At 45.2% G+C, this 288,358-nt stretch overlaps 3 protein-coding genes, 3 long non-coding RNA genes and 2 other non-coding genes across 29 annotated transcripts; 3 read left to right on the top strand and 5 right to left on the bottom strand.

Moving 5' to 3' along the window:
- Positions 1-72,420: 72,420 nt before the first annotated feature.
- Positions 72,421-115,499, bottom strand: KATNAL1 (katanin catalytic subunit A1 like 1). Of its 5 annotated transcripts, XM_075742070.1 has the most exons (12): positions 115,389-115,481; positions 107,922-108,146; positions 105,462-105,637; positions 96,564-96,724; positions 94,434-94,602; positions 87,615-87,739; positions 87,002-87,107; positions 82,103-82,261; positions 81,109-81,235; positions 80,030-80,164; positions 77,577-77,703; positions 72,421-76,066 (listed from the first exon to the last, which is right to left on the bottom strand). In XM_075742070.1, the coding sequence occupies exons 3-12, from the start codon at positions 105,621-105,623 to the stop codon at positions 75,868-75,870; spliced, it is 1,470 nt and encodes a 489-aa protein (XP_075598185.1). In that variant the 5' UTR covers positions 105,624-105,637; positions 107,922-108,146; positions 115,389-115,481; the 3' UTR covers positions 72,421-75,867. The 5 variants fall into 5 exon arrangements, 4 of the variants coding, with proteins under 4 accessions (XP_075598185.1, XP_075598184.1, XP_075598186.1 ...); XR_012833374.1 differs by lacking the exon at positions 107,922-108,146 and having other exon boundaries at positions 77,577-77,731; positions 115,389-115,499; XM_075742069.1 differs by lacking the exon at positions 107,922-108,146 and having other exon boundaries at positions 115,389-115,499.
- On the top strand, positions 115,263-192,054 carry LOC142599912 (uncharacterized). Of its 4 annotated transcripts, none has more exons than XR_012833376.1 (4): positions 115,263-115,402; positions 146,481-146,548; positions 175,766-176,678; positions 186,584-192,054. It is a non-coding gene; the product is annotated as an uncharacterized LOC142599912 (long non-coding RNA). The 4 variants fall into 4 exon arrangements; XR_012833378.1 differs by lacking the exon at positions 186,584-192,054 and adding an exon at positions 176,710-177,174 and having other exon boundaries at positions 175,766-175,930; XR_012833377.1 differs by lacking the exon at positions 186,584-192,054 and adding an exon at positions 176,944-177,174.
- A 9,972-nt stretch (positions 192,055-202,026) lies between these two features.
- HMGB1 (high mobility group box 1) lies at positions 202,027-210,826 on the bottom strand. 2 transcript variants are annotated; one of them, XM_075742066.1, is made up of 5 exons: positions 210,647-210,826; positions 207,603-207,765; positions 207,170-207,315; positions 206,002-206,176; positions 202,027-203,986 (listed from the first exon to the last, which is right to left on the bottom strand). In XM_075742066.1, exons 2-5 carry the CDS (start codon positions 207,750-207,752, stop codon positions 203,810-203,812), a joined length of 648 nt encoding a protein of 215 aa, XP_075598181.1. In that variant the 5' UTR covers positions 207,753-207,765; positions 210,647-210,826; the 3' UTR covers positions 202,027-203,809. The 2 variants fall into 2 exon arrangements, with proteins under 2 accessions (XP_075598181.1, XP_075598180.1); XM_075742065.1 differs by lacking the exon at positions 210,647-210,826 and adding an exon at positions 208,498-208,591.
- Positions 210,827-220,569: 9,743 nt separating this feature from the next.
- LOC142599910 (uncharacterized) lies at positions 220,570-263,702 on the bottom strand. Of its 10 annotated transcripts, XR_012833366.1 has the most exons (8): positions 263,319-263,520; positions 254,128-254,194; positions 251,655-251,829; positions 249,876-249,984; positions 249,698-249,771; positions 249,306-249,432; positions 239,834-240,001; positions 220,571-224,655 (listed from the first exon to the last, which is right to left on the bottom strand). It is a non-coding gene; the product is annotated as an uncharacterized LOC142599910 (long non-coding RNA). The 10 variants fall into 10 exon arrangements; XR_012833369.1 differs by having other exon boundaries at positions 220,570-224,655; positions 249,876-249,999; positions 254,128-263,520; XR_012833370.1 differs by lacking the exons at positions 254,128-254,194; positions 263,319-263,520 and adding an exon at positions 263,590-263,702.
- Positions 234,706-241,501, top strand: LOC142599911 (uncharacterized). Its single transcript, XR_012833373.1, has 2 exons — positions 234,706-235,134; positions 240,980-241,501. It is a non-coding gene; the product is annotated as an uncharacterized LOC142599911 (long non-coding RNA).
- USPL1 (ubiquitin specific peptidase like 1) lies at positions 263,665-282,519 on the top strand. Of its 5 annotated transcripts, none has more exons than XM_075742060.1 (10): positions 263,665-263,804; positions 263,965-264,036; positions 269,433-269,528; positions 270,147-270,275; positions 271,418-272,075; positions 274,288-274,374; positions 274,800-274,929; positions 276,182-276,307; positions 276,930-277,090; positions 278,246-282,519. In XM_075742060.1, the coding sequence occupies exons 3-10, from the start codon at positions 269,526-269,528 to the stop codon at positions 280,147-280,149; spliced, it is 3,198 nt and encodes a 1,065-aa protein (XP_075598175.1). In that variant the 5' UTR covers positions 263,665-263,804; positions 263,965-264,036; positions 269,433-269,525; the 3' UTR covers positions 280,150-282,519. The 5 variants fall into 5 exon arrangements, with proteins under 5 accessions (XP_075598175.1, XP_075598173.1, XP_075598176.1 ...); XM_075742058.1 differs by having other exon boundaries at positions 269,433-269,599; XM_075742061.1 differs by lacking the exon at positions 269,433-269,528 and having other exon boundaries at positions 263,666-263,804.
- Positions 282,520-284,888: 2,369 nt separating this feature from the next.
- TRNAV-AAC (transfer RNA valine (anticodon AAC)) lies at positions 284,889-284,961 on the bottom strand. Its single transcript has one exon. It is a non-coding gene; the product is annotated as a tRNA-Val (tRNA).
- Positions 284,962-285,194: 233 nt separating this feature from the next.
- On the bottom strand, positions 285,195-285,268 carry TRNAN-GUU (transfer RNA asparagine (anticodon GUU)). The gene has a single exon. It is a non-coding gene; the product is annotated as a tRNA-Asn (tRNA).
- Between the last annotated feature and the right edge of the window lie 3,090 nt (positions 285,269-288,358).

The raw sequence follows: 288,358 nt of genomic DNA, 5'->3' as shown, positions 1-288,358 counted from the left end.
AAGCTGTGTTGGCATCAGGAAAAAGCCCAGTGCCTGAGCCACTTGCTAGAAAGTGAGCATACAGCACTACAGGTGATGCTGGGGGTTCCATTTGCCAAGATGTAAGTGCCTGCAAAACCATTCCTCTCTCTGGAGACAGCAACAGAAGGTCCATTCCTGTTCCTACTCTCCTTCAGGGATGCTTTATAAAACAGAGAAGGCAGCAGTAGTCAGCATAAGTATTACCAGTCCCACTCACTGCAGCTTTTAAAGCACCGTGAAAATCATCTGACCCTGCTGGTGGATGCAACAAAAGTCACGGATTTGATGGAGAGTGAAGAACGAAAAAGTAGCAGTACCCAGACACAGATCCCTGCAAGCACAACGCTTGCTAGAGACGTGACCACAAGTAGCTGCTCTCCTCTCTGGTTACTTCCAGAGCACATGAAGTTCTCTTGTGTGAAAACGCCACCGGTTTGTTTGATTCGTTGACAGCCAGCTCAAAGCACGGTTATCTGTATCTGGATGGACTTACTGGGGTGCCAGGCTTCACACCTGCAGCCAGGAGCCCAGACATCCTCATCTTTCCCCTGGTTCCTCCCAGTACATCAGTGACAGGGAGGGGAGAAACAACTACTTTCAGAAGAAGAATTGGGCTAAACCCAAAGGTGAATGCTGGTTTAATGTGGGCAGTATTTCACACAGAGTCAGGAAGAAAATGATCCTAAAGGCCTACAAAATTCCTGGGGCAGTAATCTCAGCTGCTGGAAGCACCTACGTGTTTTGGCATGACTCCCTACCTTTGTCAAAGCTGGACCTCACCAAGGAAAACAAATTACTTTTTACTCCAGGAGCATCCTGCCCCAACACCAACATCTTCACAGAGTCCTCACTTGACTTTTATCTTTGCGTGTGGTACAGCTTGTGCACAGAGGCAAAGGATACAGCCATGAGGCAGAAAAACATCCACGTGCTGAGGTGCTGCATCAGGACACACAATGTGGGATGGCTCCGTCGCCTGTGCAAAGGAGGGTCCAGGCTGTCCCGGCTGCCAGAGCCGGGCAGAGTAGCCAGAGCAAGGGGGTGGAGGGTGTTCAGGCTGAAGTGAGGATAAATGTAAGCTCCAGCCATGGCACAGGCAAGGAACTCTGGTCTCCTCGCTCAAAGTCATTCCCCCTCCTTCATCACCGCTGGCTCCTGCTGTGTCACCACGTGGCTTATTTACAACGCTGAGGAAGGGAAGCTGGCAGAGGTGAATTCCTTACGCTTCTGGAACCTTTCTAGTCTGAACAAAAGACTTATTACTTCTGACATTGGATTCCTGTGTCTGATGAACCCCTGTCTTCTCTAACTTGAATAAGTAGCTTAATTCATAGCAGAGCTGATTTCAGTCGGTGGTGTTGAACTGTTGTCATCACAGCATCCTTCAACACAGGATTGGAAGGTGACCAGGAAAAACTGAAATTAATAGTGCTTTCATATGGCCTTCCTAGAAGAGCGTGAACAAAAAAAGCCATAACTGCTGAGGAAATATTGCAATGTCTGTAGGGAAAGGATTCATGCTGCCATTTGCTCTCTGGTTCATTATATTTGCTTTCTACCACCACCACCCCTTTACAGTAAGATAGTAACTTTTCAGAAACCTCTTCTCCATTGATGTTTCACCTCTATTTCATTGGCTTAGACAATTTGCAGTGACTTGGATAACATTTAGTCAAAGAAAACATCCTGAATAAGATCAAGCATTCTTTTCTTTGACACAACTCTTAAAAGCAAACCAACAAAAATATATATTAAATATATGGTTAGTATCATCATATGTTCTTCATTTTGTTGGGCTTCTAAATGACAGGGATTGTAAAAAGAGACATTATATAAATCCTGTGTGAACATATGTCATTTCTTCTTTGCTTCCGAGATTGCAGGCTTAGACTATGCAATCCCGTTAATGAAATGAGCCTTGTCATTTGAGGACTAGCGCTTAATGACAGTTGTCAGTCATCACTAGGTACCACACTAAAGGGACATCTTGATACGTCTGTGACAGACAGATTAGATATTGTCTGGAGACAGTTACGCAGCAGCTGTAAGAAAGCTCTAGCTGAGAGGAAATAAGGATTAAAAAAAGAGTGAGGAAATCAGATGCAGCTTTTCCAGCCCCTGTTCTCCAGAGCGGATGATCCTTCTGCTCAGGTATGAGCCGTGTGTGTCTGAAGCTAATGGCTGAATGGGAGATGGCTGCTGCCGTGATTTAACTTTAGTCACCCAGAATTGCAGCTTTGTTGAGCTCAGACCTGGGCAGATGGAAACCCTCTCTTCTCCCCAAACAGTTTGCAATAGGTTTTCCTTCCCATTCTTCATACTCTTTTACACAGAGGGCAAGTGTAATCAGCACAGCTATGCCAGAGGCAGAAAGACTGAAATCATTTGGGACTTGTGACTTCCAGCAGCAGCAGCAGGAGGTGGTGGAGGGATGCGGCTGCCCCATCCTTGTGCCCCGGCAGGGACCCGTTCAGTGACAGCAGAAGTCAGGGGCTGGTGCAGGATCCTGCTCCCAGCGCCAGGCTCCTGCTGCCGGAGAGCCTGAAGGCAGCCCTGCGGCTCCGGACGCAGGTGTGCCTGCGGGGAATGCCTCCCAAATAGATCTTTGCCTCACTCGTCCTTGTGGATTGGCCATGTGGAAACAAAGAGATGCAGGGGTCAGCTCAGGAGTCTGCGCTCATGCTGCTCTCACGAAGACGTGCTCTATATCCGTGCATGACCAGAGACTGAGCCTGTCAACCAGAGAAAAGGCTTTTCATGCATTTCTAGTAATAGCCACAAGGTCATTCAACATGGGTACGGGCAGCAGGGGATGGGATTTGGAGCCTGTGCTGCAAAAGTCCTTCATCTTTTTTCAGCCACAGGTCAAATGAGACTGCAGAGAGAGAAAGACAAATGAGACACCAGCCCCAGGAGACCTGATGCAGGAGGCCAGCGGAGGCTTGCCGAGACACCGGGTCGTAGCACACCTAACGCTGCTCACAGAAGTTGGGCAGTGAAACTGCAGTGCTATGGAGCCTGTAAAACTGCTTCCTGCTGCCTCACTGGGACGGTGGTGATGATGAATGACACTGGCTCCACTCCACAGGATGCCCGGCCTCAGGAATGCTGCCTGCTCCCTGCTCCCGGATACTGCTGATACCTCCCAGCAAACAGCACTTCCCAGGAGGCTGCAACCAGCGTCTCCCGCAGCGAGCTGCTGCTCCCCGGGGACTAGCACTCTGCTTACATCAGCTTTCTTCTCCTGTGAAGTCACGATACTCCAGGACGATTTATAAGGTGCAACACACCTTCAGTCTTGACCTTCGTGTCCAGAAAAACAGATAGGAACAGACACACTCCAGAACATTTAAAATCATGTAAAAAGAAAGTAAATAAGTGACCTAGAATTGGGGAGGAAGCAAGAGAAAATGCAGGGTTTGAAGTTAATTAGCCCTTGAACTGTCAGGCCCAATTACTTCCAGCAGGCTCTGACATTTTGAAGATTAATTAGAGAGCTAGCTGTCACATCTCACAAAGGACCACCATTACGCCAGAGAAGATCTACCTGCTCTCTGCACACAATGTCTTGAAATTTTGCAGTGTGAAATTATATCCAGAAGCTAATTGGGGACCTTTGGTAAAAGCTTTCTGACTATTATATTCATTTTGAGGAATGCACTCTATTTATATGCTGAAATACAACTGGCTGCTTTGAAGGAAAGGCTTAATTCATTGGATGATGGTTTTAAATACTTGAAGCTTCTGTGCAAAAGGCCTTTATATTCCTCTGTTCCTTTTGCAACACCCTTGTAGCATCCAGTATGGATTAAACTCTAGTGCTGTACCCAGTCTGTATCTCAGCATGTGTTCACTCCCAAACAGATCCATGCATATTACTATGTATCTGTCCCTGAAATCAGCCTCCCAAACTGTTTCTGAGCAGCAAAAACACAGCTTCCCAAATTTGAGTCAGCAGTGTGTCCCTGCAGCCGCAAAAGCAAGCCCTTTCTTGGGCTGGACCAGGAAGGTCATAGCCAGCAGACCCAGGGAATGGAATATTTGTACTCTTCTCCATAGTTCATGGTCCAGGTCCAGTCTTGGTGTCCCCAGTTCTAGAGACACGTTGGAAAATGGGACAGGGTGCAGCAGAGGGTTACCATGGTGCTTAGTGAGTTGGAAAATTCAATCTAAGGCCTTGCTTTCAAGGAAAAGTCATACCAGGTAATCTCCAGAAGCTCCTTCCAACCTGACCTTTTCCAGGATGATAAGATTTTTAACCCTTTGTTCTTCCTCAGGACAGACCAGCTCCCTGCAGAGCTAGAGGAAGAGGAGATGCACAGTTTTCTGCTCCTTAGTGCAGATCTCTCTGCAGCAGCGAACCAGAACCGTACCTGTGAGTCTGTCCATATCATACCATTAAAAACATTGTTCTAAGCACCTTAGCAGATAAAATGTCCTCCCTGCCTTGGAACAACCAAAGCGTAAAGTGCCAATGTAGTGAATCATGGGAAGGGTCTTTCAGAAAAAGTGGAACAAAAACAAAAGAAAGGAAAAGGAAATGAAATGCTATTTTAGACACAAAATGGTTTCTGGCTTACAGCCATCCAGATATTTTTAACATGTCCATCAATACAGTCTCTGTGCAGAGCAACTGACTGATCTGTGACTCTGTATTCATGCTTCCATCTCTCCCGCAATGACCAGAGGGTATGTTTGAAAGAATAATTTGGTTGGAGCTAGTTTTATTTTCCTTGATCATCTGGGGTTACTTATTATGTGAAAGCTCAGCTGTGGAGAGGTGGGACCTCTTGGGAGGTGGTTACTTCTATGGTCCTTTTGATGTCCATTGGGAGGGGGTCTCCATGGCCACGGCAGAGCTGTGCGCAGCAGCGAATCTCCTGCACAAGCACCCTCAGCCCCAGCACAGCGAGCTCCAGGGCTGCCAGTGAATGTGCTGCCCAACCCTTGCCACCAAGATGGGAGTCAACAACAAGCTATCTGATCTCATCCAGCTGAGGTACATGCCTACAAGCCAGTGTAGCTGCTCTCCTACAATATAACCACCTATTCCCACATTCATGCAGTGCCTGGAGCAGGGCTGGCCAAACCTTTGCGATCCCGCAAGGTACATACCAAAGGCTTCATGCAGCTAAGAGCCACCAGAGATGTCTGGAAAGCTCTGCATGTGAGTGGGCACACAAGCGTGCTGGGGATGCCCGAGCAGAGGTGTCAGGAGCTCCCCCAGCTCCCTTGGGTCAGGCTGGCCCTCCCTGATCTGACATCTAGCTGGAAACAAGGTCTCTGATACTGTACTGTAGGAATTGGTCCTTTCTGTGACTATCTTAACATACAAAGGGATAAGACAGCAGAAGGGATAGTTCTTCCCAATTCAAAGGCAGCGTCCTGAGAAGGTTAAGGCTAGGAGTCATCCTAGCCATCTTCAGCCATCTCAACATTAGGCAGCTAAGCCAAGGCAATAACCTCTCTTTAAAATGTTCTTTTTAGTAGGTTCTTCCAGAGAGCACTTCATCCCATTCCAAAATAGGTGGGATGATTCACCCTCCATTAGCAGTAAGAAGAACCTACACAACCACCTCGGTGAAGTCTGCGGTGTTTGTGGGGCCCTGCCCCAGAGCTCAGGGGATGACCCTGACTCAAGGTTTGCCATCACTGAGAGTTGGACCTGGACTTGGAAAAGCCTAGAAACAGGAGTGATGGATACTCCCTTCTCGCTCTCCTCTTCAAATGACCTGTTCAAGGTCACACAGAGTTGGCAGCCAGACTAGGAAATTATGTCCCCCAACCACAAGCCTGTTTTTTGTTTTTTTAATCTCATGCTTTTCTAACCATTTCCAAACCTACCAGGAACAGATCAGCAAAAAAAATAATAAATGCCTGAGATTCCAGATACCTTCTAATCTTCTGTACCATCAATGCCATAGTCATAAATACCTGCTGGAGCCAACCCAAGGCTGGTTTTCCATTTCATCTTTCAAGAGTTTTTTTTAAGTGGGGAGGAAAACTAGATCCTCTACAGACAACAGTTAATCATTAATGGTATGTGCAAAACATAACATACTTGACCCTTTGACATGGTGGAAGAAGCATGTAAGTTGATATATTGGCTTATGCTTCTCCTGGATGAATCTGCCTCGCTGTGGGAAGGGAGGAATTGAAATCTTTATCACCTGAGCTTAGTAAGGATGCTGCATTTGAAAGAGAGTAATTGGGTACTTTAAGGCTGCTAGCTTGTAGCCACTTCAGTAATTCTGCCTAATAAATGCTAAGTCATTGATGCTTTGTTCTTGATGTCCAACATCTAATGAGGAAGTGCTTAGTCTGCCTTATTTTGCTGACTCACTGACTTTGCTTTTGGAGCCACGGCCCATCTTCCCTGGGCAGTGCTTTGCTCAGGCAGGGCTTGTGCGGCGCAGGGTGAAATGTAGGAGCTGGCAGGCGAGCAGGCTGTGATCAGCATCCAGCACAGTCCTCTGTCACCTTACAGCCACTCGGAGATGCTACTCAAGAGGTGTGTTGCTTGGTCTCCTTGTGGCCTGGCCCAAAGCACCTCATCTCCTCGGGTTAGGAGGATGTAAGGATGCTTGGCATATTGCACACCCAGCCCTTTATTTTTCCAGGAATAAATGGGGCAGCATTCCTTCATTAGGTTTTGCACGAACAAACCTTTCAGAGAAAGTCACATTTGATAAATTGATTTTATAAGTTTACCATCATGCGCTTTGCAGCTCTGGGCTCACCTGCATTTGAATAAAACCCAAAAACAGAAGGGAAAAAAAAAAAAAAAGGAAAAAAAAAAGGAAAAAGGAGAAAGGGAAGTGGTGTTTGATTTCGCAGGGCGGGGCGGTGCGGGTGGCGATGCCACCTGCTGGCGGCAGAAAGCCGGTCCCCTCCCTGCCTGCCCCCCGCGCCCGGCTCAGCATCTGCCTCCGCTCACTGTCACAGCCTTGGCTTTCACCGTCACGATTTTTGACACCTGAGTGAGCAGATGTAGCACTGGGTGGGTGTCCCGGTGCCGGGCTGAGCGAACGGGGTGCGTGGGTGGGAGCCGAAGCGCAGCCGGCTGCGTCGCGTGTCATCCCGATGGGAATGACTAACCCCTTGGGGAGCAGAGGTCTGTACATTTGCTGTCACAAAGCGTGAGAGCATATACTGTGTGGCTGGGTTTGGGGAGGAGGGGGGGGAAATGCTTGGCAGGAGGAGGCTTGCTCTGCTCAGACATCTCCACGGGCACTGTGGGGACCTGTCTCCAATTTCTCCCTCTGCCACCAGGTCGGTGTGCCCTTAACACGTGGCTTTACATCGCTAGCAGCTGAGTTCCCCACCAGTAATGCGGGAGCACATGAGGAATGACATGGAGAGAAACTCAGAAACAAGCCCAGAAGCAGGACTGGAAATCGTGATGCTCCTACCCCGCTGGGTCTGCTGCCCTCTCAGCAGCGTAGTCAGGCTCCTCTTCTCCATCCTGCCTCTGGCTGTCTTAGCAGACAGGAGCAACTTCAACAGCCACACAGTACCTTCCAGGCTCACTTATACCTTACAGGACATGTCTAAGTGGACGGGGAATGTGTTTGTGATGCCCCCAGGAGTTGTAAACCCTCTTATTCCCATGCAGCTGCACCAGTCGTGCTGGGAAGGGACGGTGGGAAGCGCAGCTGTGCCAGAGCTCCTCCTGTCACACAGGCGTGATGGGCACATCTCCTCCTCCAGACCCCCAAACAGCACAGGAACCACACAACATACCCTCTGTCCACTAGATCATTTTGGCCAGGGGCAGTCAGTGCCACATAGCATCTGCATCTACCTGTGCATGACTTTCCCAAATTCACACATGGAGTCAGGATCAGAGCTGGGACTGAACTGCTTCATCTTGCCCTTAGAGGGCTTGGCTGCATCTCTCTCCCAAATGCTTTGGTCAGACGAAGTTGCTAAAAACAGGGGGGAGAGGTGGAAGAGGTGGGCATGGGGAAGCCAATACAGAATTCCAGAGTTAGGGAAGGTTTGACCCTATGCAGTTTGCAACACACCTTAGCACCTACAGTCTTCCCAAAGACACTGCGATGCACTGTGAGCTGTAGCTCACGGGTGAGGCACACTCTGGCACAGTAAACATGTTGCAGCTTATTATTCAGAGCAAACAGCTCTGAAAGAAATATTAGATACTAGAATCACAGAATCACAGAATTACAGAATCACAGAATGGTAGAGGTTGGAAGGGACCTCTGGAGATCATCTAGTCCAACTCCCCTGCTAAAGCAAGTTTACCTAGAGCAGGTTGCCTCCAGGTGGGTTTTGAATATATTTTTGATGGTAAAGTGCACACAGAAAATCTCCTGTAACCAAACTGCTGTCCCTCTGGCAAGACTGGGACTCTTGAGAGGGTTATAGAGGGGAGCCCATGCTGGAAAAATTCTGGCTCATTCTTCCAGCCTTTTTGGAAGTGATCTTCACCTTGAAGGAGTGCCTTGGGCTGAACCCCGCAGAGCTGAATGGGAGGGAGGGAGAGGGGTGGCAGAGCCAGGCTGCCATGAGGAGGAGACAGCCCCGCGCAGCCGGTGGCTGCAGTGCCACCGTGCTCTCCCACTGGGTTGCAAATCACCTGCGTGGCAAAGTGGGGGTCTGGAGCATGAGGCAGCCCCATAGGACCGCAGCACAGGACAGAGGGCAAATGCCCACTGAGTGACTCCCACGTGCTGTGCAGGGTGCCTGAACGCTCACAGCAGGCTAGTGGGTGCCGCTGCCCACCACCCTTCTACTTTTCACAAGGATGCTGGGAGAGCTGAGCATCCTGAGCTCCTGGAGCCCTGGAAGCTGAGCTCCTGGCTCTGCCCTTACCAGCACCCTCCCAGGACCAGGATGGCACAGGGGAAAGGGAAGAGGAAAGAATTGCTTTGTGCCTGGGCAGAGACTGGCTGATCTCAAGAGGAAGCATAAAAAATAGTTTCTGGTTTAAAATATCCTCGAACTATTTCTTACTGCCCTTTCTCATGGGTATGGCTTTGATTAATGACAACAGACTCCTGCCTGGCAGCTGGAATAGCTGCTCAAAACAGCAAGAGGGAATGTGTCCAGCAGAGACAGCTTCCTCCACGGCAGCCAGGCAATGGCTGGGGCACTCACTGAAGACAACTGCTTCAGCTTCCTGCGAAACGTCGGCATCTCGGCTGCGACTTCTGCAAAGAGCTGTGGGGGGTGGCTGGAGGATGGTGACAGCCAGATTGCCCCAGCATGGTATATGCAGCATTGGAACTAGGAGGGCAGGTCACTGACTCTGGAGACCACTATCAACATAGCTGGCTGTTAATTCTGATGGAAAGATACCCTGCATAAAGTCACAAGATAGATGATAGAAAATGTGGGTGAGTGGGGGGGGGCATAAACCGTTTAATCACTTGCATAACTCAGCTGAGGAAGCTGCAAAGAAGAACTTGCCATTCTTGGCCATTTGCCCCGGGGCTGTGTGCAGCTGGGGAAAGAAGAAGTGAAAGGAAGAACCTCCTGCTTGGGTTCTGGAGGAAAGCATGGCATTGCTAGAAGAAGTCAAAGATTAAGTCTGCAGTAACCAGGCCAAAAAGGTACACAGTATGTAAAAGCCCTAAAGCAGCCCCCCCTAACTGTACACACACCAGGAACATGCAGTGCCAAGGGGATCTGAGCTCATTATCCAAGTTCTCCTCTAGCCTGTGCTCTGACCCTGGGCAAGTCAGGTCTTCACTTCAGTGCTCTGTGTTGGTCTGCTCAGATTTCAAAACCTCCAGGCTATCCGTGCATTTGACATGGTGCCTAGGACTGTGTAGTTCCACTAATAATAAACTGATGGTGAGGTCTTTTGCAATGTCCATCAGCCCCTACTGAGGAAGGCAAGCCCCTTATAACCTCACTCTCCTTGAAATGTTTTGTGTTGTACAGCTCTTTCTGTCAAGTAACTCATCATCGTGACGTCAGAGACCTGGAAAATCTGACTCTGGACTCAGGAGCTCCAGAAACATAATCCCTCAAATCCTGATGACCTACTTCATTGTGTATTGGAGGCCAGACCATGTTTCTTTGCTAGAGAAAAGTTAGCTGTTGAAAAAAAAAGTCAGATCTCAGTTAGTATTTCATTCCCGCTAATTTAATTCCTTAGTGTTTTATCAGTTACTCTCTCCTTTGTCATCCTCCCTTTAGTTTGTCTAAATTAATGTCTGAAAGGACTCTTACTCCCTTTTGATTAACGTTAGTTCCATCCGCTTATTATCTGCCCTCATCTCTCTGTATATAATCACTCTGGATGCAAACAATGACTTTTCCATCACTTTTTTTGACATGTGTTCAATCCTCATTCAGGACCCTAACTGTGATTGAAGAAATGATCCTGCCTCCATCACTCTTGGGCTCTACAATACTTATTTGAGTGTACACGGACAAAAAGGTGCATCGGACACTTTGTGCACGGGTGAAGCACCTCTAGCAGTGCCCTGTAAAAGGTGCTACCCAGCCCAACCCGGATCCTGGTCCGGGCTTACAACGCACTGTGCGTGGAGGAGACACTGGCTGTCCCAGGACCTGGAGGCTCCTTCCACCTCAGCAGAACCTGGTGGGCTCCAGGGGACAAACTCCTGTGGCTCTGGAGAGCTCTTTCCCAGCAGAGCCCTGCCTATGTCCCTGCAGATGCTGTCATGCTCCCTCCAGGATAGAGCAGCCCTCAGAGGCCCAAGAAAACCCCAGCACTGCCATATCGTCAGAAAAAACCCCCAAATCCCATCATGCAAACCAAGTGGAGGATGTGGAAAACCCTGTTGTGGCCAACCTCCCTGGGACTCTTTTCTTTCTAACCCAGCAATCACTCCATGGACGTCAGTGAGGCTATCCCCACTCTGAGCAACTCCTCATGAGGGAAAATAAATGTTTAGATTCCTCCAGAGAGAAAAATTATCAGTGGAGATGGATATAGCTGAATTGATGTGGACAGACCGTTCTTGCTGCTGCTAACCAGGGAATAAATGGGGTCACTGCAGTCTCCTCTGACAGCTGTATCTGGGGCACCAGAAATCCTAGGGCCAGGATTTGACTGCAGGCTACCAGACCTGTTCATACCAGCTGTCAGGATAAAACCAGATTTAAACTGAAGAAAGTTAGAGGAAGGATTTTGTGGGTGGACAGGAGGCTTCTCTCCCCAGGAGGCTGTTGGCTGGGAGGTGGCCACCAGCACCAGCCAGGGGCTGCCCCAGGGCATGGGGTGGTCTCTGGGGGTGACCCTTACTGCATCACCCACTGCCATTTCTCTGCTTGCTCCCTTGGCACCTTCAGGGGCTGCACTGGGGTTTGCCAGATGCAATGCCTCTCATCGCTGCTTCTTCTGGGCTTTGCCCCCACTTGCTTCTCCTCATTAATGAGACCAGCGTGGTTTCCAGTGTCACAAACTGGCCAGCCCTGGCCATTATTTTCACCCATGAGACTAATTTCTGTCTTGGAGTAGAGATGTGACCAGGGCGCAATTCCCAGGCCTAATCCTTCTGGGTTTTTTCCCCTCTGTGATAAGGAGATCAGTTGATTTTATTGTCTAATGGATGTTGCAGGCATCATCAGTGTCCAGGATCTGGCTTCAGCCAGCAGCTTATCTCGGGGTTCTCTGTGGGCTGCCAACCCCAGGACAATGGCTGGTTGTTCGGTGCCCTAAGCAGACGTTGCTCTGCTCCACAATTCCCTCACTGGAGGAAGCACTGTGGTAACATGCCAGCCCCTGCCTGGCAGTGACCGCCACATACCGGCAGCTCCAGGCTGAAGCTCACCGAAGGGTTCCCAACCTCCACAACTGCCCTGACGAGCTCAGGGACTTCACAAGACGTCATACCCTGATGGTGAGAGATCTTCCCTCTGCAGCCTGAGTGGTTGTGGAGACAGGTTATAATTTTTTTTTTTTTTCTGATGCCAGTGTTTACCTTAAATAGCTTTTCTTCCTCTCTCAGGCATTTGCAGAGGGCAGTGACGGCTCCTCTTGGCTTTTCTGTGGGTACTACAAACTTCAAGTTTCTCCTTACAACAGTCTACACTTCCTTGGTCAACTGGTTCGCCCAGTACTGGTTCTTTGTGGGGCACTTTGCTTTTGTAACTAACAACAGTGTTTGTGTAGTACTAGAGCACTGCCTGGATCTGCGCAGGCACACAGAGAGACGCTGTACAGTATCGCCTTCCTTGCTTGGTTTCCTCATGGGCAGGGACTTCTAATCCTGTAATTTGATCATTATTATTGGCAAATGGCCCCCTGTGCAGTCTTTCAGGTGAGCTGCTGGCAACTAGAGCCACTAACCCTAAAATATTTATCTTTTCAGGACAAGCAAATAGATCCTTCCTCATTTTCAAAGTCTTTCCCTACACTTCTCCTAAAAATAGGTGAAAATGGATTTTGTTGGCCTGATTTGTCTCCTCTTGGAAATGCACCCAGCAAATTGTTCTACATCTTCTCCAGGATAAGCTCTGTTAAGTTATTCCAAGTATTTATTTTGGTATAAATACAGGTATGTTTATCTCCAGGTCTGGTGCCCTTTTCTCCCTCTAACTTAGTTCAATCTGCCTTGTACATTGTGATCATTTGGAGAAAGTGTTGAGGCACAACTTAGGTTTCTGGCAAGTTTCTTAAATCGCTGCATCTCTGATGTCCCACAAGGAACCAGATAAGCCTTGGACTGAAGGAGGAGGTCTCCAGCACTTCCAACCCAGCCTGCTGGGAAGAAGCTACAGGAACAACAAAAGCAGTTGTTAACTTTAGCACTGGGTATGGTGCATCTAATGGAAACCTACTTCAACAACCTCATCTACTGAGAAGGACACAAAATAACCCCCCTTTTGTACTACAGGGATTTTTTTTGTTGTTATTATTACTAGAAAAAAACATGATTGCAGGTGAGAAGTGTCTCAGGCTGAGAGGAAGAGCATTGGATGGAGACGGAAAAACCTGATTGTTTGAGAGAATTATCCCAGAATAGGCTCATGAGAAGAGAGGAAAGGGAGATTAGAAAGAATCAGTGGCTGTGTTTTCTTTTCTTCTTTTTTTCTTTTTCTTTTTTTTCTTTCTTTTTTTTAACAGATAAGATCGGTGTCTCAGCCCCAGTAGCTAAACTCAGAGGGAATTGTGCAACACCCTCTCCATACCTTTCATGGTGGGAGCTCTTGAAAGGTTTTCCCTTAGTGCCAAGCGAGTGCAGGACCATCAGCGATCACTGGGCCCATGGCAGGGGGTCTTCTGGGTGTGAAGGTGGAGCAGTCAGAAACCCTTCCCAGGATGCGCTCAGCAGGCCAAAGAAAGCAGCTCTGCTGTCATCTTTGCAGACCAACATGTTTGTGGGGCTGTGGATCTGATGTTTGGGGACTCAGACTCAGTAAGGTAAGGAGACAGCTTCTTACATTCAGCCAAAGTATCTGTTTCAGGACATTGTGGAGGAATGTGGTTTTGGAGTAATAGTTGAGAACTGGGTTTGGTGTAATTCTTCTGGAATAGCAGCATCTATAAATTTTCATATTTGGGCAAGCCTTGTACTACTGTAAATCCATATTACCCGAATGAGCAGAAGAGAGTAAAACTAGATTTCCACTATAGATTTAATCAGGATGAGGGCCTGGCCTGATGATGATTGTCTTTGTTCAACTCAACACACCTTAAGGGCACCAGATTTGGTCTGCAAAGGCCGGGCCCTTGACCCCTCTCAAATTGAGCGTCTGAAAATAGAGCAGCCTCAGCTGGGATTCACCTCATGCGGTGTAATACCTCCAAATGGCAGGAGTCTCCTTCATAAGCCATCCCATGTCTGTCCACAGTCACTGCAGAAAAATGGGCATTTGCTCATCAACTGGGCGCTGATCCTGGCTGCACAAGAAACCGAGATGTTTGGCTGAGGCTGAAGTCATCTTTCAATGGTAAAGCTAAAGGAAGCCAACACCAGAAAGTCACACTTGAAAATTGTGACTGTGGATTTTAACCCAGATGCCATTGCTGTGACCACCAGAGGCTCTATGGGAAGCGTACGGACTATCACACAATGGATATGAAACCTAAGAAAGAAAGAAATGGGATGAAAAACTGAACATAACCGACCTTTTCTTAGTTAAGTAGTCACCCCGATTACTCCAGCGCGGGGCTGTTGGCCTGCCAGTATTTTAATCAGAGGGTCCCATGAGCACGTTGCACTTAATGTATATTGAACACCCCAGCCAGGAATGCAGGCAGCGTAGACAGGAACACTCGAAGATGAAGTGCCTCTTAATGTGTTTTCCTGTTTAAACAAAACCATGTACTCGCTAAACACAGCTAAGGAAAGAGGCAACAGACCTTGGCAAGCAAGCCTATCTGCAGCGCACTCTTGGCGCATGTTTACTCAGTGGGTTTGAAAAGTGCACCAAGTGTATTGACATTATAATGCCGTGTTCGTCGTGTGTCGTGCAAAGCAAGAGGGAAGGCTGGCGATCTAATCGCTGATCCCAGAGTTACTCTAACCCAGGATGTAGCTATTTCTTTGCAAATAGCTGGCACTCGGAGGAACTGGATTAATTTCCAGGCAAATTTAGAATGAAATTAAGTTCTGCCACCAATCAAAGATCCAATCACAAAGCAAACCGAGGCAAAAGTGCTTGGGGGGGGGGGAGTCAAGGACCTTGCATGACAGCTTGCAAACCCTGCCTGGTTGCAGAGAGACATCACTACCCAGGAGAGACACTATCGTTGATACGCAGCTCCCAAAACAGCATCTGGCTGCCAGTGGAGACGCAGAGGTCTGCCTGAGGGAGGACACACACCCTACTCCCTCCCTTCCTGCATGGAGGCAAAACCTTATCCCCAGGCTTAAGAGTCCCCTCCAGCACATTCATGTCATCCTGCTTTTGGGACAAATCTAGATAAAGGCAGGATTGCCAACTGCCAACATCAAGCCATTTCCTTTCCATGGTGAAGTTGACAAAAAAACCTGCTATTTGAAAAAAATCATATACATGGCACCCTCTTTATTTTGATTTTGGTTACAGTGCATGATCTCACTCCTGAAACCGTGAAGCCAAAAGTTGGAGTGAAACTGAGATGCTCAGCTGGCCTCTGGGCAAGGGATCTGTGTGGAGGCACAGCAAAACTCAGAGCTGGCCCAGGCTCACTGAGAGGTACAGGGACCTTCTGAGCTCCAACACGCTGTTACATCCTGCTTTTCTAGTGAATCAATGCAAAACCCCAAATTTCTTTAGACGCAGGTGGTCTGGGAGTCCTCCCCAGCCCTGCATTCCTCCACGGTGGTATGCGTGCCCTCCCCACACTGCCCTGACACCCAGGAAGAAGCCTGGGGCAAGATCCCTGGAGAGGGGAGGGTAGTGGCTTTGCTCTTCAAAGGCAGAGAAAATGGGCAGTAGCTGGAGATGGAGCCAGCAAGGCCGTAAGGGAAAGCACGCACCCTGAGGATGGCACTGCGGTGCCCGAGCTCCTGCAGCATGGCTGTGTGGCCGCTCTGTGCCTCCTCCATGCTAAGGGGCAATGAAGACGCTTCACCACCCCTGGACACTGCTTCGGGCCTCCTGCTGGCCAGCCCCACATGCTCGCCTGGTTGCTCCCAAAATCTTCATCCTGCTTGTAAACACTGAGGCTTTCAAACCACAGCAGTTAAATATCTTTCACAAGCTTTTTGGAGCCTGATCTTCAGGACTTGGGGTTTCAAGGTTTCTTCCCCCACCTCTAGGAGAGAAAGAAGAGGCTGGAATGAAAAGTTGCAATGCTGCTAAAGCTGCACGACTGCAGCATCTCGGTCTTTAACAAAAGCTCCAGACACTGGAATTCAAGATTAAATAATTCAGATTGACAGCACTGTATTAAAAGCACTAAATATGTTTTCACTCTCATTATTCTATTACTCTCTGTGTGACCGTAGTTGTGATAACAAATCCTGCGCTTAGATAAGGAACCAGACTTTGAAGCTGGGACTTGAATTAGGTTTTGGTGTTTTTACCTTTGGAAGGAACTCCGCCTGTTTGGTTTGTCTCTTCCCACATTAAAAAGAAATATTCTTAAACCAGGAAAGCTCCGCTTTTCTCTCAGTTCTCTTTCAATTCCAGCTCGTTTTGGCTCAGTGCCTCTTTATGCTGTCCAAAGCATCACCCGTAATTCAAAGAACAGAAAAAGAGAAATCCATTCAATTAAAAAATGACATCAAATAAAAAGCACTTTGGAGGGCAGATGTCAGAGCTGGGCAGCGTTCTTACCCTCTGGCTCTTAGGAATTTGTTAACCTTAAGGATTATTAACAGAAAATTCATTTCCTGTTCTTACATAGATTTCATCTGCAATTTGTTGAGGGATGGTTTTTTTTTTTCCTGTTCTGAAAATGTTTTCTCTTGTCTGTGTATGCTGAGAAATTCCCATTGTGTCTCCCAAGAAAAAGTAATATCTCTATTAAAAGATAAGCCATGGTGCTTATGGAGTCCCCACCACGCACCAGGGGGGAGGGACCCCTTCTGTAGATGCTGCTCTCCATCCAGCACAAGGACTCCCTGGCTGCTCTGGAGCACATAATTTTTGCTGAACCTGGTAAAATGTCTATTTGAGGGATCAGTATGCATATGGGCATTTCTCCAAAGCTGCCTCCTTCAGCATCGAGCAAATTAAATTCAGTGTCAGCCCCAGGTCTGCTTCCCTCAGGGCCCTTTGAAAACCCCAGCTTTTATGTCATGCCTCAGACTTGCAGCGATTTTCTGTGAAACTTAACAAGCTTAATTTGGTTGGTTTTCTTTCTTTTTCTCCCAGATTTAATTCTTCTCCGAGCACACAGTCTTCATGATATCCCAAAAGAGTCTATTTTGAGCAAAAATGCAGCAATATAATATGTATACACACAACCCCCTTAAGTTGTTCTTCCATAAGGTCTCCTAAAAATTGTGCACATTTAGCAAAGGCAAGTAGGGAAAGTTTCGTCATGAGTTGGCTTGGTAGAGATTTCAGTGGGATTTGAGCAGGGACTGGTGGATAATAAAAGTTTAGGTGTGGGGAGATGGTTTTGGTGGCATTAGGGTAACCACTGATAGATGGGGGAAGAGGAACCTGCACATCCCTAGCCAAAAAGGTGAGCATCATACAGTGAGCAAAGCCGGGGGCGGGGGGCGCGGGGGGGGGGGCTTATAAATGTCTAAAAGGTGGATATCTAGAGGAAAAGATTAGACTCTTTGCAATGGTGCCCAGTGACAGGACAAGGGGCAACAGGCACAAACTGGAACACAGGGAGTTCCATCTCAACATGGGGAAAAACAACTTCACTCTGAGGGTGACCGAGCACTGGGACAGGCTGCCCAGAGAGGTTGTGGAGTCTCCTTCTCTGGAGATATTCAAACCCCACCTGGACGTGATCCTGTGCAACCTGCTCTGGGTGATCCTGCTCTAGCAGGGGGGTTGGACTAGATGATCTCCAGAGGTCTCTTCCAACCCCTACCACTCTGTGGTTCTGTGAATCTGTGAAAAGGACATAAACCCTGGGCACCGACATGGCCACTGCAGCAGAGGTGGGAGCGGGCAGGGGCTCAGGAATGAGCATCACCTCACACCAAGCTTGTGGCTCGATTTGTAATGTGGTGCACGAGAAGTTTATGAATATAATTCCAGGGAGGATCTGTCTGAAGTGTCATCGCAGGCAATTTCCCTAATTAGGGGAAGTTCATTTAAACATGGAGATGTGCCAGAGCTAATCTCTGCATCCGGTTACCACTCTGCCTGGGAAATGCTGGTGTCTCTGGGCTTGAACGCTGATGCAAACTGAGCAGCCATCTGCCATGGGCCCACACCAGCCAGAGGGTCGGAGAGGAGGGGAGAATGTGAAAGGAGCAGGGTAACACTTTCCCCTCCTTTGGCTCTGAGCACACTGATATGGAAACATCCACCATCTTCCCCAGAAAAATGAAAATATAAGGGGGGGCTGAGCTGTTTTCCTGGCTCTAAACCACCATGGAAATGAGGGAAATGCAGGGCTGCAGCATCCCTGCAGTCTCTCATGCTGGAGGAGGATGTGGGAGAATTGAACCAGTCTCCCATGTGCTGGGCAATGAGGAGGAGGGCTGGGGACAAAGGGAGAGGTGGGTGGCCTCACCACCAATGGCTTCTTCCAGCTGAAACATCTGATCTCTGATGAAAATACTGAATCAATTCAGGATGCTGAGAAAAATGCTGGTTAGTAGTGGAAGCAAAGAGCTCAGGTGAGAGGCTGGTGAAGAAGAACCTTTAATTTCAGATGGCTGAAAGGTCTCCCGGAGAAAACTCAAGATGCAGTACAGAGGAAGTACAATTACAGAGACAGGGACTGCAGATGAAGGTGCAAAATACCACCAGCTCTCAGATATTGCAGCCACAGAACTCTCTCCTCATGCAGATCAATAAAAAAGACACAGAGAAAAAGAAAAGAAGAGAGGAAAAAGCCCACATTCCCTGGTGAATACTTCCTGAGGCATCAGCTCTTGGCTGCGTTATCCAATACCAGCACTCTCTGAACTTGCTCCCCTTCCATTCGCTTCCAATCAGTAGCTATTGACCCAAGCTTCATTTTCTGTTATTTCGTGTTACTTTTATTGCAATAGCGTGAGGCAGCAGGATTGCCACTGTGCTGTGCACTGAGAGGCAGCCTGTGAGCAGAGGACATTAGGGACCATGGTGGTGAAGAGGCTGAGTGTCCCTATTTCACAGACACTGACCGTGACTCGTATGCAGACAAAAAGTCTGGGAAAGGGCAAGAAGCTGACACTGGGCTTCCCCATGATGACCCTTTTGCATTTTTGCTCCCCCAGCCAGGGCAAACCTTTATTTTCTCTCTTCTCCCATGTTAGCATTGCTCCTAGTAGGAGTCTTTAAATCCTTTAAAGCTTTTAAAAGCCTTTGCACTTCAACTTTGGATTTGAGATCTATATAAGTATGTATATATAAAAATATGTGTGGGTGTAGGCACATACCTTAAGAAACTCCTAAACTAAAAGGCCTGTCAAGACTATGTGCTGAGTAAGCATTTCCCTCCATCACCCCCACCCTGGTCCTCCTCCCCGGGGGGCTGATCCTGCACCCAGCATGGTGACGCACAGTGCCTTGCGCAGGCTGCAGGCTCCCTGGGCTCAGCCCAGGACCGATGGCACATTTCCACTGTGCATGCCTTGCAGCTAGGGCAGGGTCTCCACCAGGTTGTTCCAGGGATGCTAGTGTCTTCTTGGGGCTTGAAGGAAAAAATAGCAACTACAGGGTTAGAAGACTGCATGGGCAAAGCGAGTCCCAGCTCAGGTCCCAGGAGGCCATGAGGGACCTCTGTGTGGCCTGGAGCAGTCAGTTGCAGCAGGAAGCTGTAACATCCACCACCTCACCGATCCACCAGCTCTGGGACTCTTCAACACCTCACCCCCAGGCATTGTGCGTCCTGCCCTGCTGCAGCTAGTCTAAGGGAAACCCTCACTCCAAAAGCGCCAGCTGGATACTGTGGGCACAGACACCCTCTGTGGCTTCACCAAGAGGAAATCATGCCTGACTAATCTAGTGGCCTTCTATGATGAACTGACTGCATCAGTGGTCAAGGGAAGAGCTACAGATGTCATCTACCTGGACTTCTGTAAGGCCTTTGATATGGTCCCCCACAATATTCTTCCTGTTAAATTGGAGAGATATGGGTTTGATGGATGGACTGTTAGATGGGTAAGGAATTGGCTGGATGGCTGTGTCCAACAAGTTATAGTCAATGGTTGAATATCCAAATAGAAACCAATAATTAGTGGTGTCCCTTGAGGGTCCATACTGGACCCAATACTATTTAATATCTTCATCAATGACATAGACCGTGGGATTGAGTGCACCCTCAGCAAATTTGCAGATAACACCAAGCTGAGTGGCACAGATGATAAGCTGGAGGGAAGGGATGCCATCCAGAGGGACCTCGAGAAGCTTGAGGAGTGGGCCCATGTGAACATCATGAAGTTCAACAAAGCAAGTGCGAGGTCCTGCACATGGGTTGGGGCACCCCCCAGTATCAATACAGGCTGGGGGATGAAGGGATTGAGAGCAGCCCTGCAAAGAAGGACTTGGGGGTACTGGTGGAAAAAAACTTGACATGAACTGCCAATGTGCACTTGCAGCCCAGAAAGCCAACCATGTCCTGGGCTGCATCAAAAGAGGTGTGACCAGCAGGTCGAGGGAGGTGATCCTGCCCCTCTACTCCGCTCCCCTGAGACCCCACCTGGAGTACTGCATCCAGCTCTGGGGGCCCCAGTACGGGACAGACACTGAGCTGTTGGAGCGAGTCCAGAGGAGGCCACGAAGCTGATCAGAGGGCTGGAGCACCTCTCCTATGAGGACAGGCTGAGAGAGTTGGGGTTGTTCAGCCTGGAGAAGAGAAGGCTCCGGGGAGACCTTATTGTGGCCTTTCAATATAGAAAGGAGGCTTATAAGAAAGACAGAGAGAGACTTTTTACCAGGGACAGGATGAGGGATAATGGTTTTAAACTGAAAGAGGGTAGGTTTAGAGTGGACATAAAAAAGAAATTCTGTACAATGAGAGTAGTGAGACACTGGGACAGGTTGCCCAGAGAAGCTGTGGATGTGCACACCCGGTAAGAGCAAGGGCTCTGGCACAAAGACCTGGAGGGGCTCTCCTGTGCCATGGAGAGCCGTCCCCACAGCACTGAGCAGCCTGAGCCATGCCGCACACCCAGGGCTGCTCTGGCCCCTACAGCTTCGGTAAGTGGCTCCCGATTTTAGCTTTATTAGGGGGATTTTGCTAATTCTATGGACTGTCAAGACTGATGTTTCTCTGACCATTTGTCAGAAGCGCCACAGCAAAAATAGTACCATTAAAAATGGATCACACATGTGACTTGAAACTTAAAGCCATTATGTGGGCTGCCTCTAAAATTTATACCTTAATATTGTGAAACGGGTTTATAAAGGAGCTCCATTTCAGATTCCCATTTTCATCTCTTCATGCAGCCAGTGCTGAATGGTTACAAGTGCTTTTCTGACAGGCTCTTTGTTTACACCCTCTCTCACTCATGCCTAAAAATCACCAAGCGAGTTTTCCAATAACTCATTAGTCACCTAAGAATACAATTCACACTGAAATTCATTATTTTCAGTTTAAGGAAGATCTGTGGCACATGGTAATTAAAGCTTGATTAAAAATCCTTTATTTCCCAAGAAACATTTCATCCCCCTAATAATATTTATTAACAATCTTTAACCATCACCCAAATAATGCTTTTTATCAGCTGGGCATGCTCAGCATACTCAGAGTCAGGTCACGCACGCGTACAAAATGAGTGGCAGCGGGCCATAGTCTATACACTCACAACTTCCCAAAGGCTCTGCCTGCACACCCAGCAAAAATCAGAGGTTTTTATTCCCAAAGACATGCTCACCCATACGTGTCATGCTTCCAGGGCCTCCGCAGAGGGACGACTGTCCGTCAGCTCCCTTGGTGAGCAGGCAGCGAGAGACCTTCATGCTGCACCGGTGCCCATCTCCTGCCCTGGGCTGTACTCACCTTGAAAGCCCTGTGACTCCTTCAGCGCCTGCATTTAACAATTCTTACATTTGACTGTTTCTAAATTATTAACGTGCCTAGCACCCCGTGCTGTGGCTTTGTCTGAAGCCTCTTCCTTTGATCTCCATTGCCTTTGAAACTCTGGATGCACAGGCAAGCCATGCTGCTTTTCTTGCAAACCACCATTCTGTGGGAACATATTTCGCTCGCTGAAACTGGTGCAAAAGGTCCTATAAACCCTCTGAAACTCAGGCCACAAACTGGCGCGTTGTTTTAATGTTTGGGGTTTTTTTAAGAGCCTGGCCAGCTGCCTATGCCTCACAAGGTGTGGAGCACCTCCTGAAGTCACCAGCAGCAGATGAGAGCATCAGCACATCCTCAGAGGCCCACAGGATCTCACGGGATTAGATCCATCTGTGCTGCTGTAGGTTTATACCGTTCAAGTGCGACGCAAGAGCTCAAGCATCATCACTGCAAACATTTTGGTGTATTGCAAAAATGACCATACTGTGCCAGATCAGCAGCTGGGTTGCCCAGAAAGCTGTCTGGGAAGCAATGTCTCCTACTGGAGGAGTGTCAGAAAAATGATGTCCCAGAGCAAGCTAACCCACGGTGCGTACTTGAACCCTCCAACCCAAAGCCCTTTAGAGATACTATGAGGCTGGAGTCTGAAGCCAGGCTTTGGCATGCAGGATGGACTGATCATTGCTCCCCACCTTGACCTTAAGTTCTGGAACCTGTCAAAGAACAAAACAGAGAAGCAGGAAAGCATCAGCAATGAGTCTTAGCAAATCAAGTGGATCAGCTGATTACCTGTTGATGAGCAATTTAATTTGAGCTCAATTATACGCTCTGGAAGTCTGGCTGTCAGGGAGGTAATTACCCAAATTTCCACCCTCTGATGGGGCCCAGCACACTGGGCATACGTGATGTGGGTACAAGCTCTGGTGCCCACGAGCATCCCACCAGCTGGCAGACATCAGGCTGGCTGGGGCAGCGGGCTGCTGAAATAAAGGTCCTGACCGCTGCGCAGGGAGGAAGACAGCCCTGGCTGCAGAGTACGAAGAGGAGCCATGCTGCTCATCGTCTTACGCCACGGCACTTTTGAAACACCAGTTAGTAGGGGCTATCTTAAGAATGCTTTTAATTCAGAAAAAAACCCTAGTTTTCAGCCATGGGCTGACTTTGACGATGTAGTTTGATTGGAGGGGAAGCCAGGAGATGGCCAGAGAATCACCGCCCCCTGACATTAACATGAGCTGGCTGGGCCCTCAAGCTATCGCAATTATATTTACTGGAAACTTGATCTTTCATGTCCGGTTTATATTTAGGCCTGGTTGTGCAAGGCTTTCCCATGCTGCTGGGCATGTACTTATTTCCTCTGATATTAATGGCAGCACTCACATGAGGAAGGACTCGCTAAGGTGAGCAGAGGGTCACTTCTGGGCTTGTGTGAGAAAAAGCAAAGTTTTCAGAAAGGTGAAGGGCTTCCTCGTCTTGGATGTTTCGGCTGCAGCTCACATTGCAACAACCGCCAGGTTTGGTCAGGGTTCCATGAGTGCTTAAAGCATGATTGCTTAAAAATCAGTAGCACTGGGGCATGTACCATGAGCCAAGCCGTTGGTATTTCTGAAGGTGAATGAGGCCTTATATTGCTTTTATCCAGGATCTACAGAAGGAAATCAAATTTATATACTTAAAGATCACATCATAGCATGCTGTAAAGTGCAAACAATATTTGTTGTGAAATACCCAGCAGACCTTTGTGGATGCAAAGATGGATCATTTAATTAAGAAAGAATATTTCTGCTGTTACAGGATCACGTATTTGGGGGTGGAGAGATGGCGCATAGCAAACCTGGGGTCTGATCTCATTTCCACCCTGTGTTACCAGCAGCAGTATAAGGTCCCAGCTGAGCAGAAGCCTTTTCCAGCTTATGTCCATCACCCGTTCTGGAGCAGGTCTGTTTCCTGACCATTACCCTTGTGTGTCAGCACACACGTGGCTACTTGCAGCATCAACATCTGAAAACATCACTTGACAGCCAAGATTTCCCAGTCCAGCTCCTCAGAAAAGCAGGTCTAGCTGTGCAGTTTCCTTTACTTAATGCAAAAAGAAAGAAAGGGTGGGAAAAAGACAATTATCAGTCAGATTTATGTCTCCTAGATTTCTATGGCAACCGTACGCAGTTCAATGACACCGGTATATCCAAGCACCCTCTTAACAGCATCCACCTCAAACCAGCAGCCTGCAAACAGTGCTGGAAATCTGCCCGGCCACCCCAAGAGCGAGGCACGGGAATTAGAGGGCCAGCACAAAACCTCCCCGGGGCATTTTGATGCCTTTACTGGAGGGCAGTCAGGCATGAGTCACCATGCGCAGCACACAGCACATGACGGCAAGGCAGCCACATCCCCCCATTAGGTGAACGAGCACGTGTTGTCAGAAGGCTTTTGAGTGACTTAGCGAGCAGTGCCAGGGAGCATGCACCAGCTTTGGGGTGATGTGACAGATCCAGCGAGGAAGGGTGGTGATACGAGGTGCAGGCTTTGCCGTACTCATGCTTTCACATAAACAAGCGGGTATCAAAATGTGCCCGACGTTCCCTGCCACCATTTTGGTCCAAGCTGTGATGGGAGTGGAGGGTGCATGGGAGATCAGCCATCAGCAAGAAGCCATGCCAGCAGGCGTGGGTTTGTTGTAGCTTGAGGAAGAAGCAAAGGACAAAAAAGGTTTGTGTTTGTGAACTGGCTGGTCGGGATATCCACCAACTGCTTGTCAATACTGTGGCCCCCAAGCCAGCACAAGCCATGGCTACGCTAGCCCAGCCAGGTTTCTGGCATTGTCAGTGAAGGTAATGGCTATGGAGTAGTTGGAGGAAAGAGGTGGGAGTGCTTCGAAAGTACTCTCCTTGGAGCTTTTAGCTCCCAAAATGAGGGGTTAAGCATGGGGGAAGCTCTCCAAGAGATTACTGTTCCCAGCAGCACCATGTCATCCTTGGCAAGGGGTGACCCTCATCTTCTCCCACAGCTGTCCCTCTCAGGATGCTGGGGGTCCCTGGACAGACTCCGCTGCGTGCCAGGAACTTGTCTATGTGGCAGCCCTGCCACCACCAACTGGCCACAGTGTCACACATGGGCTGAAAGCCCATGTTTTGGGCACAGATTAAAACTAAGAGACAGCACAAGGAAGAGAGATGTTTTTGCAGGGAGGAGCCGTTGGGAAGACTGATGCAACCCAAGACTGTGTGCAACAAGTTCTGGTAGGCAGTGATGGGAATGCAAGAGCCCAGGAGTCAGGTGGAGGTTTCCTGCATGTGCTGAGACGTTTGGGGATTTGGAGAGCCTGCAGAAAGGGAGGCTGACCCTGCTTTCTTCAGGATGGTAATGCTTGGAGGGGCAGGAGGGGAAGGGAAGGCATGTGAGCTTCACCACCTTCCAGGCTGGCTGCTCTGGTGCTCCAAGCAAAAGCAACCTGATGGCTGGACTAGGTTTTTTTTCCACTTAAGCCTTAGGAGGTCCTTGACTTGGATCCGTCAAGGATGGATGAGGCTTTGGGCAACGTGGTCTAGTGCAGCCCGCAGCAGGGGGGGGTGGAACTAGATGGTCTTTAAGGTCCCTTCCAACCCAAACCATTCTATGATTCTATGATTCTATGATTCTATGATTCTATGATTCTATGATTCTATGATGGGAACTAAATTTCTTTAATACCTTCAATTAATATTTGTCCATACCTTTCACTGAGGCTGAATCTCTTTACTAGATTATGCCCCCTTCCTTCTTTCTCATTTCTCAAGTCATCCTCTTAGTCTTATTCTAAGCAAATACAGATTTTAGGCTTCTTGAGAAGTCAAATATTTAAGGAACTCTATCAGTGATGGCATTTTCCTTCCAAATTCTGTGACTAACACATCATTGCTTGCTTAGAGTTCTGCCAAGTGGAGGGTGAGGGCTGGCCACCCGTGGGGCCACATCAGCAAGAGTGTACCCAGCACGTCAAGGGAAATGGTAATTCCCCTCTACATGGTACTCATGAGGCTGCATCTGGGGTGCTGTGTCCAGTCTTGCACTCCCCAGTATGAGAGAGGACATGGAGATACTGGGACGAGAGGGTCTGGCGGGGGGGGTGGTGGTCCTAATGCTGACTACGGAGGTACCTAGTGCTGTCATCCATTGCCTACGGGGGATTATAGGGAAGACAGAGGCAGGCTCTTCCCAGAGATACACACTGAAATGACCAGGGCAATGGTCACAAGTTACAACAAGGGACATTCTGGTTCAATATAAGGACAGTATTTCACCATGAGGGTGGTCAACTCCAGCACAGGTTGCCCAGAGAGGAGGTGGGATCTCCATCCCTGGAGAAACTCAGAACCAAAGGCCTGAGGACCCGGTCTGGCTTTGGAGCTGGCCCTGCCTTGGGTTCCTTTCGAATTAAATTATTTTGTGACTTTGCAATTCTATTATTCACATAAAAAAATATGAGAAAAGTAAAAAGAAGAGTAAATGCGTTGTTTCTGTTTAAATTCTGATGGCAATAAAAAATAAAGCAGCAGTCTTGAGCACAGCTCTGAAGTGATTCAGTCTGATGAGTCTGCTGCTGGTTGTGCCTGAGAATAACGCAAACTGCAAAATAAAGCTAAACATTGTTTATTCTAAACCTAACACAAGATTTCCCCCTTTTTTTTTTTTCCTTATGAGTTTTCAAATTCACACAGAACGCTTCTGCCCCCCCAGCCACACATGCATCAAAGCTTCTGCCCCCGCTAGCCGCACACACATCAAATACAGGTTTTGCTTTGCTGCGTGAAAGTGGAGAGCTGGAGCTAGCTGGTTTAAGGTTGATAATGCTCACTCATTATGGCAGAGTGGCCATTTTATTTGCTTCTGCCCTAGAACTGAAATAAAGCCTTCTTTTGATTTTCACACTTGATCTTGGGTATTCCCAAGAACCATCACCTTATCGCTACAAACGCACGTGCAGATAAAAGGCCCAGCACCCACCCTTCGTGAGGTCTTTTTGCCAAGCGAGCCGAGGGCGCTGCCCCCTGCAAAGAAGCAGTTTTATTCCCTCTGCTTTGCTAGAAACTCCCCTGGTGCTTTTGCGTGCCCCAGGTCCTTGGGCTGCCTTCACAGGGTGGAAACACAGCAGCCTTTATACTCCTTTTCTTTCTTGAAATCTCTCAGGGATGTGATTCAGATTCAAGTCTCCCTCTCTCCCAAAAGGTTATTGACACCTAATTTCTCTAGGGGGTAGTGTTTCTGGCTGCTCTCTTCTCTGGAAGCCCAAGGGTTTCTTGAGAAGAGCGTATACCATTTCGCAGGGATAAGATGCTCTCCCCCAGGGAGGAAATAGTAATCTGTGGCTCCGTCATCATTAAATACAGCAAAATCACCCATTTGGTGACACGGGCACATATACGGGTGTGTTTCTGTCAAACTAGCCGAGGAGGTGGCACAGGGTTGCACCCGCTGCAGGGGGACAGTCAGTCCCTGGTGTGACACAGAGTTAATGCATGACCTTTCAAAAAATATGTTCTCACCAGCAGAGCATGTTTATTCTAGATAAGCTTTTTGTGTCAGGGGGCTATGGCATTTCTGGTGTGTTGGAAGAAGTCCCAGAGCTCCACTCAGCCTCCTGCTGAGCACCAACCCAGGGAGTCCTTTCTGACCCACCGATCGGTGTTTCTCCTAACACCATGTGCCCCGGCAGCCACACCAAAGATGTAGGCATAGGCATGGCGTGAATGCCTGCAGCTCCTTACTGCCCTGTGAATGAGGCAGGCCTGGGAGTAATCAGCTGTTTAAGGTGGTGAGGAACCTGGGGTGACTGAACCCCAGCACCACCTCCCAAGACATCCCACAATGCGGATCTCTACAAATACTGCAGACAGCAAGGTGGCATGGTGAGCTCGGCTGCCCTGTGCCATGGGCACTTCACACAAACCTCTGGGATGGTGATCACAGCCAAACTGCCCAGAGAGCACCTGAGGTAGCAGCTGAAGCCATGGACACTCAGATACACTCCTCATGGCTTCTACAGCTCTGGCAAAAACCCGAACAGCTCTCATGGTGGTTCCCCTTGGCTGGTCTCTACTACCAGGTGCTTTCCCTTGCTTCTCCAAAGCAGTGCTCAGCTCCTGCAAACTCCAGTGCGATTTTGGGCAAGAAACCTCCTAAAGGGTAGCAGAGAAAGATAAAAGGGAGCCTGGAAGTCTCTTCTGTGTGAAACCAGAGAGCCAAAACAGTGGGTTTAAGGACCGGAGTGTAAAAGGGGGTAACTCACAGCTGCCAGGATGGATCTCCCGTGGGTTGTCTGAAACTAATCCTTTAGGTATGGCACTTCGTCACAGGAAAGGAGTCACTCTCTCGCATGCGACTGTCAATGGTGACGAGAGATTAGGAAGGAAGAGAGCTATCACGGTGACAAACCAGGTTCATATGATGTACTGCGGCACAGATCCAGATAAGGCAAAAATAGCATTGTGATTGTCTGGACAGGTCAGAGGATGATCATGAATTCGGAGGGGTAGTTTTCAGGGCAATTATAGAGGTATCTCTGCAACACTCATGCCCTGTTTCTGTGCCATACAGGTGGTGCCAGGTCTCAGGTCGCAAAGCATCCCCCTGGAGCTCAGGGACAAGGGCTGGCACAGGGCATTAGAAGGAGCATCACAGTGGGCCACAAGCCACTGTCCCATGCCAGGCAAGGCGCTCTGCAAGGGGTGCTGGAGCACCAGGGACCTGCCAAGGGGACACCTGCCCAAAGAACGGGTCGGACAACAGTGCGTGTCAAAACGGTTGCGGCAAGTCAGGCAGAGCGGGCGGCCCATGAGTCATGGTGGGGCAGGGAGCAAAGGCTTTCTGCTCCTCACCCAACAGTCCCGGCTGGGCACGGGTGGGTGGGAGGCATGCAGGGTGCTGCCGCCTCCAGCTCCAAGGCTCTGGCAGTTCCTTCATGCCAGCGCCATGTTGCAAAGGGGTCATCTCATCAGAGGGGATCCCTGGTCCTGGGCTCTTGGACGAGTGGGGGTTTGCCTCCAGCCTCTGTGCTGAGGGGTATGTGCTGTGAAAAGGAGACCATTCCTGCACGGTCCCTTTATTTCTCTTTTACTATTTTTACCCCTGTCAAATAGAGAACAAAGCCAGCACCAAGGGAACGCAACCCACATCTCTCCAAAGTGATGCACCGGGGAGAAACCCGAGAGGGATCCACACATCGCATGGGATAGACATAGAGAGACACAGACCCAACCCCAGGAGGTTTCTCTACAGGCAGCTGGCAGCCCCTGGGACAGGGTGACCATGTCTGGTGGTCCTGCTCCCACCAGCCACAGCCTGGGCCGCTGGCACAGTCCCTGGCGAGGCTGCTGGGACAGGTCCAGGAGAGCTGGTTTCACAAGGCACAGGAGGTGCCTTTGCTCCAGGCTCAGCCCTGCCATCATCAGGGCTTCACCCAAATCCTCTGGGATGCCGCGTCCTTTATAATCAAGAGGCCGGGGCAAGCCCTCGGCCCTGGGTCTCACCTACGTGTTACAGGAGGGTTATTGAGCCCAGATGGCCGGCAGCTCTCCAAAATCCTATTGCACGGAAAAGCCACTCTTAGCCCATCTGCTTGGGATGTTTGAGCATTGCCTCAGCATCTTAGGAGACTTTATTGATCATTAGGCAGGTAATGAGGAGTGAATCTGCCCACCCTTCCCCCACACCCTGCTCCTGCCTTGCACACAATATGCTCAGGGAACCAATATTATATTTCCATTTTTTACCTGCTCATCTCGGACACATACACCGAGTGATTATGGCAAACAGGAAAACAGCAATAAGAAGTACATAGCAAGCCTGCCATCTACTATTTTTAACTGCAGAGTTGTCTTTTAAGCTGGGTATTACAGGGTTTACCTACCAGCTTATTTTAAAAGGTAAAGAGAGTGGAAGTGTCGAAATGACTCATCTTGTCGTCCGTCAGAAAGCTGCGCTGCCACTCCTCCCTCCTCGGCTCCAGCTGCTGGCTCTGCATCCCTTGGGGCTCGATGCTGCTAAGGCTCCCTCTGCCAGGGCCATTTGAGCTCAGCAAAATACCAGCATGGAAGGAAAAATCCTAAGTGCCACTGGAGAAGGAACGCACACGAGAGGGTGTGTTTGTGTGCACGCAGGCACACGTGTGCAACAATCAGGGACTTGTTTCTGCAGCAAAGCAGGCAACGACCTGAGCATCCAACTCTGGTCCAGAGACCAGGTTCCTGAGCACACAGCTTTCACAGAATTAGTCTCTCCCCACTCAGCAAAGGGCAGAGATTGGGAAGAAGGCAAACCCCTATTTTCAGGGCCACACCTGCCCTTGTCCCCCTGAAGCAATGCCGGGGCAAGGGGCTTGTCAGGGCTCACACAGGAGCCAGCAGTAAGAGCAATTCAGATTTACAGAGTCCAGCATTGAGCTTTGTGCTAGAAGGGGTTTAAACTGAAATCTTCCTTCACCAGCTCTCATACAGACATCAAAGGGCAGGATACCGTGCAGGCTTTTTTGGATCAAAGATGCTTTAGAAGAGAAAGAAGCATCTATTTCTGACCCCTTCCTTCCCCACTCCGAGATGAAGGATCACACCAAGCTTGCTGGCAGCAGGGCTGGGAAGACTGCTTGCCCCGGAGGGAGTTTTTACCACATGACATGTGTCTGCGGGCTTGGGAGGAACAAGTGATAGCATCAGCTGAGATAAGAGGAGAGAAGCCGCTATCCTGGCAGCCTGAAGGTCAGGAGAAGAGGCGGCTGAGCAAACCCCAGCTCCAAGACCCCAAAGCACCACAACCGACACGCTATGCATTACTTTGGAATGAAGACGCACATGCTGCTCCCAGTGCTGAATTGCTTTCAACATGCTTCCTGGAGCAGCGCTGGGGTGGCTCTGGTCCTCCACAGCAGCGGGGCTGTGCCGGGGCTTCTCCATGTGCATCTGTGGGTCAAACGCACGCTACAAATCCCTCACGGAGACCAGCACGGCCCAGCTACCGCAGCATGCAGAATGGCCTCCTCTAATAAATAAACCCACACAGCCTACCGCAGGAAGAGTCGCTTTATCTCTGCCTCGTCCCAAACCAGCAGGAGTAAATTATGAGCCAGGGAAGCCGGGTTTTAGCAGCCTGAAAAGGCTCTGCACTCAGATAAGCAGTCTGGGAGCAGTGTTAGGAGCTGCTGCTGCGCAGCTGAGAGGGTTGCAGAAAGGAAGGTGTATATTTAGGCCCACGCCGAGTACTTCCACCTGAAAGATTTATTGGTCTGCCTGGCAGCTGTGCCCGCAGAGAGAAATGAGACACTATCACCGGAGAGATGACTTCCTACCTTAAGCATAAACTGCGCCCAGCTTATCCTTTCTGGGTTGTTCCAGATTTGCCTGAGGAACCTGTCAGAGAAAAAAAAAAAGAAAACAAAAAAAACCCAAAACATTTTGCTGTCAAATGCACCTGCTGAGGCAATTTTTTCCCACCTGATTTGGCTGCACAGTCTGGGATGCAAAACCAGGTGGGATGAGCTCTCTGCCCATGCCATCAGTGGCCGCTGCTGCCGAGTCCCCCTGGCCTGGTGCCCCCTGCACCGGCAGATGCACCCAGCACCCCAGCACCCAGCACCCCAGCACCCCAGCACCCCGGCACCGCACTCTGCATTTCCAGCCTGCTTTCCTGCAGGTGTGCACCCACATGAGCATCTGTTCCTGCCTTTCTGCTCCTCTCCAGAGTAATTTTTGATCTTACTGACCAATTTCAGCCAAATGTGGCAGCGGGGCAAAGGCAACCCAGCTAAGCAGGTTTGTACAATTTTGGTAAAAACAGGCCTCCAGGTAAGGGAGGATGCCCTCTGCACTGGGGAAAGCTGGATGAAAAGCTGGTGTTTGTGGGACATCAAGAAACCCAGGTAAGCGTGATCCCCAGCGGAGGCATAATGTGATAGAGGAGGCTCTGTGATGGCCCATTCATGGAAAAGCCCTGGTTTTCCCCCATAAATGTGCTGAGAACAGCAAATCCCCATGTGTGCCATACTCCCAGCCTCTTTCAAGGCCAAGAATTAAGCCAGCTTTGCAGCAAAGCCATGAGGACGCCGGGAAGCTATCAGCCCAGCCCATGATCTAATAAACCAGTAACACCACAAGAAGTGCTGGGGCTGGGCTGGGGCAGTCTGGCTCCCCTCGCAGTAGCATGGCATCCCCCCGGCTTCGTGCTAACTCCGGACCACTGTAGCCCACATGCAGCCATATGCCTGAACTGCAGCAGCAGATGGAGCGTCTGCCACCGCACTGGCCGGCTTGTCGAGGGCTGGGGGGCACTGGTCCAAACAGGAGCGGTTTTATTTTCCGGTCTGGAGAGGTTTTTCTCCATTTGGAAGAGGACTATCAGCCTTTTCTGACCTTCTTCCAAGGGACAGATGTTTTTGCTCTATCGCTCATTCATTGCTAAGGCTTCAGGCAATAGCTACCGCTATTTCTTTTAGGTTTTGGATTCAGTTGCACGGCAGCGGTCCCTGGCTGAGTTAGCCTGTTTAATTAGTTATTAAAATGGAAGCACTTTTTTTTCATCACATCTCCTACCATTCTGGAACAGGTCCACTAATAGTAGACACAACTCAGACAAGCATCTATTACTCTGCTTTGAATAGACTAAATAGGTTTGGCAAGTCAACCTTTCTCCTTTGGATTTGCCAGGCATCTGACTCCCGCTCACATTCACTTTCGGGAGGGTACGGCTGCCAAAGGCAGAGCAGCTGGGCCAGGCGTAGTCCGTCACCCCGATGGCAGCATTCCCACCCGGCATTACAAGCGGATATAGGGCTGCTCCATTTCTTTGGGGTGATGGTTGGCTCTGGAAGCCTGATTGAGTGCCGGAGGTGTCTCGTGACAGGATTTCCTGTTTACATTGCCCTACGCCTTGTTATTAGCATCACACCTCTGCTAAACGTGCATCCTTGCACTGCAGCTTTGCAGGAGTGCGGCAGGAAGGGTTGGTTTGGGTAGATGAGTCAGGAAAGTGCTGGAGGTGACGGCTCCAGGCTGGATGGGGAAAGAGGAGGAACCGTGTGGGTGCAGCCACAACATGTTGTGCGGGGACAGCCCCCAGCATGCCTCCTCTCCCCCAGTAAAACCACCATTTGCTTTCCAGAAATGTCCCAGGTGGAGGCAAGAGCCCATCATGCATTAATGCAGGGTTTGTTTTGGCACAGGGTGCCTGGGAGTGAGCGTCAGCCAAGCTGGACAGGGGAGACCACATGTGAGCTCCAGCTTTGCTGTCAGCTCTATCAGCTTGCTCTGCTTGCTAAGAATAATTTTGACTCTTGCTATCTTAACAGGGCGATGCCAAGGGCAGGACAGATACTGATGGGTCCCAGGTTGCTTTCCTCGGCTGCTTTTTGTCCTTTCATGCATTTTACCCCTCCAGCCTGCTCCTCTCCCCAGGAGAAAGGTGCTGCAGGCTCTGCCCCATGTGCACAGCCTCAGTGAGGCTGGGTCACCCTGGTCCCACTGTCCACTGTGTCACACACCAAACTAAACAGTGACTTATGAGTCAGCTTGGCACCAAGGAACCAGCTCCAGGTGTCTGAGAGAAACAAATCAGCATTTCAGTGGGAGATGCAAGTGTTATAGATGCTCCAAGGCAGCATGAGGGAAGCCAAAACAGACAGCAGGGTGAATATTTTGGTTTCTTGACTTTGTGGCAGGCTGGTAATTAGCCTTGCCTTTGCATTGGACTAGTGAGATGTCCCTGCATGAAGTAACCCACATCTCAGGATGCGCGGGGCAGCGCATTGCCCAGGTGTGGCTTTCAGCTCCCCTCCTTTAGAGGAAGGGTGATGATTTCTGAGTCCTCAGCATCTATCTAACACTGTTCCCTTCCCTGGCAAGAGGTGTTTCCTGGGCCTGGGCTTTTCTCCTGCCAGACAAAAAGTGGAAGGACAAGGGTATGTGCCACCTCCAACTACCCAGTGTTCCCACCACTGACACACGTGGTGGGTGGTAGCTGCAACAGGGGATGTTAGGATTAGCTTTTCCAAGGCCCTTGGGAAAAGCTGAAGGTTTGCTGCTAAAAAAGGGAAAACTATCAAAAGAGAGATTTTCTTGTCAGACATGAGTGTTTGCTACCGCAGAGCAAATACGAAATGCCTCGGGGCTACACCGAGCACTCATGATAGCCTGGTTTTAAGCATTTGCATGTGCGGCCCAGGGGAGGGCTGATCACACCAGCTCTGCCTCTGCGCGTGGCCTGCCACACCTCCCTGGAAGCCACATTTGCCACTTATGTGATCTGAAGTAAGTGTCCCCGCTAAATGGCTTAACTAGTGCCTCCATGAGAGGGGCAGAAGGCAGGGCACATCACCCCACCATTGCCACAACCATCACCCGTTGGAGGTGGCACCATTTCACCAAGTGATGGAGCTGTGGACTGAGTTAAAGGGATGGCGGGGCTCACTACCTGCAGAAATTAAAATTCTGGGGCTGTCATGCACCCCCCAAAGCTGCAAAGGCAGCTTGGGAAAAGGGGGCATCCAGACCCTTGCTCCTCAAAATGCTCACAGCCATGGTGCCAGTGGGTGTGCACCTCCGTGGGTGCTGGGATGACGCCCCTGCCCGGCATGGAGCCAGGACATGGCTGAGGCAGGCAGCTGGTCCTGGGAGGTTGGAAGTTTTACTGGGCCCAGCACCAGCCCACACCAATGGCAGCACCAGGGCCACATCCCTGGGCTGAGCACTGCCTCTGGCCTAGCTGGGGTTGGAGGTGTCTAACCCTGACAGGTTTGGGCTGCGCCAACCCTGGGTACTGCTCTTGGCCCCTCAGGCCATGCTGGCAAAAGCAAGCCCCAACCCAAGCTCTGGGGCTGGAGCTGCTGTCGTGGGTGGGCAGGACGTGCAGGGGACACCCTAATGAGTGTTGGGGTGGTCGGGGTGAGGCAGGCTGGGAATCTCCAGCCCCAGCCCTGAACAAGGTGCCGTTACATCCCAGATTTACTACAGCATGTGGGGCAGGTGGTTTCTCAGCTGCCTTGGCAGCATGCAGCCATGGGGTCTGAGCCCTGCAACAGGTTGCACACCCTGGTGTATGGCATGTGCCCAGGCAGGGCAAGTCACAAAAGCTGAAACAGCAGGAAAATTCCTCATCCATCATCAGCTTCCAGCTTGGCAAAGCTTCTGCTCCTCCCCATTACCTGTGAGCTGGGCTGGAGTCCTGCCAGAGGTGGCTGCAGGCAGCTCCACAGACAGACAGACAGCTGCTGTGCTGCCGAGTCAACCCCAAGATGCTCCCCACCAGGCAGCCCTGCAGCCCTGCATAACACCCATTTTGTTTGCACTGCACAGTGCACAGTGCCCTGCAAAAAAAAATAAAAGAAGAAGAAAAAAAAAGATGCCCATGCTTTACCATTTACTCTTTGGTTATCAGAAATGGGGCATTCAGGGTAACAAGTGGGGTCCCTGGGCAGCTCAGCGCTGCACAGGGAGCCGCAGGCTAAGCATACCCCCCTGTTTCCAGGCCAGAGCAAGCCCAGGGAGGATGCGATACACTGAGCACCCACTGCAGGAGCCTTTCTGGCTCCCTTGGGAAAGGACTAACCGGCTGTGTCAGTGGGAAGAGAGCCAGCAGAGACCCGTGCTTGGCTGTCTCTGGAGCTGGGCCCCAGCATGGGTCCTGGCCAACCTCACGTGGTGGGACGGCAGCAGCAGGGCGAGCAGAGGCAGTGACAGCTGCTCTCTGCTTCAGGGGCTCTGTGTCACTCTGCCTCTGGGCTAGCCACCGCACTGGTTTTTTGCCACTGCATCTCCTTCAACCGAAGCCCTGGCAGGACGAAGTGGGCTCCATTGGCATTTTTCACCACTAAGGAAGAGGAGCCATGTCCACTGCAAGTGGTGGACCACCAAGTCACCATGCTCCAGGCACGGCAGTGCACCTGTGTAGCCACCAAGGCTTTCCACCACAGCAGCAAAACCTATTTTTAAGCTTTTAATTTCAAGAAGGAAGGTGCGCATGGGGAGGATGCCAAGTCTCCTTGTGACACCCTTGCCATGGCTTTTACCGCAAGGCAAAGGGCTGCCATGGCAGGGAACCACTGCCTCACTCCTCCTCACACCTCTGTCCTCACTTCCCTCTCCAGGGAAGGGTTTTCTGCAGCCAGGAGGAGGGTTGGGCTGCTCCTGCTTTGGGGAGTGGGTTTCAGGGGTGCTTGATGTGGGGATCGCTTATGGCTGCTCCCCAGAGAGTGGTGGCAGCAGCGGCAGCAGCGAACATCAGCTGCTTCCTCTTTCAGCCATTGCTCAGATCCGGGGCAGGAAAATCCCCCGAAATTTCATTTCTCATTTTGATCCTCATTTTTGTTATATTTAAAAGTTTAAGATGTGCCTACTCAGAGCAACAACAACAAAAAATCAACTCATCAGGCGAACCGAACCCAGGCCAGGGCTGGGGGATGCACAGGTACAGGGTACCCCCCCTTTCCCCATGGCTGTGGGTGTGCAGCCAGCTGGGCCACTTTGCACACTCATTGCACACTTGTGTACCCAAGGCAGGGCTGGCAGTGACCTAGGATCACCTCCCAGTGTTACCGCTCCAGTGTCTCTCTGCCATGCAGCCTCATAGACTAGCCAAAGCAGAGATCATAGGAGATAAATATATAAAACATTACAGTTGCCAACGTGTCCAGCACAGGACATTCAGAGCACCCACAAGCTGCTCATAACACCTGAATGCAACTTTTGTACATCTTGGGCTACGTGAGATGGATTCCCACAGCTCCTGCTCCCCACTTAGGTGCATTGGCATCCCTTAAACCCTGGGGCTGGAGGTCAGTCAGCCCAATACCTCTGTCATCCTAACGTGGACAATTACTGTCGTAGCTGGGCTCAGTCCAGCCCCAGTGATGTCTCAATGTTTGCAAATAAAGAATGGCTGCCAATTTATTCATTCATCCAAAAGTTGAACTTATGGAGAGGGTCCCCAGTCCACTGCTGGACAGCAGGTCAGCGTGGTGCAGGGTCACTCGGGGGGACACGCTGGCACCGGACAAGGCAAGGACACCCACCCGTCACTGCCTGCACCATACAGAGCTCCATCAGTGAGTTTATCCTCAATATTTTGCATCAGGGTGGTCACAGCATTTGACTCATCATGAGGATCCCTCACATTGGATTAAGGTATTGTTGCACTGAAGCTTTGAACATCAATATGTTAGAGGACAGAAGATCTTGCGGGAGGTGTTTATCCCTTAGTTAAGCACTGAAGAGGTTGCTAAGGGTGCTGCTTACTGTCAGGTCAGGGGATGACTGCACTCAGCCTCCCTCCCTGAAGGACATCAATGTTACCAAAAAGGTGTTGCAGGAATATCCAAAACTGCTCCCTGGGTAAGCTGAGAATCAATAATGCTTGAAGAAGGAAAGGAGAGGGGATTTTCTCCTAAGAAAAAGTGGGTCTGTTTCTAGGGGCAGCGTGAAGCTCCAAGCAGCCTTTCATCCATGACTGCAGAACCAGGTCCGCAGGAGAGGTTGGGTGGACCACCAGAAGATGGTCAGCTAGAGCAGCCAGAGTGACAGGGGCTCCATGGGTCTGATCCAAGGGTAGGCAGATATCAACATGATTTTCTTTAAATTCTCCTCACCTGTCCCCACTACAAAATAATTCATATTTATCCTATATCTATTTATACCCACACAGTGCCTGTCTCCACCCAGGCTCATACCAGGGTCCCCATCCAGGCATTCACTAACAGGGTGGCCTAAGGTTCTGGTAGACAAGGTCTGCTGTCTTTCAGCAGGAGTTTACCCATTAGCTTTCAAAAACTACATCCCAATGACCCGTTTGTGGCTTTTATACCACTACAAGAAAGTGCAGAAGGACTCCTGTCACCAGGCTGGAAGATGTCATTACACAGTGGGTAATTCTCCTGCTAAATTGATGGTTTACTGAGGTGTACCATGAAATCACCACCATGGAAGAGCTGGATATAGGAAAGATGCCGCAGTGTTTCTCCTTGCTTTGGGAGGACTGATGAAGGCCAGCATTGTTGCTCAAATGGTGAGGGTCACCTGCAGTCTTTCCCCCATCTCAGCCATGCTTTTGAAGAACATTTTTAAGAGTTGGGTCTCTATAAGTGGGGCTTTTTTGCAGTTTTTGCAGTTTAAGACCTGAGAGAAAGCTGGATTTAGATGGTGCTGTGCAAAAAGAAAATGAAAAGTAATCAAAAAACTCAGAAAAACTGATAAGTCAGCATTTTAAACCACGAGTTTCATCCTTCAGAACATGTTACTACCAGCATGGTATATGATATAACAAATAGCTGGTCTAAGGTACACAAATGCAATATATTATTGCTCTTGCTTACCTGTACTTCAGCATCATCCAAGTAAAGTTGCCTGTGCAGCTTTCACTTAACCTGTGCATTTGGAAAATTAATTACATGGTCACATACTGGAGATCAGCTGGGACCCTTGCTCCCACCCATGACAGCAAAGATGATGCTCCAGGAACATGACTGGGCTGTGCAGAGGAAAGGCTCCTGCCTGCAGGATCCCTGCCTGCATGATGCATTTGGGAAGGAAAGAATGGGACTGAAAGGGGAAGAGGGACAGTGACTTGCTAAAGTTACCAGTTAAAGGAGCTGGTGGACCTGCCAAAGAATGGGGCTCTGCCCTTGCTGAGGTTGTGATGTTTCTAAGTGATGCCACCAGCCCATCAACCCAAAGGTGACCTCACCTCCCCATCTCCCAGACACCCAGTGAGCAGGGAGAGGGATGTGTGATTTTGAGGAGGGCTAGGCATGCACAGCTGCACCGAAACGTGCTCCGCACACTGAAAATATCCTGTCCTGAGCATCGCAGATGGGATGGGCAGACTGACCCCAGCTGCCCTGCTGCAAAATCAGGAGGGGAGGCTTGCCTGCGCCTGCAAGGGGACAGAGCAGAGAGCATTAGTGGCTGCAGATTGGTGCCACGATGACAGCATCACAGAAGCACCTGTGAGGAAATTATTCATTATAAAGCCTGTGCAGGGATTACCTGGGTGTGCACAACCAAACTACACATTGGAGGTGAATGGTAAAGGCAGAAAGGGGGTAAGGAAAGGAAGCGAAGGTCCCAGACACAGACCCATGGCTGGTGCAGGAGAGGACGCTGGGTTGGAGCTGGGACCTGGGGTGACCATCACCACTGGCCATGCTCAGTAAGGCCACACTGGGAAGTTCGCTTCTCCTCTCCTGCCACCTCCCTCCTCCCAAAAACCCTCACCCCAGCCCTACAAACAAACTGGTGTGTCACAGTGCAATTACAGATGTCAACTCATGTCAGCCTGAGGTGGGTGGGAATTAAGGCTTCACTGACATCTAGCATTTTTCTCATTTTTGACAGTCTGACTAATTTCAGACTAATTTGGTGTCTTCTTGTGTTCTGTTGTTTGGGTTTGGTTTTTATCATTATTACTATAATTACATTTATGCATGTTTCTGTTTGATTAAACATCAAATAGTAAATACTCACATGCAGTAGTCACAGCAAGAAGAAATCCAGGGATTTGCTCTCCTGTCTCTAACTGGCCCCAGAGCAAACAGCACCCGACTCAGGACCTTCGCCTTAGAGGAATGCATGAAATCTGGAAATGAGAATCACCTCTGGGCAAAGCCAGAAAAAACAGTTTGTTCCCTGGCTCCGCTGTCCTTTAGGTCCCTACAGCAATCAGGCATCTTCCTCTGTTTAGTCACCTGCTGTTTGTTGCTTAACAGTTGTGTGAACATGTGAGGCATGGATATTGTCTGGAACATTTATTTATGCAACCTCTTACGCATTTTAGGATGCTTAAAATTACCTTCAGATGCAGTAAGGTATGTGAGCACCACCATCAGCAATGTTCACTAAGGCACCTGCAGCATCACTTGACCATGGCCAAGATTTCTCTTTTTGGGCAAATTACAATTCTTCATCCTGGCTAATGGATCCAGGCAGCAGCACCTTGATTCAGGAAGTTATTTGTACTTGTCAGCTGTGCTGCAACAAGTCACTGTGATCACGTTCGCCAGATCAGTTTAAATGGAAGTATTTTCAGGTGCAAGCAGGCAAGCCAAGGGCACACATGTAGATCAGTGCCACTGGCTTTAAGCTGGTGGCAATGGCATGGGTTTTGGTGGTGGTGCCCACATCTGGGTTATCAAGCGGCAGCAGGGAGAGGAGGAGGAAGGGTGAAAATGCTGAAGCCCCCTCCACGCTGCAAACAGGCCATGCGAAAGCCCCTGGTCCCGGGGAGCGCACCCACCCACACCTGCAGTCGCCTCCATGCCGGCGGGCAATGTGAGCTGAGCTGGGGTGCAGGGGTAACAAGGGAGGGCACGAAGGAAGGAAGTAATTAAAGACAGAGGAGGCGTCTCATCATGATTGCTGCGGAAGTCTTTCTGGGAGATGGTGCACGCCCATAAGCTGGCCCACAAGCCTGGGCAGCCGGGGCCCTGAGCACTGCTTCAGTTTTTGGTTGGTTCACATTTCTTCAAACCACTGGGATGGCAGAACCAGACCTGAAGACCTCAGCTCACCTCTTTAAGCACCTGCAAGTGGGGTTTCCCACATGGGGCACCCCAGACCTGGGCAGGGGATGGCTGTCACCATCAGGAGGCACCGCAAAAGAAGGAGGGTTTGGGGGGACCCGGCTGCTCAAGAAAGGACGGAGCAGTTCTGAGGTCTGGCCAATGAGGGCAACCTGGCTTTGCCAGGCAGGGACAGCTCTGGCTTGGCACAATTTCAGCTCTTCCAGAACCACTCCCTGGAGGAGAGATGTCTTGCTCAGCTCCGTGACCAGAGACGTGACTCCCCTGCTCCCCCAGAGCAGAGGCTTTGCAAGGGGAGGGTCTCCAGACCCGGGACCCACGGGAGCTCTTTTGGTCAGTTAAAGGGGGCTGCAGTACACCCTCATCCTGGGGCAGGTGTCTCCCCCAGTCATTATCCCAGCACATCCCGTGGCTGTTTTGTCTCCCAGGACCGACAGGCATTTCCTCGGGGTTTGACCCAGCCAAGCACTTAACACACATGCTAGATCTGAAGGATATCAACAGGCTTACTCAGACCCTGAAGTGCTTGGATCAGGGCCTGTTTGCACACGACAAGCACAGCCTTCTTCCCTGGCTGTCACAGGAAGGCCACCATTTTGCATCACTTATTATTTGAACATCAATTTGCAGCATAGCAGGAAGAGCCAAAGAAGGGCATCTCATGTCAGCTGCTCCGAGGAGGAATTTGAACCAAACGTGCCCGTTTTGGACAGATGTGATGGCTCAGGAGCAATGTGAAGCTGCTTTGCTCTGTGTTGCTGTGCATGGCCACCACTTGCAGGGCTCGAGAGGACCACTCGTGACCATCCATGCACACGCGCAGGCAGCAAATATAGGAACTTGCCTACGAGAAAATATGCAGAGACATTAAACCCAGGAGCTTTTCATCACCCTGGTCAGACCAGTCGCAGCCTGACTAACAGGACGCCAAGCCTGTATTTACTGCAATTTATATAAATCAAGAGAGATCCCATGAAAGACAACCAACCAACCTAATTGCTCCAGGGACAAATTCCTTCTGACACGTACATCTGATAACATCAATTACCTCCTAAACAGACTGATTCAAATAGTGTGGGTGTTTTTGGAGGTGATAAATGTTGTGGGAGGAGGCTGGGGCTGAGGCTGAAAACATACTGGCAAAGGCATGGACCTGTAAAGGGCAACATCCATCACAGACCGTACAATCACTGGCAACAGAGACCCCAGGACAGCCTGTTTACATCTCCCCACACACCACAGGCCAAAAAACAGCTTCCAGCATCTTATAACAAATTTCAGATCTCTAATAAAAAACAAATTCAAAGCTAGACTGTGCTCAAGCACACCGCCATGTCAAAACCTCCTGCAATAGCAGGGAATGTGTTGAATAAAAAATGCTTAACACTGCGTGGAGCCCTCTCCTCAACAGCCCTCTTCAGCAAATCCATCCTGCTCTCCAGCCAGGTGCTCAGTGCTCCGGTGACAGCAGGCTTCCTTCGGTCAGCAGGTCAGCAGGATGCCACACAGTGCCAGTGGAGAAGTGGATGACACTACACCCATTACTATTCATTGCTGTTTACAGAGCAAACCTCCCCGCTGCCATGCCGCCAGACCAGCCCTCCCCGCTGCCATGCCGCCAGACCAGCCTTTCTGCATCCCCATGTGCCCCCCACCAGTGGTGGCTACCTGGGGGGAGCTCTGCAAACTGCAGGAGAAGCTGGTCCACGTGAGCTTAGCCAACTGGAGTGGCACGTCTTAGCACCCTATGGTCTCAGGAGACTTTGTGCCCCTGCTGCTCAAGCTCATATTGCTGGTGTTGCTTAGCAAGACTTTCGTGGCCATGCAACACAGGCACCTCTCCATCTGACTGCAGCCACTTCAACCTCCTCCCTGCACCAGGGAGAGTGTCCCCGTCCCCATCCCCGCAGGCATGGGGTGGCTTGTGCCTCTCAGAGCTGGCCCAGGCTTGGGGCCCCATACTGTGCCCCCATGGCCATTAGGTATAATTGTTGTTTTTCTGTGGTTTTCCAGTTCAAAGGGTCTGAAATAATAAGACGTCTGCGTCATAGCCTGCCAGAGTGGTGCTTTCTCATAGCAATGGGTGCCAAGAGTGTGTTTTGCGTGCCTTGGGGTGCAGGAAAAGGGCTTTGGGGGACATCCAAGGGCCAAAGAGCTGCAGGAATACAGCACTGGAGGACCATCAGGCTTGACATGGCATAGCTAAGTGCAGGCTGTTTGGAGCAGGCTCAGGAGGCAAATTTCCTGTCAGCTGCTTGAAACTGGGGCCACCGGAATGTTAGCCCTCATTTAGGGTTTCTTTTTAGGGCTCAGAGCAACTGCCAGTCTCTGTGGACCTTTGCAGCAGCTGTCCCACCCCAGTGAGCATCTCACTCCTGGGAGGAAAAAGGAGGTGTGAAAGGGGAGGAGGAGCAGCCAGGCAGGAGTTCAGATAAGTTAATTGCAAAGTAAGAAAGAATGAGGCAGGACGAAAGTGAAAAGTAAATAAAGTCACTGGAAAGCAGTAACTGTGGGAGTCTTAAAGGAATCTCATAAATCTTGGAAAGGCAGAGGACAGAGTTGCTCTTATAGCAGAAAGGAAGCCCAAGAGCTACAAAAGCTCTTCCGTGTCTGTGAGAAGTTGATGCCAAAGTGAATATGTCACCGCCCCTACTCCTACACTTGGAAATGCTGCAGAAAACTGCCTCACCATGAGGAAAATAGCTGTAACTGAGGATGGACGATGAGCTGGGAAGGACCTATGGTCTCCAGTTTTTGCTGGGAGCTGAAGATCCTACAGACAGCTGCAGGTGAAACACGGGAACAGAGGGAGAGGCATACAGAGCTAATTGGTCCTGATTCGAAAGAACTAAAAATAAATCCTGGGGGAAGACCTCGGCAAGCGGCACGTCTCCAGGGGACGCTGACTCAGGCAGAAGCAGCATGATGCAGATGAACAGGGAGGCAAGACCGTCCTGAGCAGAAATGTCATTACAGCTACTTAGCTATTCCTGCTAACCTGCCTCCTATTTACTGCCCCAAGGGCTTAAGCAAAGAACATTAAGAATGAAATTAAGAAAGTAGAAATGTAGGCTGAATGTCTGAAAAAATCTCACTGGTACAGCAGGATGAGCTGAGCGTGTCTGCAGAGATCGTTGCCAGCACCATTAGCTGGCTGAGATGGAACAGGAGCAGGCACAGTTCTGCAGCAGCGGCTCCTCCAACCCCAACCGAAATGCCCTGGGGATGCTTCCCTCCCTGCCCGGCACCTCCTGGTCCCCAGGGGATGGGGGAGCAGGAACGCATGGCCCCCATGGAGCATCCTGTGGGAAGGGGTGCTCCCGCCAGCTGGGTTACCCCCCAGGATGAGTCAGTTCACCGCTTGCTGCTCACCCTTGCTAGGGGTGGGGAGCAGCCCGCACATCTTGGGTCTCAGCATGGGGTTTCCATGGGAAGGGGGGAACACCTCTCTGCCCTGCACCTCACTGCCTGGTAGAGGATATGTGATGGCTTGCAAGTCCCTGAGCAAAGGGGTGAGCCTGGAGCACTTTTACTTACTGCTGTAGCCCTTCAGCTGCTGCCACAGCCCCCCAAAGCATTGAGGCTCACGGAGGAGCGGCCGTGTTGCAGCAGTGAAACTTGAGCATGTGCTTGCCCAGACAGCAGTTTACCATCTCTCACCAAAATCCGCTTCTGGACCTCTTCAAAAACAAACAAACTAATTAGAAAATGAAAAAACACTGGGGACCAAGCCCTGCTAATGGACAGCAAAGCCTTCCTCACTTTCCTGTCTCCACTGCCATCCTCTCTGGCAGTGATACCTGCACCGAGTGCAAGAAACCCTCGGCGCTGGCGCCCAGGCTGGCGGTGCAATTAGAAGCTGTCATGTGCTATCTGTCCTGTAATTTGCTACATTGGCACAGGCATGTGTTGGTAATTATGCACGTAGTGGGATCCACAGCATTACACATAGCCACTAGCACGAGCAAAGAGCCAAAAGAGCGAAGCTTTGCAAGAGCGCAGCTGAGTGAGAAATTTGGCACGCGTAGAAAACTTCACGCAATGCGTATCGGTGCCTCCCTACAGAGGGCTGGTGGAAAATGACTACAAATATCCACTTTTATAAACAACAGTTGGATAACAAATGCATAAATAATAGCATCTTTGTTCAGTTTTCCATCACTTGTGCTATTGCAGTGTTGCAGTTCAGGCAGAAATGGTGTCATAGAATTACGGTTATCTCTTGGATGGGAAGTACAGCTAGGACGAGGACTCTTTTCCGAAATCCATGCTAACAGAGCAGCAGCTGCTGCCAGGTTTAGGTGGATATACAGTTCCATGCAGTGTTAATTTCTGGATAACTCTAGGCCAGAGAAGGCTGAGTCTCTGTGAGGTCTGAAGAGGGGAGCAAACCTCCAGCTCTCATGCAGACAGTCCTGCGTTCAAGCTTTTAAGCAGATGCTTAGCTTCAGTCATGGGCTCAGGTTCCAGCAACATCAAAAACACAGGACCTGTGCTTCACGATCACAGCAAGACCCCGTGCAGGCTGCCACCAGCCCCAGAAGCTATCAGGAGCTGATGGAGGTTCACCAGGCAGAAGATGGCAGTAATTCTTCTCAAAGAAGAGAGACCTCTTTTCAGCAGTGAAGGATGTTGATACATGTTTCTTCTGACCCAAGGCCCAGGTCTCCCCTGCCAGGAGTCTCCTGTAGCTGCTCCCTCTAACACACAACAAGGGAAACTGGTTGCAAAGTGCCAGGGCCATGGAGATCCTGGTTCTGCTGCATCTCACAAAATTGCCAGACCAGGACACCCTGGCCTCAAAGCCCAGGAGCTGGAGGGGGGATATTATCCTCTTCCAGGCTCTGTGCTCATTTGTGGTCTGATCTTGAGCAAAACAATTATCCCATCTATGTCTTTTTGCCATTGTAGACCTAGAATAATACTCAAATTTTCCAGAAAAAAGGACCATCCCTTAGCAGCATCCTGCTAACGCAATGTAGTACATTGATTTACAATATTTGAGAACCTCATTTTTATCTCGTGCTTGAATTGTTAAAATAATTAATTACTTCTGGGAATTTTTAATTAAAACATGGCTGTATTGCTAGTTATGTTTAAAACACTTAACATTGAACCACTCCATCTACAATTTCCTGGAAGTAGCAACCATTGCCACCTTTAATATTCCAATCTCAAATTGTCCTGGAAGTGTTATTTTTATTTGTACACTTCAGTGGCCACTGGTAATTCTGCAGCTTAAATCAACATAATGCTTTTTCCATTCCCCGAAATGACACCAAGGTATTTGTGAGAATTGCAGCTGTCCAACCAAATTATCATCAATCACATTAAATTAGAAAGCGTGAGGGAGATGGCTCAGTTTCATATCATCATTTTTGTTCCAAGTTGAACAAGAGAAATAAAGTTGCTATTCTTCCCCATTAGCACCCCTAGACTGCACCCCCAGTTTGCTCCATTCCTGCTGCTAATGCTCTGCAGGTGCCTCCAGGTGTGGGGACTTTCCTTTGAGGAAACCCGCACAGAGATGCCACTGCATGCCATATTGGACTTCAGATCTCTATGGGATGCTGTGGTATCTCATTCCAGCCTCTCTCTGACATTTGTATGGAAAGAGGCTTTACAGAAAACATAGGATAACACTGCATCCTTGTGTCAGGTGAAGCTAAGTAGCGATGCAACTTCAAAACTCAGCTTATAGTCGCAGCTGTCCACTCTGTTCCCCATCTGTGTTCACGCTTTGGTATGGATGGATAGAGTGTCTCTCTCAGCATCTTTGAGAAATACCTTGAGGACACCTAGCCATCTTCAGGAAGACAGGAAGAAACAGATGGAGCTGAGACTTTGTCCTAATACCTCTTGGTCATAGGGAATAAACAAACCCAGGTTCTGGAGACTCACCACTGCCACCCAAGCAATGTGTGTGAGCTGTCAGGACCAGCTCTGCCAATCCAGCCAGCTGTTTTGAATGTGGACCAGAGGAGTCAACAGCACTGTCATCTGTGTGGTGACACCAGGGCTGGATGCTCTGCTGACCACATGCCCATAGTTGATGTTGTTCTGCTGCACTGAGCCTCCAGACCTCAAAATGCTAACAGCAATGCAGGGTAGGTGTAAGGGAATTCATCCCTTCTGCTTTCTCTGGTGTTCACCTACTATGCAACGCTGCCTGCTGAATGCACCAGCATGGCACCACCAGTTCTCCTCTGTGACAAAAGAGATTTGCTTAAAAAAAATAGTATTTAAATGTGCTTTTAAAATTCTATTTAAGGGACTTTGGACTTATATCCAACTAATACAGCTCTCTGTCAAAGCTCCTCTGCCAGGAGCAGAAATGGCTGGGGATGGCATAGGGACATCAGAAAACCCAGAAGCATAAGTAGCACCCAGGGACACTGAAGCATCTGAGAATCAGCACCAAGCACCTCGTCCCTCTCACCCTCTCTGTGCAACACAGGTGCCCCAGTGCTTACAGCTCCAATTTCACTTTCTTGTTCATTGTACAATGGATGACTGAGCCTGGGGAAATTGCCAGCCAGCAGAAATACCATTTCTGAACCCTTCCACCAGCAGATGTGGCATCGCAGGGAAGCCTGGCTCATTCTCAAAGAGCCCTGTTTGCTGCAGAGAAGCATATCCAGGCTGGCCCTTTATTTTCTAAGTAATAACCAAGCGGGCAGTTGTACAGAAGGGAGACAGTAGAGGGCAGCTCCACCCTGCTTAATGCAGGAAATATTGTTTGCAAGTAGTGGCTGTTTACACGCCACATGCAAAGATGAGGCAGATAGTTTTGCACACTGGGACCGTGAAAGGAACAGGGAAGATGGTGACAGACACTGTCTTCTGCCCTCAGTCCCCATCCCCAGTGCCTCTGTGCAGTGCAGAGCCCACTTGCCCTCTCTGCAGGGTAACCTGTGATCTAAGTGACAAAAATGTTGGGGTCCATCGTGTCTTCTGGGGCTGCTGGAGATTCAGCATGGTCCAGTTGCCCAGCAAGGGCTTTATTTGGCCCTTGGGATGACCCTGTTGAAGCTACTCCCTTTCTGCAGGGAAGGATGGGGTGGGCAGATGTCACTCCCTGTGCCCATGTGGGGTCTCAGACCCAAGGGTGGGTGACAGGGCAGCAGGGATGCCGGCGTTGTCCTAGCCCTGTTGGGCACGGTTTGAACTCTTCCTGGAAAAAGTCCATGCAGCCCATGCTAAAAATCAGGGAAACACCTTTCACCTTCCCTCATGTAGTGGGTCCAGTCCCCCGGGCAGGGGCGGCTGCCCCGTCCCTACCCCATCCCCCTGCCCAAACCCCATCCCCCTGCCCAAACACTCACTGTCACGTTACAGTGAACATTCGAGCTGGGGCAGGATTGCCTCGTGCATCACAGACCCACAAGAAAGGGCATGACCTTGTTAGAGATGTATTTTCTGCAAATCATTCTTCAGCAAATAGATCAGAGGAGCCCTGGCTCTGCAGAAACATCAGTGAAGAGGGTCAGTGGCAGAAATTTTAGCCGAGAAATTATTTATAGCCTTTCTTTCCCAATACCCAGGACCCAGACAATTTGTTAGGTGATCAGCAAACACATGTGGCAAACAAACTTGGACTGGAAGCTCCTGTTGGCTTCAGCAGTAATTTTGTTATCTTCCCAAAGGCAAAGGCAGGCACGTACTGCCGGGGTCCATCTTATGCCGCAGGTGTTTTGTTTCTCCTCTCTCCTGAGGCCCATTTTGGAATTTAAATCCTGGCTTTTGCCACGCTTTATCTGCATGTGCAATACTTCTCGGGAGGGTTTGACTCTAGAAGCAATCAGATAGCAAACAGCAACCACAACCATCATGTTTCTATCTGCAACATACAGTCTGACTCCTCCAGCGCTGGCGAAGGCTGGCAGAGACAGCCCACACTTCCACTCTGAAAAGTCAGCAGGGAAGAGGTCCCTTGAAGGATGAATGAACTGAGAAAAACAATTAACTATGGCAATTAATTTGGCAACGTCCGTCTCTATTTTGTACCTCCAAGACAGAAAACACCTGCAGCTCATTGCATTGGTCCTCCACTGTGTTTGTAAGAAAACATGAGGGAAGGAGACGCTGCTCGTCCCAGAGGTGTCATGCACACCAGTGGGACCAGAGGCACGTCACACACGTGGTCCTGGTTCGAGCTGTGGAAGAGCAGCGTGGCCACGAGCAAGCCCAGGTGCAGCACAGCACGAGGAGTTTGCTCAGCTGCAACACTGTTGGGTCACCTGCGGTGACACAGGCACTTGGCAGATGCAACATGGCTTTTCCTAACAGACACCGGCACGATGTTTAAAATCCAGGACATGTATTTCTGCAGCAATACACGTCCGATGATATTTGGGAAATACTGAGAACTGAGTACCTTCATTTAGCTGTGGCAGGAGATCTCTGCAGACCTCCAGTGCATGATGTCACCCAGCCTGCCAGTGGGGATATCCGGCCTTCTGCACCCTGCTCCTGTCTGCCCGGCACTGACAGCTCACATAAAGACGTGGAGGCTTCTGCTTCAGAGGTAGTAAGCATCAGGATGCATCCATTAGCACAGGGTAATGATGGGCTTCTACCTGGTTCACAGCAAGGCTGGACAAGGGTGCTGTGGCAGCACAGCTGTGGGCAGCCCTCTGTGGTGACGGTGAAGCTAAAGATGGGCCATGCCAGGCCAGTGTCCCCCCGGACAACCCAGTCTCCAGTAAACTCAAGGCAGCATATCTCAGAGTCACAGAGGGGTTGAGATGGGAAGGGACCTTTGGAGGTCGTCTGGTCCAACCCCCTCACTCAAGCAGGGCCACCTACAGCCAGTTGCCCAGGACCATGCCCAGTGAGTATCTGGCTTGTGAATATCTCCAAGCATGGAGACTCTACCACCTCTCAGGACAATCTATGCCAGTGCTCGGTCACCCTCATAGTGCAAAAGTGTTTCCTATGTTCAGATGAAGCCTCCTGTTTCTGTTTGTGCCCATCACCTCCTGTTCTGGGACAAGGATCTCTGGGGATGGTAGCACAGGCTGGCTTCTGCTGAGCAGTGCTGTCGGGATGTGTCACACGTGGTATCTCACACACTGTAGTTACTCAGAAAGTAAAACAGAAAGGGAAGCAGGAGCCCTCCTTGGCAGATGGGCCCACTGAAGATGCCCTTTCCCTTTGGCTGGTGAGAAGACATGCCCCATCCCTAAGGGGCTGCTGTGCTTGTCTCCATTTCCCAGTCGCAGCCCCAAGTCCATTAACAGAGGTTTGTGCAGCTCGGGTTTAGCCAAGGGCACACACTCAACCCAGGCCACCCCCCTGTTGGTGTGCCTGAGCCCGGGGGTCTGCTCATGGATGCTGTCAGGCAGGTGCTGCCCAAATGGTGTGACCGCCGTGGGGCAGCTGGGGGAACCAGATATCCCAAATGTCAGCGTGTTTTTGGAGAAGGACCAAAAACCATCACCAGGCACTTAGCAAACAAGCCCTGGGGGGGATGCGGAGGTCAGCTGAAATGTTGTAATGCCACACCTGAGGTTGGTGGAGCTCTGGAAACTCTTTGAGGCTCCTTATGCATCCTCGAACCCAAACCAAAGTCCCCACTGATGCTCCCCTGGCCACCACACACCCACCGACTGCCTCGCCCGAGTGCCCGCCCGCTGCAGCCGTCTGATACACATTTTTATTTCGCTATCCTTGAGCTTTTCTGTTCATGCAGTTGCCATAAGGCCCCAAGTTGGAGACCTTTGCAGTTTTAGATGGACTCTAACTCCTGAAGAACCAAGCTGCTTCTACACGGACGTCACAGCCCACAGTATGAGCAAAGAGAGAATCTCCATGAGTCATTAAGCTCCTCTCCCCTGAGAAGCAGCTCGCTCTTTGGTTACACACCAGAGGTGCGTGCATCTCCAACAGAAGGTGGGAAAAGGAAGTTTTTAGCTCTCAAGTGTAAAATGAATGTTCAATAAATAGAATTGTTTTTCAGCCACGAAAAAGCAGTGTTCGAGTCACCAGCACCCCGGGGCTATTTACTTGGCTATGCAACCGGTGGCACGTGGAACACAGCAGCTCCCAAGCTTTGTTATGCACGCTGCGGGTTTTTGCTTGAGCACTTCTGCTGCCTGTTTTGCTTTTAAATAAGCATGAGGCGCAGGCCGATGCTGTGGGGATGCCTCCAGTGGGGCAGCCCGAGCTCAGCCTGTCCCAGGCACTCAGAGAAGGAAGATCTTCCAGGGATGTAGAGCAGAGTGATGGGTAAAGTTTGTTGGCACCGTCACTTGCCCCTTGCAGTCTCCCTCTTCTCCCTTTTTTTTTTTCCCACAAATTAATTAATGTGCTTGAAGCCTCAGCCCCTGCCAGTGCCCATCCCCTGTGGCCCTCCAAACCAGCGTGCTGCAGGGGAGGCAGCAGTCAGAAGTGCTTTCCAAGAAAAAAATGGCATGTGGAATGGAGGTCCCAGGCCAGTACGTGCGATGTCTTTGGCTTCAGGCACCATTCGTTTGATGGCGTGGGCTGACTTGGCTGCCTTCACGGTTACTGGCAGGCTGATGTGCTTCATGGGACGATGGGTGGTTTGCTCAGATGGCCGGTTCCCCATCACGTAATGATGACAGTCTGCTGGGGTCTGATTCTGCCCAGTTTAAGGCAAAGCAGAGCTTCTTATCTAGTGTACGGCCAGAGCTCTGCTCCTTCTAGCAGCCCCTCTCAGCATCTGTGGTGCCAGGGTAAATCCAGCAACCAGCTCTCCCCTTTGGACCTTTTCTGCAAATACACATTAGCATTCATCATGGTTTTCACAGAAACAAGTAAAAATGCACCTACGCTGGACAGAAATTTGGAATATTCCTTCATATATCCTGTCAGCTGGATACTCGTTAGCCACATCCCCGTTAGCATCCTGAGCATGGTAGGCAGCATTCCCCAGGGCTAGATCTCAGTGGCCCTCCATGGCTCATCCATGCTGACCATGATTCTTCCAAACCCTTCCCGGAGATGCTCTGGGAGTTAGCATGGGACAAGGACCTTTCCCAGTAGGTAGCTTGAGTGCAGCCACCCTGTTTTGGGGGATGGAGAGCTCAGTCACACAGGCGTGGGCCACCCCAACCTAGCTGCCACAGAGCCGGAGAACAGCCCAGGACACCTTCCACTCACTGATGCAGATACCACCACCATGTCCTATATCCTGAAAACCCCCAAACCAAACATGTATGAGGTCCAGCATGTCATATTGCACTTTCATCTGTGTCAGGGCTGTGGTTCTCCATCTGGACCATTCCTCAGGTGGCAGCCATAACACAGAGAGCATCTGATGAGCAGCCAGCCTCCAGTTTTGGCTCTGTGCCCCAGCAATTCCCCTTGGTGGGTTGATGCCAGCTCCCTGCCCAGAGAAGCAGCGATGTGTGTTTGGGTGGCATTTGCCCACAAGTCACCTCCCATCCCCTTCTGGGGAGTTCTCCACTTCTTTCAGGTCCCTGGAGGGTCTCTGACCCAAGACAGCGGGGCGTCCACAACCTTTCCCATGCAATCATGCCAGTGCAGGAGCTTCGGGGGGGGGGGTGTCTTTGCAGGTACAACTTGGACTTGATTATTTTGCATGCAATTGTGGTGTGTTTATGTAGTTGTTTGGTACGCACTGCTCTCCACTGCTCAGCATGGCCAACGGGTCACACCTTCTTCTTCCTCCCCTCTGCTCCATGCCGTGATAGCCTGTCTAGTTTGAAACTTCGTCAGCTTAATTTAAGAGGTTATTTTGCGAGGAAGACCAACCCATGCCAAAGCTAACACAGGAAAAGAACTGTCATCTGTTTCCCTTTATGAAGTGCTATTGCTATGCTGTAAACACGCCCCACCCCCCTAATGTTTGATCCAAGGCAAAGACACCATCCAGCAACGGTAACACCACTTACGGTTACACTCCTAGCCCAGTCCAGCCAGAAGACAGGGTCTCCCAAGGGTCTAATGGTTGGGAGACACTGTCTTGGGAGACACTGTCTGTGTTTGTGAGTAATTTATTATTAAAAAAGCAAACTTTCTGAAGGAGACCATTTTGCAGTGCCAGCATCAGTAAACTGCACGCACATCCAGTATCTTCACAGAAAACCACATGAAGTAATCACTGCTGAAGAAATCATTCCAGAGTGGCTGTCTGAATAGGTAGAGTAAAAACTATTTTACTCTACCTGTTCAGGTAGTCTAAAACTTATTTATTCAGAATTAAATCCTTTAGCTTCAGAAGACAGTCCGTGTAGGAGTTGCTCAGGAGCAGGTTATTCTGTTACAGGTATGCCCAGCCCTCTGTGGACGACTGCCAACAAGTTCAACATAAGATTAAAACATCCATTAAAAGATGGAGGAAGGAAAAAATAAAACAAAAAACCCCATAAAAAATAAAACAAAAAATAAAATAAAACCTAAAATTAATAAATAAAAAAAAATCCAAACCCAGAAACTCCTGGAGCAGGTCCAGGAGCTGTAATACTGAACCAGGGTATCACAGCTGAGCCCACCAGCACCCGCTGCAGCAGGGATGCTGCCCAAATTGGTGTGACAACCCGGGGAGGGAAGGGGGCGAGGATGACAGCTACATGCTGAGGCGCTTGTGGGGTTTGCTGCTTCTGACCACTTGCTTGCAACGAGGCAAGGTGAGACCCGCAAGGGGGAAGGGTGACGCACGCAATAAATAATGACTCTGTCGAAGGTGCCCTGCGTATGCGAATAACTCTCACCTGCCTGGGCTGTCCCACGCAAAACAGCCCCGCTCTGGTTTACAGCCTGGTTTACCTTTGGCAAAGAGACAGGACTTGTACGCAGTGATGCCGCTGCGTTGGCAGGAGGCACCCAGCCGAGCAAGTGGGGCAACTTCTTCGTTGCTTCATCAGGATCTGGATGCATCCGCCTCTGGATCTGGCCCATTCCCTCCTGGCTAGGCTCACTCAGGGCTGGGTGGGCGAACCCAGCTGGGGCAAACAGGAGAAGTAAAAGGGGTAAACAGGGATGCCCAGAGCTCTGCCCGTACCCAGCACAGCCTCGGCCTCCGGACTGCTCTGCAGGCTGTCATCAGTGCGCTGAGCTGCTGCAGTGCTCAGGGATGCTGCCCACCAGAGGGATCGTGCATCCCACTGACATCAGCGGGGCACGGCGGGAAGGTTTGTTCGCGGAGGCTTTGCTGCAGGCACCGGAGGGAGCATCATCCCTGGTTATGAGAAAGATGTGTTGGGAGGGCAGGGATTGGCTCTGACCAGCCTGTGCCACGGGGTTGCAAAACATCATTGGGAAGATGTCAGGGCTCGTAGAAAATGTCTGGCTTTTTGAGCTTCACAATTAAATGCTGACCTCCTCATCTAATTTACTACAACATTAAACATATAAAACAACAACTTATTGTTTTATAATCTCTCCCAGGGGAAGTTAAGCTGTTGCAGCATCCTGCAAGAGCTGCAGTGAATGCTGGAGGTTACTCCAGCACTGTGATCTCACTGTGAGAGCTCTTCCAGCCAAAAATACAGCACCATCCACAAACAGCAGGTTTGTGCCAGCACCATGGCAGCTGCATCTTTGGCCTTCTCCGATCCGAACTCGGTGTGACAGGCACCCACTCACACCGTGCCAGCGGGCAGCCTCCCCACAACTTGCAGCCCCTGCTGAGCCCCAGGACCCCCAGCAGCAGGCTAAGGCAACCGCCGGTGCCGCACAGCATTGACCCTAAGTGCCTTGAGACTTTCTTCCATCTTCTCCTGCCACTGCCCCACCACCATGTCCTTCCCAGCACAGGCTGCAGGCACACCATTCCCTGCCAGTGCTGCTACAGTATTCCCAGCGTGGTGACACGATGACCAGGTTGCTCATCCCATAACACAGGAGTGGTCGGGCACTGACCAGGCTTGGGTGTCTCCATGGCCCCGAGTCACCCCTGCTGATTCTTGCTCCTGAAGCATCCGGCTTGGAAGGCTGGAACAAGGGAGTGTGATCACCCCTACCTCACTGGTAGGCAACAGTAGCACAATTTTCTAGGGAAGTCTGTGGTTGACACATTTCCTGGGTCTGAACGATTTTCCTGTTCACTCCTTTTTTTGTTTGGAGTCTGTTTTTCAGACTACTTAGAGGCCACCAGAAATAGGTATCAACTTGTGCGTGTGTGACATGCCATGAGGATGTGCCACCACCGAGCTCAACACCCAGCGGTGAACTGGCCTTTCTCGGCACTCCCCACCGACCCACCAGCACGGAGTGGGGCGATGTGACTGTGCAAACCAAGCACTGACCACAGGAGCACCTTGCCTCTGGGTTTGGTAGCAGCAGCCACAGCTACCTGCGTCCTCCCTTTGCACCCTGTAGGTGCACTGAGATAGGAAAAGGCGAGCAGAGAAAAAGATGAGAAAAGAGAACGTGCTGGAACAGCCATTGCCCAAACAGTATTTTTTGATGCCACGTTCTTCTGTGTGGCCCTGATTTTAGGGTGAAGAAGCAGGTGAGGAGAGGATTTCAGCCTGGCATGGCCAGCAGTGAATGCAAGACGTCGGATGGGGTCTGCAAGCAAGGTCCCTCCTCTGTCACAGGTGTGTGACCATCACTGCCAGACACCTGCAGCTCTGCTCCGCAGCTGCCAACTGCAGCAGCCTAAGCTGCCGGATTGCAGGAGCTCCTGCCAGGAAGCTGCAGATACCACCACGACAGCAAGGAACCATCACCATGCCCAGTAAGGCTTGCTCAGGAAGTTGTCGGTGGCTCTGTGTCCACGCACAGGATCTCCTTGCTGATAAAACCCAAATGCCTGTGACTTGCCATATGGGTGGTGGTTTCAATAGCCAAGAGGGATGCTCCTCACTCATGCTCCATGCCCTTGAAGCTAGCAAGGTGAACAACAGCAGAGTTTGGCTGGAAAAGTTTTGATGCTAGAAATTTCACTGGGTTTCTCTAAAGTGAAAGAAATGTCATATTTGCCAGGACGGTTGACAATGAGGGCATTGAAGTGTTGTCGTTCCTTCTGGACTGGGAGACTTCACTTCTCCTCCTTTCCCCTGACTCCTCGACTCCTCCAGCTTTTCACTGGACAGTTGGATCATGATACCACCACAACAGCAGCTTTGCACCACAGCCGTGAGAGCATGGCATGAGGGATGCACAAGTTCACACATTTTCAGGACACATTCAACAACCTCCAAGATGTGAATCCCTAAACAAGAGTCACCTCGGGGTATTAGCTGGGGTGCCCTATGCAGCTGTTTGATGGGAGAAGGAAATGCTTTGGACACATGCCTCATTTGACACTTGCTTGTGATTGGCTTGTGCTGCATGGTAAAACTCCAGCGTTGCCATGGTTTTCTAGGTTTCAAGAGGTGTTTTTACTCCATACTGTTAGTTTTTCACAATCTGCTTGTCTTTACTCTTTACATAGGTTGATTAAAGCTAGTTAAACTGAGGGACATATTTGTAAAAATGCTCTAAAACTATTATATGTGATACCCAGAGTGGTGGATGGTCTCCGTGAGAAGTCAGAAGCAGTAAAAAGCACCTGAATGGCTTCAACGGGGCTCTGTCTTAATGTCACATCGGGTTATTCTGCACAATGGTTGTATCTTCAAGAACTAAACTGCAGCATGGCTGCTCTCCCTGCCCGCAGAGCAAGGAGCCTGCCAGAGCCTGTTCCTGTTGTCTGCATCTCTCCGAATTTATAAAACTTGCTCTAGTCCTTGGCCAGTCTCAGAGCTCTGCAAAGCCTTTGTAGGTCTCAGAGCTTTAAAAGCAACAGCAGACAGGCTTTCATTGTATTGGGCACTTTTTGTTAGTAGGCAAAAATCATTAAAAAGCAAAATTAATATGCAGATGTTTATTTTTTCCTGAAAGCATTAGCAGCAGGGGGTTGAGCTGAATGACAGAGGACATTTCTCACTGCAAAAGCCCTCCCTCACTGTGGTCTTCTCACAGGTGTTGGGAACGGTGGGGCTGGCTGGAGCGAGGGGGACCAAGGGCCCTCAGTTCCCACAGGCTCCTTGTGAGATGAGACTCCAGCAACAACCGCAGCTGCCTGGGGAATGCAGCTTCACACTGATGTGGCTATCAGAAAGAAGTGGAATACTGGGTGGAAAATGCTGTTCAGGAGCAACGTACCCATGAGGCCTGCAGCTCTACTGGTCCTGCAGCTTGCTGGGTCACAACAAACCTCAGAGTCACCCTGCTGGGTTTCTTCCACGTCCATAGTGAACTCCTCTTGTCCAACAATCTCTTCTTGGCCTCTCTGTTACCTTGCTTCTCATCCCAGAGAAATGCCTCAACTTCTCAGCAGCCTCCCCTTTGCCCAGCAGCTTTCACAAGAGTTTTGGGAGTTTCCTCTTCCTCTAGCTATTGGGTGATACTTAACACAAATATCTTCATAGGTCAAGTCACTTCAGATGCTGAGCTGTTGGAGATGAGAGAAGTAATAAGTTGTTGTTAAGTCTGTTCAGTTTCTGTGGTAGCAAGAAGAGAGGTTTTCCATCAGGCTCCACTTTTGAGACACTGCCTCCAGAGCAGTTCCCAGGCTCTGGCAATCAATGGTCCACATGTGGCCTGTGGCTGCAGGACCTGCCCTGACAGAGCTGGTTGGCAGTTCGCTGTCTGGAGCATCATATATGCACTTCTCCAGTCTTGCATCTCCGTTAGGAGATGGGCAGGGAGCAGAAGCCCTAGGGGTGAAGTGCTGTTGAGTAGCAATTCAGGGGGAGCATGGGGGGTGTGCTGGTTTTGGCTGGGATGGAGTTAGTTTTTTTCATAATAGCTGGTATGGGGCTGTGTTTTGGATTTGTGCTGAAAACAGTGTTGATACCACAGGGATGTTTTTGTTACTGCTGAGCAGTGCTTACACAGAGCCAAGGCCTTTTCTGCTTCTCACACCACCCCACCAGCCAGCAGGCTGGGGGTGCACAAGGAGTTGGGAGGGGACATAGACAGGACAGCTGACCCCAACTGACCAAAGGGATATTCCGTACCATATGACATCATGCTCAGCATATAAAGCTGGGGGAAGCAGGAGGAAGTGGGGGACGTTCGGAGTGATGGCATTTGTCTTCCCACGTAACCGTTACACGTGACAGAGCCCTGCTTTCCTGGAGATGGCTGAACGCCTGCCTGCCCATGGGAAGTGGGGAATGAATTCCTTGTCTTGCTTTGCTTGTGCATGTGGCTTTTGGTTTACCTATTAAACTGTTTTTATCTCAATCCACCAGTTTTCTCACTTTTACTCCCATCCCACCAGGGGGAGAGAGCGAGCAGCTGCGTGGGGCTTAGCTGCTGGCTGGGGTGAAACCACAACGGGGAAATCTTGATGAAGACAGCCTTGTAGCTGAACTAAATGATCTAATATCTGTTCTCCTTCAAGCAGTCTCACGGGTAGAGAACACTGGCTCCATCCCTATGACCTAAAACCAAAAGACTGCCTTTTTACGAAGATGTGAGAAAGTGAACAAGAGATGAAATGCTGTCATTTTTCATGACATTATGCAGAGCTGACAGTGCATAATCACAAATTTAAAAACCAGGAAGAGCTTTGCAATGGTGGAACAATTTCTGTATGTAACATTTCATTTCATGTACCCTGTGAACAAGCTCAAATTTGCTTTTCCATCAATGCCATTTTACAACAAATTAAAATGCATAGGGTGCCAGGGTCACCAGCATTGCTGCTTTGCTAGGAGTACTGAGGGAGAGAGAGCCTTCCCTGGAAACAGCCTACTCCTGCACGGCGGTTTGTCCATACACTTGTAGTTATCCTCCAAAATGTCATTTTGAGATTTCCACAGATACAAAACATATCTGTCAGGTTTGTGCTGACAGAGCACATCTTTTTTAGATGTAGCCCAATATTCTTGGCTTTATTCTCAGTCTTATTGCACTGATAGGTCAGACTAGGTGTTTTCTTGACCAAAACACAGGTTGTCTTTCAGCCTTAGGCAGCGATACTCTTCTCTCTTTGAATAGTAGGGAAAACCTTTCTGAAGTCTCACAAGACTGTCTCTGGAGTATGTAATGTGATAGCTGTGCTTGGAGAGGGAGAAGGAGCCTCTGCTCGCACAGGAGGTAGGGTCAGCAAACAAAATGATGAATACAATTTTGGAGACATGTGAGGGCATTGGAGAGGCGTCTGGAACTGAGGAATGGAAGAAGGAATGGGGAGAGAATGAGGAACATGGATGCCTTCAGTAGCCCGGCCAGTGCAAATCAAACTAACTGAGGTGTTGCTTTTCCACCAAAGGCAACTACTTTTTCAGTAGGGAGCACAACTCTTCAGCTCCCCAGTATGAAAAAAAAGGATTCTGAAAGAGTCAAAGTTCAGGATAGTGGCACATTGCATCAGGAATGGGACATTCCTCCCTAGCTTTGGCCATCTAAAACACTGATTCCTGATCCCATGAAGGCAAGACATTGGCTCAGTGCTGAGCTTCGCACCCACAGGGACTTGGTCCCCTCACAGCATTGTGGAGCCATGTGGCTTCTTAAGATACACCTGTAATCAAACACCGAAATGGGTTGTTTCCAATGGCCAAGTCTAAGCTGGTTGCCCCTCTAAGCTCCTGATTAGAGTCCCACTCTGTAGCCAATAAAGACAGCCGGTAAACCCCAAATACCATCAACACTACCAACTCGCCAACCTTAGACACACATGTTAGGATGAGCTGAATCCTGCCAGGGGAGTACACCACCTTCCACTGACAACAGGGAGAGCCCAGTCAGCCAGATGACTCCCACCTCGTACACCCCAATCTTGCCTAATGATGCTCTCTAGTCTTTTCTTCATCACTGCCAGTGACCTCAGAATTAATAAGGATCACAGGCCAGGAGGTCACAAAGATGGAGTGTCGGTGTCCAAGTCTGACTACATGGCTTTGGTGCAGATGCTGCCTCTACAAGAGCTCCCAGCAGTGCTTGTAGAGCATCCGGGGTGTGTCTGGACAAAGAGCCATCAACAGCACAGCCCCCCATCCAGCTCCTTTGTGCATTGACCTTCACCAAGGTGAAATACTGCCTGCTTGGCTGAGATCGCACTGCTTTCTTTCATAAAAGTGGTGCTGCAGGAGAATGGGATTTTATCCTATACCAAGAAGCCATCTTCATAGCCTGGATTTCAAGCGATCATAGCTGTTGTCACCTTGCTGCCATTGCCCTTGCACAGGTTACTTCAAATGTGTCAGAGAATGACAGAATGACTGCGATTGGAAGTGACCTCAGGAGGTCATCAGGTCCCAGCCCAGCTCTAAGAAGGTCCAGTTACAGCAAGCTGATCAGGGCCATGATGAATTTGAACACCTCCAAGGACAGACACTACCACCTCTTTGGGCAACCTGTGCCAGTGTTTGACCACTCTCATGGCCAACCTGATGCCTTATATCTAAACAGAGTTTCCTGCACTGCCTCTCATCCTTTCACCATGCACCTCCCAGAAAGATCTGGCTTCATATTCCCTATTACCTCCCATAGAGTAGTTGTAGGTAAAAATTAGATCTCTCTGTTGCCGCCTTCTCCTATGACTGAATAAGCTCAGCTCTCCCACCATCTCCTGGTACTTCATGTGCTCCAGCCATCTTCATGACCCTCCACCAGGCTCTCTCCAGTTCATCAGTTCCCCAACACTTCTCTCTCTATACCAGTGCCCGTCTCCCTGGCTTTCATTCCTCCCCCAAGGGAAGGACACCCTTCCACACGGGTCCAGCGAGAAGCACATGCAGCAAGCACAGGACGGAGAGTGCCCTTGGCGTCCAGGTTCCCAGACGCCGAAGCACCAGGTGTCAAAACCCAGCGTTGCACCAGCAGGTTAACAGGGAGGAAGGAGACACCTTGTCACCCTTGTTGTGATAGTAGAAGCAGTGCAACAAGGTTTGCAACAGCACAAACTGCCACCTAGACAAGAAAACTTAGGATGGGATCTGAGCATCTTAGCAGCTCCCAAAACTGTTAAGCCTATTTTACAGACATAGAAATGAGGAAGAAGGAGACTAAGGAATTACCTCACAGAAAGACTTCAAAGACCAGGAGACTTGACCGCTGGGCACAGGGCACGCTGCCCCTGAGCTGCCTTGGGGAATGCCTCAGAGATTTTAGAGCAGTCAGGGTCAGATCACTGTCTCTAATGTAGGAAGATGAGGCTTGTGCTGAGCACGTGTACTGAAAATGTATCTGCAAATGACACAGTGACTCTGCATTCAGCAAGTGTCACCAGGTACAGGAATTAGGGAATTCAGGAAAAACCCTCCTGCCTCTGAAAGATTTTACATGCAGAAGACAGAGACCACAAAGGGCTGGAGGTGCCTTCATGTACGTGGAGCCCTGATGGCACAGGACAGTTCACAGGGCTGACCTAACAGCACCCAGCTGTGGGATGTCCCGGGATAGATCAGAGGTTGCCTCACGCCTCCACAGAGCCTGGTGGCATGATTTAGCAAGGGTCTCCCAAGCGCAGCTGTGCAATACAGGAATAACCCTCCCCGGCTGCCCCGGTGCACAGCCTGCCCACCACAGAGGAGCCATCGCAGCAGCGTGGGCTTGCAATAGGCTCTGAAGTGGAAGAAACTGTTTTCTCAGCATTTTATTTCAACTAATGTGTTCAGGCTAGTATCACACTGTGCTATTAATGCTGCCCCGGTTTGTAATTCTGCTTTCATGTTGGCTCCATTTTTCCTCTTTTTAATGCCACTATCTAGCCTTCTGGTTCTTAAATGTGAGACCTATTTTTCTGTCTGCTGTAGCAGAAAGAGCTAATTTGGTCCTTCTGTGTATAAGCAACAGCACTGTGAGGTGGAATAGAAGGCGATTTTTATCTCTGTGTATGTCCTTGGTCAGATTGACACTAGAATACTGCATGCTGCTGAGGTGCCATATTTTAAAGAGGACATCAAAAAATTGGAGTGGGTGAAGGAAAGAGCCATAAAAAGTGGTTTGAGAGCTGAAGAAAACCACTTACAGGGAGAGACTTCTAGAGGTCAGCTTCTGTAACTTGTCAGAAAGAAAACCGAGAAGTGATTTGATGATGTGTATAAGAACATGTGTGGAGAGAAAATACGGGATGCTAAGGGGGAACTAAAAATTTAGTCTGAGAAAGGCACACAGATAGATAGAAGGTGATGGGCACCAGGCCACACGCTGAGCTGAATTAGAAATCAGGCATACTTTTTAACCTTAAGGATATTAACCCTCAGAAGAAAATTGCAGAGTGAGTGATGGATACTGCATTTCTTGAGGTGTTTGAGACACGTTTGGGTGCTAATTTTGCGTGTCAGAACAGAGGCAGGGATTCCTGGGGGATGGAAATTGAGGTGAATTTGCCCAAATACAACCTGGGAGGTGATAGAATCCATCTTCATAGTAATAAAATGAGGTATGAGGATGGATGCTGGGAGGCTGCTCCCATATGAAACACCTTCAGGACCGTGGAGTCAGGGGGTAAATGCTGGTGCCCTGGCCAGATTCGGTATCTACTCAGCAATGCTCTGGCCGGCATGGTCGTACCCAGAGATGCTCATCCTGCCTGGTGAGAAAAATGTCATCAAGCTCCTGAAACTGAACTTTTCCCACAGCCTCTGCCGGTGGGTGCCAGCAGCAGCTCTATAAAACAGCTCCTAAACTCATGTCCTCAGCGTGCAGGAGAAAGGTTTAAAGGTTGTAAAGCCCAAATCGTGGCAGAAGTCATCAAGACCAGGTCTGGAAGATCACTTAGTCTGCTCCTCTGCTCACAAGTAGAATGGCTCCTCCAGTGCCACTCATGGGGGACAGTTTGTAGTTCAGACACACCTTGCTGGGATGGGGTCTCCACAACATGTCCAGTTTTTCCTGTGGGGATGTTTGTATTCTTTCCCTTGATGTTTAACACATATATCCCATACATTAATTTGAGCCTGTTTCCCTCTGCCTTACCCACAGTGGACACTGCAAAGGGTATATTGTCTCCCTCTTTAGAAATTTTTAGCATACTTTCCTTTTTAGATTTTTAAATATTTTTAAATTTGATTTTGAAAAAAATTTTTTTTTTTTAAACTATCAAGTTAAACTCCCTTAAAGTTTTCTTCTTTAAAATGTAGCAACCCTCATTCTGAGCATCTTCCTCCACAGATCATGTTTCTTCTGCACCTCTTCTGCTTCTTACTGCCTTTCTGTGGAGGCCCTCAGATCCGCTGTGTTCTCCTAACCGCAGTGCCAGGACTGGGGACAGATGTCCAGGGGACGAGGACAAGAGGCCCTTTCTTCCCCCAGGACAGCAGGCCGCGGGTCCCTCACGCCTGGCTGGTGATGCCCTGAGACACCCAGACTCTTTCCAGCACTGCTGCTGCTGCTCCATCCTGCACATGTACACTTAATAAATATATCCCAAATTATGCAACTCCTCATTAGTAAACATGGACCTTTTAAATTGCTCCTACATATCTGCATCAGAAAAATAACATGTCAGAAACCCGCAAAGAGAAACTTCCAATTAAGCTCACTTTGTAAATCATCTACAGTTTCTAAACAAGCCTGGCGCATACGCATTCCTCTTGGTTTTCCTCCTGGTGGGTATTTGCAGTCAGCACTTTGCACACAAACTTTTGCAGTTGCTTTAAAGCCGCTCAGAGCGAGCGCCACATGCCCTGAACCCAGCCCCGAGGCCAGGAACTGCATCCAGCCCCCAGCTATAGCTGCTAGATGCACAAACTGAAAGCTGCTGGGCATGTAAAGCAACTATTAAGCTGCTTCTAGCCCTTAAAACTTCCTCAAGTGCTTATGAATCTCAAAAGCAGTTTGAACCCTTTCTTTCCCCAATGATTTCTTGCTCTCTTAAGGACATATTTCTGCAGATGGCTGCATTTGGGAGGTTTCTGTTGGCTCCAGGAGTCAAATGGTCTTCAAGAATTCAGAGCTCAGCAGGACTCTGAATCCCTTCCAGCTGAGCTCTTGTGCTCTGCAGCCTCTGTGTGGCTTAAGAAATCTCAATTTTTTCCAATCCGGTGCAAGCATCATATCCCAAGGAGCCCTAAATCAAAGGGGTTTTAAGGTCCGCATACATGGTGTAGAAAACCCCGTTCGAGGGATTTGTGCTGGCTGAGCAAGTGAGTTCTGCACACTCAATAGCTGCATATTCCTCTCTGTACAGGAAAATTACACGGAAAACTCTGAGGCTTAAATAAAAAACAAGGCTTAAGTGTAAATTCATAATGAGTCCTGAGAGACTGGAGAAGATATTGAAACATTTGTTTCATAGTGTGCTAAACTCATTCTCAAGGAAAAAATGGATTTGTCTCAAGGTAAAACTGAATGTGAAGAGCAGAGCTTCCCAGAGACACAAGTGGTCCAGCTTTGTAGCAACAGCAGCTGAAAAAGCCTGATGGGAGCAGAAATCCTTCAGGAAGCTGAACCAGGAGATATGTTGCCATCTCTCTTCGGGACCAAATGGAAACGGTGCCAGCCCTGTCTTCGCAAAGAGCAGGCAAAGCCCTGCCCAGCTGCATGTGTCCCACAGTGCCCCAGCCAGCTCTGGGAGCCTTGGCCATGCAACGAGCCATCCCATGGCAGTGGTCTGGACACCTTCCTTCAAACAAAGGCCATGTTGGGTCTCAGCCTTTTGGAGGACACCATTCATAGGTCTGCTAATGAGCACTGGGGACAGCAATGAGCCATTGGTACAGCCTGGCCATGTCCGTACTAGATCTCCACCGGCACCTGCACCTCTTCTTTTGCCCACTTTAGCTTGTCTGGCTGGCATCCCGGGTTTCTCATTCAGGCTGGGGTGCTCATTCCTTGCATGTCTGTCCAGCACCTCGCATAACCAGGCTACTCATCTGCCACAGGTCTCTGAGGAGATGCTCCGTGCACAGGAAGATCAATTTTCTTAGCACATCTCAGTAATGGGACCCTCTGTTCCCCCTCCTTGAGAAGAGCGAGGTTGGTGGGTCTGTGCATTCTCCTACTGCAGGGCAGAGGGGTGGGAGCAGGCAGCCTGGCAAGAAGCATGTAGCCAATAGGAGAGTCTGACAGATTTTTTGATCCCAAGCAAGTGACATTTTTTCATGTCTCATGCCTCCAACTGCCCGTTATCTGGCAGCAGCAGTGCTTCCTTTGTGTTCCCCTTTCTCCATACAAGGAGCAGGCAAAGCCCCCGTGCCACACAGCAGCTGACAGACCCTTGGTCTCCTCGTCCGCGGACAGGGCTTGAGTGACACAGCAAAGGCACTCCTCAACTGGAGCTCCCACTGCAGCCCCTCACCATGTGCAGCTAATTCCTCCCTCGGTTTCAGCCTGCCCTTGTATCCTGTGCGTTTAGCGGAGGGATCGCTCTTGTGGGCAACAGCCCCTGGTGTTCCAGGTTTCATGGTGAGCTAGAAGAGAGGGCCTGGGAAAACACAAATAATGAGCCTTAAGAAAAGAACCGGTCCATAGACCATGCGGCATTATTTCATTCCCAGCAGCTCACTCAGCAGCTCAGATGTTTCTGCTGGTGGCCAGCTTGAATTTCCATCCTGGACTTGCTGAACAGAGCCAAAAGGCTGAAAGTCTTCATACATGCTTTACAGGTATTCACTGGGCAGGACCAGAGGATGACTGGCACACAGGAGGTAAGGGAAGATACCACATCTCCTTTGGAGATGGGTTTGCACTGCCAGAAGAAGACAGATGGGAGTGGGCAGCCTGGCCGTAAATATTTAGGCCAGGAGAACAGACCATCGCTGGCCACAAAATGTTTCCATTACACTGCTGAATCAGCCTCAAATCTCTTGTAAAGACCAAAATCTAGTGTGCTGCAAGGAGGGACAAGGGATCAACCAGTTCTTAGCAATAGCGGGGGGGATTCCTGGGGTGAATTACCCTACCCCTGCTGCAGAGCACAACCATCTATCCAAGCAGGAGAATGTGAGGGGGTCTGAGTCCTTCTGTAACCCAAATCTAGGCTTTGGTTTTACCACATGTTAGCAAAACTCACCAGCTAGGAGAAACCACAGTTTAACCACCAAAACCATATGAACTGTTGTCTCAGAGCGCAGACCACAGTCAGAGGACACTCACCATCTCCCTTTTGGTGCATTTGGTGTAAGTAATGGTATTTCCAATCACCTTCTCCAGGAGCACCCTCAGCCCTGTACAGGGTAGATTTGGCTGGAAATGACCTTGACCATACCCTGGAGGATGGGGAGACCTGGCCATTTTCATGCACCTCCTCTCCTGAATCTTCATCCCCTTTGCCAGGGTGAATGGAGAAGACATGAACCTGCATGATTTTTATGTTGTTTGGAGCACAAGTGCAGCCTGCCTATATCCTGCCAAAACTGCACAGCTTGAGAGGAAGGAGACAAAAGTTACATATCAAAGAGGGAAAAAAGACTTCCCAGCTCCACAGGTAACCAGAAGAAGCCATGCAGGACAGATTTATAAAATAAAGCACAGAGCAAAGAAACACCTCTTTCCAACACCCTCTTGTCCTCCTTTCCTGAGGCTCAGATTTGTTATTAAGTTTTGTTAAGGAAGGAGCAGACATGGGCAGTGTCCATCTCTTACCAGCTTTCCTAGCCTGGTGGTTGCACTGCAGGGTATTGTCAGAAAGCCACTTGCTGACCCTGGCTGGACCATGCCCATGTTAGACGTTCAGGAATCACTCAGAGGCACAGTGGAAGCCAGGCTGTATCTCACCATTCCCACTGCCCAGCAAATCTGCACAGCAGATCCACTGGGAACTGTTGGGCCGGAGTGGTCTGAGGGAAAGCTGACTCTGTTTTCAGCATCTGAAGGATGCTGTGGTCTGAAGGAAAGATGTTGCAGAAATTATGAGAGGAAGCATCTGTACAACATTCTGAGCTCTGGATGTTCAGCCTTCTGTAGGCCCCTGGTAACTCCCACATTTCTCATGCCTTTCTCTCTCCTGCTGAAGCAAGAATCCCTTCTGCTGTGTCCTGGCAGATCCTGCCTAATTAGTACCAGCTATCTACAGCTCCCCTGGAAAAATGTCTTTGTCCTGTCCCATCTCCCCCTGCTCATGGTGTTTGCCAGGAGGGGCCAGGATGAAGGTGCACGGCCTCAACATTTCCATCCTACCAACTCAGTCTCATTACTTTGGGTGTGCTGCTCCAACTTGGCCAGGCTGGGCTAGCTTTCGTTCACGAAAAACTAAACCCAGGAGCCTTCGAGGGAGCGAGGAGGGGTTTTAAGGAGAACTGCATTGAAACCGAGCTTGGGATTGACTTAGATACCAGGGTGGTCAAGGGTGCATGTGCTCTGTGTCTGCACTGAGGGACCATGGGACATCTGAAGGTAGGTAACCACCAGGCTGCAATGCTGGTGGGACAGTGAGGGCAAGGGGCACTGAGGAGATACAGACCAACACAGACACCTTCTTCCCACCCAAAATTCATCATCTAAACTGCTTCTCCTTGACTCCCTGCATAATAAATGGCATTCTGGAGGTGCTGATCCTGGAGAAGGCATCTCAGATGTGTCAGGAAACTCTCATCCTAAGCTTGTCCATTTCTCTCCACCCACTCTACAGGGAATCTGGATGAGCAACTCAGACACAAATATCTGTGGTTGGGTAAGAAGAGCTCCAAACTCGGCCCCCTAAAGCAGCCATGGATCCTAACTTGGGCAGTTGCATCATCATCCCAGAACTAGCTTCAGCAGCAGGAACTCCTAACACCGATCTCTTCCTCATCCTGTCCCACAGTCCTTCCCTGATCATATTCAACACCATCTCAAGCAAGTGTGACTCCCCTTTGGGAAGCTGTGAGGCTGAGTGGTGGGCTCTGTCAGGTGCATTTAGACACAAGCTTGTTCTGTCTTTTACCAAATCTGGCCAGGCATTTTTTTCTTAAGTGTGACAGAGTTTTTTTTCTTTTTAAAACTGCTCTGCACCATTAGAGGAAAACAGTGGCCAGGCAGCCTGCAGGTAACTCGCAGCAGAGAGCTGAAACAAGGTATAAAACACCTTTAGCTGGAAGAAGTCTTTGAGAAGCAGAGTTGCTGGGTCTCTAATGGGAGACAACATCTTCATGTTCCCGGGGTCCCCAAACCCTGTGCAGCAAAGCTATGGATGTCTACATCCAGCCGCTGTGGGCTGCCAGCACACCGACACACAGTCCCAGCAGAGTAACATGCCCAAAAAACCACAAAACAGTCTCCATCACTGAGGAGTGGAAGCGCAATAGCTTTATTCCCACCTTGGCTTTAACGACCACCACCAGATCTGAAGGGAATCTGCTAAACAGACTCAATCTAAGTGAGTTAATTTTTCGCAAAATAGGGCTCTGATGCCAAATGCTTAACAGCTCCCTTTGGGAGGCTGCAGTTTGGTTTTGCTTCTGGACAGCTTGAGAGGAAAGAGCATGCCCTGGAGAACCATGTACCAGCAGGGTCCTGCACAGAGAGACTGGGTACTCATGGCAGTGGGGACCCGAGTGCAAGCGCTGGGATAACCCAGGCCTGGCTGGGCTCTGCGCATACACAGGAGAAAGGCAGAGACAGGGAGACTGGCAGAAGGTAGGTGTGATCCATCCTGGCACGCCACACTCGCACTCATCCCTGGTTACCGGTGGCCGTGCTTCCCCTGGAGCTTGTTAGCTGGTCCCAAATCTCTTCTTCCCCTTTGTCTGGGCAGCATCCAAACATCCCCAGAAATGCTGTGGTCTCAAACCGTGTGGCTGCACCCCCTGTGAACAGAATACCCAAATCTTTTCTTTTGCCATTGCCTTGAGAGCTCCTGCATCTTCCCCCCCTTCCCTATGCATCCCACTGCCTGACATTGCCTCAGTTTTCTAATGAGCCCTAGTTGCTGTGCAACAACAATATACCTAAGCCTTCTGCCCTTCTGTAGGTTATACAACCAAATACTCGGTTTATTTGCTCGATTACAGTAACATATCATGATGGCAAATTCTTTTTGTCCTTGTCGTACTGGGTAACTTGCTTTGTGCGGCTTATGGACCCATCACGTACACCTCTGGTGATCTGTGTTTAAAAAAAAAACAAACAGGCTCCGGTGGAAAGAAAGGTTGCTGAAGAGGATCCATCCTATAAAAGAGACCAAAGGACTTTGTACAGTCTAACAAAGCACAAGGTGTTACTATATAGGACGTTTCTATACATTCAGGGATGTAGGATAAATATCAGGGAGTAAGAACTACTTGTTAGAAGATGACATTAGCACAAGATCAGATGGATACAAATCAAGTGTGAACTTAATTAGATTGGAAACTAGATTGGAGAAAGTTTCCAAATCACCTGTGAGAACACAAAACACCTGGATATGCCACAGAGCTGGAAAAGGCCTCCTGGATCACTGGCTGCGGCGGGCTCTACTCCATCTTAAAACTGACTAGTTTTTCATTTGTTCCTTTGTTTGAAAATAAGTTTCCTGCTCTTCTCCTATCCACATCTGTACTGCGTGCCTGGGGGTGTGCTTTTCCCTCTCCTCACCATTGACTTTCCTTGCCCGGACCAGGTGGGCACACAGGGACGCAGACCAACATGCCGTCCTACCCCGCCGCTGCCTGACCTCCTCCTCAAGCATCTCCCCAGCTGAAGCTGTTTGCTCTCACATGCTTTGCTTGGGGTTGTGTCTTGCAAAAGCACAGCTGCCTTGGCAGTTGAAGGAGGTGAGTGTGGATGGGGCACCAAGCATTGGCAGGTTCCCAGCTTAAATAAATCTAAATTCCCAGGATCTAGAAGGGCCAGCTGCCTGTCCCGGTCCCCCCAGGCTGAGGCATGCGGATCCATCACGCAGGGGAGGAGCGCGTGAGTCACAACTCTCAGCTCCTCGGAGAGGGGGAAGGAGCCCGGTCCCCCAGCACCGTGGTAGAAATGTCTAATTAGATACAACAGAGGGATAGATATGCATACTCAGGGACCTTTCTACACAAGCATAAATTAAGGAAAGCCAAATATTTATTTTAGATGCCTCTGCCATATGCTGATGAAATGCTAATGTGCAGAGAAAAAAACCACACTGTAAATAAATTCTCCAGAAGCACCTCACATTCACTGAGCTTCATCCATCTGAGCAAACTAACATGAAGAAAATCAAATCAACGGTACCCATTATAGAGTCCCTTCCATGAGAAATTCAGCAAGCTTAGGATGACATGGGCCAGTGCTTTTCAAACTATCATCTGCAGCCCCCAGGAGCACCACAGGCTGTTTGTGAAGGGCATGCAAAAGGTATTTAAGAAAAACAAACTTGCTGTGTTTAATTCACAATACAGGGACCTTTGGCCTCAGTAGAAAAAAATGCTAGAGGGGTGCGTATCAAAAGCAACTGAAAAACACTATTGTATGCTTTAGGATCAGGAACTGGGAGTCAGAGGGACAGTTTTGTCTCCTCCACTTGTCTCCTCCAAGGACCCCAGGACCTTGGGTGAGTAACTTCACTTCCACCTCTCTCCTCATGCTTCTACCACCTCAAGTCCCCATAAGCATTTGGAGCACCTCTTCTTGTGCACCCCAACCGTACCCAGCGCAGCAAAGCCCCAGGATCCTACAGAAACATGTCACTATTAGCATCCCCTTATTCATCTAGCCCTCCAAAACCACTCCGGCCCTAGCACATTTCAAAGTTTGAAGACATTTCAAGATGGGAAGCAAGCTATTAGGAAGTGAAATTTGATTACTTAAAACACAGTTTTTGTAGTGGCTGTAACAAAGCGGCCTTGGAGATTGGTATGTTTTTAAGCAGCAAGGCTGGGCGACAAAACCTGTCAGCAGTGGTTCCTTTGTTCACCGAGCAACTTCCACCCTCTTACATACATTCTCCTCACTGGCAAAGATGCAAAGACCATTGTTATTATCAACATGCATATTGCAGTGTTGTCAGCAGCTCCTTAAGGTTACTCCCTTTTTCCTCTCGGTTATATTTATAAACCCTGTGCAGAGTTGCTATGGTTTCTGTTAACGCCAGTCCAATTGGTATTCAGTGCAGTTCCTCTCACCTTCACCATTTGGGTGACCTTTACTTCACAAGGAAGATCTCATGCCATCAGCCCGTTCAATTAGATGTCACACAACACGCTGTGCAAGAACACCAACCGCTAAGCAAAAGAGGGCTCTGTGGAACCAATTCATCTGCAAAGGCTGTCTGAGAGATGGATAAACAATGGTAATTATTTCAAAACAAATTGGAAACAGAAAGCGCAACCCAGCAGTGTGACTGTTAGACAAAAAGCCACAAAAAGAAGAAATTTCAGCTCTCAGTGTCTTGGGTACTCCGGTATCTTCCCCTAGGCAAGTATTTTTCTACCTTTCTTGCTCTCCAAAGTCAAGTTCAAAAAGCTCTTACTTCCAAGACAGTTTCTTTTACATCAGTTGAACAGCTTATGCAAGGGACTGCTCACGAATGCGAGCAACACAGTTGTAATCTGGTAGTAACAATTTCTCTTTGCCTAAACATTATATTTAAATGACTTTGCACAAAGCTACACTGTTTACTGCGCAGCCAGACAGCCAAGCAGGATGCATGGTGCTTTCCTCCAAAAGCAAGCATGCTGGAAACAGGCTCAGCAGCCTCATGTAACAACCAGATCACGGGATCCCCAAAACCCTAACCCAGACACTGAACAAAAACCCTATGGCTTCCCCCTAACTCCAAGAAAAAATGTTCCTACTACAACAAAGAAGTCACAAAAACACAAAAGCCAGAAAATAGAGCTTGGACACAATATGACCCTCGCTCTGCCTGTGCAGTAGGAACGGGAACATCCCCACACTTTGCCTCTTCGTAACAAAGCCAGAACTTTCCTTGTGGCGCTTCCTTGGCTGTTAAGTGTTCTTGCATCGGGCAACCAGGTTAGCCACGACACCTCATCCCATACACTTTTAATGCTAGTTGGGGCCTTCTAAAGAAGAGGAAAATTGCCTGGAACCTCCCAAGACACCCAGGTGCAGACATGCATAGGAGCATGGCACTTTAGCTGATCAGAAGACAGCTCTGTGTTGCACAAAATGAGCTCCTTTATTCCAGGTACTGAACAACTGTGTATGCGGTAAGCGGGTCAGAAGAACGGGTCACAACTGATGAACAAAACCAGGCTGGCTTAGAAAGCAGAGGGTCAGATGACCCTGTGTTGTGGGAAGCGGGAACACTGCGTGCTGCTGCAGCTCCCTTAGCTGAGGTTTGAGTGGAAGTCGGGCTCTGAAACACAGGTGACTGAGGCTCCCGCAGCCATGGCCAAGCTTTCGCACAGCACTCTCCTGAACACTTAACGTGAACCACATTCTCTGAGTTGAAGCACCTCTCTGCCTTTGCTGTCACCAACATAGGTGGCTTTATGCAGTCAGCTTTATTCCATCAGAGGGCTACTGAGACTACTCATGCCCAGCTTGGCTGCCATCTGCACCTCCAGCGTTGTTTGGTGGGCAGCTCTCACAGAGCGGGCCCCGGCTGCTGCCACGGTGCTGACACCCACTTTACACCAGCGTGTCGCTCTGCACTCCCCGGCTCCCTGCTTGCTCCCCGGTAGCGCTTTCACCTGCATGTTCATCACGTTCTTGTCTGCCACTACAGGTCAGAAACAATTCTCAGTCCACAAACTGATTCAGGGTGGTTTATTCCAAAACCAGACCAAACAAATTTCACTATTTCCTCTGCTGCTTCCACCTCCTCGTGCCTGGACTGCACAGCTGTCTTTGCACACTTGATGGAGGACTTCTTCACAGCACACAAGCTCTTTCATCTTTACCATGATCAGAACAAGTCAGTGCACCTTTGCTATTTTGCAGTCTCTTTTAAACTGGGGTGAGCTGAACTTTCTATGCAAAGATTTGACCTCTCCTGAAATCCCTTGATCAGCAATTTCCCTTGCTCGTTCTTTCATGTTTGAGGCATTATGAAACACTGGAAACTACGCATATTTTCATAAGGAAGTTAGTGAGAAAATTCAAATAATCAACTCAGTCCCAAGAGACTTGGAGCCTCTTTCCAAGTTTGAAAGCTCTTTCCTAACAGAAGTTTTGCTCTTGAAAGTCTTCTGGTTAGCAGGCAGCTGACGATATAGCTTCTCTGGAGCCTGATTATACTTTCAGCCCAGAGGCAAGTAATAAAAAAGCCTGCCCGTCTCTGTGAGATCCAAATCAGGTGCTAACACTGAACATCTGCTGAGGCCTCTGCTCTCCTCTCCCCCATCCTCCTCCCATGCGCTGGGTGTTGGAGCGTTCCCCATTTTATAGCTCGTGGCAAGGAAAGGCCAATTTAAGAGGCAAAGCATTGCTGACAGCCTTATCCAAAAAAACCACACTCTGCTTTAACTGCTCTCCATCCAAGACTTTGGTGAGTCCACCACCACCGTGACATGCTGAAAAGATCTGCATTGTATGGCAGCCTTTGGAACAGTTACCAGCAAAGCACTCACAGCCCAACCTGAGCGAGACAAACAGACTCTACATGTACGTTTATTACCTCATACAACCAGACTGCTTATTGTACAAAAAACAACAGTGCCACCCAAGAGGGCCTTCACAGATGTTTAGAAAGAGACACGTAAACACAGCTTTAAAACATGTTTTTTATGTAATTTAGGTACAAACTACTGAAGCACCACGCATTGTGTGCATATATATACACATACACACGTGTGCGTGTATCTCCATACACATACACAGACTGAACAAACTGTCGCAGCAGGCTGTGATACACTCGTACATTGCTCTCTGAGGAATCCATTATCCCTACACAAGGGTTTCCACCAGTGGGACATGAACTGGACTTACGCTGAGCCGTAAGCTCATCCTTAGGGCCTTGAGTTGCTGCCACTGTTGGCCTGACCTTTCTTCCCTGGTTGCTCCTTGCTGCACTCGCTGCTGGCTCCCCTCTGGAGTTAATAACCTGATCTCCAAGCCCACCTAGGTGACTGCACCAGTGTGACTTGGCAAAGACACAAGGGTCAGCACTCAGGGTCATACCCCCATCCTAAAAGTCTCAGGAGGGAAGGGATGGTCTCAGTCTTCCCTGATCTAGCAGGGCTCAAGTCACGCGTGTAGTGCTTGGGCACAAACATTGTACATACAAACATCTACAGCCTGGAAACTTTCACTTTTCTGTTCTGCAGCAGTAAAGGATAAATGGACCTGTACAGGAAAACACACATGGAGTAGAAATCACGACCTTTAAAGAAAAAGACTGCAGCACCTGAATACTTCCTACTAGAGGGAATGCCCAGTACAGGGAATTTTGCTTAACATCCAGGAGGGAAGTTTAATGCCTTAAGGTAGATGGTTCATCAAAGAGCTAAGGAACAACATTTTTGCTAAATGCTGTGCTTTCATCAGCAGGAAGGGCACTGCTGCTTGCAATATGAAACCAAGAAAACTGGTACTTAGACCTTTGTAAGCAGCAACTGCTGAATCCCAGCACTGTTCCTGGGCAGCTGAACAGGGTAAGTTATCGGCATTCACATCTAGTCCCTTCTAGATCTTGCTTGTGTAGACTAAGCTCCTCGGGCAGCAATTGCCTCTCCAGTGAGAGACCGTGAAGTGTTAATCTGGCATTGGCCACAAAAGATTTACATAGCTTTACTGATTTCTACTGCAGTAAAACAAACCAAAAAGAAAAGAGTAACGGCTGCAGCCTACAGCTTTCATAAGGAAGAAATGGCAGACTGCAGCAATGTTTTCAAAGCTTTCTCTGTAAAGGTCCAGTTATTCCCTGGGAGGAACAGACTAGCCCTGATAGGAATTTATCCAAAAATTATTGTCAATATGGCTTCTGCTTGCTCCTCTTACAGTGCAGAGAGAACTGTTACTTTTAGTCTTATAGCTGCAGGTATCGTGAATCCCAAGGGCTCTACTGTGCAGTTAGTGCAAACCGGTCAGGAAAGCAGCATTTATTCTCCCTGTAGGTGAAGAGGGTAAAAGCTGGTTTTCTTTCTGCACTAACCTCCCTGAGCAGGAGTGTAACAGGGCCCAACACCAGGCAGCAGAGATGCTCTGTCCCTGAAAAGATGTGAACAGCAGCTGTGTCTCGATCAGTCTGGGGATGCCAGAAGATATTTTTCTGGAGTGTCACATGGAAACACGCTTCTAAAGTCCTGACTGAGTTTCATGTCAAGCGCAAGATCGACAGAATCTCCATGGTGTTTCTCCACACAAATTGGGGCAGCCCTTTAAAATGATGGGATCAATCTGAGACATGGTCTTCACATACAAAGAAAGAAAAAGCAATACTGACAGACAAAGCAGCAATGGTAAAACAGCTTCAAAATTTGCTCCCGCAATCAGACAGATGCTGCAGAGCTGTCATGCACATATCCTGACAGTCCTTGCTATTGAACAGTAAACACTGAGCAGCATTTGCCTTAGTGGTTCACATGTCATAGCCCAAAAGACCAGCGTGCTGAATTACTGACGTTATTGGGAACTTCCAAGAATTAGCAAAAAGGAGCAAATAAGGATACACTCCCATTCAAGAGCAGGTGTTACTGTTTCTTACTCCAGTTTGCCACATCTGGCTATGCCACTAGGAGTCTCAGCAGAGAGCCGAAGGGCAGGATACCTACCAAAACATGCAGTAACTCACATCCACCAAGACACTTCAGGCCAAGCTTACAAAATCACCAAAGATCTGAGAGCTTGCATATTCTTCTGTAAATTTGACCTCTCTTCCTCATTCCTCCCACAGGAAACCTTTGCTTGTCAGACTCACGGCCCGAGTCTGTGAAAAGCTCATATAGTCAGCATGACAGTTATACTCTAGAGAAAGGATTTCTCATGCTAGAGTTTAAAACCCAACCCTTCTCATTCCTGTGCTTGTACATGGGAGGGGAAGAAACAGATAAGAACATAAATGAGATCATACAGATTATTTTCCCCTCAATCAATAACATTCATACATTTTTAAGAAATTTTCATTTAAAAAAATTAAGCATGAACAGTTCTACAACATAAACAGGTGCAAATCCCATTGCCTAGTAAAGAAAGGAAAGAGTCCATGTCTAATCAAAAGAAGTCCACAGCCATGTGTTTTAAGGACAGCCTTGTTTTTTACAGACAGCCTTGATATTAGTGTCTTTACTGTGTTAAACTCTCGGTATTTAAATAATATCTAGACAGCATAGACAAAGTATAGGATGATACATATGCATGAAAGTGCAAGATACAACTTAAGTCAAAGTGCCTACTGGTCAAACTTCAAAGTGTCTACTGGTCAAACTGGTACAAACTATGTTCAGAAATCAAGCATAAACCGGACTGAGAGCACTCAAGGCCCTTTTCCTCTCATTTCCATCAGAAGTCGTCACAGGTAACATCAATCCAGTCTGAAGTGACATCAGTTCCAGATGGGCGTACATGAGAGGAGAGTCAAGCCCATGTCTTGATGGAAAACTGATCCTCATTTTCTCTGTGTCATGCAAATTAATCCACAGGCTTTGCTCTGAATATTTGAGCAGAGAGACAGAGAACAGTAACTTCGATGCCACACTCAAGGGAGGCAGAGTCAGCAGCTCAACAAAAATTTAGCACTTAAGAGCAGGGGGTATAGCAAGCCCTTAGCTCCTCTGGAGTCACCATCCCCCAGCTGATTTATTGATTCCAGCCATGACAGATGACTATGAGGAGGTTAAGTAACACTGCTCTTCATTGGAAAAATAAAAAGATTATCCTCACAAGTATAATTTTTCCCTTCCTGTTTGTCTTATTTTACTATTTCAGAGATAAAATATCTTTTACAATATCAGCTCATTATTGTATTCATTCCCTTTAAAGGCAAATGGAGTTTAAAAGATCTTGTAACCAGAAGGGGGTGGGATGGGGGCAGAGGCAGACCTTTTATTAAACCTTTTAAAAGATTTCTAACTCATTTTGCAAGTGAAAACAACAAAAGCCATAAAACTCTAGCAAAGGAGAGCTGTCACTGAGATTAAGCAGATCCAAACTCCGCCATCCATTTTTCATACTTCTCCAGGTCTGCAGCAGAAACAGATTTGGAGATTTTCTTCAGAGCCAGCTCAAAGTCCCCCTTGGTAACCGGCATCTGAAGCTCCTCTTTAGAAAGTGCACGAATCTCTTCTGGAGTTAAGCCGTTAATACGTCGTCTCATTGCCATTAAAGAGGCATCCCTGGAAATACAGGACAATGTATGGGAGCTAATTGCTAGCAGCATGTGCTGTAAAGTCTATGAATTTTGATTGTATTCTCTTGCTAGAAATCACTGGCAGAAACACTTAAAAGAGCATTCATTTACCATAGAAGATGCGGTTCACATCTTTCTTAGCTTCCATGTTCCCAGATCACTACATTAATTCAATGCAAAGAATGCACTGGCACCAAAACCCATTTAAGCATATGGTAAATGTGCAGAGATAATTAAAACTATAAAACTGAAAACCTTTTACAATGATTCATAGAGATGAAATTTTACAACTTCAGTGCAGGAAAGGGCAGGGTGGGAGAGAAACTGCACTCAAAAACTTTTTTTTTTTTTTGAAGTAGTCTGGATTTTGCACCCCCATACTCCTAGATTTCAACCTTCTCCCCAGTGTGCAGCCCAAAAGGACAGTCACCAAGTGTTCGGAGTGCAGCCCAGCTCTGTTGTCTGCTCACACACAGCACGTGAATCTGCAAAGGGCAGAGCAGGAGGCATCAGACACTAGCGTCACCTGGCCCTGCACAGCTGAGGCCATCGGTGCCCGTGGCTCCTCATGCTCTACCTGCTCCGTGATTCCTCCCCAGCTTGGATGCTGCCAGTGTGGCCCACTGGCACAGAGAACACTGCTCATTTCTCACACCACGGCCCACATGCAGTCTGAAATTATATTTTCTCTTTCCCCAGGTTTTTCCCAGCAAGGGATAACACAGGCCTCAGGGAAAACAGGTAATTTAACTATTGCACTGCTTGACACACACCAAGTTTTCAAAACCATGGAGTCATTTCACAATTTCAGCAAAGCAGCAGGGGAAGAAAAAAAAATCCCAAGCCATGTTCTTACAGGATCAGTTTCTCTTGGCAGGGATCCTAACGTTATAAGGGACATAGACTTCCTTCCGGTAAGTTTTTTCAAATACCTATCCCCCAACAGAAGACTCAGTTGTCAAAAAATGAAACAAATTGTGAGAACAGGATGGACATAAATTCAATACTAATGCTATAAACTATCTGTATCACCCTTGCACCTAGAAGATTCAGGTAGAAATCAAGACCTTGCTGCACTGGGGGTTGTCCAAGCATACAGCATGTAGAATCCCCAAAGAAGTATCCTGTGAAAGTTTCCTTTGCATCACAAAATTCCAGCTCTTAAACTCATGTGATTTAAAAAAAAAATATTAAAAATCCAGACCTGTTTTGCACTACAATAACAAATGCAGACAAATGCAGCCAACGGTAACATGAGATTTACTCAGAGAATTTTTTTCTCTTCAGATCTAAGAAAACCATATGTCACAGAAAGACTGCATGGTCTTTAGACCACTCTGCATGACAGTAACACATGGTTCCAGTAAGTACATTTGGGTCTCAAACACAGTCACTGTTAGCATGGCTTCAGCTATCATGGGTATTGCCTTTTATCACATAATGCAAATGATGACTTTCCATGCAGTTTTATTTGCAAATGAAGGGGAATGAGATACCTGCAAACATTAGTGATGTCAGCACCAGAATAGCCTTCAATCTTCTCAGCAATTTCTTCAAGGCTGATATCAGGATCCAGTTCTACTTCCCGAAGATTAATCTTAAGTAGTTCTGCTCTGCCTTTTGCTACAACATAAAAATACTTGTTTGAAGACTTGCAAGAGTAACATTAAAAAAAAGACATAAACATGACGTAAATCCTTTTGTTTGTACTTTTCACTGAAAAATCTAATATAAGAAAAGGAAAGAGACAGAACAAACCACAGTAAAGTATGCAATCAAATACAGTAAAGTATATGGTTAAAAGCAGTATATTAAAACAGCATGCTCTAGAGACATGTTCCAAAGTCATACGTCATTAAAAGTATCTGTTATGTCTCAGGTGACAAAGCATTTGGTCACACACTGCCCAAGGGCACAAAAGCACAATCCTACAAATATCTGCTTCTTCTCACATCCCTTTGGATTCACTCACTGTTCAAGTGTTTGATTGGGTATTATTCACACAGTTTCATCAGAACCACAATGAGGATTCTATTAACAGAGCGTCAGACACCACAAACCCCTTAACAATAGGCTGAACTTTAAGCATATGTTTAAGCACTTTAATCAGTTGGGACCCAAGAAAGCTGCTGAAGCCTGATAGAAAACAGATACATTAATACAGTAAACGTATTAATATATTTACAATACAAATGTCCTGGTATCCCACTTTCAGACCTAGATGCAGTGTGCACACAGTGATAACTAGCTGTGTAAATGAGCACGAACACTTACGCAGCCAATTAACCATTTTTCTTGTAGAGGGTGTGTGCATATGTGCATTTGGATACATATGTTAAGCAGCCTAGGCTTATAACAGGGAATTCACATTTGACAGCTTAGGCCTCAGTGTTACTCTGCACAAGGGTGGTAAAGAAGAGGACGAATGCTTTCCTGGCTTTTCCTGTAGCAGAAAAATATACCAGCTCAGCATCTTTATTTCCACAGTGACCAATTTTTATGACCTAGAAAAGAGGACAACCACAACAGAAGAAGTAGCAGTAGGAAAGGCTAAAAGTCTTAAGGAAATGTCCACACTTATGTTTTATTTCTTGATGTCCCTAATTAAAAAAAAGGGGGGAGGGGAAATATAAAAGAAATTAGAAAGCTTGTCTAAAGCTGCTGGTTTTGAGTGCTTTGCAGAACTGTCAAGAATATAGAGTTATCGATCACACGCAACTGGCACTGGCTATAGAATGGGGATTTATTATTTACAGAGCACAATGTACATATGGCATGCCTGCCAAGAGCATCCTGTATCCTTCTAATCTTTGCTATGGGGATAAGCAAGTCCTTGCAGTATTTCGAAAATAAAACATGGTAGAATATATACTTGCATCAAATTCCACAATATACAGGTGTGTATGTGACATATCACATCACTTTTTCAGTTAAAATGCCTGACCACATCAAATCACACAGCACAGTTATAAATGCATCATGTAGACTTGCCCAGAACAGCTCAACATTCTTATTTACAGAATAGATGCAATGGAACATAAGATTGGAAATAAAACTGGAGCACGTCTCGCATGTTGTCCAGGGTGTAATACACTGTGTCAAAAAACAATCTGGTTTAATTAGAAACAAGAGCAAGAGCTGATAGGATTTTAAACTAATTGGTCATAAAGACAGGCATCCTGTTAGGAGCTGTTACTGCCTGTAAGCTGCAAAGACAAGCTGTAGAACTATTAAGTGTCCTTATACCTGCTAAACTCAATCACAACTGCTGTCACCATGAACACGCATCTTGTTATCTTGAGTGCTCATGCAGGGAGATGAGGCATCCACTGTTCCAAGAAGAAACGAAGCTATGCAAACTTCAAGTGATAGGAATCTCAAAATTAATAGGACAGGTGAATGACAGCTAGGAAAGACAATACAAGCAGAGACGTCTTAGGGCAGGAAAGCAATGAGCCTGCTGCATTCTGAGTGACTTGAAGCACAGTCATAAAGGCAAGCAAGCAGTGATTTACAATGAACTAAGCCTGTAAGTGAAAATTCATGGATCCACTTCTTTGCATTTGTCTGCAAGGGCATGGAGTACATTTGCAATATTTCTGAACATGTCCAAAGACTGCCTTTGATGATCACTCAAGGATTGACTGTTAAACATTTAAAATAATTCCAGGCTCATTAAAACTAGCTCTCTTTCAAAATGTAAGAGCCCATCAATGTGCTTGCAATGAATGCCACAACTCTTTGTTTTTAAGCCCCCAAGCAAGTAGTATTTTTTTTTCTTTCTCTCACTCTCTTTAAAAACAAAGCTACCCAGTCAAATGATTAACCCCTGAATTTCACTGCTCATCACAAAAACATCAAGCTTCCTCCCAAATCCAACAGTCCTGCAGCAGTCTTAAGCTTGTCTTGCAAAGGCCATTTTAAAGGAAAATGCTTGTAGCAAACATACCTGTGGGCAAAGGTATATAAATCCTCTTCTCCAGTCTCCGTCGGAGAGCTTCATCGATATCCCAGGGAAAATTTGTAGCTGCTAATACCATAACCATCTTGGAAGGGTCATCATTTTCCAGAGCACCACCTACCCCTGCAGGCACACCAGTTTAGAGAGACTTCACTCCACAGGTCTTATTGATTGAGATGCTTGCTAAGAAACACTGCACAAACACTGCAAAAGCCTGGACAAAGCTAAGCAACAGTTTGATGTAGTCCCACTGCTGCCTCCCAAACTTCCCATAACTTAGGTGTGACAAGATCATCGCTGTCACAGAAAGGGGAACAGTTCATTCTTTTGCTGAGTCAGGGGAGGGCTCTCTTTGTGCTAATAACACAGTCATATGTGAGTGTAGCCTTGCTAGTCCCACTAAAAGTGCTATCTCTGTCAAATCTGACCACAGAAGAAACAGGAATCACTCCTTGGCCTCCCAAATGAGAACTGCAAAGAAATTATCAATATGAGGCAAAAAGTTGCCTACTCTGAGTTTACCACAATGAACCTGTGCATTTGAGGACATTATAGTTAAACAATACAGAGGTGGTTATCAGACCACTACGCCATACAATACTCCTCAGATTGTCATCCTCATTATGTGCACCTGCACAGAACAGGTACTAAACCTGACTAAAAGGGGAATATTAGCTGCCACCACAGAATACAGCAAAATCAGACCTCACAATGGAGTTCCCAAGCTGGAGACTCTAGCAAAAGGGAGAAATTTGTTTAAATTGCATCAGAATTAAAGACTTTTATTAAACTGCACAAATCTCCATTATCCGCTTCTCCTTGAGTCTGTGTCTCTTAAATATGAGTTTTCAATTTACCACCAAAATGGCTATTTTAGAAAAAAATAAAGCACAACCCCCTTTTCAGTCATCTGCCTTTGAACACTCCACAAATAAACTACTCTCAAATTCTGCCTTATTTTTCCCCCATCCATAAAGCCAAATTTTCCATATTGCTCAAGTTCTTACATTCCCAGCTGTAAAGAAACAGCACCCCCAGCCCCAAACTCAGATCTAAACACTTGTTACCGTCCATTTGCACAAGCAGCTCTGACTTGACTCTGCGACTCGCCTCATGTTCATCGGACGTGCCTCTGCGGCTGCAGATGGAATCTATCTCATCAATGAAGATCGTGGTTGGAGCATAAAACCTCGCCTTTATTCAAACGAAAACATCACTATTAAGGCTGCAGCAGCAAACACAGGCCCTCATCAGACCATGACCCAGTCCCACTAGAAATACTATGTACATATCTTCCCTGCCTGTCACAAGAAAATAATTCAAAATAATTCAAGATGTTGTTTTACAAACTGTTTTGGCATACGGTTAAGTTTAAATTGTACTCCTCAAGTCAGGGGTCTTTCAGTGTTGGTTGGTTTTCCTCAGCAACTAGTCTTGCAAAGGGCAAAAAGGAATACAACCAAAATACAGGTAGTTCTTCATATCCACGTTTTTCTGCGGTGAGGGGAAAGCCCAGGGGAGAGAAGGGAGTCTCAACAGAGACAGGTTTTAACTGAGAGTACGGTAGAAGTGCAGCAAGGATCCCAAGGAGGTGAATGACCCTTCTGCATAGGTCCACATGGGCACGTCCTTCAAATACCCCGCACGATGGACTGCACCCAAAACTTCACTGAGAGGCTTGTGTCCATCATTCAGAACAGAAACAGAACTAAAACATGTATTGCTTCTAGAATAACAGTTCCCAATTCCTTCCAATTTCAAATCTACTTCCTATGGGCTTATCCCATAACCAAGTAAGAACTGAATTTCTGTCAAGCTCATGACTCTGCATCTAGTCTGGAAAATGCTATCCTAAACACAGGTGATGAACCATTTCCTTCTTAATCCTCAGCGACATAGCAGCAAAGGATGGAAACACAGAGACTGTGCTTTTCTATCTGTTTAAGGGGTATCAGTGCAATGAACTCCGTGCTTCCAACATGCTCCTAGAGGGGCAGGAAACCAGGTGAGATGTCCCTTCTCACCTTAGTGATCCCTAGATCACATCATTTGAGGACATACCATTTCAAACAAGAGACGGACCAGCTTCTCAGACTCGCCCCTGTATTTAGACGTCAGGGTAGAGGAAGACACATTGAAGAATGTTGTGCCACATTCTGTAGCAACAGCTTTCGCTAGCATTGTTTTGCCAGTGCCAGGAGGACCAACCATCAGCACACCCTGAAAGGTGAAAACAAAGGTAATGAATAACAAATAAAGAAACTTTGCAATTGGTACTCTACACTACATTGGCATATGATCCAAGATCTGCATTTTAATTGCTTAATAACGTAATTGCCATCAGTGGAAAACAAAAGACAACAATCCCGCTTTTGAGAACAGCATGGAAGTGCTCTGGGATTTATTCTTCTTACCACTCCACTGGAGTATGAATCACAAAAGCCAGTAACTGTTGCTGCACCTATCATTTGGGAAGTGGACAAGAGATTTACAGCCTTGCCTGAATTAGACAGAGCCTGGGCTTGAACTTAGGCCTTTCCCAACTCATGAGGGCCTGCACATGCAGGTGAAGAGGGTGAATTCTGCATTTTGTAACAAAGGCCCCTTCATGAAGAAAGCTTCACAGAAACCAAAATACTTTTGCAGAAAGTTGTGTCCACTCAGTAGAGCATTTTTCTATAGAAAAACATTTTGCCTAAAAATCCTGATGATGCGAATATATGAATGTGGTTGGTTTTTACATTTAAGTATGAATGACAGCACTCACTGAAAACAAGCGTTTGTCATACTGTTTAATCTTTCCAGCTCAGTACTTCTGCGGCCATACTACTGTATCTTACCAATTCCTGGATGAAACACCATCCTTGCCTGTTGGATGGCAGAAGAGCACTGCTATTTCTGTTTCACAGATAAGCAATCATGGCTCGTGTGGACTACTGCTCAGTCCCACAAAAGCCTAATATGAACCTCAGTGATTATTCAAAAAGCTTTAAACTAAAATTGTTAAGTCCCAGGTTGGCATCCGCATCACCAAACTGTCTTTCTATCTGTGGTCTATCCAAAAGACAGAGTAAGGAGCACACATCTCTGAAGCTCTGCACATTTATCCATCATTATTCAAGCAGGTTTTTAGCTAGACACACAGTGCTCTCAGGACCCATGTTAACATTGTAGCACCGAGACTGGTTAATCACTCTTGATAATATTTCTAAATACAGTTATCTTTATGGATAGTCTTTCCAACCCTTTCAGCAGCAGTGCTGGAGAGGGACAACACACTGTTCCATCCCTGTACAGCACTAGAATAAGGCACTGTGACTTTGAGCATTGCACTATGAAAATGTAGTGCTCAAGGAGCTTGGGGTTTTTTTGCTATTCAACCACAAGACCTTATTACATTTGTTAACAAGAGTTTCCTAAAGTAAAGTTGTACTGTGTTGCAAGGGTAATCAAATTAGCTAGAATCAGAATTGCACATCATAATGTGCTTTGCAATTAATAACTTACATAAAATGCCACAGCAATAAAATATCTGTTAAATGCAAGCCACATCGTAAATGAGATTTCATCTGTTCCTCACAAAAATTTACTTCAAAAAGCACAAAGAATGACATGGAAGAGATCTATAAAAACAAATCAACCGGGAACACAATTATTCAAAAATGTACTATTCAAAAGCAATAGCCTCTCTGTACTCCATTTTCCATTAACTCTTAATACCTTTATTGCTATTTAACACTTAGCTAATGCAAGCTCAACATACATTCACTGGTAAATTAAGTCAGAAGCATTCACACTACATCCATACAACTAACAGTCCAATGTCACTCCTCAGGCTGCTTGAGGTTTCCTAAGCTCCAGAGCAGCAAGCATAAAAAGTAAATGGACTCTTTTTCTCCCCATGAACATTCAGACATACAGTGTGGTTTGACTTGCTGCACAATTATATTGATATTATAATATTGCATGTACAACCCTGGAGTAACTGGGTAAAATTACTCAGCCTGTGATATGCAGGTCAGAGATGACTTAATTGTTCTCTCCGAGTTTCAAATGCATTTAATATTTTAAAACAAGCTTCACCTCAATTCAAATCAGACTTGACTCCTGTGTTTGACAAACTGTGTTTACTGCTGGACCTGGTGATAAAAGGGACTAATGTCTTTTTCTGGATATTGCTTTGGTCCTCCATTATTATGGAAGGTCAGATTCTGGCTTCAGCTACACATGCCACTCACTGCCAAAATCAAAGCCCATCGCTTTGCACCTCCTGTGTAACTATTACAGTGAGCGTTACCTAGCACATGATACTGGTGGCATTATAAATTTGCATAACATGGATGCAAAGCAGCCACACCAGGTATAAAGCCAGGGAAAACCCAAGGTCTCTGGGGATAAAGACAACAAAAATATCAGTTAAAAAAAAAAAGAAAAGAAAAAAAAAAGAACTTGAGTTCTCAGCAAAACAAGATGCACACAGTTTCAAACAGAAACACATAGGATCAAGTTGCTCTTTCTCTCTGCAAACTAGGAGGCTGCCACTTACTCACTAGTTAAAATCCTTGACAAACACAAAGACTTCTTTATTCTTCCTCTAAGGCTCTGTTAAGCCAAAGTATTCCAATAAGAAGCTGAAATGCACCGCAGGGAGTAAGTGTTTTGATGAAATCACTGCAGGGTTACTTCTTGTTGTTGTAACAATCACTAGCAGAGCAGTGGGAAGCACAGCGAGCAAACGGACTTTCTTGGCACAAAACAGTTCGGAGAAAAAGAAAGAGCAAGCCCATGGACACTCAGAAACCCAGGGCTGCAACTACACAGCACCTGTGTTGAATCAGGGAAGACAGCTGGCTCCTTCATACAAGGCACCATCCTCTGAATGCAGGCACAAACTGTGAGGGCTGTCTTGGGAATTGTTCTCAGGAGAGTCTGAACATCCAAAAACAGATTTGGCTGCCTTTTCCCTGAATTATTGTCCTGAATGCCTAGGCTCAACAAATGCCTGCTGCTACACTGATTACTGCAAGAAATAGTCTTCCCTTCAAAACTTCTCATCCTTGTAGCACAGTCAGAGGTCAACAGTAGGGAAAATACATGCTGTTCTGTGTGAAAAATAAATTCAGCAGAGTTACAGCTTCACAAGTCACCAGGGAAAAGGCTAACAATGCAGACTCTTCATGGACTCGTCAGAAATCAATTTGCATTTCAGACTGAAGAGAGGAAATAATCTTAGAATTCTTTTCCATGTCTACAAGCACCTAGTTTTCAGAGGCGACACTGCTCAGTAGGAAAAGATAATCTCAAAGAGATGGAGACTGTAACTCTTTAAAAGATCGGCCTGTTGTTTCTTTATTCACTGCCACAATACTTGGAGACAGGGCCAGTGGCACTCTTCACGTTGTCTGCGGTCTGCTGAGATACCTGTCCTAAGGACAGATGGCCACTGCATCCTCTGGGCATGTTAATAGGCAAAAAACCCCAACATAGCAACTCTACTCCCTTAGAAGTTTTTGAGACTGGATAGATGGGGCCCTGTAGTCTATAATAAGGGTACGGGTCAACTTCCTCTATGCCAAGAGGAAAAAAAGAGAGATTCAGCCATCCAAAAGACCCTAAAATCTCCCCCTGCGATTGTAACCCACAGTATCTAGGCTCTGTCCAAGCTGATAGCTCGGTTGGCCTTAAGGTTAACCTCAAGCCCACTGGTACTGACACTCTAAACCCCAAAGGTCACATTAACCTGGGGCTAGGTTTGGGCTGCCCCCCTGCAAGTCACTAAAACCTCCATGAACAGCCCTCAAGCAGCAATCTCTCAGCTCCTGCCATCAGCTCCCACTCTTTCCGACTTCCCCTCTATTGTCTGTAGACACGAACCCCAAAGAATGACAAGTCTTCCACTTATCAGTTCCCGAAGGGCTTTGTTTCTTAAATAAGCAGAATAACAAGGATCTAGGACCGGCTCAGGGAGGAGGACAGCTTTTAGGGTCAGACCTAAGCATAAGCCAAGCAGGATAAAAAAGGGCAAGTGTTAGTAACACAAGATCTGACATATGCTGCTGAACCAGCATACTGAACCACAGAAACTACTCACATACACGGTATTCCCTACACATGCCATTGCCTTGCAGGCTCAGAATAACAATTTGCAACAGTCTCTTTTCCCCAGTAACCTTCTCAGTAACCAGAAAGCTCTTGTGCTGTGACTAGTTATTCCCAAAATAAGTGTCAATCTATCCCACAACAAAAGCAAGATAATTTTATTTTCTGTTTACAGAAATGTTCAGCAACCTCCTCCCTCCTCTTCCTTTTAAGCTCTAAGCTAGGTCCAGATTGGGCTCACCTCTGGTCCATCAGACAGGCCAGCTCAGTCCTATATCCTTCCTGCTGTCCCACTTGAAGCTCATTCTCCCACTTTGAATTTCTCCCATTCCAGCAGTAACTATGTCCAGCTGCAAGTATCACTGCAAAGCTACATCATCACTCAGATTAGCCCCCTCTCCTTGCTCCCTTGCACCACCCAGCCTGCAGTTTGCAGTCTGAGTGAGATATAGCCGGCACGTGTGAATAAAACCGTCAGAGGACTGCTCTCCTGCGTGAAGTGTTGAAGAGTGGGCACCATAAACCCAAGCAGAGCTATCTACTAAGCATTTCTACTTCTGCCAATATACCCTATATGCTTCCTCACATGTACAGGCTGACATATAGAAAGTATTATAACATCAAAAAGCTATGACTGAGTAAATACAAAAGAATTATTATTTACCATAAAGCCCGTACACACTTCCAGCTGTTTCTTTCAGTGTGTTTTACATGAATCATTATGAGATGATTTCATGAACAAATTCCTGATCTTTCCCATTTGCCTTTTTAGCCTTCTGCCGCAGGCATCCAGACACATTACAGCAGCAGACATACATAACTACAGCTTGCCATTTACTAAAATACCAAATAAATTCCCACCTTCCAAGGTCTTCTGATCCCTTTGAAAAAATCAGGCATCCACATTGGAAGAACAACAGCTTCTCTTAATAATTTCTTGGCTTCTTCCAAATCCGCTATGTCATCCCTGTGCAAGATGAATAAACTTGTATAAAATTCCTGTACAACAATATTTCTTCTATTTTTATACAAAAAAAACAGAAAAGCTTTTTCTCTTAGTACCATCTCTTTTAGCATGGCAGCATATGCCTCATGAGAGCACTCCTACAATCCTGTGACCTAAAACTGAATCCACTTTTGGAAGGCAGGGAAAAAATTATTTTCAATTCAAGTTACCCAGAGCTGCTTAATTAAAAATTGTTTTGAACAATGTGAACACCAAAGCGGTATCTTTAAAGTTCTCTGGAGTGTACTTTCATTTCAGCAGTACCTGTAATGGATGTACTGCACATAATACCAGTTCGCAACAAAAGCTTAACTGTAATCAAATTAATAAACTGTTAAAACCAAAAGACCTTGTTTTGCTTATCTGTAGAAGATTATGATGGCTCCCTGTTTTAAGAGTTAGAAGAAGGATAATTTCTCTCCTTCTCCATACTAGCAAAACCCACTTGAATTGAGAAAATGCTCATACCAATGAATGCTTGGATTCCTTGACACAATGTCCCTTTCAAGAGCTTCCACCAAGTCTTTGTCGTAACCTGCTCCATCAAATTTTGCAATTTCCCCATCACCAACTTCCTGGGGTATTTTCTTTCCCTAGAAGTGAAAGTCATACAGGCTCATAAGAATATTATTCTTTCAACAGATCCTTTACTAGCAATATATAGCAATATTGTCTGGTTTACCTCTGTAGAGGCCACAAGAAGGTATCAAGCTTTAACACAGCTATTTCAACACCATCATGGCCAGCAAAACCAACATGTTCATAGCCTACACTCCACAAAGAGTCCCACAAACACCTGTGGTTGCTTCCACCACAACAGCACCATGCTTCCTTCGTAGCTGCAGCTCATAGTGATAAAACCCCATCAGGGCTCATCACATATCAAAGTGGATGGGTGGGTTGGTTGGTTTTAAAGCAGCAAACCAGACTCTCTTAACAGTGCTAAACCACTCTTTAGGCAAGTGACACACTTCTTGGTCAGCCAAAGGCACAAATGCAGAAACAGCTTCACAAAGCAGGCTGCGTCAAGACTTAATGCTACATTTGCTCCTGGCTGAAGACCAGAGCATCCAAAGTGTATTTTGAAGATGCTACACCTGCCACACTACCTGCCAGAGCTAAACAACTGGCACCCCATCATCACTGAAAAGGAACACAAAAGCTGTTACACCCATTGGCTTTGATGGAGAAAAAACAAGCCGATTCTCCCCCCTTGTGTAATTAAAGCCTTCCTGCCCAGCAATTCCTCCTTTCCTCAACTGCAAACTATCTATTTCCCTCCTCTCATTCACAGGCCAGCTCCATAAACAGTTAAAGTGCTTTTAAAAGGTCGTATTTATTCAAGGGCTGCACCAAAAGCCCTAAAGAAGCTCCCAAGTCAGCCAGGCTTCTTTGAACTACAATAATTTCTGCAGCATGCCAATGCTAATTCAATGATCAAGCCACACACTGCCTCTCCCCCAAATGGCTCTGAGTTTCTGGTTAATACTTCCACAGTGCCGTTAAGCTTATGGGGGTGAAGTAACATTTTCCCTTTGAAGCATCAGGGCTCACACTCCTCCTCTCCCGCTTCAGAAGGAAACCGCTTCCCCTTCCAGCTCCACAGCAGTATTCGGCGGTGCCTGAAAAGCAGCTGCACTGTTTTAATGAAGGAGGCTGAGTAGTGAGCTACTTTAGGACTCTTAACTCAGCTTCTAAACACTATCAGCAGCAAGTTAAAGAATCCCAGCTGGCTGGACAAAAGCAGCCTAGGCAAAGGCGGGCTGAGAAGCAGCTGGAGACACACAAATAACCTCACCGTGGAAAAAGAAAAAGGTAGTGACTGTACCCCTCCCAGTTGCCATTTGCCCATGAGGCCTGTGAGAGAGCAGTTTATCTTCCCACTATTTTTACTTCTTGCTTCCAAATGAACTCTGTGTTTAGTACTCCCAGATCTGTTTTTTTGCAGTGGAAATTGAGCTGAAAGTTGTGTTTAGACAAAAAGCTGGTGTCAAAAATGTAATGGCCTGGCGTAAAAAGGAAACGGAAAGAAAAGTCCTGTAGAGTTTGGAAGATTTCAGGAGAGAGAAAATGCAATCCAAATGTAACCATAAAAAAGAAAGAAGGAAAAAAAAAAAACAACAATGAAATGAAAGGTCTGTCTTTGTTACACACTTCTCTCCTATCCCTCTGCAATGGACTGGTTTTCCTAGTGGAAGAATTTTTCTGCACATCTCAAAACAAACTGGGTGTTTTGTTTTTCTGGGTGAAAGAGAATTAAGGCAGGCTTTAAGCAGCAGGAGAAGGCAGGGCGGATGGCCGCAGCACTGTGGAGGAGGCTGAAGCAGCAGCTCAACCCCCGTTCCGAGCCCGGCTGGCAGATCTGCGCACTGCTTGTTTGCTGTGCCAGAAAGGCGGTGAACACGCAAATCAGGCAATGCAGGCGACACCGGGCCCGGGTGTGACGCAGCTCAGAGAAGCAGAAAAAAATAGCAATGAAAGGGGAAAGGCAGGCCCGGCGGTAAGGAGGGCGCCGGCAGCTCCGGCGCAGCCGCGGGGCGGCAGCACGGCAGCACGGCAGGACGGCCCCCCGGCCCCCGCCCCTCGCCCCTCCGCCGCCGGGGGGCGGTGCATCCCCGCGCCCCGCCGCCTCCCTGCCGGCTGCATCCGGGGCCGAGCCCCAAACCCGCAGTGACCTGCTCCTGGGCTGTGCGTCGGTGGAGAGCTATCAGACCTGCACTAACCCACTGGAACAAAAACCTTTTTTCCAACACGAATGTATTTCTACTCTTGAACTAAGTTCGTCATTAGTTTCAGCAGTTCTCACTGATGTGTCCACCGCCCTGATGTACTCGCAGCATGCGTGGGCTCTGCCTTCTTTACTAAGGGAAGTCTCCTCATGGAACACAAGCAGAATGCAATTACCTGTTCACTTTGGCACACCCTCCCCCCCTTTTTTTTCCCCTCCCTGCTCTTAAGACATATTTCTTGAGCATGGTTGTTGAAATGCACACAAAATACCTCAGCTGCTGTCTCACCAAGGCCTCCTATAATGGCATGGATATCTCTTCCCTCTGCTGGTAATACCTCAACAAACTGGGCCTAGGATTTAATTAGGTGGCAGCTATATCATGCTGCCACCTTACACTCAAACTCAATCAGATCAGTCACATAGGATTGATCTGCAATGACCAGAGCTGGGTCCTGAAGACACCTTGTTTTCCTGCAGGCTCTTCCCACCACACACAAATACCAAGCAACAACTGCCGGATGCACGCGCCACTCCTTGCTGCCAAAGCCAAAGGTGGCAACTGGCTGCGCCTCAGTCCAGCAGCCAGCGCTTCCCATCGCCGCCAGGAAACGGTGATGTGCTAAATGAAAGTTCAGCGTGATCCCATTTCTGCTGATACGTCCAAATCTGTCTTCTCCACTGCTGAGCGCCCAGCTTCTAGCAGAAATTCTTGTAGTCTCCAAGAACACAGCCTGCTGCTCTGCACCACTGAACATTATTCCATTTCCGTGACCCCAGCACAGAGTCATCCAATTCCTCCTGTACAACAGCCTCATTCGCCTCTTCTGGTGATGAGGCTTCCCAACTCGGTGTCATCAGCAAATTCAATTAGCAAATGCCTCTTTTTTGTGCCAGGGTCATTAATGTAAATATAAAACAAAAGTTAGACTCTACTTTTGAGGAAATCCATAAATGATTTGTTAGTTGACTGATACTTTTTCTTTCAGTAGCACTTGTTTACATTCCCCTTGCTGCCTAATTCCCCGCCACCTTACAATTCTTCTACACCACACACTCACTAGATTGCCACTGCCCATGTGGCATCCAGGTAGATGAATTTCTTTCTCTAAGAGTTTAACTAGAACTCTAAAGAAAAGTGCTGGCAAAGGTAACAACACCTTTGCTTAAGAAACCATATTTCACTTTATTCCACTTTCCTGATAGTCCCAAGTCTTTCACTTTTCATCCATTCTAAATTTGTTGTAAAACTTCGCATACTGTTCAGGTAACATTAACAACTCCAACTGTCTGGATCACTTTTCCTTTCCCCTTCTACATGCAGGTATGCCAACACAACTCACCATTCACATGAGACAACAGCAGACCCAATAAATTTGACTGGAAATCTCTGCTCCCAACCCTGCAATTTCACCTACCGGTTCTTTCAGCATTCTCGGATAGAGATTATGCAGCCTTCCAGTCCCAATGAATGGAGGTCTATACCTCCACCTAAATACAACTACCTCACCTCACATCCATATTCCTGTAATCTACCTTGCCTTGTTTCTGATGATGCACATCAGAATAATCAAGCAAAAAAATTTAATTTTTTTAAGTCATATCTTCATCAGTTTTAACATTCTAACACTGATATGGCAGCACAGCCCTTGGCCATTTCATATCCTTCACAGTATCTACTGTCCTTGTCCGCTGGCAATCTAAAATAACCTAAAGAGTACTCCTAAAAAAAGTGTTCTAGTGTTTAGATATGGTATTATGCAATTTCTAAAGGGCAGACAGGTAGCATTCGTGCTGCCTCTTTAAGCTGAACTACTGAACAGAAGCTAAAATTCTTGGCAATGATCCAGCAGAAGGTACCTTGAGAACAAGCCTAATAATTTCCAGTGGAACTAAGGAAGAAGCACTTGAAAGCAGTATTTTAGAAAAAGGAACACGTAAATATAAGGGTTTAGTGAATAAACACCATCCGGTGGGTTGCAGTTCAAAATTATCTCTTATAGCACTACAAAAGGTCATTTTACAGGCACAGTCTGGTTAAAACTCCTTATCCCAAGATGGTTACCGTCAGAATGAAAAGATTATATGGTCTGGGGAGGAGAAACAATGAAAGAAGGCATCATGTGTCAAGTCAGACAAACATTTCTAAAACATACATACTATAGCTATATTTATCTTGAAAAATATTACCAATAAATAAGCATATTGCATTGGGATATTATAGCCAGGACAATGTACAACCTATTTACACTGCAACCAACATCTTCAGAAATGGATATGGCATCCAAGTTCATTACATGTTCTAATTAGTCCTAGCTAACCACCCAAACCCAAGAACTATGGAGCTGAAACATTATGAGGAAAGAAGTATCTGGTTACCTAGTTTGAAGCTTCAGTTTTGCCCTGTAATGTTTAACTGAACATGAAGAATTACTGAATCTGTTTAATCCAACATACTAGGCTACAGAGGTAAGCTCCTTGTAGCTTCAGTTCAGAAACTGAAGAACATAAACACTTGCAAACTAAGAAAGGATAAAACTGACAGGGAAGTTGAACCTATTTTCATGCCTGTAGATAAAATATAGAAAGTTGCATTAACTTCTCTCACTTCCCACACCTACTTCCTTCTTCCATTCAAAATCTTCTTCAAAAGAAAATCATAGATCCCATACAAAAATCGTCATACAACACGTGAGAATTTGTAATCTGGTGTGATTTTTGAATATATACCTCAGATAAAGGAAGTAAAATAACTACCAAGTAACTAGATGAAGGCGAAAACAAGAGCACATGTGATGGCATTTTTTGAAGAGTAGACATATTTTCCTTCTGCCACCTAGTGACCAATTTTTCAGATGAGTGGTGTTTAAAATGTACCATATTAAATGGAACACCTTCATGACTCTTCCTCCACCTGACAGCAGTAGTGTTGCTAATTGCATTATTCCCAGAGACAAGTATTGTACAAGTCATGTTGTTGTGGGCTCCTTATAGTAAAGCCCTATAATGCTCATCACCAGAAAGCTTTGAGAGCAGAGTTCACCCTCATTAGAGCTAAGACTTTGCAGGCTGCCTTACACAAGCACATCTGTTGAACCTGTCACACGTGACGACTCCCATTCCCCGTACAGCTGGCAGAACTGTAAATAATTTCATAGATCTTCACAAGCTTTTTATAGCTTGCAGGATGCACACTTGTTATGCTAAATCTTAGTGATCCAGGGTAGAGAGAGTTCTAAAATGATTAAACTTGATCTGTGCAGTCACTCAGTGGCACTGCTGAAAATGTGCCTGGCTCTACCTATTGATGGTAATAAGGGCTGGGATTACTTAATAATTTTCCTGTGCATCAGAAAAGCAAGTCATGATGGAAAAAGCGTATCTGAGTTCTTTCTGTGCTGTGAGGAGGCAACCTGTAATAGAAAGGCCACAAAGGGACTAACCAAATTCATTTGGAAGAAAACTGCCCTAAGTATTTTCTTATTTATCTACCAAGATCTGTACAATACTGTGGGACCCCATAGGAAGGGGCTTCTTGTATCTCTGTCTTTCAGGAAAGTGAAGCCACTTCAGTACACTCTCAACTTGTATCATTTATACCACAGATTCTGTGGGTTCCTGGCACTGACTCCGCAGTTAAATTTAAGAATGCAAGTGTCTCAGAAACAGCAATTTGCACACAGACATTTTTTTTCAGCCACAAAACAGTCCTGCCTTTGACATCACTACTTGATAGTGATAGTGAGTCACTGTTTCTCCTTTCCTTTCACGTCAGCGCTGCTTCTTTTTCATGGGTCTTCAGAAAAAAAGAATCTCCAATTTATTCTAATTTATTTCATTGTTTTTAAAACAAAGCCTTTCCAAGAAGCATCTTCCTAACCACTATAATAAATACAAAAGCCTTTTCATAAACTAAGGAAAATTAAAGTTGCTAGGAGTTTGCTTTTACTATGTCTCTCTCACATAATTTTTAAATATATAACTTAAAATAATTTGGCATACATTTACCTAGAATCAATGCATTTACAAAACTGTCCTGGTCTTCTAGCCACACCTAAATTTTACTATGGTACTGGTTCCACAGTACTGTGGAACTCCATTCCTAAGTATTAAAGTCTAGAGAAGGGCACTGGTCTCACTTTTGCACTTTTTACATGGAATTTTTTGCAAAATATCTGAATTGGATTCCTTAAAAAAAAAAAAGGGGTGGGGGAGAAGGAGGAGAAGGGACTTTATGCCTGATTGACACTGACAGATTATAGTCAAGCCCATGGTCTAACTGAGATAAGAAGAAACCCCTAGCAACAGGCCACCATGCTTCCTCCCTGTCAAAAAGTCTTCTCAAATCAAGATAGAGCAGATAGTAGTACAGAACTTTACTGAATATCCCCATGATACATGCTTTGCCCATGAGGCAAGAGGAAAGCACCAAGTTTTCTTGCACAGGATTATTGTGACTTTTTTTATTATCTGTGTTAAATAACTAAAACTAAGAACGCTTCCCTTTGCCAACTGCTGCATCATAACTCCTCCCCACCACATTCTTTCCCACTTCTTACCTTGTCATCTCTTCCTCTAGCTCTGGATTCCCTTTCACGGCTGCCTGCAGACTTCTCGCCCTTGGATACCGTGTGTGCTCTGCCCGCAGGCCCGCGGGGCTGCAGCCCTGGTGATTCTTTCCTCAAAGGTTTTACTTCTCGGTTGGGACGTTTTATCTGAGGTGGAGCCCTAACAACAAGCAACCACAACAAAAGCATGCTAAAAACAGCAAAAAAAGATTAAGAAGAAAGAATTCTAATAATTCATTAATTCCCTTAGTGCATTATTGCTGACAAGTCCCTGAGTCTTATCTGCTTATATCTGCAAATCCAGCAACATTATTTGTGGCTCTGTCTGACATCCAAAGTAAGAAAAAAAAATACAAAAGGAAGAAAGTTTCAACAGTGGAAAAAAAGAAAAGTAACAATAGTATTAGATCAGTACTCCTAACCAATCTTAAAACAAACCAACACGCATATAACAAAAGAGGAAACAATTTAGTAAAAGTCTTCAAATTGTAGTTTCCTCTGACTCCAAGCCAGATTATATTAGGCTACATTCATATGCACAAGTTCTACACAATCAGATGACATTCCTGGTTAAAAAAAACACCACCAAAAAAACCCACCTGGCTAATAGCTTTGACAGGCCCCAAAACAAAGGCAGGAGAATTTTAAAACAATCCTCCTACCTCTGACTTCATTCCCCTGCATGAAAATGTCAAAACATAAATATTGCTTAGAAAGCAAAAGCAAACAGAGCCAAAGTGCAACCACCTATACTTATGTGCATCACCCACGATGTTACGGAGAACTCAGCAGTGGCACGATGAGAAAGAATTTGGTTTTAAGGTGAGGTGTCACAGTAATTTTGCTCTAGGGATTGGGCTTGAAATATAGAACAAAAAGCAACGGCCAGGAATGTCACCCAACTTTAATTAGTATCCCCTATTAAATCTGCTGCTGATTCTTGTTTTGAGTAACTCAAAATTTGCGAACTCAAAAAAACAGTTTCCTGAAATATGCCTTAAAAAAAGAGTACATACTTAAATGCACTGCTGGATATAACTGTTACATTTTGCTTTGTATACATTTTCATCAAACTTAGCACAGAGGAGTGGCTACTTTTCCTTATTTATTTGCACAAGATTTAAATTTCAGCTTAAAAAACCAGATTAACTACTGGGCCTTTACCTCTAAGAAAGATGCAAGAATAAATACATCTTGCACTTCACATAACATTACCACAAAAATTCTGATAATCAATTCTACCACTCACAAAAGTAATTGGAGTTAATATTATTTTACACTCACATTCTTAAGGGTTTTTGAAAAGTGAAGATCCGTTTGCTTGATAATCATAAAGCACATAAATTTACAAATAAACTTGGCATTTCTTTCTGTTAACCAAGATCTCTTTTTACTTTGTTCCTTTGCTTATGTGAGTGTACACACATTAAAATTCCTTGCTATTAGAATGTTAGAAAAATGCTGTCATGATAAATGTTATTCTTGTTTTTAAATTGGATTTATTGTTTCCAACAACTTGTGTCAAGCTCTACTAGAGTGAAAATAGGGATTTCAGAAAATGCACCAGCATCTATTTTGAGAAAACTATTAGCTAACAAAAGTTACCTTAAAGGTGGTTACAGAAAAGAAACACCATGTACAACAAAACATGTTTAGCAATAAAAGAAACCAATGGATTAAACACTGGTCATATTATCTGTACCCAGGGAGCGATTTCTAACCACCATGTTCTTCAAGATCCTTCAGTTCCAGCTCCTTACTGACCCCTCACCCACCAATAAATTCAACTGCTTAAGTAAGCTGAAATGGAAAAGTTTTCACCCTGCACATGAAAAAGGCAACTGTCACCAAAAGCCCACCTACGTCTCCAGCAGACTCCAGTTCCAGTGACTTAGCTAGTCACTCCTACCAGAATAATGAGTGACTTTCTTTAGAACTTCAGTAATAAATCCAACTGCCGTTTAATTACTTTTTTCCCCAATGAATTATATTTATTCTTTATTACAAATGACTGAGGGGTTAATGAAATTTGATTTTCACATTACAAATGCATTCAAAAAAGAGCATAAAATTATGGCGACCCAGCTTTATTCCACCTACTCTGCTTGAGCCTCTTCTTACCTGTGTTCAGCTGGAACAGGAGGGGGCCAAACAGCAGGATCTCTAAAAGGCTCATCTTGACAGGATACAGGGATATCTGCAGGTCTGTCCATTTTAAAACTCTCTAAAGTGTTGACAATGCTCTTAACTTGTTCATATTCTTCAACTAATTCTTGCCGGACCTTGAGAAATACATATGTTATTTAAAAATTGTTACAATTCAAACTTTTTTTTAAAAAAAACAAACATAGAAAGTACCTTCAAAACATACGCTGCCTTCAAAAGCACAGACTCCCAAGCCTTTCCATTCACAAACCCCAGACCTGTCAGGCTGACAATAGATCTTTAACAACAGCATAAACAATTGAATCTCTGTTGAGTTCATCTTCCTGCTTGTCAACGTCATGACCAGATATGATTGCTAACGCAGGGATCGCTCTTCCATAACATGTGCTGATGCTTAGATTTATGTGTGCATGTTGACATGTATGCACACGCACACACTTTTATACTAGTAAGGGTGCTGTTGGCAGATCTTTAGCATATTTGCTACTATTCTGGCATAAAAGAACTTCTTTGATTAGAGTCTCCAAGGTCCTAATTATAAAACTGGCTAAATCATTAAAAAATAATATTACAAAATTAACTTTGTGAGGGGCACAACATCACCATACAGTCAAAGCACAAGGCAATTCTTTGGTGGATTGCAAAGATTAGAACAGAAAATGGGAACTTTAACACCCCATAGCATAAGTTCAAATGATAAGTAAAGTAAGTAAAATAAAAATGAGATGAAATCATGTCTCAGAAAGAAATCAGGTTGCAGAATTATGCAGCTGAATTTTATACCTGATGTTTCTATTGCCACTAGTCAGGGAATTAGAACTACAGCAATAATTTCAAGATTATTTACTTGATATTTGTTCATTTCAATTTTCTTTCATGAAGCCTAAAAAAAATAAAATCTGTGTAGAAATTTGCTAAGTTTTACGTGATATGGCTTGTTAGAAGCTCAAGTTTTGTATGCTAAGGTCACTGGTTCTTAGTACACACCAGCAGCCAAAAACTATTGTACATTCTTGCTCAGAAGCATAAGCTTTCAGTGCATTAGCTTAAGATGTGCTAGGATTCGCGTGAGTGCACTTGTGCTGCGTCTTAACAGTCTTCCACCTATCACTCAATGATGCTTTCCATCCTGTGGGATCAACCTCTACACTTACTTTAGCTTTTACCTGCTCAAGGGTCGTAACCCCCAGATGTCACCTCTTCACTGAAGTGTCGGTGCACAGCTAGAACTAATTCATGCATTGCTGTGCCTGCCTGGAAATCAGTATTGGCACTCTACAGCTAGGATTACCTTAGCCCACTGCGAATCTTACCTGGTACAGGCTCAGCTGGAGCCACAGAGACATCCTGAACCTTTCCATCCACTGGAAAGGCACATAGGCTCTAAAAGCTCTTGTGAAGAATATTCACAGTGAGGATATTTGCAGGCTGCCACCAGGCACGCTACTGAGTGAGGCTACAATCAGCATACACTGTAAAGCTGATGAATCAAAAGCCAGGATCTGAAGTCAGCTTGCAAGAAAGCCAAGGAAAGATACCAGGCACCCAGCTGTGCTCATGTCATGCATCCACGTGAAAAAGAATTGGGAAAAATACTGCCTGGGAATGCTGCAACCAGGCTTCACTTCGTGGCAAACAGAGGAAGGCAACTGAGGACAGTATCAGCAGATGTCAACGATGTTCCCTGAACTCCAGACTCTCTTTGCTGTGCAGATCCTGAGTAATATACAGGATCAGGAGAATGGAGGTCTGCAAATCCAGCCTGTCTGCTGAGGTTGTTAACAGCAGCAAATCAAGGAACAAGTACTAAACAGCATCACATCTTATGACTGTTCTTCCTAATGGTGCTTATTGGTGAAAAGATGTGGCCACTAGCCTGAGATCTTCCCATCTCCCCATGTGCTTCAAAAGGAACCGTGTTGGGCACATGCAGGGTGCTGTGTCTTGTCAGCACACTTGTAGAAGCATGCCTCTTCCAGCCTGACTTTCACCTGCTCATCCCATTTCTCTCTCAGACTCTTATTTCCCCTCTCAGAATGGCATCTTCACCCACCCCACTCTACATATTCAGAACAGCAGCAGCTACCCCCCCACTTTTGGTGGAGCAGCTTCAAGACAGAAAGCACTATCTGACATAACTGTTTGGTGGGTAAGGTGTCTCTAAGAAAGAATTACTAAATTGACAACACTCAGTAACAAACCCACAACAGATCTTTCTGGAAGCTACACTTCTCCTAAAATACTACCAGGTATATCCCACAGCAAGGTATCATTCTGCTCTGTAATATTTTCCAGGAATTCTCCCACTACAAGGAGAAATTAGGAGATTTCAAGCAGCACAAAGAAATTCTTCTCTGGTTTAAAACGCTGCTTAAGACTGTTGCCAGCAAGATACCAGTAAGGACAGAGGCAAAGTGAAGGATAAATCCCCAAGGCCCTGCATGGTTCTTGCAACACTGCATTTACTTCACCAGGAGCTCTACATGTATCTTCACAAAAGGAGCCTTAGGTCCAGGAAGAACTTGATCAGTGCAAAGCAGCCTTCTTGCTCATTCCAGATGGGGTAGCTCTATCTTTCCAAAGACACAGGGCATCCAGCTCAGGCAGGATTGCTCCTGCCCTGCTTTGCTCTCTTTGCTTTCTCATCACACAATCAGCAGACGCATCTCCCAGTGCAAGAACTTCCAGCTGAGTTACAAATGTGATTGATTACTCACTTGGTTCCTTCAAACTGTCTAACACGCATCCCTCCTGTCCAAAAATAAATCTAGCCAAACAGCTGCTGTGAGGTACAAAGGAATGATACAGCATAAATCCTCGAGGGCACTGCTCCTTGAGAGACAGCCACTTCCTACTCCAGTGCTCCAGGAATACAGATAGGATTCCTCCTATCAGCCTTCCAAAATATAAAGAAAAGTTAGTGGAGAACAACTTGCTAGCACTGAGGGCTGGAGTGCTGTCATTCAGCTCCCTGGACCAGCAAGGAGGATGGTATCTGAAAATTGAAAGAAAGTGAGCCTTTGATGCCTTGGAAGCTGAAAACAGACTAACAGCTGCTGGCCAACTCTCACCCAGACCTGAGCAAACCAAACTCCAAAATGCACACCCTTACTGCTTAGTCAGTACCTGACAAACCAACCAACAAAACCCCTTCAATGTACTCGAACAACAGGACAAAGGAAAACCAGCTGATAAATTCCTAGAGGCCTTACACTAACCAAGTTAGATGAAACAGATACAGAGTTTCTTGCAGCTGAGAAACAAATAACCCAGATGGGAGCCAAGAAGGGCTGTGCCATAATTATGGAGGTGACTGAACAGCACTGAGTGATCAGTGCTACTCTGAAGCAACCTCAGAAGGCTGCCAACAGGAAAATCACTGGTCTGGACTCACCCAGTTTCTTTGCCCCCCTGACCCCCCTCCCCTGGTCACACCCTTCCCTTAGGTGCCAGAGCCCTCAGGGGGCTCCAGCTCAGGTTGTAGAGAACCTGAAGAAAGCTTTTAGGTTATTCATGTTTAAGTCATTTTAGGAGGTAGCAGCTCACCACTGCCAAATAGATCTCCCGTCTCCTCACTTTTTCTCCCCAACCACACTCTACTGCTGCTCTTCTGGATTCACTTCTCGCATCTTGATACAGTAACCCAGCTTGGTAAAATGGCAGAAAATTAACCTAGCAGGGTAAAAAGAAAATTAAGGACACTTTTGCTGGGTTAGCAAGCTGCACTGGCTCGCTACCCTGTGATCAGGTGAATCCTAGGACTAAGAATGGCAGGGTGCAGAGGAGGGAGAGAAGCTGGTGCAGCCGGAGGGAAGACTGAGTAGGGAAGAGCCTGGCCTCCCTGGGCATGGCAGGATGTTAACTGGGTTCAGCTACCACGTGAAACTGCTTGCTCCTCAGAGCCACACTCTGGTACACCACTCACCCCTACCAGCCACATCACCTCCTCTGCAGAAGCAGCATCGTGGGCATTGGGTGATGTTGGGAAGCCTGATAAAAAGCTTTTCAGCCCAGGGGGTGGCCCCACAGCTTTGTTTTGACATTCCAGCCCTAAGGATTTACAGTAACCAAGCAGAAAACACATCCTAACATATGGGTATAAAACACGGTGACCATGAGTTGAGTTTGTTCTTTCTTAGTGGTAGTTCCAAAAAAACATTTCAGGGAATTCCTCTGTATTTCACAATCTGGCAACTGTTGTACCTTTGGCATCATCAGATTTTATTTGCTATATTACAGCTTGTACTTCTACACAACTTCCCACAGCAATAAGCATGGGTATTTGTACCTTTATAAATACAAATAAAATGTGGGGTTTTTTTAATTATATCATGCTGGAACAAAACCAATGAAGTTTCTGTAAAGTGTTTTCCAAACCTGAAATTACTGCCTGCAATTAGTGTCAGTTATCCAACAAGCTCCATTTTAAAAAAGTGAAAATAACAATTCCCTAAACCATACCCAAAACAGATGCCCTGTAATCCAGTCTGATCCCATACAGTCAAAGTATAGTTCCCGCAGTCACAGTTCGTCATGAGTTACCTGCAGAATATTCCTTAATTACTCATGAAGTAACCTACAAAGTGCTAATAAAACAGGCATGAAGCAAAAACAACATAAGCACAGTTTGACTGAAATGTGTTTAAAATAATAATAAAAAAAAAAATCATCCTTTATTCTTTAAGCATGAAGACCGTGCACCTAATCACCTACTCCAGTGACTGTGGTTGGTAAGGGTGCCTTGCTGGCTGCTCCAAGTGCTCTGAGAATTGTTGAAGTTCTGCCTCAGCTCTGGCTGAGGCTCCTGTGCTCTTAGATATTGTGCAACACAGAGCACACGGTTATAACATGCAGCAGGTTTTGCTCGACAGCCGCTGGCCTTGTTGTAAGCCAATACTATCTCCTGGGGGCACGCTCTGCTGTCATTCTGCAGCTGCTGAACTGTCACTGAAGCAGCTCTTTCCTACAAGCCAGCTGTCTAATAAAAAGACTGCAACAGCCAAGAAACTCTCTCGGAATAAGCTGGGGGAATGTCAACACAAGTAAAGTTCACAGTAGTGGTCATGAGAGTAAACCTATCTTTTATTGTTGTTAAGTAGAAAAAGAGATGGGTTGCTTCTGATTTTGAATCTTTCCAGTCACAGCCTGTGTTTACATGGATGAACATGCCTACATGTCAGTGAAACCTCAGAGCACAACAGAGAAGTAACTTTTTCTTTTTCAAATGAGCTCGGAGGCCAAGGAGTGAGGATAGCAATGGAGCTACACTCGGCCACCCAAGAGCAAGCTGGGAACTCCCCGGATGCAAAACAAATAAGGGTCTCAAGAACAGGTCACCCTTGATATCCCCAAGCCAAGCTAGTTATCAATCAATGACAATGAATTTTCCGAAGGGTTGGAGGAATTCTTATGTTGTCATACCGCTGCTTTGGTGTACCCTCTGGGATGCACCTTTTGCCCTTTTGAAGTTCTGCAGGTTGTGCCAGAGTAGTAACACAATCCCTCTCCCCGTGTCAGCGCTGATTTTGAGGTCCCATAAGCAGTATTGCATCAAGTGGAACTGAGCCAGTCAGTTGTTCCCAGAGGAGCAGACGATACATGTTCACATTCCTTCTCCTCCTAACTATCCTCTCAGCACCAAGCACAAGGAACCCTTGAAATCAGGGTGCCCATTGTAAAGCTGAAGCTGTCTGACCGTGCCACAGGAAATACAAACCACCAAATACTTGCACAGAGTATCGTTCTGTCTAGACTAACCTGTAGAAATTTGAAAACAATGACACCTAAGCAAAGAGAGGTAGATCAAGAGTGCTTGGGAGTCTGACCCAAAATCCCAGTACTTCTGGTTCACCTCTGCACTACATTGCTCAATAAACCACTGGAAAAATCCCATGTAGTACACAAGGCAACAAACCAGATCCACCTAGCATGAGATACCTATTCACGATGGAGCACTCGCTGTAGAGAAGTGACCAGATAGGGAGAACAACAGTTCATGTAACAGGTATGAATTGGTCAGCTGCAGAGCCATGGCTGTAACTATTCTTTAAGATGTTACCCATGTGAACGTTCCTATTTTAGGAGGGAACTTGAATGCAAACACCTGAAACTGAGTTCACTGCCTCAGAAGTACCAGCAGGACCCTGCTGTGCGCTGTGCACAAATGTACAGAAGGGAAGGGCATGCTGCATACTGCCAGATCCCCTCAGCACCAGTGTCCCAGGAATCCTTCAAGAGGTTCAAGACTGTGAACGTGCATGCAGACAGTATGTCTCAGGGATTAACTGATTTAAGTAACAATCTTCACCTTCGAGCACTTATCTACATGGACATTCACACCATGGACCACTCCCAACAGTAAAAGTTCTACCTACCCAGTGTCTGCTAGAGATTGCTAAACTCCACCTTCAAAAGGTACCAATGGTATTATCCTCCTGAGGTTCCTCAGAGGATGAAGAAACAGAAGAACCTAAAGAACAGTCTAGTTCCGTAACTCCAGAGGAGACAGAATTTCAGGTAAAAGTCAATTGAATTCATCCTCTTAACCATGATCTAAGGGTTGCCTTGCTTCTGGTACCACTTGCAAGTAGCATACAGGGATGGGAATCTTTTGCTTCTGCATATTTCTGGTACCAAGTGGGTTAGACCTGAATTTTGCTAAACTTACGTCGTGTGTATGACATAACTCTTTCCTGAGAATGACCTAAAAAGAATATCTAAATGTTATTTTAATATTGTGAATGAGTGTTTCTTGTGATCCAACTTGTGGTTTAACTTTTTTCAGCACAGGCTGTCTGCAGATAGCTACTGAATGTGACTGACAGTTTGGATGTCGCTACTGTGGGAGCTGGAAAGCTGTGCTAACATCTAGATCATCAGAATCCCTCTTTGTCTGTCTCAAGGAGTGAGAAGGCACAACAATTATTTATCAAGAGTGGTTAAGAAAGCAGGTCTACCTCTACAGGTCTCACCAAACCATTCAGGTTCAGGGATGGAAAAGCTAGTCGTTCCAGGGCTGCATCGTTTGCTCTCAGGGCTATATCATTTTGTTCCCAGTGCTATGGGTAGTCCCATAAATGAAGGAGAAGGCAAACAGCCTGGGGACGGAGCACTTTTTTTAATCACGCTTTTTACTTTTTGGTGTTTGTACGTGAGCCCAGAGCGGCACCAGTAATGGCAAAGCGATATTCTGACAAAGCTCATCTGCCACCACTGTGTTGGGAAGTTTCAGAATTAACATGAGCGCACAGCATGACAGACGCTACTCCACTTGCTGCTGATCTTTCTGGGGACAGTTTTCTACAGCATTTATAGGACACTGTCAGGGGCCATTCTGTTTTTCCCTAAAAGGGATAATTTCTGAAAGGTGCCAACTTCAGATCCTCTGCTAAGGAGCCAGCTGCCTTCCCCAGGGAATAATCCTTGAAACTGTGTTAATGGTCCTTTTTCACTTGAGGCTTGTCTCCAAAGTACAGCACAGATTCCATGGTGCACAGGTTTCTCTGAAGCAGTTCAAACAACACACAACACCATAAGACTTGAAGTAACCTTCACAAGATAAGAGCTGTTAAAAGTTTAATGGACGAATCGATGTCATTGGAGGAAACACTAAATACTAGAAGTGAAGGCAATGCAGAGATGCAGCTGCAGAACAAGGAAAGCCTCATGCTCTGCCTTCATGTCAGCTGCAAGTCCAGCAGGAACTAAGGACATGCATGGGGCATGAACACCTTGTATCAGCATGCTCTGGGGTGTATTCCAGCTCTGAGCTTGAATATAAATACTTGAACATGAATATCTCCTATACAATATTCAGCTTATTACATCACCAGGAAGGCTAGGCACGCTTGTACACGCACATGCTTTGCAGACGAGCTCTTTATAAGCAGACAGACTTTTACAGTTCTATGATAAACACCTATGAATAGTACTGTCATTTCAAAATGATTGCCAACAGGGTTGTAGCTATCAGTACACAAAACACTCTATGTTAGTATCAGATGTTTCAAGCACAAAACCATAACCAAAGCACCTGCTGCAATAAAAAGGAAAAACTGGCTTCTATTTTAAGTGACATCATTTAAGCATGTGATATTTAGAAAAACTCTTCTTGAAATCATCTCTTCAGCTACTTACTGAAAAAAAAATGTATCTTTTATAGGAGCTATATTCTTCTTTCAAAAAATACTTATGCAACATGAATTCTTTATTCTGAAGTACACCTTTATATGTTTATCCTCCAATTATTTTATTTTTGATGGAACACATTTTGTACAATGAAAAATGGAACCACAAAACTTAAGGAAGACTTAAATACTGAAAGTGCTAAATGAGGTTTCTTACATTACTTTCTTGGCTTCATCAGTTCTCTGCTTAGCAAGGTGATGCATGTGTGCAAGAACCAGGCTAAAAGTATTACTTGGAGTTTTAGAAACCTGACCCAAGTTTGAACATGGTAGCATTACAGTTAACTGCTACTCAGACAACCATTCTAGCAATGCTAACTCATCCACTCACATCTTAGTTTACTAGGCATTAGATGGTCAAAAGATAAAACAGCAAAACAAAGACCTCAGCAAACCAGTTTTTCCAAAGTATGCAATCACATACAGACCAGTGATTAACCAGACATCCTAAGTGAAAACAACAAAAAATTGATTCAATTAGAAGACAAGAATTCCTTTTAAATATGCCACAAAAATTATTTCCCAATAAATATCAGCAAAATACCGTGAAATAAATGTTGTGAATTTAGCTACAATATACATCCTCTACATCTTAAAAGGTTTGGGAAGTATAGTATGTTTTTCAAATATCAAGTAAGAGAATAAAGGCAACCTTATTTCACCCTACCTGTTGCCATTTGCCCTTAATTGCTGGATCTCTGATTGACTGGCAATGTCTCTGGATTTGTTGGATGACACCCTGGTAATATACCATAGAAGAGTCATAATTCCCAAGAAGTGCATATTCTCTTCCTTTTTTAGCGTTATCGCAAATCTCTGCTAAATTCATCTTCACTCAGAAATCTAAAAGAGAACATAATCATCAGAAAAATTAATTTTACATACTGTAGAATAATTCAGACTGTGACACTCCAGTTTTGTTTTTTTCCCCTCATAGCTGATTGTGTCTTTCCACCTCCATCTCCCTCTTCTCTTTTTCAACCATTTAGCTCTGGAGTATCTCTTTACTAGCCTAAGGTTTGAGGCCATGAATCATAATTCTTTTACAGTGATAAAAAACACAACTTCTTTGCTGCCTTTGGCCCCAATCCTGTTAAATTAATGCAAGAAAATTAAATGCCCTGCCCACACTGAACCTAACAAGCCAAACCTTAATTCGAAGATCACCACAATATATTAGCAGCCATCAACCCATGAATCACAAATCACACGAGGCATTAAATTGCTTTTTATTCTGTTGTATTACATACGTGCCTAAATGTGCCAACCAGCATCAGGGAAGCCTGCACTTAGCACTTGCAAGAGCCCTCATCCTAATGAGATTACGATATGGTTGAATGACAGCTCTACTATAGACAAAGTTGAGAGCCTCATTCTGTTTAAATATTCTTTCAAAGTACTCCAACATCCACATGCTGACTTGGATTTTTTCATTAAATTTCACACGTCACTTTGGGATTTATGGCAGAGTTAGCAATCCAAATTTAAGATTTCTTAAAACAGTGATTCCCAAAGTACAACCTTCCCCTAGTCCCCAAAACAATTTAAGATTTACAGATTTTACTTTTTATACAAGTAGTAAATTGCAGCATGACTTTAAGGCAAACCTATAATCCAATTTTCCCCAGTAACCATTCAAGAAACCAATATTAAACCACACATTCAAAAGTAACCTATGTTGTACACCTAAGTTTGTACTTAAGGTTCAAGATCAAAGCAGTGCCTGCCCCTTTATCTGAATTCCACACGACCCAAAGTCAAGGTCCTTACTACTCAAAAAGAGCATCAGTTTCTTTTCCTTGTCCTCTGACTCAGGACGGGTGGGGTCCCTGACATTCACCCAGATATAAAACTCTGGAAATCAAAACTAAAAAAAATCACAATTCATAGCTACGCAATGCAGAGAGTTGCACTGACCAAGGGGGAGAAGGCCAGCTTGGGAGCATCGTCCACTAGCTGCATCAAGGGCTTGGCAAGACCAAGGTGGTGGACAAGAAACTGGAAAGGATGGGGAGTACAGCCAGACGGGAAGAACACAGGGCGCAGGGTCCGGTGCAGCACACAGTTCAGGCTGCACAGCTGAAGACAGGCTGTGCTGCGGGGGTGCGTGCAGTAGGAGCAGGTGGTAGCAGAGAGAAGCCAGAACAGGGAGAAATAACCTTTTACAGCCTAGCGGGTTATAAAAACGTTAGTAGTTTTTATAGAACAGACAAGACAAGATCAAGATGGCGTTAAGAAGGATGTATCTTACGCCTTTTTATTCCCTCATGCTCAGCAAAATTCAAACCTCTGACAGTAAGTTAAACATATAACCGCATGACCTTGATTCTGTCCTCCCTGAATGCTGCCTATAGCTAACACGCTCTGCCTCTCGGCGGTGCCAAACTGATGGTCCTTACCGCTGTCTGCAGGTGCACACCAGGTCTGCTCCACCACCTCTTCACTCTTGCTCCCTGTTACTAAGCCACAGAAACCCACTACCCTCACTTAAACCCACAGGCCACACAACTTCCACATGGCTGAAGAGTTTGACGGCCTGAACACGCTGCTACCCCACAACTGGCACTCCAACGAGCGCAGCAAGATGCATTGAGGCTTACCTGTCCTAACACTGTGCCACACATTTCAGCTTGCGGATCATTCCCACGGGCTGTTATAACCTTCTGGGCGGGAGCAGAACTAAGATGGAAAGGACAACAACCCTAATTTTGTTTTCTTTCAATGCTGAGGAAGGGCAGGATACCTCAGTGGAGAGCTTTAGCTCTGTGGCAATTAAGACCATTTAAAATACAGAGGATTATAACTGATAAGAAAAAGCAATGTCACTTGCATTGCACTGGAAATGGATAAAAAGATAGTAACAGAATATAGGTTACAACCCATTCAGATCTGATGAGTCAACTTATAAATGAAGAAACCACCACCTGGGGCAGAACCTGTTACCCCATCTTCAAACATATCCAGGTTAGGATCTGCTACACAACCAGCTTGTCCCTGTAAGAAAAAGTCCTCAAATCTCTGGAGGATTTCTCTGCATGTAGAAAAAAGAGAGTAACTAAAACATTTCTAAGGAATTGCTGTATTCAATTTGTAGAAATACAGAATAATAAACGGAACACATACTTACTTTAGCAGTCTCTGGTATCTGTTTAGTACAGCTAGTTTCCACCCTGCAGGCATGCGGTTAAGTCCCTTTTGCCTTAAGAGGGCTGATGCTCACGTGCCCCACTCACTCACGGGAGGAGACAATGTCCTGTCTCGGGTGGAAGCTGGGCCCACCCACGGGCAGGAGGCAAGGCACGGCAGCCATGCAGACACGTGCTCACCTCACAAGAGTGGTTAGCGCAGGGAGCTGGGAAGTGGAAGGCAGACATATTTATCTGGTTTTAAAACTGCAGGGGGAAACCAAACGAGAGCCTCCCATTTTGTCCAAGAGTTTGGGGGCTTCTGGTCTCGTGCTGGTGACACTCAAGCTTAAGCACGAGCTGGATGCCCAGTGCGTCATGCTGGAGAGCTTCTAAACATCAACAAGCAATGAAACCTGGAGCATACAAGGAAGTTGGTGGATGTACATGTACGTACCTAATGAGTGGCTGTTGTCTCCAGAGCTAGGCTGACAAAAGCCTCTGGATCTTTCTCTTGGATTCAAGCACTTCAATTTTTACTTATCACCTACCCTAGGCACCAAAGCAGATAATATATCTTGAGAAGGTGAATAGAACATCACCCATATACCTGAGACATGTTTGAAACAGCAACTGTAGACCTCAGTCCTAAATCAATGCTCCACCTGACCCCCAAGGCAGTTCTTTGAGGTCCTATTGCAAAAAGACTGGCTATTTTAAACTAATGGCTAAAAATGGTTTAAACAAATTACAAACCTTTCATGCACATCAGCAATGGTAACATTAGTGCAGAACAGCCAAAGCAAGTCAAAACAAATATGTCCAAAATTAAGGAAAATTTATTTTTAAGACGGAATTCCTTCCTGGATTGTTTTCTAGACAATCCCACTCTTCAGTGCCAGAGGTGGGGAGGAAGAGGTAGCCAGAACTAGATGAGGGCTTTTTCATGGTATGTACTTATCTTTTATTATCTGTTCTACATTATATTATAGAGTTCATACAACATTGTAAACATCCAAGAAATCAGAAATACAGAAGTCATAAATAGTGCTTTTGTTGTTTGTTCTTTGTTGTTTGGGGTTTTGTTTAAAAAATTGTTTTTCCTACCATATCACAGCTACATCTTTTAATACATAGCCAGGGACAACTGTTGTCAGTACATTTAGAACAACTTACACATTACTTGTGACACTAGCTTTTCATCCTGTCATTGCACTGTTCTTTCCTGCACTAGACCATAACAGCACCACAGCACATCAAGATATCCTTGGAGATTCCTTAGTTCACGGATCATTGACAAGAAGAGACATTACAGACATTCATGTCAGTATAGCTGCCACACATGGGGTCTTAAGCCCACTTGTTAAAAACCCTGCAGCAGCGAGGCTAAAAGGTCACAGGGGATATTAATCTCTATTCTTTGGAGCATAAGCTGAGCTGATCCCTATCTGGGGTCAGAAAAGAATTTTTCTCCCAGAACTAAAGCAACGCACAATTGAGCAAGAGCCAAAAGACAGTCTCTATGTCAACATTAAAGCATTATACATACACAAACATCTCCAAAGGTAGATACAGTCACCGTGTGAACAGTGGGCAAAGGGGGACAGCTCGTTTAGCACACTACTCCAAACTTGCGTGCAACATCAATGGGAATGCAGGACGACTGATCCCCTTCAGCCCATCTCCCACTTAACCTCACTCCGGTGCCACCAGAGGCAATAAACGCCCTCCAATCTAGACGGGGTCTGTAGCAGGGTTTTTCCTATTGCTTGACATTGAACATTCAACTCTGCAAATGCCAAAATAACAAGCATCTTTGCTATCTTTACATGTCTCTTTTATGCCTACGTGTTTTGACACAATCAGTTACACAACTGCACCCCGTTTTTTTCCACAGGCACTTGACTCTTGCACAGGATGGATGACACTCATTAAATAAGCAGTTATTAATTTTTGGTTTACTCTCATTGTCTCATCAAGCCTTATTTACTGCCTATTAATTGGACTTTTCTCCAAATCAGTTGTTAATTCCTCACAGATAGGGCTATAATATACCTGTTTTTTTCTGGACATGTGTCTTTCTCTGACCAGAATTTTACGCAGCCAGACCAAAACTTTTCCAGAACTCTCTGAGATTGCTGGACATATGGTATCACGTCAAAGCAGCTGTGCAGTATTGCTGACTGGACAGCTGAACATCTGGAAAGGCCTGGACATACACAGATGAAGACTGGTTACTAATTCTATTTCTTATTTTCTGCAAATCAGCCATGCAGTATGATGTCAGGCATCTCAAAATGCAATGTAAAAGACCCGACTAACGTCACAAGACAGACAGCCACATTGTTAGGCACCATCTTCTGAATTCCAGTGCCAGCATACGACTACACATTTTCCACTTCTACAAAATAGGGCCAGGACACTGCTGCTGCACAACCCCAGAACAGGTCTGCCACACAGAGCAAAGCAAGGAAGAGAATTCCAGTGTTAAGAGGTTTTGATTTTTTGATTTATCCATTTTCATGTGCACTCATTTCTATTACCAGTGTCTAAGCAATGAGCTGAAGTTGTTCCTTTCTCAAATTCTTCTCACTGCTTGGAAGCTTTTCCTTACAATTAATCTAAACCTGCCCTTCTTAGTTTAAGGCCATATTGTTTTTGTAAGCCAGCTTTGACCAGTTTTGACCAGCTTCCTCTCCCTCAATTATGTTTTCACTTAAAATAGTACAACGATCCTATTTTCCATTTACCCTTCAAAGTTAAAACTTGTTAAAATAGAGACATAATATGACAGCAGTACCTTACCTGGAAAAGCATAAACTGTAACACGAACTGGAACATTCTCAGAGGAAGAAAATAGCATTTTTTTTCCTGCATGGCATGGAATTCCTACTAGAAGCCTACAGAAGTCTATTTCTGACTGAAATACAGACTGTATTTCTTCTTCATGTATTTTATTTGATTTTCAAGAATAAGTTATTCAAAGATGCAATTATTTAAAAAACTATTAAAAAAATAAATCTTGCCTGCTTTATTAGAAAGATTATCCCTTTTATTTTGGACTTGGGTGCAGAACAACAGGTCTTCATTTCTAATAATTAACTGTCTCTGTTCAGAAGCAATCACTGATGCTGCAGACAATTATCAGGCATTAGGTTCGCATGACAAAAACAACATTTTAACTGATCATCGTCAGATAAAATACAAACAAACAAAAGGCTTGCCAAGTTCCACAGCCAAATCTATCTTTCCCTGTTAACTTGGCTTTGTTTAAACTTGCAGCTGTGGTCCCATGGACTGGTGTGGAAGCTAACGATCATTACCTCACAGGATCACTACTCCTGTTAAATATATATGTATATATAAATAAGGATGTGGCTTAGTTCCAGCAGATCTGGATTTAAACTACGTTTAAATGCCTTCTTGAATCAAAGATGACAAGTGTGCTATGCCAGTACTCTATTGTTTTTCCCTTTTGCTGTGTGCATCAGCAGCAACAAGAACTGCTACAATCAGGTGGGAGCAGCAGCAGCAGCAGCGCTGGGGGTTGCAGCGTGTAACGCCATCAGAGCGTTCACTCCCCGTTCGACATGTCACTTCAAAGCAGCACACACACCAGAAAAAGCGCATAAACACACCGTGGTCACACACCTTGGTCCAGGAAACCCGGCACCAAGGGATCTTTCAATTGTTAACCGCCATAAACTGGGTTTTGGCTTCTCTGCACTGAAACTCTGTTTTGAAATAGCAGACAGAGAGTTAAATGGGAAATGTGTATGGAAGTGGGAAGGAGAAGAAGCATGCACGTAGGCCTCAAACAATTTTTGTGTGGAATCTTCTGAGAGCTAACTTGAAGCAGAGTTGAATGTTATTTTAAATGCAAGTGAAAAAAAACAAACCAACCCAACTTTAAATGAAGTAAAGACATTCACCACAAATTAACAGTGAACACAAACATGCAAGAAACCACTAAACAGTTTGTCAGTGTTTTAATTACAGATAACAAGCTATTGCACTGAACAATAGCACCCTGGAGAATGAAATGACCGTTTGCAAAGCCTTTGAACTAGTTTTCTGAAGAACTAGAAAAAGGAGAATCAGAGATTGTTGTGCTGTTCCTAAAATAATTCCTAAAATTCCTACAAAAATGCATCCTCATGTACCAGCTTCAGGCATATCCATACGGTCACATCACCATTATTCAGGGTAACAAGGTGTTCATCAGCTCTGCTGGGTAACAGAAATGAAAACAGCTAACACTATGGGCACTCTAGGGAACGTAGGTCCGTACACATGCAGTTTAGGCAGTGAGAGGCTTGCTAGTTTCTTCTCTGTCTTAGCCCAGGCTGGCTCCGCACATCTCTCTTCTCTCCAGCATGGTCTCCAGGGCTGCTGGCATTAGTACCACACCAAACCCAAGCCAGTGTTCAGGTGGCACCAGCCCTGAGGTGACCGATCCATCCTCTGACAGGATGCAGGGCTCAGGTATGAGCCAGCAATGTGCCCTCGTGGCCAAGGTGGCCAATGGTATAACGGGGTACATTAAAAAGAGCGTGGCCAGCAGGTCGAAGGAGGTTATCCTTTTCTTCTACTCTGCCCTGGTGAGGTCATGTACTGTGTCCAGTTCTGGGCTCCCCAGTTCAAGAAAGACGGGGAACTACTGGAGAGAGTCCAGCGGAAGGCTACGAGGATGATGAGGGGACTGGAGCATCTCTTGTATGAACAAAGGCTGAGAGAGCTGGGTCTGTTTAGCCTGGAGAAGAGAAGACTGAGAGGGGATCTCATCAACGCTTATAAATATCTAAAGGGTGGGTGTCAAGAGGATAGGGCCAGAGTCTTTTCAGTGGTTCCCAGCAACAGGACAAGGGGCAACGGGCACAAACTGGAACACAGGGAGTTCCATCTCAACATGAGGAAAAACTTCTTCACTCTGAGGGTGACCGAGCACTGGGACAGGCTGCCCAGAGAGGTTGTGGAGTCTCCTTCTCTGGAGATATTCAAACCCTGCTGGGATGCCATCCTGTGCAACCTGCTCTGGGTGATCCTGCTCTAGCAGGGGGGTTGAACTAGATGATTTCCAGAAGTCCCTTCTAACCCCTACTGTTCTGTGGTTCTGTGATACCTGAAGGTATCACAGGGTCTGTGAGAGCTCAACAAAGTGGAACTCGGCCAAAATCAATAATCCGTCTAGTCCTTTGTGGATGTGCTTCTCTGCACATCACGTGTGTAGCACTTCTGGTAGAGCAAACGTGCCACCAAAGACTCCCAAGATGGGTCTGTGCAGAGCCAGCCTGGGTTCAAAGCATTTATTAGGTCAGGCTCTGTGCCAAGAAAGGCAGTTAAACTGCTTCTGCACCTGGCCTTGGACCCAGCACATCCCTGTTCCCACAGCGGTGCAGCTCACGAGCCCTGCCAGACCATAGTCAGCTCCACAAAGACTCAGTTCTGGTGCTGCTACATTCCTAGCGTGGCCAATCTGCAACCCAGATCACTTTCCATGAATAATTGCAGGTTTAATGGACTCACACATGTGTTTATAACCCTGACTCATAAGGTCAGAATTTAGGCCTGGATATTTTTCCATCTTTTGAATTCCCCTCTGAGTTTCAAAGAATTGGCTTTTTAGGACTATGACTGTATATATTTTTTAGTTAGAATTTTGCCTTTTTTAAATTGTTCCAATGAATAGTATATATTTGTTAAAATTTATATGCATATTTCTGTTAGTGCTACAGACACCAAGTTTTCACATTTCTCAGCTCATCCCCAGAAGAATCAGCTTTTTTTTTTTCTTGCAACTATTTACACAGCAAACCAGATAAAGTCCTATTGTTGTTTCCTTGTCTTCCATTTACTTTTCTAACTATCTTGAGATTGTGATTAGCTCAGGGTAGGATCCATTCCTCTTCATTACCTGCTGAAAAGCCCAAGTCTCTGAGAGCAAAGCACCCTGGAAGCGTGCTGCAGCAACGATGCTCACTTCTGCAGTCTGGTAAGTACCAGAGAGCTGCAAGAAGCCTAAGCCTGCCTAGGATGTATCTGACATGGGGGTGTGGGGAAGGAAAGAAATCGCCCCAAACCCTTCAACTGCAATAAAAATCAAACATCCATTGGAAAGAAACCAATCTCTGTGACATTTGAAACTGTGTTAGGAATAGATGTTCAATATTTATATTCAAGGGAGTACTAATGCACTGATGCTTTTAAGATACAGATTTTCAGGAAGAAAAAAACACCTCCCTCTAATACACCAATCATAAATAGATGTATTTTAAAAGGAACAGGAACTGTAATTTTATTCCCCCTATGCCTGTTGGAGAATACAAGATAAAGCGTAACACTACAACTGTCATCGGAGGAAACAGAGAGAGAAAAAGAGACAAATGTCAATACTGACATCATGCCAGAAATGTGGGCACAATAGAAATGAAGCAAAATTATTTTAAAAAATAACAGTGTCTGTTCATATAAAGATCACCTAGTGAAACAAGCTCAACAGAGCCTAAGTGTGGTAGGACACATGAAACTGCAAACCATGAAGCAAATTGGTTGGAGAGACTTTCCACGGGCTCTAGCTCATGGCTGTCTTTGACCCTTGTGTCCTCCGTATCCATTTACCCAGGGTCCAATCTACTATGCCTTCTGCATAGCCCCCCCTTGCATCCATCTACCTATGTTTCCATGTGCCCCTCTCCTTGCGCTCATTCTTTCCTCAGCCTCCAGCAGAGTCCTCCACTTGCATCCACACACCACCTAATACACCCTCCTCCCAACGCACCCCCTAACTGCATCCACCCACCCTCCCAAACACCCCCACCCCCGCATTCACTCATCCTGCAACACGCCTCCCCTCCTGCAGCCATCTACCCACCAGCACCCCCATCCCGCAGCCGGCCTGCCGCATCCCCCTCCTTGGGTGGCACACCCTGCCCTCGCCCCGCATCCCGCCCCTCCTCCAGCACACTCCTCCTCCTGCACCCACCCCCCCGACATATTGCTCCCCTTCCACACTGCCCTCCCTCCAGCCCCCTCCCGCCCCCGACAGCGGTAAAGGGGCACCCTTGGCCCCCGTCCACAGCGCTCCGGCCCCATCATCCCCTCAGAGGCGGCTCCGGAGAAACGAGTCGCCTCAACGCCCCCGTTCAGGGCTCCCCTGCGGGGGCAAAGCCACAGCACGCATCTCCCCCCCCCCCCCCCGGCGCGCTGGGGTTTGTAGTTCCCACCCGCCACCTCTCCCCTCAGCGCCCAACGCCTGCCGGGGGGGCGCGGACTACACTTCCCAGCAGGCTCCGCGGGGGGCTGCCCTCCGCCAGCCGCTCCCGCTGCTACCCCCGCCACCGCCTCCCCCAGCGCGGCGGGACGGGCAGCGGCGCTACGGCGGGAGGGCGGCCGTTGGGCCGAGGTCCGAGCCGCCGCCCGCCCCGGGCAGTGCCGTGAGGGGCCGCCCCGTAGCCGGGCCCTGCCGTTACCTGGGAGAGCCGGGGTGCGTGTCCGCGAACGGGAGCGGCGCGGGGAGGGGGGCGCAGCCCTTCTGCTCTGTCAGACCGGGGAGGGGGGAGAGGCACGGGGTGGGGGTGAGGGGTGGGGGGGGACGGGGACGGGCGGGGGAGGGGGTGCGCGCGCGCGGCGGCGGCGGCGACGGGTGGTTGCCATGGCGGCGGCTGGGCGCGGGGAGGGGACGGCGCGGCATCCCGCTACCCCGCCCCCGCCGGGAGGCCGCCGGGCCCCCGGGCGGTGCCGGGCCCGCTCCGGAACGAACGAGCGGGCGGGTCAGGCTGCGGCCTCTCTGGAACGTCCTCGGCCTTGCCTTGGCGGGGGGAAAGGGTGGGGTTTTCCCGGCGAGCTTAACACAAAGGAAAACCCCGCTACATCGCCGGGAATGGCTGCGGGCGCGGCCTGCCCCCGCCGCCAAGCCGCGTTTTGGCGATCTGTGGAAGAGCTCTGTATTAAACGTCCCGGCTGGAGGCAGGCAGAGAGCCTCTCCCTTTCTGCCCGCTACGGCAGGAGCAGGAGCTGAAGTGGCTCGGTCCCTGGCGAGGGAGGAGGGTGTCAGTGCAAGAGCAAAACGCCACGGCGTCCAGGCTGGCTGCGTTTCATCTGGGTTTAGGGTTCGGTGGGTGGACACGCTTACTCAGAATACAAACCTCATCTGCTTCCACTTCAGCTGAGGGAGTGGCTAGGAAAGGCAAGACGTCCATTTGTCCTGTACGCAGAAGGGGACTCGACGCTGTCTTTGTTAGCAGGTTTCATTGCTTTTATAGAACAGTAAAGGAACAGATTTGGGGATTTGCCTGTTCCTTGGACCATAGTGATACCTGGTGATCACGGGCAGCCTCACAGGACGGCACCGCCCAGTTTGTATCATCTGCTGAGTGAAGGTTACCTAGCAGTTCCAATCGTGCATCTCAGTTAATACAAGCAGCCTGGTCCCCGCAAGGGGTGCAGTGCGGTTATAAACCTCTCTAAGGATGTAGTTTCACAGTTAATGCAAGCCAGCCTATGTCTGTGTTGCCACCAAAAGGGGCAGTCCTGCCTTCCTCTCTGATCGCGGCTATGGTTTCCTGTTTGTTATTTACATGGCAATAGCGCTTATGTTGCCATCTGGCAAGGCAAGGCAAGCCTGGGATCTGATCTGGCAGAAAGCCAGTTATGCCTCTCCAAAAAATTACCAGACTTCAGCTGGATCAAGTTCCTGAACCAGCTGACCCTGCAAAGCTGCCGCAAGCACAAGGAAGGCAGAGGAGACGTGGAGGCAGGAGCCCCTGTTGACGTTGTGTTTTTGTGTGCAGCTGCACCACTGCAGTGACTCCTTACTGCTGGAACTGCCTTGTCACAGCTCTGAGAGTGTCCTGATGATGATGATCGTGTGATCGCTCCCAATAATGACACATGATTTCTCTGGAAAATGTCAGTTGTAGTTACCTTAAGGTAGCAGCACGAGGTTGTATCTCACAATAAGGTTCTCAGAAATGTTAGCTGACACAAGTGAAAGAGTGGGGATTGAAACTAAAAGCTCAGTATGCCTCTTAAACAATACAGCATGTGTGAATGTGTCACTCGTATATCTACAGATCTTGCTTCTCTCAAAATCATGTGGAGATTCTTAGGCCTTTGTGAGTATTTTAGAACTGGGGCCAAAATCGTGATGAATTCATAACAGCTGCATCTCTGGCTTCCCCTTTTTCCAGATTTCTTCAAACTTGCCTGCCCACGGCATCAGTTCCTGCTGGTTTTTCACATACCCAAAAGCATAGATGCTGTGCAGACCTTACAGAGCTCAATGCTTTTTGGGGAGAGCAGATCATAAGCAGCTTGCTCCCAGCACCGCCATAATATCCCTTCTCACAATACACTCTTATCACATTAGGCAACACATTAACTGCATTGTCTGAGGATCATATCCCTCAGCTAGGAAATTGTGGCACAGAGAAGGTTGGTTATTTAGTTAGAATCTCTTATCTGTTTGGTTTGGGATTTTTTTTCCCCATCCATTTTTTAGTTATGCTTGAGTCAAGTGGGGCTGCTTCCTAGTAGCAGAGGGTATCTGTACTACCACTGACCTCCCTTTGAAAAGTAGTTGCTCAATACCGTAGCAATACCAGTGTCACCCTAGTTGGACCCTTCAGAGGGAAAGTTTGGTAAGCATTGGTCTACGCAGTTTGCCAAGATCTGCTAAAAGTGACTGCGTCGGCAGAAAGAGAACCACATCACCAGTTTCCTAGCCCTGCACACTAGGTATATGTAAGGATCATAGGATAATTCAGGTTGCAAGGGACTTCAGGAGGTCATGTAGACCAGCTGGACAATCACAAGTTCATAAACTTGTTAATAAGGCAAAAGAATGATAGCTGTGAGTGTGAAATTTCATAGCCTTTCCCATTGCTGCAGTCAGACAAACCAGCAGATCTGGCTGGAGTGATGCAAAGAATACTGCTTCCCTGACCATCTATTCTGCCTCCTTAGTGAAGGTTCCTGCCTCCACAACAGTCCCTGGATTGGAAAATGCTAATGCTTCTAATCTATTTTAATACAAAATATGACATTAAAGTCATCTCCATTAGCAGTTTAAGCTAATTTGCTGGACCTTGTATTGCAGCAGCTGGGACTAGTGCATGTGTTTCATTCCACCAACTCTGCTGTGAGGCAGTAATCTTAGGCAAAGAGAAGGTATGAAATCGCTGGGAGGGGGTGTGACACTTTAAGCCACTGCAACTTCTTCTACTATGAGTATATTCTCACAGCTTACATCTTTTTATTTTTGATAGAGGCTGTAAACCTAGCAGTTCTGGATAAGGCGTGATGCTGGTGGGTGTCGGTGGCTGTGGTTAGAAGGACTCCAGCTGTGTTGGTGGAGGAGAGCATCACTCACAGCCAGACCCCAGATACTTATCATGCTCCTTTCCAGCAATCTGCAAATCTGCCAGCAGCGTTGATTGTGTGCCCTCTGTCTCTGATTTATTCTAGTCAGTTCAATCAGAAGTTGATATAAATTAATGTAACTCTTTTGCTGTGAATGTTTGATTTGGTTCAAAAGCATCTCTTCAGCTACAGTAATTGCAGGCACTGTCGGACGAGTTTAAAGCTATCCACTCTTAGGGCCTGTGTCAGATTAACAAAACTGGATTCTGAATTGATTTGGTTATCGTTAACAAAAATTCCACAGACTGTGTCTAACTCAGATGGCTGGCACAGGCTTTTAGCACAAAGTAGCAGAGAGCTTCATTTGTAACCTCCTCCCACACACAAAGTTCTGCAGGAGAAGGTTGAAAACATACAAGACATCTGAATTATGAACTGCCCTTTGGTTTTGTCTTCCCTTCCCCTTGCAATTATATTTAACTAGACCAGAGGAATTATTGTGCCTTCATAATAATCTTTAATGCTCACATGCAAACATAACTCTTTACCAAAGGTCTTACAGGCTACGTTCATTAATGCTGTAATAATGGAAGATGAAAAACAATAGGGGAGCAATAGGGAAAAGAAGGTGCATGTTACATATTCATGGACATTAACCTTCCAAGGAAAGTTATGCACAACTCAGTAAGGGCATCAGCAGACACACACTGTTATTTTTCATACACACAGAGTAATTGTTCTTCTGCATAGATATTTTTATGGTATGATATTTATCAGTGTGACACATCCACCAATTTCTGTCCTAGGAAAGAACCTCACAGTCTGAACCTTGACAAATTGTGATGGAGTCGCAACACAGAAGGATTTAGTCAACATCTTGCACATGAGGTACATCTCAAAATGCTGTGAATTGTTATTAGAGAACAGTTCAAGGAAAAGCAGTTGATTTTCAAGTGAGATTTAAGTTAAGCCAGAAAGTGGCAGTAGGAATGGACACAGGTGTTTGTATTGATCTGGCCAAATGTAGACATCTGTCTTGTAGACCTTTGCTTCTGAGTTACCTTTCCTCTACGTTTTTTTCATGCTAGAGAGAGATAGGTACTTCAGAGATACAATTCCCACTTTGACCAAGGTGGACTGTGCCCTGAATGTGTTTAATTTTTTCCAGTGCTTATAGCAGACTTGCTGATCAGCATAAATATAAGCATTTGCACTGTAGATGCCTAAAGATAGATGAGAGGAGTCCCACCTAATGTGTTTGTTGTGTTGTTAGAGTCACAGAGAGAGAAAGCTGTCATGGCAGTTAAGACTAGGTTGATTAAAATGATGAAGAACATGCCAGTGCCAGATTAATGGAGAATACAAGTAGAAGAGAAGACAGATCTTTGAGATGGGTTGAAGCAAGCCCACGGTAGGTTGAGAACAAAACAGTTCTTCTTTGAGTCTGGACAGAAATTAGTAGAAAGAACAGCAACTAGGATATTGTGTATCTTTTCTGTTTATACTTAACATGCAGAAGCATTTTGCATATGTTGGTGCATTATTCTTTGAGAAGAAAGTAGCTTACAGTAGTCAAAACAGAAAGGAAGACTTGGACAGAAAGCTCAAAGCAGAGTCAGGCCCAGGGATCTATGTGTCATCTACTGTTAAGTGAAAACCAGAACAGGGAAAGAAAAGTTTATTCACATCATCTTGGTCCTGTGGCAGACCACTAGACAGTATCAAGTGCAAAGTTCCCTTAATCTGTTTGCTGGGGTTGACAACTGAGAGGAAATATCCCATGAAGCACACAATTAAGCAAAAAAAAAACATTTGGTGTGAATTTAAGGCTGGTTTGTAATTTTGAACCTCATTGGCCAACTTCAGCTACATTTGCAAAAAGGTGGTGGTCTTAAGTGTAACTGAGTGCCTTTTAGTTTCATAGTAAGTAACATGGTAGAAAAGATGGACTCAGCTGGTGCCCCTGCTGAGCACAAGGTAGGCAGAACATAGCTGTTGAAGATTTCACCTGGTGACAGACTGCCCAGTCTGCCTATGTAAAATGACCAACAGCTCCACACTTGCCACTACTTGCAGCACGCACTTCTGTGCACAGTTGCAATACCATGTATGACCTATATGCAGGTGTTTCACTGAAGTGATGAGGGCTAAGTGGAAATGGATACAAAACCATAGGATAATGGGCTTTCATAGTTTGAACCAAACGGTTACATCAGTTGAGCCTGTTAACTCAGGCACAGCCGTTAATTTTAAGTCATGCTGATATATATTATTCTCCTCCTGCAGATAGTTTTCTGACTTAGAAGTGGCAGTTTCAAATAAGGGAGCTGTTGGGCAGCTTTTTGCACACACTTGTTCAGATGCCCAAACCACTAGAATAATCAAAGCACAGTCTAATACATATTAATGGCTTGCCCAGCATTTTTGATTTCTTAGGCATTTTAGTTCCAGTTCTGCAGTGAGAGTTATTAGAAGATTAATTAAGTTATCCATGAGCCAGCAATGTACCCTTGTAGCCAAGAAGGCCAGTGGTATCCTGGGGTACATTAAGAAGAGCATGGCCAGCAGGTCAAGGGAGGTTATCCTCCTCCTCTACTCTTCCCTGGTGAGGCCACATCTGGAGTTCTGCGTCCAGTTCTGGGCTCCTCAGTCCAAGAAAGACAGGGAACTACTGGAGAGAGTCCAGCGGAAGGCTACGAGGATGATGAGGGGACTGGAGCATCTCTTGTATGAACAAAGGCTGAGAGAGCTGGGTCTGTTTAGCCTGGAGAAGAGAAGACTGAGAGGGGATCTCATCAACACTTATAAATATCTAAAGGGTGGGTGTCAAGAGGATAGGGCCAGAGTCTTTTCAGTGGTTCCCAGCAACAAGACAAGGGGCAACGGGCACAAACTGGAACACAGGGAGTTCCATCTCAATATTAGGAAAAACGTCTTCACTCTGAGGGTGACCAAGCACTGGGACAGGCTGCCCAGAGAGGTTGTGGAGTCTCCTTCTCTGGAGATATTCAAACCCTGCCTGGATGCTATGCTGTGCAACCTGTTCTGAGTGATCCTGCTTTAGCAGGGGATTGGACTAGATGATCTCCAGAGGTCCCTTCCAACCCCTCCCATTCTGATTCTGTGAATTGGCTTTGGCAATCTAGTCCTGTAAACATATTATTCCTGGGCAGAAGATAGCTACATTTAAAGAGCTTTCTTGAACGTGTCGGTGATCCTTTCCAGGACTGTCTGAAATAGTCCTTTGAATAGTGCTGTGATCAATGGCAATGAAGGTGGTTATGTTGGAGAAAGATACACTGAAAATTGGTGTTCTGATGTGCACCTAAGTATCAAGATTCTGCAGGGCAGGAGGTAAGCACACCAGAGGCCATTAGACTGTGTTGGAAGAACAACTTCTATCGTTTGTTGATAACTTCTTAAATCCCCATCACTGAATGTTTAAAAAGTTCTGAGTAGGTAGAAGCAATGTTGTAAATGGCAAGATGTAATTACAGATGAAAGTTTAGCCAAAGCAAGAAAGCTAAATATATGCTGGTGTTCATTGTGAAGAATCTCTTTTCCCTTTCTGGTCCCCTAATGCGATTACTATAGGGAACATGCAGTGGTTTCCATGTGAACAACTTAATCTGGTTCATATTTTGAGAGTAAAATCGGGAATCTTTTTTTAACTTCAAGACTTGGACTGTATTTGGACAATGTGCATTTTGTTAATGTTGTTCATTTATCTAATAAATGAGAAACATGATTGTGTCAGTAGACGATTAGTGGCACAAAGAACAGTATCTCATAAAAGAACAGACATTGGTATCACAGCTTTGGTTAAACGTATTTTAAATTATTATAACATCCCATTCACATTCTCGGGGGGAATATTCACTGCCTACATTTAAACATCTAACTTAGATGCCTAAATTAGGAGGCTTGTCTCCCTAGATGCCTTGCATAGTTGAAGGAGTGAGAGAGGCTCCTCCAGAGAGCAATTCAGACTGTTAGTTAGGCTTTTGCTCTGAATTATCATCTGGAGGAGCCTCTTCAACTTTGAATGCTGTTCTGTGCTATTCTTTGCATCTTTGCCTTGGCAACAAAACTGCCTTAACTCCCCCCCTCAACACTTGTTCTTGTCCTCTGCTTTTACGTATCACTCTGTCGCTTGTGCTAGTACAGCTGCTGATGTGGTGGCATTGTCAACTAGGTTGGTGAAATCATCTGGGTTAAAAGGAACCCTGTGAAAGAAGATGTAACTTTTAACCTAGGTCATGTTTCTGATCTTGTTTATCACAAAGACCTTGTAAACAGTTAAACCTGCATATCTGAGGAAGTGATGAGCTTTAGCAAGAGACAGAAATGAGTTGTTGAACTCAGAAACCTATTTGCCAAGTGTTCCACCAAGAAAAAGATATATTTATCTTTGGGATGTAAGTTAAGGAGACCGAGTCTTGTGTCTGAGCATTGTTCTGTTCAAGTACATGATTTTTATACCATTACAGTTTCACAAATATCATGGAAGCTTATTGTCGTTTGCATCACTGTAAGAAAGAGATAATCTAGCCTTATATCGCTGTTATCCATGTAAAAATAGTCATAATTTAAACAAAATAATTTATAGGATTTACAAATGTACCATGAAAAGGTATGCTAAACTTTATAAATAAGCTTAAAAGCATGCTGTTGCCACTAACATAGAGCAACTACAATCAAGTTTGAGCAGCTTAAGAAGAGCTGCTAATGTTTCAACAGACGCACTGGATGCAATTTACCTAACTTTAATGGTTTACAATGCAGACATCTGCACATAAGCCAGCTGCCTTAGAGTCTTTTCAAATTCAATGGAAAATCTGGCCTTTTAGATGATGCTTCCTATGACCTGTATGAGATACTCAGATATGAAATATCTCCATTTTGCCAGCTAAATTCCACCCACAGGCTGCGCGGCTGCTCCTTGTACATAGAGCACTGCCAACTACAAGAAGCTAGGTTCAATTGCTTTGTGTACTAACCTCTAAAACCACCCAGGCTCAGCTGAAAACATGTGACTAAAACTTCATTTTCTGTGTCTTAAAAGTCATTTCAGTTCAGAGAGATTTGGTGCCACTAGTGACCACCACTAGAACACCTTCCCAGTCTCTGGCAGTTAAGGTATTGTGTGTTGTTACAGAATTAACCATCCTGTTTTAAAACAGTATTCTTTTAAAACAAGCATGTATTAGGAATGCTGGCCACAAACCCAATGAGGTGAGAGAACTGTTAATATTTTTTAATAGTTATTAAATTCTGCATGGCATCTTGTGCTGCTTTTTAAAGTTCAGTAGTCATCAGGTAGGCTTCTTAATAACCTGTGAAGAGATTGTTTAATGATGTTTATCTGTGACCTTCCATAGCTCGACCTGGCTAATTGCTTCTTTTAACTCAAGTACTCACCTCTTTCTGGTCCTTCTCCATGAAAGTAAGAATGAAAACATTCCTAAAGAATCAAGTAAGGAAGAAGCTAAAATCGACAAGAAAGCATAGCTGAAGCTGAACTTCTATATGCTAAGCTGGAGCTAAACCTATAGATGATCTTCTTGTGTGCATTTCCTCATTCAAATAATTTTTCATATCATCTTAAAAGAAAAAAAGAGGTGAGAGGGGAAGTATTATGTTTAATTTTCATGCTTGATGCATGAAATGTAATGAAGTTACAAAATGAGCCTGTCATGTTTTAACTCTAGTAGGCAGCTCAGCCCCACACAGCTGTGTGCTCACTCCTCGCCCAGTGGGATGGGGCAGAAAAATTGGAATGGCAAAAGTGAGATAACTCATGGGTTGAAATAAAGACAGTTTAATAGGTAAAGCAAAGGCCATGCAAGCAAAGCAAAACAAGGAATTCATCCACCACTTCCCATGGGCAGGCAGGTGTTCAGCCATCTCCAGGAAAGCAGGGCTCCGTCACGTGTAACGGTTACTTGGGAAGACAAATGCCATCACTCCAAACGTCCCCCACTTCCTCCTGCTTCCCCCAGCTTTATATGCTGAGCATGATGTCATTTGGTATGGAATATCGCTTTGGTCAGTTGGGGTCAGCTGTCCTGGCTGTGTCCCCTCCCAACTCCATGTGCACCCCCAGCCTGCTGGCTGGTGGGGTGGTGTGAGAAGCAGAAAAGGCCTTGGCTCTGTGTCAGCACTGCTCAGCAGTAACAAAAACATCCCTGTGTTATCAGCACTGTTTTCAGCACAAATCCAAAACGTAGCCCCGTACCAGCTACTACAAAGAAAATTAACTCTACCCCAGTCAAAACCATTGCAGAGCCTTAACTCTTCACATCCTTTTACACTGGAGAAATACATGTATGAGGAGGGTACTTGTGCATAAGAAGATAGAAGATTGGGGTTTCCATAATTGCAGGTTACAAAAGAAGAACAAAGGTTATTAAAAAAAAATTGTTCCAAAAGCACAGTAGAATAATATTCTACAGTTTTCTCAAGATGGGGAAGGTGATCGTGTGCTGTTTCTCATGGTCACCTTTGCCATTTGTATTCTGGTTTTCTGTTTTGCTGAGATACCAAAATAGTCCCCCTCTTACTAAGATAGTCCTTGGGACCTTTCTACATTACAAATCAGCCTCCAGCACCGCTGTTCAGTGTAGTGCTGGCTGATATGGGTGGACTCCCCGTGCTGTTGTTTGCAGGTGGCTCCCATGAGTGTATCCACACAAGAGAGGGAGCACTTTTCCATCCCAAGGCTCAGTGTTGCGTGCTGGCTCACACCCAGGCTGCTTAGGGCTACTATGGACTGCTCTGTGCATGCCATGTAGCCTTATACCCTGGATCTCATATGTGCACCTTGTGGTGAGCCCCCTCTGCACTTGCAAGAGTGCAGAGCCTGGGGAATAGTGTTGAAAGACTTAACATGGGTCTGAGGGAGCCAAGCATAATGTTCTTTGCCATTTGGGGGGAATCCCACGAGTGAACTACCCAAGATCCACCTTGAATGCATGGGATGTATCTAAACGGGTCCTCAAGAGAGAGCTAACAACCAGAGGGGCAACTGGGTGTTCAGGCTTGTTCCCTTGACCTTAGTGTAGGACATAGTGTAGACATGTCTTAAGACAGGTTTTAGTCCTGTGGTAGAATGAGTACAATATAAACACATAGGTTCATACAGATTATTTGAGTACTTAACGTTAATTGTATACAGACTCTGAAAACAGAAGTGGTTAATACCATATATCAGAAGCACCTCAGTGTTTCATACATGCTGCTGAAATAAAGCCGCTTACATTCCTAGTTAGTAGCTCTACCTGCAACTCAGCGGAGCTTTGGCTGGCTCTTAAATCTAAAAATAAAATTCTCCTTCCTGAGATACCATACACTTCAGCAATATTCTCAGTAGGAATGGCATGCAAAAATGGAGTAGATTATATTAATTGTTGTGTAGAAGCTTTCCTTCCATTGCACAGGAAACCTTCATTACATTCTCCATTGCACCATGTAGCATCTAAGCATAATGTGATAAAATTACTAATACAGGACAATAAATAACATTATGATTATGTGTTATGGGTGCCACCTCATATGTGCACAAGTAATTGTTGGAATGAATAATGGAGATTTGAGTGTTATATCTAGGAGTATATTAGAAAGGACACAATTTGTCATTAAGGATGGGAATTGTCTCATCTGACTTTATGGATTCAGTTAAGTAGGTGTCCACACCAAGCTAGTCATCTGTGACTGCATCTGATCAATGGAGAAGAACAGGCATTGCAGAAGATAAATGCCTCCCCCTGACCCCCATCTTAGACAAATATTTTCAGATGAATGCATCTCAAAATCTCAAACAGAAAATCTTCAACAACGTCTTCCAGGGGAAAAAAAAAGAGAATGCATCCAGGAAGTCCTGGTCACACCTTGTAACCTTTCTCAGAGAAATCTCCAAGTCTATTCTCTGCTTCAGTGGATGACCATCAGTGGTGAAACTTTCGATGATCTTTAAGCTATTTTGGACACATTTCAGTGATCAAAGTTTGACCATTTCTCTAGGCAGTCTATACCAATGCTTAATTTTCCTTAATCCTGGACCTTTGTCTAGTGTTTTAATGTAAATCTCCTTTGCTGCAATTTATCCCCATTGCTTTTTGTTCTAATAGACACAAAGAATAGTTTATTTCATCCTTTGCAACTCCTTTTTCCATATTTAAAGATTCCCCTCCTCCCCCCCCACCCCCCCCCCCCAGTTTTCTCTGTTCTTGACATCATTGTATCTTGACACTGAACTGAAGTACTAGTAAAGTGATACTAGTAAGATTTATGTACAGTTAAACCTTTTGGACAAAACGTAAGTGGAGTTAAGATCTTCAGACTGGAAGAGTGGAGGAGGAAAGTTTTTCTCCCTCTGGAGAGAGGTCCCTCTGGCCACTGCCCTGCAGCTGACTCGACCTGTTCCTGGACACTGTGTCCATCACACTGCAATGGAGGCTGTAAGATAAGGTGACCCCGGGGCCCTGGGGCTTCCTCTTCTTTCATCATTGCTTGAATTTAGAAGGTAAACCAAACCAACACTTTCCCTCACCTACCCCTTCACGGCCCCCAGAAACCTCAGTGGTCCACTGACCCCGTGATGGCACTGGTACTTCTTGGTGCACTCACAGCTGCAATACCATAATGCTGTTAGTCTGTCACTCCTGGTTAATTTGGAGTGAGTGCTCCCAGTTCGTTCTGTCCTTCCCAATTAAGTCAGGGGGAAGAGGGAGGGGCTTAAGTGTTTGGTTGTTTTTGTCACTCTTGTGGACACTAACTGGTTCAGAGCTTTCTAAGGCATGATGTCCACACTCAATAGTGAAAATCTGGGGGCTTGTTTGGCAGTGTTTACGAGTGTAATGTAGTTTTTGATTCATACCTACTTTTTTTTTTTTCACTAGCCATTTTCACAGAGCTTCCATGCTTTCTAATTTCTTTACAGTGATCCCTTCGTAATTTCCACAAAGCATTAAACAGAAACCCAGCCATTTTGATTCTGTGTACTGAGATATGCTTCAGGATCTTGTGAGTTACCCTTAACACAGAACATTTCACAGAACTATACATTATACCACAAAATTATTCTTAACTTGTTAATTTAAAACATATTTTTCTTTAGATTAGTTCATAAAGAGAGAGGAAGGAAGATATTTAGCTCCAGACAGCACTTGCAATAGAAATCAGTTATTTCTGTATGGCGTCTTTCCTTTGAAATACCACTAAATGATTTCCAGAGAGAGGAAGAATGTAATTTAATGATCCCTTGCACACCTTTCATCAGAGCATCTCAAAGCATTTCAGACAAGCCTGAAAGCTTGTCTGTTTTTTCCCCAACTATATCAGTTGGCCTAATAAAAGACATTATGTCTTCCTACACGCCTTGTATTGTTTAGCACTCAAAGCATTATCATACTTGTTTTACAGATAACTAAAAAGGGCCCAAAGAATCCACATACTTTTATTTCAAACAGTGAATCTAAGATGAACTCTGTGGGGTCCCGTTTTCACTGAGTCTCCAGGACCTGCAGAATATATGTTCTCAGATTACAGGCAGACATGCGGAGCGAAGTCTTCGTCCCACTGACATCAGTGGCAAAATTCCCATTGATCTGAATAAGGCTGAAATTGCGTCCTAGCTTTTCTAACTGCTGCCTGCCAAAATCGACTTCAGACCTGCACATCCTTCCTGTCTTATGCGTCACCGTTAGTAATGAAGGTTCTGTGGTCCATGCCGTGCCTGCCATTACGTTCTCCAGAAGTGCTCAAGACAAATCTAAATGAGGAATGAGAGACCCCAGCAACAGGAGGGGTCTCTGCACAGGGAGTGTATGGTGTGTGGCTAACAGTCTCCTTGCAGTTACTGCAGATGGATCCTTCTGCCTCTTATGCACGCACTCTGTGCTGACGAAAGGAGCCGTACGAAGAAGCCATTTGGATCGCCTTGCCCTGACGTGGACGTGTGCTGTCCTTGCTCATGAGTGTCCCAGGTTGCAGGTGTGCTGCCGACACCACTGCGAAGACTGTGTCAGGTTTCTGCTATCATGTCTGACCTTTTCTAATTAAAGGATAGTCGTAACTCATTTAAGAAAATCTAGAGGTCTCTTCCCGCTTCATTTTTTCCTAATTAAGACTGTGGATTTGGGCACACAGCACCAAATGCACCCAAAGCAAGTGTTTTCTTAAGGAATTAGAGTCTCAAAAACTGATCAATAAGTCTTTCTACTATAATGTCCGTAGAGTATGCACTATCATCAGAAGCCATATTTTACAACAGAAATGTAAGCACTTTAAAATATAGTTAAAAAAAGGAACATGAAAGAAGAAAAAGCCTGTGTCTGTAGTGTACGGATGTTGTCTTCTGCTATTGAAGATGGCTGAATATGGTCCTGGTGAGAAAAAGAGGGTTTGTTCATTCTCACTCCCTGTATTGTCCGTTTGTCCCTTGGTGCAGGGTTCTTCTCAAGCTTGATGGAGGTGTGGCCACCCAGTCTTAGTATATTCTTGATGATTTTCTAGCAGGATGCTAACTGAATCCTCTGGCTGTTGTGCTAGACTGAGAACAGAAAGCTCTTGCTCATCTGGCATTTGTTATCTACAGCTGCCTTTCCTCTTTCATAGGTATTTAAGGTTATGGATAAGCTAGAGGAAAAAAAAAAGATTTTCATACCGCCAGTTTCATTTTGAAGCTAAAGAACACCAAACAGCCGAGGTCTGAGAGTAACTCCTGGGCTCACAGAAACATTCTCATGTCTTTTTGGCTGAATTAAATGTTGGTCTTTCTATTACGTCTTGTATTACGAGCTGCTTGCAAATCTTTATATCTGATCATTCTCTCATCGTGTTGGAAAACAATATGTGGGAGTTTCTTTCCATACTAGATCTTTGTGGGTTACTTGCTAGTAAACTAATTTTACATGACTCAGATTTAAATAATAAAAAGGCTTAACTCCAGTCTGAGAAGAGTTTATTGTCCACAACTGTAGCCTAGAGACAAACTCCAGCACCTTTGGGACTCAGCTGAGGCAGCAATTAGGCAGCATTTTATTGTGATGCAGTGAGTGCGCAAAAGATGAAGCTGGACTACTCTCAAGAGCTTAGAAACAAAATTGGCTTCCTGGAGAGAGAACATAAGAAATCTGGCAACCTAAAAATATTTAAAGAGCTTAGGGCTCCCAGGGGAGAATTTCAAGCTATTGAAGTGGAAAAGACGGAGCATTTGCTAAGATTGAAAAAAAAAAAAAAAAAAAAGGGAGGGGGTTACATGAAAAATGACAAAGTGTACAGATTTTTTTTTTACTGTAGCATGTTTCAAAGGGGAAAATATAATAAACCTGAAATCAATCAGTAGCACAGACTTCAATGCAGTGTTCCAAATCAAACAGCCCTGGCTTGAAAACAGGAGTCAAAAGAGGGTTTTTTTTTTCCAGAATTATAAGGGATTGAGGCCAAGAAACCATTAAATGAGGTGAAAGGTCTGGGCTAGAGGGCATCTTGAGCAAGTCTAATGAAGTCATGGTTGCTTCAGCGGCCACATTCCCAAAGGGTTTTGCTGTGTCTGTCACTGCGTCTCTGTTCCTCCTCTGAATCCGACTCCCTGGACTCTGCAGTTACGTGCCAGAGTGTGCCCCACCAGGCACCATACGAAGCCCCACTCCTAGTGTAGCATCCCTGTGTCAAAACAAAGCCATATGAAATGTGATTTATCTCGCCCATCATTTGACATGCATAGTACAGACATTTACCTGTGAGCTAGATGTGCCTGACTCTTGTATTGTCAGCAGGGAGCAGCAGGAGTTTACAAGGCACAATTTAGCTCAACTGAGTGTAAATTTCTATCATATGCCAAAAGTGCCTATTTCGCTCAGGCTTAAACCGGCGTCCTAAGGTGAGTAACTCACAAATGGACACCTACAGTTTAAACATCTACATTTGCTCAATGAACTCTACCCACACAACTAGCATTAAGCCAGTGCAGACTATATATTAGAGGTTTCTCTGCTGTGTTCAGGCTAAGCCTTCACGCACCCTCTATCTAGGACTAAGATGAATTAGCTGAAATGGTTTAGCTGATGTCCCAACAGTAACAAGAGGGCATAGAGGAGCCAGAGTATTTATCTTATTGTAGCCTCTTCCCTTTCTTGCCACTGTTCCTCTGCGTTATGCCTTGTCCAGCCAGGTTTGAGGGCTGAGGGGCAGCTATCTGCTAGGAGGACGGGATGGGGGACACCACAGAATGGGGGCGGAGGAGGCTGGTGGAGGGAAGGAAGTATGCAGAGGGAGGGAGGACTGGGATGCTTTATGTGCTGTGGAAAGTAATAGCAGCCCAGTCTGCGTCTCGGGCGTCGCAGGGCAGTGCAGTTCGCAGTCCAGGGCTCTGTGTGTGTAATGGAGCTGAGGGGTAGATCACGCCTGGGTCGTGGAGCAAGAGCACCCAGGGTTGAGCTGCAGGTAAGGAGCGCACCACGTGTTATGGCTCTGGCATGAAATAAACCCTGCCACACACATCCTAACGGAGCCTAGTGTTACTGCCCTGCCTCAGTCATACAGCTCCACTCTTGCAGTTTCACGTGTCAGAGGCAAGTCCATCAAATGACAAAAGAAACCCCAAAAGATCTCTGAGGGATTTCTGCACCAAGGGGCAGAGCCAAACAACTGATCAAAGTGGAAAGTCTTGCTCTGCTGTTCCATACCTGAGTAAACTTCATCTGCACAAACTTTTAATGTCTCTGTTGACTTCCGCAGAGCCATGCTAGTAGGTGAAACTAGTCAATGACTTTTAAATAGTCCCCTGAGGAGTACCCATTCTGTGCTGAACATACTCGATTCCTTCTCATAGTCCCAAGGCTTCCCTTTCATGTATTTCATGTATTTCATGTCATAGGCTTCCCATTCAGTTATTCTGTTGCTAGTTTGGAGGTTTCTACGCTCTCTGACTGCAATTTTCACGGCAGACAAGGTTTGTTGCTGTTATCTTTAATGCGGCAGTGTAAGGTCCCAGCGTCAGCAAGCTGCCCGGTGTTGCAGGCCCTTGTTGAGCCCTACACACAGCGCTGTACATACTGTAAAGCCATCCTGCTCATCCTGCTCTTGATTATTGCTGAATTGCCCAGAATCCATCTCTTTTGTTTGTCAGAAATTAGGCACCTCTGGTAAACAATAAACAGCAGGGAAAAAGACGGCATTATCCTCTCTGAAGCATACCAGCATAGCAGCCAATTTCAGGATACACCATTCATAGACCAGAAATCAAAGCGCTGGCTGGTGTGCAAATGTAACAGCAAACACAGCGTTCCCCGGAGAGGCTGAGCTGTAATGTGCACAGACAACGTGGAGCAGTTCTGGATGAGCAGAGGACATGCGTATCTCAGCGTGCTGCAGACAACCATGGCTCTGGTATTGTGCGGTGCTAGATACACATTTAAGGGATTTCCTGCTTCAGCAGTGTCTGCTAGGAATATGATACACATTTTCTATACGTCCAAAAGACCTAGTGTAAATGCAGTCACGTCTGTGGGAGGGGGGGAATCGGATCCTATGCCCAGTGTGGAATCACTCCCCAGCCACTGCCGTGTCAGTGATGAGGAGCAATATCTGAAGAGGGGACAGTGCTGAGGACCTGCTCAAATACAGCCGTCCTGGACTTCATCAGTTAACCTGCTTTGTGCTAGAGATCCTCTCACTGTGCTAAAGTGATGTGGAAGAGAAAGCATGGTGGAGGTCGGGTTCAGTGGTGCACAGGAATGCACAGCCTGTGCTGTGAAGGGAGGTGGGTATACCTTAAATGAGTTTTGTTGCTGACAGCGACAATCTGCAGCTTCAGAGCCAGGGCCTCACGGTCAGAATCCAGAGCCACGTGCCCTTCTACAGTACACCCTTTGTTGCTGGAAGAGCATCCACAGACAAAACATATTTTGCAGCAAGACTTGAAAGAAGCAGGTATAATCCACTGTCATATTGCTAGGTGACAAGAAAATAAACGTTTTTATGCCTACCAAGACGTGACTAGCTCGTCTGTTATGTAACCCGCTCGTTCATGCTGTTGTCATGATCTACAAGTAGTTTTTCTGACAACAGACCTTGCACAGCTTCTTGGCCTTCGGAAACACTAAGGATCTGGGCTATATTGCACTAAACATGATGCATACCTATAGAAAGGGCGGAGAGTCTTCCATGAGCTCTGCTTGTGGCCATACACTCGGCGTTCTCAGATTAGCCCAAATCTGTGATATGCAGTGACTTAAAAACAAGCAGACTCTTTCAAAAGTATTTTTTTCTTTTTTTTTAATTTTAAAGTTGTGAATTTAATAAATAGTTCACCCAAAATACAGCTTATTTTATAGTAGAGACCTCATAGGGGACTAGCTGTGCAAAGTGTCAAGTCGGAAAGGTTTAGTTTAGGGCCTATATGTCACACACTTCAGAAACACCAGTAGTGTTTTGCACTTTTGTTGAGATGTGCTTTGACCATTTCAAAGTGTTCTACAAACTGAAGTAGCAGTCATGCCTCTGCCATAAGAGATATCATTATTAATCCCATTACAGATGGGAAAATGAAAATCAAAAGGGTCAGGGATTCATCTCTTGTCAGTGGCAGAGCTGGGATTGAATTCGCTTGTCCTGATTTTTTGCTCTAAGTACCAGCGTCATTTCCCAGGTGTTATCTCTGCCACCCCTTAGCTGATGAATGGTGGGGCAGGAAGCAACATAAAGCATAATGAGGACAACATTCATCTCAAAGTAGATTGAAATGATCCGAGTGATTTGAAATTACTACATGTTGACACCTCAATAAAGTGAGGAAGATCAAGACCCATGTATTTGGGGGAGGATAGAGGTCCTATGGGCAAAACTGACACAGACTAAAACCAGACTGTAGCTGGAGGACTAACTTCTGATTATGGTATCTATTTATCTGCTCTTCATGGTGTAACTGAGTTTGATAAATGCATTAGTTCCCTCATTTTACAGTTATTTTATTTTGTACCTGGAAACCCCAGCTAAAATGAACCTCTTGTTCAGTAGGTGTTCTGAAAATGAGTGTCTGAGATCCCCATGACATTCCTGAGCAGCAGATGGAATAAACCTAGGCAAGGAGACAGCAGAGGCAAGGGGATTCTGCGTCAAGACGCAGAAATGAGACGGCACTGCAAGAAACACAGCCCAAGTCTCTTGGATCCCGGACACCATCAGCCTCTCTGTAGACATTCACACGGACAGATTCACTTTCAGAATTACAGGGTCCAGGGCACGGAGTAGAAGGGGAAGAAAAAAAGTAAGATCCTTTCCTGAGCAGAGAGGAGCCCAGACGAAGTCCTTTCAATGCCATTCTGGTGGGGAACTGCTTTTTTAGCTTCTGTCATGTGATCCTGTTGCAGGAGCAACTTCCTCAGAGTGTCCCCCTCGGCTTCGGCTCCTTCTCTGCCGGTCTCCTCATCCTCTGCTCCCCCGCTCCCGGGCAGGGGCCGGTGCCATCTGGACATGGCTTGTGAAAATGAGCTTCTCTCTGGGACGGAGGAGTGCATGCTCCCTTTGGAGAAAGAGAGGGCCGTGATTAGTGCTCCCAGAAGAACTGGAATAGCTATTTACCCACAGCAAGAAAATGTTATTTTGGGGCAAAAGGGAGCTGTAATGTTTTCCTGTTACAGTAGTTGGCAGCATTTCTCTATAGCTCAAACACTTCTTTCTTAATGGAATCTTTACTCATTGCTGTAAGTTTACTAGAGGGAGAGAAGTATATGAACAATTTTGGAATTCAAACAAAATATACTGACAGTAAGATAAATTTAAACCCTGGGAGCCCAACAGAGGCTGAGCAAAAGAACAGCAGAACGGAACCCAGAACCAGGAGCCTGGGCTGAGAGGAAACTGGTGGCTAGGTGTGGAGAAGTGTTGCATGTACAGTGATTTTCAAAGCGTAGGCTATTTGGAATAGATACAGGAAGGACATCACTTGCAGCTTTTTCTGGGTTCATCCCGATGTTTCAACTTACTAAATCTGAGTGATGGCATAGGGAAATGGGAACCAAATGAGTTAGCTGAGACAACCACACTTGGAGGCTGAGGTAGCTGAGTGAGCTGATCAAAGACATGAAGGTGCATTTCATGGAGATACATAAGAAAGTTGGGTAGCGACTTGCCTCTCCTACAGAACTGATTATGAGCCACTCCGTGACCCTGATTTTCTTCTCCCATTAACATCTTGTCTCTAATCCTCCTTTTCTTCAAGGGAAGAGTACTGGAGAGGCTGCTGTGGGTTAACCCTGGCAGAACTTGTCTTACTGCGTAGCTTCACCTTACAGTGGCCGCGCAAACCTGGCACACAAGGCAGGAACAAGCTCTTGCTTCAGGGAATGCCAGGGGGCCTCTTGTTCAGCTGGTTGCCAGTGTTTGCCGCCGTTTCCACTTATCGGTGTGAGCACTAAGTCCTGTCCACAGCTCCCCATGCAGCTGCAGCACTGGCTCTTCACCAGACGCCTTCCCCCAAGCCAGACGCCTACCACAAATACACTTTCCCATCAGGAACAGCCATCAGCCCTAAACTACAAGGGAAACCACTTGATTTTGGGCATCATTTTGTTTCTTGGAGTGTTGCCCGTGTTGTGGCACTGGTGGCTGATACAGCCAGTGTGTAAGCTGCTGTTGTAGCTACAACCACGCTGTAGCAGGTGTTAAATGTAGTGCATGCGTTGCACTGAACACATTTGAAGGTTGAGTGTGTAGCTGGATGGTAAAATAGTAAACACCTTAGGCCTAAATACCACAGGAAAACCCCTCACTTACGTGTATATCAGATGTGTTTTTCTCATGGCACCATTCTTTAATAGATGGTTGTTAAAACCCCTTTTCTCCATGTTCAAAGGAGCAGAGGAATGTTTGCATCCCACCCCCAGGCAGCTGCCTGCCCCGACCCCCCACAGCCTTTGGGGAGTTTTGCAGGTACAGCAGAAGCCCACCGTGGTGCACAGCCCACGTCGACCCTTGCCAGCTGAGTCCACACCGCTGTCAGAAAGGCCAGTCTTGCACTTTCCATCTCAGCAGCCCCCCACCGTCTCCTTGCGCCAGCCCCAGCACCCACCCAGCCACTCGGCCAGCCAGTTCAGCAAACTGAGCCAACTGAAAATCAACCTTACCAAAAGGGAAAAAAAAATTAAAAAAAAGGAGGGGAGGATTGTGCCAAGACCAATCAGCCCCTGGTGCTGCTGACCCTACAGCCAAAGGAGCACAAGTGTCAGCGGGGCGGGGGGGGGGCTCCCCTTTGGCAGGGGCCCAACTGTAGCTCAGCTTAGGCCAGTTGTGAAACTGCACATTCGCTCAGCCCCCGAGCTGCCAAGGGAGCCAGCGTGCTCGCCGCCAACCAACCGGCCAACCCTTCCAGACCTCCCCATGGCAAGCTTCGCCCTCGGTGTGCGTGTGCTAGGGGTGACGGCTCGACAGCAGCAGCCCTCATGCTGGAAATGCTGGAGAAGCCCTGCTGTGGTGTGCAGGCATTGGGACCGCTCTCAGAAAATAATCATCTGGTCTAGTGTGGATTCAAGAACCAGTAGAATCTTTAATAGATCCAGTTACTTCTGCAATTCGTGCTTGAGACCTTGAAGAGTTAATGCTCATTTTCCCAAGCAAGAAAGGAGCAGATTCGTACTGCACGTGCACTGCAAACATCCCACAAGTTATGTTTAACGTTATCCCATGAGAGTAAGTGCCTCGGGGCAGAGCTGGGTCTTGTTTTCCTCCGAAGCGGGTGGCATAAATAGTTAATAGAAGAACAAAAGATGACAGCTATGCCGCGGTTTACACCAGGGAAAGTGAGAACACAAATTAACCTTATGGCTCGTCTTTTGAAGAACGATGCAAAGTTTCGGTAGTGTGGCAGCAGTGATGGTGTCAGGCTATAAGCAAAGCAGAATTTATAGGAAGAGATAAGGTCTTTTACTAGACCAGCTGACCGCGTTGTAGAAAGCAGACACCCTTGCAGACACATAAGCCCTTCTTCAGGCCTGTTTCAGATGTGAAGAATTCGTGTCTCTGAAAGCATGTTTTGCCTAGGAGATAGCTCGGTCTAAAAACCCTCTTTTCCACAAGCCTTGCCCCACTGCTGACTTAAGGGTACTCTTCAGGCAAAAGTTTCAGGTTTTTGAAAATGAATCTGTTTTCAGCTGGGCATCCTATCTCTGACCCTGGAAATTCAGTTCTCACCACTGAAACGTTAACTCGTAGATCCACATTGTTAAAGGCACATCAGAGGCAGGAGTGCAGCGCAGCCAGTTACACGCTGAATTAATTCTTCTCCCTTCTCTCCCCCCTACCAGGCACAGCCACACGCCATCTAGTGAAGTAACAAAGAATGCTGCCTGACATAGCATGCACATATAGGTTACGTTTATTGTATTAAGCCATGAAATGATGCCTACTGCAGAGCAGGTTATTTGTTTCAAACTCAAGTTATTTGTTTTAAGGTGGCGATCCTAAGGAAAGGGCCTGTCCAAGCCTTTGCTGTTATGTGAACTGGGGTACCTGTTCACATACGTGGTGGGATAGATGTGGATGCCCCCTCGCTGGAAGTGTTCAAGGCCAGGTTGGATGGGGCTTTGGGCAACCTGGTCTAGTGGAGGGTGTCCCTGCCCATGGCAGGGGCGCTGGAACTAGATGATCTTTGAGGTCCTTTCCCACCCAAACCATTCTGTGGTTCTATGATTCTATGAGATGCAAGCAAAAGACAAAATTTACAGAAAAATCACTCAATACATATTCAATAACCTTGAAGGGGCCTGTAAGGTAGCCGTTGCCTAAAATACATTCTTGGTAAAGGTAGTTGCTGTTTTAAAAGTAACTGTTATCACTCTGTAACTGTGGCACAGAAGTGAACTGGAGTCCTTGCTCCCAAAATCGAGATTCCTCCCACTGGCAAGGCTGCAGCCTGTGCCGAGGAGCTGAGGAATCCCTCCGAGTCCTTCCTGCTTTGGGCTGTCGCACTGTAGCTGCAGCCAGTGCTACAGGAAGCAATGCTGAGCACACACCCTCCCTTTGTGCTTTATGGACCTTACAAAGGCAGCAAACGCTTGTCTTTTGTCAGCAAATAAAGCAGAGAGCGCAAGACACAGAAGATTTATAGGTATAACGTCCCAGCACTGCGCACTTGGATTTACCCTCACTCAAATCCCATTTACTTTAATAGGAATGTTGCCGCTAAACCTCTGCATGATGTGTAGAATATTTACCCCATAGGGAGCAGATAATCTGGGAAGTAACAAGGTGCCATTTCCTACTGAATGTGTTCTCTGACTATAACCACATGTTAATGGTACAATTTAGGGCCATGCTAGAGCGAGGCTTCTATTCACCACTTACCAGCACAGTTAAGCTGTGCTGCCACGTGAACTGGGAAGGTTCTGTTTGCTGTCATGCTGATATTTGTCAGATGGGGAGGGGAAAAAAAAAAAAAAAAGATACCAAAGCTGGAACATCAGGCTTCCTTGTGTGGCTTTCTTTTCTTAATTTTCTTTTAATCATCGGAACAAAACAGATTTATTTTAGAGTCTATTAGATTTCTGTGAATGCTGCAATGGTGCTTTTCACAGGTGACCAACACAAATGGCGTGGTGGCTCCAGAGACCACGTTAGGCCTGGCAGCAGGATGCTTTGTGTCAGAAATTCTCTTTGCAACATAAAGCAAAGACAGGAGCTGAGTTGTCCCACTGTGTCACCTACCTTGCTCAGCTCTGTATGAAGCCATGTCAGCACAGCATAGCGTAGCACAACTTAAAACCTCTGAAGAAGCTGTAATGCCCAGCAGTCCCCATGAAGCCCATGTCAGTTACTGTAGCTCCTCTCTTCCCCAGGCTAAGGCTGTACTTGACTGACTCTCCTTGTCAGTGGACAAGGAGATGCGTTTTGGGCTGTATTAATGAGTGTGTTGGGAGGGATTAACCACAGTCCCTCACCTTGAAATGGCTTCAGCTTGATTTCTTACGGAAATGAGGGTCTGTGATCGCATGGGCAGCTGTATACACGTCTCAGTCTCTGCTTTTCTGCATATCTGCCCTTCCTTCAGTAACTCTTAAATTCACTGACCAGTTTCAGCAATCTGTAACAGAGGAGTAGCAGTCATAAAGATAATTAAGTTGCTAAATGTTCATTAAAAAGTCTGCAGTGACCTACAGGAGAAAGAACTTACTGTCATTTAAAATAACAATGTGGCTCAACGCTTACTTGCCCCCAAGAATCCCCACCAGGGAGGATATTATGCAAACCCTTTTTTCCTCCCCACACGTGAGTTTTAGCAGAGCAGGATCCACCCCTGAAAACTGCAGTTTCTTTCTAGATTGTTTCTAAGGTGGAGATGCCAGATATTATCCCATAGATAATTAACCATCAAGCATTAATGAATTCCTTCAAACGTGGCAGTGCAAGGCTTAGAGGCGAGTGTGCCGTAGCATCCTGCCAAAGCAGTTCATTCAGAACCGTAAAGGGATCACCAGCAGTGTTACCTAAACCGCTAGAAATAATCTAGCAGGATTAGAAAAATTCATTTTGATGTGGTGTACGTGGTAGCATCCAAACCGTTTTCATCAGGTCTTTGCATCAAGCTTAGCGTACACGTTGCCGTTCACCCATTTTGTACTCTAACCCCATCCATTTTGTGCGTGCCGGTGCGGCAGCAGCAGCACCTCTGTCTCAGGCGGCAGAAGAGCAGCCGCATTACCTAGTCGCCAGTTTGCAGGGAGGAATTGTCTCACTTTGCAGCCCTGCCCCACAAACACGAGACAGCAGAGTCCCAAAGTGCAGCTTGAGCAAGTGGGTGCCATCGCTTCTTCGGGAGCCCAAGACCCCTTGTGTCGTGACACAGAGAAGGGGTGGGGGTGACAGGCATTCCCTGCTCATCCCCGAGCCCAGAGCTACCACTTGAAACAGATGTCTGTGTAAAAAAGGCCTCACACCTGCCAAACCACCAGCCTCAAGCTTCCTTCCTCGTTTCTTCAGGCCTCAGAATAACAAGAGCATTTGTGCAATGTGCAGTGAGCCCTGTGGTTTTCTCTTCTCCCTAAAGACGTTCTATCTAGTCTCCCTGGAGCACAAAATCAGACAGCAAGCCTTACAAGATGGGCGAAAAGAGATGAACAGTGAAGCAATGTGCACTTTGCTCAGCTGGCTTCACTTTTCCACACCAGGGAAAAAAAAAAAAAAAAGGAGGAAAACCGTGGGTCAGTGTTGCAGACCTCGCTGGAGAGGCATTTGAATCTGATTAAAAGTATGAGTGCCTCATTTGCACATATTCCGCAGCGCGGCCCCCCAGAGCACTAAACTAGAAAAAATCCGTTAACTGAAAAGTCATCTTGAATCGGAAACTCTCAAGAGTTCAGTTTTAAACTACGGCGAGAATTTAGTGTTTTATTGCTGCTTTGCTTTTGGTTCCTGTTTTTGCTAGCATTGAGAAATGAGGTGCCTTAGGAAGCCGAGTGGTGTGTAACACGCAGTATCAGCCTGTATACAAAGGAAGGAAGATGATGTGGCAGAACATTGTTGAGGAAAGATCCTGTTTGTACAGGGAGCTGGAGAATAGTAAACCAGAACAGAGCAGGGATGCAGAAAGACCAGAAATGAAAGGAAATCAACCTAAAATGCTCGTGAATCCTGTTTGTGTGCAAGAGCCCACTAGAGCCACTGAAGCGTTTTAAAAATCTGGTTTATTTGTCTTTTCTCAGATTTCCTATCCTGTGGTGGAGGGGAGAAGAAGAGGGGGTGACACGCTCGGTTGCGTTCCCCAGCAGGTCTTCTCTCCCGTGGCAGTCCGGCAGCAGTGAGGTTTGCATCAAAACTGCCAGAGCCGACCAGAAGTTTCTTAATAGCAATTCTTAGGTGTGGTTTATCCCAGGGACGCTTGGTTTCAGGAACAACTTCTGAAAAGATCCCGTCTACCTTTGTGATTTTTGGAGATGTATAAAAAGCCTCCTCTTGGTTTATTCCTGTGAAATAATTAAGTGATTCGATGAGCTTCACTTCTTGATAAACTTTTGCCTGTTCTGCAGATGCTGTACGTGTAACAGAGGGAAATTCCTGCAATATGCGCCCATGTCAGATTACGTACTCTTTTGTTAGCCTTTTTAAAGCACAGTCACTTAAGGTCATTACGCTCTTTAAATAAGTCTCTAATACGATTTTCGATAAACCCATCTTTTCAAAGTCATATCAAACATCTTGATAACAGAGTATCTTGTCTCTGCAACAGGAGGATTAGCCTGTGAGTAATCTGGGTGGTGCTGCAGCAAGTGGTTTGTTTCTGAATTGATTCAAGCGGTTTATGGTCAAATTTAGAGACCAATACATGCACAACGGCAAAACCCTGCATCCAAATACAAGCATTTGTAGTTCCTTTTTGCTTGTATATAACCTTCCTGCGTTGGTGTGAGCAACTTTGATCTTTGATACAGTGACCAGCTTCCTGCAGTAGGCGGAAGAGACATTCTGAACTGCGTCTGCAAGCTGCGGCAAGAATTTATCAAAGTTGCTGACTCCTTAAAATTCAGGCAAGCAGTGCCACAGCGCGTATTATAAATGACCCTTTTCTCCCGGCCTGCTGGCTGTAAACAAGCCTGATGCAAATTTAGGCAAGGAAAGCACCATGCCAAGGTGTTCATTGATTTCTTTGTGTTGTGACTCTGGCAGTTTGGGTGGACCCTGTTAAATCCCTCTATAAAAAGGCAATGCATGAAAATGGCTCCCCCATGAAATTAGCAATAATTTTAATTGTAACAAGCCAGAGACATTCCAACGCACATCAGGGCTTTCCTGGACCGGAGCAAAGAATAACGATTCTTATCCCAAGGCACCCAAAATGTGGTCAGCCAGTGCGGAGTGGGGAGTGAATCACGGGCCTGGGAGAGAAGTAACCGGTCAGGGATGTTCTTCTAAGTGTTAAGACAAGCCTATTTCCTCAGGTGATTTCCACAGGGAACTTGCCTGTTTTGAGCTTTTCTATGGCTGATGAGTGATGTCACTGGATAATTTTGGTCATTATAATGGCAGGTGCAATATGGGGGGGTGGCAATGGGGGTTAAAATCCCTCCCTTGTTTTAGATAGCTCATCTCCTGCTCCTCCGCGATGTGGCTGGCACCTCTCGCTCTCTGTGCTGATGGGGTGGGGTGAGAGGAGACAAGTAAAGCTCTTGTGCACAGCTGCGGCAAGGTGTGATGGTGCCACGGGCTCCACCAGCTCTCTGCCAGGTACGGTTGGGTACCGTGTGGCTAGGAGGTCCCCAGACACAGTTGGGTGCCATATGGCTCAGAGCTGTCAGGACTGTGAGGCTTGTGGGCAGGTATGGGCTCCAGGCAGCAAGTCCTGCCTTCCCACATGGCCCATATATGAAATGGGAGTAGACCTGTTTATGTCAGGGATGCGTTTGGTATACATCCACGTGATCTCTCCTAGAGGTCTCATCCTGTGCTGGGGACACATGGCACCCCAGCATGCACACAGTCCCTTTCACCGTTAGCAGTAAATGACCCAACTCTCTACGAGGCAGTAGCAGTGCTGCAAATTTTAAATCAAAAAATGTCCCAGCATGCTTCCCACCCCCTAAGTGCTGATGTCCGAGTATGCTGGGTGGCATCCCAGGAAGGATGGGAGCTGTGGACACAAGACTTCAGGTAGCCATCGGCACCAAGGTTCCTATGCGCGGGATGTGGGTACCGGCACCTGACAGGACATCAGGGAGTGCTTGCCCAGGTCTACCTCTGCTGCTTCAGTGTTGACTAGGCACGTTAAAAGCTTCGTTGTGATAAGGAATGTCTGCTCTTCTCGCAGTTTTGGTAAATTTGTGCAGCTTCAGTGGGTCTGTATGATGCATGTCTGAAAAGGAAACGGGAAGGAACTGCAAATAAAAATTTCAAGCCGTCAGCAATAGAGCAAACCCCAACCAACTTCCCATAGCGTGAGTGGAAAACCCAGGCTGTGCGCTTCAAGTGATAGGAGATGCTGAACTTTACATGGAGTCTTCTGAAATCAGCAAGTGCTGGAGATACTGTGAAAGAAGTGACTTTGTCCTGGCTCTGTCTGCCCCAGGAGAGGGGACAGGCTCAGCCCCACATTTGAGCATCCCCTGGCACGGCTCTGCCCTTGGCCTCGGAGCCCGCCATGAGATGCTGCTCCTCCAGGCCGGCCACGCTTTTTTGTTTGGGGGGTGGCTATGGGAGAGGAGCTTGCCATATATAAGAACTCTGCTGTGGCACTTGCTGACGGGCGAGAGAACACACCCTGGTCTGTTTTGTTCACGACATAAATCACAGTGTCAAATTTGTCTTTAGATTCACTAGAGATGTACCAGAGAGCATTTTGGCCTGTAACGGCATCATTATGCATGTCCGGCTGCCATGAAAACACATGTGAATAGAGCACGGAAAAAGATCTACGATATGAGAGCTTAGTATCTGTATTGTCCAGTACATCACCCCAATTGAGAAATGGTCGCCATGAGCAGATAGTGCACGGAGGAGCATTGTTACAGAATCCATGCTCATCTCCAGTTGTTTCTCCCCCAAGGGCTGCTGAATGTGTTACCGTGTCCCAGGAAAGAGCCCTCCCCCAGCAATACAATTTAACAAAGCTACGAACCAAAGGAGTTGCCAGCCTGCAAACCCCTCTTACCAATGGGATTCTCATTCCCCGCGAGGTGTGGTTTTCAGGTGGGCACTTTTGGACACTCAGATTACTTTGCTAGGCTGAAGGAGCTTATGCAATACATGTGTATCTCTAAGTTGATATAAACCCATCTGAGATTTGCCAGAATAAAAAGTTTAGCATTGAAACTGTGCGAGTTTTGTGGACTTGCAGTGTCCCACACAGGAGGTCGTGGTGCTGGACTGCATTAATACGGGTAAAGGCTTCCTTCTGTGCACATGCGAAGAGAAGTGAAAATGTAATTATCTCTGATGGTTGCAGGTTTGTAAACATAATTTTCTAAAGCTGTGAACTCCAACAGTAGACTTGGTGGAAGGGGAGGAGAGGGGATAAATTCCCCTGGAAAGGCTGGATAGCTGAATAGGTGTTCTCTTGAATATGGTGAAGGTAAGAGAGCAAGAGTGCTTCGCAGTTGGGAAAAAGCGAGCATTTTCAGTCTATGGGGAGATGGATGGGGGGAGAGGGCACGTCCGGAATATGGGAAGGTAGGAGCTTCATACAGCCTTGCTGCCGGGCTTGTTTTCTGTGCTAGTGGCCCAGGGAACTGGTAAAACTGGACTGGGACAGTAAAGGCTGTAATCCCAATTCATCATTTATAGCCTGCTTGTGTCCAGGTTGACACACCTATCCCACCCTTCTCAGATACAGCGAGCTGCTCCATTTCACAATCATTGGAAGGGTTCCCCAGCTGCACGATCCAAACGTTTTGAAGTGAAACATGGTGCGTTATATTAACTTGGTTCAGACAATCATCTTTAAACATCTGAATCTCATTTCTTGATGCTAATTCCTCTTGCTCAATCTTTATTTCAACTGTGTGGAATTCTCAGACCTTTCTGACCCCGACTTATCGTTTCCTGATGTTTTATTGCTAAGTCATTGAGGTTTCAGGGAGGCTGATGTTTCTAAAATGTGCACACCTTTGATTGTACGCATGGCCGGTGTGTCAGACCAAACTTTTCATATGCTCTGTATATATCACTGTCTCCACTGCTGTGTCCTCTGCAGTTTCACCATTCGGCGTGCTTATCTGCATGCCTCATTGATGCAGTCCTCCTTAAAATGTGGTTATTATTTAAAGCTTTTCAAAAGCTCAGCCTCTGCACACTGCAAAACTCGATCTGAGCCTACGTCCGCTCTTGTCACTCATGTACAGGTTCCATCTGTTCCCCTTTTCCTCTCCCGTTGCTGCTTGCCACATCCAGACCACATGCTGCTTATACATTGTACAATAGACATTTCTGCACACACACTTTTGAAAATGTGGCTCTTAGTGCTTTATTGTTCACATGTGTCCTCTTGCTTAAGGCAAGTTTTATCAGTAATGATTTTGTTGTTTTGTGACACATAGCATAAAATAGGGTACTGTTAAAATGTGACAGGAGGAGATGCGAAGGGCCTTTGATACACCAATTACACAATTTCTGTCAGCTTTCTGATCATCCCCCCTACCACCACTTCCCCAAATTCTGTAGCTGCCCGAGGATAAAGCCAGATCCTAACATCACTTACAGCAATGTAAGGGCTGCTCTGCTCTGCATGAGGCTGCTCCATGTTGGTGAGGATTCACCAGCACCTCCTACACTCCCATGTCTGGTGAGGAGAGGGGATGGGACCTTCGAGCACCCCTCTCCAGCAAGGCAGCCCTAGCTTCTGCTTTAGATCTCCTTTATTTGCATAACAGCTATATTCTTCCATTTGGGAAAAAAAAAATCCCTACAGAAACTAGTCCTGAAAGTGAAATCAGTGCTAGGAAGGTCTATGAAGATGCTCCTCTTGCAGGAGCTGAGCTGACCTCTAGCAGCTACCCCGGTGCGCAGACTGGAGCAGACCCAGAGGTATGCAATGACCAGGGAATTAATGCAGGCAGATCCCCTGGGAGCTGTCTCAGGTGTTTCCCATCACACCTTGCTCCATACCTGTGGTGAGACCAGAGTATCTTGCAAATAGATCACACTGGGTGCAACTTGAGTAACATTCCTGGGTGTCTGCAGCGGGGATGGCACAGAGCCCACTCCACTGGAGTATTGCCACCCAGGGATTTCCCACATCAGGAAAATCCCCAGCTGCCCAAAACCTCTGGCTTCCCACCTGGAAAAGCCCAAGACCTGCCTGTGGTGCTGATAATTTCTGCTACTGGGGAAAGCAAAGGCTACAGAAACCCACATATGGTAGGAATAGACCCAGTTTCTATCAGAGACTTGTTCTCATTAAAGCTTTCCCTACCAAAGACGGTATCTGCTTCTGACACAGAGACAGTCCACTACTCCCTTCCCAAGAAGAGAGGCAAGCAGCCACACCGCTCAGTGTGCATCCCCCGTGTGCAACCAGGTGCTGCTTGCTTAGCACTCGGTCTCCTGCATGCTGGAGAGCTGATGGTGAAAAACTCATTTGGGAGGGCTGCTGAAAAGAAGGTATGAGCACAGGAACATAAAGACCCTTCCACTTCTGTCCATGGACTACAGCCATGGCTCACAGGGTGTTTCGTGGCTCCTCTTCCACGCTGTGGCTCCCAGCCCACCCAGTCCCCTCTGCAGGTCAGCAAAAGTGGCAAGGAGACACAAAGTCTCTTTCCCCTGAGAAGAGGTGGGCAGGAAGAGCCAACTTTTGTTTGCACCAAAATACTCATCGTTTTCAGATATAATATGCTGAGCATTTTGTGTACCGCCCTGTACCGAAGTTTGAGGCCATTCATCGGCCAGAGGGAAGGCACAAAGGATACAAAAAAAAAAAAAGAATGGAGCAGACCTCTTGGCAAGCTGTTGTAGATTAGAAAGATGACAGGTAGAAACAGAGATGAAGCAAGTGCTTAAAAGAGTTATTCAGGAGAAACAAGGGCTTTAAGTGACATGTGAGTATGGGAAAGAAATCAGTATCCGTGGTTTCCATCGGTGTTTGGAGTGCTAAAAGCAGAAGTGGTTGCTGGATTCTGAACAGGAATCTGAGACTGAACTCTCAGCTTCCTCCCAGATTGGATGAAAAACTATTCACTTGATTTACAGGCTCACTAGCAGAAGAGAATTTTGGGGTTTTTTTTTTGAAACAAATTGCTTTGTGAGCAGTGGAACTAATGGCACTTGGTTTCCTGTGGGTCTGTGACCCTTGCTTCATAGTTGCCTCCCTTCTCCCTCCTCCTCCTGAAATCAAATAGCTGCAACAAGCCCAAGTCTCCCCTCCCTATATGCTCTAAGACTCCTCATTGGGCAGCAGTCAGGTACGTATATATTGGCTGACCAGCTAATGTATACGCAGTCAGCCAGTGTGCACACACTCACTCACCAGTTAGCTGCTGGCTGCGTTTCTCTAATTAAGGTCTCTATCCCTCATCCAGCCATCAATTTGCACAAAATTTAGAAAGGAAATTGATAGCTTTTGAAACTTGTGCCTTTCTGTCCTATATGAAATCAGGTAAAAATTATTGATGGAGATGGATTGAATCTGAACTAAAAAAGTTCTGGTGTGTTGGCTTTGGAGGTACACATAGGATGTCAGTCCAGGTTCTGGAATTCATTTCTCTCTCTCTCTTTTTCAGCTATTTTTATCCTGGATGTGTTCTGTGATTTGTTTCCCACACAGCATTGAAACTGGCACAGCTGAGGGGTGAGTGAGTGGTGGGAGAGGGGAAGGGGAAATAAGGGGATGCTTATGTTGGCACTGCTGCTAAAAGAAGTGCTCATCAAACCATAGCCTCAGCCTCTGCCTCTCAGATCTGTATAATGTGGCGTCCCACACTGCCCCATGGAAAAGTCGTGACGATAAATACATTCACAGTTTTAAAGTGCTCAGATATAGGGCAAAAAGAGCTAGAGAAATCAAGGCATCCTGTAAAAAAAAAAAACAAAACACCAGAAACAGTGGCCAGTTTTGAAATGTAACGTTTTCTGTTATAGTTCAGCATCTCGGTACTGCCCACATTCCTGTGTGTACATCTCGAGACATCCCTCTGTGTCGGGTCTCCTAAGAAAAATCCTTTTTATGGCAGCCCAGTCACTGTACCGAGTGCACATCGACTCATAGGATCAATTCTAGAAACCCTTTATCCAAGTTAATATCCATACAAACCTGGGGCTCGGAAAGACAGAGGTTTTATCTCGAAAATACATAGGAAAAAGCTTCTTCAGTGTTAATTTACAAAATGAGACCTCTAATTGCAAAACATTTCTTTTCTTCAGTTAAGTATAGATGATTATAATGTGTGAGATCCGCCTTTTCCCCATGTGTTCTGTTTAACACTGTCTCTTAGACATGAAAGGAAAAGAGGATTAAAAGGGAGAGATGGTATAGTAAACAGCCCTTCAGGGTCGGTGAGAAAACAACAGTAACTCTCTCAAACAGAACACAGGGATGCCCTCAGGAAAAAATTTTGAAAGTGTCCTGCATTTGAAAGTTAATGAGTAAATAGATCTCAAACATTACTTGAAAGACTGACAATGCCAGCTTTAACATCTCAAGCATGCAGCACAAATGAGAAGAGACAAAGGGAATTTTTAATGGGCAATAAATGGACTAATATTTTTGGATGCAAAGCTAAAAGCGGGTTAGTTCTGATGGGGTGTGGGTTTGTTCTGTACTTCCTGACACAGTGGCTTTACTGTACTGGGTTCATTTGCCTTCCACTATCTTTTGATGAGGTGCCACTTTTTCCTTTAAAAAGGAAAAAAAAAAAAAGATGGTCTTAGTAAATAATCCTTCTTTGAGCTATGGTAAATCCATTGGGCATAGAGTTTGCTGGCTTTGGGGGTTGTGTAGGCATGTGGCAGACCATCTCACTGCTGTCCCGTGATGCCTTACTTCACACCTCGGTCATCTCTGCCCCTGGGGTGTTGCAAGCTGACCTTGCACAGACATCTCCATGCTGGCAGGTAGGCAGGCAGCGGCACCCCTTCCCAGCAGCAGATAACAGCACAGGCACTGTTAGTCCTGCTGCAGGCATCCCCACTCGTGTCCGGTGGATCGCAGCCGAGGTCCCAGACTTGACATCTCTCTTTGGAGCTGTCCTGCACTGTCCCATACTGTTGCACTTCAAATTACCAAACTCTCTGGATGTCAGGCATTTTGGAGGAAGGTTGGTCTATTCTAGAGCTTTTGTAGAGCTCCTGTCACGGCCTCCTGACCCTCAGGGTCCTCCGCATGTGGCTGTCATGAGCACTCAGTAGCTACAGTTGCTTCCACAAGCATGTCTGCACCTTTGCAGCCACAGGAGGAACCCCAGCAGGAGCTCCCAAAAGAAAGTCTCCCTTTCTGTTGCCCAGAGCTGGCTCAGGGCATAGACAAAGTCACCTCCTGAGATGGCAGACTGCCTATTTTTCTTATGCCTGGAGAGACAAAACCAGATGTTTCTGATGTAAACAGCTCATCTGTGCCTACTGCCCTTGGCTGAAGGCAAGATGCCCAGCCCCTTGCCAGTTCCAGCAGCCCATGAGGGCAGAAAAAGCCTCTGCATGGAGGGGAGGAAAGGGAAAAGGAGTGATCTTGCTGGGGAAGAGGGATGTGTTAAGGGAAATACTGTGTTAAGAGAATTGGCATCAGGTGAGGGTTGGGAGAGTAAGAGGAGATAAACAGAGAATCACTGTTTCCAGCCAAATGCCAAGACTATCAAAGTCCCCGTACACCTGAGTATGCCTTTACCTGCCTAGAATCATTCAAAACCCGCCAATGTCCTCCATGTCCCTTACCCACCCAGGGTCCCCAAAACCATATCACCTATTCCCAGCTGAGTCTTGCTTATCCTAACACCTCAGAAATTCATGGGTCGCTTCACAAACCTCCTTCCTTCCTTCCTTCCTTCCTTCCTTGCTTCCTTCCTTGCTTCCTTCCTTCCCCATTTCTCCCAAAGCTGCTCTGCCATTACCACAACACTGAGACATGCCTGCCTACACCAGCATAAGTTGCCAGCCTAAAAAAAGAGAAATCAGCTCACTAAGCTTTAGACACCCAGACATGAGGGAGCACGTGTCAGCCCTTGACAGAACACATCATTAGCACCTCCACCCCCTTACTACAGCTGCTTTCTGGGTCATCCTATTCCTAAGGGTCAGCCACCACCTTCCAGTGCTTTCTCAGTTGATAAAAAACACCTAGTTTAACTTTTCTGCTCAGTCATTATCACCTCTTACAGAGCAACTAAAATCCCGATCCATCTGCTCACACCTTCATGCCAGACCCAGCCTCTGAGAGCTAAGGGTTCTTCTGCGCCTTGGGAACCTCCCACCCTTCCCAAAGAGTTGTGGTCAACAGCTCAATCTCCAAGTGGAGATCAGTGACAAGTGGCGTTCCTCAGGGGTCGGTACTGGGACCAGCACTGTTCAACATCTTTGTCAGCGACATGGACAGTGGGATCGAGTGCACCCTCAGCAAGTTTGCTGACGACACCAAGCTGCATGGTGTGATTGACACGCTGGAGGGAAGGGATGCCATCCAGAGGGACCTTGACAGGCTGGAGAGGTGGGCCCGTGAGAACCGCATGAAGTTCAACAAGGCCAAGTGCAAGGTCCTGCACATGGGTTGGGGCAATCCCAAGCACAACTATAGGCTGGGCAGAGAATGGATTGAGAGCAGCCCTGAGGAGAAGGACTTGGGGGTATTGACTGATGAGAAGCTCAACATGAGCCAGCAGTGTGCACTTGCCACCCAGAAAGCCAACCATGTCCTGGGCTGCATCAAAAGAAGTGTGACCAGCAGGTCGAGGGAGGTGATCCTGCCCCTCTACTCCGCTCTTGTGAGACCCCACCTGGAGTACTGTGTCCAGCGCTGGGGGCCCCAGTACAGGAGAGACATTGAGCTGTTGGAGGGAGTCCAGAGGAGGGCCACGAAGCTGACTGGAGGGCTGGAGCACCTCTCCTATGAGGACAGGCTGAGAGAGTTGGGGTTGTTCAGCCTGGAGAAAAGAAGGCTCCAGGGACACCTTAGAGCAGCCTTCCAGTACCTGAAGGGGCCTACAGGAAAGATGGTGAGGGACTGTTTATCAGGGAGTGTAGTGACAGGACAAGGGGTAATGGGATTAAGCTAAAAGAGGGTAGATTTAGATTAGATGTTAGGAAGAAATTCTTCCCTGTGAGGGTGGTGAGGCACTGGAACAGGTTGCCTGGAGCAGTTGTGGAGGCCCCATCCCTGGAAGTGTTCAAGGCCAGGTTGGATGAGGCTTTGGGCAACCTGGTATACTGGAGAGTGTCCCTGCCTGCAGCAGGGGGGTTGGAACTAGATGATCTTTAAGGTCCCTTCCAACCAAACCGTTCTATGCTTCTATGATTCTCCCTGCGCTCAGCCTCTCCCATGCGACATCGCGACCCAGTGCAGCATCTGCACAGATCACTGGACTCCATGTCCTTGCACGCTTGGATACTTCAACACCTGGACAGAGGGACAGGCTTGGCTCCTCCATGTCCTCTTCCTGCCTTCTCAGGGCATCTTTCAGTACATTCCCAGTCTCCTCATTAGCTCCTTCTGGCTTCGTCTTCCCTGAGCTTCTAAGTGACACGCTGCCAAACAGGCACACAACCTTTCACTTGCCTTCCAGCAGGGAATCCAGCTTTGAGCTGATAAGGGTATGACTGAGGCCAAGCTCTCATGCCCCGTCAGTGATGACCCGTGTGGGGTGAGCTCTGCTGTGCTTTCTCTTTACCCTGTCGAGGTTACCACCAGCAAAAATGCTAGCTTTATACTATCCAAAAGCAAGAACTGTGTTTAGTCCACCTTCCATACAGGGATACATACCTACCTACCTACATATACAGACATAAATATATTGGCTCTACTGAATCCTGTCCAAATTCTGGCACCCTTCTGAGCAACTGGAGTGTGAAAGTACAGAAGGAAGAGGATATGGAGCTGCTCCATGTGTTGATGAGCGAGAGAGCCTGCTTGCACAAGTGGCCGTGTTCTTCAGTGCAGTCCCAGCCCTGGGCACTCAGAGGACACAGCCAACTGGTGTGAGGCTCTAGCCAAGCTTGTTGTGACCCTCTTTGGAAAAACTCAAGAGTTCAGCTTTCTTCTGCCTGATAAAGTCTGTATTGTGAAGAAACCAGAAATACTAGTCCTGCTCAAGAGCTGTGCTGTGCCCCAGGCAAGAGTATGAACACAGACTTCTCCCTCCAAATAAAAGTGAAACAATCAGGTATTTTCAGTGCAGCCCCGGGTGGAAGGCCCAGCTCGCTGGGGGTACATACAGTACATGGCTCCAAGGGTGACGATGTGAGACTGGGGACAGGTGGACCAAGGGAACATATACCCATCCAGATAAAGGGTTTGCTCATGATGCAGAGAACCCAAGAGGAATTTCAGCACTGTGCCTTCCCTAGGTGAAAGTTAGGTGCCTCGTTGGATTTGACTCACTGAGGACAGCATTGCATTCAGCACAAGGTGAAACACAGGGGAGAGAAACTGCATGGGCAAGTGTATGCAGACAAGCAGATGGAAAAGGTGGGTGCTCTGATACTGTTAAGACAAGCATTGAAGTGGGAGAGTTTGAAGAGGGCTAAAAAAAACCCCTCAAAATTCTCCTTACCATGCATGAGATCAAATAATAGCAAGGGTAGGTCTGGGACTTTTCAATGGGAGGAGGAAGCCCTCAAGCTAAAAACTGTGCTCCCATTTTCCATCCTCACCCACTGCCCAAAGACTCAGGGCAAGCAGCAATATCAAGCGTGAAACACCAACCTTAGAGGATATCAGTTTAGCAATCCCCAAATTCAAGCAAACGGCAAATCCCATCACAGCCCAGGGGATGGGCAGTTTCCCTGCTTGTCCCCTGCTCCTTCTGTGCTTTGCCTCATGCTAAACATGGATTTATTCTTCAGAAAAAGACCCTTGGACCAAAGCAGTCCTGTTACCAGCCCTGAAAAAAACACACTCTGACATCCCTTCCCTTGAGTCTCCTCACTGCAGCGCAGTGCAAGGCCTAAGTCATCTGTCGACGTGCAGGTGTCAAACTCGGATAAAAAGCTCCCGGGACTCCAATAAGTGTACTGATTGGATCTCCACTGACTGTAACAGGCAAGCTGAGCTCCAGGACTCACAGACACTTCCCAAAAACCCTGTGGATGCACAGAGACCAAAAGCCAGACCTATAACGTGCTACAGAAAAATAACAGGCGTTGCGAGTGTCTCACGTCCTGCCATAGCAGGGACTGTCTGGCAGGTATTTTAGAGTGAAAACATCTAGACCCCTAACTATTCTTGTCCAAAACTGGTGTGTATTTTTCCTTGGACAGTGCCCAATCTGCAGAGTTAGTGTTTTCCACACAAAAATGCCTGGTTGGTAAACTTCCAAGAAGTTCTATTTTTGATTCAATGAAGAATGGCAGCTTTCCATGGAACTTACTTTTCTTTCCTTCTTTCCTCCTTTCTCGTTCCCCCCCAAACCAAGATTGCTCAAAAATCCATAAATTTTTATTTGGAAATGCAACCCATGGCCCCCATGGATGTCAGAGTTCAATTATCGTGTTCTGCAGGAGGTTGGATGGTTTCTTTAGCAGTCCTTTTTTATCCTGAAAAAATACAGGGTAGGGGGTGTCCCCCCATCTTTACCTTTTCATTGAACTATTTTTCCCTCTTGAAGAGAGTGCAGTGACAGCTCTGCTTCTGAAAACTCTCACATTTTTTAACACTATGCTGCTGCTCCTGAGGCCATATGGTCACTCATGACCATGAAGGATTAGGAGCAGAGTCCCAGCTGTGGAGAAGCTACTGAAATCCACCACTCCATGTTCAGAATAAAGATCTGCTGATGTGTGATCGCCTCAGAGCTGGAGATACACGCAGATCTTGCAGGAAGCCTCTTAGTCTCCTGCATCCATGTTCACCTCATTTCTGCATACAAGTTTTCCCGCAGCCTGCAGACCATATCCTAAATAGCTGACATTTGCAGGACCATGCCATCTCCTTACAGGTTCCCACATTCTGGTACATTTCTGTACTCTTTTTGTCCCATTTTGTGTCTCCAGAGTCCTCAGTGAGCAAGAACTGAGCTTCTTCCAAGTCCTAATGATCCTCACTTGTTCACTCTCTTACAAACAGAATCGCTCTGGCCAACAGCCAGGACTGCAATAAGGGCCAGGCACACACACGGGCAGCTTAAAAGCACCTCAGCTTTGGGAAATCCTGCTGGGCTGTAAAAGCTGCCCACAAACCCGAATCATATCAAGCAAGGCCTGTCTGATAATTCTTTGGCACAATCCCCAAACTCGCTGAGCTGCTTTTCCATACAAAGTATTTCCAGGTGGGTTATTAGGTCCTGTATCCCTTCCATCTTGTATCCTCTTGTGGTTAAAAAACGCATTCCTTAGAAAAAAAACTATTTTTAAAAGGAAATCAAATATTCTCCTTTACATTTCTGGTTCCTCTAAACCAGAAGGATACTTTGCAAGACACAAACTGTTTCTGCCGAGTAGCGCAGGACTTACGCTTGGGGAGATAATTTGTATTTTCACAAGGAGATTGTTGCTGGTACGACCACCAGTGTGAATAGTTACGCGAGTACAAAGGTGCCATACTCTGTTAAAACTGGTTTCCCTTCCTGTATTTTTTGTAGCAGCATCACTGTGGCCACATTTGAGACTGTACTGCTTTACCAGAGGAGTTAAAAGGGAAGAGCTGAGCCAAGCGTGTCCTGCAGCCAGTGGCTGACCCAGCCGTGTGGGTTGTGAGGAGGCAGGAGCCCGTCCCCGTGCAGCTCTTCCAGCTTCGGGTACGCTGCTTTACATGGGTGCACGCAAGATTCATCAGTAAAGCTTAGCTTTGCCAGGAAAAGCTGCATCTCTGTGAGGATCTCAGGGTGTCAGACAGCAAAGCTTTGATGTCTTTCTGTCTGGGAAGGCTGGTTGCCCTGCAATGAAAGAGGCAGGCAGACAGCTGGCTGACCCACTGCTGGTTTTGCCCGCTGTGATAATCTAACATGAACAGGATTATGGAAAATGGACCCAAAGTCTAAGACCTGCAGATCTACATTTAGATATTGCATGAGACAAGTAGGTAAAGAAAAGATAGGGTTTTAATTTAAAAATTGTCAAAACAACAAAAAGTGGTTTGTTGATTTGAGTCTTTGGGGTGTCTGCCACCACAGAAAACGAGAGGTGGAGATGGAACAGAACAAAACCCAGAGGTCTCTGTGAGTTAAAACAGTTTCACTTTGAGACACTTGCAGACAAGATGATTTTGACATGTGTCTTTGGAAAAAAATAACCAACTGTGACCAGTAAAATCTGACCAGGTGGTGACTGACCTGGTTTTGACACAGACCTGCTGGTGAGACCTCCCTCCCCAGGGAGGCCTGCCTCACCGCTGCCTACAGGTTGCTCACACCAGCCAGGATTTCTTTCGTACCAGGGCTGGGAAGAGGAAGGTGTTGATGGGAGCCCTGTCAGCTGCATGCTGCCTCAGCAAGTCGGTGCTCCTAGCTGCAGTGAGGTTCAGAGAGCTGCACCATTGCACGAGCACGGAGCATCGGCGTGACTCAGGTTCCCGGCGGCGCAGCTGCCCTGCACAGCCTTCCTCCCGGCATCCCTCCCCGGGCTGCGATCTTGACACCTCCCACTCCTGATACCTTCATCTTTTTCCCCAAGACAGTGTGGCCAAGCACCGCTGCCTGCTGCTCAGGCTTGCGCCAGGCAATGAGCCAAACCTCCTGCCCTCAGCCCACTCCAGCTCAGCTCAGTCCGTGAGACCCGGTGAGGGCAGTATCAAAGCCAGTCTGGGCTGCAGAACAACCTGGGGTCTGTGAGTCCTGGAAAAACTGTGGCATTACCAACCATGGCGGAGCCCCGTGCTCTTGAGGGAGACCGAAAAACAAGGCAGAGGCTGTTGCAAAGACATTATTTTTCCTCCCAGTGAGTAGTAGAAAGCCCCACCCAAGTTTCACTCCTCACTCCCACTTTATATTAAAAAACAAACAAAACAAACAAACAAAAAAAAAAATCAGCATTTGCTACTGTGTGTTGCCCTTGCTGCCATGTGAGCCAGGCATGTGATTAAGTTGTTGAAACTTGTTTTTTTTTTTACAGGATCAAATTCATAGCTGCTGTAGAAGCCTGCATAACTTGTCAGAGCAATTCTCTACACTGGCAAGTTACACAAGCTGGGGAGCTTCTCCCTGCCCCAGGGTATCCTACCTATCTCTGCCTTCTCCCTTCGCCCATGGCTCCTCCTCTCCGACCTTTTGCAAAGGTATGGGCTGTACTCACTTTTAGGAAAATGGGCAGAATTCCTCTTAGCTTCACCGTGGAGCTTGGTGAGAAGCCCCCATGATGTGGCAGTAGTTTTTTTCAGCATTTCTTCCCATTGGAAGTGTTGCTTAAATAAAGGGAAGGATGAGCCTCCATTGAATAGAAAAAAAAAAAAAAAAGACTGGGCAGCGTGCTCTGTGTTTGGTTTCCACTCACAGTCTGCACAGCTCTGCCTGTGCGGATCTGTTTAGTCATGTTGCACAGCAGGACTGGATGGGGCTGTTTGCTTCAGGATTGGTGTTTGCTCCCAGCACTCCTGAACGATCAAATTTACCCATGCTGGGAAGCCGCTCATTGGCATTGGGCCCCTTCCCTCCTTGGCAGGCAGGAGCTCCAGAGGATGAAGGGGGCCACGCAGAGCCTTTGTAGGAAAGCAGGTCTCAGTAAGGGGACACCTTTTTATTGAAGGAGGAGAAACAACTGTGGCCCTGCTTACGGTGTCTTTCTGTGACTGGTGTGCACTGCATTGGGCCAAGTCCCAGCTACTTCTCAGGTCTCAATAGTTGCTGTGAATAAGGGGGGCAGCCCCCGCTTCAATGGTTGCCTTTGCTACAAGAGAAGGGGCAAGCCTTTGAGATACCTTCACAATCCTCTGCTGCTAGAGTTGGCGTGGGACCAGGCCAGCACCTGATCTCAGATGGGAGCCAAGCCACAGGTCGATGGCTGCAGAGAGGCATGAATGGGAACCAGTGCTGCACTGTTTGTCCCCAGCACTGGAGAGGAAACAGGAGGTGTGAAATGGCCGTGTTTACCTTGGGGGTAACTACCGATTGCCACCTCTGTGGCTTATTGATGCAAAACACGAAAAGGTATAGTGTCAACACTACTGATTTCCCCATTTTGCCCCAAATCTATGTGTGCTTCCAAGTGATGCAACACACACCCTTCCTGGGATTTGACTTTAATTACAAACGAACTTTTTGTTCGCAGTAGTAGGTGCCAACATTTCTTACGGGCTTTAGCTGCTCATGCAGTTATTTCTAGCACCCTGGGATGGCCCCTCCTCTTTCACCACTGCTCTGAGCTTGCTGGTAGCGCTTGTACCTGCAAACACCACCACGCTCTGGTGACACTACATGGTTTTTGAATTAGGGATCGGGTGTAACAGTTGTACAATGGTTGCGATCTCTATCTCCCCTGTACAGAAAATGTCTCTCTGTCCATCCAGGGCCACTCTGCAGAAAGCAAATGCTCACCTTGGCCATATGCTGTTGTAATCTCTCATTGCCGTGTTGCTTTAGCTGGATGTTAAGCTGTGTATTTCTCCCTGGAAATAAACATACTATTTTTCTATGGGTGTTTTGTTTCATTTCTGTCAGACATAAAGCCTGGAAGCAGCAGTGTTTCCCCTCTTTTGTACTTAGCACTTCCCTCTTCTTAGAAAGGTACATCTTTGATCACAGTAATTTATCATCGCCTCTTTTCATACTGTCTCAATTTGAATAAGAAAGTCACAGACTCTAAACTCATTGCAGACTCCTTGAGTTGCCCCATTCTTTGTAAAAAAATAAAGCGGTGTTAGTGGTTTTCTGTTTAAAAACAAAATAAAATATCAGAGATGATATTTGGAAAAGTCACATTGCTTTTAATGGCAGTTCAAACTGTCAGAACCAGCAAATTTTAGGCTTCTCATTTCAGTGCTTAAGTAGGAAATCAGAGAATCATAGAATTATTTGCATTGGAAGAGACTTTCAAAGATCATCTAGTCCACCCCTGCTACTGTGGGCAGGGACAACTTCCACTGGATGATCCAACCTGACTTTGAACATTTCCAATGATGGGGCATCCACAACTTCTCTGGTCAACTTGTTCCAGTGCTGGGGTGCCAGCATACATCACACCCCCAAAATAAGTCTATTTCTAGCTTGTTTAGTTTTCTGGCCCTTTTGCTCATGGCCAATGTGAGGACCCAGTTGTTTCTCTGGGTTCTAGAGCTCTCTCCTATGGCATATTTGTCTGAAATTCCTCCTTCTCCCCCAGGGATCTCAGGCAGCTCATGTCAGGTTTGCAGTGGAGCTTTTGTGTCTCTGACACAGGTAAGGGTCTCTGTGCCCCATTGGTTTCTTTTTGCTGAACAGGAGCCTGTGATTTTTTTCTTTTTTCTTTTAAATCTTATTCCCATGGTTGGAAAAGGTTCTGTTTTGCCAGATCACCAAACCGTCAGCGTGGAGATGCCAATTATCCATATGTCCCTAAGTAATTAGCTGGATAGGGTTCAGTGTGTGGTGTTCAGGAGTAGTAAGTATTTCTTTGGTTTTCTCGGATCAGTATAGCTTGTTGTTGCTTGTTGGAAATTACTTTCTGCTACTAACAACCATCTCTCTTCTCAAAACTCTTTCCTTAGTGATACCAGCAGGAAAAACATTTATGATGGTAGAGATATATATATGAATAATAGACCTTCAGTTTTCCAAATTTCAACTTAAATGTTGTCTACTTTTTACATTTCAACAAAAAAAGTATCTAATATATTTTGAGAAGGTCTGACATTTTCTGAGAAACTCTGTTAAAAAATAATTTTCAATTCCTCCCTCTTCTCCCTGCCAGTATTCTCTGGCAGGCGGGTTTTTTTTCTGGCGGGGGGAACACATACACGTCTGTTTTCTTCTTAGCCTGCAAGGCCCATGGGCCAGGGATTGTCCCGATACTTGTACAGCTCCTGGGAGCAGATGGCTGAACCTCTTCACAAAAACCAGTTCAGCTGATTTTGTTCTCCCAAAGCAACATCCACTCACAGAGAGAGGAGTATTTTTGCCACTCTCAGAGCTCTCCTATTTCCCCATGAAAAGTTACACAGACTTCTAAGCTAGCAAAGGGAGAAGCATCGAAGACACTCCTCGGTTGTCGTCACGATTAACCTGAAGCTGCTAGCCAGAGCTGTGTTTCACGAGCCCAAAGCTTTGCCGTGCAGGAGGCTTTAGCTGCAGTGAGGGGTGCCACTTCAGAGACGAGCTTCCAGACTCTAAACAGCAAGTCTGTTGCAATAACTCTGTTGATCAAATGAAATTTCTGTTCACAGCACAGAGCCAAAAACAGTTTTTGATTGCAGCCTTGAGGGGTATTTCTTGGCTCGTGGTTGACGTTTTAAGCAATGTGCAGCTCTACAAGTCATTACCGATGTTTGAAATCTCTTCCTTCTTCTTATTATCCTCGGAGATGTGGAATGAGGACTATTTACCTTCCCCTCATAGTTCATTATGATTATTAAGCCATAGGAATGAGGACATGTGCATGAGAGTTGGATATAGCAGGCCTGTTCTGGCTGTGTCAACATTATTTCCCAAAGAAGAGAGTCAGAAATATGGCCAAGTTTTCCTTTTTTCTTCTCCTAACTGTATTTGCGTACAAAGATTTCGAGATTTCACAATGCCATGTTGTATATGCACTGTTTGCTGAAGTGGTAATACGAGGAGTCTTATTGCCACGTTACCAAGACACTTAAACAAGTATCTTCATTCATAATCTGTTGCCTTATACCTTCAGATTCCAGTGTCTGGTCTCACCTCTGCTTGCTATCTCACCTGCCTTCCCCTCCTCGCTGCATTTAGAGCTATTTTAGTTTTCCCACCTGTCCCCCTGGGCCCTTCCAGCTCCTTTAAAACAGATGCTGAGGCCATCTCTGTGAAGTAAGGAGCAACCAGCATAGATGGGCTGGTGTAAGCGCTTGCAGACATGTCCACGCTGCTCCCCGCAGCTGCCGTTCCCAAGCGGGCACGGCCATGAGCTGGTGTCGCCTCACGCTGCTGTGAAGTGCCATGCAGAGGTGCCATATTTGCATTAATACAGGGTTACGTGGCAGCAAAAGATCAAAGTGTGTTCAGCTGCCCTGACTACAATGATCCTGGCCCTCAGGCTCTTCAAGCCACCTTCACTTGGTGCAGTGTAGGTACATCCTGAAGTCCTTCATGGTTTTCTAGCTACATGGTTGGGTCCCATTTTCAAAACAGCCTCATTTACTTGAGACTTCCACACACTTACAGTCACATTCAGGTTCCTCCATGCCTAAATTTCTTCGGAAAATGCGAATCACTGGAGGCAGTGGGGGGTTTCTTGTCACATCTGAGGTCTGCCAAGTGTTGGTTCTTTTAGCCCCATTTTTTTTTTTCAGAGCATGAGGAGATTGTAGAGGTAAAGCTGCTTCTGTTGATGGCAGTGGGAACAGAGAGCTCAAGCTGCAATGGGTGCAGAGCCTGAACTGTCCTCTCATTCCCAGATCCTTTTAATTTTAGGGTTGATGGGTCACTGGGGAGGAACATGACCACCTAATACATGGGTTCTCTACACAGAGAGCACTGAAATTTCTTAGGCTATTTATCTGTCTCATTTCATAACTACTACATCCACCCTTAAATATGGAGGTGTCTGCATAGTCCATGTGCACATTCATGCTATACAATTTTTCTCCTGAAAAGCAAGATTTTGCCTACTCTGAAGAATGTGCGTTTTTGCTGGACACATTAATTTGCACCTTCTCCCCATCGTACATGTTCTTTATCCTCTGCTTCCAGGTCACTGTGACACTGCTTTGGAGTCTGCAGGACCAGGGACTGTCTCATGACTTGTTCATGTAGCACCTACAAAAATGAGGTTTTAATCTAAACACACATCCCTAGTATATAATATGCAATAAATTGGCATAATGAAAATGGCTAAACTGGGAATGCAGCTCATTGTGGAAATAGTACCTAATATGGGAATAACTCCTAACTCCTCAGAGTTCCAGTGCTCCTTTCTGCTTTGCTCTGAGCATTCAAAAGCATGCTCAAAGCAAGATGGTTTGTGTTAGGAATGATGACATTTGCTTAATTGAATTTCAAAAATATCTAAGTGGCAGCCCTACTGAGCCAGAGTCAAGAACTTGTCTTTTCTGTGTTTTCTGGTGCTTAGACAATGTTGTTGATTGGTGGCTAGTGTGTTTTCAGTTCATACATTTAACATCATATTGCTGATGGCAAATACAATTTAACTCTTCACTCTAGAAGCCTTATCCATACAAATCTGCTGTTATATCCTAGTTATGCTACATTAGCTGAAGAGAAAGTACCGTTAACGAATAATTCTATAGAAATATGGATGGGTTTTATTAATAATATAACCAGGTATTTTATCATAGGGATTCTACTAACTTGGTTGATATTGAAGTATTACTATTATTGTCACTGCTACGGTCCCCAGGAGCCAATACTCATACCAGGATCATGCTGCATGGAACTCTGAACAAGGAACAAAACACACATGCTCCAAAGGAGTTGACTGTAAGAAGTAATGGATGGATATGGGCAGGATAGCGGCACCAGGAGCAGGCAGAGCTAAATGTAACATACACGTGCTCACCTGGGCATTTTCCTAGTAGTGTTTGTATTCTGACCTATCAACTGTTTTAAAAAACAATACCCAAGATCTTCTCCATAGGTAGGTCAGGACTGAGTTATCTTCTAAGTAGTAGCAGATGTTCAGATACCAGTAAGACCATGTAAAACTGTGTGTACACATAAAAGTACCCAGCAGTGGGTACTCCTCTGGCTCCAGAGCATGCGTACAACTCAGTACATGTAGCAGTTCACCACAGCCTTCGTTCAATGGTACGTGCAGGTGAGCTTTCTAATTGCAGCATATTCCATCGAGGTGCAGCATTTGGTGCTAGTGCAGCCCTGAGGGAGCTGTAGTTGCTCCGTGTCACCCTTCCGTGATGCCATCTTTGTCATCCCTTCTGTCTCCGTTCAGCCTGTTATAATTAGGACCATCATATCCACCACAATACACTGCTGCAAAGAGCTCCCCAGAACGAGTGGCCCTGTCAGGCAGTGTTCCTGGGACAGCGAGCAGAGGTTGTGGGGCTGCTGTCTGCCAGACGAGGAGGACAAATGCAGCTGCCAGGAGCAAGTGTTTGTGGGCTGAATATAGTTTGGGGTGAGAAGGCTGGTACAGGCACCCTGGCTGCCGGCATGCTCTTGAGTGGAGAGAGGCCCTGAGGCAGCACTTTTGGGCCATGTCTTCACTTTGAGGTTTGGATCTGGCCTTGGGGGCATCTCAGAGCCCCAGGAGGCATTGAGGGTGGTATTGGGGCTGTGTGTGCATGTGCTGTCAATTCAATATGTGTATTGGGTTTGCGTGGCAAGGTTTTGGTAGCGAGGGGCTACAGGGGTGGCTTCTGTGAGAAGCTGCTAGAAGCTTCCCCCATGTCTGACAGAGCCAATGCCAGCCAGCTCCAAGACGGACCTGCCGCTGGCCAAGGCCAAGCCCAAGCCCATCAGTGACGGTGGTAGTGCCTCTGGGATAACATAGTTAAGAAAGGGAAAAATACCCCTGCACAACACCAAGAGCAATTACAGCCAGAGAGAGAGGAGTGAGAACACATGAGAGGAACAACTCTGCAGACACCAAGGTCAGCGAAGAAGGAGGGGGAGGAGGTGCTCCAGGCACCGGAGCAGAGATTCCCCTGCAGCCCATGGAGAAGACCATGGTGAGGCAGGCTGTCGCCCTGCATCCCATGGAGGTCCATGGTGGAGCAGATATCCTGCAGCCTATGGAGGACCCCACGCTGGAGCAGGTGGATGCCCGAAGGAGGCTGTGACCCCATGGGAAGCCCGTGCTGGAGCAGGCTCCTGGCAGGACCTGTGGACCCATGGAAAGAGGAGTCCACACTGGAGCAGGTTTGCTGGCAGGACTTGTGACCCCGTGGGGGACCCACGCTGGAGCAGTCTGTTCCTGAGGGTCTGCACCCCGTGGGAGGGACCCACGCTGGAGCAGTTGGTGAAGAACTGCAGCCTGTGGGAAGGACTCATGTTGGAGAAGGTGGTGGAGGACTGTGTCCCATGGGAGGGACCCCATGCTGGAGCAGGGGCAGAGTGTGAGGAGTCCTCCCCCTGAGGAGGAAGGAGCAGCAGAGACAACGTGTGATGAACTGACCACAACCCCCATTCCCTGTCCCCCTGTGCCGCTGGTGGGTGGAGGAGGGAGAAAAATCAGGAGTGAAGTTGAACCTGGGAGGATGGGGGGTGGTGGTGAGGGGAAGGTGTTTTAAGATTTGGTTTTATTTCTCATTACTTGACTCTGATATGATTGGTATTAAATTAAATTAATTTTCCTGAGTTGAGTCTGTTTTGCCCATGATGGTAATTGGTGAGTGATCTCTCACTGTCCTTGTCTCCACCAACGAGCCTTTCATTAAATTTTCTCTCCCCTGCCCAGCTGAGGAGGGCAGTGACAGAGCGGCTTTGGGGGGCACCTGGTGTTCAGCCAGGGTCAACCCACCACAATATGGAATTCAGAAGGCAAAAGTAAAGCTTTTGGTCAAGGAAACAACAATTAGTGGGGAAGTGCTTAAAACTGCAGAGAACAGACAGAACAAGTAACCCAGATGCATCCAATCAGGCAAAATAAGTTGTATATACAGTCTCTAAAATTGTTTACAAAGTCCAAAAGAAAGAGAAAATAAATTTTTTTTTCTACCTGAATGCAGAGGACACAGGTGCTAGTTCTTTGTCCCTTCCACCAGTGTCAGGCACCTTGCTGCTGGTGGTGGTGGTGACGTGGTCTGTGCCTGTGGTGCTTTGGGGTGTGGGGCTCCCCATATTATACCAACACTTCTATTAGTCATCTAGCCATTTCTGCAGTCTCTGCCAGATACATCAGAAGAAGCATAACAACTACAGGCACCCACTCATTTGACTTGTTTCTCTTCTGACCTTCTCCCTGTATCAGGTGCACCAAATCATCCACTGCCCCGGAGCAATCAGTCATTAACAACAACCTTGCCATTGCCAGGGTGCTTCTCAAGCCACTGCAGTCAAGGATTCATGTGGGAAAGACAGAAAATGAGTTAGATTTTCAGCTGCTGCAAAAAGGGAAGAATAACCGTTTAAACCCCCTTTGTTTTTATTTTTACCCACTGCCCATGCAGGGCAGCACTGCAGGACTGTGACAGTGCAGAGGGATGGCTTGTCAGAAGCTCTGGCCAGTGCTGCCGTGATGAGTTTACTCGGCAAATAGGTCCCCTTTTCCCAAGAGAGGGGGACTTGGCAGAGGACATTCAGAGGGGCTAGCAAACATTACAAAGTTTGGGGCGCAGAGTTGCTGACCTCTGGCTAGAGCGAGCAATTGATTCCGACAGCCAGAGGATGCTTTGCAGCCCTTCTGTTAGCAGAAAAGGAGCCTGTTGAAGTGCCTGTGGAGTGGTGTGCATGGATGGAAGCAGTAATAAAGTCTCTATAGCCAGGAAGCTCAAGTGAACAGAAGGTGCTGCAAGGAGGCATGGCCTGGGTTAGTTGATGACAGGCAGAAATCCCTGCAGCAATTGCCTCCTACTCTGAGATATCTCTTCTACCATTTACCTCTGAGTGAAGCAGCTGGACTGTCAACACTTACGGCTAGCTCCAGGGAGACCTTAGAGCAGCCTTCCAGTACCTGAAGGGGCCTACAAGAAAGCTGTTTACAAGGGCATGTAGTGATAGGATGAGGGGGAATGGGTTTAAACTAAAAGAGGGTAGATTTAGATTAGATGTTAGAAAGAAATTCTTTACTATGAGGGTGGTGAGGCACTGGAACAGGTTGCCCAGAGAAGCTGTGGATGCCCCATCCCTGGAAGTGTTCAAGGCCAGGTTGGATGGGGCTTTGGGCAACGTGGTCTAGTGGAGGGTGTCCCTGCACATGGCAGGGGGGCTGGAACTAGGTGAACTTTAAGGTCCCTTCCAACCCAAACCATTCTATGATTCCAAGGTTCTCTGTTCACAGGACCACAAGCTATATTTCCCAGGCGGAGGGTAGGTTGGAGGAGAGCACAGCATGCTGCTGCTGGCTGTGGGAGGGGGAGCCAACATGGAGGAGGGGCTCAGATTTCTTAACCTTTATTGTTAGTTTCTTGGAAGCTGCCAGCTTATTAAACCAACCGAGGAAACTTTGCTTGCATTTTTTCCCCCCTCTATGCATAGATAATGACCATTTTAAATTACTCTCCTTAGAAAGGTAGGGGAGTATGCCAAGAAAAGAAAAACATGGTGGAGGAGCGGGAGGTGAAATGTGCAGCACTCAGCAGAGCTGCTTTGCCTTTCCTTGCTGCCCCCGATTCACTAGAACCAGCTTCAGCTTTGGTTTCCCAGATTTCATAGGCAGCTTTTTTGAGCTCCCTGGTTTCCCAAGGCAGGTGAAGGGCCAACAAAGTCTTCGTTGTATTTCTCACTTGCGTCCCAGCATTCTCCTCAGTGTGGAGCTCAGAGACACTGTTTGAGGATCCCATGACATACTTTGCAAGGAGTCCATAATTAGGACAGGGTGGGCAGTTGTCCCCATGTCTGATAGCGCATTCTGTCCTACAAGAGGAACAGAAGCTTTTGGAGAATATTTGTGCCATGGGACCACGTAGTGATACAACTGTCAGGGTTCCTTTGCTTGACTTTGTGCTCCTTTTTGCACAGCTTGTACACTTCAGCTTTTGTTACGATCTGGTCCTTGCAGTCAATTCTCCCCTTGAGGTTAAGAGATGCTCTAGCTCTAGGTGGGAGCATGGGACTTCAGCTTGTGCACGTGCATATCACCTGTGTAACTATGTTTGTCTTCCTGGAGCCCAAACTGACGTGGTGGAGTTCAAAATTGTGGCCACCTTGGCCCCACGCAAGTTGTGGGATTGCCCTGAGAACTGCTACTGCCCCAAGTGTGAAGGACTGTCCAGTCTGGCTTCCTGATCCTGGGTGACTGAGAGCTTGCATCTGCCGAGGAGATGGTGCTTCACAGCTGAGAAAAATCCGGCACTTGCTTTTAATTTTTTGTGAAACCATATGTTTGAGACAATTTGTTTCCAGAGCTTTCTGTAGCAGACCATGGCTGAAGACATGAGCAGAAGAAAGGAGGTCTCCAAAACAATTTTCTGAAATGTTCTCTAAACATTGTTTCAGGGTTTTCAGACTGCAGAGCCAGATCCCTAGATAGCATAAATGGACATAGATCCACGGAGATGAACAGCATTCGTCTCCTTTGCTAGGAAAAGCACAGAAACACAGAAATGTTGGTTGGAAGGGTCCTCTGAAGGCTCAAGCTCATCCATGCTCCTGCTTAACACAGGGCTATTGCACTAGGTCAGGTCAGCCTTGGCATTGTCTATCCAAGTCTTGAAAGCCTCCAAGGATCAAGAGTCCCCCTCTCTGAGACATGTTTTCCCTAATGTCCATTTCTCATGTCCCAAGCTCCAGCCTGGGCTTGTTGTCCCTATTTTCCATCTGCTGCTCGCAGGAGGCATTGGGCTCTGTCAGTCGTGTAACTCCGATTGAGGGAGGTGTGATTTCCAGTAGGCTCCTGTTAGATCTCCCCTCCATCTCCTCACCTCTGGACTAAAGCCACCCAGCTCCCTCAGCCTCTGCTTATAGCTTGTGTGCTCTGCCCCGACGATCTCAGTATCCCTCTCACTGGGCCTATTGCCACCAAAGGGTCCAAAGTGACACAGTATGTCACCGGCAGCCTCCAGGGAATAACAGCTTCCCTCGCCCTGCCAGTTGGGTGCCTCTTCCTGCAGCCCACCAGGCACTTTGTCCGGTTGGCGATGCCAGCAACCACTGGGCTCAAACAAGATGTGCCCGTGAATAGGAACAGAGGTTTCATGCACTGCGCTGGAGATAGTACAGTGAGCAAGCAGTTTCAAAATCCAATTTCATAGACACAGAGATTACATTAATCTCTTTTAATAGCTAAACAATTCTGTTTTCAAGATAGGACAAAGCACGGGATATTCTTGACAAAACTGGTGCTTCAAAGCTGCCTACATCAGATTTAAAATCCTAACTCCTAAGCTCCCAACGATAGAACCGATTGTATCTTTTCAGACAGTAGCACTGCAAAACTTGCATTTAATCTCCTCTTTTTATAACATGCTGCAGCTGCCTGGGCTTGCCTGTTGGGAAGCAAATGTAGATTGACTTTGCCTTCAAATACCATATGAGGAAACTCGCTCAGCCCTCACCAACTGATCTTGGGGGCCTGTGGAATGATAAAAGCTCAAGTTATCAAAGTATCTGTAAACTGCCTTCTGATTTCTAGCTGGAGCACCTCCCTGAATCTGGACCCTTTGATTTAAGGTGGCTGCTTTCTTTCACCATGTCTCAACAGGCAGAAAAGGGCATAGCTTTAATTCCTGTTGGCTCAGTCGCATTAGCTCAACATGACTGAAAAGCCCTCTTCACCTCCAGAGATGCAGAACTGAATGCAGATCTACTTTAGAAACTTCTGCCTGTGTAGTAAGTACCTTGTAATATATAGGGATGTTTCCATACCACCAAAAATATCGGTGTAAAACTGCTTTTCTTTTGGCACTGTTTTGCTTGGAGAACCAAAATTAGCTTTCCTGGGGAAGGCACTATTTATTGGGCTAGACTGCATGTTTTCAGAGAATTTGCAGGTTTTGTGGTATAAGTATATCCATTTTGGGTTAATTTTATTGTTTGTGTTGTGAGTTAGGGCTCTGACAAATGAACTCTAGAAATGATGGTGAGGTGACTGAAGAGGTGACCCACCCAGCTGTTTATTACTGCTACGCTGGCAGATTACTGTCCCTGCAGCAGAGTTGGCAGAAGGCAACATATGTCCAGGGCAGAGCTGCTCCAAACGGCACTTCAGTTGAAATCTCCAAGGAGTTGGGATTAGACTAGACAGAAGACTCTGCACTAGAGATACTGAGATGTTGTCCATAATGGTTTATGCCCATCAAGCCCAACGCTGCTGCCATGTCCTTACAGCTGTCCTTACAGCTTCTGCCTCATGTTTCTGTCCCCTCTGCACCAGAACTGGCAGTCATCTGGTCCACACAGAAGATGATTCAGGAACTTCAACCAGCCAAATGATCTCTTCATTGACCTGAAAGGAGCGTAGGGGACTAAAACGCTACCAACTTCTATCAGCTTAATCATGATACCTCTCTCTCTTGGGCAATGGTACAACTGTCCTTCTAGTGACTCAACTCCACTCTAGCCTTTGGTGGTGAGTGGTATCAAGCAACAGCAGGTGATAATGTCTTCACCTGCTCATCTGTTTTCCAACCAAAGGGTAATCTGAGGCTGGAGGCTTCTCCGATGCTCCTGTATAGCCAACTAGCAAGGCCTCCGCTGCCAGGGAAGTTACCCCTACCCTGTCATCTCCATTCTGCTATAGGACTAACCGCTGTAGTAGGTGGCACTGCTGCCAGAAATGGAGCTGCCATTAGTGGTTGTCTCCTTCCTCTCCCGACTCGGAGTGGGGCTAGCCAGAGACTGCCCTTGCACCCTGGTGCTGTAGCAAGCAGGAGCCACTGCGGGAGCGAGTCAGGACTGACTCTGATCTGAGAAATATTGCCAGGCTGAAACACACCTCTCCCTGGCCTGTTTTCCTCTCCATGGTCTGTTACTGACATGGAAAAAAATCAGTGGGAAAAAGACTGGGCCTTAAATATACAATGAGCCTTTCCCCACCCATTACCACCTAACCGATAAGCTACTCCAGGCTATCTTGTTTATGTTTATGAGTGTTTAATACCACTTAGCATTTGCGTTTGCCTTGAAGCGACAGGCAGCTATGTGCTGTAGTGTGCTAAATATTTGTTCCGTAAGTACAAACAGATGTTTGAAGATCTGCTTTGAAGCAAATCTTTACCCTCTAGATTCTCTCCCAAAACTCCTCAGAACAGTATGCATCACTGTATTCAGAGCAAAGCCTTGAAGGGCAGGGAGAAAGGCGATACATAGGAATAGTCAGTAGTGCAGCAGGAACACGTACATCTCTATTGCATAAATCCTTCACAGCAGCAGTTTGGGTATCAGGGTTTTCATAAACGATTCATTTGCAGGGTTTCATTCCTATACAGCAGTCTCTGCTGCATGCAGGTCTTTTAGGCTTGTTTTGACTCACTAGCCAGATTCTTGTCACCTCAAGAGCCTGCAAGCTAAATCATCTCCCTGATATCAAAAATCTCAGAATGAGCAGAGATGGTAAAACCTGAGTAGTGTGCACAGTTGGCTCTTACTCACACATATTGCTTCTCTTAACTTCTCACAGGGATGGAAAGGCTTCACAAGGCAGACACAAGTGGCATTAAATAATTTGACTCTTAGAGTCAAAAACCCAATTCAGAGTCAAAAATGGTGAGATAGATAGCCCATGATACTGCATGCCACATGCAAAGTAATGGGGAAGGTTAAACAGTCTCTGCCTCAGGCAGCTCCTAATTTATGTCAAGATGCAACAGAAAACCTGAGAGGGGAAAGGTAAGATGGTAGTGGTGAAACCAGCCAGGATTGTGCGATGATTGCTGTGTGGGAGGTTGCAGCCAGGACCCTCAAACGACTTAAACCACTGTGGTATGGCTTTGGTTTTGTTTCTTCTTTTCTCACGTTTTGGGGGAGAAGAGGGTGTGTCTCGAAGTTCAGGTGCTAGCTTGGGACTTAGATCATCTACATCCAGGTTTCTGCCTTGCCAGCGACTCCCTTGGGTAAACTGCTCCCATCCCCTCTGCCTTTTGCCCCTCATTCTCCAAGGCAGAACAGCACTTCCGCACCCCCGAGGCGCATGAGATTAATTCTGCAAAGCCTGTGAGGCGTTCAGGTATGGTATGAGAGAGAACCGTATCGGGCCTTGAAGAGATTGACTCTGCGTTACCTTTGGACTGTTCGCCTTGGACAGCAAAGGGAATCCTTCAGAGCACTCAGTGCAGCTGACTTCCAAATGCAAAGCAATGGTTGACCTGGGCCACAGAGGGAACTGATGTTCTGCTGTAAATCTCCCTAATTCACTCTGCAGAACACTTTCACTTTACTCTGCTTCATTTCACCTCTCGCATTTCTTGCTTAAAACATGAAAACTATTCATATCTATTTTTATATAATTCATTTTCTTTTCCTAGTAACCACTCTTTTGTCTTGCCTAATTCCACTTCATGTGAAATTGTTCTTCCTCCCTTCTTCCTCACCCATGATCTGAGGCAGGAGCCACCCATGGATGGGATACCTACTAGGATGGCAAAGGCAGGTAAATCCCAGGATTTACAGACCTTTAGCAGCGAGGAGTGGCTGGCTGGGGCTGGTCGCAGGGTATATTGCATGAGGGGATTGCTTCCTGGCTCCTGCATCCCACTCGGTGCCCGGGTGAGGTTGAGGTGCGTGGCTATTGCATCCCTCTGTGCCATGCTTGCCATGGCAGGAGAGGCTGGTGTGTGCTGGGCAAGGGGCTGGGGAGCAGCTTGGCTCCATGATGGGCCAGGCCTCTGAGAAGGGCTGCGGAGCCAAACAGGAGCTTGCTGGAGGGACAGCTGGGGAGAGAAGGAGGTGGGGGGGGGGGGGGAAGAGTATGGGATTGCTGTGGGTTCAAGCCTTTAAAGGTACTGTCTCTCTGCCCTCTCCTTACCTTTTTTCTTTTCCCTCCTTGCAAGAAAGGAGGTCTAGCAGCTAAGATATTAGCATGGGACTCAGGAGACTTACTTGGTTTACAGAGTTAATTTTCTTGGGTTTAGATCCCTGAAATGGTGTCCTTAGGGTGCGAGTCAGCAAAGCGCAAAGGCGGGAGTGGGAGAACAGGACAAGAGCTGGAGAGGAGCTTGTCCACATCTACAGCAAGAAGTGGTGAGACTGACTCAGATGTAACATGAAGCTGCATCTGCCAGCTGGTGGGGCCAGCCGCTTGGTCATCCCATGCTCCTGTGCCCTCTTGTAAAGAGACAAGAAGATTTTCTTCCCTTGTAGGGATGAAGTTTGGGACAATGAAAGAGTCTAGTAAGAACTGTAGCCACAATCACAAAAGTGCCTGGCTAGGAACCTTGCAGCCCCTTGCTGTACTCCTCTTTACTCAACACCCCCCAAAGTGGCCTGAGTAGGAGAAAAGATGCTGTTTTGGGGACAGCTGACTGCTCTGCCTTCCCGTGAGGAATACGCTGCTTATATCAGTGCTGTAGGTAACAAATCTTGTCAGAGGTGGTGGACCCTGCAAGTCATTTACAGCAGATTTCCTTGAGGTAACAGTGAAATCCGTGATGGTTTTGTTCGACATCTGCAACCCCAGCAGAAGGAAAACAGCGTGACTCTTGCCTTGCATTTGCAGCTGAATCCTTATCAAGGACAGAAAAGATGCATGTCTTTTTTTTTTTTTTTATCTTGTGCAGATATAAGTAGTGTTTTTCTGGTGTAAATTGAGAGGCATAGGGCTCTGTGGGAGTGATCTGCTTCTAGGAAATTATTTAACTACGGCTGTGAGTGGCTCAGCACGATAGGATGGGAAAAAAGAAACAGGCCCAAACCTCCAAATAACTCTGAAAGAGTGAAGGAGCCTGGGGATGAGTCCTCACATCTCCTGCTTCCCCAAGAGAATGGAAACCTTTCCAAGGGAGCTGATATATCTACTGCCAGTGTTAAGTGTTTCGTGTTTTATTTTTTAAAGAAAAGTGGTTACACTAGGAAGTATCACCTGCCCAATTTTAAGTCAAAAAAAATAAATAGTCTTGGGTTCTGCCTTTAATTTCTTGGGCCCAACATGGGTCTTTTGTGAAATGCTCTGAGAATTTTGGGGCCAGGAATGCAGCTCCCTGGCCCCGGTGCCTCCACAGCAGCTGATGAAACCCTGAAGAGCTCCAGCAGCCAATGAGCCCACGTCCCGACAGGTCGGCTCTCCTTTTGTGCCCTCACCGACTGCTCTCAGCATGGGGTTCCCTGCTCAGGCTCGCCTTTTGAGGAGGGACTATGTCCAGTTCCCTTTTAGAAAAGGCAATTTTTCAAATTTTCCTTGTTTGAGAGAAAATACTGTGCTTGGCAGCAGTGAAAACAGAGGGCTAAGCGCTCTCTGGTGTGTGCTGCACTGACGTGATGAGGCTGGGCCATGAGTCCAGCAAGTTTTGCTCGTTTCTATACCATGTAGTGGTAAGCTGACATTTATGGTATTTTTCCTTTACCTTAGAGCTTCCTCCCATGACGTGCCAGTAATTTGATCCTGCTTTGATAAACCATCACACAAACACAACATAGAACTGTAGTCCTAATGACATGTATTAATGAAAAATCAAATGACACTTTCTCAGGAGAAAGTTCTTTAGTTCCAGTGCTTTCCTAAGATAATTGTACCAAGCCAGCCTATGACCGTCCCCTGGAGTTTCATGTATTGTCCACTGTGTCTAAACTCCTGCATGCTGTTGCGCTGCATTATTTTGTCATGTTCCACCCCTTCATTTCAAAATAGGTTGCCTATTTGTTTAAACGTACAGTAAAAACTTGTTTGAGAGAGAGATCTTGAGGGAGAGATGCCATATCTTTACTGTGATGAGGTACAGTCTGCCGGTTTGATTTCACTGTCTTGGAGCACCAAATTGAGAACCTCTTTGACTCTTTGTCTCCCCTGGCTTCTAAAATAGCAAGAGGTAAACAGGAAAAAGGGGAAACACCATACGTTTGATTTTGTTTGACTCTTAAGTTAGTTCAGGCTCTGATACTAATAATTTCCTGTTTTGTTGTAAGTCTTCTGACAAGTGAAGAGTCTCCATGTGCTTTGGCATTTCAGCCTAAACTTGGGCAACTACATGACTAGTGTGTTCCTGGACTCTGGGCTATGAATTCCAGTTTTCTGTTTACCTTCAGGCCAAAATTTTAGAATTGGAAATCAAAGCGCTAAAAATTAGGTGCCTAAAACCTTAGTTAGCTGCCAAAATAAAAATGACCTGATTGTCGCAACGGTTGAACACCTGCAGACCCTAGAAGTATCATGGGACTTGAGAGGGCAGAATCTATACAAATCAGACTAATTTTATGTAGGAACTCAAGTAAGGATCCTAATTTGAAATTCTGGACTTCTGTTCATTGCTAAGGATGAGCTCGGTAGCTAGAAACAGAAAAGAGGATCTGGAAAAATATGGAGAAAGGTGCATTTGTGTAATATAACTTGTGCAAGATGCTTGTGAAATGTGGTGCACGTTGCATTGCATCATTTTTTCACATATGCTTAAATTAGTAAGACTCTTTTCCAGCTATCCAAATAACTTTCCCTGTGAACTGAACTATTTCTTCTGGATAATACGCTGTTTTGGTACCTGCTGGGGAGGTGGAGTCCCCCCAAATGCCTAATGCCTGTGTACTGCCCATGGCTGCTGCTCTGCACAACTGGGAACTGTCTTCTGATTATGGTGTGTGACAGGACATCTTGGACTTAGCAGTTCTATGAGATTTAAAAATCAAACCAGCTCATCAAGATTTAAACCAGCACTGGATTGAAAAGACTAGCAAGTGGTCCAGCCGTGAGTTAATTCATGAGCTGCAGTAAATATCACTAGAAGAGCTTGTCAAAAGGAAATGTGAAGCAGCTGAAAAGAAACATCCTTAAAGTGAATGTCAAAGACTTTTGCAGGTGTCATCCAGTGAACTGGGATACTCTGGGCTTTGGAGAGAAGACGAGGGTAAAAGAAATAAAAATTTGAGTACAGAGGATAAAGTACTGGTTCCCACTGAGTGATTTTAAAGGAAGCAATCTTACCACTACAGGGACCTAATTAGAGACTGAATCTCACAACCGTCTAATGTCTTCTCCAGGACACTGAGAAACCCAGTTCAGACCAGCAGCATTAGGAGGTTCTGTTGCTTCAGGGGCATGCTGAAATGCCAGGTTTATATAGCTGTGGTCATGTCCAGTGTTCTTGAATCCTGTAGTCTGTTCAGCTCTCACTTAGGACCAGGGGAACAACTTCATTTTCTTGCCTGGCCAGCACAGCATCATCACGGTCCTACAGAAGGCAACAATGGGCTCCCACTGCTGTGGGCCTGAGCCTCCTGGAGGAAAAGCACCAGGCAAACATAAGGGTTAATTGTCAACAGTAACCACAGAGAATTTCTCATTTGTATGACTGATCAGCTAATTCATTGCTTTCACTGGTCTCCGAAATATTTTGTGCAGATCAGGTGTGGATCTCCAGTCCTTCCTGGAGACACCAGTGCTGCCAGGCAGTGGATGTGTGCATTGGTTTGCTTAAGCCTTGGTGCAGGGTTCAGCTCTCCTACCTCACTTCAGCTAGGCTGTCTGAGACACTGTCACCCTTCTCTCTTTCCTTTTGGAAATGTGGAAACACTGGCCATAGTTTGAGGCTAACCTTTGGCAGCAATGCCCATCCTGCTCTACCTGCTCATTCCTACCTCTGAGCTGCAGTGCATCACCTCTTCCTCGGTGTGCCAAGCAGGGAACTCCCTGAGTTAGGGGGTTTTGGGGTGGTTTTTCTAAGCAGCAACAAGTTTTTGCTGGATTTTATTTAAGACCAGTCAGTTCTGGGCTCTGGTCCTCAGCACTCCCCTCCTGGTGCCAGGAAGGGCTGTGTCAACAGAAGCCACGCTCTGGGGTGAGTGAACAATGGGGTCAGCAGACAGGAGTTATTTTAGCTGATATTGCCATTAAAGGCACTTTTTATGTCACCCTGTGCAGGTGAGGCTCCAGGGGAGCACAGGGATCTCTTCCAGTGTCACTGCTACTAGCAGACACATTTTTCTGTAGCAGGATTTTCCAGGCATAGAGAGGGTTGTGACTACTGAGCCAACTTGGGGAGCTCAGCGCTCCTGAGAAGAGGAGCAATGACTGCTCAGGATGGGTAGATGCATCGTGTATTGGGGGACAGTAGTTTACGGGTCTCCTCTGGAGTGAGCAGGAGGTAAGTGACCTGCCCAGAGAGAGCTTAGCACTGCTAACATCTGACAAGGACATTTTTATAACTGAGATAAATAAACAGATGCCTTTTTTGCTCTAGGGAGGTAATTTCTTCTGTGCTACTAGTCTGAGACAGTTTGCTTGGCTTAGCCTGTATTTTTACCATATGCAACAAGCCTTAACCACTTCATTTGAGGCTGTTATTCATTTGGGGCCAATATGAAACATTTCTGGCATTTCTTTTCCATTTTTCTGGCCCTTACATGTTGCTCATATCTCCACTTCTGTATATATGTTTTCTTCTCTAACATTGCAGTTCTCCTCTCCTGTAATATTTTAAATCCTTAAGTGCCTGATGCTGCACATGGAGAGTATAAGTTACCTTCTATCACCACTCTGGCCACGATGACTTCCTTTGCTTGACAAGTTGATGACTTTGTCAAGGTGAATGTTAAGTCTGTCTGGAGTATCTCTGTGTGGCTTGTGCCAGATTGCAATTGCAGGCTGGTTTCTTATCAGACATGCTGTTTCTTCAGGCACAGAATACCAGGAGTAAAACTGGGATTTTGAGAGACTTTTTCCCCACTTCCTACTGAGATTGATGTTGCTCCAGTTTATACCAATACGATTTAGATGGCTGTATCTCTAAATGTGACAAAAAGTAATGCATGGCAAGCGAACCCAACTGATGAAATTCCACTGATAAAGAAAATTCCCATGCTGGCAACCACCCAACAAGTAGCTATTAGGACTTAATAATAACTGCACCAAGTCTGCCAAAGCTGCTGGAGATGTGACTATGGACACCTCTCTGGAGCCAAAGAATTGTTGCAGTACCTGCTCCCTGCTGCACTGCATCAGCATGTCCAAAAGGGCAGTGTCCTGGGTAAGCGGTGGGGCTGACCGGCTACCCAAAGTGCCAATTAGGGGCAGTAGGGACCAGAAAGGAGCCTATGCAAAAGCATTGCAAAAATAGCTTGAACACTGTGTAGGCTCATTAAGATGTGAAAGAAATTTCCTCTCCATTGTGTAGTAGGTTTTTGCTGGGACCTGAGCAGGCAGGTCAAAGGAAAGCAGTGCGTAGACTTGGTTTTCAAAAGCACCTATTTCCAGTAAATGTGAACTTCATTTTCTTTTAGGAATTCAGTTTTCCTGGCATATTGTAACAAAGTATAAAATAAAAGCATGTTACACTTGTAAGATGAACCTTGGGACCTTACTGTCTACAGCCAAACCATCTCCAGCTGCAGTGTGAGCACTGAGGGCAGATGGTGGGCCGCTCTTCTCCCTGACAGATGTGATCCTGGGGTTGCTCTCCTCACAGGATCCCATAGCAAGACCTTAGTGAAGAGCAGACACAGAGCTTTTCTTGTGTCAAACCATGTATGACAAGGCAGGATATGTTGAGGCGCCTATATATTGATCTACCTTAGGTCAGCTTCATGCAGGAATGGAAGAAGAGCAACAAGCATCTGCCTCCTCTTTTTTTTTTTTTTTTTCCTGATGTTTGTGGGAAGGAGGAAAGCACCGTTTACTGTCTGAGTTTATGACATTCCTGCTCCCCCTGGGTGGAAAGGAAAGGGACCTCTTCTCTCTCTGCCTATGAGGGATGCACTGACTGTTGGTGTGAGTGGTGGGCAAGAAGCTTTCTCAGTGCAGACCTTGTTCTCCCGAGGGACCTGCACCCTGGCCACTGCCTGCCTTGGGCTAGTGTGCTGGGACCCACTGGCCAGTGCCTCCCCTCTCCTGTAGCTCAGACCCCTGCCACTTTCTGTCCTTGGAAAGGCAGAGGCGGAGGAGCAGGCTCACGGAGGTCCAGAGGAGCAGAGGGTCTCCATCGGGGCTGTCCCTGCAGGAGACGAAGAAGGCGTCTCTGCCACGGAGACCACAGGCAGGAGCAGTCACACGCTTCCCTCTGCAGCCAGCAGCACTCCACTTTTTCCTGTCATTTATTACCTGACAACTGTTTTCATGTGTTTCCCTGCAGGCTGGGAGCTGTGAGGGCTGGCGCTTGGGACACTTCCTCCTGGGACGCTGCCAAGGACAGTGGCAGTGTCCCCCACCATGGGCAGTGCCCCCCTGGCACCCAGCATCCGTCTCCACCGCTCGCCCGACCCTCCCCTCGAGACCTAGTTTTGCTGGTAGAGGCAAGGTAACCTCACCACTGAAAATAGCTGGGACGGCAGCCAGCAGAGATTAATGGCATCATTAACGTCCCCAGTTTATTTATAGGCTTAAAAATGCCGCGGACCTGCAAACCAAGCGGAGTTGCTCTGTGTAACGCAGGGACTCCCAGGTCTCCTGCTTCTGCCTTTCCCCTTCCTGCTATTTCATCCTGATCACTGGGACTGTAAAACCTCTGGAGCAGGGACTGCCTCTTGTTGTAAACCTACTTTGTAAACCTTCCAAACTAGGGACATACACACGGATTTATTTATTTTTTCCATGAATGCTGTATTTGTCTGGTCTTCTTCCTCCACCTAGCTCTTTCTGTGCTTACTGTGTCCTGTGGCCCCTCTTTGGGAAAAAAAAATCTCTTTTTGACGAATTCCTGAGGCACAAGCTGAGCAGTCGTCACAGGAATTAGTGATTTTTCCGCCTTGGGTTTTAAACTGTGAGCTCTGTGGGAGGAGGACTGGAGATCTCATAGCTGTGGAGAGCACCTAGGACATGTGGGGCCTAGTGAGACATGCAGATGTAATAAGTGACCATGGACGTCTTCCTACGGGAGCCAGCAGAGCCAACCCAACTCCCAGGTCCTCCAGGAACCTCGTGGCATTGGCAAGAAAAGAAAAAAAAAACAAAACATAAACCCTGAATGTGCTGGCCCCAGAAAAGGAGGTTTTGGCACGTGACCTGCGGCCGGACCGCCTGGCCTGTTTCCCAGCGCTCGGTGAAAGGTAAGTGAGAAAGGAAGCTTGTTGTCAGCAGGCACAAATCCAAGGGATTGGCTGTGTGACCTGGAGATGGCTCTGTGGGTGGGAGAAAAAAAGTAAAAATGCCAGTAGGGACCCTTCCCACCTAGAAACATGGATAACCACCATGGCATCTCGTGGAGGTCAGGCTGCTTCAGAGGGCAACCACCCTTCACTTTGCTGTTGGGTTTTTGTTGTATCAATCTGAGATAAACTCTTGTGTCAGTGATTCCTTGGCCCTCTCTTCTAGGGGTTGAAACAAAGGACTGGCAGAGAACCACTCAAACGGCTGTTGTCATCTTTTCTCTGGGCCACAAGACTACTTTGGAGCAGTGTAAAGGAGCCCAAAATTCTAGAAGGGGGATTTCTCTGCCATAGCCAGTACAGGAGAAACCACAACCCTGGGACATCCTCACACACACACACCCCCCAGCACCTGGTGAGTTTGAGGTATCTCAGTGCCTTGCCTTCCCCTTCCCCTCTTTCCACTTGGGTTCCCCTCCATCCCCTCCTGGCCAGGGCTCAGCTCTCTGCTGCAATGGGGAGGACAGCACCTGCTCTGCACCACACTTTCCACATCTGTTAAATGGGACCATGACACCTGACCCGCTTTATATAGTCCTTTGAAGGACAAAAGCATAAGTGCAATTATTCAGTCATCCAAAGATCATAACTGGGAGAGTATTTATTTCCGTGTCTGATATATGTGTGATCCTGTATAATTTAAAAGGCTTCAAGGAAAAGTCAGGTCATATGCAGCATCTGAGATAAAGGGGGGAAAAGGTAGTGTTTTAGCTGTACTCTACTTAGGAAAGAGACACCTCTTATATAGTTGTTTGTCATCTAAATTTCTGAACATTTAACCACAAAGGTCAGGACAATTTTCTCTCTAGACTGATGTCAGGCTAGAGGAGTGAGTCTTGTGACAAAAGAGGCCATCTACATCTCAAACTGATTACCTGCTTTGAAAAGTGAATATAAAAGGTGGAAGTTTTTTTTTAACAAGACGGCTAAACCGCATTTCTGTTAGGAGACAGCTATCTCCTGGACCTCGGTGCTGCACAGCTTCTGTGGAATTACTCACCCTGATACAGAAAGCAAGAGCAGGGATTTTTTTTTCCTATTTCACTAGGCTACACCCAGTTGTAACCATATTTAACCTTTCTTTTTCTAGTTGCCAACACTGGGTGGCACTAAGTAACTCCTTCTGACATTTTACAAAATTGACTCTTAAAAACTTGAATCACACTGACTTGGCTCCACTCTGTCTTGACAGCAAATGGTTTTGTTTGAGAAACTTTTGCTCATATGGTTGTTGCAGTAGAAATGTCTGACTTGCATGGCACGTTTTGTACTTCTTGGTTTGTTAGGTTATTAAAGCTCTCCTGAAACTCTGGCTTCACAGGTTTGGTAAAGGTTCAGTGTGCTGTTGGGCTTGAAAGCCAAATTTCCTGTGCTGAGAATTGATGGAATACTTGAAAATAACTGTGCTTTATGCTGGAGATTGAAATCCTTGTGTGCTTTTTTGTGTTTGAGTTTTGTCAGGACCTCCTTGTTCATCCATGCAGGCCTCCTCCCACCTTTGTTTGATGTCCTGTGTCTGCACATAGACCATTCTTGAACTTGCAGGAGATGATTCCCAAAAATCAACCAGCTCCCTTGGACCTTTCTTCTTTCCAGGACTGTATCCCATGGGATTCTTCCAAGCAGCAATTGGAAGAGGTTAAAGTCTACTCTCCTGAAATCCAGGGCTCTGTAGTCCTGCTCTTTGCCATGCTCTCTCCTCTTGGGATCCTGAACTCCACAATCTCATGGTCACTGCAGCCAAGGCCATCCCAGCCTTCACATCTCTGACCATCGCTTCCTTTGTGATTCTGAGGTCCAGCAGGTCCAGCAGATCATCTCCCTTTGTTCTCTCTTCAGTCAGCTGTGTCATAAGGTTATCATCAGCGTACTCTAGAGACCTGGATTGCTTGTGCCTTGGTGTGTTGCCTTTCCAGCAGATATTGGGGTGGTTGAAGTCTCTCCCATGTCCTCATTGGCCTGCAAACATGAGACTTCCTCCACTTGCCTCAAGAAGGCCTCAACTACTTCTTATAGAATCATTAAGGTTGGAAAAGACCACTAAGATCATCAAGTCCAAACGTCAACCGAGCACCACCAACCATGCCTACTAAACCATGCCCCAAAGTGCCATGTCTGCACGTGTTTTTTGAACACCTCCAGGGATGGTGACTCCACCATCTCTCTGGGCAGCCTGTTCCAATGCTTGACCACTCTTTCGGTGAAGAAATTTTTCCTACTATCCAATCTAAACCTCCCCTGACACAACTTGAGGCCATTTCCTCTTGTCCTTTCGCTAGTTACTTGGGAGAAGAGACTATAGAATCATAGAACCATTTGGGTTGGAAGGGACCTTAAAGATCATCTAGTTCCAACCCCCCCGCCATGGGCAGGGACACCCTCCACTAGACCAGGTTGCCCAAAGCCCCATCCAACCTGGCCTTGAACACTTCCAGGGAGGGGGCATCCACAACCTCTCTGGGCAACCTGTTTCAGTGCCTCACCACCCTCATAGTGAAGAATTTCTTCCTAACATCTAATCTAAATTGACCTTTTTTAGTTTAAACCCATTCCCCCCCCTCATCCTATCACTCCATGCCCTTGTAAACAGTTCCTCTCCAGCTTTTCTGTAGGCCCCCTTCGGGTACTGGAAGGCTGCTCTAAGGTCTCCCCAGAGCCTTTTCTTCTCCAGGCTGAACAAGCCCAAGTCTCTCAGCCTGTCTTCATCTTCCTGATCAGGTGGTCTACAGCAGACATCCACAACAATGTCACTCATGTTTTTCTGCTCCCTAATCCTGACCCATAAGCTCTCAGCTGGCTCCTCATCCATCCAAGGCAGAGCTCCATGCATTCCCACTCTTCCCTCAAATCAAGGGAATTTCCTCCCTTGCCTTTCCAGCCTATCCTTCCTGTAGACCCTGTATCCATCCCTGGCAGCATCCATAGCAGTGGGCTATTCCACCATGACTCACGATCCCAATGAGATTGTAGCCCTACAATGGCACACAGACCTCCAATTTCTCCTGTTTGTTCCCCATGCCATATGTATTAGCGTATAGGCACTTCAGAGAGGCACCCAGTCATGCTGATTTCCCAGCAGAGGTATGAGAGCTTCCACCATGAAGTTCTCCTGTAGGCACTTCCTCATCTATGTGCATACTGTTCAGGTTCACCCCCTTCAACCCTGTTTTGTTGATTATTATATCTTTCCTGTCCCTTTCCTTGCCATCCTGGGCCAGCACTTCCTCACTTGATGGTAGGTTGCCAGCTCCTTCCCCCATTATTCCTATGTTGAAGTTAGTCCCCAGCAGGTTGGCCACCCTGCTGGCCCACTTCTGTCCCATTTGGTGAGGTGGATCCCATTCCTTCCCAGCAGTTCTCAATCCTCAAAGAGGGTTCCGTGGTTAAAAAAAAAAACAAACCCTTGTTGTCAACAGCAGCTGCACAACCAGTAGTTGCATTGCAGGATCCACCCACTCCTCCTGAAGCCCTTCTGCATCAATGGCATTGATTGAGGATTGAGGAGAAAAACAGCTGGGACCCCATGCCTGTGGCCCTCGCCTCTCAAGATATGTAGCTGTGCTTGATGCGCTCCAGGTCTCCCCGGCCACTTCATTGGTGGCCTCATGGAGAAGTGGAACCAAAGCCTCAGCAAGCAGCGAACCTCCTCAGATGACAGGCTGGGTCAGCAGATGGAGGGTCTCTGCCCCCTGCAGCAGGGAGTGTCCCACTGCTGCCACTTGCCACCTTCTCCTGGTGCTGCTGGGAGGCTGGGGCAGCCAAGCATATCCCTGACCCTGGCAAGAGGTCCCCAGTGTCCCTCAGCCCCAACCTTGTGGACATGCATCCTCCTTTGGGAGCTCAACCTGGGCCGCCGCCATTGGCACCACAAGGAGCTGGCCAGGCCCCATTGGAGGCTGCAGCATCCTCAACCACAGCAGCACCCAGGTGGTCCCCAAAGGGCTGCAGCGGTCTCCTGCTGGCCCAAGAGGCTTTTTGAAGATCTCAAAATGGAGCCTGGACACTGTCATGTCTGCTGGCTGCCACTGCCAGCTGTGCGCTGTGAAATTCCTGTTAAAATAAGTCAGCTTTAAAAGGACCACAACTATGAACACTTGGCTTTCACCCTGTGCAGGCAGTGCTTACTTTACAAGTGCCAAGGCTGCCATTTTAAAGACCTGTAATAGCTCCAGTGGACTTTGTGCAACCTTGCTGACCGATGCTGGTGCGTACGGTGACAGATGCTGCAAAAATCCGGGCCAAGTACTATGTCCTCAGAGGACTTGTGGCAACTCTCAGCTAAACCACCCGTGGAGACCCATTGCCGTGTCCTGATAACAACAATTTGCATTGCTGTGTTTGTACCTAAGAAGGTGTTTAAAATATAACAGACAATGGATGGTATAACCTGATGGGATCATAAAGATTTGTGTGCTGAAAGCAAGGAATAGAAACACCAATGACAGGAGCTAAAAATCCTCAATATGGAAATTAAGTTCAGTAACCAAATCTTTACGTGGCCATTCTGATGGCAGCAGGAGAGGTGAGGCTGAGGAAGAAGCTGCCCACAGCGAGAGATGAAGGCTACTGAAGATCCTTGGTGTCTCCAAGCAGAAGAGTTGGCAGAGGCTGAGACCAGCTGGTGCCTACATTAGAGCCAGAGCAGACCTGATCTGTACACTGAGCATTACCTACAACATCTCTGCCCTCTCCTCTGGCAGTGGGTCTGAGTAGAGGCAATAATTTCATAGAATCATGGAATGGTTTGGGTTGGAAGGGACTTCAAACATCACCCAGTCCAACCCCCCTGCCATGGGCAGGAACACCCTCCACTAGACCACGTTGCCCAAAGCCTCATCCAACCTGGTCTTAAACACTTCCAGGGAGGGGGCATCCACAACCTCTCTGGGCAACCTCTTCCAGTGCCTCACTACCCTCACAGGGAAGAATTTCTTTCTAACTTCTGATCTAAATCAACCCTCCTTCAGCTTAAACCCATTACCCCTTGTCCTATCACTCCATGCCTTTGTAAACAGTCCCTCACTATCTTTCCTGTAGGCCCCTTCAGGTACTGGAAGGCTGCTCTAAGGTCTCCCCAGAGCCGCCTTTTCTCCAGGCTGAACAATCCCAACTCTCTCAGTCTGTGCTCATAGCAGAGGTGCTCCAGCCCTCTGGTCATCTTCGTGGCCCTGCTCTGGACTGTCTCCAACAGCTCCATGTCTTTCTTGTACTGGGGACCCCAGCGCTGAACACCGTACTCCAAGTGGGGTCTCACAACAGCAAACTTTCTGAAGAACAGTTTATTCACTGAAAAAATTTCTGGTTGACCATAACTATCATCTGCCAATTGGTGTGCAATTCATTCATCAGATTTAACCCATAAAATTAGAAACATCAAAATGGCTTGCTTTGATAATTCTGAAGAGAAGTGGTTTGACTTTTTTTAAGCTGATCTCACAAGAAAGCCCAGACAAGTCACATTGGGAAAAGAGGTTTGAACGCCCTCTCTGTCTCAGCCAGAACGAGGATTTAACTGACGTGCTACATCTTACAACTGCGGCCAAACCATGGGCTGTGGGACAGCCTACAACAGGGCTCTCCTAATCCTCCTGCTTGGAGTATAATGTTGCATAAATTATTTATTTGACCAGATAGAGCAGGAATATCTACAAGGCTAAATGGCCTGCCCAGAGAATTGGCCTGGGAGCCAGGAGATACTGATTGAGAGCAGTTGTGTCCACACTACCCAGAGCCAGCCCATGTAAAGTAGGTTGGCTTTGGCTGCATGACATGGCACTTGACTTCAGCTCAGCTTAGCCCTGTGTGTTGTGTCTATGGACCTAAGAGAGAACTAGTATTTTTGTAGGTTTGTTTGGTTTTTTTTTCCCCACAACTCAAAGTGTCTGGGATAATGAAGGCAATGCTGTAGCTCACCAGTGTTGGGTTTCCATTGTGTGTTGGCTGCCTTGGGCTGAGGCATGAGAGCATTCAGGAGAGCTGGAGGATGGAAATGTTGGTGGGACCATGGTGGAGGAACATCATGGGGAAGGGAGACAGAGCTTTCCCATGTCACTCTTGAAGGCTGATCCAGGAGTAGCTCTGCCCAGAGCAGTGCTGCTTGGCAGTTGGAGGGAGCTGCTTGTCCAAGTCCAGAAGAGGGCATAGGCGTGTGCTAACTGAGATGATGGGGCTCAAGGGGTCCTTGAGGTCATCAAGGATGAGGACCCACGAGTCAGCTGGGGAGGTGTTTCTGGAAGCATAGGCACATCTGATGGGCACGTCTACATCACCAGCAAAGAGGGGATGGACTCCAGCCCTGGACTTCTGTTCATTCTCTGCTGGGGTCTTCACTAACTCTGAGACTTGGGTTTGGGTAACTCCAAGTACCTATTTCCAAGAGAAATTTTCTCCTCAGGGAGCAAGCTCTAGGTGCGGTGCCTGTGAGCCCAGCAGTGCCACTCTGTCCTGGGCTGCTTTTATTGAGCAACACAGGCATGGCCAGGCTAAGCCGGTCTCCTGCCTTGCTGTCCTCCTGCTCCAACGTGCCTCCAGCGCTGCCTGGTACACTGGGTGTGATACTGCTTCTAGGAATCCTTTTTTAAGAATCTTTTTCTGCATGAGAAACAGAAGGGTTTTGAACTTACATCTTATGTGCTTTGAGCCTATGTCGTAAGCAATGGATTATAGTGGAGGATAGCTTTTCTTCATAAGCCTTGTGGCTGAAGACAAGGTCTCCTTGGGAATCCATGCTTCCATTCCTGTGAGGCTTTTGAGGTTGGCCTATATCATGTTTGTTGAGCTTTTAGTCTGACTACTGAACAGAAAAATCAACTATTGGCAGATCTGCCTTGTCAAATAGACAAGGACCCAGAAGAGGTAGAAGCTCTTAGGAGAGAGGCCCTGGCTTCGCAGGGATCACAGGGCTTTGGGCATAATTCAGGTAGAGGATGAACCCCACTGTCCAAGAGGATAACTTGGGGAAAGGGAGTTGCATGGGATTTTTCCGTTGCTGTAGGAACCTTTACTGTCATTCAGCTCATGTTGATTAACCCTGAATGCTAGATTCTTAAAAAGTGATTAGTGAGATCATACTGGAAATAGAAACAGATGTACCATCTGTTATGCAGTGTATGGGATTTAGAGGGAGGTTTTGCTGATACACAGTTGTTCCCAACACTGACATGAGACTTCACTACTGTCACCTTCCTGTTACCTCCCCAGAAGCTGAACACTCCTTCAAATATATGAAATGAACTGGTGGGATTTGTGGGCCCTGGAGTGGTGGTGTAATTCTGGCCAGTGACTAGGCTGAGAGCTGAGCTATGGTGGCATCTCAGCCTTTAGGGTAAGCCAAGGTATAGGACTTTGCCTCAGGGATGCTTTCCAAGTACCTGAAATCCCAGAGTAGGGAAATCTGGGCTTCAGTCTGAACTTGCGCTTGTGCCACAGAGCATCTTTTCCTTCAGTGAAATGTAACCATCAAAAGGTTAGAGGTGGTTTTCTTCAATCCATCTGCAGAGTGGTTCATATACTGTATCCCTGCCCCAAAATACTCTCTGTTTGCACTGTAGTCACTCACTGCAGGTCTCAAGGATTATCAGAAGCACTAAGCAGCTCTCAGACAGGAACTGCAATTATGCTTCCACAGCTGTGATATTGTCCACAGCCATGCTTTCTGTCTTCATCCAGAGCAACAGAGGATTTTAAGGAACGGTGCAAGATCGGAGAAGGCAATGCATCCATATGTGCTTTCCTAAATCTAATCTGGCATCTTCTGGCTTTCATAGCATCTGAAGAGCAAAGTGCACATTTGTGCTGTTCATAGCATTGCTGCCTGATAACTAATACCTGGTCTAACAGGCAAAGAGTTGGGGCACCTGGGGAGAACAGGAGCGGGTTCCCTTTGATCCGCAGGGCACCTTTTTCAGCACAGCTGCACAGCCAGGTAGAAAGCTGTCAGGATTCTTGTTTTCTTCTTCTTTGTTCAAAGTAAGTCTCACATCTCATACTCAAAGTGTCTGGCAGGCCTCCATTTACAAATATAACAAACATTTATTATTTATACAGAACCAGAGAAGGGCCATTGCTTTATGACCATGTAATATAACAGGTCACTGCTCCCCACGTGCTTTTGAAGCCCAGGACCTGATCCAGTGGAGGTAGAAAATGGGACCCCAGGCAGGGGAAGGGGATTGCTATAGTGGATCCCTTTGCAAAGATCAGACTTAACTACACAACACACCTACAAAGCACAGGTACGGCTTTAAGGGGGGAAAGGAGCCAAGCAGCTGGCTCTGCGCCCTCGAACGTTACAGGGGAAGCTGAGCGCTGTGCTCTAGCAACACCCTTGGGGATCTTTTGAATCCATGAGGGTCTTCTGAACGTGGGACCTGCTGGCATTGCACTGCCTTTACCTGGGTAAAGCCAGCTGCCCTTTAAAAAAAAGTTACTTATCTGCTGCTCCTGTTGCTCCCCTTGCCCCACCACTAACCCCCATTAGCTGTCCTTGTCCCTGGGGTCTCCACTGGGATCAAGAGTGGGGGCAGAAGGTGATGTGCCATGAGGAGGAAGTTGACTAGATGGATTCAGCATGTGGTTGTGCTTTATGTTTCCAGTATGCCATCTCAACCCCCACCGCCACCCCCAGCTCCATCCCTTTGTGGCTGTCCTTGTAGCTTGTTCCCCAGAGCGCTGGGAGGAACTCGGTTTGGGACAGCAAAGGGCAAGAGAGCATGGCCTGGAGAAGGCCACCTGGTAATTCACCTCCTGGAGGTCAGAGCACAACCAGGTATAATCTGCTCCAGCTGAGCTGCCATTTCCTCCCAATACCACCTGTGTGGCGAGGGACCTGGGTGCACCCCACTCCAAAAATCCCCCTCGCACAGGACACCCGTGGCCATGACACTGAATGGAGCAAAGAGGGTATACCAGACTGAGGAGCAAGACATGTTAAATTTGCTATTTTTTCCATATGATTACCTATTTTTCTTGCTTTCTGCCTACATCCTGCAGCATGCCAGCCCTTCAGGGTGCTGCAGTGGGGCAGTGCTGCCTCCCCTGCCAGTGCCTGCTGCTGCCGGCAGGCTGCCCGTCACGCCGCATTTTGGGAGCTGCAAACTGGGGTAGAGTGGTTTCTGCCTTTTCTTCTTGCCTTTTCACCCAAGTTTTTCTTTGGGGTTAGGGATTTGGGTGAGTGAGGAGGGTTCAGTTTTGCTCTGTGGCTCCCTGTAGAGGTATTTCGATGCCTCACAGAGGGATGAGGGGACAGGCCAACACAGGGCAGAGGGAAAGCAAGGCAACGCTCCCTTGGCAGTGGCAGTGGCAGTTCTCCATCCCCATCCCACCCAGAGCTGCCCCCCCCAATGAACCCAGCTCTCCCACAAGGACGACACGGCTCTCCCGGGCTCTCGCTTGTTCATGCAGGGCTGATTCAAAAAAGATGTTGGCAGAAGATGTTACAGAGCTTTCAAAATCTCTCTTCATACTCCGGCACTTCCTTCTCTCCATCCTCGGGCAGGAATCGCACGAGTCTGGACCGCATCCCCCAGCCCCAGAGCCCCAAAAAGCAGCAGCTGGTGCCTAGCAGAAAGTCATCCCAATTATTTCTTTTAAAAACACTTTCAGCAAATAGTTGATTAATCCCACAAAGTGCTCTCCCTGAGCACTGTGCACAAGGACCATGCACCCACTACCCAGGAAGAGGATGGGGTATGGGCTCCTCATGCAAGCCCTAACAGCCGAGGGGAGAAGGGATGTTCTCAGGAAGGGTACATGCAATAGTTACCCTGGGGGAAAAAGTCACATAATATAAATTTTCTTCCCTGCAGGTTCTTCATAGGCAATCCAGGGAAACAAAAAGACATCCTTACTCTCTTTTCCCAGGGAATTTTTGACAGAAAAATGGAAAGCATGTAAAAAGAAAAAAAAAAAAAAAAAAAAAGAGGAAGGATGTGGGGAAGCTTACTGAAGTTGTCTGAAATCTCTGAGCGTGCTTGCCTGGCTCTGTTAGCACTGCTGGGCTGCCTGGGCTCAGCCCCTGGGGATCCCACGCCCTGGAGCTCAGCCCAGGGGGGCTTTTCCTCCAGTCGGTGTTCACACAGCTCAAGCAAGGACACAACAGAAAGTGCTGGTGGTCCTAAACGCTTTGCCTGAGCAGCTGAAAGGAGAGTTGTTTTCTCCCACAGTTGATTGAGAAAAGCATTGGAGCGGCGCGGCTGCCAACACAGCCGCAAGGTCCCTGGCTCAGTGACGAAGGTCTGCACCCGAAGGCACGCTGGGACATGCTCTCACGTGGCAGCCCAGCCTCCTCAGGGACAGAAACCACTGATGCTGGACCCACAACAGCCCTTGACAACCTTGACCCTGCCCCTAGGGCCTGCCCGCCCAAATAATTCCGAAATAACTTACACCCCCCTCCCCCAGCCATGCACCCAACTATAACCACGTATTTTTCACAAGTGTTTAGCAAATGTAACCTCTGTGTTTTATACCTTTCAGTCATTGATCAAGCTGATGTGTTTCTCCTTTGGACAAATAGTCATTACATCTGAAAGTTTATGGCTGAGCTTTGAAGTTAATGTTCTCTGAGATGAAGGAGAAAGTTCACACTTCTTCTATTGCTTCCAGCCCCTCTGGCTGCAGACCAGATAAGACAGCGATGCCTTCAGTTTACAAGCGATGACTATTTTTGCAGGCAGAAAAGCAAAAAAAAACTTCTTAAAGTACTAATGGCTTGAATCCTGTAATGCTCAGCAGAATGCTGGGAAAGGAGGGACATGAATCCAGGGAACCTATGGATGTCTCAGAACTGTGATTTCTCTGTTTACTGTCTCAGCATCATCTGAGGCTGCCTCTCCCTCCCCTTTACTGCTGGTATGGCCACATTTCCTTAGGCTGCTCACAAGCCACTATTTTCCACCAGCAACCCATAGGGAAGAACAACCAGCACAGACAAAAAGTTTTTCCCGAGGCATTAACAGGTCCCTCCCTCTTATTCTCCTTGATTAGGTAAAGGAAATGCTAAATTTATGGCATACTCTGTTGACAGCCAAGACAGAGTGTTTAAGCTGGAGGGCGTTAAGGCATCCAGTTCCTTCACCCTGGTTTGGAAATTGCAGCCTTGGCATGAGCTTTTCAAGCCTCCTTCCTGCCCTCCTTCCTGCCCTCCTTCCTACAGCAGTGTCTGCTAAGCCAGCACAAGCGACACCTCTGGGCTTTGCTGAGAGAAGGCTTTTAGCATTTCTGCCCGAGGGGGTCTCGAGGGGTGTCCCTGACATGGAGCGCAGGGATGTCTCTGCCTGCAAGCTCCAGGTGGAGGAACTGAGGCTGGAAGGGCTTTGGAGGGGGACAGGGTTTTCCAGAGCCTCATCCAGCCAACTATGGGAAATTTCCAAAGACCAGATCCACCACCTGGGCAGCGGAGCCTGTGCTCAGCCACATCCCACTCCCCTGTGCCTCCCTCTGGGCCTCGTCATTCAAAAGTGGCTTTTCCATTTGACCCATGGCCATGGGACTGGCCAAAACCAGAGATGTCAGGAAGATCCATGTGTAGTCCCCAGCTGGGGTTATCTGAAACTGTGCTAGCTCTTGCAGAGCGTGCACAGGTACCATTATCATTTTGATACAGCTAATGAGTGGATTCTCATATAAATAAAATACCTTTTGACGTGTGATTTACAAAACAGCAAGATTTCCAATGTACGCCGTCTAATTTACAACTGAATTACATTCCTGTTGTAGTATGTTAAAGGAAGGCTCAGTGTGCCGCAGCTCACAGCCGGGCAGCGTGTCAGCTAAACCTGCTTCTCCCTTTCAATTATGAGTCTTCAATTTGTTTCTCCTAAATATTCAACCGAAATTCAGCTGAAAACGTCAGCCAAGCTTAGACCAGTAACGTGTCATCAGATGAACAGCGGTGCTCCTTGTAAAGTGAAATTCGGTACCTGACTAGAGGGGGTACCTGACTGAAGGACTGTAAGCCCCCCGCAGCAAACCCCAGTTTCCTGCCTATTGCGGGGTGACAAGCACTGCTGGGGACCGACAGCCAAGCAGCTCAAGGCTCTCGAGCTGCCCTGGCACGACTGCAAGGACCAGTCAGAAAAATCCCTCCTGGGAGGTGACAGCAAACCCCAGGGGTGCCACTAGCATCCCCTGCACCAGCCGAGAGAGTCCCTCCATTGCTACAGGCCTGCAGCATCCTCTGCCAAAAGCGGCGGTTCCCTTTCATTCACACCTGCGCTGCTAATTTGCCTCCATTAGTGTGACCCAGTGAGTGGATGGGCTCCGGGGGATTTCTGCTGATTCTCCTCCACATCTTGGCAATGGGATCTGCCTCAATGAACACTCAGGAAACTCCCCCCTCCTTTATTTTACTCCATTTAATCCTTTGCTGCAACGCTAAATAAAATCTGCTTGTTATTACCCCTGTTCCCCAACAGTACTGGTTGTGTTTGCTGCTGGTTTAGCTTCCAAGTAATTTAAATAAACAACTGAACCATAAGGAGAAACTATTAAACATCCTCTTCCACTGGACATCAAGATGCACCAGGCCATTAATATTTCTTTATCACCACAAACTTTAAGGCCTGATATCCACACCTTGTTTTGTCAAATGGGATAATTATTAAATGTTTTCAATTATCCAGCTAATTAGCACTAAATCCTGCATTGCGGTGAATGATACATTACACAGTGTTTCTTGCACTAATTTCTTTGGAAGTTTGGGCCCATAATTTGGCACAGCCCTCACAGTGGGGACGTATTTTGCCTTCTAGGGCAACATCACTCATTTTTGCCCTAGCTTTAAAAGTCAGCAAATATCCCCTCCAGTTTTCCCAGGCAACCAGCAGCCAGAAAATCAGTGTTGTGCTTGGGAACATCAGTGTCAGGAGGCACGAAGGTGGTTGTCCTGCCACTGGTGTCGAAGGGACCCTTTGGGAACAAGCCCCAATGTAACACCCCCTCAATTTTGATGAACGCCCAGTCTTTCCTTCAGGAGCACCTACAAACGCTCAGCAGTGCGGTGCCGCGCTGAGGACATGATGGATGCATCTTCCCCCTGGGGAATTGGGGGTTGGAAGCCATTTTAAGGGGTTTGATGCTTTTCTCCCCATTCCCCTGGGAAAGGCAGGGCCAGCGGGAGGGGGCTCTGGGTACCGGTGGCATCAGGGCATCCCTCAGGGTACCAGCTGCACTAGGGCATCCCTTGGGGTACTGATGGCACCAGAGCATCCCTCACTGCAGCTTCTGCTCTGCTTTTCCCATGCTGCCCGCTCACTCCCATTTTCAGAGGGTGGCATAGCTGAAAGCAGAGCTCTGTACCCCTAGGAGCAGATACTCTGGAAAACACCAGCTTGTTCCTCTTGTGAAATCCAGAGTGATTTCTTTTCACCGCAAAACGATCTTTCTGCCCGATGCGGAGCAGGTCTGGAGCAGCCCCCGAGAGGTGGAGGGCTCTGCATCCCCTTAGGGCTCCCCAGAGGAAGCCGGACAGAGTTTTTATTAAATCAAGCTCAGAGTCAACACTTAAAGAAGAGCTTTTTTGAACTAGGAGCTGAACCTCATGTTTGGTGCCCTGCCAAGCTCAGGATAGTGCAAGGAGGAAAAGGAGATATATTTTTGGACTGCATGCCTGCAAACAGGCTGTTAGATAAAATTAAAGAGGCTGTTTATGAAGAATCCTCTGGTGGTGGAGCAGATGTGGAGGCCCAAGTTTATGACAAGATATATTTCTGGTGTTGGCATGAACAATCATTTTCATTCAGGACTTTGCTCGTGTTGTAATAATTTGTTGGTTTGGGGGTGGGTTTTTTTAAATTTATTTTATTTTTTTAACTGAAACTGGCATGGTGCCCTCATCGCTTGTGATAAACTTGTTTGTTTACTTATGTCGTGGTAACCGGAGAGCTGGACTGGGGCTCTGCTTCCTCAGATGCTGGTCCTTTCCTACCAGAGCACTCGGGTCCGTTTGACACAGGTAATGAAGCAGAAAAACAGCATTTCATTATTTTCATGCCATGTTGCTTGTGGATGATGAACACTTTGGCTTCTGCAGGCCACCGAGCAGGTGCCCATAAGACCTTCTCTTACTCGAATCCCACAGCACAAGGACCCTCAGCCCTGCTCGCCCCTGACCTGACCAAAGGCAAGATAACCTTGCGGGAGGTGATGGAGTTACTTCATAGAACCATGGAATGGTTTGGGTTGGAAGGGACCTTTACAGGTCATCTAGTCCAACCCCCTGCAATGAGCAGGGACATTTTCAACTGGATCAGGTTGCTCAGAGCCCTGTCCAACCTGACCTCAAATGTTTCCAGGGATGGGGCATTTACCACCTCTCTGGGCAGATTCCCCAGATTCTTCCCTCTGGTAATGAACAGGAGCTGAGTTTTCTTCTGAACAGATGTGATTCTTTACTGAGCTGTGTTTAGCATCCAAGAAAATACTTTGCTTTATGCTTAATGTTATATAAATACATGGAATGTGTTTAATAGACACTCCTGCAGCTCTAAATGTGTTTTAAAAATGTGCTGCTTTCCTGAGTGTTGTAGGCAGCAAAGGCATCACTGTGCTTTTACAAGAAAAATCAAGAGTGCAAGCGCACGTTTGTAAGTGAAGACACATTATCATTAATTATACATGGTTTGGGTTTGTGCTGACTTGTCGTTCCTCCTTGGATCCTGCACCAAGTCCTGCCTTTCTTATGGCACAGATAATAACTTAAAAGAAAGAAGCCCAACACAATTGCCGTGATCTATATCTACAGCAAGGCATCGCATATGGAAGACATAATATTTGATGGTAAATTTTTGCTTTGACATTATAGTAGAAGTTAAGCGAAAAGGTGTCAGCCTTGGCCTAAAGTTTCATGAGTGCCAGAGGCAGAACACGCTTCTTCGGGCTCTTTTAAACCTTCCCCTCCTCTTCCAAAAGGAGAAACTCACAATCTGGACTCAATTGAACCTTAAAACCGTAAAATTCCAGGTTCCAATAAATCTTTGTTTTATAAAAACACATCCAGCATATATCAAAACAGAGACTGTAAAAGAAATTAAACATGTGTGGGTCACATACTCTGCTGGATGCTCCTTAACAGTATTGCAAAATGAGTGGTATAACGAGGTGCAGTTTTGCTACAAAGTTTTGGTACCTCCGTGTAGCTGCCCCGGGGCGCCCACCCGGAACACGAGCAAACACACGGGGAAGGGGCTGGTGATGCCGCTCCCACCTCCCCTCCGTCCTTTCCCGGTGCAGGCAAGCCGGGCTCCAGGCAGCATCCCCTTGGCTGGGGGCTTCAGGTGCTGGGGTGACGGGATGCAGCAGCCGCAGGATGTGCCCCACGGGCATCCCGCATATCTTCCCCTCAGGAGGGGCCCAGCAAAGCAGGGGCTCGCTCCTCCAGCCCTGGTGAGTGCTGAGACCATGGTGAGCAAAAGCACTGTAAATTAAAGGGGGAGAAAAGTGATATTTTGGGGGGAGATTTGCTTGCCTGTTCCTGTAAAGTTGAAATGCAAAGCAAAAATGAAAGCAGCTGGGCTCATGCTGCAGAGAAACGGGCTTTTAACAAGCTCTTTTTCAAGGCTTTAAAAAAATTCTGCCTGTGATGTAATCTTGACATTTCCTGGCTCACTGGCGATTTCCTCGGATCAAACACCGGGAATGCCAAGGAGTCGTCACCGCGCGCAGCTCGTATTACTCGCGACATCGAAGCGAAGGCGGGAGGAGAGAGGCATATGGGGTGCCGGGTGGCCAGGACGGGGAGCAGCAACCTGCACCCCTCTCCCCGCGCTCCTCCCCAGCCTGGGTGAGGCAGTGAGCACACCCCTGCCCTTTTAGCAAAGGCTTCTTCATGCCGGGCAGTGAGGGTTACAGCTCCCGGCCGGGTATCCTGTGTGCCAGCAGAGAAACTAAGCCCTGCGACGGCCCCGGCAGGGACAGGCCCTCAGCCTTTATAACAAGATATAATCTATTTTTTTAAATCTATTGTATTACGGTGATTATATGAACTTGCAGGTGACTTGCTGGAGCAGTCACGATCGAGTCCAAAACCAGTCTATATAGGGAATCTTCTTATCATGAAGATTCACTGCGTTTCCACTAGCAATGTGCTGAAACTAGAAAGTTGGTGGAGGAGGGAGGAAAAAAAATCCAGCACATTTTCTTTATTAGGATTTTACGGAAGTATTTCAGTTCATATTCATCTCCTGATTCTCGTGAATTCAAGCAGCGCCAGCGAAAATGCCGGTAAGAGCACTGGGATGCCTGTCTGGGAGGTCCAAATCCATGGGACCCAGCAGCATTTCCAGCGGCGGGATGCGACAAGTCTGCCACGAAATCGTAACACTGGGATGAGCAGCGAGCAGGCAGGCGGCACATCCTGGGTTTCCAAAAGGAGCCTTGTGGATACCAAGAGTCATCCATGGGGACGATGGGGGCCGTGGGGATGGTGGGGGCCAAGGCCCAGGGGCCCAGTTGTCTCTTTACAATTCCCTCAGTATCCAGCACCATGAACATCCCTGCAGTCTCCACCAGCCCCTGGGGAAGGAATGCATTAAATCTGGCAGCTCGGTTACAGCAACAAAATAAGAAACCGAGGGACTTTCATCAAGCTTTTAGTGCAAAAACTCCATGCAGCCTTACTTATGCCCCACTCCAACCCACCCCCCCCACCACCATCACCCCGGCAGTGCTGCTGGTTTAGGGAACATTTTGCAGCCCCCAGTCCCAGAGCATCCGCTTCGAGTCAGCTCCATTGCAATCATGGCTCCTCCCGAACGGAGCGATTCACCGGCACATGATGAAAATAATTTTTCTGGGCTGTAAGTCTCCTTGAAGGAGCGGAGGCTTTTGACTTTATAGAGATGAACTATTCAGTCAACCTAAGTATTGCACTGCCTTGAGAAACTGCAGCTTTCAAGAAAAACATCCTTTTAACAGCACTGCATCGGCAGCACGTTGGCTCAGCTGGCCAACCAGTGCCGCACAGCTCTTGTGACCTCGCGGGGCTGTCAGCACGTGCATCCTCGAGGGATAATGCTGGGACAGGACCAGTCTCCCCAGCTCAGGGGATGCCACAGCAGTGTGGCCAGAGAGGGCACCCAGCGGGGCACACTGGCAAACCCCATCCTGACTTGAGATCCTCCAATGTCTGCTGTAGTAGATGGAAGGAGAAAGAAAAGAGAGTCTTCCCAAATTTTGTTATCTGGATCTACAAAGCCTGGCCGAATTTGGGTCATCCCAAATAGATTCTATAAGAAGTAGCTGAGGCCTTCTTGAGGCAACTGGAGGAAGTCTGTACTTCTTGGGATTCTCCAACCTTGTTTATCTTTGCTAAGAAGTCTTCAGTTGTGAGCTACACGGGGGATGATATGAAGTGAGAGGATCACAATGGTTTGTGTTGGGCATCCACAACCTCTCTGGGCAAACTGTTCCAGTGCCTCACCACCCTCACAGTCAAAAATTTCTTTTTAACAGCTAATCTAAACCTACCCTTCTTCAGCTTAAGGCCATTACCCCTCGTCCTATCACTCCATGCCCTTGTAAACAGTCCCTCTCCAGATTTCCTGTAGGCCCCTTCAGGTACTGGAAGGCTGCTCTAAGGTCTCCCCGGAGCCTTCTCTTCTCCAGGCTGAACAACCCCAACTCTCTCAGCCTGTCCTCATAGCAGAGGTGCTCCAGCCCTCTCATCATCTTCGTGGCCTCCTCTGGACTTGCCCCAACAGCTCAGTGTCTCTCCTGTACTGGGGACCCCACAGCTGGATGCAGTACTCCAGGTGGGGTCTCATGAGAGTGGAGTAGAGGGGGAGGATCACCTCCTTCAACCTGCTGGTCACGCTTCTTGTGATGCAGCCCAGGACATGGTTGGCTTTCTGGGCTGCTGGCTCATGTTGAGCTTTTCATCCACCAACACCCCCAAGTCCTTCTCCTCAGGGGTGCTCTCAATCCATTCTCTGCCTAGTCCGTAGCTGTGCTTGGGATTGCCCTGACCCATGTGCAGGACCTTGCGCTTGGCCTTGTTGAACTTCATGCGGTTCGCACGGGCCCACCTCTCCAGCCTGTCAAGGTCCCTCTGGATGGCATCCCTTCCCTCCAGCTTGTCGACCACACCACACAGCTCGGTGTCATCGGCAAACTTGCTGAGGGTGGACTCGATCCCACTGTCCATGTCACTGACAAAAATATTGAACAGTGCTGGTCCCAGTACTGACCCCTGAGGAACGCCACTCATCACTTGTCTCCAGGGTATTTTATTACCCTAAAATAAATAAAGTCAAAGACAAGCAATGAAGGACCCATCTGGGAAGCACTCATACCATGACCAGAGACCCCAGACAGCTCTTAGAATCACAGAATGGTTTGGGTTGGAAGGGACCTCAAAGATCACCTAGTTCCAACCCCCCTGCCATGGGCAGGGACACCTTCCACTAGACCAGGTTGCCCAAAGCCCCATCCAGCCTGGCCTTGAACACTTCCAGGGAGGGGTCATCCACAACTTCTCTGGGCAACCTGTTCCAGTGCCTCACCACCCTCACAGTAAAGAATTTCTAACATCTAATCTAAATCTACCCTCTTTTTAGCCTCTTCCCCACCTCTTCTTCCTCACCAGGGAATCGCGGGCAAATCGAGCTCCTGGAGATGAGTCTCCTGGAGGATGGGAACGCTGGGGGCTCGGGGCGGTGGGACCTGCGGGGTCACCCTTCTCCTCAGGCTGGGGGCACCCGGCTGGCTGGGCTGGGGTCACTTTTGCCATGTTTGCACATGCGAGTTGCCACTGGGAGGTTAACACATGTGCCTCTTTCCCCTCTTAAAAAGTATTTAGAAAGGGCATTTTAAAGCACATCACCAACTAATTTAATGCAGCACCAGCATGGCTTTAGAAGCAGTATTAAAAAAAAAAATTTCTAGTATTAGAGAGAACTTTTTTTTTATGATTTCCATGCAAACACTGTAAATCATTGATGGAGGTAGTAGCCACAACTCCATCCTGCTCAGCAGAAAGAGAAAGTGAAACGACTCCAGTCGTGCAGGCTACAAACCCCGGGCGGGCAGAGCGAAGGCAAGGCCAGGAGGAGCCTTCAGCAGGGCGGCTGCCGGCCAGAGCACAGGTCCCAGGCCTGGGAAAAGGCTCGGTAATGGGCTTGTAGCAGGGATTAGTTAAGCAGCACCGCAGCTTTGGCTATCTAGACTTTTATTCATGTAATCCTCCAAGTCTTGTATTAATACAGATCAGTATGGTTTGGCTTTTTATATTCACTTACAGGCGTATCGTGGTATTTTCAGACTTAGGTCACTTCAATTTTATTATTGCAGGTGGCCCAAATAAATTTTCATTAACTTTTTCATGTGTGTTTTCTAAAGAGAACTCTAAAAGGAACAGTTTAGAGGTTTGTTCAAGCTTTTTAATAAGGATCGGGAGCAACTTCACTATCAGTTTTACAATGATGTTCTCCATTTCGCCTCAATCATCGCACTCAATGCAGCATCCAAGGGCCAGAAAAATTGTTCGTACTTACCCGATAGGCACAGATATTCAGATACACAAACCGACTTTTTAGTAAAGACACTTCAGGCAATGAGAATTGTGTTTTCACATTTCTTTCGTATGTTTTGCTTCACTAAAGACCTTCACAAAGCTGTAGGTGCATCATCTGCCTCACACCAACAGCCTGCTTGAAGCCATGGCTCTTCCACAGCTTCTCCCAAGGTTAATTTATTACCAATTAACTTGAGGTGCTCAACACCTTTGCAAAGGCTGGTATGAATACTTTAAATCTACAGCAGGAAATCAAATATGGGTAAATGTCTAAATAAATAAATAAATAAATAAACAAATAACAAGATTAGTAATCTATCAGTGCTTGGATACCAAACCCAAAAACAACAGAAAAAGGGCACGAGCCTAATGCCCACAACCACTTTTAGGAGCAAAGTCGCACACCGAGCAGCACAGTAGTTTCTCTCTGAAGCATTTTTAAAAGTCTTCTGTGGGATGGTGGAGTTGTCATGAACTTTTATTGTTTTAAAATTAACGCAGAAAAATGGGGGGAAAAGGAGATTCCTCTGCAAAAGTCACGGGCTGATGATTAAGTGCTGGGGATATCAACTTGAACTCAGGTTTTGAGAGTGCTGAACAGACAGAGGAAAGTCCACGTAAAATTCACATTTTGCATGGTTGCCTTTAGAAAAAAGTGCCTGTCGTGTCTCCTCTGCCTTTTGCCCGTTCTCATTAAACCCAAGACGTCTCAGTGCCGTGAGGTTTCTGTACGCCGTGAGTACAAGCCATTGCTTGGAGCGGTGCTCTGGGACTTGCAGTCTCCGTGTTTCTATTCCAGCGCTACGCGTGATTAATCCTCCATTTCATTCATTGTCTTTTTACTTCTCTGCTACTGGGAACAGTAAATAAGAGGGAAGTTGTAACAAGAGCCTCCCTTTTATTCAGAGACCTTCTGTTTCCTGCAGGCTGGCGGCTTCGAAAAAAAAAATCACAGCTCTATTGTGCTCCAAAGCCATGTTAAATGATTCAGATGGAAAGAAAAACCCACGTCAGTAGGAACAGGAGACTCAGAGGAGCATTGAGGGCAGTGGACCAGGGACACCAATCCTGGGCAGGAGCACATCCTGGGGATGCTGCACCCCATGGTAGCATTGACATTAGGGGTTTTTCCCTCTACTTTGTGGGTCCGTGGAAGGCAGGAGCTGCTCCTGGCTTTAGGGGTGCTTTGGTGGATGTCCCCGAGCACCCCTGGCACTGCAGGAATGACATCAGTTGCCTGGGGGCAACGGGGCAGCAGGACAACCTTCCTGTCCAACCTGGGGAGCACGCATCCAGCCCCCAGCAGCCAGGGGTAGGACTCACTCCCACCCCCCGGAGCGAGGCTGGCAGCGGTGGATGCCAGGCAGGGCAGGAAGAAGGGGCAAGGGCATTGCTGGGTGACCTCTAGGCAGGGAGATGGAGCTTGCACGGAGGCAGAGCACGCAGCGCCTGAAACGGCATCGACATCACTGAACATCTGGTACAAACGCTCCCCAAAAATACATCGTTTCCTTCTTCCACCTCAAAGGAAATGGTGTTGGAAGGAGGCTCAGTCGCGGCCGGACTGGTGCAAGGAGGGGTCCCTATGGCAGGTGGGTTCACCGGCAGCCTCCCACTGGCAGCCCGGAGCTCAGTCGCAGGCAAGGGGTCGGTCCTGCGAAATGCCTGGGCGAGTGCTGCACCTGTCAGCCCCCACGAGCAGAAACCCACCAGCACTTTGCCCTCGGTGGCTGGTATAGCAAAACCAAACCCTCCTGTTCCCAAAACCTGCTGTTAAAGCTGCTCCTGTGCCAAGGGGCTCAGGCTGTGATCAATCCTCACCTGCATTTTCCGGTATCGGTTTTGCAAATACAATGCTTGTTCAGGACATCTTCCTTATTGGAAGGTGTCAGTAGAAATGTGTGTCAACAGATCTAAAACAAGCGTAAGCACAGCTACCACCAAGTCTGATAATAAAACATGAGTCACTGTTATTCAATCATTTACTAATGCATGTTTTGCAAGAAAGTTCTCTCTTCTAGGAATCATCACCACACAAATTTGAGAGGTGCTTTTTACTGTGTAGCCGAGTCTTCACGGGACTGGTGCCTGTGATCCCTATCTGCAGCCTGCCACCCTGCTCCCTTTGCATCTCCATTTCAAACCCAGGCACGAGCCCCTCACCCCGGAGTGACCTGCTACTTACGCTCCAAGCGCCATCCTTTCTCCGGTCAGTTTTCACATCCAAAGTCTCCCTGGGACCAGGAGCGAGTCGGCAAAAAGGAGGGGGCTGCCGGGTCCCCCCGGCTACCATCGGTACCCAGCACTGCTGCAAGGCTGCATCATCTGTAGTGCCACTGGCTGGCGTTAGTTTAGGGGACAGGCATTTTCCCCCTGGGCTGGGCTGAGGAACAGTGTGGTCAATCCCAGCACTTCAGCAAGAGAGACTTTATTCCCAGAAGGGCATTATTCACATTGCTTGCTTGCAGTTCGGTTTGGGAAGGAGCAGGGGGGTGTCAGGGATGTCGCACCTCAGCTGGAAATTCTTCCTAGACATTGCTTCAAAAATGTTGGTTTTACGGTCGATAACAAATGCACTCGTCAAGCATCGCAGCACACGTCCTCAGTTTCCCCTTGATAAGCCTAATTTTTTGAACAGCGTCTTGCAAAGAGCATTTACATGGTGACCTCTTGCTGCTCTAAGGCATGCGGGGAGCTGGGTCCTCTCCAGGCATTCAGGCTGTAGGGTTCTGTCTTTCCTGGTTTTATTGAAGAACTTTTGGGAGGTCAGAAATGTGTGATTTGAGCCTTTGTCACCTTAATAGATGAAAGGCTGCCGGAAGCATCAGGATGAACTCCCTTTGTGCCAAATGCTCGTCATTTAAGTCAAACATGTTTTAACAATATAAGCAAGATTTTAAAAGGTTTAGCTAAAAACCCCACACTTGCCTGTTTTGCTCGCTCCTCGCTGCTCCGCCGTCTGACCGCTTAGCTTGATCTTGAGCACTGCTGCTGCAGGGAAGGTTTGAGCTTCTGATGTAGCAAAGAGGTAGACTAAGCTAATTTATAGCTAAGTCTTTTATTCCATCATAAAGTAGCAAAAGGGAAGGCTTGTCTCTCTTGCAGGTCACCTCTAATAGCAATCGCTTCAGCAAGAAGGACTTCAAAATTAGGTGCTCTCGAAGCAGAAGCCTCGTTGTATTTTTTGATAGCACAAAGCAGCCATAAGAGCAATCTGACCTTCATTCTTAATAAATTCATTGGGGAAAAGAAAAAAAAATATTTGTCTTTGTTTTTCTGCTTGAAGTACTGTCAAAAGAAAAGTCAGGGCACAATGCACACAAAATAAAAATAGAAGATGACTTCTTCAAAACTACACAAAACTCTCGGAGATTCACTTTTCCTATTTTTTTACTCAAACATTGGAAGAAAGTCCAACAGCTCGTCTACGTTATTCTGGAATAAAGGCTGGTGTTAATTTAAAGTGAGCCTATTCTAGACTCAATTCATACCATCTCAGAAGTGTTTTTCAGGTGTAGGGTGCAAGCCAGTAGCAAAGCCTGGGGAAAAGTTTATTGATAAACACCCACATTTAGGCACTGTGTTCGACTAGTTCCTTTATAAAATGTCCCTTAATGTATCTCAGTGGCTAAAATAATGTCTATCACAGCCTGCCAAAGGAAAATGTCACACACTCTTATCTTCTTCTAAAGCAGCCCCAGAAAGATGTGATCTGGAGTCTGTAGTCAAGTACAGCACGATGGTAAGCTAAAGAATATAATGAAGGAACGTTATTTGAAAATACTTGGCATTTTACTGCTATTAATAAAGCGATCAGTACACTTGTGTCCTAAAAGCCTGTAGCTGACCAGCCTGGAAATGGTGAAAATAAATCACCTCTTGTATTAAATACTATCTTTGTATTTTGCCATGTCTCTGTTACAGAGTCAGTATTGAATAATGTATTATAACCCAATACAGTACATCAGTTTTATTCCTTTAATCTTCTGTCAAGCATAGCTGGGAAGGCAGAATGGGAATGGTAATTCTAACTAGCAGGTTTAACCCTTAGGCTAGTGAGAATTAGGGAAGGTTTGTTTCAAGCTCGGCTTGTCACCCAGCTGGAGAACCTAATGCTGCTGCAAGTCTGCCTGCCCGGCTCCTCTTCTGGCAGAGTTACTCAAACTAGGTTTGAGTAAACCCAGCTATTACTCGGCCTTTTCTCCGTCATGCTGGGCTTGTGACACTGACAAAAGGCACTGTAAAGGGGCTGAGTGTCAGCAGCGCCAGCATCACCCTAATTAAGCTGCAGAAATCTTTTCAGCCACTTGATATCTTTTAGTTCAGGTTTCCAAGGGCCCGTCTGCCTGGACAGAAACATTTTAAGTCCCAATTTTTTGCTAGAGCTGGTGTGATCATCGAGAGCACGGCAGAAGGGGTGAACCCTGTTTGTGCATTTAGTTAAACCAGTTTAAAATTACAGAGCAAACCTAGAAAGCAGGTGGCCACAACGCAGGTCCTTTCAGGACCAACTGCAATGAACAACCACAAAACCGGTGTGGCTTTGTTTAGCATAAAAGATACCACAACTACTGCTTATTAAAGTTCTCTCCAAAGCAATTGATTTTTTTTCTTTTTTTTTTTTTTGTTTACAACAGGAAAAGCCAAGTATTTATTTGAAGGTTAAAAGCCCTTAGGTAATGCTTTTTGACAGTGATGCCAGTGCTGTCCAGTTCCCTTGTAGGGAACCACTGCCTCAACAGTTGCAATTTCAGCACTCGTTATCCCTCAGTAAGCACTGACTTCTAAAGATCGGGGGAGGCAGATTTAAGTGTCAGCAATAACCAACCTCAGATCAAGTAAGCTTGTAGTAGTCAAGTCTGACCTATCAGTGCAGAGAATCAGGTGGAGTTGCGACCAAGAGGATTATTTAACTGCTGCAGTTCGCAGGGGACCACAGTGGGGACATCAACAACTCTCAGCAGCTCTTATAAAAGGAGAATCTACCTAACTGGTATTCCCTTCCAGAAATAGCAGTTTCATTGTTTCAAAGGAGCTTTCTAGAAGACACAAGTGAAGACTTCAGTCCAATATACATGTGCAAGTTCAGCTGATTTACAGGCACATACTGGCTGCTCACAAGAGAACAGGAGCCGTTCTGGAGGCTTTGGTACACCTCCCAGCCATCATCAGTCCGTGCAGGATAGTACTGGGGGGGGGTTGGGGGCTTTTGCTCAGAAAATAGCATTTATAATTATTATATTACCTACCCTCTTCAGCCTTGAGCATGCTCTGTTTGTTATCAATGTGCTAACCCCGAGATAAAGGCAAACGCCATGCCTGGCTGCTGCGTAAGCGCTGGCTACTCATCGTTTAAGATCAGCTGAATCCTCTAGGTTACTTCTGTCAACATCAAGCACCGAGAACAAAGGCACAAGATTACAGGGATCTCATTAAGTACGTTTGTTCCAAGAACAAGAAATGTGTCTACTTTCTTCTGATGACCTGGGGAAACAAGAAAGCCCTTCAGCACAGAAAATTTATTTGTAATCAGTTACGAGCATTTGAATGGATAATATTCAGTTTAAGAAGAAAAAAATATCTGTCCTAAGCTTTCTATATCGAGACCTTGTGAACAGCACCGTTCTTCTGTTTGAAACAGAAAGCAGGGATGTACATATCTGAAAACATCAACACACGCACAATAAAAAAAAAAACCTCCCAACCCTTAGGATATTAATTGAGCCATTTAACTAAGTATTTAAAACCTCTGCAATTATTAGTTTATTAGTATCATCCAGGATTCAGATGTTCAATATTTCTCCTGAAGTTATACATAAATGCAAATTGAAATAAGAATCTGAAAGTCAAAATTGTATAACAAAACAATACTCCATCACAAAAGCGTGTAAAATTACAAGAATGCTTTTTTTTTTTTTTTTTTAAACACTGGCACTTAAGAGAACCATAATTTTGTAACCACAAAATTGCCAAATTGTCCCCCAAACTGGTAAGCAGGTATATGTGAAAATAGTTACAGTTGCCAGCACTTGAAGTTTTACTAAATATGCAAAAAACCCCTCAGCTTTGGTTTTGGAAGAGAACTATATATTTGACCAAATTAGACGTTGTTGGTATACCATAAACATTTCACTTTTTAATGCAAAATTTAATAAAATGTACTTTTCCATACAGCTATATTTAACTTAAAAATGGGCAAACATCAAGAGTGCGGTATAAAACCTAACAGGAAAAATACATCTTATCTCATTTTCAATTTGAGACAATATACAACTTTGTTTAAAGGGCTAAAACTAGAATTTCAAGAATACAAATATGAATTTACATAGATTTAACAAATAATAATGGTACCATTTATAGAAATCTTAGAAAGAAAAATCATTTCTCATGGGCCATTTGCTACCAGGAGAGTTTCATGGTATAAAGCCCGTGGCCATCACCAGACCTGTCACCAAAAAATAATATCGTAATTTCATGCTTTTAACTTTACACATTTTAGGTACGCTCACCCCTCGCAAGTGTTCAGAGATTTACAAATACAACTTCCATTACATGGTAACGGAGTCACACGTGTAAATTTCTCTACACCAGATGGACATACTCTTCCTATGGGTCCTTCTAGGACAAAATTTAACATCCCCTCCCTCCCCACCCCCCCGAAGTATTTAATTTCTGTAAAATTGAACTCTATACTTCTCAACTCTCCAAGACTGGTAAACTCATGCAACTCAATAGAATATTACATTTCACAAAAATCTGAACAAGTATCAGTTTGTTGAGATTGAATTTTTTTGTTTTGTTTCCAGTTACGGAAGAATATTTTTTCATCATATGCCTATATATTTCTTTTCTTACCCTATCATGATTATGCAGGGTATGCAGATCAAAGCTTTATCAGCTGGTTATATGAAAGATGAAAACTGTAATATTCCCGTGATCCCAAACGGGCATTCAATAAAGCAAAAGATGAGTTCCCCTCAAAAAAAAAAAAAAAAAAAAAAAGAGAGAGAGAAAAAAGTATGATTTTTCAAGGGCACCTATTAAAAGGACAACAATACTAATAAAAAAATTGTATTTACTTAGAAGCATTCAGAATGTCAACAAAACAGCTGCAACTTTTTTTTTCCTTTTTGCAATTACAGAGTGGTATTCAGTTAACAGAACAACAATTATTTTTATGATGCATTGGAGACAACTGAAGATGAAAAATGAACTACATCCCCATATATAACTAATTTGTGCTGTGCACCAACAAGAACCTGCTTTAAAACTCCCATGCCAATTTACAACCCCCACACTGTACCAGGCAAGGTTAGTGGCCATTGAAATACCACTAAGGACAGGGCTATCTAAAGACACATTCGGTAGTGTGTTAACTATACAAAAAAAGAGACACTGTACAGTTTAAAAACAAATCTTACACAGCCTTACATTTCAATTGTTTTTTCTTTAAAAGGAGTGAGTTGTGTACAGGGGGGGTTAAATGCTTTATAGACAAGAAAGAAATTGCTCTAAAAGAGACTTATTCATCATCATCATCATCTTCATCCTCCTCCTCTTCCTCCTCTTCGTCATCTTCATCCTCTTCGTCTTCATCCTCATCTTCCTCCTCCTCCTTCTTCTTCTTGCTCTTCTCAGCCTTGGCAACTACTTTTTTGCCTGCATCAACCTTCCCTTTGGCCCGGTATGCAGCAATATCCTTGGAGGAGAAAAGCAGGAAGAATCTCTCAAAGATTTAACCAGCCAAGAGCTCCAAGCAACTTCCAAATGGTACTTGTGAAACCAGAGCCGCCCAGGTATCTGCCCCCTTCTTCTTCTGAAGCTGTAGCTTCAGTTACAAGGTGAACCAAGGCCCAATGCCAAAGGAAGGGGAACCCTCTAATGCAGAAATGACACTGGCACGCTGGAACACGCTGTTGAGGAATCTCCACTGTTAGGCTTTTGGGAACAGGCTGGAGAAGCCGCTGCATTGCACAGTAAAGGCACAGCTGAGCCCACTATCCCATAAGGAAATGAAGTAGGGAGATCTCTTAAGGTCCCCTTCTAGCCCTACCTTCTATGATGCCTCAAGAAACGCACAGGAAATTCCTTGTTTAAGGCACAAAATTGTAATTAGCCATCCAAAACACATTAGAATGACATGGCCTAGTATTTGCAACATTATGCCTCAGTGAAGAGCAATTACACAGAATTCTGCCTAACTGAAGTTTACAAAATAAAAGGTATAAGAATTTGATTAAAGGGTAGACAGTGCCACCTTCTGCATGCAATAAATTTATTCTAGTGGTTTATAACGCACAAAATTCAGTTCCTGTTACAGGGAAGTCAAAACTGTACCTGGAAGACCAAGCCAGAAAAATGGTTAGACTTCCTGACTTTGTGCCAAAACGATAAAAACAAGTACATAACAGAATTGATCTACAGGACTTCAGCATCTCAGCTACAGAAAAACGTCAACACCTTTAAGCAGATGGTCCAAATCTTCAAATATTTCCCACCCAGTAAACATTACACCACTAATCTTACAGTTCCCTCTGACTCCCTTAAAGCTTAGCACGAAATTTTCAGAAGATACAATATCCACCGAGTCAAAGACCAAGCAGTGAAATACTTGAGATTACTGCAGTTTAAAACCCCATTTGTAAGCGTAGGAAATAAAGACAATACTGGTGAAGATTAGAATATCTGGGAATAAAGATTAATAACTCTACCATTTATAAAGTCTCTTCTGCGTTGTCTTGACTATACGTACAAACAATTACCATGCTAAAGAGTTTAAGTTGCACGGGAAGGACAATATGGGAAAGATTCTAGACCTGCAGTTCCTCTCCAGCACGTAGTTAGGACTCAAAGGGGCCACGCTGCTCACTACAGTGATACAATTTTAAAGTGGTTTTGTTTGCCAGCAGGAGAAATACCCAGAGGAAGGTCACGGCACACAAATGGATATACATGGTATGCATTAGTTATAGGTGGTTGCTGACCCATTGTAAAGCGTCATCGGGGAGGCTAACGCGTGTCCCCCTCCTCCCTGAATTTCCTTGTATTGGGATGAGAGTCTGCCACTGGATATAAAACCACACGTAGCACTACCCTGTGCGCGCAACACATTTCTAGAACTCCCATTACGATGATGGCATTTAGCCTTAATAATTCAAGAAATTGTATGACATGCTGCTTCGTATGTATTATTAACTATGTTAATTACTAGAAAGGAGATGGACGCAAAATAGATACAGGAAAAACACATGCCTAAAACTAGCATCTCATTAGTGTTCTGACATTATCCTAAGAATAAATTGCAAAAGTATCTATGTTTATCAATTATCCTGATGTTCAGGGATGCTCACCAATACCTCCAAAATTAGGGAGAATCGATTCATTCTTTACTGGCATGACTTAATACTACCAACTTAACTCAGATACTGCTGTGACCTATTGCTTTAATAACCATACAGACGCCACGGTATCTATTAAACCATCATCAATGGTCCTGAATTACAGATGAATGCAAGTAGTTCAACACAAAGGATTGCAATTTAGTGTTATAGTAATAAACCGTCTGCTCCCTTATGTGATATTCTCCAACAAATATCATGACAATTTGTCATTAGCATATTATAATTTGCCACACCAGGTATCAGAGTACACAAGAAGGAAAATCTAAATTGAGGATTGACCTCCCCAAACCGTCTCCATAAATGTCAATGTTACCTTTTCATACTTCTCCTTCAGTTTAGCAGCCTTTTTTTCATAAGGCTGTTTATCATCTGCAGCGGTGTTGTTCCACATCTCTCCCAGTTTCTTTGCGACATCCCCAATGGACAGACCAGGATGTTCTCCTTTTATTTTTGGACGAAACTCAGAGCAAAACAAGAAAAAAGCCGAACTACAGAGGGGAGGGGGGAAAAAAAAGAAAGATTATTTTAATTTTAGACTTAACAGAAACTTTTGTGACCTTTGTTACTGTTTCTTAAGAGCATTTTGGAAAAGCACCTAAAAGTGAGACAAACATTAATTACAATGGAAGGTATTAGCACTGAATAAACTACTTTGAAAACTTAACGCATCCTTGTCTCTTAAGTAATGATGCACATCTGGTCCGATTTTTGGCAGGACCTCCAGAAGGGCAAATTGTATATACCACCTGCAGAGAAAACTCTTAAAAAATGAGAATGAGTAAATGATACCAAGGGAGCAAATGTTCTGTCAGAACTGTTACAAGCAGAGAAGCTGCAATATTTGTTATGAAACTTAGGATTTCCAGATGACGGCATCAGCCCAAATATGAACATTCACATGTACAGGAACTTCCCTGTTCCTTTCAGCATTAGCTCCATTTAAAACACACAAAAAACCGTATTGCTACGAAGTACTAGTGTCTAGTACCAGGTGAACCTGCAGTCAGTTGTTTTTATGTAGAGGCTGAAGTTTTAATTTTCCAAGCTGTTTTTTTTTGGGCAAGATCATCCCTCTTACTTGTTCTGTGCAAAAGCCTCTTAATTTTAAATGGACTGCCAATGAAAAATTCTGCTCAGGCCAACAGGTGGAGAGAGCAGGGCCTGAAATATTTTACTGCCATTTTACACTAGAATTACCCTCTTAACAGAAACTGGAAACATGAGTCAGAACTTCACGTCGCCAATTTTTGCATCCACTTTTAAAGGCTGACGTTATTCCAACTTAGATAAAGAGGGCCAACCTGAAACCACAAACCTGTAATTCATAACTAAAATTTCAACCTATCTTTACATCACTGGTCAGGAAAATCATATAGTCTTGTATTTCCGAAGCTCCTAGACCTGGATAAACTGATCATTTTACAGATAACGCTCCAGCGTGACAGTCCCAAACAAGATAAACTAACTAGAAATCTACTTACGGAGGCCTCTTAGGTGCATTTGGATCCTTGAACTTCTTTTTTGTTTCCCCCTTAGGTGGTACATAGTTTTTCATTTCTTTTTCATAACGAAGCTTGTCAGCCTTTGCCATATCTTCAAACTTCCCTTTCTCCTTGGAAGACATAGTCTGGAAGGCAATTAGAATCATAGAATATCTCAAGTTGGAAGGGACCCACAAGGATCAAAATGGTATTTTAAGATTCAAAAGCATATCCAAGTCCATTCCAAAATCTCAGTTGAAGGAGCTAAAGGTAAGGCAACAACAACGGATAGTTACCACTGATCTTACAACTGCACTTCATGCTTATCTAAAACCTGAAGTTTTGAAGAAATAAATTATAATTTTGAATAGTATTTTGTACAAAGCAGTTATCTAAGGTTTTGTAGTAGTTTTTTTTAAGCAGTTATTCCTACCTTCCATCGTTCTGAGCATTTTTTTGAGAACTCTGAAAAGTTCACTGAAGCATCTGGATGTTTCTTCTTGTGCTCCTCCCGGCAGGTTTGCACAAAGAAGGCATATGAAGACATTTTACCTCTTGGCTTCTTAGGATCGCCTTTGCCCATTTTTGATGATTTTCTGTAACAAAGCAAAAGAAAAGTACCTTTAAAACTTTTACTTTTTACAAACCAACGTGGAAAGTAAGCCACGATGAAGGATGATGCCAAGCAAGATCTGTCCAAGAAGTATTCCAAAATCATACAACAGAAAGAAGTTTCTCTTCTGGAAAATTTACTGAAGATTTCTGCCATCACTGTTTGAGGTGACCTGGATACAAGCAATCTGAAATCTCAAAGGGCCTTCAAAACATGCAGTTCTGGTCTCCTGCAAACACTAATGTCCCTGCCAAGCTATCTGAAAGCAAGAACTAGCATCACTACAGTGGAGATTGCACTCCTTGATTACTGCTAGTGTATCAATCCTATGCTTGGAATAAATTATATTGAAAGAAAAAGGGAGAAAGTACCCCAATACCCTCTCTCACCTGGCTGCATGGGTTACTGATTTTTTTCTTCCTAAAGCTCATATTTCTATCCTCCTCCCCTGTAGGCTTTGGGAACTTATTTGTAAAAAGATGTATTTTTATTATTATTTTTCTATGCCATATATTCTCACTCTCCTTTTAAAAAAAACCTACTCTCTCTGCATATGTATACCTAGAAACACAGGAATGAAACACTGCGCTCAGTTAAACATGTTATAACCAAGCCAGGGACGCTAAAAGTATGACATTTACATATGACTAGCAAAGCTGTGCTCAGCACAAGGACTATCTGACTCTTTCAGGGACTGAGAGGGAATGAAAAATACCTTCCTGGAACTTTCACACCCAAGTCAGACATTCAGAGTATTTCTTCATAGCTCCCTGGAAAAAGCCACTTGCACCCTGACAAACTTTGTTCTGCAGCAGGAATTTAAAGAAAAAAAAAAGTAAAAAAAAAAAAAAAAAGGCGCATGTACAGCCTGCCTGTATTGCCACAGAAACAGTATTTCCTATCGGTTTGGCGGATAGACAGAAACAGATTTCTGCTCTGTGACTAAACACGTCCGGTTTGAAGTTTCTATCAAGTAAACAAGAGGGCTGAAGAACCAGGAGCCGCTCCTGCCTGCCATGGAGACGCTTCCAGAGCCAGGCGGCACCCGGGGCTCAGCTAGTGGCTGGGGCACTTCCCGCTGGCTGTGGCGGGGAGGTGGTGAGGGCCGAGGGGACAGGGCAGGGATGTTTCTGAGGTGTGGAGTGACCGTGGGAAGGATTAGGCACCGCGACCAAGTGCTGCGACTGTGAGCTGGCGTTTAAAAGCCTCCTTCCCGCCATTTTGGACGTTTCCCCTACGAGAGGGGCAGAGGAAAACTTCAGAAGTCCCTTAAGAGACCTGCTGGGGGTGGGGGGAGGAGAAAAAAAAATAATAGTCCCGTTATTAGGGAAAAGCTGTGGAAGTTTTATTTTGCGTTCACGCGAGGGCTCGCAGCCAGCGAGCAGCAAGCACATGCCCGGGAGCCGGCCGCTGGGGCTGCGGCTGCCCGCAGGCGGCGACCCCCGGTCCCGGCCGCCGCTCGGAGTCCCGGGACAAAGCGCCCTCCCGGCCACCGCCCCCGTCCCCCCGCGGCGGGGCGCGCCGTCCCCAGGCCTCCCCCCGGCTCCCCGCCGCCATGAGGCCTGGCCGGCGAAGCGAGGCGCGGCCTGCCTGCCCGCGCGGCCTGCGCCGCCGCAGCGGCGGTGGCGGCGGGAGCGGCCGCCATGGCGCAGGCTCCTGGCGGAGGAGGTCACCCGCCGCCGAGTCTCCTTCCATTTTGTGCGCTGAGGAGAGCGAGCCGCCCCCCCCCCGGCCCCCCCCCGCCACCACACCCCCCGCGGCCCGGCGGGCGGGGCGGGGAGGCCAGGCCGCGGGACCCCCGCCGACGGGTCGCGGCAGGGCCGGGCGGCGACCCCCGGCCCGCGGGGGCGCGGCGACGGCAGCAGCTGGGCGGCGCGGAATGGCCGCTACTGGCGTCGCCCGCGCCTGCCGCCGCGCAGAGAACATGGCTCCTTCCTCCCTTCCCTTCCCTTTGTGTGAGCGCGCCCGCTACCCTGGCGCACACGCTCAGCCATTGCAGCCGGAGGAGGGCGGGCGGGCGGGAGGGAGACGGGGGGAGGTGGGTGGGAGCGGGGGGGAGGGGGGGGCCGGCGCGCTTCCAGCGCCTGCCCGAGCCCCGGCGGAACGAGCAGAGCCCCGGCGGGGACCCCCGCTCGCTCCTGCGCCCCGCCGAGTTGTACAGCCCCTCGGCCGCGGGCCCCGCGCCCGGGCGAGCGGCGAGCGGCTGGAAAAAAAAGTTCCCCCGAACTGCGCCCCCGCCCGCCCGAGCGCCTCTCTGCTCCCGCCGCCGCTCGCCTTGTTTTCTCGCTCGCGGCTCCCGTCAGCCATGTTACAGCCAGGCGGCCGCGGGGCCAGCGGCTCCCCGACCCGCGCCCCGCTGCCCCCGCGCTCCTCGCGGCCCCGGCGGCGGCCGGCAGCGCGGCGCGGCCCGTCCGAAGCCTTCGCCGCCTCGCCGCGCCTGTGCCCGCCGGCTGCCCCGCCGCCGCAGCGATGGCTTCGGCGAGGCACCGTAAGCGGCTTACGGCGGGGCACGGCGCGGCCCGCGCCCCCCGCGGCGGGCGACCCCCGACCGCTCGCCCCCTACCCGGGCGGCTTCCTTCGCCCGTCTCCCTCGTCTCCCTCCCGCCGCCCCGTTCCCGAAGTCGCCCGCCGCCCGTGCCCCCGGCGCCCCCGCCCCGCCCCGGCCGGGGGGCTCGCCGCCCGGGAAAGGGTCTCCCGGGCGCAGCGCGGCTCGCCTTTGTGTGCCGGCGCCCGAGCCGGCGCTACCCCGCGCTCCGTGGTCAGGCAGCGGCCGCGGCACGGCGGGTAGCGCCGGCTCGCCGCCCGGCTGCGAGCGAGCGGGCGAGCGCGCCCGGCCGGCCCGGCGGCCCCCGGCGCGTACTCACCCGTGTCAGAGTCAGCACGCAGCCCTCGCTCGGCCCCGAGCCCCAGAGACGCTACCCCGGCCGCCCGCCCGGCCCCAGCGCTGCCTAGGTCCCTGTGTAGCCCGGTGCACCGCAATGGCTGTGAGAGCGGGATCGATACGCAGCCTCCTCACACTCTCAACGCTGGTAACATTACTCTCAACACAGCCCTGTCCCCATTGGCTGCCGCCAAGCCAGCCACCGCATCGATTGGCCGAGGCCCTTCCATTGTCCTGACCAGAGAGCTTCGCCGATTGGGCGCGGCGCGGGACACGTCACTGAGGATTGAAAGGGCGCGCAAATATAAAAGTGAGTGGAGGGAGCCGGGCGGCGGCGGGATGCAGAGTTCCGAGGCAGCGGCTCAGTGCCGCGCTGTTGCTTGCGAGGAGTGCGGGCCTCCGCCGCTCCGCCCGCCCTTGCTGCGGCCCCCCCTGCTCCCGGGGCCGCCCTCCGCCACTCCGGGGCCCTCCCCACGACCGGCCCCCGCCGCCCCGGGGGGAGCAGGGCGCCGGCGGCGCGGCCGCTCCAGCGATGGCCCGGCAGCGCCGCTGCCCCCCCCGCCCCCCGCGACACCTCCCCGGCGGGCCGCGCCGCCCCATTTCACAGATGCGGAAACTGAGGCGCGGGGCTCGGAGAGGCGAGCCCGCGTTTAACGGCTCCTCTTACCCGGCTTCAGCCGTCGCATGACGCTGGCTGGCACACGAGCGCTGCCTTCCGCTGCTGCGGCAACGTACACGGTTCTGCCTGCACGTGCTGTGTCATGTGGTAGTTTGGGGTGTTTGGGTTTTGGGTTAGGTTTTTTTGTTCAAAAATGGGTAAATTACCTGCCAGAACAAGTATTGGAAGGTCTTGGCTCTCTTCATAATCCCCTGGGTGACAAGGAGCAGGCTGGGGTGACCAGGCAGCCCTCCAGTTCTCAGCACCTCTGGAATGATGCCCTGAGCACCAGCCCAGGCATCCCAGTGCAGAGGCAGGCTGAGCTGCAGGAAGTTGGTAATCCGGGTCACATCTCACCTGCCTGTTGCTGCTCCTCCTCTCCCTGCTTCTTCATAGTCACTTGCACTGTGTGAGCCATTTATATATAGAGGACTATCAAACAGAAGGAACACCCCTTTACATCTGCTTTGCTGTTGACATCCTCTTTACTGGTGCAAACAATGCTGGGTGCAAACAATGTTTGTGAGAAATCCAAAACCACAGACCCTCCCTGAAAGGTGTTATTAATGCACTTACTGAAGTAACAGAAACTCAAATGAAGAGAGCTATATACTGGTGTACATACTAGAAACCGTTCTTACCTTGTAACTGTTGTTACCGCTGGCCATGAGCAGCAGGTAACGTTAAGAGATGGTCCGTACAATCCTTGGTGTTTCGTAGGCCACTTAAATGTGAAAATAGGACAAACTCTCATGCGCCAGACCACAAACCCTTCTAAAACTTCATGGATAGGAGAAGATTTTAAGAGAACATGATATTAAGTAGATTGTCAAAATCAACTATTTACACATGAACATTCATGACCAATAACAAAATGTACAGAATAATCACCTGACAAAATTCAACCATTGATAAAGTCTCTATCTTTTCTTTGGTAGGACCATGACTAATAGCATTCAGTCACAGGAATTAATTACAGCGAAAAGTGAATCCTAGGAAGCCATGATTAAGATCCCAAGCAAAACCAGCCTCTAAATCCAAGAATAATACCATGTACCTTTCCATTTAGCCCAACACTGCTTGCTTAGCTCTTACTAAGAGAGAAGCTTATAGAATACTAGTCAACTAACTTTAGGCCTATGCAAATGGGAAGCTGTACAAACACCAAGAATTAAAAATAACCCCCAAACACACATCTTAAAGTCATAATTGTACCAATTTCCAGTGCAGCCAGGCCTAAGTTCAATAAACTAGCTTCCTCTTTCTTTACATACGAATGTGACTAAAAAGAAACCAATATAATTATACCAGTACTAGTTCACTGCGGACACTTTAAACTGGATGGCTCAACTCTCTACTTGCTTGCGTCCATGTTAGGTGGATTGAATAATTTTAATTGTATCAATAGAAGAGTCATGACAAAATCTGTGAAGATGCACTCACGTGGTCACTTTGCATGGGTCGTCTCTAGGAATTAAGCCACAGAAAAGGCTGCAGGAGACTGGCTTTGCCACAGACTTACTGTTTGATGATCCTCGGACAAGTTATAGAATGGTTTGGGTTGGAAGGGACCTCAAAGATCATCTAGTTCCAACCCCCCTGCCATGGGGAGGGACACACTCCACTAGATCAGGTCACCCAAACCCTCATCCAACCTGGCCTTGAACACTTCCAGGGATCTTTGTGCTAGTTCTTCCTTCTTTAAGTGGGGTGGTATTCTAAACCGTTTATAAGACACTGTTACAACCAAAGTCAGTCTCAAATGAGCAGATCCCCTAGCAGAGGCCATAGGTGTTGATCTGCGAGAAGGAGTTATCACAGTGGATGGAGTGCAGCGACACGCTTCACACTAAGTCTCGGTTCAGAGTACTACACATTCATGACTGGTCTCAGTGTCACGTTGACATTTGTGTCATATTGGACAATATGAAACAAAAATTGCATTTTTTTTTCCTCACTGGCTTACTTCTTTCAATATGCTTTCGCGCACAGTGTCATTAAATCCCATGGAAGTAATATATAGGTTCTATATAGGATATAATAGGCTCCTGTTTAGGGAGCTGGCAGCACGTTAAGATACATTAAGCTGAGAGCTGTTCAGCCTCACAAGATGCAAACCTTCTCCCAATAAGCATCTGAATATGCAGCAAGGCAAATTTGTCATTCAACAAGTTCATACCAGGTCTTCTTCTGAGTGTCGTTCACACTTTCTACCCTTGTCCTCTGATGATTCTTCCATCCAAGAAAACACTGATTTCTCCTCAAAGACTTCCTAAGTTACCTGAACCCCTCACAGCTAAGGAACAGGCCCTACAAATCATACACATTTTTACACATCTGCTGACAGAATATTTGTATTAGTATTCATCTGATTCCCTTAGTTAATCCGGAATCCAGTAATTTCTATTCTGGATCCAATGACCTAGCCAGTTGCTGCTGTTTGGTTGTGACTGTTGCCTCCTAACATTTCTCCTCCTCGAGCTGGTGCTTCTTTTAAGATATTGCTGGTGAGAAGGCAAACAAATTCCAAATTTTCTACTGCACTTATCAATCATTTGGCAAAACAGGATGCTTTATGGCAGTCAAAGATCCTTCTACGTAATGATCTTAATTCTAAAACTGCCTCATTTGTGAAGAAGTGCCAATGGACACATGAAGACAGCAGTTCTGCTATCTGAAATCATGTGAAAACATTAATGTTTCCATCTCAATGAAAGTCTTTGTTTTTCCTTGTTTGTGACTTAAAGTTTAAGCCTTTACAGAGAATATGGAGCAGAGGAAAACTGTAAAAAGCACAAGTGTTTATGTGGCCTAGTGTGCAGGAGCTGATAGCTTTGCACATACTGAAGTTCTTTAAAGTTTGTTCCATGAAAACCAGACCTGAAAGGAAGGAAAAGGAAGGCGTTTATTCCCAGCTGTTGTTTAGAGCCAACAATTTAGTAAAAGGTGAGCGTTGAAGAGGTTTGATTACATGACATATTCCTGTAAAGCTTTTCCTTCATCTCTACTAGTTGTATGCTAAGGCCTGTACAGGTTTCCATGTTCCAGTGGGTTTCTTCCGTGGCCCTTGATGACAGAAATAAAAAGAATTTACTTATCAGTTGCAGACGGTAGCATTTTTTACAGAAGCAGTATATGTTTCTTCTCTTGTTCATGCTGTGCCATATCCCCTCTGATACTTTACAAACATGCCTTCTTCTGCAAAACTTATTGAAGTCCAAATCTGTTTTAAATTACACTCCACATGACAGGTGCAGTCACTGAGATCACTTGGATAAAACGAGCCACCTTTGACTTCACACACAAAGGCTTTGCCCACAGAATATTCGGGTCATAACAGCCTGATATGACTGCTCCGGAAAAAAAAAAAAGTATGTAGCTGCACAGGAAGTTTCAAAACCCCTATTTAGTAATTTTGGTGTTTTGCAAACTAGAGTATACTTTGGGAAAAGCCACACAGATTGGATGTCGTATTGCAAAGCAAGAGTAAGACTATGATTTCTATTAGATATGTGTTTTCAAATACTTCAATTATTACAATAGCTTTGTAGCTGCTTACTCAAAAACTGGTAGAAATGTTTGTAAGGAGCCTTTTGGTTCAACTTGTTTCCCATGCAAGGCAAGCTGAACTTCAATGGAAACATCAGCTATATATTCTCAACCTTTTTTTAAAACATCCTTTTGTTTTCCATTTTCTTTAGAGATAATGGAGAAAGGCCTCTCCAAAGACAGAACTGTTCTTCTAAACAACATTGCTGAGTAGGAATAGAAAAGTTCTAACTGAATGATGAAAACAGAGTTTTATTTATTTAAAATTATCCTTGATTATTTTCACACTCAAAGAGTTGCAGTCAATGGCTCGATGTCAAAGTGGAGACCAGTGATGAGTGGCATTCCTCAGGGGTCAGTACTGGGACCAGCACTGTTCAACATCTTTGTCGGCGACATGGACAATGGGATCGAGTGCACCCTCAGCAAGTTTGCCGACGACACCAAGCTGTGTGGTGTGGTCGACACGCTGGAGGGAAGGGATGCCATCCAGAGGGACCTTGACAGGCTGGAGAGGTGGGCCAGTGTGAACTGCATGAAGTTCAACAAGGCCAAGCGCAAGGGCCTGCACATGGGTTGGGGCAATCCCAAGCACAACTACAGGCTGGGCAGAGAATGGATTGAGAGCAGCCCTGAGGAGGAGGACTTGGGGCTATTGACTGATGAAAAGCTCAACATGAGCCAGCAATGCATGCTTGCAGCCCAGAAAGCCAACCGTGTCCTGGGCTGCATCACAAGAAGCGTGACCAGCAGGTTGAAGGAGGCGATCCTGCCCCTCTGCTCTCATGAGACCCCACCTGGAGTACTGCATCCAGCTGTGGGGTCTCCAGTACAAGAAAGACATGGAGCTGTTGGAGCGAGTCCAGAGGAGGGCCACAAAGCTGATCAGAGGGCTGGAGCACCTCTCCTATGAGGACAGGCTGAGAGAGTTGGGGTTGTTCAGCCTGGAGAAGAGAAGGCTCCGGGGAGACCTTAGAGCAGCCTTCCAGTACCTGAAGGGGCCTGCAAGAAATCTGGAGAGGGACTGTTTACAAGGGCATGGAGTGATAGGACAAGGGGTAATGGCCTTAAGCTGAAGGAGGGTAGATTTAGATTAGATGTTAGAAAGAAATTCTTCACTGTTAAGAGTGGTGAGGCACTGGAACAGGTTGCCCCGAGAAGTTGTGGATGCCCCCTCCCTGGAAGTGTTCAAGGCCAGGTTGGATGAGGCTTTGTGCAACGTGGTCTAGTGGAGGGTGTCCCTGCTCATGGCAGGGGAGTTGGAACTGGATGATCTTTAAGGTCCCTTCCAACCCAAACCATGCTATGATTCTATGATCCTCTCAGTTCAGATCATCCCCTGTGTATCTCACAACTGAAGACTTTTAGAAAAGATGAACAAGGATGGAGAATCCCAAGAAGTACAGACCACCTGATTGGCAGTGAAGCCTGATCAAGAGAGAGATGCAGGGTGGGGATCTCATTCTCCGCAGCTCCCAAAATAACTTTGTGAAACACCTTGGTGAGAGTCCTCCAGCAGAATTTTTGAGGAAGCATATACAGAACCAGACCTTAGAAAGTCTCTGCCCACTTGAGCACTGTGGTTGCTGACAGAGGTGAGGAAAGGAACTTGCATCAATTCCAGAAGATGCAGGAGACACAGGAGGTGGAGTAGCACACCTCCACTGGGGCAAGAAGGTTGCTGTTCCATGCTACAACCTTCTCTTGCAAATTTTGCTTTCTATGAAGGACCCTGCTTACTCCCCAGTGGTTTTGGCTGGAAGGCAGATGATTTCATAGCTCCTTTGAGAATGAAAAGATTCAGTGTCGTCACTGGACCTCATGATTTTGTCACTCTGTCCTCCCTCCCAAAGAATGAGATCATTGGTCAAAATTAAGAGTATATTACAGTGAAAATGGCACAATAAAAACTAGCTTGTCGGTCAAATCCAAAGATACTATTAGGCTATTTTTAACAAGATCTGAAAGCCTTTCTCAACAAAAATGTTACATTTTCAGCTCAAAACGAGAACAAAATGTCTGTAGAGACAGGGCACCTGGGCACATGTACTTATGATGGACCTGCTGGTGATTTAGACTGTCACTGTTGCTTGCGAATACTTCCAGCCGTACAGTGGGTAGGCTGTTTGCAGTGCATTCAGAAAAAAACACTGGCCGTATTTGCCCTTTTCCTGAGGCTGCAGTGCCAGCCTGTACACAGCCCAGATGAACACAATTCTCAGTTGCTTATTACGTGAAGACTAATAACCAATTTTTTCCTCCGGTGTGTTATTTGAAATCTTCAGGAGATACTTCAAATATTTCTTTAAAATAATTTCTGGAAGAGAAAGACTCCATTCAAACAAATGAGACTTATATGGCTGCAAATTGTAACAATGCATGGAATGTACTTTGTTTTACCTTTCCAGCTGGATTTGCTCAGATTGTGTCAAGTAATCTGCACATACTGCTGGGTCTCTTCTATCAGTGAGCGTTATCTAGAGAATAGGGTTTCAGAAGGCCATTTGTCCTTTCAGCATGGATGAGTAGCTGGCTACTCTAGATGTGTAAGCGGTAACTGAGGAGAAGTAGCAGCCCGACAAGGTAACCTTGGCTGACTGAAGGAAGTGGTCTGGGACAGGCAGGCAGGGAGCAGGGATGGCACCGGTGCCTCTGCAGTAATTTGTTCGCCAGGCTTCATGTGCGAACCAGCTGATTTTTGTTGACATGTAAGCCCTGCAGACAATTCCATTGTTTCTAGAGCTGATACATTCTTAAATCAGGGTCAGTACTTACACAGTGTGAATAGAATGGATAACATTAAAATCTGTATGCTTTTTGAGGAATTAACAGGTATACAGTACAGTATCCAAGAAAACATATTTCCATAGCAAAAGCGTGTACCCACACTATTCAGCTCATGAAGCGGGCAAAACTGATGAAGATACATTAGTATGGACTTCCCTTCCAATGATCAGTATGCCATGAACATTTTTTTTTACAGTGAAAATGCATACAGAAAGTAACCATTTAATGGTAATGGAAATTACTTACTATTATGACATGTGATTCCTTTAGCATCTTTTTCCTTATGTATAAGCACATAACCTCTTTAAGTGCCTCTGTGAAGCTCTCAATGCAGAGTTTCAGACAGATGGGAACTGTGTTCAACAGCAAAAAGGAGTTCAAGAAATGTTCTTCCAGAAGTGCATTATTTCTGAAATCACTGACCTGTTGAGATGTCTGCTTTGCTGGGAGCACAACATGCAGCGCAACATCCACTTATCTCTTCAACTTTCTGGAAATATTGCATCAAATATTCAGTCCTTCTCCAAAATCTCCAGGCCACTTATGAGATTGTACACTCAAGTCAATCATCAAGGTAAGAGTCATCAGCTGCTTCTAATAAACCCAAAATGCTGCTGTCCACCTTTACAGACACTCTCCTCTAAAGGTATTAGTATTCAGTCTCCCTCACTCAGTCTAGAGGCAGGTAAGCTTCTGATGCTGACACGGCTACTAGACTTCTACACCTGGCAGAATCCAACCAGGCCTAAGGTGATGCAAAATACCTAAGATTCCCTTCCTTCCTATTTTAACCAGCACAGAAGATTCAACAAGATATGCTCCCTTACATCCAGGACTCCTTTAGATAGCCCTCAATGCCACATGTTAAGTTGGAAAGATTCCTTGAGCCAGGTAGAGTGCTGGGACAGAGCTACTATTCCCTTATCTGTATGTTTTCTGAAAATATACAATATACAAACATCACTCTGACCTGTACTCTGATCCTTTATACAGGACTCTATCCATATCTGCAACACAGGCTAAACCATCTGCTTCTGAGTATGTAGAAGACACCTTAACACCAACACAGTGCCTGATATTAGAAATCCTAGCACAGTAGTATCTCCACAAAACAGGAAAATAATGTGAATTTATGAAATGCTGATATCCGAAGAAATAGGGCTTGTGGCACACATCACTATCTGGTAACTACACAGGATGTACCGTGATGTCTACACTGGATACAAGCAATTACAGGAACTGCTGGAGGAAATAGCCATTAGCTTACAGCTTCAAAAAGGAACTTGCATAGTTTGACAGGACAGTCTTGCCCTTTTGCTGAATACAGCCAAGTGTATATGGTTGTCACGGAGCAGCGTCCATCTCATCCCTGACAACACAGTGGTAGACAATGGAGTGTTTCTCATTCATTTGGGGAATTGTCCACATATTCAGCAACTTCATTAACTTACTAACTTCCCAATGAGAAATGGTGCTCAAGGAAGATTACAAATACTGTAAGTTATCACAGTGAATCACTTAAAGAGGGCAAAGAACATACCCTGGAAGAGAGGAAGCAGCCTCAAAAAACTGTTATACCTTCTCTATCCCTCTCCTTTCTGCCTCCTTTCTCACATCTTCTTTTCCTCATACTCCTGTGCAAAGAAAAGCTGGAAAATGCACTGCGGCAGTTGTACCTGCTCACCAAATACTCATCAGTTGCATTATTTAATGGGAAAGTAATTTTCTAGCCACCATCCCTCCCTCCCCCCCAGAATGGTTATCCAGTATACATTATACTCCAGTGGGTGCTGCATTGGTCAAACACCTACCATTATATGCAGCCATCCCAATTTATTACTGGGGCACGAAGGAGGATCACCTCTTAAATGGCCATTCAGAGAAATGAAGTTATGCTAGTATTCTTACGGCGACTGTCTCCAGCTTCCATCATAATCATCCTGCTTCTTCTACCATCTTCTTTCCCAGTGTCGTCAATCTCCCTTTAATTAAGGGTTCTATTCCAGGACTTGGGATACTCAGGAGAAGAAACTGAGGCAACCTAGGACGTAAGAAGTGACATACTTTATATCGACTAAGCCTGTGATAGCAAAAGGTATTCAAGGGAATGCCCACTTCGCTCATCTCTTTCCAACAACATAGTTGTTTTGAAAAGGGCTCTGTGAGCTCATCATCACAGAGGGGCAGCTTCTACCCCAAGTTACCTAGTGCTACCAAAATCTTCGTATTAACTTTTTCATTTAACACACACTTGTAGTCTAAATCTATTTAGATTAGTACTTTCTTAACTAGAGGCCGTTTGGCTTTCTATTCTGTCCTTATTCATCTTTACTGCTTTTTCAGGAGTTTTAAAGGATTTTAAATCTTTTACATTATTTTAATTCTCCTTTTTCCTCATTTACCATGTTTCCATGAACTTTAATTTTGCTGAAACAAATTAAGTTCCTTATTGAATATGTCCCAAGTTTCACTGAGGGAATGCTGCCACAAGGGAAAGTTGTACTCTTTTCAAAGTCAAAAAAGCAAGACAGTTTGGACAGAAAGTCAATGTGGTGACCTCAAATTTGTGTAAGACACAACATTAGACAAACTTGCATTAAACTGATCTGCAGCACTGAGAGCTTAAACAATCTGCAGTTCAATATAATGAAAATCTGATGGTTTCCATGATGGATAAGTGTGGATCTGGGAGTGGGGATTCAATTCAGATGCTGATATGCATAAGAGTCATTGGGTAGGCCGAGATGCTTTGATCAGGCAGGCATCTGGTTAGTCTCCTTAGGGTAAATTTAATTCAACTTTGTCCTAAAGTATGGATAAAAATCAAAATGAATAGCCACTCCTTTGGTGAGAAATACTGAAGCAGTAAAATTTTCAAGAGCTTCTTTGAAGCTGTGGATTTTGACTGTTTGAACTCTTATATGACTTAATGGTGACAGCTTTTATAACAAAAGAAATTCTTGATACTATGTTATTTCTTTTGTTACAGCATAACAGATCACATAACTGTTCTAGGGTTTCCGAATATCAGCAAGTGGCTACATATGCAATTAAATGATGTAAGGGATGCATATATTGACACCCATTCACAGTCTCTAATTCCAATGGCCTGCATAGTCCGTTACTAACAAAGGTTTTGCATTCAATCCTACAAAATTTTGTCAAGTACGTATACGTATTACTTTGTTATCCACAGAACGGAAGGTTTTGATGTATTATTGCTGATTTACAATTAAGATTATTATTTTTATTTCACTATCTCCTTAAAAACCTCAAAACAAACAGAAATACTTTTAGACACACCCCCTGCACACCCACTCTTACTGATTTGATAGTCCTTTTGAAGTTTATGAAGTATTTAAATGTTAAGTGATCTATCCTTTTCTGTCCTCTAATAATGACATACTCATATGTGTTGAAGTCATATTAAATAGTTGAATAGTTGTTTATTTTATCCGACCTTGCAAAAACATTAATTTCTGACCATACTAACACAGGACTAAATAGTGAACTAATTTTACTTCTGTGTACGTGACTAGTAAAATACAGTTTTATGTCTCTTTTATAATAGAAAAATTAGAGAAGGGATAGAAAAGAGCCACAAAAATCATCCAAGAATGTGAAAAAATAATGAGAATCATAAAAAGCTCAATCTGTTTTGCTTTAAAAAAAAAAAAAAAAAAGAAAGAAAGATTGAGAAGTAAGTTGATTACAGGGTAAAAGCACCTTCCTGGGGAGAAAATAGTGAGTACTAAAGAGCTCTTTAATCCATCACAGAAAGGCATAACAAGAATCAATGACTGGAAGCTGAAGGCAAACAAATGCAAATGGATATAAGGTAGAAAATTTTTAGCAGCATGCATGATTACTACTTGTATTATCCTAGTACCTGGAAGCCAAGTCATAGATCAGGGCTTCCTCACATTAGGTGCTGGTAAAAAAAAGAATCCAACAACCAACCCAGAAAACTCCCCCAAAAAAACCCAAACCAAAAAAATCTTCCAAATCAGAGAAGAAAAACAATTCCTGCCAAAAGGTTACAAACAACGCCTAAGATGAAGTAACATAATAAATCAATGATAATATCTGATATGACAGGCAGCAGTTTCAGGCCATGGTTTCATGATACAAAGTGTTGAGTTGAGATACTGGCTTAAGGTGATTCCACCCTATCAAGACTTATTCCTCCTGCTCCCACAATTTCTCTACAGCTGCGAAACTTTGAAAACTGATCCTTATTTAAAAAAAAAAAGCGTTAAAAGCAGGGGTTTCATTTTTTCTTTACAACAAAATGCCAGTAGAACTGATGTACTTTTGCAAGTGTTTCAATTTTTACAAATCTTAGTGAATGGCCTGACCAAAATTTTCCTAACTACCTTTATATCTCAGTATCATCTCTGGCGCTCTTTACAGGGCATCTGAATTTGCTGAATTTTTCATGGGAAAAGACTGCATACTCCAGAGAAAAGTATGCAAAAGCAAAAAAGCATGAGATTGCTTTGTTTTCCTCATAGCAAATCACTAGCCTGGTCACCAAATCTCAAGTGTCATCCATGGATAAGGTAGAACATTAACAAAAACTGAAACCACGGTCTTGCCGTGGTCTGGCAAGATTTCTCTGAAAAAAACTCTATAATCTTAATTAAGGCTAACATAAAAGATAAAGAGATGAGCTTGTGATTCCCAACACCACTGCTCTGGCACTGGAGCCTATACGCCATCCTTGGTAGCTTACAAACACGAGTCCACTACAGTTTGACTGGGAAGAAGATTAAGGGGACAAGCCGAGAGCAGTATTTTCTATTTTAAAAGTTTTTGCTACCTATTTTTGAGATCAAGGATCATATGGATCACCCCTGAAATTCATCTGGGAGAAAACTGGGAGACTTGAGGAGTGCTTCCTCTTACTTTCTGACAGGAAAGCATAGATAGGAGAAAAACCCACCTTTGATTTCCATTTCTTTCTTTACACTCTTAGCAGACTATAGCAACACACCGCACACCCTCACCATCTATTGCACTGAGAAACTTTGGCGGAGCTCATTTTCTGGGCTGGGAATGCTGAAGAAAAAACAAAAGGTAGGGTAAAGTCTCCCCAGATAGTCCCTGAGACTCGAAAGCAAACTGGGTATACCCATGGCATTTACTGCCCAGCCTTCTTCCTTCCCTTCCTCCCCAGAGGTGGCCAGCCTCCTCCTGCCGGCTGGTGTTCTGTATTTCACTGAGCTGAGTATTCACATTCACATGCTACACAGGGAAATGTTTACAACCAGTTCTAAAAGCATTCATTTTTTCTTGTTCCTTGTTAAAAATACTTCAAGCTATAGCTATAATAAGGTACATTAAAATAATGCTATTTCATTGCAAAGTTTACATACTTAATAGCCTTAATATTTGGCCTCATCCACTCTGCTGAATTTTTCCACAGGACTGCAGCTGCCCTGTGTGTGCAGGACACACGCTGCTCAGGAAATGAATCAGGGTTGTGTATCGAATTAGATTATTTATAGGTTGGTATATGTGTTTGCTCTCAAAGTTGTGCAGAGAACAAGACAGACAACTACAGGAAGACAGCGATGGGCATGTGGTTATGGCAGTTGAATGCCACACAGGAACACTCAGTTCTGCCCCTGCCTTCGCCATCGGCTTCTGTGAACGAGGAGCAAGTCAGACCAAGCTCCTTGGCAGATGGCCACCAACCTTGTCTTCCTCATTTTCTGTGAGTCCAAACCAAAACACCTTGGGCCTTTTACATAGAAATGCAAAGCAGCTGATTATAATGGAAGCTTTGGCTTTTGAGGGAGAAATGGAGCTGGAGGCACAAGGTTAAAAGGCAGGAGAACCCAATTAGTATCATCGACTTTACTACAGACTGAATGAGTGGCTTGGTTTTCTCCTTGGTCAAACAGGACAGCGGTGCTTTTCTGTTGTTCTGGGAATACGCAAAAATTCATCAAATACTTTGCAGCTCTTAGATATCATTGTAAAAATCCTACAAAGAAAAAAAAAAGAAGGTATTTCTGATTCTCTACAATGTTCTGGATCTTTTCACCCATTAATTACCCTATATTGCTACACTCTTGCTTTAAAAAGTCTATACAATATAAATACGAACATGCATAGAGATGGAGCATATCCATTTTCCCCCTCAAACTCTATTTTTAGTGTGATTTTGCAAAGTCCTTTCCAGCTTCTATGAGAGGTATTTAACTTTAGTACTCAGTGAAACTGCAACATGGTCATATGGAATAGGACAGGGAAAGCACTTTATAAACAAAAGATATTCTCTGCTTCACAAAAATAAAAATATCCTCACTCTCAGCTGTATAGTACGTCATGTAACCACAGCCACAGAAATAGAAAAGCAACAGGAGAGCTAGTAAAAGTTAATGCCTTTTCCTACTTATTTTATTGGTCTACATCAGAGTATCATCATATTGAAAGCTTTCAGTAATAGTAGGCTATTGAGAAAATACCACACTGCGAAATAAAATAAAAAACATGTACTTTGTGTCCAAAAATTAAAAACCAAATCTACCAACATCTTTAAAAGTGACCTGAATAGAGTTCCAACAGTTGCTCTTGACTTCAAAATCTGTGTTAAGAGAAATACCACAATGATTGAAAACACAGGTGATAACCTCCTCTGTTTTAGGTAGGAAGGCATTGAGTGTAAAAATACAAGCCAATAATCAGAGTAATCATGAGATTTTGGCACATGACACAAAAGAAACATTTTAACGATGTCTGACAACATCCCAAGCACACGGTGTCTGAATGGTACTAAAGTAGGCGTGCATGAGAGTCAAAGACAATACCGTTTTGTAGGATAATTTTCATGAATTAGAAGCAAATAGGGGAATAAAATAAAATTTTAGGTTCAGGCCTACAATCAGATCTTCAGAGTAGAAATTTGCAGTCATCCAGAGTCCCATCAACTCACTCAGCCCCATGGCTGTCAAGGTCCATTTGAACAAATCCAGCGGCAGGATTAGGGCCTAAATACGTAAACAGAAAAAGGATGAAATCAGGTAACACAGTGCATAGCTAATTAAAGAGACACTAAACTAGTCCCAGAAAAATTATCTGTGTAGACCATTACAAGATTTACATTTTTACCACAAAGCGCTGCAGCTACAGGAAAGGCTACAGTGAAATCTTACATCAAGAGGTTAATACAGCATTAATTGATCACAGCATATTCCCCTTCAGGCAAACACGAGTACCTGCAGTGCATTTGCTCACCTCCTGCATGCTGCTGCTTTTTCATATTTATATTTAATTTGTTTTATTATTTTAAATAAAAAAGAATGGTCTAAAATCAGTAAAGGTGGTATTTTTATCTTCATCAATGCTTCACTTCTAGAGATGTAGATTTTTAGCCTCTTAGTTAACATGGTGGCAAAAACTAAAATGAGATAATCTCACCATATTTTAAAGCACTGTAAAACTGACAGAAAGTATTATTTCTGTAAAAATAGTCACTGTTATGCCTATCTGAAGGTTGTGAGAAGTTCTAGCTTGGCAGTGTGTTAGATGAAGTAACTTTTTATGTGGATGTGTCTCCCTGACATACTAATAAAACCCCAGGGTAGCATGCACCTAGCATCATAGACAATTGCTAATGAGAAAATATACTGTCAAAAAAAATGCCTACTTCATAAGGAGGTTTGTCCATCGAAATATAGGCTTTAATACAGGAACGTGTGACAGCAGCAGTGAAGACACGACAGGAATACTAGGTTTATGGTGGAATAAGCACACAGAACCACGGGCTACACCGAAGTATTGTGTCATCCGAACTTCAGCAGCAGCACCTACCATCCACTTCAGGAAGGGGTCCATGCCTTCTCTCTACCTATGACCTTCCTGTGGCTATTTGTCAGCTAGGGAGGGTGTAACACCCAATTCGTCAGGCCTGTAAATGTCGCTGCACCCTTGCACTTTCACCGGTACTACCTCTTTGAGATAGCCAGACCAAAGACAGTATGAGGTTGTCCACAAGTATGATGCCGTTCTTCCCTTTACTATAGTAGAGTTATGCCTTCAGAGATCAGCATTTAACCACACCAATCAATATAAACACACTTTCTGTCCAAAAAAATGTTCAGGAGAATCATTATCTCTGATTACTTTCATATCTCTTACTTGATGGCTTAAGATACAGCAAGATCCTTCATATAAATTAAATTAATAATTTTAAAAAATTATTCCAAGATACATGAGGACATGAATATCTGAAATTCATTGAAAGAGATGTTGATTTGTCTATAGCACTGATGCAGAGGTACAGACTTGAATTGCTATTATTTCTAGGTGGGAAAAAATATTACGTACGAAGTTTTCTATTCACTGTGCATAGGGACATTAAGATGCCCTTTTTGCCAAGATGAGACACTGACTTAACTTCAACTACTCGTATGTGAGGAAACTCATAGGTATGCAAGGCAGATGTGATTTCCAAAATTTGTGGGAGAAGGTAATGGTTTTGTCTTAGTGATGGTGGTAGCTCAAGATAGATATCAAAATCGTTATTTCCATTTTAATGTTGAATTTCCACTTGTATACCACATGCATGTCAGAAACTGGTACGCGATAAAGAACCTGTAACATCACACTTAGAATATACTGACATAATTTGGTTATTTTATTTCAAGACAGTTACAGACTAAAACCTGGCCGCAGCTCAGCAAGTGCACCGGGGCGGGGGGACAAAGCGCACCCCAGCAGGGCTCTGCCTCACCACGGGAAGGTGGAGGTCCCAGCTGCAGGGCTGAGGGTGCCAGCGGGCGCAGAGGGATGCCTGACCTCCCACCTCGTCCCTCCCCACCAGCTGTGAGCATCCGGCCGCCGGGATCCCGCAGGTACACTGCAGTTTTTGCCCGTAGATGTCTGGCATGCCATCAAGTATGCTTGCTCATGAATTTACCAATTCACAAATTTTTAGCACGCACGTCATTTACCGCCTTACCTGGCCAGCACTGCCCTTTCTCTGAATAACCTGAAATTATTGAAGGGGTATTAATATCAAATTCCTTTCCAAAGAGTTACATTTCTGAGGAAAGGCATTTTTTAATTTCTCTTCCCCAAGCATACTACATACTTTAGTATTTTAATCTGGACACCTGACTACCAGACACCTAAGACAATCTTTCTTCTTCCTCTTGCAAAAATGCATTAACAGTTTATATTTCCACACCTGGTGGAAACGTATCTATTGCAAAAATATAATGGGAAAGAAAATAAGAAGCTGTTTGTTTTTTTCTCTTTGGGTTATGCCTCCCTAATACTAAAGTTGTCTCATGTCTGGTTTAAGTGAGAAAAACCTAGAAACAATTCTAATTAACACCTGTTTGCTACCATGCCCATACGTCTATACACTAATAGAAAATTAGCCAAGAGTGGATGTTATTTCCTCTGCCCTTTCTCCAGTCCCCCTTCTCAACCTGTGAGTTCTGGTGCATGCTGAAGGCAGGAGAAAAGGATGGCTGTGGCTGGTATGGGACCTGGCTATAAAAGCCTCAAGCAAACGGAAAGCTTCCTCCTCCTGAGGAGAATTCTTTCTTTATCAGGCAGGATCAGAATAAGGAACTGAATTAATTAATTATATTACTGAAGTACTACGGAGTATGGTTATTTGAAGACTTGACTTCATAACTGTAAAGAAATAACTGTATCCAGTGTTCATTATTAAAGCAAATAAAAAGATCAGTGCCTTCCCGGCAAATGCAAAACACACCTTTTCATGCTAGCCACCCCACTGCGACATTACAAATCTAACTCAACAATTAGTGTCTGGTCCGTGGTGGCAGGTGGGGTAATAGTCTAAGCAATATTATGTGGGAAGCAATCATAGGAGTGAAGAACTCCAAATAAACAATACAATTATATCTGAGGACAGATCTTTAAGGTTTTCATATGAACAACTTAATTGCTGGTGACACACACAATGCTGCACAGCTACACCACTATCCCGCCTATTGCTCAGACACATAACTCTAGCGTCCCCTTAGATCCCAGATCTACTCCAAATCCTAAGATTCATATTCATAATTTGCAGATGCATTCAGTGCAACATTTCCAACTTGGTATTTTTCTTTATTCTTCCAATCAGCTGAAGCATTCAATCAAGTTATCATCATCATCATCATCATCATGTCTGATTCAGCAACATTTTTCCCTCTGCTTTTAGGAAACGCAGCCTAATCTCGCTCGCATTCATTCAGAACACTGCTGCAAAGACCCTTTTCCTAGTCGATCACTTGGAGAACACATCGCTGTCTCCACAGCTCTCAATAACTTCTCCTGTAATATCTGTTACTTGCCTAGGCCCCTCCTCACTTACCACCACCGCACCTATTGTACCTTAGTCACTGTCAGGAAGCCAGCTTTGGTTTGCTCGCATTTGAAGTTAGGCCAATTTTCATGAAACAAAGTTGAAAAGACCATTAGATCATACTGTCCGATTTGTTTATTATTTTGTGTTGGGCTAAACCACTTTCAAAACCCCCCACTTTTTACTGAAAAATGAATTTGGAGATGCTTCTTGTATGTCCTCCCTTCATATCTCCTACCTGTCATTCAGTGTCAGGACCCCAGCTTCCAGCTCTTCTCTCACCCACATGTTGTATTTTCAAACAAACCTCTTACACCTTTTCCTGTTTTACACCTTACACTTTAGGAGAACTCCCTTAAATATTTGAAAACATACTCCATTGCTGCTCTTGAAAGCCGCCTCTGAAATTCAGCTTACTAAGATGCTGCTACAGTCCCTATGAGCAAAATGTGTGATAAGAAGGTATATACACACCATCTAATTTTAAGTATCTAAAGTAGGCAAGTGTGGGATGTAGGAGATGGATCCTCCTATACAGTAAATGGAGAGAGGCTCCTGTTGAGAGTGATGTTGATGAAGGAACTCTTAAAGTATTCCAAACTGTCCTCTGAAGGAGGCTCTAGATAAGCTGTGGAAATGGCTTTTTGGTTTAGGTATACATGAATGGGATGCCTGAGGTATGAATGTTCCCCCTTATCACCTAGTATTTCCCTTCTCATCTGTGTATATTTTCTCTTTTCAGCTGTATTTTGTTTACATTGCAAACATTTAGGATTGCAGATAATCTTTTCAGCCCATGTTTATAGGGTGCCTACAATCACAGGAACTTCAGTGCCCAAATAACACTATTTGACAATAATACAAAAACCAGTCTTACAATGCTATACAGTATTTTATTAAACAGTACCTGCTCTTGTAATTATCACAGAATAATGCACACATGCCAGGTAGAAGATGCACAGCTATATATCAACTTTAACTTTGTTATTTTCTGAATTCCTTAATATATATATTAAGCCATATATACCTCTCCAGCTATAACAAAGAGCTGGAATGTGTTCACGGCTGGCACCAGCTGGTTTTCTCCCCAGTCTAAATGATGGGCAAACTCTCAACATAATCCAACTCAGTGAAAGAGAAGGGAGAATAAGAGTGATGCAAACATATATGTGGATCCAGGATACATACAGAATTTTTGGCAGAGGAAGCAGGGTGGGGGAAACAAACCATGGAAACCCTTGTCATATGTGTGACAGATGTCATAAGCTATTTGCTGAAACAATTGATGAGAAAATGGTAAAATGTAGGACTGGTAAGTTAAAGGTGAGAAATACAAGGAGCCCCTTCATATTTGCAAACATAACGCATGCTTTTCCCTGTTAAACTTACTGAACTTTAAATATACCCTATAAAAAAGGAGATTTCAGTAACATGAAGGTCCCTAAAGCCCAAAATAAGGAAGCAAAACCCCTAGATACATCTTACATGCTAAGAAAATCTCTGAGTCTCCAAAAAACATGCTTATTGCTGGGAAAAAGATAATAAAACATTATGAAGAAACAATGAGCTTCAAGAAGTTATTTGAATCAAATAGGAGTCTCACACAAATTTGGAAATCTAATCCTAGTACAAACAATAAGCAAAAGTCATACCAGGCATCATGTAAAAAAAAAAAAAAAGAATAGAACTACTACTGATGATGATCTACTTCTTGCTCTGGATCTATTCATCCAGATAACAGAAAAGAAATTCTTTCAAAGCCTTAAGAGAAGAATTCCTCTGAAGCAAACAAACAAAAAAAACCTCTACAACACAGTCAGTCATAGATCAAAACCTGATGAGAATAAAGCAAAATATTGGATTAAATGAATTATTTCATTATAATAAATTTCATTAACAGCAAAGAGTTAACTTCAAAGTGTCTCAAAAGAGTGCATTTGGTCCTGTATTATGGTATAATTGTTAATCATCCAGAAACCGGGGTGAGTGAGTACCTTGGCATAAAATCTGCAGGTTATTTAGGTTACTCAGAATCATGGAAAACTGCTAATCTAACCAAAATGAGTCAGTGGGCCCCAAAAATGCCAAATCAAGTTTAAATTACAATAGACAACAAATATATACTAAAATAAACCCAAGGGAAAAGAGTCTGTGTTTTATGAGGTTTCAAATTAGAGGTGCAACTGTAGGGAACTTTGTGTAATAAAACTCAGTGTGTTAAGCAAGGGGAAGGTAACAGTTACCTACAAAATCTCCAGAAAAGTTGATGTTACCCACTGACATTTATTCTCCCATAGATTTAATTCACTCACACTCTTATGCTCACTTACTCCCATGGATCAGGACTTACCTGTCCAAATGGTCTGCTCAGGATAACTTCTGTGCAAAACAGAGGACAAGGGCTGCCAGCTATTAAGCCCTCACCCCATTTCAGGAGATGTTCTTGATTAGCAATAATAACCTATTTTTTTCAGCAGATCCTTTAGGGTATCCTTCCGGAATCATCAGCTGTGACAAGATAGTCCTGTGCCTAAGGATCTGGCTTACCTCGCCTTCCATAAATCTTAGGCCATATTGCTACCCATTGTCTGTTTTTCCTTGTTTGGAATGTAAGTCTGAAATGTATGCCTGCAGTCTCTTCTCCTGTTCGGCTAACAGGAAAAAGAATGGTGTATGTGATATACTACAACCTCGTTGCCATCCTCCTGCTGTCAGGATGCAAGATCTTCCGCTGGCAAGTCATCTCTGCTGTGGCACACGGACACTGCTGGGAATGGTGTCCTGGAAACGGTGTCCTTCGTTATCAGTACAGGCCATTTCTTTAACCCTTTGTTTTGCTCTTTCTCCTTATGCTTACTCACACAGTTCCATCCATCCTGCATTCATACCAACCTTAACTTCTGTTACAACCCTCTGCATAGTTTATGTTAGTTAAACTGATCTGATGCAGATCACTGCAGAAAGGATATGTTCATACTTCCATCTCCTCCTCCCTTTGCCACATGCTCCTCTATTTTCCTTGCAACAAAGAGCAGCAGCCATCACCATTAAGCCCGCTCAGGGAGCAAACCAAGAGAAAAATCAACCCTTTACTGGTAAGACTAGGATTGCTTTTTTAACGGTGTAGTTCCATGAACTGGATCACTGGGGCTGATGAGTGCCAGTGTCAGGTGCAAGGGAGGTGGTAGGACTGCCTCCGTTTAACAGAGCTGTTCATTAGATCAGTTATGCCATACTAGGAAAGAACACCAGATGCCTTGGCCTCAGGAAGGAACTAGGGCACCACTTTAGCAGTTTAGTGAAAGTCTCTGCTCAATATGCTGCTAGACTCAAAATAAAAATAGTAAAACAGGCTGCTTCAACAATGGAAGAGAATTAGAAGAAAGCCATTGTAATAGCATTATAAAAATCAATACTGTGTCCTTAACCGAAAAGAAAAAACACATAAGGTACAGGTCACCCCTTCTCCAAAAGGATACTAAAGAACTGGATTGTTCAAATGTGAACAATGATAAGCATTGAAAATATCATATGAAGAGAAACTGGCAAGTTTAAAATCAAGAGTGTTATAAGTGGACATAAAAAAATAATAAATGCTCCAGAGTGGTCTGATCAGACATTTCTATGCTTGCTATCTTATACTGCAAGGAAAAAATACCGAGAAATATCCAAAGCATGAAAAAAATCAAAATTGATCAGAAGAAATGTTTTTCACATCATATGTAATTTATTCATATAGATTATCAAGGAAATTCAGTTATTAATGTAAACACAATGCCACTATCAACACTAGTGTAGATCAAATCAGTTACTACATAAAGAAAATCAGGAGGAAACTTATTTGCAGTTAACATGAACTGAAGCATCAAGATGTATTTACCAGTGAAAAAGGAAACTGTATTATGGTTTAAGCCAGTATGATAACTCCTATGTAAAAATACCAATTTTAAAAAAAAAGGAACAGCAACTTGATTTCGTTATAAAACTTTTATTTACAATCTCACACTACCTTTTCTTACAGTGTGCAGTAACTGCTATTAATAGCTCATTAACAACAGTATAGTGATACTAGAACATTTTGAAACAATTGAAGTTTGGGTACTTTAAGCTCTTCTGTAAGCAATAAAAGCAAATAAATGAAAAATGAAAATCAGCATGATTATACACTCATTTTCTCCATCACTGCAGGTTCTACCAAAAATGTATTTTTCCTGATTTCCAATCACAGCCAGTTTCTTAGAAGTTCGTTTATTTTTCAGACACATGAAATTGAACATTTTTCCCCTTACCAATTTTTTTTTTTAAAGGGATTGTTTTAATGCGGATTCTCATCACAGATCTTGCTAAAAAGCACCCAAAAAGTGACTACTTACTGATCACCCACAAACAAGGGAGCTAGAAATAGCTTAATTACTAATTCCTTAGTATGCCACCACTACACTGCTTGGTTACCTTGATTAGATCATCCTGTTTTAGTTTGAAATGCATATTGTCACAGCACATACTAGAAAACACATTAGTCCATTGTATTAGTCATTACAAAGACATACAGAAAATTGTAATTCTTTCTCAAAGTGCCAAGAGTCTTAACTTTAGTAAGATAGGCAAGGGAAAAAAAATGAAATAGAGTAGAATAATAGGGCTTCCGATATTTTGAGTTTTTTTCCCACTGTGTCTGGGAAGGTAAAGAGAACATAATAATGTCTGTGGATGGTGGACAGTGGGGGAACAGGAAGGAGAGGCTGCCAGCACTGCTAATGCAAAGATGGGACTTACAGCTCAGTCAGTGGCTAGGTCAGGTAAACAGAGCAGAAATAAATGGCTGAAGCAACACACAGTACAATAGAAGGTATGAATGAAGACTCCAAAGGTCAATAATATAGACAGCATAACGAACCAAAAAGATTGCCTGGGAACTCTTTCCTGGAGAGAGAGAATGCAGCTGGTACCAGGACAAGAGAAACTGAGAAACTGGTTCTGTTAGAGAAGGGAATTTCAGTCGATGTAGAGCTCTGGGCCTGAGAAGACCTTACTGTCTGCAATGACAGAAAAGCTGTCTGGCATAAAAGCAAGCCAACAGGTTGCAGAAAGGCAGTATTTCTGAATCGAAAAGGCAACGTACCTTTCATCTGTGTTCCAAAAGCAGCAGACCATTCACCACCAGGAAATCAGAACATAAATTTTATTCCCTTTGTTTAACTTACTATGTTTTGCAAATGACACAGGCTGTGAATTTTTGAGTAAAAGAACTGTCACTTGCCAGATTTAGTTGTGTAGCTTTTGCCGGTGATCATTTTAGTAACACACTCCATTGACAAATATCGATCACTTTCTAAAATAAAAGGGACATTTTGCTTTTCTAAAGCTGTTATGTTATATGCTTGCAGATATGTCCTAAATATATATAATTTGAAATATACTTCACTGTACGTTTATGTGCAAAGTTGCCTCATGCACTTTTTTCCTTTTAAGTAGAGGATGGGCAATTGCAATAAACTAAACTAATGGGGGAGAAGGTGTAAATTAAGTTTATTTAGATGTGAAGGAATTCCTTGTTAAAGACATTTCTTTGCTCGTTCCAATAGTATGAAAGCTATTTATTTGGTAATAAAAGTTTTTGGATAGAAACAGACATTTCTGAACTTCTTGTTGATGATTAATGTACAGTTTAAGAGAGCCATTACTTCGTGACAGGCACTATAGAAGCCAAGAGTCTGATGATATATCAGCTTCTGCTCCGCTTTAATTCTAATTTAATGATCAGAACTTTTATTCTTAATGTCTTGTTTTAAATATTAAACTGCAAAGAGTTCAGCAGGATACAACTGTTATCTTATTCAACTACTGTAGAGTTGCTGTAAGAGTAGAACACCTGTCTTGTAGTGTGAATATGATGTAGGCATTAAGCAGAAGATACTTTAGTATTAGCCAAAGCGTATTTTTGAACACGAATATTTGCCACAATCCACTATATATATATATATATATAAATGGAAGATCTAACTTTACACTATATATGCACAAAAGAAAATTGACATGAACAAAGCAATAAAATTACTTCAACTGACATGGTAAACTTTCAGATTTTACTTCTCATTTGGTCTGTGTGTTGTGCAAATAATTTTCCTGAAATGAACAAAATACTTGGTATTTTAAATGCTTTCATCTATAATTATTTACACATCTTTTTGCAAGGTACCCAAAAGGTCTAGGCAGGAGTGCGTCTCCATTCTAGTATATGACCCAGAATTACATACAAAGGAACGTTCCCAGCACCAAACAACTCACAGTGTGCCATCACCTGCGCTAGAAAAATGTACCACTTAACTATAATAGTAGAAATATTACGGTAATACCAGGGCATCCTAAACACAAGCCTATCTGCAAAGCACAGTTCAGATCCACAGTAAGAGCCAGCACTAGGTCTAAAAAGACTGCACTACGGAGAAAGGCTAACCTAGCACCAGGCAGCGCGGAAAGCCACAGCAGCACCACCCAGCCTGCAGCCTAAGCGGACACGGGGGACACGGGCGAGGAGGAGAGGAGGCAGAGGAGCAGCGGACTTCTGACGGCGACAAAGGTCTCGCTGGTGGCGGAGCTGGCTAGGGCCTGTTGTGTGGGGAGGGAAGGCGAGGACGCCATGAGCGGTCCCGCGGCGCGGGCAGCCAATGGGGAGCGAGCGCGCCGCCCGCCCCGCAGGCAGCAGCTGGCGCGGCGGGCAAAGGTCCGCGAGCCGCCGCGGCCCCACCAGCTGCGGCCCAGCTGGCTCCTGGCGGCCGCGTCTCCCCCCAAGGCCGGGCGGGGAGGAGCCGCCCGGGTCCTAATGCCGCCGAGTCCGGGCAGGGGCCTCTCACCTCCTGCCCCGCGGCGCTGCGGCCCCGGCCAGCGCTGCTGCAGCTGCCTGCGCTGGCTGGAGTGGCCGAGGCGATATCCTGACCCTCCTAACGGAGACGGTCCTCTGATCGCGCTGCCAGCTGGCCCGAGGCAACATTTGACTCGAGTATTGATCTCGCGGAGAAGAACCTAATGGCACTTGAACGTACTCATGTGCGCTGGGTGACTGGCAGAGCTGTGCACAGCCACGGGTGAAACCACCGCCCCAGGAGAAAAGGACTAAAGGATTCAACAGGAAAAGGAAAAGGTCAGTACCTTCAGCACCTGACATCAAACCTGGCTGTGCTTATCAGAAACCCTGATTAGATCCTCAAAACTCAGCCCCTAAACTTAACCTTAGAGCTGTGCATCTTCATCATGCAGTACAGGAAAGGGAAAAAAAAAAAAAAAAAAAAAAAAGCTGTGAAAGAGGTGGGAAAGTGAGAGCAGGACTAAAACTGCACATGCTATAGCATACACTAGTAAGATTCCTGGCAATCTCTCCTGACAAATGAAGGATCTTGACAAACCAAAACTCTGAACAGAGAAAACTGCAGGCAGAGCAGCCTGGGTGAGGCAGCTTTTACACCTGTAAATGTGGAATATACCAGCATGCCCAGTTTCTGGCTTGCTGTTTATTACAGGAGGTTATTCCTTAGTTATATTAAAAGCAAATGCAGTCTTACAGGAAGGCAGAGATACTGCCCTCTGCATCTACATCCCATTCTCTCAAACACATCAGCCTGGCCAGAGCAACAGTTTCTGATGTATTTTCACTCTGCTACCTGCTTCCTCTCCTTGCCTCTACTACACCACTTGAAGATGAAACAGCAATATTCTATTATATTTTTATACCTTTTATACTCTTTTAGTGAGACATCCTTAAGTGACCTGAGCAGACTCGATCTCGGGTGCTAGAATTAGAAACAGGATTGAAATGGCTACTTTTATTGCCTTCCAGTGTTGCCTATAGAAATTGTGATCAATTCTGTTAATAGTTGCACACAGTTTTAATTACTGTGTCTATAGTCTTGCAGCCCAAACCAGACAAGGAATAGACAGACCGGCTCCGCATCAGTGGAAGTAGAGTTAGGTGAGCATCAACAACCTCCTCTTGAAGAGGAACAGGGACATAGACAGAAAGATTCACACACAGTGTACATTCATGAGAAGCGTAAAGTGAAAAATTTATGGGAAGACCACTCCAATATGAATGTATTTGTTCACTTTGGCATAAACTCTTCCTCTACATATTATGCATGGTAGAACAGGAGAGTTATTTAAAAGCCAACATCAAAGACTTATGATGTTGTATCTATTCTATCACAGCAATCTGTTTTACTTGTATCAAAGCCACAGGTCTGTCATCCAGAGAACAAAAATTCTGCAGCTATGTACGTATTTTCAATACATAAATCAATGGGGACTGAGGTGAGTTGACCCTGGCTGGAGGCCAGGTGCCCCCCAAAGCTGCTCTATCACTGTGTTCCTCAGCCAGGCAAGGGAAAAAAAAAAAAAAAAATATATATATATATATGAAAGGCTCATGGGTTGAGATAAGGACAGGGAGAGATCACTCACCAGTTACCATCATGGGCAAAACAGACTCAGCTTGGGGAAATTAATTTAATTTATTACCCATCAAATCAGAGTAGGGTAATGAGAAATAGAACCAAATCTTAAAACACCTTCCCCTCACTATTACCGTTAATACTACTGTATACCACAGGGGAAAAAATAAAAACCCCAAAGGCTTAATATCAGAAAAATTTTACTTCACTTACTTTTCAAAACCCTTCTTGCTGCTGTGAGTGCACACTGTGTCCATATAACAGATACTAAAGAAATGTAGGACTGGAACCCCCGGCCAGTTTTAGACCTGCTTCTTGCAGTGTTCCAGTATGAAGCTTCTGTAATATGTGATAATTTGTGTGACATGTTGTCAATAGGTAAATCTGTTCTGTCTTTGACATTTTTATTAAAGATGGAAAATTAAATTGGCAAGAAAGCAAAAATTCAAGGAGAGCTAAGATAACCAGAGGCCAACTGGTTCACTCTAATTAGTGTTTTCACAATATGGAAAGCATTAGATCTATGCTATCAACTTTCCAAAAGAAAAGCATTTCTGAATGTCTAAATCATTACAAAAATACACAGGTGGCAATGCAAAGTAGATACTTCTATAGTCTCTCATCAAATGGTGCAGAAATGAATACACTGAAACTGTGCCACTTTATAAAAAAAAAAAAAATTACTGTTTCTCAGTTCCAACTCAGGCTCACCAGACAGATGTAGCCTACAAACTCAGCAAATCAACGGTGTGAAAAAGAGCAATCAGACATGGTAAAACATAGCTTTTTAAATGGGAGTACATAGACTAAGTAATTGATAGCACACATGTCCAACATGCACAAAACTTCTCAAGGATTCAAATGGGTATAAGCATCTTCCACATTTTTATATGCAATGGCATCAAGTTTCACTGTGGGCTGCAATATTGAGGGCATGCCTTTAGGCTGGCATATTCAATTAACATATGAGTCATTCAGAGTGGAAACAACATAACAGAAACATCCACAAACTAATGAATTGTGAAAGAACTATAACATTTTCCCCCTCAGGCTTCTACCTACTAAAGTGTCACAAATGAAGTTAATATCACAAAAAATATTTAGCAAAAGAGGAATTAAACACTAAATGACAGTCAACTCTTTTACAAGTTAATCACTTGTTTTAACTGCTTTTATTTGAAACAATATCAGTCAGTACAATCACCTTATAAAATTCAAGGCTGGAGTGTCTTTTTCTGTTGATCTTTTCTAACTACTGCGACTACAGATAAGATACCTCTACAACATGGAAATTGCAAACTAGTTTTTTCTTGATTGATATCCTCCTTCAGAATTTGAGGGGTTTTGAAACTAAGAGGAGCTCACCCCTCTCTTCCCCCCCCCCCCCAAGCTGGTTTAAAATATAAACAGATCAAATAAACAAACACTTGCCATGCAATGAACTAGAGTGAAAGATTAGCCTGACCAAAAAAAAGTTGAGAGCAGCCTAACTTCCTCATCCCAAGTTATTATGTTAGCCTACAGAATCACAGCAGTTTAAAAAAATACTTATAAATATATCTAAGCAGATATCTATGCTTATGTTCACACATCTAGCATGCATACTTGTCCAGTGCAGCTAGAGGAAGCTAGTATGCCCTTACATTACAGTTGCTGATTTGTGTTTTGTATTTTGGCACTGGAACGAGTGCATAGCACTTTGAGGACCAGATTTTATCTGCCACCCACCTTGAAAGTAAAAATGAAAAGCTGAGTGTTGCAGAAAGGCATATTAAATAGAAGTCACTATTAGTCACTTCCATGCCAATCGAATTTCAAATAAGGAGACTGCTTACGTTAATCTTTTCAGGTCTAACTTGTGCACTTACATCAGGCCTTTTCAGGTCTAACTTGTGCACTTACATCAGGCCTTTGGAGTCTGGCCACAGACCTCTAGGTAATTAATGTACCAGGCATTCTCCGTACTTCCTCTCCCAATATCTTCGTGAGTATACTCTGTCTTAATTAATGCTGCCTTAGGTACCTGTTATGCTATGGCACATGTCTATACTGTGGAACTGAGTACAGTGCCACTGGATTCTGTCAGCCAGGCTGGTAGTCCTCCCCGCAGGATACACTACAGTTTTGCTGCTCTCATCACGTGCCCACAGGAGGTACCTGTGTTAGCACCACGAGTCTGAGCTCCTTGTCCTTGCCTCTCAAACGGGGCTGAGGGCTCTAACAGGCACACAATGGACCGAATGCCATTACCACTCTCAGACATTAACCACCACCCCTCTGACAGACGTTGTCCATCCAATTAATGCCTAATCTGCTTGTGAATCAGCTCCTGAGCCACCACAGCTTTTAGCATGGCATGAGAAAATTAAGAGTTCTTGAGGTCTGTCAAAATCCTGATTTCACTGGAAGTAGCATGTTGTTGGAACAGCAACCTCAGCTATGAAACTAGTTCATCAGAAAAACACTCAATCTCTGTGCTGCTCTTTACTCCATAGTGTATACATACCCAGGACCTCAAAATACCTTTAAGAAGCAGCTTTAAGAACTGCCAGCTGTTACCAGAACAGTTCCACTGCAATACCAACTACCAGTGGGATTCAAAGAACAGGAAGAAAAAACAAAGGCACAAATTCTTTGTGAATTTCAAGATATCAGTACATACGTTGATAAGAACATAATTGGTTTTGGTGAAAACAAGAATTTTTGCTTAAGGAATTGTTGGCCTAAACTATTTCAAAGACTAACTTAAAAGGAACCACTTCTACTACACCATACTTATAGTAAAACTTCCACTGGTGTTTCTACTTGCATTTGCTGATTGCATACATTATTTAAATACCGTGAAACTTCCAACAAAGTAGAACCAGTACAGTAACTTAGCATGCTGCCGTTATACTTTTTTTTAACCTATACAACGATTAGAAGTTTCCAACTATGATTAATTTGTCAATAGTTACATAAGTGTTTCACATCTCCTGCAAACTTAGATGCAATGCCTGTTAGAACAGTTACATGTGTAGTGGTGAAATATGCCACCAGAGGTTAGTTGTAACATTCTCTGAGTATACTCTGAATGCAAAAAAAGCTGTTTTTTTTAAATGACAGTTCAAAAATATTCAGTTCTAAATATTCAGAGAAACAGGCTACTAACTACTTCCCTAAAATAACTTACTTTTCTAGAAATATACTTTAACTGGTTTTATATGCAAGAAGTCATAGCTAAGTAAACTAAAGTTGTACACTGTTTCAGAATTTAAAATACTGCATGATATAAGGCAATCCTCCTACTTTTCACGTTAAAAGAAATTTTCATTAAGTAATCAGACAAATCTTCAGACAGATATACAACCACATTTTACTGACAACTAATTAAATAAATTACATGCAAATTCTTACCAGAACGCCACTGCTTTTGAAGATGCCATATCCATTGTTATCCTTAAGATATCCATCCATTCATATCCATCATTAGTACCCTGCTCGCTTTACATTCAAGCTTCGGAACGGATTTCTGACAAGCAACCCCCACTTACCAAAATGGTTTCTAGAAAGCAAATTTAAAAGCTGGAAAACATGGAAAACAAACCAACAATTTGCAAACCACTGCAAGTGCAATGCAAACTTAGTCAATATAAAATTAATTCTTAAATCATATTATGCTGGACTGTAATAAAACTACAGTTACAACATTGTACTTTTAAATTACTCATTCACCTATAGAAAAACTGCAAGAGCAAAGTTTCTCTTATCCTGTTAAATCTCATATACCTCATCTCATTAAGGGTAGTCATTTGCCTAGAAGTGATTTCTTATAAAAATCAGTATAAAGGAATATTATTCGTAATCATATTTAAGGTCTTCTAAGGACTAATGAAAATTGAAGTTCCATTATGCTGGACAGCGCATAAACACAGAACAGTAAAAGGTCCCTGATTATATAAAAACCAACAGTCTAAACAGATAAGACAGCATGGGGGAAAAGTTCACACACAGCACAAACAGCATGATTATAGTAAATGTAACAATAGTTCTATTTTGGGGGTGGCTTTTGCTTGCAAAGAAAATAGAAGGAGATACAGAGTAAGGAGGGCAGATTGGGAAGGGGCAAGCGTATGAAGTAAGCAGGATTCAAGCAGGAGTAAAGAGGTAGAATGGAATGAAAGAGAGTGGAACAAACAGTCAATGAGCATAGGACAGAGAACAGCTAATTAAAAGCTAGTGAATGTTCTCTGAATGGTCAAAGGTTCCTGGGCTTTTGGCTCTTTCTGTTCCTCCTAGTTACTCTCTGACTAGGTCCTTTCTTTACTGCTCCGAGGCTTATAGCAGAAGGGTTATACTGATTTTCAGTCTTTCCCTCATCACAACCCCCCTCTCCACCTTTTAATATAGGATCAAGATCTCTCCCTCACCTGTAGCTTTAAAACAGGAATCATCTGAATCTGCTCAACATTATCTTTATAGAACAAAGCATGCAGATCATCCTTATTTGCAAGTGATTCCAGTTCTGATATTCTGACTTCAACTTTCTTAATTCTTTCTTAGGTAATGCATACTGGACAAGATTCATTTACATAGGAGAAAAGCAAGGCAAGACACAATCTATAAAACAGCAGTCAGAAGTTTGGTTGGAGTACGTTAAATGTTGTGTTCTAAACTGAACAACAGAGTTAAGCTAGGGGGCAGGGAGGGGGCAGCTGCTCTGTAGGCTCTGGTGCATGCAGCCAGATGGGAATATTCTAACCGTTCACAGTAAACTGTACTTGTCCTAGTATTAACTGAATAGATTAGGCTTCTATCAGAGAGGAAGATGCATTTTTATTGTCAAAACACTCATTGTTTATATACTCTAGCATAGATAGAGATAAGTCCGTGTAAAGGGCAAGTTTGCCCACAAAGGCAAACCGAACCTACAAAACAGAAGTGGTGTAACTTTTTATGGGGCTCTATGGATAAGGGCAAATAAACTAGAATGAAGTAACTTTCTTCTGATGTAAGGTCTCCAATACAAATAGTTTATACAGGCATAGCAACTGCAATATAATTAAAAACAATTTCTGGAACTGGGCCAGCCCTCCGAGGTTGTTTCCTTCTATGTGGAAATAAGCTACCAATATATACAGTTTATACTGATACAGGTCTATTCACACTATGGGGAAAGACGGCTGCTATGTTAATTATACCAGTACAGATAAAGTAGGTAGCAAAACGGCTGATAGAGAACTTAGTGTCTCAGATATAGTCCATTTACCTATTGCAAGATACTCTAATATTCCTAGTGCAGGCAAGGCTTTAGAGTACTAATTCTTAACTTAAAAAATAATCCCTCCTGTGTAATTCCCAGAACATCATCAACCTTTGAAATGTTAATAGCATTACTAGAGACAAACCAGACTTTGAATTTCTGCCAGATTCTGTCAGGAGTTCAGCTAACAAGAATTTTTGCTGTGCCATTCAGGTGTTACCATTCCTTTCATAATACCTTTTCTTTTAAAAATAAATAACAATGCTGTGATAATTTTGAATCTTGGTAAAAACACTGGTAAAAACAATGTGTGTGTTTTGGCCTGAAAAATACACACAAAAGCATTACTCCTCCTCAGCCAGACTACAGCTTTGGAAATTATTTCTGACTTGCCAATGACAATAACAGGCCAGAAATTATCCAGCAAAATCCCTTTAGTTCAGCTGCACAATAGTATTTCCACCACTATCTATACTTCATTTGGTTATTTGAAACAGCATCTTCAAATTCAGACTGCACTGTTAAAAAACCCAAACAGCCTTTTTACTTATAAAGGAACAAACTTTAGTTACTTCCTCAAGTATTCCTTAAAGGAGAAAAGAGCTAAAAAATAAAACATTTTAACCAGTGTATTCCCCTTAGGACAATATGAATGGTGTCTCGCAGACAACTGAGTTGAGACACCAGAATCACCTGATAAAACAAGAATGCATTTTCCTCCTTACTTATGACTTGTTTTACAGTAGCTGCCAAAACAGACTCAAGATAAATGTGTATATGCAGGACAGAAGTTCAGTAATTCATTTAAGCTTAAGTTACAATGTGTGAGTCTAGAAAATGTACCAATTATGTTTCTGTAAACTAGGAAAACTATACGAAGCACGAAGGCATGCTTTTGTTTCCCTATCTCCCTCTCCCCTGAAAATAAGACCCTGACTCCCAGAAGTCTTTGGATAAAGTAGAATATCTACAGTAGTAACTTGCTTATCAAAGGTGAACTGTATGTGTTTCATTAAGAATAAGAACTGCATCGACCATAACCTAGCTAGCACATAGAAAGTACTGACATAGATTCATAGAATGGTTTGGGTTGGAAGGGACCTTTAAAGATCATCTAGTCCAACCTGCCCTGCCATGGGCAGGGACACCCTCCACTAGACCAGGTTGCCCAAAGCCCCATCCAACCTGGCCTTGAACACTTCCAGGGAGGGGGCATCCACAGCTTCTCTGGGCAACCTGTTCCACTGCCTCACCACCCTCATTGTAAAAAATTTCTTCCTTTCATCCACCAGTACCCCCAAGTCCTTCTCCTCAGAGCTGCTCTTAATCCCTTCATCCTCTGGCCTGTATTGATACCAGGGGTTGCTGTGAGCCAGGTGCAGGACTTTGCACTTGGCCTTGTTGAACCTCATGAGGTTCACATGGACCCACTTCTCAAGCTTGTCCAGGTCCCTCTGGATAGCATCCTGTACCTCAGGTGTGTCATCCGCACCACTTAGTGTCTATGTCATTGATGAAGCTATTAAATAGTACTGGTCCCAGTACAGACCCCTGAAGGACACCACCTGTCAATGATGTCCATCTGGCCGTTGACCACTACCCTCTGGATACAACTATCCAACCAATTCCTCATACACTGAGCAGTCCATCCATCAAATCCATATCCCTCCAATTTAGAGACGAATGTTGTGGAGGACGATTTCAAAGGCCTTGCAAAAGTCCAGATAGATGACATCTGTAGCTCTTCCCTTGTCCATTGATGTAGTCACTCTGTCACAGAAGGCCACTATGTTGGTCAGGCAGGATTTGCCCTTGGTGAAGCCATGCTGGCTGTTGCAAATCACCTCCCTGTCCTCTGTGGGCCTTAGTTTAGCATCTAGTAGGATCTGTTCCATGATCTTCCCAGGTGCAGAGGTGAGACTGACAGGTCGGTAGTTCCCAGGGTTCTCCTTTCTACCCTTTTTAAAAATGGGTGCAATGTTTCCCTTTTTCCAGTCACCAGGGTCTTCACCCAACTGTCATGACTCTTCAAATATCATGGAGAGTGGCTTGGCAACTACATCAGCCAATTCCCTCAGGCCTCTGGGATGCATCTCATCAGGTCCCATAGACTTACGTACATTCAGGTTCTCAGGTGGTCACCAACCTGATCTTCTCTTACAGTGGGAGGGACTTTGCTCCCTTAGTCCCCATCTTGCAGTCCATCCACTTAAAGGTGTGGGAAGAGGGGTTACCAGTGAAGACTGAGGCAGACAAATTATTGAGTACCTCAGCCTTCTCCTTGTCCGTTGTTTCCAGTTTGCCAGTCTTGATCATCAGGGTGAATACGCTTTCTTTCACCTTCCTTTTCTGGCTGACATACTTGTAGAAGCCCTTATTATTCTTTGTGTCCCTTGTCAAGTTCAGCTCCAGCTGCGCCTTGGCCTTCCAGACCCCATCTCTACACAACTGGGCAGTGTCCCTATACTCTTCCCAGGATACCTGTCCCTGTTTCCACTCCGTGTGTGTTTCCTTCTTGCCCTTTAGTTTGACCAGCAGGTCTTGACTCATCTAGGCCAGTCTCATGCCTTCCATTCTGTACTTCTTACCCCTGGGGATAGAGAGCTCTTGTGCTCTGTGGAAAGTGTCCTTAAAGAACTGCCAGCTTTGTTCTGCTCCCTTGCCCCTGAGGGCAGTTTCCCAGGCGGTCCTATTGGCTAACTCCTTGAACAGCTGGAATTTTGTTTTCCTAAAATTCAGGGTCCTGACTTTACCCTTCACCTGACCCATATCCTTCAGGACTGCAAACTCTGCATGACACTGCAGCCCAGGTTGCCTCCAATCTTGATGTCACTGATTAGCTCACTTGCGCTAGTGACCAACAGGTCCAGTATCAAATCCCCTCTGGTAGGGCTGTCTATTACCTGGCTTAAGAAGTTATTCTCAATGCATTCCAGGAGTCTCCTGGATTGCCTACAGCTCTCCGTGCTACTTGTACAGCAGATGTTGGGGTGGTTGAAGTCAAAGAATCATCGAATGATTTGGGTTGGAAAGGACCTTAAAGATCATCTAGTTCCAACCCCCCTGCCATGGGCAGGGACACCCTCCACTAGACCACGTTGCCCAAAGCCTCATCCAACTTGGTCTTAAACACTTCCAGGGAGGGGGCATCCACAACCTCTCTGGGCAACCTGTTCCAGTGCCCCACCACCCTCACAGGCAAGAATTTCTTTCTAACATCTAATCTAAATCGACCCTCCTTCAGCTTAAACCCATTACCCCTTGTCCTGTCACTACACTCCCTGATAAACGGTCTCTCTCCAGCTTTTCTGTAGGCCCCCTTCAGGTACTGGTAAGCCGCAATTAGATCTCCCCGGAGCTGCCTTTTCTCCAGACTGAACAATCCCAACTCTCTCAGCCTGTCCTCATAGGAGAAGTGCTCCAGCCCTCTGATCAGCTTCGTGGCCCTCCTCTGGACTCGCTCCAACAGCTCAATGTCTCTCCTGTACTGGGGCCCCCAGAGCTGGATGCAGTACTCCAGGTGGGGTCTCACAAGAGCGGAGTAGAGGGGCAGGATCACCTCCCTCGACCTGCTGGTCACACCTCTTTTGATGCAGCCCAGGACACGGTTGGCTTTCTGGGCTGCAAGCGCACACTGCTGGCTCATGTTGAGCTTCTCATCAGTCAATACCCCCAAGTCCTTCTCCTCAGGGCTGCTTTCAGTCCATTCCTCACCCAGCCTATAGTCATGCTTGGGATTGCGCCAACCCATGTGCAGGACCTTGCACTTGGCCTTGTTGAAATTCATGCGGTTCGCACGGGCCCACCTCTCCAGCCTGTCAAGGTCCCTCTGGATGGCATCCCTTCCCTCCAGCGTGTCGATCACACCACACAGCTTGGTGTTATCTGCAAACTTGCTGAGGGTGCACTCGATCCCACTGTCCGTGTCGCAGGACAATAACCTGCGAGTGTGATGCATCCTGTAGCTGGAGTAAGAAGGCTTCATCAATAGGCTCCCCTTGATCAGGTGGCCTGTAGTAGACATCAACCACAAGGTTGTCTTTGTTGCCTTGGTCTCTAATTCTTACCCATAAGCTTTCAACCTGATCATGGCTATTCTTCAGAGACAGCTCTTCACACTCTATCCATTTCTTGATGTAAAGGGCAACCCCTCCAGCCCTCCTTCCTCACCTGTCCCTTCTGAACAGCCTGTAGCCATCAATAGCTGTACTCCAGTCACGGGGTTTGTCCCACCAAGTAATGGCAACTATCTCTTTCTCAGCCTCCCTGATGCTCCTTAACCTTTCTACTTCCTCTCGTAGCTCTGCCACCAGGCTGAGCAATTCATCCACCTGGTCATACCTCACACTCATTCTCACTACTGCCATCCATTCCCAGTGACAGGCTCTGGCACTCCCTGAAGCCTGAGACCTCGGTGGCTGCATGTTTTTTGTGGAAGCTCTGTCTGGGTTGCCACAGCCATTTGGGCGAGTGCTGAGGACCTATCAGTTGTGGTTTTTAAAAAATATATATATAAAAAAGAAAAAAGTAAAATATTTATTTTTAATAACTTAAACTTATTCTAATCTTAGGGATGGATCTGTGTTGCAAACCGAGGTACTTAAAAGTGGGGTTTTTGTTTGCTAGTTGGTCAGCCTCAGTAAGAACAAAAACATTGAAAATAAAAATCAACAATACAATCCTTGTAATAGTAGCATACTGTCATAAATAAATGAGAAGGGCATACTTATACAGAAAATCTTATTAAACAAGGATGTCACCTCTACATAGAAAGATTGTCTCATTACAAATAGTTAACAGAGCACTTTAAGGATAAACAAGGCTGGAAGGTGGGAACATATACAACTGATGTCTCCAGGATTAAATGGTCCAGTAGGAAGTCAGTCCACAGCAAGTTGCAATGAAAGACACTGTATCTAAAAATGGAGTTGAGAAAAAGCAGTGGCAGAAAACAGGTCAGACTCTAAAGTAAACACCCTCATCACCTGGTGTATAGAAGCAGAAAGCTGTGCCAAGACAGACACCACTTAAAGCATCATGATCATATTCATCGACAAGCTAGAGAGTAAATAAATTCTGGAAGCAGTCATGAAAACAACTGGTAGAACTTAGCAAAAAGATACATCTCCAACCATGGTCTTTAACTGAACCAAAGCAGAGGGCACTTCGTCCTTCTACAAACTTGTCCTTCTGAAGTATCTGGAGTCCCAAAGCCAGGTCTCTAAATGACTGCTGTATTCACAGTACTGTGTAAAATGAAATTTATGTCACTGACTATCCCTCTCTGATGTGCTGTTTGGAGTCCTCATTTAATACCAAGTACTGTATTTGTATCCTGTAAGATGGTATTGCATAATTTGGACTGTAATCCAAGAAAATGTATCCTCTTCTTGACCCAGAGAATACTCCTCTGTAGTTCTTTCCTTCTGCTGTCCTGCAGCCTCTACTGTCTTTGGAACAGAATGCTGCACTACCTAACATACACAATTACCCATTCCACAGTAGGATAATGAAGTTAATTTTCCCTGTCAATTTTCACCTCTTCTTGGTGAGCATGTCAGGAATGAGATATCCTCTCTTGGAAGACCCTGAAACTCCCATAGCCAGATTGTAGATAAGGCAGAAGAGTCTCCTCCTTCAAAAACGTAACCAACCAGCGCAATATGACAACACTGAAATGGTGGGATCCAAGAAGAGAGTATTTAAGCTGGATATTGATGATCAGGACAATAAATTTCTGGGCGTTCTTTTGAAAGAATATCATGATGCTGGGAACAAAACCCAGCATAGTTTGTTAGGTGGTATCCAGTCCTATTATTGTTGTACAGCTTTAGGGGTTAACATCAGCTGTCACAGCCAATGAGCCCTCTCTCAGACATTCTTGGATCACAAGCCCCAAGAACAAGGTAAGATACGTCTCTCAGACAGGGAAGAGGAAGCTAATTGTGTTCCAAAGAGAAATGGAACAAAAATATTTTATAATACTAATACATCAATGTGCTGGGCACAAAAAGAGGTCTGTGCACAGCTTGTATATTGCTCAGATGCCATGCTTCTAATTTACAGTGCTAATGGCAAATACTTAACTACAGTGATACGGACTGTCTCTTAAAAGATGTCGCTTCTCTAAGACTGAATCTGCTATCTACTATGTGATTTATATTTTTTTAATTTTCAAGAATTCTTAGTAATTGTTCCTCAGATTTTATATAAATTTACAAATTCAAGAGGTAGAGCAATTTGCCCCCAATTGTTTAGTATACCCCTGACAAGAATTACAGGAATTACTAAATTGTTGGGAGAGGAGAGAATAAAAAAAAAAATCTGTATTTTGCATCACCCCTGAAGAAACATGCAACTTACTACAAGCATGTGATATTTCTTCCACTTACTTTAATTAAAGAGCTACTATGAAAACACTTGTATTTAAATAGTTTTGTTTAACCAATTAATTGGCAGGAATAGTTGCTTATTTTCTTAAACCAGATGATGTACTTCAGATGCACCTGTTTCTCTCACAGTCTGTATTGCCTATAGAACTGAACACAGAAAACCCTGAACATCTCATTGATGTCAATGGTTCATTGAAGTTAAATATTTTTAAGAGGTAATACATGTATTTCTTTGATTTCTTGTAATCTTTTTTCTTAAAATACTCTCCGTTTTTATTCTTGATCTTGATATCAAAATACTGATCTTTTACAGTATCTTTCTGGTTTTGAAGGCAAGGAAGTAAGTCTATAACTGAAATCGTGTAAGTCAAAAAAAATCCCCAAATCTTTAATGTTTTCTCTTTGAAACGCTATCATGCAGAAGAAAAAGGTTTTGCTTTTTAAATAGGAAAATTTCTTGCTCTTTTTCCACCAATCACAGAATTATTTTCTACCTCCTCCTCCCCGAAACAGAGTGAAAGAGGACCCTGGATGATAGACTAGGACAGATTACTGGAGATGGCCATAACAGTTCCTGTTCCCATTGCGCACCCTGTTCCTCTCCCAGTTTCCTGCCTCCACTACAGAGCCAGCAGTACCTGCTGCAGCATTGCACTTTCCAAGAGCAGAAATGTAAGTAAAGCAGCACCAGTTCCTGGTGACTTTAAGGCTCTAGGTTACAAACTGCATTGGGCTGTTACAACACAAACAACTGAGCTACCCTTTCCCTGGAGAAAGTGGGGACCAGATGGAGCAGGAAACAAACCAAGTTAATCCCATGATCTGCACAGAGCCCCTAACGCTTACTCCAGTATAGAAGCTGTTACTTCTAAATTATGCATGCATTACCAAAAGACATCTCTGTCTTTGCAAAATGGAAATTGCAGTAGCTGAACTAGCTAAACACTCATAGCTACATGTTGGGAAATAAGATAAAAATTTTGCTGAGAATAGAACTAGACATTCATGTTCTATGTCAGTAAAGAAGTCCTCTTTAGAAACAGTACTGCTCAAATGTTAGATTATAATGCTCAAACTGTAACTAACCAATCCTCTCAGAAATATATGCAGATCTATTTTAAATGCAACTGTTAAGTGGAAAATATTTATAGCTTAAGTTGCACCCTTTGCTACTTAATTATCATAATTTAAAAAGAAGAAACCTTTAAGTTCCTCCTCCAAAGAAGTTATTTACCTGAACTGTAGCTTGGGAGTCCCCAGTAGTCAGCTGTTCCAAGATTCCCATCCCACTGAATGTCAGAGACCTCGCATTTCAAGGGTGGGATTTCAAAATCACTTAGTGATGACTTAACTTTGTCTCACTAAAGATAAACCAACATTTATTCCCACTCAGGTCGGGTCAGCTCATTGATTTCAGGAAAAACACATTTAGAAAGCAGAGCTGAATACTTTCAGAAATTCCACCCATGACATGAAAAGGAAAAACAACAAACAGAAACTGATATAAACCATTTGAGACTTCTTGATGCATGATAAATCAAGTATTTTTATATATTTGTGTGCATTACAAGTCACTGAAATGACTTTGAACTGTTTGCTGAAATACTATAATCTCAAATACCTTACCTTCTTACTCTTCAGATAAAGGACTCTGTATTCTTTCAGGAAAACCCAATTTTGTCCACATACAGGAGGTTGTGCTAGGAACAATAATAGTTCTGCTGAAAGTTTGAGAAGAAAAATACACTTGCTGCTCTCAATATCCATATTATAGACATGATAAGCATTATTATACTGAACTTACTTTACGTTTTACTCTTATCCCGCTTTGGCTTCTGTGGAACTGTGTTCAATAACAGTTTGACTTTATGTACTGCCAGAAGCCATCCTCACCAACAGGAAAACCTATTAAGCTTAAGAATATTGTTCTTTAAATATATTAAAAATAAAGTTAGAATCATCAAGCACTCAGTTTTTATAATTCTGTAGCATTTATAAAAAGGAATTTTGAAACTGGTATCTGTTGGACACTATATATTGCATTCATAGTGCAAAATAAAACCAGAAGAACTAAGAAGTATCTCCAGAATTAATTCTCTTTTGTGATGATTTCATTTAAATGCATTTCAGCTTTTATAACTTCATTGAAGCAACAGGCTCATTTTCACTGGTGTTGTCCCTGTTTGGAGCACCCTACTAAAGGTTCAAAAGCTTTTCTAATTTCTAGTTTTCTAATTTATAATTTTTAATTACCCATTAAATTTATAAAGCATTTATTTAAAACAGTATCTTCACATTTTCTCTAAATATGAGGAGACTAAAGTAAAAGACTTACACTAAAAAATTACTGTTCTATGTCACTGAAATTCATGAGCATCAGTACTGTATCAGGATGACATTGATATAAAGTTAAGCATGTACACAAAAACATGCAGAATAGGAGCTTCTGTTTCTAGACCCAAAAAGATACAATACTATTAAATATTAAAAATCTAGTACTTTTCATTCTGTAGGATTTTTAGCAAGACTACTGGTATTGTTAAGCGTTCTCAGATCATATATGCATCCATAAAGATATATTTTTATATATGCAAGTGATCCAGTAATTTAGCAACAAAGCAGACCGGTATCATAAAAAGGTTCTAGATTTGCATACACCACTGAAAAGGCTGACAAACTGTACTGTAGCCTGTCTTTCTGGTAAGAAGCAATTTGGTTGGATTTTTTTTCAAATTATCACTTGTTTGACTGCTGGTTGGAACACCAAACCCATAGCTAGCGAGAGAACCCCTCAGTTTGCAATGAGAACACAGAAAAAGAAATTCAAATATCTGTTTAAATAGTCATAATTGTTTTATTACTCTACTGCTAACACTTCTTATTGAATATACATTGCATACAGTTCCCATGCAGAAAATTACTATCAACCAACTTCTGCTGTGAAGTCATTATTATGTTATAAAAATAATTGGATGTATAGAAAAAAATAAACACAACATACAGGAACCATTCATCTCAAATGAAATCCTGATCCAGTGTTACCATGCCAAGACTTAAGGATCCGTTCTAGAAAAAAAATCTGACTGGCAGAAAATTCAAAAGCTGCTTTTTTTCAATAGAAAATGTGAAGATATTCCAAGTTGTGGAAACCTGACCATGACTTCCTTTTTATTTCTCCTGAATGATTTGAGACTTAATAATTAACCAAAACAACAACTCTGTCATAGCAAAATATTGAATTCAGAAAATAAACAAACACATAACAAAACTCTGAAAAAGAACTTGTAGCAAAAGGGAATTGTGTCATTATGATAATCATAATCTCCATCCCCAACAGTTACTCCAGAGATAATAAATTATGCTAAAATAATTTTCCAGACAACAATTTCCCTCCATTTATCTCGTAAGTATGTTTGCTACTGCATGTGCCTTTTCGTTTCAAGATACTTTACGTGTCAAATGACCAACACAAAGGCTGACAGGCTCTGACATGACACTGCGTGTATGGTAAATTAAACGAAATGCCAGCCTACCAAAACCCAAATAAGTATAATTAAAAAATTAACAAAGAAAAAGCACTTACCTGAACTTGACAAAGCACCTCTTAGCTGCATCGGTACTATTTCCCAAATGAAGACTCTTCCCTGCAAATAACTGAGCTTTCTTCAGATCATTATTCTGTGGCACAGGCTCCTCCAAATGGCAGAATGAATGTATTGCCATTATTGAATATTTACAGATAATCTGAAGAAACTGAACTGAAAGCAACAAATACAGAGGCTTTAACTTGTGTAAACTTACCGAAAAAACTTTACTTAGTTTTCAAGAACTTGTTATTTATCAATAGCATTTAAAAACACACAGAGGATATATATATGTGCACTGATTAATAAAGTAAGTATAAATGACTTAATTAAACCAGATGAACAGTTCATTTGAGAAGAAATTCCCAGGTAAAGAACTTGCATTTAACGTTACTGTGGAGCATCATTTCAATAAATTTTAGGAAGTTTTCACCAGGGCATCTATAATGTTACTTGTATTTTTGCAGAACATTTACTTGTAATTTAGAATTACATTCAAGTAGTTCAAGTTATTCCTTCCACTGTGAATTATTTTGTAGCTGCAAATACCAAGTGGCATCTACCGTTGTTATGCTAATATATCCAGCCTTAGAAGATTGCCCTTAAGTTCCCTCACAACTATTTCTGATTTTATAGAACGTATATAGTATTTTAGTTGGATGCTTATTTGAGGACAAGATTAATCACTTCTAAGACAGATTCTAGAGGCATAATTTGATGAACCTGTATTTTGGTAAAAGTGCCAATTCAAGCAGAGATGACCTTCCTGCTGCTGATTCCCATCCTTATGCCACGACCTCATTTGTGCAGATGTATCTGCTGGTGGAGCCACTCACTGCACTGTATTGAGGAACTTGCTTGGGCTAAAAATTGCTGCTTATCATAGACTCCTCTTGATGTCAGGATCAATTTTATGATCCAAGGTATTGCATGATGACACAAATGACTGTGTTAATACAACAGGAGGGAAAATGAGGAAACAAGAGCGTGTAGCTAATTGCAGCTACAAATGTCAGCACTTTAGAAACTACCATTGTCACCTAAGTGTAAATTACAAGGTAGGTCACAGCTTTGCCACTGAAACCAGTATAGGGTATTCTTGGACTGCTTTACCTTTCACTTCCATCTCTGCATCACATTTCACCATCCCCACAATTGCACCAAAAATCAGTGCTTGTAGGGCCACCACAGAATTGCTTGCATTACAGTTTCCTGTCAGAGGCCATATGTTGTAAATTTAAGAAGGTGAGATGAACTACATATGGCATACATGAGTGTATGAATATATATGGGGGTGCATCTCTCTTTTCCACTAACAACAGGACCAACTTATAGCATTGTTTAGACAACTAAAGACAGAAGAGATTAATGTGTCTGCCTAGGTTACTCCTGACCCTTTCTAACTTTTGTATCCACTACCTGATTTCAAACAGATTTGACAAGGAGGAAGATTCAAAAGTCATTTGGAGTTTATTAAGAAATCAGAGATTTCAGAATTCCAAGTACTGGGTAGGTGGATAGAGAACATCCACTCACAAACTGCCCAAACTGAAGGAGAGGGTGCAGCGTATGCCCATGTTATTAGAAAACGAACACATACATAAGACACACACCTTCTAAACACCTGAGCTGCAGCTGGTACTTTTAATTACCTCTAAGATACAACTACATAGGAAACTAGGTGCTGTTAGATCTTGTGCTCACAGAACTACTTGACTATCCATTTAGTATTCAAATCTACTTATGTGGCATTAAAATAGTAGTCTTTGGTCTGCAACTTCCAGATCTGCTCCTTGTGTTCAGTTTGAAAGTACAGTACGTAAAACACTTGATAGCTTCTGGTCTTCTGGCACAGCATCTTGACCGAACGAGATGTGGTGTTCTTAGCATATCAGCCACTTAATTCTTTAGAACTGCTGAATGAATGAATCGCATGGAGTCCTCATGACTTAAGGGTCTTTAGCACTTTATTCTAGTATTCAATCTTCTGATTCTCTAATCTGATCATCAGATAATGTCTCATCAACATTATTTGAAAAGAATAAAATGTCCACAACATCTTTGTAGTGAAGAGTAGCGTAAAGAAATCACTCTGTTCCTTCCTAGAGGAGCCTGTTATTCCTTTTAATTGCTTTCTATATTCCCTAAAAGTCCAGGAGACCTGTCAAGTCCTTAACATATTACTTACTATGTTAACATTCTTCTTTTTAAATAAGCATACAAATAACCAAGTATTTCCCTGAAATATGCTGCTACCAATAAGACATGACAGCAACTATATTCTGTTACTGTGGTTAATTCATGTAAAGGAAAACGTTAACATAAAAACATTTCTGGTCACATGCATGTGAAAGTGGCCTGTTACAGCCAGAAATTTTGGTATTTCCTCCCTTATCACCAACTTCTTTCTTAAAAGTAAGTAATTAACAATGCTAAATGAGAACAGTTAAAGAGGTATCAATAGGTACAAACTTTGTCCAAACACAGGAAGGAAATCCATATCAATTCCCCATACATCTTAATGAGAAGGATCATACTCCTGTTAATCAAAATACAATTTATTAAATAATGGTAAAGACTGTTCATCTTAATATTCACTTAATGTGTATCATTTATTAAACTCAACCAGTTGTGTCTTGACATCTACATATATTCAGAATCTACATAGTATATTCTAACAGTGGGGGGGTTGTTGGGTTTTTTTTGGGTGGTGCTGGGTTTTGTGGGGGTGGGGTTTTTTGTTTGGTTGGTTTTGGTTTTTTAATACAAGAATGCCCTCTCATATTCTGAGTCCTTGCTTTAGAAAGTTTTTAGGGCCTCAAGCCATTCTTAGACTGCTAACATGCACTGATGACTTTGTTATCATAGCTTCAGTGCTAGCAATACCTGAAATAGACAGAGTAAGCTTAAGTCCATTCACACAGCTCAACTGCACATAAAGCATCAAACATTCAGGCATTCTACTCTGAACTGGTTCCAAAACTGGAACCAAGTCACTTGTATGCTAGGAAGGAATTCCTACACAAGGAATTCAATCTGATATAAAACTGTGTACAAAGAATTCAATGCAACAGACAAAAAGGTACTGGTGTATTTCTCTTACTGTTTTAAATCTTAAACTTGGGTCAAATTTGCAACTCCCTGCTACAACGTGATCCAATAGGTAAAATAATTGTAACAATTTGCTAGGGCTTCACTTCTTCAATTAATATGGTTTTTTATAAATGAAATATCTATTTGCATAATACAAATGTGATAATCATAAAATCATTCTAGTTGGAACAGACCTCAGAGATCATCTAGTTCAACCTCCTACTCAAAGCAGCATTAATATGTGAATACTTATTAATATACAGGTCGCGCTCTTAACCTTGCAGACTACTGATCGCATGTAATCCTTAATCAAATGCACTCAACTGCCTTTGATAGGATTACTTATCTGCAGAAGGGTTTGTGGGACCAGTTACTTGCCATACATGATTCCTAAGCATGGCACATTATAGAACTTCTGAGTTACCTCTATAACCAGTATCACACTTTCATTTCACTTTAAACATCTTTTAAGCAGATACTATTTTGAGAGCAGTTCTGGAAGTGAGCGTGCTGTATATGAATAGATTTTGGTCTATGAGAATAGGATGGAGTGGAGGGTGATAAACCAGTAAGCAAGGCAGGAAGCACAGACCTGGGTCCTGGTTTCAGGTGTGTTTCACAGGTTGATGAACACAGGATAGAGGTCCTGCTCTGAGAGATACCTATAAAACCAGGGAAATTAACATCTTCTAAATAATGATTTTATTTAAACATTTATTACCTGCTATTGTAAATAACTTCAGATATTAATACAACTTAATTAAAATCAGGTTTATTTAATACAACTGAAAGAGAACATAATATTTTGATTTGCTTTGTTCATTTATTAGGATTTTATGGCCATTTTTGTTTACTGTGGACACTTTACTATAAACCATAAAAATGCTCTTTAAGTGGGAAGAACAGGAACAAGAAATAAACAGCAGGAGGATATATAGAAAGAAAGAAATTGACTTTAGCAGCTTTTATAACCTTGCTCTTAGACCCATCTAAAAGGCATTTTAAAACAGTAATATTTTAAAAACTACACTGAAAACCTTTTAAATTCTACAGTTCAAGACATTATTTACATGCCTCCCCAAAGCATTCATTAATAGCCACTGGCTTATGCTAGCTGCCTGGAGGGCCTGTCCCTATTTGACATGATATACTAGCTTACAGGGTACTCCACGAATTTTAATTATCCACAGAAAGAGTTAAATTTAGACCGCTCAACGAACTTTCCTGCCAGTGTATAAGTAGCAGAAGTTCGGTCACATGATGGTGCACATGCATCAACCACACAACCATGAAAGGGATATGGTTGAAACATGCAGGTAGGAAGCAGCAAGAGACAGGAATCAAGCAAGTAATTCTAAAGCCAAAAATGAGAGATCAGATGGATCCAAAACCTGAAGAGTATCTTCACCAGCAAAATCTCTATCTTAGATAGCTATATTTTTATAGTTTTTTCAAGAAACTTTAGTATTTTTCTGATTAATGAAGCTGAATAATTGATTCTACTAAATATCTAAGTTCCCTTTTAATACAAAAATATATTGCTTCTGTGTTTTAGAAAGAAAAATTTTACTAAAGAATACTTGTTTGCAGCAAGACTAACTGCATTTCCATGTTTATGGAACCTTGTATAGTATTTGGCATTCTAGTTGAGACAGGAAGCTCAATACCTGACTACCAAGTAACAAGTCACTGTCCTCTCGCCTTGTCTGAGGGAGGAGTGAACAAACTGCAAGGACGTGCTCTCATGATATTTTACAAAGACAGATATGCCCAAATCTTGCTACGTGCTGCTGCTATATAAAAAGCAGATGGTTGGTTTTGAGTTTTGGCCAAGGTGCGAAACTACTTTCCTGACAACTTTGACTACAAAACAAAAAAACAACGAAACAAAAAAAAGTTGTAAGTGTCAATTATACTATATTGTATACAGAGAGTGACATCAGTATACATATGACATGACATCATCACACCTCTGCATTAAGACACCACAGCTTATATGAAAATTACCAGTGTGGCTAGTTAATAACATTTCTGATAAGGAAAAAACCACTATCAGACTGAAAAGGACAATTACAGTGATTCCCTTCTGTTCTAAAGGCAAAGGTAGAAACTATGCTTTGTGCAGAACAATTACTGAACATTATCACAGTTTTGGAACATATTATCTCTAATTTTAAAGTATAAAGAAAGGTTGAGAGATTGACAGGGAAGAGGACATATAATTAGAAGCATTTAACAGGTTAGTAGGTTGTAACATATGAGAATGAGAGAGGCGATAAATTTACATCAGCAAACAAGAAGGTACTAATATTTGGTTTCAGCTAGAAGTTGAACTATTGATATTTTAGGCTCCAGAGGAAAAAAAAAAGTATTAGGGGTTTTTTTTTGTCATCACCATCATTGCCTCTGTCCACTCCCACATCCCCGGCCAATACAGGACTTCAGAATTATAGAAAAATGCTCTACAAACAGCTTGGGGATTTTAAAAAATATTTATTTATTTATTTAGAGGAGGATAATGGTCTCCAGGCCCAAAATGTTTGCTTTTTGAGGGTGAAGAACCACATGTATTCTTACAGCAACCAGCATAACAAAACTCAACCATGATGTGGCCTTTCAGCACCACCACAAAATAAAAACTGACATATAAAAATATCTGTGTCTTGCACTTCATAAAGACAAAATATTTTCTTTGATTAACCTTACCTAAGGCATGAATTCATACCATCAGATTTACTAGCTGTTTCACAAATACACAGTAACACCAAACCTGATTCTGTGTTTTCAGATATTAAAAAAAATAGCAAAGGATAATTCAAAAACAGGAAAGATTTTGCAAAGGCTTTAAGTTCACACAGAATTAGTCCCACCAAGTTTAACAAACTACCTAGACTCATGCAATTCTATCAAAAATCAGTAAAGCATGCAATACGTTGGCAATTCAAGAACGATGAGAAAGGACAGGAATTTTTAAACTCTTCAGAATAACCATAAGTCTTCCTTTGCATTTGTACTGCACTTACTAGAAAGAGAGGCCAGCAACTGAAGCCTCTGCTTATGCATAGCATCAGTGGCTATAACAGTACTAGCATCCTTATACAGGATGTTTTTCTAAATGGGATTGAAGAGTACAAAAAAAGTCCAAAATAAAATAAGAAAAGGACCACAAGATAATGGTGGTAAAATTTAGCTCAAGTGTCTGTAAGTACTGGAGGGAAAAGTCTCTAATGAATAGGTAACAATATGTTAGTATAAGTTTAACTAGATAAGTAAGAATGGATAATCTGTCACTTTTAAAGTTTTCAGGAGATATATCATTGCTCCTCCTTCTTTCTCAGCAGGCACTGCCATCTTACAACACAGAATCAGTTTACTTGAAGAGCCTCCTTCCTTCGAAAGCAGCAGAAACTGAAATACATGAAAAAGTCTTGAGGCATGTTATATTTTGTAACAAGAACTGGTTAATTTCTTGGACAGCAAGTGTGGTACTTAATTGTCTTTGTTCTGCTAACATATGAACCAAGTTCTGCAGGCAAGAGATTTAGAAACTATTTCCAAGAGTCACAAGGGTTTGACTTTAATTAATATGTTTGATTACTCCTTATTTTCAAGAAAACAAAACAGCCAGCCTTCAAAGTTACTTTGAAAACAGAATGAAACAATTAGATCCCTTTTTAAAGAGTCATATGTTACATCAAATACTGTATACTTGCATAGATACAGTTTGGAGTTGATTTTCCTTTTATAAATACACACAAAAGAGAAACAGCACATTTTACATCATCCCTATTTTCCTAAGTCCTGTAAAACACAGCCTTCAGGTGCTATTGCTGAAAATAAAACCTAATGAAACACCTTACTGATAAAATGTCTTTGAATTCTGCCATAAGTCAATCACTTAAACTATAATCAAAACTAAGGAGAGAAAAAAAACAAAACAAAAACCTCCTTAGAAATCTCAGACTTTCATGCAGAAGAACAGAAAGTCAGTATAAAGGCCAAAGAAAAAGGACAGTCAAATATAACGTGCCTTTAAAGAGCAACACCAACTGAAAAAAAAAAACAAAAAACAAAACCCCAAAAACCAACAAACCACACAATACGAGACCAGAAACCAACATAGCATATATTTGGACATCAAATATTATCCATGATTTGTTCACTTAATTTCAAAAACACTTTGCTTGCTCTAATCCTTTTTATTTTGCATGTCATTTAACCAGTACATCTCCAAACTTCCACATCAGTTTTTAAAGTCCTTACCATCATAATCAAGCTAGCCAAGATCTTTGCCCTTACAGAGACATAAATTTTGTTTGACTGTTGTTATCTCATGCTGGGTCCAATTCAATTTCTTCCATCAGCGTTAAAATGTAGTTCTATTTATGCTGGCTAAGAGTAGCAATGCAACACCAGGAAGCCACAGGAGTGTAACCTAAACTATTAGAAGAATCCCAAGGACACAAGTACACAAATGCAGCGACCATGATCATACCAAACATCGCTCATCTTTACACGGGTTTCTGAAGCTACATTACATCAATGATACTTTCCCACTAGAAATATTCCTGAAAATAATTCATTTCTGAAAACCCAAAAGCTACTAAGTTTTGGCTATTGTTCCCTACTGGGATGGAGTCAGAAGCCTACAGGCTGTAGGACAGGGAGGTAAAATAACTCAAAGAACAGAATGAAAATTAAGAAAAAGTACTTTGAAGGCCAGCTGCAATTCCCAAATGGAAATCTTTGCAATGATTTCTGTGAATACTGCATCAGGCCTAAAGTGTTCAGTTTCTCTCTTCGCTACAGAGCGAAGATGATACTCCTGTTAAGAATGACAAAATAAGAGCCACTATTACGACCCAAGAGAAAAACAAGTCTACCTTTAACTCAGAGCAGTGAATAGATTTCTCCTGCTTTGGCAAGGCTACAGACACCATAGTAGGGAAAAAATGTAGCATTTATTTTCAAAAGTAAAGGTGGGGGGAGGAAGTCATAAAAATATCTTGTAAGAGGTTTAAACAGGTAGCGGTTGACAAAAAAGAACCTGGCCTCATGTTTTAGCTACTGATTTTATAACCTCTGTCTCAAAAAAGATCTCCCTCTCTCTGGTTAAAATACTATGATGCAATAGCCAAAGATTACTACATGCACACATTAAAATCAGTAATGTTAGTAGTTTGTGCAGTTAAAATTAGTTATGAAATGCAATCACAGTAATCTTGACTTTATATACACAAAAATTATCAAAATTGAGATTATTGTGACTGTAAGCTTTCTGTGGTTTACATTTAACAACAGAACATTAATAATGTATTTAAGCATTAAACAGAAAAAGACGTAGACATTTAATTAACTAGTTACTATATTCTTCTTACATTTCCAAAACGGCACTTTGCAAGTTTAAATTTTAATGTTCTTTTGTCAGTTTTTGGAAAAAAGAAGAAGGAAAGCCAAGCAAACATAAAACCTGAGAAACAAAGCCTTCAAAGCAAAAGTTTTCAGCTGGTACCTCCCACTCCATATTCATTTTCTCAGGGACCATCATTCAGCAACAATCTGGTTAGAAGTAAGCAGCCAACGGGTACGTATTTTGCATGTGAAAATATTTTTAGAAGACACACATGAATAGCATATGTTCTCAGCCTGAGTACAATCTTCTAAATATATGCCTTGAATATTATTGCCCCAACATTCATAATTGTTTTCCAGATAGTGATTCCTGGTACAGATATGTTGCTCTTTGAAAACAACATATATATCAAGCCTAAACAAGACTCATTTTAGAGTTCACCTTGGGGGCTGAAGGGAGCCTCTACATGATTAATTTTTCTCCTTCGTATCTGAACATGCTAACAGAAAAAGTGGGTTTTTTCCTGTTATACTACATGCTTGATGTACATGCCAAGATGCTTCAGTCATGGAAAGTGGCCATTCCAGATATGCTTTTTAGAAATATTACAATAAATTAAAATTAATTAATACTTGTACTGTCTTAAAGTCTTTACTACCAATGTAATCATAAAGTTGGCAAATTATACTTGAAAACAGAGGGTAACAAGAGGATACCCTGATTCAGAAAGTTAAATCAGATATGTACATTCACTTGCCTGAACCAAAGCAGCTTCAAAAATTGCATCAGAAAACCCTTCTATGTTAACAAAAAACAGTTTAAAAAGGTAAAGACGGAAGTCACTAAAGCCAGAAATAAGCCATGTGCTCTTACATTGTTAGTTAAATCTAAACCAAATCTAGTCAAACTATGCCAGAGAAAATAATGTTTGAGCAAACAGCAGTCTAACTAGATCCCAAAGTCATTACCAGTTCACATCTGGAACATCCAAACCAATTCCTGGTGACTCTGGAGTTTGCATCATGTAGTAATTATTGCTTTAGGAGTGTTTTGTTCAGGCCAAATAAAGTTCTATTGTATTGTGTGATGAAAAAAATTCAGTTTCTTATCTCTGCCAACATGCAACTCTCTCCCTTAAACACCTGGAAAAACTCAGGTCTGGATTCATTCTTTGGCCCAAGCTTTCCTTTATTCAACTTGAATGTCAGGGAGGAAAAAATGAGGAATACCAGTAAATTATGCAGTGGTACTTAACAGTATTTAGAAAATACCTGAAATCATAGAATGGTTTGGGTTGGAAGGGACCTTTAAAGTCCAATCCACCTGCAGTGAGCCGGGACATCATCAGGTTGCTCAGAGCCCTGTCCAACCTGACCTTGAATGTTTCCAGGGATGGGGCATCTACCACCTCCCTAGGCAACCTGTTCTAGTGTTTCACCACCCTCACTGTAAAAAGTGTCCTCCTTATATGTAGTCTGAATCTACCCTTTTTCTAGTTTAAAACCATTATCCCTTGTCCTATTGCTGCAGGCCCTATTAAAATGTCTGTCCCCAAATAGAATTGAACTTACCAAAAAAGCTGGGGGCAGGAGGGAAGGAGTGAGACAAAACAGAAAATGGAGGCATTAAGGTAGCTTTAAAAATCTTAACAGCATCATGTCAAGAATCCTAACTGATCAGAGACCTAGAATCTATACTTGAGCTTTTTTTAAGTCAGTCCATACTAACAAGGAGGAAAAACATCTACTTAGTCATTCTAGAGCACAAACACATACACACAAGCGAACAGCTTTTACCACATCATGTTAGGCAGTATACACTTGAAACAAAAGCTTATGCTTGGTGGAAGCCTCAAACAAAACAATGGACTCCTGGGAAAAGTAAAAACTTAAACTACAATGCAAAACAGCTAAACATTTATTATTGAAATTAATAAACAGCATAAATTAATTTTCATATATCCAAACACTGTACTTCAACCGTAAATAAGTATTAATAGGTCTAAACCCACAACACTCAGTCCTAAAATGCCATGAGGAAAATCATTGCATACATACAACTACCTAATGAAACCACTTAATGACATTATTCAATGGATTGTATTATCTGGCCAGTTTTAACAGTCAAATAGAGCAACTGGAAAAAAAAAAAAGATTAAATACACACGCTGCATTTGATGTGTTTGTAGAAACACCGGTCTCAATGGCTGTAAAGCCAGTCAGTTCCTTCTCCTACTCAACATACCCAAAAGCGCTTTACACTCCTGATGAAAGTGCACACAAAAAATACATTCTCCACAATGAAAGCACTAATGAATCAAAACCCAAGATCAATCTAAAAAAGTACTCTTCACAAAATTATTACCAAGTTTCATTACAATCTTTCTCCAGTCAGGCAAACAACTTTCGCCAATAGAGCAAAGTACTCTCAAACATTAATTCAAACTTCAAAACATTGCTGTACAAATTAAAGGAATAACTACGGCAAAAAACTAGATTACAGATGTTACAATGGAACCATCATACTAACAGATTATTTCACACCATAAATCATACAATGCTAAACACTTTTTATAAATGCAAGCAAGAGTACGGTGTCAGCAACGCAGAGGCAGGCAGTAAGACAGAAGGCATTTTTTGCGCTATCACTAGAACAATTTCCTGACTCATTCCATCCTCCAGCCCTAGGGACCACGCTGGCTCGGTCCATGCTGACAGCCTTCTTGACGTAACTGAAGCAGAGCACTGACCTAAATGCCGTTGCTGTTGAGCTCCTTGCAGCTCACGCTCAAGGAAAAGGGGCCAATATGGATTCAAAAGCTAGCATCGAATACTCAAGATATTTCAGCCTGAGACTGCCAGTGCAGAAATGCTCGTTGAGACCGAGAGCCCCACATCACCTCAACCTCTTGAGACTGAAACCACCAAAACCGACTGCAAGGCAAACTCTAGGCTGCTTAAGAGAAGAGGTTTTTAAAAGGGAGCCTGCACGTCACCGCAGCACTTCGGCAGAAGCAGAACTGGCAGAACCAGCGTCTCGGTGCTAGGAGAGAAAGACAAGACCCGAGGTACCGAACCTCGGACGAGGTTAAACCACACCCTGGGCGTGATTTTAAGCAACTGTTCAATGAATTGCAGATTAATCCTCAACTCCCTGCCCCGAGCAACGCGCGGAGGCATTGCCAGGAACGACGCGGCTGCGCAGTCCCTCCCGTTACCGGGAGGCCGCAGGGCTGCCGTCTCCCGACAGTGAGCCGCAACGGGCCCGGCTGCCGCGCTTCGCCCCTCCGGTGGGCGGGGGGGGCGAGGGGAGCCGGTGCGAGCCCCCTCGTTGCTCAGGCGCCCGGAGAGGCGGCAGAGCGTCGCGCCGCGGCACTCGCTTCTCGCAGGGCCGGCCCCCACGGAGGCAGACAGGCCGCGGCCCGGATCGTCCCCTCCCACCGCTATGCATGAGGGAGCGAAGAGGAAGGGCAGGGGGGAGGAGAATACCTCGGGCGCTGCTCGCATCATCACCGCCGCCGCGCAGCCCCGCTCCCGCCTGCTGGCGGCTCCGCCTCCGCTGCCTGCCGGGAGCGGGGAGGGGCGGGCTGGCATGGCCGCGGGGACGCGCCGGAAACTGCGCAGCAGCAGCAGCAGACGGGCGGGCGCCGGCCGCACTTGACGGCGCTGGCGGCCCCGAGGTAACGGCCGGCAAGTAACGGCCGGTGAGTAACGGTCGGCGCTCAACGGCCGCGCGGGAGAGGGGGGGCTGCGCCTGTGCTCGCCGAGCGCACGTGCGGCGGGGGCGGGCCGCGCGGGAAGGCCGCTGAGGGGAGGCGGCTGGTGGGCGAGCGATCCCGGGTTTAGGCTGCCTGTGCTTCGCAGGGCGCCGGGGAGCGCGACGCCGAAGGCCGGGAACGGCGGCGCGGGGAGCCGAGGCGCGGCGGCAGCCAGCAGGTGAGAGCGGGGCTCGGGCCGCGCTGTGTGTTACCGCCGCGGCGCCCCGGAGGCCGGCTGGCTGGCTGGCTGGGGGGGGGCGCGGCGTGCGCGGCGCTTTGCGGGCGACGCCGAGCCGTTTTGGCAGGCTGCGGGGTACCTGTTCTGTGATGGAGCGGGTGCCTTACGGGTTTCTAAATGCCGACTGAGTATTTCATGTCAGTAGCTGTATGGTTAAGGTGTGCGTTCCCTCTGCTCGGGTAACGCTGGCTCAAAGCACTGCTCCATAAAGGGCACACTTGGTGAGGTGCTAGTGCGTGTGTGTAGATGCACATATTCCCCTTGCATAGTTTTCTTGTGTTCTAACAGTTAACTCTATAAACGCTTTTTTTCTTCTACAGTCTTTCCATAGCATATGGATCACTCCGGATGTGGATTAAAAACCAAGGAGGCTGTTTAACCATAGGTTTATCTGAAACAGTTGAGTACCTCTTGGTGTTGAAGGAAGGCCAGCAAGCAGCACAGCCCTGGCAGCTGGTTAGCTGGCATCCCACCCCTGGGCCTTTCCTTTCCACTGCCTGGGGTCAGATGCTGAGGCTCTGTCTACCCTAAGTCCACTCCTGAAATCTTACATCTCTTAGCTGCAGCTATAATAAACTGCACTAGTTTAGGCCATATTTTCCCACACTAACTCATTTTTTTTTCAGAAGGACTGAATGATGTGTCAACAAAACATGTAGTCCCTGTCCCTTGTTGTACACCCATAAAAGCATTTGATATGAGGAGGTTTGAGAGAAGTCTGACTATAGAAGAAACTTTTAGAACAGCAGAGTGATAACATTGCACGCTGGTTTATTTTGCAACTTCATCAGTTTTATCTTTATTTTCCTTAGTCTGTGTGAGGCTTCTTGCAGGAAAAGGAATGTGTGTTTGGGTCCACTTAAGGGAGATTTGCAACTCTGCCCAGCCCTTACTGGCTGTGCTGTAGAGAGAGTTACTTTGTGACGGCAATGATGTCTTGTTACTGTTGCACTACATTGGAATAAATTTTATGGCCAAAATTGGGGGGTTTGTTTGATTTGGTCTGTGATTTGAATATTTATAATTATGACCTCAGAGAAAGAAAAAAATTAGCAATCTGATTTCTTCTTGTATAAAGAATGGATAGGTAACAAATAACACAGTGGAAATTCTCACTTTTTTCCTCAGACTTTTGTTTGTTTCTTTTCATCTTATCAATATCCCCTTGATGAAGGAAAGACTTGTAAGGTGATTTACAGGAAAGTAATTTTTAAGTGTCCCTTTAGCCTTTAAACAAAGAGGAGATGTTCTCTTCACTGTAATGTAATCAGTAATAACCTGCTTTCTGCAGTTTGTAACTGATTTTATTTATAAAGTTTCCCAAGGTACAGCTCATTATTATCAAAAGGTCCAGGTCCTTTTTACCATAGAATCATGCAATGGTTTGGGTGGAAGGGACCTTTAAAGATCATCTAGTTCCAACCCCCCTGCCATGGGCAGGGACACACTCCACTAGATCAGGTCGCCCAAACCCTCATCCAGCCTGGCCTTGAACACTTCCAGGGAGGGGGCATCCACAGCTTCTCTGGCAACCTGTTCCACTGCCTCGCAACCCTCGTCATAAAAAATTTCTTCCTTACGTCCAATCTAAATCCATCTTCTTTAAATTTAAAAACCATTGCACCTTGTCCTCTCACTACAGGCCCTGGTAAAAGGTCCATCCCCATCTTTCTTATAAGCCTCCTTCAGGTACTGGAAGGCCGCTATAAGGTCTCCCCAGGGCCTTCTCTTCTCCAGGCTGAACAACCCCAACTCTCTCAGCCTGTCTTCATAGCAGAGGTGCTCCAGCCCTCTCATCATCTTCGTGGCCTCCTCTGGACTTGCCCCAACAGCTCCATGTCTCTCCTGTAGTGGAGCCTCCACAGCTGGACGCAGTACTCCAGGTGGGGTCTCACAAGAGTGGAGTAGAGGGGCAGGATCACCTCCCTTGACCTGCTGGTCACACCTCTTTTGATGCAGCCCAGGATATGGTTGGCTTTCTGGGCTGCAAGCGTACACTGCCGGGTCATGTCCAGTTTTTCATCCACCAGTACTCCCAAGTCCTTCTCAGGGCTGCTCTCAATCCCTACATCCCCCAGCCTATATTGATACTGGGGATTGCGCCGACCCATGTACAGGACCTCACACTTGGCCTTGTTGAACCTCGTGAGGTTCACGCAGGCCCACCTCTCCAGCTTGTCAAGGTCCCTCTGGATGGCATCCCTTCCCTCCAGCATATCAACTGCACCACTCAGCTTGATGTTATCTGCAAACTTGCTGAGGGTGCACTCAAGCACACTGCCTATATCATTAATAAAGATATTAAACAGTACTGTTCCCAATACAGACCCCTGAGAGACACCACTCATTATTGGTGACTGCAGCTCTTTGGATATGGCCATCCAGCCAATTCCTTAGCCATCTAGCAGTCCATCCGTCAAACCCGTATCTCTCCAATCTTTTACTTTTTCCTTGTTTTCTGCCTTCTGCCGTCAGCTCCGTAGGTCATTGGACCTTTTCGTAGGCCAATTTAACTCACTAGAATAGCGGAAATACTTGTGCTTTACTGACTTTTCTGCTGTTTTGTGAGTTCAGTTAGCATGTGGAAAGCCTGATGATGTGAGCTATCAGGGAAGGTGGGGAAAGAGAAGAGATAGCCCTCCCTATTCTGCAGCAGTGAGCTGCTAGATCAACTCATCTACTCAAGGAAGCATAAACATAGCCTTAATAATTATACCAGGTCCATAGCATATTTTGCATTACATTTTTCAAGTATCCAGGATGAAAGAAGGAAAGTAGCATAAATGGTTTAAAACATGACCCAGTAAGCTTGAAAGCACATTCCTGTGTACTTTCCCATCTGTAATATGGATATTACACATTGCTACAAAGGGTTGTTTCAGTACTTAATAGAGCAGTCTTTTAATTGGCTGTTTTTCTTGGCAACTGTTGATCTGATGCCCGATTTTTGTAGGTTGTGCAAAGATCGGCAATAATTTGCTGTAATGTTACAAATGCTGAAATGGACAGGCAGGCCACTTGGTACCACTCTGTATCTAGTACTGGCAGACCTGGTTTATTTGCTTGTTGTCTTTATGTCTTTGAAATAAAAGGACAATTAATAATATTTTTTTAAAATGTTTAGTATATTCATAAGTGCAATAAAAGCCTTGGATGCCAGTACTATAGTACTATTGCTGGGTGATTATAGTTGTGGGAGGTATTGTACATCTCAGAACAGTATTTAAGCTTTAAAAAGAAGAGCAGAAGTAACAGAAAACATAACTGAAAAAAAATACTTGCTTTCCTTTTGAGAGGGATGACGGGGGAAACAGGGACTTGCAAAGAAATAAATATGTTTTATAAAACCAAGGCATGCTTAAAAGGGAACAACCTGCAGGTTGTTAGTGTTACTAACCTTTTTGGGCATGTGTTGTATTTATGTGGTGAGAAATTGCCTAGGCATTCAGTCATGTGATCTATGTATTTTATTTACTCTGGAGAACTGAGACTGCTTCAGGCCAAGGAATTGACCAAAAGTCCCTTGAAAAAATTAGAGACATTTTCTTACTAGCCGTAGCATGGAGAGTAAAGTTATGTGTTTTAGTGTGGACGATATCTGCGCAACTTGTAATTGTATATAAAAAAAAAAATCATGTTCCTGGCTAGACTAAATATATGATAATAGAGTTGAGTCACAGTGTGATAGTGCTTTTGCCACTGTGTGAAAAATTGGAGAGCTTGTGTTTCCCTTATATTCCAAAAAGCTCGTATACTTTGAGCTAATTCATTAGTTTTTACCTTGAGTGAGCCCAGGACCATGCTGTTTCTTGTACACCTTCCAACTCTACTTTGAAAACAACACGCACATTAAGGCACATGGGTTAATGTTTTTGTTCTTACCTTCCATTACAACCATTAGTTTTATAAGTCAGGATATACTGTCATACATGCTGCACCCCAGTAATTCTGAAAAGTGCTGCCGAATACAATGAAAGCGTCACTAGGACACACCATCATCTCATTTTGACCCTCTCTTAAGTTGCCGTTGGGTAACGATCTGAAATGACTTGTTACATTTTCCTACTGTGCTTTTTTTATTCATGCTTTGTTGGTTTTTAGCATTCTGTCCAGTTCTGTAGGGTGTCTCCTTGCCCAGTATTATAAATGGTTTTGTGTTGAACTGGTATTTACACAGGTCTCCAAGAATGCTTCAGGAAATGTCTTTTTTTTTTTTTTTTTTTTTTTTTTTTAAGGAACTATAATATGAGTTAGTGGTGTAGTGTAAGAAAGGGTTGAAAGGACATCATGTTGTGGGAGAGGATGTTATTCAGTGGAAGTAATGCAAAGGGAACAGTCATGGCTGAAGGAAAGCTAGTACATTGATGACTTTGCAATTCGACTTACCGTGACTTCCTCCTGCATCTTAAAGAGATATGTATTTATTCTAGTTAGTTCCATTTGAAGTCAGCAGGAGCAGAATTGGGTCCCTGTAGTTCTAAACCTCTTGTGTTTTTCTGGCTGATTCAGGTGTAGTTAGCCTCAGTGCCAGTGGAGGAATGGACTTAAGGAGCTGTCCTCTGATGTGTACCTGGTTAATACTGAAGTTGTCCTCCACAAATGTGTCTGTGTGTATGTGTGATATGTGAGAAAGGCAAAATTTGCCCTGAATTTGTGAAATCATTTGAAATAGAATATTCCATGTCACTTTTAAAATATGCAATAGAGTTATATAGCATTGGTACTGTGGAAGAGCTTTAGTTTGCTAGGAAGTCTATAACATTGTTAAAATAACATTAGGAGAAGTTTCCAAAAAGTGGTAGTAACAGCAGGGTGCCCTTTGGTAGTTAAAAATTGTTACACTTGCAGGATAAACTTTTAATAGTTTATTGTGCACTAAAGTCACTTTTGAAAGATGCAACAGAGGGATTTTTTTGGTTGGTTGCCTTTTTTTTAATGTTCCTCTGCAGCCATCTATACTGTATAGAATCTTATTGTAGCCGTTTTTAAAGAAGTTTGTCCTTTCTGAGGGTTAGGTGCAGTAAGCTGAGATGCCCAGGCAAGACATCTACATTTCTGCAAAGTGTAGTGCCCTTGGAAAATATGTGAAACCTTGTAGAGTGCAAAGAATAGATAAGCTTGCAAATTCAGGGCCTAAAGCTGTTAAATCTATTATGTGACTAATTTAAAGTTTTGAGTTCATAATCTGCACTAGAAAATAAGCATTTTCAGTTAAGAAAATACTTTTCTGAATTCATTCTCACAGAAAATACAGGCTGCATTATTGTTGGTATATTTTTTTCCCACAATTTAATCTCATTTTTCTTTAATTGTTTTATTCACTTCTTATTTTTCAGGAGTCTTTGAAAAATCCTTAGTGGTCATGACATTGTTACAAGTGACATAAATTAGCCAGTGGCTCAGAATGATGGATACCCAGAAGACTACAAATGGTTTGCAAGTGATTGGAGAAGGGACTGGTATAGGGAAATCGACACTCCACATGGTGGGGTATTTGGGAAAAGTCAGTTGAAACTTGTTTTACATGTGTGCAAAGTTCATATTTTTCTCTGCATTAAGAGATTTTTAATTGGTCTTAATTTTACAAAAAAACCCTCAAAATTATTTTCCACGGAAATCTATAACAATGGCGAAAGATTATTCTAAGTAAATCTGTGCCTATGGTGTTTTTTTACTGGCACTACTTTTACTGCTGTTTGCATTCCTATGAAAGTTTATTTGTTCTTTCAAAGATCTGAGCTTGCGTTCCCTGGCAATAAGTGTCTGCTGGTTTAGTTCAAGTAGAATGAAATGTTGCATAATTGCGTTTTGCTAAATATACCTTATTAAATATTTCATATTTAATTCAAAAAGATAAATTTATTTGGAACACTCTACTCTCATAAATATTAAAAAAACAAATCTAGTTTACTTTTCTATATTGTATTAGGTATTATATTTAGAAGTTGCATGTTGGTTTTCTGTCTTGACATGTGTGTATGTCGCACGTTGGGATAATATATCTAAGTTTATGCTGCTTTTTCTTTTTTTTTTTTTTTTTTTTTTTTAAGAACTGTAGTCCTGTGGAGACAACTGCACCTGAGTACTGTCCAGTCTGCAAAGAGAAGGGCCAGATCCAAGTTTTACGGACTTACCGCATTAATTTTCAAGAGTCTATTTTTCTTTGTGAAAATCCTCAGGTATTACACTATTAAAAAGTTTTGTTTGGTTATGCAGAGGCCTTTACCTTCAGCAGTTACACCTCTTTAAGTTCAAGATTTTGTTGGTGGTAATCAGACTGTTGAAATAGGACCCCTTTGAGTTCGTATGCTGGATGATGTTTGCCTGTATATAGACAAAAACATAACTAACCTGTATATATGCAGTATTTAGGCATACCTAGTTACCCTAAATAATTAAAAAAAGTAGATTAAAATGAGTAAAGGAGGGTTTCATTTATGTAACAAGGGAACACAAGTGGTACTAAATAAATCTTTGTATAAATCAGAATACAAGGTGAAAATTTAATGATCCATGTAACTAATACACGACTCTGGCAGATGTGAATCTGCCGTTTTCCCTTCTTTAATGCAAATAGGTTTGTAATTACAATTACAATGTTTTTCTTTTTCTTTTCTCCCTTTTAAGTTTAACCTTAGCCGGATTTCTGTGCTGCTTAATATTTGAGTCATAATTTTGCTGCTTCTCCTTTCTCCACTTCTCCATGTTTGTGAGGAGGGTACAGCAATCCCATATGATCTGGTGCCCTTAAATTAGTAGAGACTAGGCTAGATATGTGTCTCTGACTTGCTTTTCCCATCCCTCCCTGCTTTTAAATAATCATAGTATCGTTCTGGAGATTGGTAATAGCGGATTTGACTATATTCTAGTTGCAGAATAGCCATGCATGTAAGACCCTACCAACACCTGGTCTAATGCATTGGGCTAACCCGAAAGATATCCTGCCAGTTTTGGCAAAAGTAGTCTCTCAGGCATATAAGATGATAATACCAAATCCATACCTTAAAGGAAAGGATTTAGCAGAATAAATGAAGAGAACTCTCCTCAGCAAATTCAGGTTGTTTTCAGGGGTTGGAAGTATTTAGTGGAAAGTAGTGTTGATTATCACTACTGATATAGTTACTTCACAATTGCTTATAGGACAGTGGTTGGATAAAATACCCTTCCTGTCATACATATGTTGAATTTATGTACTGATTTCATTAAAATATCAGTTTACAGAAGTCCTACATTCTATTTTAAGAGTATGGTTTGTACTTTTTTTAGCTCTTGTTAACCTGAAGTTGCTTTGTAGATTTCACTGTAACTTTCTTTCCTTTAGTGTATCTACCCACTTGGTTATAAACCATTAAACAGCATAATTACATCTGCTGAGCCAGAAAATCATCAAGTTCCATCTACTCATAAGAAGAGGAAATTGTGTGATATCAGTGACTTTTCTCCTGTTGAATCACATCCAAAAACCGCAAGAACTAATAATGTGGTCAATGTTGAGCACATTATTAATGCAGACCCTGATGTCAAATGCTATCAGAATAGTTTATGTATTCCCAAGTCAAGCCTACATGATGTGTTACAAAATGACCAGCAAAAATCTAGTAACAATGTGGAGTCCTGCATGCAGAGGGTGGAGTTTGAAACAACCGCCAACACCAACAACTCTCCAGAAAGTCCTCTTAAGACTTCTAGTCCCAGAACACAACTCTTGCCAAAATCTGAACTTTGCTCAACAACATCTGAAATTTTGCTCAAAGGTGATAAAGGTTCCACTAATAACACAGATTTATGTCTTCAGTGGAGAAACATGCATAATCTTTGTTGGTTAGATTGTATTTTGTCAGCACTGGTACACTTAGAAACATTAAAATCTACTCTGGCAGAAGAGTGTGATGATGGAAAATGTTTACTCCAGAAACTCTTAACAAAATATGATCAAGCAACTGTGCTTCTGAATACCTGTAAAAGGACTAAAGTAAAAGGTGAGTAAATTTAGCTGCTGTTTCTTCATATTCAGACTGCTATAAATATGTGGAATTTAGTACAGTACACTTAAATATGTCTCTCTCCTATTTCAAGATCACAAAAGAATGAGTTACAACTCATTCCCATGAATTTGCAGAGTAGTGTGCTTTACCTCACAGAATCCCGGTAACCTCTGAAATTGTTTTTCTTGGGGCAAATGTGCACATTTTGAAAGCATCAAAACCAAGGCATCTCTTGAATTTTTTTGGTCATATCCCACATAGAGAATTTGTGAATTGTTTGTGTAATTGAGCCTTACTTTGTTTCCTTCCCCTCTGTTGATTAATGTATTAATCTTAATCATAAAAATAATTTCTGTTGTGGTTTATATCCTTGTATAAATGGGCAATTGCCTTGTCACACCAAAAATAGTAAAGCTGGGAACATATGTTCTCTTCTGGCTCCAGCTGTGCCCTGCGCTCATTGAAAGAATGCTTCCCCTGAGGTCTGCAAGCTGTGCTGTGGATGATATTGCTTCCTAACCTGTTTCAGTCAAAATTAGCAAAACACATTAACCTGGTTCATGTTGTCTGGAAAGGGTTAGTGAGTACTCACATGTACAGCTTAACAGCTTCCAGGACAGCAACCTCCAAGCACAGGGGCAGCTGAGGGCAACCTTCCAGGCGGCACAGCTGGAAGCAGAGGATGTGCCACTGTTATCTACTAGTATGGCCTTTGATCATTTTAGATTCTGTGGATTCAGTTTAAGACTCTTAAATTAAGTTCTGTTTTTCTTAGTCCTCTTGAACTGACTCATAGGTGTCATAAGTCTGAACTTCTGAAAGATCATCTGTTACAAAATTAATACAGATCTGTGGTTAGCCAGTACCTTTCATGATTTTTTTTTTTTTTTTTCAATAGACATTCCAGGAAAAGTGTGTGTTTGTATATATATAGTCCCAGAACAGCATACTGGGAAAAATAATAGGTGTATAAAAAATGGTTTAATCCACTTTGTAGCAGAGAAAACATGCTATTTTACAGAGGAAAGAAAAAATATCCAAAGAAATTCTGAAGTAGTTAATATACGCTGCTTGCCAGAAAGTCAGGCTGCTTGATTTTTAGGTTTTCGGCTATTACCTGGAAGTGCTCTTACCATCACAGAACCTGCCTGAGGTGTTTTTCTTTCCCCTCTGGTGTGCTATTGCTGTGATTACAAAAGAGCTCTGGGCATAAGAGCCCTTAAATGGGGACGTTAGCTTGCTTTCCTTAGGAATGGTGTTGGAAGATGGTGTCATTTGAGATAACTTCAACCTTTTTATTTCCAGGAATTGCTGCAAAACAAATTAGTTTATTTGGGCAACAGTGGAGCAGGGATTGGATGAAGAGTATTGTTGTGGAGATTAGGTGTAGTATTTATTCTGCCCTTCAGTATAATTTTTCAGCATCTTTTATGTATGGTTCTTTTTTAAAACAATCAAAAGCAATAGAGCTGCAAGAAACTTATTTTTACCTTTTTTATATACATAGGTTTTATAAGTAAGAAATAGTTTCCACAGCTATTCTCTTATATTTTTATATTCCATAGTCTTCCTTTAATTTGTACAGGTTATGATAATGATTGTGTAGAAGTTACGTTCTTGCTTGTGCTTAAAGAACGTGTTTGTGTATGAACAATGTAACTTGTAAATTTAAAATGCATATTAAGATATATAATGTACACTAATTTTAAAAATTATTGTTACTATTTTAAAGGCTGACTTAGGAAATTATTATTTAATCTGGAACAAAACATTACAAATTTTTATTATGAATTGTATAACATCATTGCAAAGCATGTAAGCAAATTTTTACACTTTTGATATTAATATTTAGTTTTTAAAATCTACTCTTAATCTCGGGGGGGAGGGGTTGTAATGTCTGTTACATTATCCTTAAATGTCATTACCATCTAGCTATTAGTATGGACTCTTAGCCATAATTTAAGTCAGGTCCAGTAATTTCTGATTAGCAGTCTGCAGTAAAATGTGTATAACTTGTGTAAATTCTTCTGTAATGTTAAAAACAACACCAAGCATTGGCTATTTAACAACAGTTTCAGGCAAATAGGTCGACATGAAGGATGTCAGTTTGCAGAGAATGAGTGTATGTTAGGGGTACATAAGTGTGTGAAAGGGTGGAGGCGTTACACAAAAATACATGAAAGCATATGTATTTTTTTTTCTTCAGATGTTCTTCCAAAAGTAGAATCGTATCTCAATGAAATCAGAAACAGAATTTTTACACAGCTTCAGCCTCAGCTTAAGTGTGAATTGGGTGAGTAATTAGTGCAGCATCTCAGTACTTACTTTCAGGAAACTCTACACGTAAAGTGTTGTAGTATGTCAATACATAAAAATATGTATGTACATATGCATCCAAGACAGCCTGCAAATACTTTTTTTTTTTTCTTGGCGACATACACATATTTTACAGTGTAATCAGCTGTTTTGTCCCTTGACTGTTTTTTGACGTTTTAGAGAGCGTATTCTCGTCTTTGTAACTATGCTGTGGTCATGAAATTGTCATTGATAACAACCTAATAACATGCATCAGTTCCCTTGCTGTGAGGATTATAAATACAGCCTTGAAGGGATAACTGGAATTAAAATCATAGCAATGAGCTTATCTTCTTCCTTTTTGAAGTAATGAAAGCTGATTTCAAATATTCAGTGACTGTTTTTTCTGCCCCATCTTTGAAGGTAAGAAGGAGAGTCCAGTGTTTGCACTCCCTCTACTTTTACAACTGGATCAACAAGCTGAGAAACTATTCTTGTATTCATTTTCATGGAAATTTGAATGTGTATGTTGTGGCTACAAATACCAGGACCGGTGAGATTTTTATTTAAGTAGCTTCTATATAACTATTCTACCTTACCTTTTTAAATCTCCATCTAATAGTTGATTTTCTTCAGATCTCCAGGTTTTGTACAGCTTAAGCTTGTTGGTGAAGTTTTACGTGATACACTTTTTTTAGGCTAGGATTTGCAAATAATTTACTACTATGTCATGTCTTAAGAAACCACGTTATCACTTAATTAAAAAAGAAATAATAAGTAACTCTGTGACTCCCTGGCCATGCTTACTCTAATATTTTGCTGAGAGTGTACAAATTGCTGTGGTTCTAAAGAATATATGCCTAGTACACTTTTGCTGTTGAAGAATAACTGTAATATTCACTTGGATTACAAAGAATCAGAGATTCTCTCACATAATTTATCTATTTTAAAATAGTATTACAGAGAAGTAATTTCTTGAGAATTGATTTAGTTCTGTGTAGCTGTAGGTACAAGCTAGTCATTTAGGCTCCTTTTAGTCAGCAGAAAAAGAGAGGCACCTTCAGAAGACAGATCACTTGAAAAATACCTGTTTCTCTCCACTATCTTAGGGTTATGCAATAAAATTCTAGATCCCCAAGTAAGATGAGGTTAATGCTATCTGTTACACTGCCAGCTCACGTGTAGTCCTGGTTAATAGGATGTGTTCAAGAGCCTTTGTTACATACTGTGTGTTTTTTAAAAAGTTGAAAAATCTAGGTTAGGTTGAATATAAAGGAAGTCCTTTCTGTGGCTAGCGAATGAATAAACTATGTTATTTCACTTTAATATCCCGTACATTGTATTTTCATACAATATAACCTCAGTGTAATTTCTGCTCTGAATGTACCGGTTTTTTGAAAACAAGACCTTGTATAACATAGATTCTGAGGTAATTTGTTACCACTTCCTTCTCTCCTTGAGATTCTGTCTTAGCTAGTAAATTATACGGTTCCTGGTACAAGCTCTGTCTTATGTTGAAAAGGAAACAGAGATAACATGCTAAAGGAGAAAGAGCAAATAATGTGAAATTGAAGGCCACAGAGCTGCCAGAACAAATGGTGACTGATACTGTTTGGCAGAACTGAATTCAGCTCTGACTTTGATGTGATGCAGTCACAGTGGAATTAATACAAATGGCATGCATATGAATAGAATTTGGGTTTGTCTTAACATTTTAATAACTTTTTTCCTAGTAAAGTCTGTACATTTATTGTTTTCTGATCAGCAGCTCAACTTACTCTTTTTTTTTGTGTGTGTGTGTCCAGATTTAGGAAAACACTAACAACATTCACAAATATAATCCCTGATTGGCATCCACTTAATGCTGTTCATATTGGACCATGTAATAACTGTAGTGATAGATCTCAAAGAAGACAGATGACTTTGGAAAAGTAAGTTTGAATATGTGATCTTCAAAATACAGTACATAAAATTCTGAGACTTCATTTATTGAACGTGTCACTTTCAAAACCAAACTATTATCTTGGGTTTACAGAGATTCTAATTTTTACATTCTGTTAAATACTCACTTTTTAAGATCTTAGATCATTCTTAAATGCTGAAATGGCAAATAGTGTTTAACATGAAACACAGAGCAATGTTTAACATGCTGAGCAGCACATGTGTTTGAGCCAGGTCATAAATACAGTGTCAGCCTCTCCACAACCCCTGCCATTGGTGCGTAAAACTGTTGTCTCATCATCTGTTTACTAGTTTGACTTGGGAACAGTGTCCTTTCCTACTGTGGTTATGGCACAGTTGTCTCCTCATTTTTTTCACCTTTTCCCACTCCCAAAATCCCTTATGTGGTGGTGTTTTTTTCCTCTATAACAAAATGGAATATCTAGTCGGGGTATTCTTATCCCTTGACTACTGTGCAATCTGAAGAGTCCTGTGTGGAAGCAGAATAGTAAGAGCAGGACTACATACTCTTTGAGATGCCTTACTTTTTCATTAGGAACTTTTGCTACTATTTTGTTGTAATAAACTGATTCTTTGTTGTTTCTTTATTAGAGTACCCTCAATATTAATGTTACATTTCGTAGAAGGTTTGCCACATAACAACCTGAAGAGCTATTCATTTCAGTTTGAAGACGACACCTACCAAATAACATCTATTGTTCAATATCAGACAGATAAGAAGCACTTCATAACCTGGTCTTTGAATACTGATGGTAAGAACCATAAATTCTATTATAATACTTCATGAGTCTACATCAAATACCGTTTTAGGGGTTACTGCAATAGTCTCAACAGTCCATATATAATATCAAGGGTTTCTTCTTCTTCTAAACTTCATATTAAAATATTGTGGATAATTGTGGGAACTTTGTCACTCTGGGTGAAGGTTTCAGTTTGGTTTAACTGACTTGTTCAGCGATGTTCTGTCCTACACAGTAGTCAGTGACAAAAGTTATTTGGGTAGAGCTGTTTCCTTTCATATCTTTGTAAAACTTAAAAAATACAATCTGAGCATGGCTGTGGGACAAATGGTATTGGTCATTCTGAAGCCAGTTATTAATCCATTCTTGGCTGGAAGTGTGGAAACCTATAGAACTATCAGCATTAATGAAGTTTCTTTTCATTTCTGAACTTTACTGCACCTGAGGTACAAATCCATGTTAGAAACATTTCTAATGGTATGATGATTGTACCATTGATGGGAACTCCATAATCACAGAAGGTGAAAAGTTGATGATTTAATTCTCATGCTTCTGTTAAGAGAACGGAGTGCAGTCTTATCAAGACAACATGAAAATTGTCTAAATCATACTGTCATAGTTTAAGAAGAAATAGGAAGAGGAAGCATCTGGGAAGTGCCTAGTTAGGAACATCCTGGACATCATATATACCTATCTTTAAATTCTTAAAGCTATAAAATATTTGCTTATGATCTATGAACAATTTGCAGGTGATGCAGCAGATTATTACAATGAGCAGTTTCTTTTAAACCCCCATGCCTCCTACCCAGGCAATGTAAAGGTCTACAGAGAAACTTAATTTGAGCGGTGGTTCTTCCCTCAGACCTGTGCAAGTATTTCCAGACAAGATGTCAGTATCATTAGCTCAGACAAAAAACCCCTTTTGTTCACTTTTTGGTTGACGTACTCTGACCTGTAATAATATTGCTGCAAATTCTGCTTGTGTGCGGTCTTTTTACAGCGGAAATCTCCCAGTTTTCCCCGATGTAATAAAGAATGGAGAAAACCCATTTATTTTCTGCTTGTCAGGGGAATGGGTCAATAAAAATATTTGACAAGTGTCTGAGTATAGTGACTTCAATTTTTAAAGTCTCTGAGTCTCTGCATTGGTTGCTATTTATTTTTCAGGAACTTGGCTTGAATGTGATGATTTAAAGGGGCCATACTGCAAGAGACATAAAAGATTTGAAGTTCCTTCTTCAGAGATTCATATTGTTATCTGGGAAAAGAAAACATCCCATGCACCAAAAGAACTGAACTCACCGTTCCCGAGTAAAAATACAGAAGATTTTCCTCTTAATAATGTACAGTCAAATTCCACAGTGTTGCATTGTGGTTTTGCTAACACTGTAGACAAAATACTTTCAGAGCATCACAAAGAGGATTCTGCAAGAACTCCAGAGAAGAAACAGCAGCGGGTAGCTGAGGATGAAAGTATTGCTCGTCATGATTCAGAAAATCTGGCACATGATGATCTTGTAACACTGATGCTTGAAGAAATTCAGGTTGATTCAGAAGGTAAATCACTGCTGAACGGACAGATAGTGGGAAATAACCTTGTTGAAATGGACGCACTGCAACAGCAGGAATTAGCTTTTTCACCTAACACTCTACATACAGGAGAGTTTGCTGGAACTAGTCTAGCTATGAACAATAAATGCACGTTATATGAAAATTCCAGCATTTGCTTAACTCTAGAAGAATCGAACCCAAAAAATATAACTCCTCCCATGCCCAAAAAACATGACCCTGACCCATCTGACTCATCACTTGCTCAGAGAATGGATGACAGAACTAATTTACCTAACAGAGAACATGGATTAAATTCAGAACTACAGCTAAGCAAGAAGTTGTCACCAGTGGAGAATATCACACAAAAATCACCTGACTTGAAAGATGCAAGCAAAATTGTAGTTAATTCTCAGGTTGCCAATTCTTCTGCTGCCAATAATTCCTTTCGACCTTCACACAAAGACCAAAAAAGAGGATTTGTAGGAAGCTGGGTAAAGAAATTACTAAGCAAGAATTCTTCTTTCATGCCTTCAAGTGCCTCAACTCTCAAGAATGAGAGAAGTTGCAAAACTCCCTCAATGCAAAAAATAAATGAAGTGCGATTGCCAGTTAAGGGAGCAAGTAACTTTGGTGGATTTCAAAGCAAAGGTACAAACAAAACAACTGCACCCCCAAAGTCAGTGGTTCCTCAGAGTAATAATACTCATCCTTTATCAAATTTCAAAGGCTTTTCTCAAAGCACTCATCTTCCAACAGCAAGTCAAACCAATATTGAAGGTCCAACTTGGAATAAGTCAGCAAGTGTCTTGAGTACCTCAGGTAAAGTGACTCAGTTCCATTCACCTAGCTGTAACTCTGGGAAAGCAGAAGAGTCAGATAGTGACAAAACAAAAAAACTTCGCCTAAAACTGTTAAGAAAACTTAATGCTAAAAAGAAGAAGTTGGCTTCACTGGATAGGCTAGCAGTGGAACAGATGAAACAAGAAAAACCTGTGAGTGGAGATGTAAGCACCCCATCACAGAGTGAATCTCACAATGACAGTGAATTATTGCAGAGCTTTTTAAAGGAACTGCAGTATCAGATTGATGTTGCAGATAATGAATCTGAATTTAATGCGAACTCTGTATCAGGGTGCACTAGCCATAGTAACAGTGATGAAATACTGGCAGAATTATTGTCCCCTACTTCAACTGTTGCTTCCTTAGAGGCTTCAAAAAGTGAAGATGAATGTATGTATATGGAGATGGTGGATAGCAGTGTGGCAACAGCAGCATCCGATGAGAAGACCAGTGTGCCAAATACAGCACTGACAAGCGAGGACCACAATTATTACAGTCCTGTAAAGGGCAGTAATTCGGAACTTCATACAATAAGCAAACCTAGTGTGAAAAAACTTGCTTTTGAAAGCCCTACGAGTGAAGATATCCTTGAAGACCTGTTCTCCATTTCAGCACCAAGCTCAATGGCAGGTGACCTAGATTTACCTCATTTTGATGAAACTCTGTTTGAAACTTGGTGAATAGTCGGTTTCTTGGATTTAAGTATTTTTCAATATTATGTATATTTTGAAACAAAGCACTATTAAATTATATTTTCTAACTAGTTTAATTGCACACTGGCTCTACTTGAACAATTTACATTTGAGGTTTTTCTGTTCTTAAAATTTTATTGTAGCAGACAAATAAGGTTTTAATGTATTTTATTTTTCTGAGAAGCAGTTATTTTAGCTGTCAGGTATGATGATGATTTTTAATGGTCCTATGAGTCTTTTTTTGCTGCTTTTAATATGGAAAACTTATCCATATTCTACGGAGTTTGAGAAATAATAAACTTCAGTAATCTTGATGATGTAATGGTGTAAGAAATATTAGTTAGGTAGTAGTGATTTATTTTATAGGATTACCCAACTCCTGAAGTCTTTTTGTGTGACATTAAAAAAACCCAGTACCTTCTGTAATCAGGGATGTTGTGTCCTTTGATACAAAGATCATTTACAACACTAAACTCAAGGCTGGTATTCTGTTAGGAACTCTACTCTTTTCAGAATTACTGTTCAGCAAGCTCACCCTGATGTAAAAACCCCTTGGATCCAAGGAAGGACGGATAAATGGTAGAAATTTCCTATTTAAAGTGATGGCATGTCCTGAGTTTTCATCCTGGGTAACTGAAAATATAATTTGGCAGAATATTCTTCTGAGCCAGGTTATTTTTTAAGTAAAATTAGTAAGATTTGGGTCAGAGTTTGCAGCACTAAGAAAGAATATCAGATGTAACTTTTAGTTATTCATAGCTGCAAATTCACTCATAACAGAAAGGTTTCTAAGAATGAAAGTTAACTGTAAGTTAGCACCCATTACTGTTGTCACTAGGAGGTTTTCATTGCTAGAGCAGTGCTCCCCTGTCCGTATGTGAGAGTGCCAAGGAGCAGCAAGGTCAATAGGAAGAAAGTGATGGAAAAGGTGGCGAGGCAGCAGTGAGTAAGCAGAGGGATTCACATCTTGGTGTTTCTGGATTTGTATAGCTTTCGTTTTGCTAGATGGGATTCTTTTTTAAATTCACAGACACAGAGCTGAGAGTATTATATGCAGAATTAGATTAGCTGTACATTTTTCTTGTACTTGGAAATAACAAGGATTTTATCAGCAAGTCTTTGTTTCAGCCATTTTTACAGATATTTTGCATTTTTTCATTGTTTTAGATCCCAAGTTCAAAACAGTAAGTCTTCAGTCTTACTCTTCCAATAGGTGCAGTTGAACATAGTTGTTATGACAAGGCATGGCTACGGATTTAAATGGTCTTGGATTGCTTGAACCAGGTTTAAAAAGTGTTTGAAAAACTGTCAGTAGCACTGAACTCACCTTGCCAAGCTATTTCTATTGCAGTTACGTACATGTTTATCAAACTGGCACTTCAGACAATGAATGGTTTCATTCTTGAAATATAAGTCTTTGTAAAGAACTTGAGCTCCTGCTTTGTTTTAAATGTTGTATTTGGTAATGTTAAAATAGAAAACAAATCAATGAATTCTGAATGTAAAGTGCTGGTGTACTGCTGGTGAAATGTTTGTCCGTTTGTGACTTCCCTTATTAAAAAAACCAAACAAACAATGCTGACCAAAATTAAAGTTTGATTTATCAGTGAATAAAACAGGTGCCTCTATAAGACTTGAGGGGGGTGATAAGATTTTCCTGCAGAGTTTTCCAACCAGTGGTTTCTATATATGCAAACCACTAAAAAGCAGTGTGTCTGACTACCCCTGACTACTTGTTGCAGAGATTTCCCCAATGAGTGAGGACCTGCCTTCAAGCGTAAATACTGTTTGTTGCCGACTGGCTTGCAGCTGCCTGCAGCTGTGAAGTGGGAACTCCTTCACCACGGGCTCAGGACAGGGCATAGACCCGGGGGTGAGTGAAGCAACAAGCCTGGAGTTGGTGTGATGCAGAGTGCATAGGGCTACATGAGGAGGAGACCCCACTAGAAGATGAGAAAGTCCAGGTGTAAGGAGTACGGTAAGGTTTATAGCAGAGAAGGGTGTGGGGGCATATTTGCTGTGCATATATGCTTAGAGAGAAGAGAGCATCTCTGGTCACCACTGGCAGCATCTCCACAAACTGATGTCAGTCCTCGGTCTGCAGCTGCCTGGGATACAGTCTGGGTACAAGCTCCAAGAGCAAATAAATAACACTTGAGATGATTAACAGATTTAGTTTCATACTGACTTTAGTGCTGCAAGTTCTTTGCTGCCTTTTTTCTGAAATAGCTAAAGGTGACACTGTGGATTTGTCTGTTTCTGTAAATGTTTTACCGCCTCTGATCCTGTGCAAGTGAGAATTCAGCTGAGATTTGAATGAAAACCCCATGACCAAAGAAACATTTTAGAATTTGGTGATTACTGGACTTTTTGTTTTGAGACTAGTTTTAAAATGCAGCTTTTTATTTGCCATAAAGAGAATACAAAGTATTAGCTTTCTGTCAATTAGAAACACACTAGGTGGGCTTATAGCAAATACGGTCAGTGAGCAGACGTTAGTCCACTGTGTTTGGAAGTTTATCAATGGTATAGGGTAAATTTCCCAAAGTCTGATGGTTTTATATACTTCAAAGTGGTTATATTTCACATGTTCCTTCACATCTTGCATCACATAATCTTGTCAGTCTGTGTCTTCTGATTTGGGAAAGGCACAATTGTAGCAGTCACAGATTTACAGCTTTTTGAGTGCAGAATCGGCTCAATGGTGGAAGTAGCACTCTGATTCAGGGCTTACTACTTCGTGATATATTCAAATAGTTTTTATTAAAAAGAAAGGGCTGCTTTCTGTCATCCTGCCTACAGTAAACCAGCCCATCTGTAAAGGAGCTGCCTGGATGGCTTTTTAGCTGTAAACCTGCTAGAGCACTGTTCTAGAAACTCACTATGGTGCTGATTACAAATCTGCTTTTGATCTTGATGTTTTTCATGGCTGGCTATTGCCATTTATTTTCCAGCACTGTTTTTTACTTTAAGTAATTATTCCTTCCTGACAATGTATTGAGAGCGATTGTGTCTTGCCTGTGTTCCTTTTGCAAAGCTAAACAGCTGCTGTTCTCCACGTGAGCCCCTTCGTGCTCAGAGCAAAGCACGTTACCTTTTGAGCAGATTATGCAGCTCTAAGTGTGTGCTGTGCTTTAAAGTCCACCAGGATTCAGTGTTGGAGTGGAAGAGCTTACAGTCTAAGTATAGATCTAAGACAGCGTGCGGGCAGAGCAAGAGAGGGAATAAGGTTAACAGGATTATAAGGCTGATGAAGTTTGCAGCGTGCTTAGTTTTGCACCGCTATGCACAAAGAGAATGTAGTTGTTTACGAGGGAGATGCTGAAGCTGCACAGTGCAGGAGAACGTGGTGGAGCCAAGGGGCTCACCAAGGAGAGCGAATAGTGGGAAAGGAGTGTAAGGAAGTAGGCCTGGCCATTTTTAATGTAGGGACTGGTAGAATAACCTGTTGGGGGCTGGGTGTCTCCAGCTGATGTTTTCTGGAGAGGCTGAAGAACCCCTCAGGAGATGTTTCTCCTTGGACATAGGTCTATATTACCCTTTTATGTAAATGACTAAAGGGGCTTCCATAATGCCCAAGACAGGGTTTGGGCTAGCTGTAATCCTGTCCCATTTACAAATAGGGCAAGTAGGCAACGTTAAAATAACCTGTGAGCTGTAAGAGTTGGCACTACGCTAGGAGATTTGCCGCAGAAGTGCCTGGTGAAGAAGCATCTCCCCTTTCCTCTTTAGAAAAATGAACTTTGATCCTGGTGACTGGTCCTGCTGCAGAACCTTTCAATGGAAATGCCAGAGATGGAGAGCTGAAGAGTAGGAGAGCCCTAAATTATTTTATATCCCTCTGTTAGTGGACTGTGTGTTCAACTTCTTTGGCTTAGAGAGAGGGTAGCTCAAAATTTTTATATATGAGATCCATATTTGAGCCTTTAAACAGTGTTTTGCAGATCTCCCATACTATAACTCTGCCTTTTGTGTAGGTTGTTTTATTTTTCTGTATCCATATTTTTACTGGCTTGCTCCTTCTATTGGTGCAGCAGAGCAAGAGATTTAAGTAATGGGGAAAGCTGTGAGAGAGAAGTTGCGCATTTGAATTTTCTGAGATAGCATTTTAAACTATTTCAGTGAGCATCCATCTCCCTTTTTTCTTTCCTCCACCTTCAAGCCTTGCTTTGCCATGGGAAGATGAGATTTTTAAATGGTTTGTGCCACAGCACCACAATTGTTATCATTAACTGGCATCATCTCCAGCCAAAACTTTAGCGGTTTTGGGGCTAACTCACTGAACATCATCTACAACTATGGCCATTCGGGGGAAGCGGTGAAAATGCTATTGTTTGGTGGTGGAATCTTACTATCTTTGAAGGTTTTCTCCAAAGTTTTTTGACGACGTTCAGACCATTTCAGCTGAGACTCCTTTCTCCTCCTTTAGGTCACCCTTTCAGGTAGACCAGGGGAAAGTCTGTTTGCTGAGGGGAAGCTTGTGCAGGGGAATGAACCATACCTTCCCCGGAAAACGCCCAGCCGTGCCCTGCCACTTCCACTCCCGGCCTCTCTGGGGAGCAGATCCCATGCCTGGGAGGCAGGTCTCCTTCTCCCACTCCCGAGCTGGGACGCGGGTGTGCCTCACGGTGGGGTATGTCCCCCACGCCCCTCAGGAGGAAACGGGAAAACCGACGTCTGCAGTGACACAAGAAGGGGAAAAAACCTAGACAGGGAAAAAAACATGGTGTTTCCGCCCGGTTTCGAACCGGGGACCTTTCGCGTGTTAGGCGAACGTGATAACCACTACACTACGGAAACTCCCGCTGGTAACTCTTTTTTCTGCGGCCCCTCTTGACCGGGCGCAGGGAACATGGCTGCGCGGAGCGGCACGGAACCCCCGCCGGCGGCAGTGGTCATGGCGGAGGGTCTTCTGACCTGAGGGGAAAGCCCTGGGGTTCAAAGTGGGTCTCAGGCGGCATAAAGGCGGCGCAAGCCGCAACCGGCCCCGCAAGGGAGGAAAAAGACGCCGACGCCTCAAAAGGGTAAAGCTTCGTCCCTGGGTGGGCTCGAACCACCAACCTTTCGGTTAACAGCCGAACGCGCTAACCGATTGCGCCACAGAGACGCGCTGAAAACGAGGCCCGCCGAGCCCCTCCTGATGCCCGCGGCGGCCGGGGCCGGGCTGGGTGGGGAGGCCGCGGCTGCGCGGCCCGGCGGGGGGCGGCGGGCTGAGCCCACGCACGTCGGGGGGTCCTTTTGTCACCCGCGCTGCGAAACGGCTCCCCGTTGGGAGCGTCCCCGGGAGACTTTCGCTTTGTATTCTACAGCGCCCGGGGTTGGTGATGGTGGGTCGGGTTTTTAATCACCAGCTTCGGTTTCTATTTGCTTCTTTAATCTGAAGAACATTCCTCCCCTCCTCCCTTTTTTTCCGCTATTGTTTCTGTGGCCTTTCCCATAGGAGCAAGGGAGAGGGAAACAGTAGACAAGCAGAAAAAAACAGAGTTCAAAGTTCTGTCTGTTGGTGGGATAATTGCGGGTGGGAGCCTGAAAGCTTCTTTCAGAGACAGACCAGCCGGCAAGCGAAAGCTCTGTGAGTATATGCCAAGGACGAGAAAGACAAAAATGAGCATCGGCCTATTACTTAATACGTGGCCAAAGTATCCGAGATCTTGTCTTCCAGTCATTTCGACACTAAAAGGACTAGTTGTGACCAGAAACTCAAGGAACAGAAGACAACATTAATCCCACATTATTCAAAGACCTTTGATAATTATGTGCAAGAGCTAATGGAAAGTGGAAACACTGACAGAAATGAGTCAGGGCAAAAGAAACATCTCAAAGGGAAGAGGGGAAGACTTGGGAATCTGCTGCCCAGGCAGCCTCACTTCAGCTCTAAAAAGTCTGTGAAATGAATTATTAAACAACTGATTTGCAGCCACCTAAAAGGTGATAAGGTGATAATGACAGCTAATGTGAGCTGTGAAAACCAAATTGTGCCAAAGGAGCATAATTTGCCTTCAGGAATCCCAGAAATGGAGGAGAAAGGCTGGAGTGAGGAAGGCATCCCTTGGTGGATGAGGGTCAGGTCAGGGAATACTTAAACAACCTGCATATGCATAAGTCTATTGACCCTGATGGGAACGTAATGGATCATCTAATCCTGGAAACTATCAGGCACATCAAGGACAAAGATATCATCAGGAGTAGCCAGCATGGCTTCACCAAGGGAAAGTCATGCTTGACTAACTTGATAAACTTCCATGATGAAGTGATTGGCCTGGTAGATGAAGGGAAGGCAGTGGCTATTGTCTACCTGGACTTCAGTAAGGCCTTTGACATCGTCTCCTGTAAGATTCTCACAGACAAGATAGCTGTTAATGTATGGGTTGGATAAGCATATGGTGAGGTGGATTGAAAACTGCCTGAACAGTTGGGCCCAGAGGGTGGTGATCAGTGGCATGATCTAGTTGGAGGCCAGTAACTCATGGTGTACCCCAGGGATCAATACTGCTCAACATCTCCATTAATGATCTGGATGATGGGGCAGAGTGTACCCTCAGCAAATTTGCAGATGACACCAAACTCAGGGGAGTGGCTGATATACCAAAGGGTCATGTTGCTATCCAGAGGGACCTTAATAGGCTGGAGAAATGGGCCAACAGCTACTTCATGAAGTTCAACAGGGGGAATTGCAAAGTTCTGCAGCTGGGGAAAAACAACTCCATGCTGGGGGCACTCAGCTGGAAAGCAGCTTTGCAGAAAGGAATTTGGGGATCCAGGTGGACGCCAAGTTGAAGAGGAGCCAGCAATGGGTCTTTGTGGCAAAGAAGGCGAATGGTATCCTGAGCTGCATTAGACAAAGCATTGCCAGCAGGTTGAGGGACGTGATCCTTCCTCTCTACTCAGCACTGGTGAGGCCACACCTGGAGTGCTGGGTCCAGTTCTGGGCTGCCCAATACAAGAGAGATATGAACATACTGGAGACAGTCCAGCAAAGGGCCATGAAGATGATGAGGGGACTGAAGCATCTCTCCTGTGAGGAAAGACTGAAGGAGCTGGGACTGTTCAGCCTGGAGAAGAGAAGGCTCAGGGGGATTTCATCAATGTATAGAAATACCTGAAGGGAGGGTGCATAGAGCATGGAGCCAGGCTCTTCTCAGTAGTCCCCAGTGACAGGACCAGAGGCAATGGTCTGAAACACAAGAAGTTCCCTGTACATCAGGAAACTCGCTTTCACTGTGAGGGTGACCAAGGCCTGACACAGATTGCCCAGAGAGGTCGTGGAGTCTCCATCCTTGGAGAAATTCAAAAGCCACCTGGACATGGCCCTGGGCAACTTGCTGTAGGTGGCCCTGCCTGAGCAGGGGGTTGGACCAGATGACCTCCAGAGGCCCCTTCCAACCTCAACCCTTCTGTGACTCTGTGAATTTCCCTTGTGACAGGGTGGCTGGTTGCTGGGGCTGTCTGAGGGCCACCACAGTGACACCACATGGTATCACAATGGCTGCTGAGAAGCTGCTGCTTGGGAGAAAGGGAGAGAAAGATGACAGAGAGGAAATCCCCATGAGGTGGCTCTGCTAATCAATAGCTTCCTGGGAAATCAGGGGGCTTTGCCAAAAAGGCCTCAGGAGGGGCTGTCCTGCGCCCTGCTCAGTTCTCCGGTCTCTTGATGGCAGAGAAAACACCAAATCTGCACATGTGCCCAGGTTGGAGGCAGGTTTCCAGCATCCCGGTGGAGGGGCTCAGATTCACACTAGTCTTGCTTGCAGCAATGCTCCAGGCTCAGCCCGCTGAAATTTAGTAAAGATAAGCCCAAACAACCGCTCTGGGGGAGGCAAGCCCTGGTGCACAAACTCGGTAGCGTGGGGCTCACCAGTGAGGCAGGAGCGCTGAAGAAACAGGCACGAGGGTGAAGCACAGCCGCAGGGATGTCAGCGGTGCAGCGCCTATAGAAAAAGGCAAATTTTACTCAGGAGAGCACTAGGTGAGACACGGAGGGTGAGGAGGAGGCTGCACTGGGGGGCCTGGAGGGACTACGGGCTCTGTCTTCAAGTGCTGTGTTTTGAACTGAATTTGTACAAATGGAGTATGGAGACAGTAACACAAAGGACGAAGTCTGGGAAATGTGGAGAAGGAGGGGTTTTTGAGGCAGCGCTCTGTCTTCTCCCACGGTGTCATTCTCTTGGCCGTGCAAAATGAAGACAGCATTTAAAAA

This window comes from Balearica regulorum, chromosome 1 (assembly GCF_011004875.1).
Source record: "Balearica regulorum gibbericeps isolate bBalReg1 chromosome 1, bBalReg1.pri, whole genome shotgun sequence".
Taxonomy (NCBI): Eukaryota; Metazoa; Chordata; class Aves; order Gruiformes; family Gruidae; genus Balearica; species Balearica regulorum.
Note: the sequence above shows the minus strand (reverse complement) of the source record. Positions and strands in the feature narration are given on the sequence as shown.

What these genes read in the sequence shown, in the direction of transcription:
- USPL1 (XM_075742058.1), top strand. Translation starts at nt 269,501, where the DNA reads ATGATGGATACCCAGAAGACTACAAATGGTTTGCAAGTGATTGGAGAA. An exon ending in TTCTTTGTGAAAATCCTCAG is followed by an intron (nt 270,276 to 271,417) that starts GTATTACACTAT and finishes TCTTTCCTTTAG; the next exon opens with TGTATCTACCCACTTGGTTA. An exon ending in AGACAGATGACTTTGGAAAA is followed by an intron (nt 276,308 to 276,929) that starts GTAAGTTTGAAT and finishes TTTCTTTATTAG; the next exon opens with AGTACCCTCAATATTAATGT.
- HMGB1 (XM_075742065.1), bottom strand. Translation starts at nt 208,529, where the DNA reads ATGTCTGACTTGGGTGTGAAAGTTCCAGGAAG. An exon ending in AATGCTCAGAACGATGGAAG is followed by an intron (nt 207,316 to 207,602) that starts GTAGGAATAACT and finishes ATTGCCTTCCAG; the next exon opens with ACTATGTCTTCCAAGGAGAA. An exon ending in TGAAGGAGAAGTATGAAAAG is followed by an intron (nt 203,987 to 206,001) that starts GTAACATTGACA and finishes TTCTCCTCCAAG; the next exon opens with GATATTGCTGCATACCGGGC.
- KATNAL1 (XM_075742069.1), bottom strand. Translation starts at nt 105,623, where the DNA reads ATGAATTTAGCAGAGATTTGCGATAACGCTAAAAAAGGAAGAGAATAT. An exon ending in CTAGAGGAAGAGATGACAAG is followed by an intron (nt 87,740 to 94,433) that starts GTAAGAAGTGGG and finishes TTTCACTTCTAG; the next exon opens with GGAAAGAAAATACCCCAGGA. An exon ending in TTATATACCTTTGCCCACAG is followed by an intron (nt 77,704 to 80,029) that starts GTATGTTTGCTA and finishes TTTATGTTGTAG; the next exon opens with CAAAAGGCAGAGCAGAACTA.